At 49.2% G+C, this 287622-nt stretch overlaps 2 protein-coding genes and 3 long non-coding RNA genes across 16 annotated transcripts; 2 read left to right on the top strand and 3 right to left on the bottom strand.

The window, feature by feature from the left end:
- Positions 1-70172: 70172 nt before the first annotated feature.
- Positions 70173-77036, top strand: LOC122455589. The gene is made up of 3 exons (XR_006273901.1): positions 70173-70208; positions 70346-70487; positions 77026-77036. It is a non-coding gene; the product is annotated as an uncharacterized LOC122455589 (long non-coding RNA).
- Positions 71505-75707, bottom strand: LOC122455588. The gene is made up of 3 exons (XR_006273900.1): positions 75432-75707; positions 75029-75036; positions 71505-71516 (listed from the first exon to the last, which is right to left on the bottom strand). It is a non-coding gene; the product is annotated as an uncharacterized LOC122455588 (long non-coding RNA).
- A 19356-nt stretch (positions 77037-96392) lies between the features above and the next one.
- LOC119860138 (nitric oxide synthase 1 adaptor protein) lies at positions 96393-280768 on the top strand. Of its 12 annotated transcripts, XM_043490573.1 has the most exons (14): positions 127349-127352; positions 127930-127940; positions 131979-131981; positions 140264-140335; positions 194147-194239; positions 227116-227189; positions 228004-228112; positions 229541-229670; positions 237768-237931; positions 241867-242034; positions 244369-244534; positions 245857-246006; positions 276618-276933; positions 278603-280768. In XM_043490573.1, the coding sequence occupies exons 4-14, from the start codon at positions 140321-140323 to the stop codon at positions 279114-279116; spliced, it is 1899 nt and encodes a 632-aa protein (XP_043346508.1). In that variant the 5' UTR covers positions 127349-127352; positions 127930-127940; positions 131979-131981; positions 140264-140320; the 3' UTR covers positions 279117-280768. The 12 variants fall into 12 exon arrangements, with proteins under 12 accessions (XP_043346512.1, XP_043346511.1, XP_043346505.1 ...); XM_043490574.1 differs by lacking the exons at positions 127349-127352; positions 127930-127940; positions 131979-131981 and adding exons at positions 96636-96767; positions 104857-104944; XM_043490570.1 differs by lacking the exons at positions 127349-127352; positions 127930-127940; positions 131979-131981 and adding an exon at positions 96397-96767 and having other exon boundaries at positions 245860-246006.
- LOC122455471 lies at positions 184133-203432 on the bottom strand. Its single transcript, XR_006273690.1, has 3 exons — positions 203081-203432; positions 191760-191766; positions 184133-184144 (listed from the first exon to the last, which is right to left on the bottom strand). It is a non-coding gene; the product is annotated as an uncharacterized LOC122455471 (long non-coding RNA).
- SPATA46 (spermatogenesis associated 46) lies at positions 259427-262326 on the bottom strand. The gene is made up of 2 exons (XM_043490578.1): positions 262221-262326; positions 259427-259932 (listed from the first exon to the last, which is right to left on the bottom strand). Exons 1-2 carry the CDS (start codon positions 262324-262326, stop codon positions 259427-259429), a joined length of 612 nt encoding a protein of 203 aa, XP_043346513.1.
- Positions 280769-287622: the final 6854 nt, after the last annotated feature.

Here is a 287622-nt window from a genome sequence, read left to right as displayed (position 1 = left end):
AGTGGAAGCACCATACAAAACACCTGTATATCAGATCCCCTTGCCGGTGGCCAGGTGACACCACTGGAAAGATCAACACCACCCTGACCCAGGCACATGAGCTAGCACCTCCTGGGAGAACATGGAAGAAGAAAGTTTGGAGAATGTGGTGGTAGTTTTGTCCAGATCTCCCACCCCCTGCACTCTCCCTTTGAGAGATCAGCACATGTAGAGAGAAGATCTCTAGGACAAGTTCCATGGTTCAGATGTGAGAGCAGGATTTTACTCCTGGCTTGGGTTTTCCTGGCTGTTCTGTGGTTGGTCACAGTATTCAGACACAGTCTGGCTGCCTGGAAGTTTCTTTGAGTCATTTCCCATTTGACTGGGGCTGCTTGTCCTCAATATAAAATAGGTCTGGGGAAATGCAATATGTTATTTTTCCATCTCCTTCTCCAGTTAAGTCTCTGAAAAGCTGATGGCTCTCATACCCTCAACAGATGCAAGACAACTGAACTATAAAGGGAATGTCACTTTTCAGAGGTTCCCAGCTCAATGCTCCTGGGCATTAACTTCAGAATGTTAGTGTTCGGCTCTGCAGAATCAATCTGAGAGTTTGTTTGTGATCCACCAGATCTAGTTGCTTACTTACAAGAACCCAGGGGGCTGAATTCCTTTACTAAGCAAATGCTGCATCAGCTCTGACTTAGCAACAGCAGCTGAATCTTCAAAATGGAGGAAATTACCATAAGTTGAAAAGAAATGAATCAACATCTGCGTGAGACCCCACTTGCAGCACCGGAAGGATATGTCCAGACAAACGCTCATTTGATGTGCGAATGAAAGAATGCAAATTGCAATTCCAGCATCAACAGCACTCCCATGGTTGCAGGTGCAGTGGACTCTTAGCTCGGGGGACGTTTGCCCTGCACAGGGAGGTGTATTTTGGGCATGGCGCTGGTGATTTCAGGAGTGTGGTGTGGAGGGAGCCCTAGGTGTTACCGTTCATGCCCTAGGTATTACTGTTCCATTCCTGCCTCTGCCACGGTCCTGGCACAAGACATGTACCTTCTTGAGCCAGAGGCCAGTCTCCGTCAGTCTAGAGGGAAGCTAAGCTGTTGTAACTCTAAACTTCTGCCAGCCCTTTCCAAGAGCTAGACTGCCATTTGGCTCATCCCTGCCTGTGAGGCAGCAGGTAGCTGCTTCATCCCAGCAGCAGCTCTAGGAAGACATTGTGCCTCAGAGCCACTGTCCTTCTGCTGCCTCCCCCTTAGCTCCAAGTAGGGGTGGACAGGGAGTAAATTAAGTCCCCCCTGTTTGGGGAGTATCAGTGGGACCTGATAACAGTCTTCAGAGATGTTAAGGGTTGTTATAAAAAGGACAGTGATCAATTGCTCTCCATGGCCACCGAGGGTAGGACAAAGAGCAATCTGTTTAATCTGCAGCAATGGGGATTTAGCTGGAACCCCCATGTGGAGTTTGCCAGCCCCTGGAACTCTGGATGGGGTCCTACCCATGGGAGTACAATAGCAACCAGAGCCCGCTGACACATCTCAAGGGTGGAACAGCATGGACTAGAAACTCGTGCAAGGCCAATATGGCAGCTTTTGTACAGGTTGATCTGGACAAGCACTTTGCGGGCCACTCAGCCTCAGTGGGAGAGGACAGCCCGACTCAGAGTTTGTTGACACTGCATTAAAACACCCACAGCTGGCCCATGTCAGCTGACTTGGGCTTGCCCTGTGGGGCTACACAATTGCAGTGTAGACGTTCAGTCTCAGGCTGGAGCTCAGGCTCTGGGACCCTCTCCCCTCGTGACTGTCCCAGGAGCTGGGCCCAGACATCTGCACTGCAGTTGTATAGCCCCACAGCCTGAGACTTGCAAGGCCAAATATCATTGACTCAGGCCAGCCACGGGTGTTTTATTGCAGTGCAGACATACACCGAGAGACAGGGATTCCGTTTAGTATCAGTTTGGAGCTGTGCGAACGGGAACGCACACCAACAGTGCAGTCTAGTGATCAGCCTGGCAGGCGTGTGGCAGGTTGTCTTCCACCTGGGAGTTCGTCTTTCTCACAACAGATCCGCCAGGTGGGGGTCTGTCCTGTTAGCGACTCAGCCCTCCAGCTAGGTCATATGGTCAAGTCCAATGATGTGGAAATCTTCAGAAGTCAACAAGAGCTTCGGGGCTTCCCCCCTGAGTTGGGGTTTTAGGGCCTGGACCCTTGCACCTTCAGGATCTCCCAACTAGGTTCCCCACCAAGGGACAGGCTTCTGTCATTGTCCCCTCTTTAGGCGCTGGTAGGGGATCCAGGGCCCAATGGTAGGCAGCTGAGATTGGCACCTTGGGGCGCTATGTGGCTGCCTCCCTGAATCACCTCCTACCAGTGTCCCCTCTCCCCACAGGATAAAATAAAGAACCAAACACAAAATTAAAGTCTGTGACCTTCAGAAGTCCCCAGTCCTTCCCTTGCAGGTTTGGGCAGGTCAATATCTCCAAGTCTCAGGCTGCAAGCTTTCCTGGGATGCTCAGATCTTCTCCCATCCACTGCCTGCCCCCTTCTCAGTTGCTCTGCTTCCCCTTTTAAGCCCTCCCTCCAGTATGTGCAGGCTTTGCAGGTATAGCTGGGTAGGGTCCCCTGCTCACAAAGATGCTCCTTTTCCCCTTGTTCTCCAGTGTGGGGTTTATACCCCACAGCACAGGCTGTTTGAGCTGGAAGCTGAGCAAGCAGACCAGCTCAAGGAGTCTCTGATTAACTCCCCTCCCCCACAAAGTGCATCTCTGCCCTCCTATGGGATCCAGTGGCTGGGTCAAGCAGCTCCAGCCCTGCAGAGACCAGTGTACAGAGTGACAGAGATCCAACCCAATGCCGGTTACTGAGAGCTAGCCCCTAGCCGGTTACAGGACCCCAGACTGGGGAGCCAGGAGGGGCAAAGACGCTGTCAGGGACCCTCTGGTTTAAGCGTTCATAGCACAAGAGCACACGTGTCCAGATTCATCACCAATATGCCATCTGCTTGAAAGGATGTCAGGGTGGGAGCCAGGGTTAGGAAGAGCTATGTGTGTATCAGGAGGCTGATTTATTAATGTTTATTAACAGTGACCCATAACTCTTTCCTTTCCCAGCTCCCACTTTCCTGCTGCCAGGAAAATTGTATGGTTATTTTGGGGGATATCATTTCTTTGTGGGGGTTTGTGCTGATGTTGACTTTGTTTCTTGTGTGCTGGGCGTTCTACTCCTTGCTCATTAGAAGCATTAGTCAGCTTCCCAAGGGACAACGCCTCTTGTGCCCCGGGCACAGCTAGGACTCATCAGGCATCACACAAAGGAACCCAAGTATAACATTGCACCCCATAATGCTTTACGGAAATATGCTTATGAATGTATATATGACATAACTGGAATATGTTTTATGCTACATATGCCATGTAACGTATCAGATAGAATCATAGAATATCAGGGTTGGAAGGGACCTCAGGAGGTCATCTAGTCCAACCCTCTGCTCAAAGCAGGGCCAATCCCCAACTAAATCATCCCAGACAGGGTTTTGTCAAGCCTGACCTTAAAAACTTCTAAGGAAGGAGATTCCACCACCTCCCTAGGAAATGCATTTCAGTGCTTCTCCTCCTACCCACCCTCCTAGTGAAAAAGTTTTTCCTAATATCCAACCTAAACCTCCCCCACTGACTTGAGAACATTACTCCTTGTTCTGTCATCTGCTAACATACTGAGAACAATCCAGATCCATCCTTTTTGGGACCCCCTTTCAGGTAGTTGAAAGCAGCTATCAAATCCCCCCTCATTCTTCTCTTTCGCAGACTAAACAATCCCAGTTCCCTCCTCATAAGTCATGTGTTCCAGTCCCCTAATCATTTTTGTTGCCCTCCGCTGGATGCTTTCCAATTTTTTCACATTCTTCTTCTGGTGTGGGGCCCAAAACTGGACACAGTACTCCAGATGAGGCCTCACCAATGTCAAATAGAGGGGAACGATCATGTCCCTCAATCTGCTAGTAATGCCCCTACTTATACATACCAAAATGCCATTAGCCTTCTTGGCAACAAGGGCACACTGTTGACTCATATCCAGCTTCTCATCCACTGTAACCCCTAGGTCCTTTTCTGCAGAACTGCTGCCTAGCCATTCAGTCTCTAGTCTGTAGCTGTGCATGGGATTCTTCTGTCCTAAGTGCAGGACTCTGCATTTGTCATTGTTGAACCTCATCAGATTTCTTTTGACCCAATCCTCTAATTTGTCTAGGGCCTTCTGTATCCTATCCCTATCTCCAGCATATCTACCACTTCTCCCAGTTTAGTGTCATCTGCAAACTTGCTGAGGGTGCAGTCCACACCATCCTCCAGATCATTAATGAAGATATTGAACAAAACCGGCCCCAGGACTGACACTTGGGGCACTCTGCTTGATACCGGCTGCCAACTAGACATGGAGCCATCGATCACTACCCTTTTGAGCCCGACGATCTAGCCAGCTTTCTAGCCACCTTATATCTCTGTAAAGGTTATGATCTACTGAATATATTCATCCTATTTGTATGCATGTATCATTTTTGTATTCAAAGTTATGAATATTGGCTGTGTACTTGTTTGATTTTAAGTAGCCTTAGTAAGGCATTTGTTCAGCTTCTTTAGAAAGAAATTTGCAAGTTAAGTGCCCAATCAAGAAATACTTAACAGACAATGGATCTTGGAAGGCTCCAATCCACATAAGAAGTCTACCTGAGGACGTTCAAGGTAGCATGTGAACATTGGCTGCTACCTGTAAGTTCTGAGTCATGCATGGGCATGTGACTTGTCATGTGACTCCAAAACTTCATCTTGTAGCTGGGATTCTACACAGGGGGAGGGAGGGGTGTCCACCCACAAGAAAAAGTCTATTTAAACCCCTGGGGGACCCCCTCCATTTTGTCTTCAGCTGGCTCAAGAGAGAGCCTCTCCACACCCAAAGGATACCTGAAAGAAACTAGAACAAAGGACAGTAACCACAGAGGTGTGAGTGATTGCTGGACCCAGAATAGAAGGAGGCTAGTCTGTAAAAGAAGCTTACTGGAACATCTCTGAGGGTGAGGTTTCATCTCTAATCACTTTCTTATTGTATTAGGCATAGGCTTGGGTGTTTTATTTTATTGTGCTTGGTAATTCACTTTGTTCTGTCTGTTATTACTTGGAACCACTTAAATTCTACTTTTTGTATTTAATAAAATCACTTTTTACTTATTAATTAACCCAGAGTATGTATTAATACCTGGGGGGGGCAAACAGCTGTGCATATCTCTCTATTGGTTTTATAGAGGGAGAACAATTTATGAGTTTACCCTGCATAAGCTTTATAGAGGGTAAAATGGATTTATTTGGGGTTGGGACCCCAGTGGGAGTTGGGCATCTGAGTGTTGGAGACAGGAATGGTTCTTAAGCTGTTTTCAGTTAAGCCTGTAGTTTGGGGGGACGTTGTTCAGACCTGGGCCTGGGTTTGCAGCAGGCTAGCATGTCTGGCTCAAACCAGGCAGGGCACTGAAGTCCCAACCTGGCAGGGAAAGAAGGGGCAGAAGTAGTCTCAACACATCCGTTGGCAGTTCCCAAGGGGTTTTCTGTGATCCAGCCCACCATACCAAGCTCCAGCCCATGTGAGGAGAGAGGGGAGAAGCCGCTCCAAGTAGCAAACACCAGAAGGAAGACTTGAGCCACACTTCAGGGGAGGAAGTACAGAAGCATCAGGCAGACGAGCACTGTCACACAGTAATTCAGTGACATGGTTCACTGACAAACTCCCAGTGCAGAAATGGCACCTCTGTAATACCCGACACAGGAACATAATGAGAATGAAAGGGAACCTTTCACTGTAGTCAACAACTCATTGGATAATAACTAGGGTTGCAGGTTTGCCATGGTGGGGAAAATATCATGGCTACTGTGATTTTCCTGTTTTTCTGTAATTTATCTTTGTGATCTTGAGGATTCCTGCTTTACATTGCTGTGATATGTAGGGTCTGAGACCTTTTTCTGCAGCTACATTAGGGCAGTGGCAGCCATGAGCTAAAAAGCAGAAAGTCACAGCCGCACATTCATCTAATATACATTGAAACAATGAAATATCAGACTGCTAAGAAGGCGATCCTGTCCTAATAGTACCCACCATCACCAGATAAAAACGTAGATCTTAAGACGTTTAAAGAAAATTTTGTTTGATGGCAATCTGTCTGGTAAGGAATCACTTATTAACAGTTGTGATTGTGAATTCTCTACTCTATATTGGTTTGCCTCTATGGTCCCTACTTCTCTATTGTTTATGTGTATGGTCTCTGTCTGGTTCTTTGATTATTTCTGTCTGTTGTATAACTAATTTTGCAAGATTTAAATCAACTAAGGTGGTGGGGTTAAAGAATTTGTTACAGAATTGTTTCACAATATGTTAGGATTGGTCAAAGAATTATTTTGTAATATTTTAGTAAAATGATTGGTTAAGGTATAGCTAAGCAGGACTCAAGTTTCAATACATACACTGGGGTCCAAGAAGGAGACCAGCTGGGAAAGAAAGGAAAAGGAAAAAAGAATAACAAGGAAAGACCTGGAAGAAGAAGAAGAACTCACCTCCAAGACACAGCCCAAGATCACAGCTGCTAGAATCCTCTGTACAACCTTGACGTGCAGCCACCAGAACCCAGACAAGACTGACCTTGCCTGGCCAACAGGGAAAGCCCACCTGCATGATCAGGATTGGTGAGTATAGCATTGTATGCTTAGCATGTGTATTCTGCTTGGTAATTGTTGATACATCAAGGTTAAGGATATTACTGTGTAAGGCTCTTTCACCGAGAAATGGCCCCGCAAACCTGCAGAAGACTACACCCAGAGCCATAGGAACTGGGTAAGGGTGGGGGTGCCTAAATTAACTGAGTTACACCTTATCCCCATGGAAGCATGAATTTGGAGTGCCCTAGAGCATGCAGGTAACACACAAGCCTGGCTCCCTAGGTTCTGTCCCCTCGGTTCTTTCCTGTCCCCCCACTATTGCCCCCCATTTGATCAAACACTGATTGTCATTTGTAGAGGGGTGAGAGCCCTGTCCTTGACATGAAGATCACGCACTCTGCTCATCACTGCTGAGCAGGTGTAGGGCTACAGGGCTGAATCAGCAGTGGCAGGGGGCTGCAGGCCAGGGGATGTCTGTAGAATATGCTTAATGCTGTAAACAGTAAACAAGGGAGAGGATAATTATATTCAGTATATGGGTGTTCATATTACTAAATAAGGGTTTTGGGGGTGTTGTAGTAAATGTAGGTATTTACATATTAATTTATATAAAAGAGTGTGATATGATTAACTCAGGACTTACTCGACAACTGGGTCGAGGGGAACAAGTACTGCAATAAAGAAGCCCGTTTACTCAATCTGCCTCTAGGTCAGGCTGCTCATTCTCTAACATCTGGCATCACGAACAGGATGGGGAGGAGGGTGGTCCCACTATCCAGCGAGAGGTTACAATCACATCCATGTTGGAAGGGGATAGGGAAAGCCTGTATAGACATTTGGGCTCCCCACCCCAAGAATGGAATGTGTTCCTGCAATGGGTAGAGCAGGTGGAAAGCCGGCTAATCCGGGATACTGGAAATGATTTGCCTTTAGCCTGGGAGATGCTTTTGGGTCCCTTGGCAGCAGCTGTAGGCCTCCAGGACAAGGATTTCCAAACAATTGTCCTGGACATGGCCTGGATTCTCTTCAGGGTATATTCTGAAACAGCGGGCCTGGTTAAATTAGCCCCTATACCAAGGGAACACCCGCACGTTGCTATTCCCCACATCCAAGTCTGGATTCGTATATTTGGTGACCTTGGAAACAAATGGCTATTACCCCCTGGGGCTGGTTGGGGAACAGCCCTTCTTGATGCTTGGCTTCAACGCCCAAACCCCCCACTCTGTGATGGCTGGTGACCTAAGCCTAGAGGTAGTGGGGGAGTGGATACTGTGAGGAAACACAAGGAGAAGGGCATAAGACGGGAAGCCTCATGATTAATTCTGGGAAAGTAGGGCAATCAGTAGGTTTTCTCAGGTGCATGTATACAAATGCAAGAAGCCTGGGAAACAAGCAGGAAGAATTGGAAGTCCTGGTACAATCAAGGAACTATGATGTGATTGGAATAACAGAAACTTGGGTGGGGCAGTTCACATGACTGGAGCACTGTCATGGATGGGTATAAACTGTTCAGGAAGGACAGGTACAGGAAGAAATATGGAGGAGTTGCACTGTATGTAAGAGAGCTGTATGATTGCTCAGAGCTCCAGTTTCAAACTGGAGAAAAGCCTGTTGAGAGTCTTTGGGTTAAGTTTAGAGGTGAGACCAACAAGGGTGATATCGTGGTGGGCGTGTGCTATAGACCACCAGATCAGAAGGATGCAGTAGATGAGGCTTTCTTCGGACAACTAACTGAAGTCTCCAGATCACAGGCCCTGATTCTAATGGGGGACTTCAATCACCCTGACATCTGCTGGGAGAGCAATACAGCAGTACACAGACAATCCAGGAAGTTGTTGGGGACAACTTCCTGGTACAAGTGCCAGAGGAACCGACTAGGAGCCGTGCTCCTCTTGACCTGTTGCTTACAAACAGGGAAAAATTGGTAGGGGGAAGTAGAAGTGGGTGGCAACCTGGGCAGCAGTGACCTTGAGATGGTTGAGTTCAGGATCCTGACAAAAGGAAGAAAGGAGAGTAGCAAAATATGGACCCTGGACTTCAGAAAAGCAGACTTAGACTTCCTCAGGGAACTGATGGGCAGGATCCCCTGGAAGGCTAATATGAGGGGGCAAGAAGTCCAGGAACCCCCATATGTCATCACAATTTGTGGAAAGCAATCCACAATAAGCTTCATGATCCAGTCCTCATGGGTAAGGTAAAAGCTCACCGGAGGACAGGATTTGGAACAGCAGGAAATTCACAGGCAGATGAAGTGGCTAAAGCTGCAGCACAGCCACTCCCGGCCCAATACCAACTGCCCCCTAAGAACCACCCAGTGGCAGCTGTCTGCATCCGGAACCAAGCGGAGTGGGCTGCGGCCTTTGAGCGAGAGCAACAGAACTGGGAAAGTCCTACTCCTCCGGGTCTGCGACAGGAGAAAGGGCTGTGGGTCAGGGAAAAGGAGGGCCAATTGATTCCCTACATACCCCTTCAGTGGAGGGACACCCTGCTGCGATGGATACACAGCTGGATTACGCGGGCCCCCTTCCCCGCACTAAAGCTGGGTATCGATTCATGTAGTAGAGGCATTCAGTAAATGGGTGGAACCCTTCCCTACTCGGGACAAAACCGCTAAAACCACTGCCTCACTGCTTGTTACCCAGGTCTTTGTACGCTGGGGGGTTCCCCGGATGATAGCTTCGGATTGAGGGCCAGCATTTCACAGTTCACTATTGCGGCACCTCTGTGAACTGCTGGGTGTGGAGCGGCAACTCCACAGTCCCTACCATCCTCAAGCCGCTAGGCAAGTGGAGCATATGAATCACAACATCAAAGAAGAACTTCGGAAGGGTGCCAATCTGGGAGGTACTAATTGGGCCAAGCTCTTGCCTTTTATTTTAATGTGCATCCGAGCCCGGCCTGCCAAAGCCACAGGCTTCAGTCCTCATGAATTGCTAACAGGCTGACCAATGTCTCGGTGGGAAAACCTGCTCATACCCCTGCCAATGGAACAGGGCATGCAAGCTAACATGGAGGATTAGATCCTCCAACTTCAGGAGCAAATTCAAATATTACATAAATGTAACCCCCAAGGAGATTACCTAGATTCCTGGGTAATCTGTCTGCTTCTGTCTGCTGGCAGCTCAGGGAGAAGCACACTGTCCCTGGTAGGGAGGTGGTGCCAAGGCAGACTCAGAATCTGCCTGGCAACCAATAGGGAGTGAGATGCCCTTCCTAAGGAGCTCAGGAAAGGGGAGAAGCCATTTTTGAGGCAGTCTGGAGCCAGCCAGGGCAAGGGCAGGACTGGTTGTGTGAGGAGCTGGTGAGTTCCAGGCCTGCATGCAGGGTTTCCACTGAGAACTGGCCTCTAGGGACCTGAAAGCAAGATCTCTCAGCTGGGCTTTTCCCTCTCCACTGATGACTCCCAGTTTGTAGAGTTTTGCTGGGAAACTTCCTCAGCCAGGCTGAGTTAGCCCTCCAGCTCCCTAGGTGAGACCAGTCACCACATGGACAGCTCTGCTCTGACTGCTAGTCCAGACTGCTGCCTGCTGTGAGTGCGTCTGGACGTTAGGCTAGGAGACTACAGTTGTGTAATCTGCACCTTGAAACCTGCACCCCTTTGTGGTGAGGGGAAATCCTGGGACCAACGCAGCCTGACTCCTGCCTGAAGAGGATCTCTGCAGTGACTGAGGAGTCCAGAGTCATCTCTGAACCTGAGGATCATTCATGGAGTTTGTGAGTGCACCATCTTTTAGTTAGTCAGGGAGATAGTTTTTGGGACCCGCTACTCCCTGAACTGTGTCCTCAAGCCAGGGAGTAAGGGTTTGGGGATTTTATAATCTGCTGCATATTAAACCTGTGGAGGAATTTACCACCTCCTCCCATTTGTGAGTCCTTTGGGCTGTACTGAACCCAGTCAACCACACTGCTAAACCGCTGCAGAGAAGGTATTGTGGTCATAGGTTATCAAGGGCCCCAACAAAGTATGTGTACCAATGGGACACTAATCTTGCATTTGCTACATCAGGTCACGTGACTGGGGAAAGTCACGGGTATTATCAGCATAGGCACTGGTGACTCTCTGAGTAGTGTTTTACCCTGTTATGTTATATTTGTCTCCTGTTTCATATAATTACTGTGTTGAATATATTGTATGTGTTTGTGTTATTTCTTGGAAGTCTCCAACTATCTGGCAAGTAAGTGGGGATTACTCTGTGGTTAGAATTTTCCTCCCAAGCTGCCCTGGTGACCCTGTCAGGAAGGAGCAAGTGGGGTGGAGACACTGCCAAATTAATTCATAGGAAAAAATACAGAAGATATACCCTGCTGAGTGGGTGGTGGGATCCAGAAGAACCCAGACCTGTCCTTCAAAACCTGTAAGCAGACTGGCATTAAAGAAGGTAACCGGGTGGAGAGGGGACACTACACATGGAGACTTCCCAATTAGAGGGCAAGGCTAAGGCCAAAATCAAGGCCTGGTTTGATCCCCCACACAATCCCCTGGATCAAATACGAATAGGGATGTTGGTGATGTATCGTGCTCATGGTCCCCACCCTTCCCAGTGCCTTGGTGGGAGGGTCCTTATCTTGTAGCTGACATGATTCATCCATCTCTGGTGTGCTTATCCCACAAGGGTGGGCTCATGTCTCTCAGGTAAAGTGCTATAATGCCTTAACCAAGTGCCAAAAGGAATGATTCTGTTTTCCAGGACTATGGCCACTCCTGTGGATACTTCCCATGGCTGCCTGGGTTGGGTTTGATCAGCCTCATTATCCAGCTCCAATCCAGTGGATTCTGGAATGCAACAGGAATCGAAGTACTACATCACGGAACAAGTCTAAGAGTGGCCCTGGTATCAAAGGCGAAGAGTTCCTTGATGCAGGGAGGGACTTGTGGTTCAAGTTCTGATACTGCATACTACCTGGGGTTTATTCCCTATACTTGCCAAGGTGGATTTGGAGAGGTGGGGGTGGGTGTAATTCCCTTATCCAATGCGGTCAGTAACCTTAAACCTACGCCTTTTATGCCAACACACACCCTTGCGCATAGTGCACCGATGGATGCTCCATGCCAACCTATTCTCCTCTCTGCTTCCCCTAACCCACCATCTACTGACCCTGATACCCTCAGTGCCTGGTGCCAGGTATACTTGCAAGTTGGATGTGGCCTAACCAATCGCTTTGTTAGGTGGCTCAATAATGGCTCCTTAAAAACATCCGATATCACCCACAATAGCTCAGCAAATATGAAAACAAAGTGGACATTGAAGGTGGGAGGAACTAGTGGTCACTCAAGTCACTTTGTACAACTCATTCAGGCGATTGTTTATGCATGAGTGTGTGCCCTTCCCCCCTTGTTAACCCTACAGAAAAATGATTCAGCTCTCTGGAGAACGTGGACGTGGGCTGGAAATCTCACCCGCCTCTGGGTTCCCCTAAACTCTTCAAGCATGGCACCCCCTTTTTATTGGATGTGTCATGCTGCCCCTTTTTGGATCAGGGGAAAATGTACTCTAATTAAACTTCTTTCCTTCCCTACTCCACCACCTCCCTCCAAATAGTCTGTAACACACCTATCCCCCTGGTGGTCTACCCCCATCCGAAGACCTGTGGTTCTTAATGCATCAGGGTTACAAATATCTATCACTCTGTTTCCCGCTGACTGGTACCTAAGTAATACATTTGCTAGCTGTTCTCAGTTTACCAAAGTAGGTGAAAGAATGCTGCTATGGGCGATTACGAACTTGGTAGAGAGGAACACCCGAAAATGGCGAACTCTCACAAACTACCTATGGAAAGGTTGGAACTTGCTGCAGGAAGCTGACTCAGCAGCTCTAATTCAATTCCTGGAACATGCCCTGGGGCTACTGGATGGGGTGGGATTATTGCAGGGGTCTGCGCTTAGCTCAACTGACCATCTGTAGGGAAATGTTATTCTAACCCTCGAGATTATTACAGAATCCCTTATGAGTGAACTAGTAGACAGTGTGAAAACTATTTTGTGAGGAGAAGCATGTGGCCATGTTCAACAAACCCTCACCAATCATATTGTAAACCTCTTTCAGGATGCCCACTGGGGTTTATGGCAGTCTGGATTAGAGGGGACCAATGTAGCAAATCAATTAAAGGGTTATTGGCTCTTTAAAGCCACCTGGAAGACAACCTTGAGGGACTGCACACTGGGTCGGTGTACCCTTACTGTCAGGGGCGTGGCTGGAGGAACATAGACCTTGGCCACCCTTTTACAACCAGGGTTCAGGGGTGGGTGCAAATGGAAATGGTCCCAAGGACCCGTGTGGCAAGCACAGATAAAAAATAATGACACACAATTTCTAATGGGGTCTGAGATGTACTATCCACACATAGGCTTAGTGTGGGTGGGACAGGGAAATACATAGCAGGGTGGCTGCAGAAACCGCAGCCCCTGCAGTACATAGAACCCGTACTCCTTAGCATTGGGGGAAATAAAATGTGCTGGGAGGGATCAGCCAAGCTTAATGGCCAGGTTTTGGAGGGTGGATGGTGTGTGGAGCAGTGGGATTTGGACCAGGAAACTTCTCCCTGCAGCTGGAAAACTCTACTTATCAGATTCATATACCAGACATGCAACGGCTCAATGTAACCGGACTCCCAACAATGCTACTAATTTGACTATTGTGGTACCCACCTGGATGAACTGGGATCGTTTGACACAGTTGCTCAGGCAGCTCCAGGCCGAGCAACGCTGAACGCAGGTCTTGGAAGCCCAGCCCTTCGAGGGATGAATGCCTTCCAGCTAGCTACTGAACTGCCTGCTGATTGTGCTTGTACTGAAGGAGCCTGTATTACTCATGTTGTAGGGGTGTTATTCATATTAATTGTATATGTAATTGTATAACTGAGACAAGCATTGCAGGAAGTGCGGCTTCTCCAACGAGACCCTGCCCCACATCCTGTGCAGCTGCAAGCCCTGCTCCAGATCCTGGCAGCTGTGCCACAACGCCATCCAGAACCACCTGGTGAAAGCCATCGCACCGCGCCTGGGGGAGGTCACCGGGAACTGCGCCATCCCCGGTACCGACAGGCAGCTGCGACCTGACGTCATCGTCACCGATGAGGCCCAGAAAAAGATCATCCTCATCGATGTCATGGTCTCCTGTGAGAACAGGACCCCGGCCTTTTGCGAAGTCCGAGCTCATAAGCTGGAAAAGTACACTCCCCTGGCCAACACCCTGAGAGCAAAGGGCTAAAAGGTGCAGAAGGACGCCCTGATCATCGGAGCCCTGGGTGCCTGGGACCCCCTGCAACGAGTGTGTACTGCGGACCTGCGGGGTTGATTGACTCTACACATGGCTCATGCGGCACCTCATGGTCTCAGACACCATCCGATGATCCAGGGACATCTACACCAAACACATCACCGGCCACTGACAGTACCAGGAGGCATGAGCTGGAGTGACATTGTGTATCCACTACAAGAAAGGGACTGAGAGCCTTTGTCAGTTGGACCCTATGAACTGGAACCATAAACTCACTGAACATTAAATCTCGCCAAATGAGGGTCAATCTGTCCTCATCATTGTATCCACTCATTATACTCCACACCTGAACATAGCCATTAAATGAACAACATACCCTCATATCTCAGTGTCTATACTTTGACCCATTAACCTTTTACCCCCAATCGGGGATATTGTCGATTATGTATTCCTTACGCCATCCAATCTTAAACTGAACTTCACACCCCTTGATAATCTGTATGTTATGCCCTGATAATCAGAAACTTCTACGCTTAAACTCGGTACCGTTCACTTTTTTTTTTAAACATCATTGTAAGGGAACTCAGCTGGAGCTCGTCCCTCAGCGGGGTGGTGGGGCACCACACTGCCTCACTACACTCGGCTGGGTTGGGGAATACCCAGTCTATGGCCCAGATCTTCAGGCTGGGTCCCCCAAGCAGTTTGGTATAAGCCCAGGCCCTGTGTCAGGGTGGGGCAGCAAAGAAACAGTCAGGGGCTCAGGGCCTTAGGCAGGGGCTGAGCAAATAGTTCAGTATAGGCCCAGGCCCTGGCTTTAGCAACCAGGGGGAGGGGGAGACTGCCACCCACCTTGTGGGTGGCAGGGGTGATGCGGGCCCACCCATTCCACTGCATCCCAGCCCAGGGCCCTAGCAGCGGTCAAAGACCCGTTGCTTTGTGAGTGGATATCCTGGCCACAACACACTGACATTGGCTCTGGCAGCACTGCAGCCAGACTGGGATCGGCTGCCTCCGGGCTACTTCTGGACTCCCCCTCGTAGGGTACCTGGGCCAGGGTGGTGTCCTCGGAGGGTTCCAGCACCATGGGCTCCTCTGAGTCACCAGTGAGGGATAGACTTGGCTGCTCCTCTGGGTAGCTGGTGAGGGGTAGGCTCAGCCACTCCTCTGGGCATCGATCAGCATCAGGCCTCGACCGGTCGGCCAGTCCTTGAGTCGGCCGCGGCTTGCCGAGGTCTCCCAAGTCGGAGCCAGGCCACAGGCATCTGGCCTCTCCGGCTGCTGTTACCCAGCTGAGCTCTGGGGTTGGGCTTTTCTACTTCCTGTCCTGCACCTTGACCTCTGAGGGGTGGGTGCAGGATCCACTGGCTCCACTGACTTTTGTGTCTGGGAGGGGTTCGTCCCTTGGCGGGGTGGTGGGGCACCACACCGCCTCACTACAATCATCTTAATAAAAAATTTTAATTATATTCATGGGGTGCTTAAGATTATGTGCTGCCTTAGCCTTTCCCTGAAAGCCATACTTGTAAATTTAGTGGCTTACCCTTTTTATGACCCACCTTCTCTCTCTCCCCGTAGCTTGACTGGTAGACCAAGGTAACAGGCTAACTGGAGCCAGGGTCTCCAGCCCAAGTGCCCTGCCGTCCAGTGAGCAGGAAGGAGGGTCGCCTGGGCCCTTCTTTAAAGAGAATGGGGGAATGTTGGGATATGTAGGGGTTAAGTAAAGACCTGGGAGACAGTTGGTGTGCTGACATGGTATTAGGGAGTAGAAGCACAGGCAGACACTGTTTATGCGCTTGATAGATAAAATGCCATCCCTCTCCCTTCCCTTCTGCTTGTTAAGAATAGATAAGCGTTGCAGATGCATAAGGAATGTGGTTGTCTAAAGAATACCCTTTGTGTAAAGATGTGTTATCTCCCCCCTCCCTTCCTTTCCCAGCTACATAAACGAGCTCGGGGTCGTGGCCCCTTCCTCCCTTCCCTGAAAATTGCTGATTAAGGTAACTTGTGGCTGCAATTACTGCAAATAAATGTATTTTCAAGGTAAAAATGTCTGTAGAATATGCCTACTGTTGTAAATAATAAACAGGGATGGGGATAATTATATTCAATATATGGGCATTCATATTACTAAATAAGGAGTTTGGGGGCATTGTAGTAAATGTAGGTATTTACATATTAACTTATATAAAAGAGTGTGATGTGATTAACTCAGGGCTTATTCAACAATTGCGTCAAGGGGAACAAGTACCACAATAAAGAAGCCCGTTTACTCAATCCACCTCTGGGCCAGCCTGCTCATTCTCTAACACAGACCCACAGCTAAAGCACGGGGGTGAGTCTCAACAAATGGGATTTCTAGCCTCGATTCTGCCATCAACTCTTCCTGTGCAGGTCTGGGCAGTATATCAGAGCTCATTCACTGCCAGGCACTCCTCTGGCCAGGCATGGCATTGCAGCTCTCTCCCGCTGATGATCGATACAGCACTGGAGTGGTTTCTCTGCCTGGTAAATTTGCCCTCAGGCTCGTTTTTAGTCCATCCCTTCCAGGGTACCAAGTGTCCCAACTAAAAGTCTAAAAATGTCTTTAACGGAAACAAAAATCCCTCCACCCTCTCTGGGGCTTTTCCTCAGCCAGGTGGCGGCTCAGCCCACTGTCCCCTTGCTGGGCTCAACAACCCTTACAATGGCCTTGTACGTCCCCTTCCTTGAGGTCCATAGCAGAACTCAGGCCCAGCCTCTACTCTGGGTTCTGGTCCAGGGCCCTGTTCCAAACAGCTAGGTCTACTCCTTTACCTGGGCTGTGGTTTCCCCTGAGCCACTTCCTGCCTCTCTTCTCAAGTTCCCCTCTGGGTCTCTCTGCCTCCTCCCTGCTAATCATGGTCTCTCCCAGGCCCTCCTGCTTGGAGACCTTTCCTTGCACTCTGAGCTGTTGAGCTGGCTGTCTTTGCACCCTTTTGCCCAGCTGGGTTTTATCACCACTTAAATCAGCTCTCATTCCCATTACTTCTTCTTGTTTTGTGTGGCGTAGCGGGCTCACATTCTGAGTCTGTAATCTCCAAGGGATGGATTTCATGACATATAATTAGTTTCTCTGTTTTCCCAGGGTTTTTTAAAAATATTGTAATATTGCTTTGTTAATGGTATGCTATTTAAGTCTTGATGCTCTTATTTTAGTGTAAACTTTGTCACTTTTAGGTGCCAGAGTTTGTCATACACAAGCCCCCTGTCAGTGTTACACTCTTTACACTCCCAGAGGATGTGATCAACTGTTCCTTTAACCTTGCATGTCTCAGCAAGCCCTTCTTTATGTTTGTTAATTAAGGCCAAGTTACTGTTTAAGCCACAGTGTCCACTAAGTATTCAGAATACAGCTACAGTACCTCACTCTTTCTCCTAGGTTCTCTCGCCCTATGTCAGCATTTTCAATTCTAGGACATACTTCATGAAATCTTTTCCCTCTTGTTTCTTTTGTCCATTCTTTTGTCCTGCCTCTCCTCTCTTACTTCATTTTTAAATTTCAGGTTTCAGAGTAGCAGCCGTGTTAGTCTGTATTCGCAAAAAGAAAAGGAGTACTTGTGGCACCTTAGAGACTAACAAATTTATTAGAGCATAAGCTTTCGTGAGCTACAGCTCACTTCATCGGATGCATTTGGTGGAAAAAACAGAGGAGAGATTTATATACACACGCACAGAGAACATGAAACAATGGGTTTATCATACACACTGTAAGGAGAGTGATCACTTAAGATAAGCCATCACCAACAGCAGCGGGGGAAAGGAGGAAAACCTTTCATGGTGACATTTTTAAATGGGTTTTTAAATTCCTGTTTACTTAGAGTGATCTGTGGGTCAATTTTTAAAAGCATTTTTTATTACTTTGTCTGCCATCTTACTCCCTGCTGTGTGCTGGGACCCATGTTATTTCAGTGTTTACTCCCCTCTGTGCTAATTCTCTTGTTAATAATATTTCATTGATTATATCATTTCTGCTATCTGAATTTCCATTTGTGACTGCCAGTAGTCCTGATAGTGAACCTGACAAGATGACAATGGAGGTAGGTTGCACATCCAGCATAACGTTAACATTGTCCCTGCTAGTTCAGCTGTCATAATGGCAGCAAAATTTGATAGTCAAATGGATTTTTTTATTCCAAGTGTTAGGACACAGATCTCATCTTTTGCCCCATTTATTATATATATATATATATATATATATATATATAAACTCTCCTTTTTCCCTTTTATTTCATTAGATAGTTCCACATTTATATAAGGGGAGTAACTGTCCACCTCTACTGCATTTTCCCATGGCTATATATCCTAATTTCTTTTTAGATCTTTCTTTTTTCTGAGTTTGTTTCTCCATACTTTAATCCTATTAACATGAGGAATTTTGGTTCCCTGCTCCTCATGTTATCCACTGAATTTCCAGCATTCTTCATATATTTGTTTAGTGTTTCCATCTTCCCTGTTTCCTATGACTTTTGCCCAAAGGTTAAATCCAAAAACTTCACTCTTAACGCTACGGACATTTCACCAGCAGTTATCTGCATTTCACACAAAGGGGTCGTGATGAAGGTACTACATGCAATACATAGTGCCTACGCTTGCACTGAGTCTGGCTTTCTTAGGTTCACTTTTGATGCTGAACTAAACACTTGAACTCCATACTCAAACGACTCTTGTTAATCATAAAATCATAGAAGATTAGGGTTGGAAGAGACCTCAGGAGGTCATCTAGTCCAACCCCCTGCTCAAAGCAGGACCAATCCCCAACAAAATCATCCCACCCAGGGCTTTGTCAAGCCTGACTTTAAAACCTCAAAGGAAGGAGATTCCTTATATAGAGTTATAAGGAATAGCCAATATGGTTTGAATTTGTCAAGAACAAACCATGCCAATCTAATTTCATTCTTTGATAGGTCCATTGGCCTAGTGGATAGAGGTTTAGTAGCTTTACTAAAGATATGTTTATTTCTTGTCCAGTGCTATTAGGATATGTGCATTCCAATGGTATACAGTTAGTACCATTCTATCTATCCCTCAGTTTTTTCTTCACCTAAAAATCAGTCTCATTCTACTGATAAATTGCTAACACGTAGGTACTTTTCTGTTGCTTTAACTATAGTTTTCATTTTCTATTTTTTCCCCTCTTTGTAATGTGCAGTTTATTATTTCAGTCATAAAAAATTATAAACCTCTCTTCGTCTATACAGAATATGTATTCTCCTATTTTCCTTGGATCACTCATTATCCTCTGATTTATTCTGTTGTGTGTTTATCTCTTTCTCCTTACTGAGTTTCCTTTTCTCTTCCTCTTTTGGTTTTAAATGCCCCCTACTGGCTTTTGCATATGATATGCTATTTGTAAGTTTTGTTTTGTGTTTCTCTCTTGCTACTACACCACCTCCATGTGCTGCACTGTGCTCTCCTCCACAGCTGCTACACTTTAATTCAGTCCCTTCCACACAATTGTCCTAGGGGGCGCCCCTCTGCATTTACTACATCTGATTTTCCCTTTACATGTCCAAACCTTTGGCATCTGTAGCACCTCACTGGGAGGCAGGGGTAGATGGTTTTGTCTAAACCATCTGGTATCCTATTGTTACCCTATCTGGAAGGGGTTCTCCTTCCAATGCAACTAGCACAGATGTTGACAGTTTCTTTCCCCTCCTCCCTCTTGCTAGTTAGCTGGATAGCATACCTGATCACGCCCTGTGCCTTGCTTTATTTCATTCTTAGTCATTTTGATTGGCATCCCATATGTAACTCCTCGTCTCCATCAAATACTTAAGCAGTTGGCAGCTTACTTTCCATTTTCCTAGCATTTAATCTATAATACTTTCCTCACTTGTTGCTTGCTTTTACATTCAATTGATAAATTTCCTCCTTGTAGCTTTCTAGCTCTTTCTATGTCACCAGCACTTTCTTAATCCACTCTGCCACTTTCAGAGGGTCAATGTCCTCATCTTCTCATCCTTGATTAGTGAGTTCATTATTCTAACACTTAAGAGTTTCCTCTTTACTCTTTCCTGTCTTTCTCTCTGCTGTTTCTCCTAGTTCTACAATGTCCTCCCTTTTCTTTTTCCTAAGCTGTTAATAGTCTTCCTCTCTGTCATCTTCTTCATCATTTTCCAGACTGGTTTCAGTATTCTCCATTACATCTTCTATCACCCCTGAAAGTATAGCTCAGCCGCCTAACCAACCTTCCTCCAGCCCACCCTGACTGGAGCCTTCACCCCCTCCACTTTCCATCCTCTCCTCCTTGCTTACAAACATGGCTTGATCTCCTTCACTCAGCCCCTTCAATCTTTCCATCACTTTTCTTTTCTTTTTACATGGCCAAGCAGACTTGACTCAGTAGTCTGTAGGCACCAGCAACTGTAATTCCTCAATCCTTAGCAGTTGATGTCCTTGCACTCTGCCCTGTGTCTTTCAGGTAATGTAACAGGTAACATAACAGCATCTGTTTAATAATACTCCATTTCCCCAATTTTTTTTATAAAATAACAGTCATTTTTTTGACTATAAGATATTTGAATTTCTCAGAAAGCTTTTCCCTTTCTTTATCAAAGCTCTTACATACCCATCAAAGGGGATCAATTGTTTCTTCCACCTCACACTATGCAGAATCCATCTTTGTGTCTATGTATTTGAAAAAGATTTTGGTTTAAGCCACAATGGCCAGTGAATACTCTAAACAAAAGCACTTCACTAGTCCTGTCCAGGCCCTAAAGTATGTTGCAATGCTCATCTCTCGGGCACAATTCAAAAAATCTTCTTCCTCTTTTTCCATTAATTCAAGTGTTTGGCCATTCCTCCTTTCAATGTTTCTGTGCTAGGCTTGTGATTCCTGTGTACTCAAAGTTACGTCTATGCTATTCCTTCCTTACAGCGGATTTAGCTGCTGTGTCCGCCATTTCATTTCCAGTTACCCCTGGATGTGCTGGGATCCAAGCTAATGAAACATGTATCCCCATCTGTACTATCTCCATTATTAGAAATATAATTCCATTGATTAAATCACGTCTCCAGGCCAAGACATCCTTTTTTAATCACGATAAGGCCTGAGACTGAATGCAAAAAATGACGGCTGCTGCTGGGCGTACATCCCAGCTCCAGTTTAATGCTAGCATTACTGCTACTAGGTCAGCTGTCAAGACAGCTACACAGTCAGATATTCTTTTCAATTTACTAATTCCCAATTTTGGTATTAAATATACCACCCCTGTGCTCAGTTTTTTTCATTTTTGGACCCATCTGTATATATTTGACAAAACTTACTCCACTTTTCATCTATATACTGGTAATGCTACATTTTAATACCTACCGCCTCTTTTTTACCCTTACATTTATAAAATAAATCAAAATCCACGCTTGGACATGTGACTTTCCATCCATAACTAATTGTCACATGACTAAAACTTTGCTCAGCTTTTCCATGTCTTTCAACTCCTGCAACCACACTTCAACTCAGATGGCATGTGAAGTTCTAACATCATGTGCCATAGTTCACCTCTCACATTCCCAACAACCCTCATAGATGTGTTTTGGTTCTTTCATCATTGCAGTGCCATTAACTTTGGCTCAGAAAGTTAGGTTCGGTAACTTCATTCATAGCGTAACTGGCATTTCACTTGCATACAAGTGTTGTAATAAATGCACTGCATGCAATTCATAGTGCTTGGGCTTGTACAAAATCTAATTATTTGTGCTATATTTTTGTTCAGTATTTTTCCACTGCCCTTGCTATAATTTTCATTTTTTCTCCCAGTTTGTGATGTACAATTTATCACCTCAATCACAAATGCAATAAATGTTTTTTTATTCATTATGAGTATATCATCACCTATTCCTTCCATGGTGTTTAGCATATTCTTTATAGAATGAGGCTGTCTGCAGTTCCCCTTTTCCTGTGATAATTCACTCCTTCCCTCATCACCTAATGCTTTGAGAGTCTCCTTATAGCTTTGGCATAAAATATGTTAACAATTTTTGTCCTTTTGTGTCTTTTTAGCTTGCCTTGCCACAGTACACTCTCTATATGCTGGACTATGATTACCACCATAGTTACTACATTTGACCTCTGTCCCGTCTATACAATTTGCTCTCCTCCACACTCACTGTGTCCTGTTTTCCCTTTACAAACAACCGCTATATGCCCGTGCCTTTGGCACTCGTAACACCTTAGGGGAGGAGGGATATATGGCTGTAAGCGTGTATTTGGGTAAGATCTGGAGGATTCATTAACCTGGGAGGTAATGTGTTTGATCCTTTGGGATTGGTAGAACTTTTTCATATGGTGACTAAGATTTTCAGTAATCCTCATCGTATTTGACTTGGGAGTCTGGGTAGTAGCCTGAGACTGGGTTGCTTTAAGGGAACTGTGTTGTTGGCTTCTGGGTGACCAGTGAGGTATTGTAGAAGCTGTTTTTATGCTGGTTTGGTAAACCTAAGTATTGGAATATCCACCAGCTTTGGGGATTGTCTTCCCTATTCTTTGTAGTTCACCCTAATTGAGTGAGCTCAGCTGGCTCCCCTGGGATTCCGGTCACCAGGGCTGGCTCCAGGCACGAGCGAACCAAGCAGGTGCCTGGGGTGGCAAATGTAAAGGGGCAGCAGGATGTCAGGCTCTGGGGCAGCAATCTATCCGCGGCGGCAGCAGAAGTTCAGCAGCTGCTAAGTGGCAATTCGGCGGCGGGGACGTAACTCTTTTTCGGTCGCCAGCAGCTATTCGGCAGCCGCACCATCACTCCGCCTGCGTGTTCAGTGGGCAGGATTCTGCCTCCCCGTTCGGAGGCAAGTTGGGTTTTTTTGCCACTTGGGGTAGCAAAAACACTGGAGCCAGCCCTGCCAGTCACAGCCTGTGAAAATGGTACCAGCTCAGTCAGCAGTGGGAGTCTCTGCTGCTCCCTGGGCTCAACAAAGGTGCCCCTCCGTATAACAGTCCTGACATGGCCAGTTACCGACCCTACACCTTGGACATCCCCATCCCATCACATCGTCTCTATTTTAGTCAGGTTGGTGTGTTTCTGTAAGATCTCCCAGGAATCTGATGAGGTTCAACAAGGACAAGTGCAGAGTCCTGCACTTAGGATGGAAGAATCCTATGCACTGCTACAGATTAGGGACCGAATGGCTGGGCAGTAGTTCTGCAGAGAAGGACCTAGGGGTTACAGCAGACGAGAAGCTGGATATGAGTCAACAGTGTGCCCTTGTTGCCAAGAAGGCCAATGGCATTTTGGGATGTATAAATAGGGGCATTGCCAGCAGATCGAGGGACTTGATCGTTCCTCTCTATTCGGCATTGGTGAGATCTCATCTGGAGTACTGTCCACACTACTTCTTGTAGTGTGAGGCCTAAAACTGGACACAGTACTCCAGGTGAGGCCTCACCAATGTCAAATAGAGGGGAACAATCACGTCCCTCCATCTGCTGGCAATGCCCCTACTTATACACCCCAAAATGCCATTGGCCTTCTTGGCAACAAGGGCACACTGTTGACTCATATCCAGCTTCTCGTCCACTGTAACCCCTAGGTCCTTTTCTGCAGAACTGCTGCCTAGCCAGTCCTCCTTTTCTTTCTGCGAATACAGAGTAACAGGGCTGCTACTCTGATACACCATAGAGACACCTACAGGCCAATTAGCAGAACTTCAAGGACATATCACTTTGTCTACACTACAGCTTTCCCCACCACTGCAACCAGTAGAGCTGCAGCAGCAGAGAATTACACACTGAATTTTCCCAGTGTAGACAAGCTCTTACAGTGCAGGAGCAGAGGCAGGAAGTGCTTATGCCACAGCAATGGGTAACTTTCATTATTCACTTGCTGCCAACATTCCCTGAAACTGGATTAAAATTTGCTATACTGCCAGCAAATTTGTCAGCTGGACTATCAGCAGCAGCTGCAAGTGGACACAGGGCCACAAACAGCAGGAAATGTGGACCCCATAGGCTGGGGGCTTTCCAAGCCAATATATGTGGGAAAGGTTTCAGAGTAGTAGCTGTGTTAGTCTGTATTCACAAAAAGAAAAGGAGTACTTGTGGCACCTTAGAGACTAACAAATTTATTTGAGCATAAGCTTTCGTGAGCTACATCACGAATGCATCCGATGAAGTGAGCTGTAGCTCACGAAAGCTTATGCTCAAATAAATTTGTTAGTCTCCAAGGTGCCACAAGTATTCCTTTTCTATGTCAGAAAGTTTTTAAAAAATTAGCCTGGCTCTCCTAGGTCCCCACCAGACAGAAGCTGACACACTTGGGGACCATTGCTTACACCAAGTAGTAAGTCCCTGAGTAAGTCAATGGGGTGATTTCTGGATTCAAAGCATTAACAGTGTTTCTCAACCTTTTCTAATTGGCCACCCTTTGCTCAAAGTCAAAAACATAGCAGGATATGCACCATTCTTGCCTTCTTGCACCACAGAAACCAGCTCACATGCCACTGGTTGTGTACTTACAGCATGCTGTTCATTTATGGACCCTCCACCAACACCTTTACAGTTCCACGCAGTGATGCAGTTTACAGTGTCCCCTGGGCTTTCAGCCCTTTCCCCAGCGCAGCCCCATCTGGCAAGAGTGGGGATGTTTCTCTGCATGTGTGTGTGATGCTGTGTCCATTCACACAGCACATCCCTGGTGGGGCAGCAGTTCTGTGAGCCCAGCCGCCTCAAGGGAGGAACCCAGACCTCCCACAGCTGGGGAGGACACCTAAATTGCTCTGACTGGAGCTACCGCTGTTCACAGCCTGGATCATTGCCCATGGGCTACAAGAGCCCCTTTTGCACCAGCACTGTAGTCAATTTAATAACAGGCAGTTCAGGGCCACAGAAACCAAACAAAGCAAAGGCCAGGCTCCATGCAGGAAATGTAGCTTTATAATCAAGGGAGAATTGCCCTAGGCACAGCTGTAATTGGTACCAGAGTTCAAGGTGAACAATGCAGCTTTTCAAAGGTAGCATCTAGTACCCTAGAGCACTAGCAAGATGATCTGGGCAGTCCAAAATGGTCTGAGTAGCAGCGGACCCTGGAAGTCCTACAGCAAACAGCTGCACTCTTCATTCCTAAACAGAACCCAGGATCAGCACAAACGTGCCAGTGTCACCTCTTGTGAGACACCCAGGCATTTTACTGGCTTATCACACATTCCTGAACAGCTCGTGAGATGCCCCACCCATGGTCCCTGCCTGGCGCAGGACCTTCTAACAGAGGGAAAGTGCACTGAGCTATTGGCCATGCTTTTCTGCTGACTGTCCTTAATACTGCAGTGCCCTTTACTACTCTAAATAGGCCTCATACCCCTACCTAGCCAGGAGGCAACTATCATTCACTCATCATTAGCACTGGCTGCAAAATGTTGTTCCCCCTCCCCCACATTGAAAATTTTGACTTTGTGCCTCACCCTCCAACCAGATCACTTAAGTCCTCCCCTTCTGGGGAAAATCACAGTCTTTCCAGACCCTGCTGTCTATCTAGCATCTCCCATACCCTTAGCCACACCCCCAGTGGCTGAGGGGGGGACCCAGGCCTGCCCAGGGACCCTCCAAACCACAGTCACCTACTGCATTCCTTTTCCTCACCTACTGCTGCATTTCCCTGGGCCACTTCCCCACAGCCCCAGCACCCTACTCAGTCCCAGCAGCCCATCTGTTACCTGCACAAAATTCTCTGTTAGTGCCCTAGAGTGTGACTAACCCTTTCCCAGTTCCTAGGGCTCCAGGCAAAAGGCACCTAACTTTACCCTTCCACAGGCTGTGGGCAAACACCCTTTCCCTGTGGAGTCTGGGCTCTTTTGTGGGTTTACAGGGTCTTTTATCAGGGAAAGAGCCTTACATAGTAATATCCTACATAACCTCGATTTATTATCGCCAAAAACCAGAACGGACATGCTACACATGCAATGCTCACCACTTCCAATAAGACAGATTAACTTTTCTGGATGGCCAGTCAGGCTCAGGTCCATGTGGGGGACTCCAGTTTCTGCACAGTGTCATTAGCAAAGTGTTGAGGTTTGGCAACTCTGTTTAAGGCTGTATCCTGGAGTTGGTTCCCGTAGAACTTTCTTTTGGACCTCAGTTTATATAGTGAAACTTGAGCCCTGCTTAGCTATACTTTAACCAAATCATTATACTAAAATTTTACTAAGTCTAGCAAAATTCTCTAACCAATTATACCCCATCCCCTTAATTAATTTACACCTAGCAAAATTATGTAACAGGCAGAAACAATCAAAGAACCAGACAGAGCTCATACAGACAAACAATAGAGAAGTTGGGACCATAATGACAAGACAATAAAGAAATGAGGATTTCACAACCACAACTATTGAGAAGTGATTTCTTGCCAGACAGAATGCTATCAAACTAAGTTTTCTTTAACCATCTTAAGATCTGTTTCTTTATCCAGTGATAGTGGGTGCCATTAGGATGGGGTCTTCTTCTTAACAGCCTGATATTACATTGTTTTAATGTAATTTAGATGGAATGCAAGGATGTGACTTCCTGCTTCTCAGCTAATGGCTGCTACTCTTTTCAACTGGCTACCCACAAAGGCTTTAGGTTTCACATCCAGAGTTTCTAGTCCAGTCCAGTCCAGTCCAGTCCCTCCCTCCCTGCCTGCCTGCCTGCCTGCCTGCCTGCACAAGATACTACAAAGGGAGGGGTATCACCTACTAAAAACACCATCTTCTCTCCTCCAGCAACCACTGACCCTACTCTGTCCTGCAGCTCTTCTTATATGGGCCTGCTGGGCCCAGACTGGCTGCTCCTCATAGCCTCTCTCCTATTGGCTTTTTTCCTGTGCAGCCTCCTTAGGCCGGTTTTAACTCCTTACATAACAGTGTGGGGCAGCTGCCTCATCACACATGCCAAAGGGATCTTAGTCATCTGGGGAAATTTCCTCGTGGTCAGGGTCTGTGCTTGCCTGTGTAGTTCTGAAGCTGTGTCTGCCCCATTATGGATCATGGCCAAACTGTCTACAGTGTTCTGGGGTGGCCTCTCAGTGAAAAACCCAGCCCACCTCCTCCTAGCACACACAGGTCCTGTGAGAGTTTCTGCCTTTGATAATTTTGTAATTCTGCAGCTACTCATTGGCTTTGGTGGGGCACTGCCATGTGCCCCAGGAGCACCTTTTCTCCGGCAGTTGCTCTGCTAGCTGCTGGTAGATTCTTGCACTCTAACAACTACTAGGAGTAAACTGAATCTGCTCATCTCCCCAGGCGACAAGGAAGTCCAGGATCTCCTGGCACAACTATGTGGAAGTGTAACCCACAGGCCTAATAGGGAGATATCTCTTTAAGAGATCTCTTGGGTGGGCTGGGTAGGAGTGAGTTGTGTCTGAGTCACTGTTGCTAGGCGGATTGAGCACTCCACCTACAGAAGCTGCTGGAATTGGGTGTTGTAGTTTTGATTCTGTTCCAATAGGTTCCCTGTTGCTGGGGTCAAAGTCCTGGAGGGCAAGCAGTCAGGGCAGCTGCTTTACTAAGGGCCATGTGTCCTGTGTGAGTGGGGAGAAGCTGCCCAGGAGCAGAAAGCAGGCTGTTGTCCCTAACTCTGAAGCATTTTGCAGCAGTGATTTCAGAAGAGGAAGAGTCTGCATGGATTCCAACTGAAGATTCCTACAAGCAAGCGGAGGGAAGATGTTGTTTTAGACTCAGCAAACTGTATAGATTTGCAAAAAGAAAAGGAGTACTTGTGGCACCTTAGAGACTAACAAATTTATTTGAGCATAAGCTTTTGTGAGCTACAGCTCACTTCATGAATTCATCCGATGAAGTGAGCTGTAGCTCACGAAAGCTTATGCTCTAATAAATTTGTTAGTCTCTAAGGTGCCTCAAGTACTCCTTTTCTTTTTGCGAATACAGACTAACACGGCTGCTACTCTGAAACCTATCTTCTCACTGTGTTTCTGTGGGGACTGAACTGTTCAGATTTTAATTTGTTTTCTTTATTTATGTTTATGTATAACTATGAAGATAATATCTGTGGATTATAAAATAGCCATGTCATGTTGTAAAAAATAGATTATTTGTTTCTTTATCATAAGATTTTATAAAGTTATTTAATTAAATTCATTTCTTTAGTTCCTTTTGGCACTTAGAAGTAGGGAGGTTGACCCTGTGCAATCCTAGCTGAAACTCCTCAGAAGCTGAATAACTGGATCTCCAGCTGCTTTTCTATGGGAGTTGTGGGTTTTTAGGCACTAAATAAGGGCAATGAAGCATACTCTTGCCCACCCAAAGGCTATAGAAGCACTGGAGATGGTGGCTGTAGTGGGCCCACGGTCTGTGAATTTGTCACATGCTGGAGTCACAAGCAGCTATGCTTGGATATGTGCCAGCATTGAGTGTGTGACAGACAGGAAGCATGGTATAGTGGTTAGGATATTAACCTGGACTTTTGGAAATCTGTATGCAGGTCCCCGCTGTGCTACAGACTAAGGCTGCCCCTACACTAGGGGCTGATTCCCAGCTGGTGTAGACATACACCTTTCAGCTGAGCTAGAATGCTAAACAAACAATGTATCTGTGGTAGCACAAGCAATGGTGGGATGGGCTAGCAGCTATAAGTACGTTACCCTGGGGCCCAAGTGGCTTGCTACGTCGGGTGGCTAACCCATGCTACCATGGCTACACTATTAGTTTTAGCATGCTAGCTTGATGAAAGCTAGAATGAGTATGTCTGTGCAAGCTGCAAATCTCACCCCTAGCTTGTAGTGTAGACAGAGCCGAACCATGTTTTAGGTAAATCACTTAATCTCTCTGTGCCTCAGTTCCCCAACTGCACAATGGGGCTATAGCCCTGCGTCCCAGGGGTGTTTTGGGGATGGGTTGTGGAAGATTGTGAGGTGCCCAGAGACTATGGTGATAGGGGCCAGATAAGTACCTAGGAGAGCATTTAAACAGTGAAAATGTGGTCAAGATGAACCCAGATCAGAGGAGAGCACATGGGTACCCAAACAGGCCAGGCTAGATGTGAAGAAGGGCAGTGTGGGTAGTGGAGGGAGGAATACCTGAAGCAGTATAGCTCATTTGAAACCACACACATCTTATAGTGCTATATCACCTTCTGACACAGAGTGATGATACAGCTGGCTAATTACAGTGGGCAGGAATCGTGTGTAGGCACGAGGCAGTGTAAGCAGAAAACCCAGTCCTGGGCAGGGATGGCCTGAGACATCTAGCACCCTTGGCTCCAGGCTGTTCTGAGCTATATGATTCCAAAGCTCTTAGCACACTCATTGGTGCAAGTACTTGGGCTGTGCAAACTGCTCAGGAAGGGGCTGCCCTGGCTTTTATGCTCCATGAAATGGAGGCAGGAAGTGATCCGAAATCAACCTGATTTATCACAGTTTCAATAATAATAATGAGCAGGGAGGAAGGGGCACCTATTAGTTTTGGTGACAGGCAATTAGCTGAGTTCTGATTATACACTAATTGCTGCATGTAGCCATCACACTTCTCGCACTGACAAATAATTGCCGCATCCTGGACACTTAGCGCAAGATGAAAATGCAGCTCACTGCTCTCAAGACATCTTAATGCTCAGCTCTTAAAACGCAAGGAGAGGGACTGGGGATGAGACATTATTTTCCGCACTCTCTCTCTCAAGTGAAACACTGTAGCTAATTGGAATCACTATTGATATGTCTGTAGTTTGCCAAGGCTTATTTGCTGTATAATTAGACACATAACCCTGTCATTTAATTGCCTTGTAAACTGACAGCCTGATTCTTTCTGACTTGTGAGTATTTGCTGCAGGGTGAAATGTGGTGGCTTCTCGTGGCATCATGCTGAGATGTCCGAAGAAGCCCAGCTGAGAAAGGGCATGTGGCCCACACTCAAGACCTGGAGCCAGGCTGTTGGGAAATATCTGCTCCAACTTCCATCGGGGCTGGGCCACTAAGGATGAGGGAGCTGTAATTAGTTCCCTGCAGCTGCCCCCTCCAGGGCAGCTCAGATGTCGTGGAGAATCAGGGCTGGTAGCTGTACATTGGTTCTCCCTCAGCACAGGCAGCTGGACTAGGTGACCTCTGGAAGTCCCTCCAGCCCAAAGTTTCTCTGGCGGTATGACTCTAAGCAGCCCAGGCACAGCCCAGGCACACGTGGCTCCGAGAGCGTCTTTTGCCCTTTTTGTTAATATGTTACTGGGAGCTTTGTTAAACATCGAATCATCCTCAGCCCCTGTTTTTGGATTTACCTTACCAATGCTTAGAAGCAGAGAGATGCTTGCAGGAGGGAGAAAAGGAAAGCAGCAGCCCCACTCCTGTTTAGCCTCCTCACGGGGCCCAGGGCCCATCACTGTCTGGGGCACAGCCTGCCATGGAGTCAGACATTCTCTCATCAGGGCTCAGTGTGACCCTCGCACTCTCTGTCAGGGAAAACAATTGGGCTCATGCCCTTTTGTGTTTTTATGGGCTACAGGGAGAGCCCGAAGTGGATTTCAAACCTCCTTGTTTTTTCCATTAGAAATAACAGACTTTGACTTCTCTGTTGTTGAAGGAGGACTCCATGGAGGAGTGGAGAGCTGGAGCAGGAGCTTTCTCAGCTTTAGTGCAAGATGCAATGGAGGGCTGGGGAAGAGTGGGTGTGGAATCTCACTCCAAGAGCTTTTCTCTCTAGGGTTACTAAGAAAACATGAGAACAAAAATCTTGTAAACAGTCTCACTAAAATCTCTCTATTGCTTCAGTGTCTTACAATGACATCCTGGCCCTGGACCCTCTCCTAGCAGTTTGTGGGAACATTCTGTTGAATTTTGGGTTATTTTTTAAACTCAGATCTCATTAATCAAGATGTTGAATCTGATTCCCTCATATTCCTCACCCATGTGATAAATACACATGAGATAATGAACAAAAAGAGAAAGAATGTTGTAAGAAGACACAACAACAAAACGGTGGGAGAACCTGAGGCTTGGATTAGCATAAAGGGTGTTTCCTGGCACCACACTACACCCAAGATATCTGAGAAGATACCATGGTGACAGGCACATAAAAAGATCTCTGCAGGCAATTTAAACTGCACATGTTGCACATCCCACTGGTGCAGGGAATTTTGCACGTAATTTTCATATTTTTAAATAGAATTTGGAAAAACAAAAACAAGTGCTAAGGCAGGATGAGTGGTTGAGCCTCCAGAGATCACAGACAGTTAAAGCACTGTAAATGTCTGCAGCAGCAGAAGCATCTAAAGTGCCTGAAATCTTTGCAGGGGACAGACTGGTGTACAGGCAATATTTAGGCGCCCTATATTGCAAGTTGCAGAGTGCTTCCTGGGAGCTGCTAACGTCAGTGGAAAATGTGGGTGCATGGGACATGCTGCACAGCACTCAGTGCCTTGCCAGAGGAGCCCATGGGGAAGCATAACATTTAAGCTGCCTCAGATTCCAGAGCCATAAAACCCAGCATGCTAGGTGGGGGGCTGCCTAAGCCAGCCAATGGGAAATTCATAGATGCATAGATTCCAAGGCCAGAAGGGACCATTGTGATCTTCTAGTCTTAGCTCCTGTATAGCACCCGCCAGAGAACTGACCCAAATAATTCCTAGACCTGATCGGTTAGAAAAACAACCAGTCTTGATTTTAAAATTGTCAATGATGGAGAATCCACCACAACCCTTGGCAAATTGGTCCAGTGGTTAATACTCTCACCATTAAAAATGCATGCCTTATTTACAGTCTGAATTTGTCTAGCTTCAGCTTCCAGCCATTGGATTGTGTTAGAACTTTCTCTGCTAGAGTGTAGAGCCATTTATCAAATATTTGTTCCCCATGTAGGTACTTATAGACTGTTGATCAAGTCACCTCTTATCCTTATCTTTGTTCAGCTAAATACACTGAGCTTCTTGAGTCTATCACTATAAGGCAGATTTTCTAATCCTTTCATCATTCTCATGACTCTTCTCTGAATGCTTCAATTTATCAACATTCTTGAATTGTGGGCACCAGAACTGTGCACAGGATTCCAGCAGCACTTTCATCAGAGCCAAGTACGGAGATAAAAATCATCTTTCTGCTCCTACTCAAGATTCCCCTGTTTCTGCATCCCAGGATCACATTTGCTCTTTTGGCCACAGCGTCACATTGGGAGCTCATGTTCAGCTGATTATCCACCATGACCCCCAAATCTTTTTTAGAATCATTGCTTCCCAGAGTCACCCATCCTCTAAGCATGGCCTACATTCTTTGTTCCTGGATGTATACATTTACATGTAGTCATGTTAAAATGCATATTGTTTGCTTGCCCCCAGCTTACAAAGGGATCCAGATTGCTCTGAACAGTGACCTGTCCACTTCATTATTTACCACTCTCCTAATTTTTGTGTTATCTGCAAACTTTATCATCCAAAAAATACAGTAACTCCTCACTTAACGTTGTAGTTATGATCCTGGAAAATGCGACTTTAAGCAAAACGATGTTAAGTGAATCCAATTTCCACATAAGAATTAATGTAAATGGGGGGGGTTAGGTTCCAGGGAATTTTTATTTTCAAACAACACACACACACACAAAGATTTAAACAAACAATTTAATACTGTACACAGCCATGATGACTGTGAAGCTTGGTTGAGGTGGTGGAGTCACAGGGTGGGATATTTCCCAGGGAATGCCTTACTACTAAATGATGAACTAGCAATTGGCTGAGCCCTCAAGGGTTAACTCGTTGTTAATGTAGCCTCACATTCTACAAGGCAGCACAAATGGCGGGTGGGGAGACAGCATGAAAGACAGAGACACACACCCTGTGCGTGAGAGAGAGAGATGAGCATTTCCCTTTTAAGTACGCAGACACCACTCTTAAGTACACTACCTTGTTAAGTTAATCAGCAAGCTGAGACCCCAGCAGCAGCTGCCAGGAAGCTCCCTCCAACTTGAGCCCTGTCGTGTGTCCCCCCTGCTCTATGGAGATGGGGTAAGCGGGGTGCAGGAGCGGGGGGAGGGGGACACCCTGACATTAGCCCCCCTTTCCTTCCCTTCCCCCCAAGCAAGCAGGAGGCTCTGGAGAACAGCTCCAAGGCAGAGGGCAGGAGCAGCACATGGCAGTGGGGAGAGGGACAGCTGAACTGCCGGCAATTGATAGCTTGCTGGGCAACTGCTGCACAGGGAACTTAAGGGAGCGGGGAGCTGATGGGGGGCTGCCAGTCCACCCTAGTTCCAAGCCCCCACCAGCTAGCTGCAATGGGATGCTCTTCCTGCAAGCAGTGGACAAAGCAGGCGGCTGCCAAACGACGTTATAAGGGAGTGTGGCAGGTTTTGAACCTCATCAACCCCTTTGATTCCGAGGGGAGGGGCGAGGTTAACCCCACCTTCCAGCTTCTACACCGGTTCTACAACCTCCCCGATAGTCAGGGCTGTATGCCCCAATGGCCTGACTCCCTCTAAATCTTTTTCCTCTGATGAGATAGTGCGGCCTAGCGGCCAGAGTCCCTATAGTGCGCTCCTAAAGCAGCGTGGCCCAAAGACCAGAGTCTCCCAAAACTCTTCCTCTAGTGGGATAGCATGGCCTAGCGGCCGGAGTCTCTATAGTGCGCTCCTAAAGCAGTGTGACCTTAGGGCCAGAATCCCTCTAAGTCCTCTTCCCCTCATAGGCTAGTGCGGCCCAGCGGCCGGAGTTCATCTACCTCCTTTGAGGTAAGAGAGGGGTCGGTGAACTATGTCATCACAAAAAGGGGGGGGTAGAGACCGCCTGTAGGGGAGCCCGGGCCCACCTGCCTTCACCGGGCTTCAACCCAGGGCCCTGTCGTTGACGGCGTGATCCGCCCTGGGTTCGTGGGGAATCCTACTGCAACACACTGCCCTCAGAGTGGTGGGAGATATCACTCCCTTCCCTTTCCTGGGTCATTTCCTACCAGTTCTCCAAACATAGCAGTCCCTGTAGCAGGTTCCTCAGCCCCTGGGGCTCCCACAGCTGCCAGTCTCTGGTCCCACTTCCTGGCCCCTCGGCTCCCTCCTGTATGAGTCGCCACTGCTCCTGGGCTGGAGCCTCCACTGGGTGTCCTCCTTCCTCAACTGCCAGCCCTGACGGAACAGCTCTGCAGGCTTTTATACTTGACTCTCTGTTGGAGCATGCCCAGCAGAGCCTCAGGGGCATGGCTTCCTCTGCCAGCAGGGAAGGGTTGACACTCTTATTCCCAGTGTGGGGCCAGTCCACCCCATCACAGGGAGCATTGCACAACTTTAAACGAGCATGTTCCCTAATTGATCAGCAACATAACAACGAAACAACGTTAACTGGGACGACTTTAAGTGAGGAGTTACTGTATTATGTTTTCATCCAGGTGTGATAGGTTGAGTCACAGAAACCCCTTTGGGACTGCCACCTGATGTGCTGAGACTACTTCTAAGCCCGTTTTCCCTGCCAGTGTGGGACTTCAGTACCTTGCCTGGTTGTGCCAAACACGCTAGCCTGCTACAAACACAGACTCAGGTCTGAACCACGTCCCCCAAAAGCTCCAGGATTAACTGAAAACAGCTTAAGAAGTGCTCATGTCTCCAACACACAGATATCCAGTTCCCAATGGGATCCAAACCCCAATAAATCCATTTTACTCTGTATAAAGCTTATACAGGGTAAACTCATAAATTGTTCACCTCTATAACAATGATAGAGAGATATGCACAGCTGTTTGCTCCCCCAGGTATTAATGTTTGCTCTGGGTTAATTAATAAGTAAAAAGTGATTTTATTAAATTTAAAAAGTAGGATTTAAGTAGTTCCAAGTAATAACAGACAGAACAAAGTAAATTACCAAGCAAAATAAAACAAAAACATGCAAGTCTAAGCCTAATACAGTAGGAAACTAAATGCAGGTAAATCTCACCCTCAAAGATGTTCCAATAAGCTTCTTTGACAGACTAAACTCCTTCCTAATCCGGGTCCAGCAATCTCTCATACCCCTGTAATTACTGTCCTTTGTTCCAGTTTCTTTCAGGCATCTCTTTGGGGGTGGAGAGACTGTCTCTTGAGCCAGCTGAAGACAAAATTGAGGGGTTTCCCAGAGCGTTATATAGTCTATCTCTTGTGGAGAATCGCAGCTACAAGATGACAGGTTTCAGAGTAGCAGCCGTGTTAGTCTGTATTCGCAAAAAGAAAAGGAGTACTTGTGGCACCTTAGAGACTAACAAATTTATTTGAGCATAAGCTTTCGTGAGCTACAGCTCACTTCATCGGATGCATTCAGTGGAAAATACAGTGGGGAGATTTCTATACACAGAGAACATGAAACAATGGGTGTTATCATACACACTGTAAGGAGAGTGATCACTTAAGATGAGCTATTACCAGCGGTGGGGGGAGGAAGAAACCTTTTGTAGTGATAATCAAGGTGGGCCATTTCCAGCAGTTGACAAGAACGTCTGAGGAACGGAGGATGGGGGGGTGGGAGGGGAAATAACATGGGGAAATAGTTTTACTTTGTGTAATGACCCATCCACTCCCAGTCTCCATTCAAGCCTAAGTTAATTGTATCCAATTTGCAAATTAATTCCAATTCAGCAGTCTCTCGTTGGAGTCTGTTTTTGAAGTTTTTTTGTTGAAGAATAGCCACTCTTAGGTCTGTAAGTGACCAGAGAGACTGAAGTGTTCTCCGACTGGAGTTTTGGAGTTTTGGAGTCACATGGGCAAATCACATGTCCATGCATGACTCAGTTTTTTATGGGCCAATGCCATTGTATACATGTTAGTTTGAACGTTCCCAGGAAAGCTCAGATGTGGATTGGCGTCTCTCAAGGTCCATTGTTAGCTAAGTGCTCCCAATTACTTGAATAACCCCTTCACGCTATGTTGACTAAATCTGCCTTATGTGCTTCCTACAGCAAACACTTTACGTACAAGCATAGAGCCAATGCTCATAACTTCAGATATAAAAATGATACATGCATACAAATAGGATGAATACGCCTTTGCAAAGATATGTTACATGGCATATCTAGCATAAAACATATTCCAGGTATAGCATATTTACACTCATAAGCATATTTCTATAAAGCATTATCAGGTGCAATGTCACACCAGGTCATTCATAAAAATGTTAAATAACATAGGGCCAAGACCCCACTAGCAACACACCTTCTTGATGATGATGCCCTATTTACAGTTGCATTTTGAGACTTCGGTTAGCCAGCTTTTAATCCATTTAATATGTACTCTGTTAATTTTATATCATTCTAGTTTTTTTAATCAAAATGCTGTGCAGTACCAAGTCAAATGCTTTACAGAAGCCTGAGTACATTACACCAATACTATTAAGTATATCAACCAAAATTATCACCTCATCAAAAAAGGATATCAAATTAGTTTGACAGGATCTATTTTACATAAACCCATGTTGATTTGCATTAACTACATTACCCTCCTTTAGTTAATTATTAAACAAGTCCCATATCAGCTACACCGTTATCTTGCCCAAGATTGATGTCAGACTGATAGGCCTATAATTCCTTGGGTCATCCCCTTTACACTTTTAAAATATTGGGACAAAATTAGTTTCCTTTAAGTCTACAGGAACTTCCCCACTGTTCCAAGACTTACTCACAATCAATATTTATGGTCCAGCAAGCTCCTCAGCTGGCTCTTTTAAAACTCTTGGGTGCAAATATCTGTACCTGCTGATCTCAAAATGTCTAATAACTTCTGTTTAACATCCTCTAGAGATACTAATGGAATGAAAAAAGTGTTACCATCACCATATGATGAGACTATATCCTCTGTTTTTCCCCCAAATACTGAAAAGAATTATCTATGGAACATGTTTGCTTTTTTACATTAGTATTGATAATTCTACAATTTCCATCTAATAATGAACCAATCATAGAATCACAGAAATGAAAGGGACCTTGAGAGGTCATCTAGTCCAGTTCCCTTCAGGACTAATTATCTAGGCCATTCCTGACAGGTGTTTGTCTAACCTACTCTTAAAAATCTCCAATGATGGAGATTCCACAATCTCCCTAGGCAATTTATTCCAGTGCTTAACCACCCTGACAGTTAGGAAGTTTTTCCTAATATCCAACCTAAACCTCCATTGCTCCAATTTAAGCCCATTGCTTCTTGTCCTATTCTCAGAGGTTAAGAACAACAGTTTTTCTTCCTCCTCTTTGTAACAACCTTTTACATACTTGAAAACTCTTATCGTGTCCCCTGTCAGTCTTCTCTTTTCCAGACTAAACAAACCCAATTTTTTCAATCTTCCCTCACAGGTCATGTTTTCTAGACCTTTAATCATTTTTGTTGCTCTTCTCTGGACTCTCTCAAATTTTTCCACATCCTTCCTGAAATGTGCCGCCCAGAATTGGACACAATACTCCAGTTGAGGCCTAATCAGAGTGGAGTAGAGCAGAAGAATTACTTCTCGCGTCTTGCTTACAACACTCCTGCTAATACCATATCATTGTGAGGATTCTTTTTGTTCCCAATGTATTTTAAAAAGACTCCTTATTGTTCTTAACTCTGCTGGCCATAGATTTCTTCTTTTGTCCTTTTGCTTCCCTTATCAATTTTCTACAATTTCTAAATTCTGATTTGTATTCATTACTGTCAACTTCCTTTTCCTTCCATTTGTTATAGAGTTCTTATTTTTTTATAGCTGCCTTCACTTCTCCTCTAAAACGGGTAATTTTTTTTTAACCAATACAACCTTCTTCCTCAATTGTGGCTTTTGGGGCATCCAGTAAGGTATTCTCAAATGGTTCGTAATTGTCATTCATATTTTTCTGATTTGGTTCGCTATTGTTTTCAGCTTTGTAAAATTGGCCCTCTTGAAGTATCAAGTATATATATTACTGATCTGAACTTTATTCTGCTTGCACATTATAAATGTGACCAAATCATAATCACTTGTACCTAACTTACTATTAATTTTTAGTTCTGTGATCAGTTCCTCTTTATGTGTTAGGGCAAGGTCTTATAAAGATTTCCCCCATGTTGGATGCAACACTTTTTGAGTTAGGAAGTTGTCATCTACAATGTTTAGAAATTCCAAGGATGTTTTAGTACTGGCAGCATGAGACCTCCAGTGTATGTCACTCAGATTGAGGTCCCCCATAGTCACACAGGTGTTTTTTTTCCTGCATGTTAGTGACAGGTGCATAAGAAGGAGGTCATCCTGTTCCTAATGTGATTTGGTGGATGGTAGCAGATACCAACATGTAATACCCTATGTGCTTTATCTGATAGGACACTAATCCATAAGCATTCAAAACCATTTTCTTCTGAGTTTTCAGTGCATCGGAAACAGTTGATGCCACTCACCTTCCACTTTTACACACTCAATCCTTCCTAAATAGGAACCATTGATATTAACATTCCAGTCATGTGAATCATCCCACCATGTTTCAGTAATACCAACTTGATCAAATTTATGTTCCTAAATGAACAATTACAATTCCTCTTGTTTGTTACCCACAAGTCTAGCATTAGTGTATAGGCAATTAAAGAATTTTTTCTCTTCATGTCTGTGATGTGGTGTACCAGGACACTGGATAAGAAGGAGTAAACCCCAGTTTGGGCTGACCATTGAGGAAGGAAGACAAACAATGCAGGCTGTTGGAGCCCCAGATGTTGGAAGCCAGGTATGCCGAGACCTAGGCAGATACCTGGCTGCCCACCGAAGCCCAAGAGGAGTCAGAGCCATCAGGAGTTTCACCAGCCAATGACCCCAGAAGCCCAAGAGACCTGTGGATAGCAGTTCTGGAAAACAGGGTAGGATCCTCTTCTGGAACCAGGAAAAAGGCAGCATGTTTTTGACGGATCCCTGCCAACCTAGTGGCAAATCCATTCACTGCTACCAGGGCCCTGGGTTGGGACCGGTTCAGGTGGCAGCCCACTTCCCCCTGGCCACAGCCCTCCAAAGGAGGGCAGCCATCTTGACCCTGGCTGCTAAGCCTCACAGCCCTGTTGAGGAGGGCTGCCTTATTGACATGGGTCATTAGGCCATGCAGCCCTGCGGAGGAGAGCAGCTATATTGATGCCAGTCATTAGGCTATACTGCCCTGAGGCTAAGGGCGGTCATTTGGACAGTTGGAGAACTCTTTGCAGGCAAGCTTGATTTTCTTACAGGTTGGGTTGAGCTGTCCTCCATGCGTGTCCCCCATACAGCTCTCCTTTCCTTTGGAGCTGCTGGATCTTTGGAGGTCTCTTTCAAAGTTTGCATGTTGAGGACTTTATACTGATTTGACAGTTCTAGTAGTATGGAATTCCTCTGCTTCTCCTCTCTCTGGGGGCCACAGCCTGCCCATCCTCATCTGTATCTAGCTGTGTAGAATGCTGCCATGATATCTTGCAGTTTCAAGCCAACGGGCCTTCTCTCTGACTTTGTCTGACTCTGATACGGTGGCAAGCTCCATTCTTCCTTGAACCTGGGGTACTTGTGTTTTCCAAACCTGGTTGTCTAGGAACTCCTCAGCTTCTCTGATTCTCAGTAGCAACTCAATTGCCTCTCCAATCCAAGAATCTTTCCCTCCAGCATAGCCACCAGTTTGCACATGAAATCTCTTCTGGCTTTAAGTAGGAAATAGAACAGGGCATGTCCATTGCAGGTCCCTACCACTGCTGTACACACTCGTGTTCCATACTCTTAACTTCCTCACTCTCCTGTCCCACCCGACACCAAGTGGCAGGATCTTCTATCCCCTGAGGAGGGTGAGGAGCCCCGGCAAGCCAGTATGTATTCCACTCTGGGCTCATGGCCTGCCGGGGATATTAGCTGGCGGCTCCTTCACTAAGCCATGAGCATGTGCATGTACCTAGCATGGGTCACTCCCCTCCCTGACACCTGCCATGTCTGCAGCGAGAGGGAGACCCTAGTGCACGTCTACCTGGAGTGCAGCAGGCTGCAGCCCCTTTTCCATCTCCTCTAGAATCTTCTCCTCAGGTTCTGGCTGCACTTCTCCCCGCACCTCCTGCTCTATGCACACCCCATCCATGGCCCCACAAAATCACGAGACCTCCTTGCCAACTACCTCCTGGCGCTGGCCAAGGTGGCCGTCCATTGCATCAGGAGAAGGCTGTTGGATGAGGAGGTGCTCTGCGCCTGTGGAGCCTATTTCTGATCCTCTCTCTCAGCTCACATCTCCAGGCAGAGTTTCTCTGGGCCACGTCCACTGGCTCCCTGGATGACTTTGAGGAGCAGTGGGCGCTGTCCGGGTTTCTCTACTCTGTGTCCCCCTCTGACTCCCTGCTTATGATCTTGTGACCCTCACTCCCATCCTTGTTTTTCATTAGTTGTCCCTCGCATTCACTTGAGTCCTGGATTCTGTAGCTCCTCCCCTTAGGCTGGGGGCGGGTGGTCTTTAGATTCAATAGGAACAATGGCTCACTCCTGCAGTGATGCATTTCTCAGGCATGCTGCAGCAACTCAGCTGCACTGGCTCACCTCTCCAGCAGAGCCTGCAGTGGCTCAGCCCTCAGGCCTACTGCAGCAGCCTGTCCTTGGGCAGGGCCTGGAGCAGATGACCCCAGGCACAGATTTCACTCTTACCACCAGCGCCACAAGTTAGTCTGTGTAACAGCACCGCTCTGCCAGGAACCCTCCTGCTGCCTTACAATGGTACAGATGTCCTAGGCTTCCAGCCTGCCCTCAGTCCTGGCTCTGTCCTGCTTGTGTCCCAGCCTTGCCAAAGTCTTGTTCCAGCCCTCTGCGGCCTGGTCCATGCCGTATTCTGACCTGACTCCAGCCTTGCACCCTCCTCCTGACTCCTTGACCCTTGGACTGACTCAAACCCCACTTTGGCTTTTGGCCTGCTTCCAGACTCCTACTATAATCCTGATTTGACTTGTCCAAAGACTTTGATCCTGGTTCTGTCCCACAGCCTGTCCCTGGACCTTGGTTTCAGTGATATCCTTGGCTCAGTCCTGACTGTACATCCAGCTTTGAGCCTTGGTGCTTCTTCTTGACCACTGCTCTAACCATTGGGCCTGACCACTATAACCCAGAGCCTGACACTTCATGTTCTGAGTAACTAACATTTCTTTATTACCCACTGTACTCTCCTGGCTAGTGGAGCGTGACTATCAAAAATCAGTAACTCAGAATATCAAGAGGAGAATTAAAATACCACTATGAACTGTTTGGTCTTTCATAATTAAGGAGACTGTGTATTGTAATATCTCCCCCATGATTAAATGTCAGTACAACAATGGAAATGTCACCTAGGCAGAAGACCAGGAACCAATGGCATTTTCTGACATTCAGCTCTCTCCATAACACTAGGTATGGCTTGAAGTTTTTTATCTGTTCCTGAGGACAGTGTGACTCCTGAGTCTCTCTGTGACAAGGAAGTCACTAGATTGACACCTGTCAAAATTGAGCCCTGTGTCTCTCTTCTCTACAGACAGCTCTGGCTTCTTCTTCCTCCCCAACTAGCTCCCCTTTTGCTTGGTGTGCTGTGGCCATTGGCAGGCTGTGTACGTTTCCTTTGCTGATATCACATGACAGGCATATTCCCAAGTGGATCCTGCTCCCTTTGAAGTCAATGGCAAAGCTCCCATTTGGTTCCATGGGAGTGGGATGAGGCCTGGTCTAAGCAGGGATCCAGGGTGTCAAGAAGGTGGCATTTTCAAAAGCACCAGGGTGACTTGGAGCAGGAGTCTCACTGACAGTCATTAGGACACAGGCTCCTGAGTCAGTTAGCGGCTTCTGAATCCCAACCAAAAGTTTTAGCTGCCCCCTTAATACGAGCACAACACCTGCAAACATCATGACCCGGTTCTGTCATGCTCCTGTCTGTCAGCGGGGTGCGTTGTGACCATTGGCGGGGAGGGGCATGGTCCGGTGGTCTATAGCAGACTCAATGCTTTTTTTGCCTCTGTCTTCACGAAAAAGGTCAGCTCCCAGACTACTGCACTGGGCAGCACAACATTGGGGAGGAGGTGGCCAGCACTCTGTGGAGAAAGAAGTGGTTCAGGACTATTTAGAAAAGCTGGATGAGCACAAGTCCATGGGGCCGGATGTGCTGCATCCAAGAGTGCTAAAGGAGTTGGTGGATGTGATTGCAGAGCCATTGGCCATTATCTTTGAAAACTCATGGTGATCGGGGGAGGTCCCGGACAACTGGAAAAAGGCTAATGTAGTGCCCATCTTTAAAAAAGGGTAGAAGGAGGATCCTGGGAACTACAGGCCAGTCAGCCTCACCTCAGTCCCTGGAAAAATCATGGAGCAGGTCCTCAAGGAATCAATTCTGAAGCACTTAGAGGAGAGGAAAGTGATCACGAACAGTCAGCATGGATTCACCAAGGGCAAGTCATGCCTGACTAATCTAATTGCCTTCTATGATGAGATAACTGGCTCTGTGGATGAGGGGAAAGCAGTGGACATGTTATTCCTTGACTTTAGAAAAGCTTTTGACACAGTCTCCCACAGTAGTCTTGCCAGCAAGTTTAAGAAGTAAGGGCTGGATGAATGGACTATAAGGTGGATAGAAAGCTGGCTAGATTGTCGGTCTCAACAGGTAGTGATCAATGGCTCATGTCTAGTTGGCAGCCTGTATCAAGTGGAGTGCCCCAAGAGTCGGTCCTCGGGCCAGTTTTGTTCAATATCTTCATTAATGATTGGGAGGATGGTGTGCGGTGTGGATTGCACCCTCTGCAAGTTTGCAGATGACACTAAACTGGGAGGAGAGGTAGATATGCTGGAGGGTAGGGATAGGATCCAGAGGGCCCTAGACAAATTAGAGGATTGGGCCAAAAGAAATCTGATGAGGTTCAACAAGGACAAGTGCAGAGTCCTGCACTTAGGACGGAAGAATCCCATGCACTGCTACAGACTAGGGACCGAATGGCTAGGCAGCAGTTTTGCAGAAAAGGACTTAGGGGTTACAGTGGACAAGAAGCTGGATAAGAGTCAACAGTGTGCCCTTGTTGCCAAGAAGGCCAATGGCATTTTGGGATGTATAAGCAAGGGCATTGCCAGCAGATCGAGGGACGTGATCGTTCCCCTCTATTCGACATTGGTGAGGCCTCATCTGGAGTACTGTGTCCAGTTTTGGGCTCCACACTACAAGAAGGATGTGGAAAAAATGGAAAACGTCCAGCGAGGGCAACAAAAATGATTAGGGGACTGGAACACATGACTTATGAGGAGAGGCTGAGAGAACTGGGATTGTTTAGTCTGCGGAAGAGAAGAATGAGGGGGGATTTGATAGCTGCTTTCAAATACCTGAAAGGGGGTTCCAAAGAGGATGGATCTAGACTGTTCTCAGAGGTAGCAGATAACAGAATGAGGAGTAATGGTCTCAAGTTGCACTGGGGGAGGTTTAGGTTGGATATTAGGGAAAAAATTTTCACTAGGAGGGTGGTGAAACACTGGAATGTGTTACCTAGGGAGGTAGTGGAATCTCCTTCCTTAGAAGTTTTTTAGGTCAGGCTTGACAAAGCCCTGGCTGGGATGATTTAGTTGGGGATTGGTCCTGCTTTAAGCAGGGGGTTGGACTAGATGAGGTCCTGAGGTCCCTTCCAACCCTGATATTCTATGATTCTATTCTGTGATTCTATGAAAGGCAATGGTGGGAGGGGGCACAAGGTACTGAAAATGCTGAATTAATCTAAATCCTTTGGGAAATAGCACCAGCAGACTCCTCCCTGTTGAGGTTCCAAATCTGCCCCCTGGTCTACTTCCTACCTCTGTGCTCCTTCATGTAACATCTTTATTAATGACTTGGATGTAGAACTAGGGAGCATATTGATAAAATTTGCAGATGACCCTAAAATTCAGAGGGATCTTGATAAATTGGAGAACTGGGCTATAGACAACCAAATGAAATTCAACAAAGACAAATGTAAAGTGCTTCACTTCAGGAAGAAAAACCAAATGCACAAATACAGAATGGGGGATAACTGACTTGGCAACAGCACTGCTGAGAAGGATCTGGGAGTTGTGGTGGAACATGACCTCAATATAAGTCATCAATGCAATGCTCTTGCAAAAAAAGCTAATGCAATTTTGGGTTACATTAACAGGCATAGCATGCAAGTCATGGGAGGTGACAGTACTGCTCTACTCGTCGATGGCTAGGTCTCAGCAGGAGTACCATGTCCAATTTTGGTCACCAATGTATAGAAAGGATGTGGGGAAACTAGAAAGGATCCAGCAGTGAGTGACAAAGATGATTAAAGGGATGGAATGCAAGCCATATGAGCAAAAGCTGAAAGAACTGGATATGTTTAGTTTGGAAAAGAAGAGATGCGGGGGGAGGGACATGACAGCAGTCTTCAAATGCTTGAAAGGCTGCCATAAAAAAATGGAGAAAAGTTGTTCTCTCTTACCAAAGGGCAGGACAAGAGTCAATGGATTCAAAGTACAGCACAGCAGATTTAGCTTAAATCTCAGGAAAAACTTCCTAATTCTAAGAACAGTCGGACAATGGAACAGACTTCCTAGGGAGGTTGTGGAAACTCCTTCACTGGAGATTTTCAAAAGGGGGCTGGACAGCCATCTGTCTTGGATGGTTTAGACACAACAAACCCTCCATCTTGGCAGGGGATTAGACTATCTGACCCTTGGAGTCCCCGCAACCCTGTGGTTCTATGATTTAGTTTGGGGCATGGCCCCTATGTCCAAATAGTCAATAGCTTCACAAAAAGAAAAGGAGTACTTGTGGCACCTTAGAGACTAACAAATTTATTTGAGCATAAGCTTTCGTGAGCTACGCTCACTTCATCGGATGCATAGCTTCACAGAAAGTCTAAAGGAGCAGGGCCAGACCTGCGGATCTCAGACGGGTGCTGGTTGGAAAAGGCCCTGCATGAGGACCTGATGTGCTCCGTGGTCCCTTCTCAGGCTCCACCTTCTGTCTGGCTTCCTGAAGAAGGATTCCTCTCCTGCAACCTGGCCACCACACTTTGCCTGGGCTTCTGAGTTCCTTTTAACCCACTCCTCCAGCTACAGCATGCTCAGTGGGTCTAAAGGGTAGGGCTACTTGACCCAGTATTGCCCACTGCGGGGTTGTGTATCCCTCCACACACCCTCCCCTCAGCCCTTGAGTCAGTGTGCCTGGGGCTGCTCCAGGTCTCCTTCCTGTGAAATAAATCCACATTTTTATTTCCTGTGCCTGCACAGTGAGGCACCTGGAAGCTATATGGCTACAGTGAATGGTACCACTGCATGATGTACAGGTTCTGATCTTTCATGGGGTTCAGCCATTGGAGTGGCACATGGTCAGTTACTAGAAGGAAGGGTTGCTCCCGGAAGTAATATCACAGGACATTGACAGACGATTTACTGTGAGGGCCTCCTTCTTGAGTATACAACCTCCCATGGGAACAACTTTCTGCTGAGGAAGAGGATGGGATGCTTTTCTTTTCTGAATTCTTGAGACACCACTGCTCCAATGTGTCTGCTGTAAGACAAATAGCCTCAGGAAGTCTGGATGGAACAGCACCAGTTCCTGGCTCAGCTGGCCTTTCAGTGGTCTAAATGCCTTTTCACAGCTTGTTGGATCTTTTTGGGTGCAGAATCTTTTACTAGGTCCAGCAAAGGGGCAGCAATGGTAGTGAAATTTGGGATGAATCGCCAATAGTTCCCTGCTAATTCCAAGAACCAGTGAACTTGCTTCTTGTGGAGGTGATGGGACAGTCTGCTAGAGCTTGGACTTTGTCCCCTGGGGAGCATAACTGTCCCCCTCTTACTGTATACCTCACTTAGATGACTTCCTGGGTAGCCAATCAGCACTTGGTTGGGTTGTTCGTCAATCCTGCCTCCTTAAGAACTTGTAGTAATACTGTAACATCTTATTCAGTTGACCCACCCTTCATGACAATATCATTGATGTAGGCAGCTGTGTATGCCCCATTGGGCTGCAACAGTCTATTCATCGATTGCTGAAAGGTGGCAGCAGTCCCATGGAGCCCAAAGGGCGTGATCTTAAATTGATAAAATCTGAATGGAGTGGAGACGGTGTTTTTCTCTTTAGAGTGGGGTGTCTTGGGGATCTGCCAATGTCAATTAAGTTGAGGGTACATATGTACTTGGCTGCCCCTAGTCTTTTTAGCGGCTTGTCAAACCTTGGCATGGGTATGCGTCAAATTCCAAAGTCGCATTCACCTTATGTAAAACCTGCAAAGAGTCCTGTGGCACCTTATAGACTAACAGACGTATTGGAGCATGAGGTTTCATGGGTGAATACCCACTTCGTCAGTATGTCCAATGAAGTAGGTATTCACCCACGAAACCTCATGCTCCAATACGTCTGTTAGTCTATAACGTGCCACAGGACTCTTTGCCACTTTTACAGATCCAGACTAACGCGGCTACCTCGCTGATGCTATTCACCTTATGGAAATCTATACAGAACTGCATTGACCCACCCTGCTTCGGCACAAGCCCAGCGGGGCTCCTCCAGTCACTCTGCAATTCTTCCACAACCCCTAGATTGAACATGGCCTGGTGGTCCTGGTGCACTGCCTCCCACATCTTCTTCTGAAGTGGCTACTGGCTCTCACCCCCATTCCAGCCCCATTAGAATGTCCTCAGTCAGGAGAATATTTGCATTGATTTCCATGGATGGCGAGTTCTATGGGCCGTGGTGCCTTGGCACCAGGAATATTCCTGGTGCCCAGGCACCACGGGTCCAGCTCCAGCACTGTCTGAGGCCGGGTCTCTCCATCGGCCCCTCCCTCCACCCCGGGAGCCCCCGCCCCGCACGTTCTCCAGGCCATTTAAAACAGCCCAGGGCCCCCCACTCACCACCGATAGCGCAGCAGAGCTGAGCGGCTTCCTGCCTACTCACTCCCCGTGGGTGCCGGCCCCTCCCTGTAGCCCCTGGGTGGGGTGGGTCTGTGTCCCTCCCCAAGCACCCCTGCGGCCAATGGGAAGCTGCGGGGGCAGTGCCCGGGGGTAGCAGTACATGGAGACTCATGGCCCCCCCTGCCTAGGAGCCCCAGGTAAGCGCCGCACCCCTGCAACTCCTCCCAGAGCCTGCACTCCCCCCTTTGGCCCCCAAACTCCCTCCCAGAGCCTGCACCCCCTCCTTCCGCACCCCTTCCCATCCCCAGACTCACTCCCAGAGCCTGCACCCCCACCCCCAGCCCAAAGCCAGCACCCAAACTCTGTCCCAGAGCCTGCACCCCTCACCCCCTGCCCTAGCCTGGAGCCTGCACTCAGCACCCAAACTCCCTCCCAGAACCTGCACCCCCACCCCTTGCCCAAGCCCAGAGCCGACACCTTCTCCAGCCTGAACTACAACTGCTATTTTGCTCCCACACCTATAAGCTGCTTTGATGGATGTGGGGCAAGCATCTCCAGAGGAAGCAGCAGCAGCAGGGTTTGGGGAGGCAGAACATCACTACCTGGAGCTGGAGTCTGGCCAAGCTATCGGGGCAATCACTCCCATACTTCCAGACAGCTGCAGCGGCACAGGAGCTAGCAAACAGAGGAGTTTGGCTTGTGGTGCTTGTTTGGGCTTTGCTTTTGCTGGGGGAGGTGGTCTTTTTGGTGTGGCTTGTGTTTCCCAGATTAACAGGATTTAGGTGGGAAGGAGATGACAGATACAGAGGAAGCTGTGGGAGTGACTCCTGCAGTGAAAGACACATTGAGGATGACTGGATGTGGAAGCTGTGGTATGTACATGATCCTGGAGGGGGGAACCGGTAAGAGTTTTGTCTGCATGAAATGCCGTCTGATAGAGCTGATGGAGGAAAAGATCCGAGGTTTGGAGATGCAGGTGGAAAGTCTTGTTGAGTTTAGGAAGGGGTTTGAGCAGATGATGGAGCAAAGATATGAGGTATCTGAAGGGAAAAGCTCAGACTCACGGATGGAAGCAGGGCTGGGGAATTTTGAGGAGAGACTGGATGAGGAAAGTGGTCAGTGGAAACATGTGACTCAAAGAACCAGGCAGAGAAAAAGACGGGCTAGTGAAGGAGAAATAGAGCTTAGGAACAGGTTTGCAGAGTTGGAAAATGAAGCAGGTAGTCGCTGAAGGTGGAAGGGTAAGGAAGAAGAGAAGAGAGGCTAGCCCTATAGAAAAAGGGGAAGAGTCAAGGGAGACTACACCAAATATGAGCCCCAGGAGGATACAGGATGGGTTGAAGAGAATTGTAAGGGAAAATAGGAATGGAAAGAACTTGCAGCCAGAGGGAACAGGGGAGAGACTGGAGAATAGCACTGTCACCAGGAAAAGGCAGGTCTATGTGATCGGGGACTCTTTATTGAGAAGAATAGACAGGCCTGTAACTAGAGCTGATCCTGAGAATAGAAGGGTGTGCTGTCTTCCGGGTGCTAAGATAAGGGATGTAGACCTGAGGTTGAAAAGGATCCTCAAGGGAGCGGGAAAGAATCCCCTAATTATCCTTCATGTGGGAACAAATGATACAGCCAGATTCTCGCTGGAAAGTATCAAGGGAGACTATCCTAGGCTGGGGGAGACGCTTAAGGAAATTGAGGCTCAGGTGATCTTTAGCGGGATCCTTCCTGTTCCTAGAGAAGGGCAACAAAGGAGTGACAAGATTATGACTGCCAACAGATGGCTTAGGCAGTGGTGCTATAAGGAGGGCTTTGGGATGTATGGCCACTGGGAGGCATTCACGGACAGAGGTCAGCTCTCTCGGGATGGACTTCATCTGAGTAGGGAAGGAAATAGACTTCTAGGATCGAGGCTGGCACAACTGATAAAGAGAGCTTTAAACTAGGAATTGGGGGGAGATGGATGGGAGATGTCTGGAAAATCTCCACGCCAGATTTTAGCATTGAGAGGGAAGAAGATGAAGTAAGAAAGGATACAGCCATGGGTAGGAGAATGTATATAAGGAGCGAGGGCGGTGTGGATACTAGTCTAATAGGTTATAATGGCTGTAGAATGACTGTGCCTAATAGGGTACAAAATGTGAGTGAGGCCAAACAGCAAAAATTAAGATGTTTATACACCAATGTGAGGAGTCTAGGTAACAAAATGGAGGAACTAGAGCTACTGGTGCAGGAAGTGAAACCAGATATTCTAGGGATAACAGAAACATGGTGGAATAGTAGTCATGACTGGACTACAGGTATTGAAGGGTATGTGCTGTTTAGGAAAGACAGAAACAAAGGTAAAGGGGGTGGAGTAGCATTGTATATCAACGATGAGTTAGAATGTAAAGAAATAAGAAGCGATGCAATGGATAAGACAGAGTCTGTCTGGGCAAAAATTACATTGGGGAAGAAAACTAGTAAAGCCTCTCCTATGATAGTGCTTGGGGTGTGCTATAGACCTCCGGGATCTAATTTGGTTATGGATAGAGCCCTTTTTTTTTTTTTGACTTATGAGGAGAGGCTGAGAGAACTGGGATTGTTTAGTCTGCGGAAGAGAAGAATGAGGGGGGATTTGATAGCTGCTTTCAACTACCTGAAAGGGGGTTTCAAAGAGGATGGCTCTAGACTGTTCTCAATGGTAGCAGATGACAGAACGAGGAGTAATGGTCTCAAGTTGCAATGGGGGAGGTTTAGATTGGATATTAGGAAAAACTTTTTCACTAAGAGGGTGGTGAAACACTGGAATGCGTTACCTAGGGAGGTGGTAGAATCTCCTTCCTTAGAGGTTTTTAAGGTCAGGCTTGACAAAGCCCTGGCTAGGATGATTTAACTGGGACTTGGTCCTGCTTTGAGCAGGGGGTTGGACTAGATGACCTTCTGGGGTCCCTTCCAACCCTGATATTCTATGATTCTATTCTATGATTCTATGATTCTATGATTTTGATGTCTTTAATAAAGTAAATACTAATGGAAACTGCGTGATCATGGGAGACTTTAACTTCCCAGATATAGACTGGAGGACCAGTGCTAGTAATAATAATAGGGCTCAGATTTTCCTAGATGCGATAGCTGATGGATTCCTTCAACAAGTAGTTGCTGAACTGACTAGAGGGGATGCCATTTTAGATTTAATTTTGGTGAGTAGCGAGGACCTCATAGAAGAAATGGTTGTAGGGGACAATCTTGGCTCAAGTGATCATGAGCTAATTCAGTTCAAACTAAATGGAAGGATTAACAAAAATAAATCTGCAACTAGGGTTTTTGATTTCAAAAGGGCTGACTTTCAAAAATTAAGGCAATTAGTTAGGGAAGTGGATTGGACTGAAGAACTTATGGATCTAAAGGCAGTTGAGGCCTGGGATTACTTTAAATCAAAACTGCAGAAGCTATCAGAAGCCTGTATCCCAAGAAAGGGGAAAAAATTCATAGGAAGGAGTTGTAGACCAAGCTGGATGAGCAAGCATCTTAGAGAGGTGATTATGAAGAAGCAGAAAGCATACAGGGAGTGGAAGATGGGAGGGATCAGCAAGGAAACCTACCTAATTGAGGTCAGAAGATGTAGGGATAAAGTCAGAGAGGCTAAAAGGCGAGTAGAGTTGGATCTTGCAAAGGGAATTAAAACCAATAGTAAAAGGTTCTATAGCCATATAAATAAGAAGGAAACTAAGAAGGAAGAAGTGGGGCCGCTTAACACTGAGGATGGAGCGGAGGTTAAAGATAATCTAGGCATGGCCCAATATCTAAACAAATACTTTGCCTCAGTCTTTAATAAGGCTAAAGAGGATCTTGGGGATAATGGTAGCATGACAAATGGGAAGGAGGATATAGAGGTAGATATTACCATATCAGAGGTAGAAGCGAAACTGAAACAGCTTAATGGGACTAAATCGGGGGGCCCAGATAATCTTCATCCAAGAATATTAAAGGAATTGGCACCTGAAATTGCAAGCCCATTAGCAAGAATTTTTAATGAATCTGTAAACTCAGGAATAGTACCGAATGATTGGAGAATTGCTAATATATTTCCTATTTTTAAGAAAGGAAAAAAAAGTGATCCAGGTAACTACTGGCCAGTTAGTTTGACATCTGTAGTATGCAAGGTCCTGGAAAAAATTTTGAAGGAGAAATTAGTTAAGGACATTGAAGTCAATGGTAAATGGGACAAAATACAACATGGTTTTACAAAAGGTAGATCGTGCCAAACCAACCTAATCTCCTTTTTTGAAAAAGTAACAGATTTTTTAGATAAAGGAAATGCAGTGGATCTAATTTACCTAGATTTCAGTAATGCATTTGATACCGTACCACATGGGGAATTATTAGTTAAATTGGAGAAGATGGGGATCAATATGAACATCAGAAGTTGGATAAGGAATTGGTTAAAGGGGAGACTGCAACGGGTCCTACTGAAAGGCGAACTGTCAGGTTGGAGGGAGGTTACCAGTGGAGTTCCTCAGGGATCGGTTTTGGGACCAATCTTATTTAATCTTTTTGTTACTGACCTTAGCACAAAAAGTGGGAGTGTGCTAATAAAGTTTGCAGATGATACAAAGCTGGGAGGTATTGCCAATTCGGAGAAGGATCGGGATATTATACAGGAGGATCTGGATGACCTTGTAAACTGGAGTAATAGTAATAGGATGAAATTTAATAGTGAGAAGTGTAAGGTTATGCATTTAAGGATTAATAACAAGAATTTTAGTTATAAGCTGGGGACGCATCAATTAGAAGTAACGGAAGAGGAGAAGGACCTTGGAGTATTGGTTGATCATAGGATGACTATGAGCTGCCAATGTGATATGGCTGTGAAAAAAGCTAATGCGGTTTTGGGATGCATCAGGAGAGGCATTTCCAGTAGGGATAAGGAGGTTTTAGTACCGTTATACAAGGCACTGGTGAGACCTCACCTAGAATACTGTGTGCAGTTCTGGTCTCCCATGTTTAAAAAGGATGAATTCAAACTGGAGCAGGTACAGAGAAGGGCTACTAGGATGATCCAAGGAATGGAAAACTTGTCTTATGAAAGGAGACTTAAGGAGCTTGGCTTGTTTAGCCTAACTAAAAGAAGGTTGAGGGGAGATATGATTGCTCTCTATAAATATATCAGAGGGATAAATATAGGAGAGGGAGAGGAATTATTTCAGCTCAGCACCAATGTGGACACAAGAACAAATGGGTATAAACTGGCCACCAGGAAGTTTAGACTTGAAATCAGACGAAGGTTTTTAACCATCAGAGGAGTGAAGTTTTGGAATAACCTTCCAAGGGAAGCAGTGGGGGCAAAAGATCTATCTGGTTTTAAGATTCTACTCGATAAGTTTATGGAGGAGATGGTATGATGGGATAATGGGATTTTGGTAAGTAACTGATCTTTAAATATTCAGGGTAAATAGGCCAAATCCCCTGAGATGGGATATTAGATGGATGGGATCTGAGTTACTATAGAAAATTCTTTCCTGGGTATCTGGCTGGTGAATCTTGCCCATATGCTCAGGGTTTAGCTGATTGCCATATTTGGGGTCGGGAAGGAATTTTCCTCCAGGGCAGATTGGAGAGGCCCTGGAGGTTTTTCGCCTTCCTCTGTAGCATGGGGCATGGTTGACTGGAGGGAGGCTTCTCTGCTCCTTGAAGTTTTGAACCATGATTTGAGGACTTCAATAGCTCAGACATGGGTGAGGTTTTTCATAGGAGTGGTGGGTGACATTCTGTGGCCTGCGCTGTGCAGGAGGTCGGACTAGATGATCAGAGTGGTCCCTTCTGACCTTAGTATCTATGAATCTAAGAAATGCCACCGGTTTTTTCAAGAGCCATGACTTGACCTGCCCCACCCCGCAGTTCATCCGTGCTCCGAGGTACAGCACCTCCAAAAGCACAGTGCCCCTAGTACTCCCCTGAGACCACCAGAGGAAGAGTGTCCCCTACCACAGTGTTTCCCCGTGGGCAGTCCTGACCCACCAGCAGGTCATGGAAAGGTTCTAGATAGGTCACCACATCCAGGGCCAGATTAGCCCATCACTGACCGTGGCCTAGGCAAACACCACTTCTTCTGCAGGGGATCGGGATGATGGAGAGCGAGCCTACCCACCTCACACTCATCTCACAATGGCAGCTCCTGTCCTTGGCAATCTGGTGCATGGGGTCACAGTACCACTCCCTCCAGTTTGGCCCAACTGCGGCTCCATCATGCTAGCGGGGCCCAACCTGAGTGGCATCACGACCCCATGCACCAGGCTGCAGCATGTGGAGTGGGGAACTGAGCCCAGCTTCACTGCAGGGTGAATGCAAGGCAAGATCATTTTCCATCACCCCCCTCCCCAGGGCTTCCCCCCACACCAGGCCAGGATTAGGATTGCAGTGCCGGGACAGAGAGTACACATGTAATGGTGGGTTGCAAAAAAGGACAAATGCCTTAGCAAAAAGTTTGGGGACCACTACCCAACCAGTACTCGTCCTGCAGCATTTGTGCTCCAGGGATGTCTCCCGGGCAGGTTCTGATTGCTCCCAGCCCCACTTTGCACCGGAGCCCAAAGGACTTACAAGGTTTAGCTATTTGTAAATCAGGCTGATGATGAAAAGCCCTTTACTTGCCAGTGGTAAATATTAATTGTTATTAATAATTTATCATCGTTGCTATTTAACAAGCCAGTCAGATCAGAACAAGATCAATAAACGAACATCTGTGTCACAAAGCGTTCTCCAGACTGACCCAGCAACTTCCTTTTCCCCATGTCTAGGAACCTTCTGGCCTCTGCAAACTACTTTGAAAATGGGCCCTCACCATGTGTCTACAAAAAATAGTAACTTGAACAAAACAAGAGCAAAGTGACCCTGGCTGAGTTTCTTTGTCTCAGCAGAATACTGTAAATTAGAAAATGCCAGCAAATTCCTGATTCAACCCAGCTCAACTCGCCACTGTCCCTTTCCTGGGGCTATTGCTTCTTGTCTGACATTTTCTAGTTAGCCACTAATCATGAGCTTTTATTAGATAGAACAGACACTGGCTTGCTGATGCCTGGCTAATTATCTTGCATTAGGCCCTTGTAGGTGACTGGGGTAGATGGCATTCACTGCCCAGATACACTAATAAATGCTGAGGAGATTACTTTGAAAGGAAATGATTTTCATAGGGATATTCAGACTTTGGTTGCCACTTTCCTACCAGACCCCTGTAATAGATCAGGATACGGTGTGCTCTTCAATTCCAGTCCTTAGACTCCTGGCACCCTGTCAGGCACCACCAAAGGGCTCATTGCTATTAGAAATAATGTCAAAGTATTTACTGCAAAGAATGGTAATTGGCTCGCATCTTTCCCATCTCAGGGCTGGAGTGAGAATCAATTTGCTTTACAATTTATTACTTAGAATTGTAAAATCACCCATCTGTTCATTTCCTTGCACAATTGTGGTCTAACATGTTTCACACATGCACCAATATCCTAAAAATGTTTCCATCCCTGTATGAAAGCCTTCTTTTTATTCTTGCTTTTTGGAGCATTAGACCTTCAGAGTACATGAAATCTGCAATGTGTTTTCACATAACCATTTGTAACATGCTATTGTGTATATGTGGCAAGTATATTAGAGATGCACTGGGAAATAACTAACTGTGGATAAGTTGGATGATTTGCTTTGAGTGCTTTAGCATTAGGAAGAGAAGGTTATTGGTTTCATTGTCTGATGGTAAGCAATTATTGTTATTTCATTTATGGATCCTGATGAAAATAAATCTAATGTAGCATTTTCTCTCCCACTGCAGATTGTGTGTTGTAAGAGGAATTGGTATCAGATGGAGCAGTGCTTCTCGGAATAATTAATACTTTGAGATCCCTGCATGAAAGGTGCAAGAAGTACAAAATGCTACACAAACATGAGGGGCTAGATTCACAAAGGGACCTAAGCCCTGTTGTGACGGGTTCGGTCACAGAGACTCCCTTGGGACTGTCACCTGATGTGCTGAAATTACCTCTGAGCTCATTTTCCCTGCCAGCTTGGGACTTCCAGATTTGTTGAGCCAGACATGCTAGCCTGCTGCAACACAGACCCAGGATCTGGTCCACGCTCCCAAAGCTGCAGACTTAACTGAAAACAGCTCAGCAGATTACCTCTCCAGCAACCAGTTCTCAATGGGATCCAAACCCCTAAATAAATCCGTTTTACTCTGTATAAAGCTTATACGGGATACATTCATAAATGGTCCACCCTCTATACCACTGATAGAGAGATATGCACAGCTGTTTGCTCCCTCAGGTATTAATGCCTTACTCTGGGTTCAATAATAAATAAAAGTGATTTTATTAAGTATAAAAAGTAGGATTTAAGTGGTTTCAAGTAATAACAGACAGAACAAAGTAAGTCACCAAGCAAAATAAAGTAAAAACACGCAAGTCTAAGCCTAATACATTAAGAAACTGTTTACAGGTAATATCTCACCCCCAGAGATGTTCCAATACACTTCTTTCACAGACTAGACTGCTTCCTAGTCTGGGCCCAACCCTTTCCCCAGTACAGTCCTTGTTCGTTCCAGCAGACATCTCAAGTGGTAAGCAGGGGTTTTCTAATGACTGGCCGCCCCTTTGTCCTGCTTCACCCCCTTTTTTGTAGCTTTGGCACAAGGCGGGAATCTTTTGTCTCTCTGGGTCACCACCCCTCCTTCTAAATGGAAAAGTACCAGATTTAAGATGGATTCCAGTACCATGTGACATGGTCACATGTCCTGTGAGACCCCCCACCCTCCATTCTTCCTGGGCTGGCCCACATGTACACAGGAAGGTTTGCAAGTAAACAGAGCCATTTACAGTTCATTGATTCTGAAGCACACTTAATGGCTTCCATTTAATATGTTTACATCAATAATACAAGTGTATATCTTATTCTCTTAATTCCAGACATAGAAATAATACATGCAAACAAATAGGATGAACACACTCAGGAGAGTATAAGCTTTGTAATGATACGTTACAAGAGACCTTTTACATAAAGTATATTCCAGTTACATCATATTCACATTCATAAGCATATTTTCATAAAGCATATGGAGTGCAACGTCACACCTGTGTCCCAGACTTAGGCTATGTCTACACTACCGCAGTAAGTCAACTAAGTTACGCAACTCAGCTACGTGAATAATGACGTAGCTTAGATCAACTTACCGCGGTGTCTACACTGCGCTGGATCAATGGGAGATGCTCTCCTGTCAACTTACCTTACTCTTCTCATTCCCAGTGGAGTACTGGGGTCGACCAGAGAGCACTCTGCCGTCGAATTAACGGGTCTTTACTCAACGCACCAAACTGACCCTTGTTGCATCGATCGTCGATCCGGCAGTAGTGTAGACATAGCCTCAGCTGTTGCTGGTATTCACAAAACCACTGCTCAGCTGCAGTCAAACCCTGTAGGTGCATTAATTAAATAAAGAGTCATTGGGCCAAAGAGAGAGAATGATTCTGTAACCTTTCTAGGTAGGACTTCCACCTGGAAGGCCCAGGAATCAATCCCCCTGCTCCAATGACTCTTTCACTTAAATATCCACAATGGAACAGGTTCCACAGGAGAGACTGAGGGAACCCCCTCGCCCCCCCATCAGAATGTCCCATAGCCCAGTGATTAGGGCACTCTCTGGAGCGATGGCAGATCCCTGTTGAAATCCCTTCTCCTCATCAGGCAGATGGGGGACTAGAAGCAGGCATCTCCTACATCCTGAGTGTGTCACCTTGCCACTGGGCTATACGTTAACTGCTACAGCAGCGCTGCTTCTTACAAGCAATGGCTTAGACACCTGATTGCAGGAGTGGGTTCACAGCTGTGGATTGCAAACAGATTTAGGCACCTCACTCACTCCTATGGCTTGAGTAGGCCAAAGGACAGTGTGGGAAACTGAGGCAGACTTGCTGCATCAGTATATCTGGCCACAAGAGGGTGTGCTAAAGTGGCAACTTTGTTACAGAGAGTTTTGCTGTTGACTAGATAGGCCAAATCCAAACACTTTTAAACCCCCACTCCCTGTGCCCAGGAAAAGTGGGATTTCTTGGTAACTGTTTATTACAGCTAGAAGGAAATGCATTATTTTCTTTGGAGATGTGTCCAGGATTTTGTTGCACCAATTTGTGGTTTGAGATGGATTCTGGGCTTAAAGCGCAAGCTGTCTGGGGCACAGAGTGTATTTGGTTCCTCATGCATGCAGCACCCAGCACCATAGGCCCCAGTTCCTGTTTGGTGCCTATGGGTGCTCCTGCAATACAGATATTACAAGGTGATAAATAACAATTAGAAATGAGTCCCGCCGTCTCTGCTCTTTTTGCTGTGTTTCTCCAGCCATTTGAGTAGTGAGTAGCCACATCTAGATGTTGTTTAAACAAGGCTCTAGAGGAGAGTCACAGCTTCCCACAAGCCCACCTGTTTCCCACTCTCCATTGCTTTCCCCTTTTACAATGGGATACCCTGCCCTCTGCAGGACAGGTGGCCTGGTTCAGCTAGCCTGCCATGAAGGCAACGCTGATGGCAAGCATCATTCTTGTATTAGGCCCACGCTGTCGTTTTTCCTTCTCTGCCATCTGTTCCTTTCACCTGCTGCCTCCAGGGCAGAAGGTGCAGAGGTAACTGGGGTGGTGTCCTCTACATCCTCAGACTTATCAGGTCATGCATTCCCTTGGTTCCCTTCCAAACTTGCTAAAAGAAAAATGAAAATTGATTGTTTCAAAAATATTTGATCCTCTCTGCTTCCCAGGCATCAGTAAATAACACTGGGGCTGACAGGATCCCCCAATGGGCTTGTCCCAGGGGAACTAGCCCACTAAAAGAGCTGGGACCAGCCCCACCTGTTGCACACTTAGCTCCCTCTCCCAGGGGGACACAATGAGCAGTGTTGAAAGGCCATGTCTCAGGGGTGGAGACAAGAGAAGCCTGTAGCCAGGCAGATGGAGGTTCAGGTAGGAAGCTGCAGAAATTGCTGCTTGATGGAGGCCAGGGAGATGCTCAGCAGAGTGGAGGCTGCTTGAGATGTGCTCCCCAGCGAGACTCCCAGGCAGAGGGTCGGGGGGTGCAAGCCTGTAGGAACTGGTAGGAAAGCTGGAATGTGGGGAAAGCCTCAGCAGAACATGGCTTAGAACCCTGGCCCAAGGGCTGGCAGCCAGCTAGGACGGCTGGTGGGGAGTGCGTGCATCCCTGTGAACTTTGTGAATAAACCCAGCCCCCAAGAAGGGGGTCACTCGACACTGGAAAGCCTACATTGTTGAGCTGTTGGGGGGCCCAAGAGGGAGAGGTTGAGCCAGCTGCTAGCCCAAAGCCAGACTATGTAGGCAGCACTGCTATATGGATGTATTACCTGGGGGGAACATTTATGTGCACAGGGGCCTCACATCTCAATGTGACCCTAGCAGCTGGAGAAGAGTCGAAGGGGACAGCACCACCTGCCCCTCCAGCTCTCCACACACCACCCATAAGTGCTTCGGAGGGCACAGCTTGGGAATCTCAGGAATAAAGGACACATCCATGCTGCTGCCCATCTAGCCTGGACACTGGAACAGCGTTCAGTGCCTGGCCAAAAGGTCAGTGTCTCTGTCAGAAGCAAAGACCTTGCTCCCACGATCCATGCCTTTGTCACCTCGAGACTGGATAACTGCAGTGCCCTCTGCATGGGGTGGCCCCTGAACCCTATCTGGAGCAGAGTGCTGGGCCTGCTCGGTAAAAGGTTCTCTTTGCGGGGAGAACATGGCTCTGGGATCTGCAGTGGCTGCCTCTTAGTTTCTGGGTGCAGTTGAAGGAGTTGGGTTTGACCTTTGAAGCTCTAAAGGGCCCTGCCTATTGGTCAGACCCCTGCTGTCCCTGGCTGATGCTACCACAGCTGTGCTCAGCTATGGCCCTCAGCTGGATTCTCCTTAATGTGACGGAGAGGGAACTGGTGGCAGAGTGTTCTCCATGGGGGCCCTCCACTGTGAAGCCAGCTTCTTCCCTTGGCCTCTGATACCCTGGGACTGCTGGCCTTCAGGGTGGGCTGCCCAAATGGCAGAATTGGCTGGGGCCTGGCAGGGGTGGATCTTCAGGAGTGGGAGGAGGTTTGGTGGGGAAAGGCCCCCCAGTGGGGCTGTGGTGAGGGTGAAGTTTGCTGCTTGGTTTGTTCTTTGAATAATGGCTAAAGCAGACAGGGTGCCAGCTGGGACCTGGGGATATGCTGTTAGAAACCATATTAAATAACGAAGTGGTTATCTCAGCAGGAGATCTGCTCTGGATCTGACAGGGATCTGCCCCTCTTGCTCTGGTAAGTTCCTCCCTCCAGGATCAAAGAGCGGGATCTGATGCTGCTTCAGGCTTCCCCGCTGTTTGCTAGAGGCAGACAGTGATAGGCTAGAGAAGTAGCTATCAGCTACTGATCAGTCATGGCTAGGCCCCTAGCCCAGGGGAGATGGCTAAGCCCTGGGATAGTAACCAGCTCTCTCACAGCAGGATTGTGCCCTCAGACCTTGCACCCTGCTCTGCTGCCTGGTTCAGCAAGGTTTGTCTGTCATCTGGGGGTTCTGGCTTTCAGCTAGGAATGTGCTCTTGTCTTCATGGCAAGAGACGGGGTGGAACCCCCATATGAAGTTGACCCCCACTACACTGGATTGGCAGCTGTGTTGGGTAGGACTCCCAAGCAGTGCTGGGTTTTGGCACACATCCTGCACTTCAGCTGATGTGAGCTCCCTGTTCCACCGGGTCAGGCAAACCTTCTGTGAGCATGAGGGAGAGGCTCCCTATCAAATATACTGAAGCCAGTGGGATGTTGCCCAGGATTTGGAGCCAGGAGGCCATGAGTTCTGGCCTCACCTCTGCTCATGCTGTTTGCATTGCTGTGCACTTCAGCCCTTACCACTGAGCAATGCCTCATACCTCAGCAGCAGACAGGTGAGTTAACTGAGAGGTTGCACAAGGTCACTTCAGATAGAGCTGAGAAGAGAACCCCAGCGTCTAAGTCTTATCCATGCTGCCTTTCAGAATAAATGGGCCAGCTCTATGTGCTTTGCAACCCTGACTCCAACAACCTGCTCCACCACACTTCTCTCCGGGAGCTGAGAACAGAACCCAGGAAAGCTGCTTTCCAATGTGTTCTACAGCTGTCTAAGAAACTGCGGTGCAGCCCACTGGAACAACATGTGTTGTGTTCCCTTATAGTGGCTTGCCCAAAGGAAGGCTAACAGATAGCCCTTTAGCTCCAGTGACAGAGGTCTATCCTGAGAAGCTGGAGGCCCTGGATTCAGCTGCTGCGTCCTGTAGGCTTGTTAGGGTTTGCATAGCGTGGAATTTTGTTTCATTTCCTTTTTTGAATTCACACCATGAGAAAGCACCCTTAACACACTGCACCATTAAAAAAATATTCAAATCTCCAAATTACTGTGCGACACTCAACAAAGCACTGGTGTCCCACCTTGCAGTCATTTGCTGCACATTTCATCTTTGGCTCTTTTGTCTATGGATTCGCAGTTCTGACTTTGGGGGTTCTGTTTCAGGTTCAGAATGCACTGCTGACTCCCTGACCACAACAAATCTTCTGGGCTCAGATGGGGAAATTTTAAAAGCCTCTTCAGGCTTTTGGAGTGCTGGAGAAGGGAGATAGCCAAAGCTATTTTCAGGAAGCAGATTTTGAGTTCTTTTCTGTGCTGCATTTGGTTCAATTCCCAGCAGGTGGTGCTGATGTATCACACACGTTTCCAAATCCGTAGCTAGCAAGAGATGCACCTCCACCAAAAAATGCTGGAGGTGTTAGCCAGAGGTGGGTTATGTGGGTTAGGATGACCAGATCGAAAATGTGAAAAATCAGGATGAGGATGTGTTAGAGGGAAAAGAAAGACTGCAAGGCAAAGGAGGAGTGTGTGTGTGGGGGGGTGGGGGGATAAGGCAAGAAACCCCCATACTTTGTCTCCCTAGGCTCGGCCTCCCTGTCCAACCTCTGTCATCTGGTGGGTTCCCTTCTCCTGCAAGGTGGGTTCCTCCCACCCCAAATAATGAGGATCAATAATCAAAAATCAATCAGTAAAGGTAAAATCAAATAAAGGGTATTGAAGGGTTTACAACAAAGAATGAGACAAATAAGGAGGGAATAACAGCAAAATTGCGCAATGCAGTGATTACCCCCAAACTCAACCCTACAAAACAGGTATAAAAACCTTCTTCATAGATCAAAGCGGCATCAGGTGCTTGGAACCTCAATCCTCTGGCTAATGGCAAGCCTTTGGAGAGGAGCTCCAAGGAGTCCCTTGATGTTCATTCGGGACCATGGGAATAAAATGCTTAGAAGAACAGCGACAGATGATGACAAGAGTAAATGTTGTTTCTTCTCCTTCTCCCTTTTCTTTACAGGTGAGGAAGCTGTTGGAGGAAAATCTCTAGCCCTTCTATCACTAGAATGGATAGATGTCTGCAAATAAGACCTGTGATCATCCCTGGCTGCTGCTCAAATGGACAGCCCTGAGGCCATGTTTGGGTCAGCTTTTTATACACTCGCCTGGGAAACCCCTTAGAAAGGGCGTGAAACTCCTTCTGGGAAACCCCATAGAAAAGAAAAAAAAAAAACATTTCGACTGGAAGTTGTTTACAACTCCAGGAGAAATTAAAGAGCAGGAAAATTAACCTATAGCTCACGTGGGCACAAAACTCCATTTTGAAACCAACATGGATTCCTGTAGTCACAAAACATATGAAAGTGGACCCAACCTAACAGTCTCCTTCTTGGGGATGTTATAGCCTAATAAGGCATAGCAGCTCCAAATAACATCACTATTGAGCTATTAAAATATCAAACTAGTAACCCTAGAGCATTAATATCAAAAGGTAACACCTTCTTTTTCTTACTCTTATGCTTCAGTCAATACAGGCTAACGTTAAGGCCTATTACATAGATTAGCAAAATACCTTGAATGATTAACAAAAACCACAATTGGATGTAAAAGGATGTACCATGCTGACCTTATGTTTCCCATGTCAGTGCTGAAAATTGTTTCCCACGAATAGGCAGGGGTGGTCTCATCCCTAATTCTCTTTGAGATACGTTTTATCTCCAAGATAGAATGTTGAACTGTGAGAAGGGTTTTTGCCCTTCAATCTTCAGGTTATTTAGGTACTGACCTACCTTCTGGTGATGTAAAAGCCTGCAAATGGCTTCTAAATTTGCCCCAATATGAATTGGTGTTAACACATTATACAGTTTATATACATCATACATGTCATCAGTATATACATTATGTACCGTTACATTGATGTCACGACCAGTAATCTGAATAGCTTGACATATACACAAGTTTCCTATCCCTAGGTTACTAACTATATAGAAACCATTCACCAAAAAGTGTGAACACAAACTTTGAATACAAATACAATGAGTGTCTGGACTATTTCTGAGGCTTTGCTGAGGGAATAATGAAATACCTCATAATGACAGGCTCCCTCTATGGGATTTAGACAAGTAGAGTCTTCTTCCCACACCTGAGTAGTACAGGTGTATCCCAAATTCGGTTGATCTACACACGCTTGGAGGTTAATGGGGATATAGGAATTGTTGGCATTTACATGCACCCATTTGTGTTCCTCCACAGGAACCAATAGAGATTGATTGGCATATATCCCTAAAGCAACCAAAGGATGTATCATTTCCTGGTTGGCTGATTTTAAGGTAAGTACCAATGCCATGATGGTATCATTATGCTGGTAGTAGGTACATGTTAGTAACTGCCACCATTGATTATGAGCTCTCTCAAAGTCATTGGCATCTTCATAGATAATCTTTTTCAATTCCAAAGGCAAATTGCTGATTAAAGCCATCCCTAACAATGGATTTAACTACTGTAATTAACCACTGTTGGGCTTCTGTACAGGCCAGATCTTGGAAAGATTTGACTGAAGAATATCCAATGCTCCTACTATCTGAATATGATCCTGTTCTTGGACCTGGAGCCAATAGGGAAGGATCTTGGTGATGTTGAATGTAGTAGTCCCCAAGGCTTGAAATGCAGATGTTAATGGCTCAGAGAGAGAGGTAGCATTATGTCCTAAATGTCCAATTCGCTGTGCCAAGGGTTGATCCACTGTATTCAATATACCTAGCCTGGCTCCGATCCCTCCTAGAATCTTTGTGGCTAAGTCACATTTTTTCCTTTGGGATGAACTGGAGGAAGGAGGTAGCACTCCTTGCACCCATGCCCTCCACTCCACTAACAGTGGCTCAGTATACTGTGCACATTGGTGTAATTGATAACTGCAAGGGCATGATGATTCTTTTGATAGAGTACTGAGGGCCTATCATTAAGGTTCTTGCCACATCCCTTTTCACTGTCAGTGGTCCCACACAATGAATAGAAGGTGGTGTCACCACTTGTATCTCTATTTTATGTTCAAATTCTAGTGGGCCTCGTATAGTCCATAGTCCAGAGTGTATCAAGGTAACATTTATGATAAAAACACTCATACATAATTCTTTAAACTCATTATTTTCATTATCTGAGATACAAAAATTTGAATTAACGTGATCCTTCAAGGAGATATTATAACCAGATGTGAGAGAGTTACAGGTCAACCTTCACGCAATGTCATTGTGATTAGGAGGTTTTATACAGCTATCTACAAAATTCCTGTGAGTTTGTTGATAATACATTCAAATGGATAAGCTCATTTCTCCAGGCATTACCATGGAGGGAGAGGAGATATTTAATAAAGGGCACCTAGTGAGGTCCCTAAAAAACTGTTAGAAAAAGTCTTTTTGGGGGACCTGCCATACACGTTCTGGAAGAGATTTGCGTATAGGGCCAAAAACCTGGGTTGAATTCTGCAGCTGTTTGGTGACAGCTAGATAGTACAATCCCTTTGATTTATATGTGGATAACGTGGCCCATTCACTTTCTTCATCTCTTATTTCTCTTCCAAATCTCATATCTTTTCTTAGCTCTATATCCTCTGTTTTTCTTGGTTTTACTGTAGCTCTCCATCCACGTCTCCAATCCCTTAGGGGTGTGGTAATAGGAGGGGAATTTGTTGCGATGGAGATGCTTTCTTCCATTGTTTTTCCAGATTTTGGAGTCCTGCTTCATTACAATTGGTCTGACACATCCAATCTTCATTTTCCCTAATCGAAAAATGCATCTCTTCAAGGAGTATAATGGGAATTCTTAAAAGAACTATGTACAGTGTTACAGTTGAGGGGGTCATTCTTCTTCTTTATAACCTTAGCCTGAAAGAGAAAAAAATATATCAATCACCTTCTCTTATGGAGGTTTCAGATCATTCGCTTTTCCTGCTTCCAGGGGCTTTACTCCTTTCAAGCTTTTAACTGGGAACTATGGAACTATTTAGTTGGCTTGCTCTTTTTCCTATTATTGATCTCAATTTGGTACACAGTTGGTCCAGCCTTTTGCACAATGACTGCTGGTCCCATCCATCTAGGACTCAGAGCATGGTCCTTTTCCGAATAAGATTTTAAAAGTACATAGTCTCCTCTGTTCCACTCCTGGAATTTCAAGTTATTGTTTAAACAGTCATCTACTGCCTTAATGTTGCCTTTTAAATGAGCTGCAGCCACCTTTTGAGTTTCGGTGTTAGTTTTAAGGAGGTCTTTGATATATTCATCTGTAGTCTGTCTTGGCTTAAACTCATCTGGGGGAACCGGGTTCCTCCTGGCATCCACCATGCCTCTGAGTTCTCATTGGCCTTCCAAAAAGCACTTCATTGGGTGTAAATCCATGAGCCCCTATGGTCGATCTTATAGCCATTAAAATCATGGGCAGATGCCTGTCCCAATCTCATCTGGATGATTCGATTACCTTCTGGAGGGCAGTTTTCAGGGTTCAGTTTGTTTATTCAACAAGCCCAGATGACTGTGAGTTGCCCACAATGTGAAATCTTTGCTTAATCCCAAGGGCTACCCATAATTGTTTCATTACCTCTCTGATGAAGTGACTCTCTTGTTCCGAATCAACAATGTTGGGAATCCCGAACCGACTGAAAGCATGTTCTACCAGCAACTTAACAGTATTTAATGCAGTACACCTTCTGGTGGGATACGCCTCTATCCATTTACTAAATGAATCCACCACCACTAGGCAATGAATATTTCCGCTTCTTGTGCGAGGAAGAGGCCCTATGTAATCTATTTGAATACAATGCCAAGTACCTCCTGTAGTTTGATGTAGCAGAGGGCCTTTTCTGATACAGGGGTTGGGGTTATTTGTGGCACACTGAAGATAGTTATTAATATGATATTCCATGTCCCGTATGATACTAGGCCACCATGCTACTGAAGATAGATGATGTAGGGTCTTCTGTAAACCGAAATGTCCCTGGGCATGCACCAGTTGAATCAATTCTCACCTCTGTACTGATGGGATGACCAATACAGGAAGTTGCATTTCATTATCTTTATTGCCTCCTTTTTCTGCCATCACTAGACCTGAACTATGTTGATTAATAGTCCACAGCTTTCTTTTGCCATTCTTGAGGAGTTGTTGTATGTCTGGGTCCTTTTGTTGCAGCTTGATGATGTCGCTATAGTCTGGTGGAATGGAATTAGTCAAGGCCCGAATGGAAGATCCTGCTTTGTCCCATAGCGATTCAGGGCCCATTTTAGCAGCCTGCTTGGCTAATTTGTCCACCTGGTTGTTAAGTATGGTTATCCTCTGCCAAGTTTCTCCAATGTGCTCGAACATTGAACAGGTAAGTATCTCCTGATCTTTGCTCCGCCAATTGCCAGGCATAGTGAAGATACCTGGCACAGACTACTGGGTTATCATTGCTAGTCTTCATGTCCCTTGTTTTCCATACATGCACCAGTTGACGAACACTCTGGTAACCCAATCCGAGTCTGTACAGATGGTAATGTTGACAGAGGGACCTGCATTTTCCAGTGCTGATATTACTGCCATCACTTCTGCAACTTGAGGTGAATGTTGTTTGATGGTGCCTTGAAACACCTTGCCCGATGCAACATGCATGGCTGTGAATACTGTGGCTGCCTTTCCATCAAGATACAGACTTCTGCCATCCACTACACAGAGATCCCTCTTCTGGGGTTTGGCATCTTCAAATTTCTCCTCCAGCCTGAATGGGGATTGGATCTCTGGTGGAGTTGTTGGAAGGACATTCATGATCTGTGATGGTATCATCATCTGGGACTGTCATGCAAAGTGCAAATGGGATCTTGCACGGTGTGTTGATTTTTTCAACAGGGATGTCTTTGTTGATAAGAGCAAGGGTCCAGTTCGCTAGTCTGGGATGGCTCACTCTTCCTGAATTTGCTCTGCCAGAGAGCACATACCTCACTGGGGTATGGGTGATCCTCAATAGGATGGGTGACATTACTATTATGTATCCCCAGTGGGCCAATGCCCAAACTAGGGCTAACACTTCCCTCTCACAGGCAGTAAACCGTGACTCTGTTGGTGTCAGAATTCGAGATCCGTAGGCAACCGGCTTCACAGATGTCCCTTGTTGCTATAACAGGACTGCACTGATGGCTGACTTAGTGCTGGCGATTTGTAGGTTTACTGGGATCAGGGAATGCTAAGGCAGGTGCTTCCATTAACGCCTTTTTAAGCAACATAGTCGCTTCTTGTTCCTCTGCTTCCCATTGCCATTCCTGGTTCTTTCTCAGCAGGTTGTAGAGAAGTTTGACTTTTTCACTGAAATTTTCGATGAAATCCCTTGAAAATCCTACCAAGCCTAAGGAATGATCGTAATGTGCTGATGTCTGATGGGGAAGGACGGTTAGAGATTAGTTCCACTTGGGCCTGGTCAGGACTTCTCTCTGTGGGACCCAGCTGCACTCCAAGATAACTTACTTCCTGCTTCAGCAGCTGTGCCTTCTCTGAATGTATCAGAAAGCCTGTTGTTTGAATGGCCTCCAGCACCTCTTCCAGTGCCTTAAGGTTGTTTTCCCTGGCTTTGGTTGCAGTCAGCACATCATACACGTAACTGATTACACAGTCTGCGTACCTCAGGTTTTTCCACATTGCGGCCACATGTTGATGGCAAATACTAGGTGCATTATGCAGCCCTTGTAGTACCCGCGTAAATGTAATGTCTGTTGTCATAGGTAAATGCAAATTTATGTTGACATGATTGATCAAGAGGTACAGGAAAAAAGCATTGGCCAGGTCTAATACTGAGTACCATCGCACTCCCGCCGTTATTAGAGCAATGATCTCAGGAAATTTGGTGACCACGGGTGCCATCCTTGGCATCACCTTATTTAAGGCACGATAGTCTATTATAAAGTGCCAGGATTTCCCGATTTTCTCACTGGCCATATGTGGGAATTACATGGGCTATCGCAGGTGATTAGCACTCCTTGCTGTATTAAGGCCTCTATGGTTTAATTCCCATCTGTGCCTCAGCTGAGAACTTGTATTGCCTTACAGGCCTAGGGTCAGAGGTCCATTGACCTTAACCAGTACTTTTATTTTCCCACAGCTCAATTTGGAAGTCGCAAAGGCTTTTAGATGTTTACCAGCCACTTGCATGATTTCCTCTTTAGACAGGGAAAAAGCCTCGGGTGTTTTGGTGGCTGATACCTGGTGTGCTGCTGGGATGACATTCCTCGGCCTTGCATAGTGCCCTATGCAGTAAATCCACGATCACCCCAAATTTCCTTAGTAAATCAATACCCATTATTCCTTGATCCTCTAGGTTTTGCAAACCAAATGATTTTTGTTCTTAAAGGTCCCAATATGCACGTTAGTTCCTTAGTAAAAGGAGTTATAATGGGAAGTCGAGTCTAAGAGACTAAGGATCTAATCTCTTTAATTGGAAAGTTCTTTTTATCATGTCCTTTTATACAGAGGATGCTGGTGGAGGCCCCCGTATCCACCAAGACTCTTTGTGTTACACAGCCAAAATCCCCTTTCACTGAAATGTTCACAATGGGGCGTCTCCAACAATCATTAATCATAGAATATCAGGGTTGGAAGGGACCTCAGGAGATCTTCTAGTCCAACTCCCTGCTCAAAACAGGATCAATCCCTAATTTTTGCCCCAGATCCCTAACTGGCCCCCTCAAGGATTGAACTCACAACCCTGGATTTAGCAGGCCAACGCTCAAACCACTGAGCTATCCCTCCCCAAAATTAATCAGGAGTGCCACCATGCCAGGGCCTTAGGGATCCCAGCACCCTCAGTATGAGCTTTCCAAAGAAGTTCCTGCTGAGGCAGCAACCACTGACGTTGTTGTCTGCTTAGATTCATACTTGGTTAGTCTTTTAAAAAGTTCCTCAGCAGAAAGCTTTGTCAGCTGGTGTTCAGGCTCATATTTGGCTAGTCTCTGTGCCAGTACTTTTTTCATGATCCTCATCTCCTTAGAGCTACCTCTAAACATGTATTTATCCTGGTTCACCTGCTTCTCAAACTGTTGGGATTTCTCCCTATCTTTATTACCATTGAAAGCGGCTACTTGTTTTTTCACTGTTAAATTTGGATTGGTCATTTGCTGCAATTCATAGCTTTCTTTTACTCTCCCCTCCAGATTTCCCAAGTTAGTCAGGTGGGTGTTTATATAGCCCATTGCCAGCCTTATACTGGGGTTCAATCCCTGTAAATATAAATCCTGCAATTCTGGGGTGTCATAGCTGACAATACCGCCTATAACCACTCCCATACCTGCCAACCAAAATAATTTTTTTCCTGAGGAAATATTTCTCAGGTCTTTCGTCATTTCTTGTTTTTCAGCAGAAGCCCAACCAATCACATTTTTGTGACAGTAGAATATAAAATAAATCTCTCTATATGCAATAACTTGATCATCATCATTAGGAACATTTGCAAAATCTTCAGGTGACATACATTCCCTTAACATAACAAAATCCTTGTGAGTAAAATTAGGTGTTACAGAAGCTTTGGTTAACCAGTCTAACATTTTCTTTATCACACTTCCCAAACTATTTATCCAGGGCCCACACTTGTTCTGGGGTTAAGGCTTTACTCTCTCATTTTACAGTCAGTGGGCGATTGGTACCTTCATATCGGGTCACTGATGTTACCACTGGGGCCAGAGGGAGGTTTTGGTGGGCATCTGCCTCCTCTATGTACTCCTCTGGGGCTGAAGGGGTTGCCCGTTTAGGAGTCTCCCTGCTGTATCTGGGAGGAAGATCCTCAACCTCTGAGTCTGGGTCAGTGTCTGTGTCTTCCCCTTCTGCATGGAAAGCAGTGAGGGGGTCGTGATGGGTAGCTCTTTTTATTCCCTTTTCAGTCTGTAGTTCTTTCTGTAGCTTGCTAATGCAGTGCTGACATTCCACATGATTAACTTGGGAGTTTTTGTGCTTATGCGCTTCTTTCATTAGCTGTCTGATTACAACTTGGACTTCTTGTAACTTTAAAGCCCTTACTCCAGCTACTTTCTCAGCAGCTCTTTCACTTATCTCCCTAATCTGGGTCTCCAGCTGGGAGACTTGGAGAGTCAATGATGATGTCTCTCTTGACTTCTCCACTAGCAGGTCTGTTAGCTGCTGTTGAGCTAATAGTTCTGCCTGTTGTTTTCCCTCTCGGGCTTTGGCTTTTTCCTTTTTCAGAAACGCGACCTGCTGGTGGAGCTCCTTGCTTACCACAGCTAGTCCATAGAGGAGGGCACTTCACTGCTCATCCTTTTTCTGGGAGGGCTTACAAATGGAATCTCTCTCCCATAAGGTGTTAAATGTTTTCAGGGAGTCCACTCCGGATATGGACCCCTGCTTCCAGGGATTACGACGTTTCCCAAATAACTTGAGGCCATGATCCACTGAATTTTTATTGTGCTCGTTCTCCCATCCTTTCATGCTGAAAACTCGATCCATGCTGTACCGAAGAACTGCCTACCCTTGGTTCTCAAAAAAAAAAAAAAAAAAAAATTCAGGGTCTGTATTTAAAATTCAGAAGTAAAAGGTGCCAGTACAGAGACTACCAATGAAGATAGCTCCCTGGCTGTGGAATGGCTCACAGCAGTCTTGAGTAGGTCTTAGGGACTATTGCCTCCCCTGTTCTTCTGTCTGTGATAGGGGGCCAGACCACCTTCATAAAAGATGCCCTGCCAACAATATAGCCAATGCTTCCCCATGACGGCACTCTTGTCCTGTCGCTAGCTGATCCTCAGGGGCTTGCAGAACACGGCTACCCACTACCTGTCAGGGTTGGACTCACTATTGTCTGTTGCCCTAACTCCTGATCACAGGATTTTCCTTAGACCCGAATAAAAATGGGAACGAAGGTACAGTTAACCACCCTTTTGCTTCAACAACAATGGCTTCACAGGGAAACTGCCCAGTCTTTCCCAGCCGTCAGGTATGGAGACATGGTTCCTGGTGGACAGCCATCCACTCTCAATCCCACCCCAGTCCAATAGGCTAAAATTAATCATTGTATCGCAAATTAAAACAAAACACAGAATCTCTCAAAGAAGGGAAACCCTAAAGACAGGTCCTGCCATAGTCACCACTGTTAGAGGGAAAGACTGAAGGCAAAGAAGGAGTGTGCATGTGGGATAAGGCAAGAAACCCCTATACTTTCTATCTCCTTAGGCTCAGCCTCCCTGTCCAACGTCTGTCATCTGGTGGGTTCCTTTCTCCTGCAAGGAGGGCTCCTCCCACCCCAAATAATGAGGAGTCAATCAGTAAAGGTGAAATCAAATAAAGGGTATTGAATGGTTTACAACAAAGAGTGGGACAAATGAGGGAATAAACAGCAAAATTGCACAATACAATGATTACCCCCAAACTCAACCCTATAAAACAGGTATAAACACCTTCTTCCTAGATCAAAGTGACAGTGGGTGCTTGGGACCTCAATCCTCTGGCTAATGGCAAGCCTTTGGAGAGGAGCTCCAAGGAGTCCCTTGATGTTCATTCGGGACCATGGAATAAGACGCTCAGGAGAACAGCAACAGATGATGACAAGAGTAAGTGTTGTATCTTCTTCTTCTCCCTTTTCTCTCAGGTGAGGAAGCTGTTGGAGGAAAATCCCTAGCCTTTCTACCACTAGGATGGATAGATGTCTGCAAGTAAGACCTGTGATCATCCCTGGCTGCTGCTCAAATGGACAGCCCTGAGGCCGTGTTCGGGACAGCTTTTTATACACTTGCCCGGGAAATCCTTTAGAAAGGGTGGGAAACCCCTTCTGGGAAACCTCATAGGAAAAAAAAAACAGTTCTGACTGGAAGTTGTTTACAACTCCAGGAGAAATTAAATTAAAGAGCGGGAAAATTAACCTATAGCTCACATGGACACAAAACCCCATTTTTGAACCAACATGGATTCCTGTAGTCACAAAACATATATGAAAGTGGACCCAACCTAACAGATGTGGGGTAATAGGCGCCTATATAAGACAAAGCCCCGAATATCGAGGTTGTCCCAATAAAATCAGGACATCTGGTCACCCTAATGTGGGTTGACGTGTGGAACATTACCATGGACAAGCTTGGCCTGTTGATACCATTCAGGTTGCTAAAAAGTCTCATCTTTTATGGAACAATCCTTGAAGAACATCCTTGTAGTTCTTTTAGGGTTGCACAGGCCACTTAATCTCTTGTGCATGGGGATATCTGGACATAGCAGGCCTTTGGCTCTGCATGCAACAGACAGGTGAGGCAGCCCAATGTTCATGCAGCATCATACCCTAGTATTTACGCCAGAGTAAACTATATGGAGTTAAAACCAATGAGACCGGATGTATGGAGTTAAAAACCAGTCAGATTGGTTACATCACTTCAGAGCAGCCCTGCTAGCGCTTTGAAGTATTGATTATAGGGACAAAAGGGTTCTGACCTGAAATGAAAGGTCTGAGTATAAGAAGCCAAATTTCTCCTGGAGGAATGGTGGATTTGCTAGAAGCCCAGCAGCAAGCAAGAAGAGACAGGCGTAAGCCAGCTGTGGGGCCTGGGCTATGCTAGGAAAATTAACAGTGATTTGGGTTCATGCAAATCCACCTCATGTCCGGATTTCAGCCTGATTGCTGCCTGCTAGACCATCTCCAAAAGCAGGCTGGGTGAGCTGCCTGCAGTACTACCTGTGGCCCCTGCAGGCTGCTCTTCCACATGCTGAGCGTGTAGCAGCTGCTGAAACATTAGAGTCATGCACCTAAGAGCTCAAAAGTCAATCTAAAAAGGTGACTCGGGTTATTTAGTTAAACATCATTTTAAAGTCAGTCTCGCTATTTTCCAGGGCCCATCTCATGGTTTTTGAGTTCAGCTTGGAAACCACTGAGCAGTGCCAGGGTTAATGAGAACACCCACCATCATAGTCTTGAGGAGCCAAAGGAGCAGACTAAGAATCCTCATGCCTCTGGGCATCAGCTGACCCTGAAAGCTGGGATCAGGAAGAAACTTCCCCATGACCAGGCTAGTCCATAATTACCCACTGAGGGGCTCTCATAGCATCTTCTGACATAGCCAGCCTCAGGCCTACTGCAGCAGCCTGTCTCTGGGCAGGGCCTGGATCAGATGACCCCAGGCCCAGATTTCACTCTCACCACCAGAGCCACAAGTTATTCTGTGTAACAGCACCACTCAGCTAGGAACCCTCCTGCTGCCCTACTGTGTTACAGATGCGCTAGGCTTCCAGCCTACCCTTGACACTGCCCTGCACTCGATCAGTCCATGCTTGGAGTCTACTAGGCAAGGATGCGACCCCATGCTCTAGAGTCACTAGGCTCCGTTTGCCAGAAGCTGGGAAATAGGTGACAGGGGATGGATGACTTGATGATACCTGTTCTGTTCTTTCCCTCTTGGACATCTGGCATTGGCCAGGTGTCCAGAGGAAAAGACAGGATACCGGGCTAGATGGACCATGAGTCTGATCCAGTATGGCTGTTCTTATATTCCTTATAGGTCTGATTTGCGCTGGCAGCTCTGGGTTTGTTGCTAGGGGCTTGGTTGGTTTGCTGGACACCACAAACCAGGGAATTCTCTTTATTAAACACACACCAAGAAAGTCAAGAAAAAAGTAAAACTGGCACAGACATTTGAAAACTCATGAGTCACATCAATTCATGCCATAAACTCCCTCTCCTTCCTGCACCCCTGGAGAGTCAGTTTAGATGGCAGCTCTCAGCTGCTCAGATCCCTCTGTTCCTTGAGGAAAAGGAGCTGAGAGACTGGAAAATGCAACTTCCATCTCTGCCACTGGCAGTTCAGTTGCTAGAAGGTCCCAGGCATGGCAATGATACGCAACCCAGTTAGCCCCTCCTGAACCCCAGCCTCTCTCACCTTGCCTCAGCAAAACATCTGACCCCCCCCCCCCAACTTACTCTGATTTTTCACCATGGTCACAGCAAATCTCTCCTCAGCATTGCCCTTAGCTTGCCATGAATGTTTACAGTTGGCAAGGTTCAGTCTGTGCTGGCTGGCTAAGCTGGACACTTACTAAACCAGGGGTCTCAAACTCAAAATGACCACAAGGGCCACATGAGGACTAGTACATTAGCCTGAGGGCCACATCATGACCCTCCCGCTGCCCCGGCCTCGCCCTCACTCCACCCCTTCCATGAGGCCGCACCTCTTCCCACCAATCCCAACCCCTTCCTCCGGTGCGCCCCGGGCCAAGCCAGAGCCCCTCTAGGTAAACGCTGGGGGGGTGGGGCGGAGGGGCGCAGAAAATAACCCCACAGGCTGCCCCATGTGTTTGAGACCGCTGTACTAAACAGAGGGAGTTTGGGAAGGGCAGGATGGAATGTAGGCATCCATCTGAGAACACAGCAAGGTCACCTGGTTCCCTCTCTGGTCATACAATACCAGGGTTGGAAGAGACCTTATCTAGTCGAACCCCCTGCTCAAAGCAGGGCCAATTCCCAATTTTTAGCCCAGATCCCTAAATGGTCCCCTCAAGGATTGAACTCACAACCCTGGGTTTAATGCTTAAACCACTGAGCTATCCCTCCCACCATGGGCTTTTTGGAGCATCCTTGAAGATCAGGAAGAAGGAGCCAGGTGGAGCTGGGTGTGAATCCCCATTATGTGATCATTGTAGTAATTTGGTCGCTGGGGTGAAACAGTGGCATGGCCTCTGCAGAAGTACCCAGTCCTTACTCGCTCAAGACTGAGACACTTAGGAAGGAGCCAGTCGGCCCCTCTGGGATGGTGCCCAGTGCCATGTGTCTGTGTGTTGACAGACCTTCAGCCTGAGGAGATAAGGTGAGGACAAGAGCAGGATGCCTGCTCAGAACAGGGACAGGAATGTGCTTGTCCGTGCCCCTGCTACATTTATCTCCACATTGAGCTCCACAGCACAAATGTTCATGGGAACCCAAGGTGAAATTCTCAAAGCAGCTCAGATTACAGGAGTTCTGCTCCTCCACTATCCAACCAGCCCCAGGCCTGGAGCCATGGGCTGACACCAGGGGAACCTGCACAAGTGATTTCTCCTGAGGAGCCACCTCAGTCCAAACAAGATGGCTAATCCAAGCCACCATCCTGTACTGTGCAGAACTGTCTCGACTCACCACCCCCAGCGTTACTGTCAGCGCCTTGGGGATTGCTGCTCTCTGCCCTACCCTGAACTGGAGATCCCTCTGGGCTGGGACAACTCCCCACAGAACTGGGGGAGATGGGGAGGGACTTGCCACTGCCATTCAGCCTGGACACGGAGTATCTTGGATATACAAGCCCCCTGCAGCCCTATCTGTAACCACCCTCTGACACATAGTGTGCCTGTACCCAGCTGGCCCCTGCAGCATCCCATTGACTGACTGGAGCTTCCCCATTCTTCTGGACACTGTGACCTCTCTGGAGCTCTCATTCACTTAAAAGTGTCTACAATCTTCTTCCACTCGGGAGAGCTGTTCCCAAACAAACCCGTATGTTAGACTAGAATGGCCTAGGAAGCAGCCCCGTTTGTACCAATATCCCTGTTCTGTAGCCAAGGAATGGTGCCTTCAGTATTCCACACCGACTCTTTCAGCGGAGCTCCCACTGCAGAGACTCCAGCCACAAAAGCCAGTGAGGCTGTGGGAACAGCACAGCCAGTGTCCACTGGTGCCTGAACTCAGACAGGTAGACATGGCATGGCTCTTTGCAGCTTTCTCTTCAGAAAGGAAGTTTCCATCTTTTCTCCTGGTGTAGATGCTTGAAAATGTCACATAAATGCCATGGGTGTGAGGGCTAAAAGCAAACACTCATGGGCTAGTCCCAGTTCCCAACTGGCACCCACATCTGGTCTTTGAGACCCAGGACACTCAGAGAAAGGGTTTCTCATTTGGGGGAGAAAAGGATACTTCCCGAGCTCCTGCTGCTGACATTCAGTAAGATCAGCCTGGCCTTTGGCCATACAACAGGCTAATTTAACAGCATGAGAAACAGCATCGTCAGTGGACTAAGCCCAGGACAGAGAACAAGGGATTCCTGTTTGCTACTCCCAGATGAGTCACTTAATTCCAGAGCAGACCTGATCATGTTGATTAATCTTTCTGTTTTAGTTTCCTCATCTGTAAAAGGGGGGACAATACTATTGAGCCTCTGGCCTCTCCCTCCTCTGTGGGTTTTGATGAGTAGCTGAGGTTTGGAAAATGCTAGTGTGATGTTATTGACATAAACTGTGACCATATAGATCATTGTTGCAACCACTGTTATATATTTCCTGCAACTATTGTACAAAGGTTGTCATGTGAGGTGTCTATAAAAAGGTTATGATTTGCTGGTTATGATTATACTATCTGTATGTGTATCCATTTTGTACTTGAAGTTATGAATATTGGTTATGTACTTGTATCTCAATATGTTTGATGTGTTTTGATTCTAAGTAACCTCAGTGAAGCATTTGGTCAGCTTCTTCAGAAAGGACTATTCTCAGTAAGAGCCCAATCAAGAGACATTTAAACTGACAATGAACTTTGGGACACACCAATCCACTTTCCTGGGAACTTTCAAACTAACAGGCAAACAATGGCATCGGCGTGTAAAGAACTGAGTCATGCATGGACATGTGACTTGCCCATGTGACTCCAAACTCCATCTTGTTGCTGTGATTTTGCACAGGAGAATCAAAGGGTTTCCGCCCACAAGAAAAAGAGTATAAAAGGCCCTGGAAACCCCTCCATTTTGTCTTCAGTCATGCTTCTTACTTCTGGAGGAACCTTGCTATAAACTGAAGCTCTGAACAAAGGACTGAATGACCCATCCCAGCTGTGGATGTACTCCAGAGACTTGATTTGAACCTGCAGTTTATTCTATCACTGCTACTAGTCTGAACCAAGAACTTTGCCATTACTGTATGTAGTTGATTCCATTTAACCAATTCTAGTTGTCATCTGTATTTTTCTTTTTATGAATAAACCTTTAGATTTTAAAGGATTGGCAACAGCATGATTTGTGGGTAAGATCTAACTTGTATATTGACCTGGGTCTGGGGCTTGATCCTTTGGGATCGGGAGAACCTTTTTTCTTTTACTGCGGTATTGGTTTTCATAATCATTCATCCCCCATAATGAGTGGCACTGGTGGTAATACTGGAAAACTGGAGTGTCTAAGGGAATTGCTTAGATGACTTATGGTTAGCCAGTGGGGTGAGACCAAAGTCCTCTTTTTGGCTGGTTTGGTGTGCAAGAGACCCTAGCCTTGGGCTGTGACTGCCCTGCTTTAAGCAAGTTGTCCTGAATTGATTTTCTGCTGTGTCCTGCCAGAGGCAGCATCATTACAGCTAGTACATGCCATACAACCCTTCAGTGATGGGGTCCCAGTGACCCATGGCTCCCTGTTTTAGATTTGGGAATTGTCCCTTGAAAATGCTACCAGCTCTGCACAAGCCAGCACAAGCAACTGGGCTCCAATTCTCTGCACTGAGATGTCGTCAAATCCAGCACCCTGTGCTGAGGCAGGACCAAATAAACCTAAATTACCCCAACAGGTGTTTGTTAACCTGTTCTTAAAAACCTCTAGTGATAGGGATTCCACCACCACCTCCATTGGAAGCCTGTTCCAGAGCTTAACTATCCTCATTGTTAAAAAGTTTGTCCTAATATCTAACCTAAATCTTCTTTGCTGCAGATTAAGCCCATTACTACTTGTCCTCTCCTACATGTAATGGCTAAGAGAACAATTGATCACCTGTCCCTGATACCCTCTTTACGTAATTGACGACTGTTATCAGGTCACCTCTGTCTTTTCTCAAGACTAATCATTCCAGGTTTTTTTAACCTTTCCTCATAGGTCAGGTTTTCTAAATCTTTTATCATTTTTGTTCCTCTCCTCTGGACTCTCTCCAATTTGTCCACATCCTTCCTAAAGTGCAGCACACAGAACTGGACACAGTACTCTAGCAGGGCAAGCAGAGTGGGACAATTACCTCTGATGTCTTACATATGACCCTCCTGTTAACACACCAAAAATTACATTTGTGACAAAGCTCTGTCCTTGTCTCCATGGGTCCCACATTTCCTGGCAGATTTCACTAGCCTCAGAGGCTCATTGTGACTCTCCACATAACCCTTCTCTCTCTAGGGAGAAGGGTCACAGTCTGAGCCATTTTCATGATAAGCCAGCAAGGGAGATGAAGAGAAACTATCCTCCCTTGCACAGTCTCTGTCTCCCAGTCTTAGTGATTAATCAGGGGGTTGGGGGGGCAAAGGGAGGAGCCCAGGCCCACCCTCTACTCCAGGTTCCAGCCCAGGAACCCTAATAGTATGAGCTATGGTAGCTGACCTTTTAGAAACATGACGTGTACAATTCCCTGGGCTACTTCCCCCACAGCAGCTCCCACTTCCTCACACTCCACTTCACCCTTACCTCATAGCCTCCTTCCTTATGCCTGATATGGTGTGTACTGCCTAATCTCTTCAACATCACAACGTCCTGACAACCACACCCACCTGACTAACTGGGGAGGCTTTTAACTAGTTTCAGCCAGTCCCTGATTGGCTTCAGGTGTCCCAATCAACCTAGCCTTCTCCCTGCCTTCTGGAAAGTTCTTAATTGGCCCCAGATGTCTTAATTGACCTGGAGCAGCTTCCACTTCTCTTACCCTGGTACCAGGGATTTGTTTAGCCTGGAGCGAATCTCTCTCTCTCCCCCTCCCCACTGTTCTCCCATAGCCTTCCATCTTGGACGGAGATGGGAAGCTGCTACTCCTGCTGCTGCTAGGCCCTAAGCTCTCCCTGCTGCTCCAGCTGCTCCCCTGGCTGGGCTAGACAAGACACCACCCCCCCACTTCTCTGGTTGCTGGACCCCCCACTCTCGGGTGCTCCTGCTGCTCCAACTGCAGCCCCGAGGCGGGGGGGGCTGCTAGCCCACTCCCCAGAGAGAAGAAGTGAGGGACCCCAGCCACAGCTGTTGTGGATACCACCACCACCACCACCTAAAAGGGGTCCTTTCTGCCTGCCTGGATCACCACCTGGAGTTCCTGGAGCTGCTGCTGCTGTGGAGTCTGCTGCCTGGAGCTGCTGAAGCCCCGAGGAAGAGAAGAGGACCATCTACCAGTGGGGGAGCACCTAGAGACTTTGCAGACCACCGTGGAGGGGGCCTAAGACTGAGTAATTTTCAAACTGTGCTCTTGTGGTGGGGGTCTTGACTGTTTCCAGGGACACAGGGGGTGTGGCATGGAACTGCCCCCCGATCCATCTGTGTGTCCCCCCCCAACCCCCACCACTACTACCACCACCGCTGCCCCCTCCACCACCCCCACTGGCTGTATACCATCTGCCTCAGCTCCTGCCTCTAGACTCAGCTGCTTGCTTGGCTTGCCACACCCTATTTCCACCCTTTGGGCCAGAAGCAGCAGTCAGCTTAAAAAGACTTGTGCAAGCTCACGTGGGTGCACGTGCCCCCCCCCCGGACTGTCTACCCCCCAGCTTGCCCTTTACTATCTGCCCCATTTGCCACTTGTAGCCTTGCCCCCCCCTTTTGTCCCAGCCCCCCGTACTAGCTTCAGTTTGTTTGCCTGCCCTGCCCATTTCCTTCTGAAGCCTTTGTTTGTTTGCCCCGCCCCAGCCTCTGAAGCTAGCCCCTTGGTTTCCCTGTTCCACCTCCAGCCTGCTTAGCCCCTTGCTCTGTGTGCCCATGCCCCCTGCCATGCGCAACTCCCCATTTCAGTTTCAACCCCGTTCACTACAGCCCGAATGTTGTTGTATCCCCCCCTACCCTAGTGCACCAAGAGGAACCGGAATTCCACCTTGTGTCAGTGACTGACCCCTAACGCTTGATTGCCCCCCGTCCAGCCCACTCCTTTTTGGCGCCCTCCTCCCCTGCCTGCAGCCTAGCGGGGAGGAGTGGTCGACCTACTTCCCCTTTCCCCTGCTCCTTCTGGTGTCTCTCCTTCTCTCCCTGCTCACGATGGAGGGGGATGAGACGGGTGGGGCTCCTCCAGCAGCCCCAGCTACCCCTCCCCCACCTGCCCCTTTGTCACCCCCCCAAGCCTCTACCTCCGCTGCCGAACCATCTGCCACCGCCCCGCTGGGGCACCAGCAGCGACGAGCACCGGCGTGACCTCCACTGCTGCCACGTCTCTCACCCCCTCAGATTCGGGGGGAGTCCCCCCAGCCGGCGGGAAGGGCCAGGGGAAGAAGAAGGGGAAAGGCCCCATTAAAAAGACCAGGCCCTCCATGGCAGGGGCTGCCCCCAATGCCCCAGCCCCATCTCCGGCTGGGGCGCCCCTCCCCGCTGTTCCCTCCACCAGCTCTGCAGGTGTCCCTCCCCCAGGCCGTACGCCCAGATGAGCGGGAGAGCCCCGCCCCCGCTGCTTGCAATCTGGCGGGGCCTGTGGAGGAGGGTGCGGCAGGGACACTGCCGGGCATGGGAGAGGGCCCGCCCCAAGGGGAATCTTCCCTCCCTTGTGCTGCCCCACCGTTACCCCCTCGAGTCCCTGAGCCATCGCTTCTGCCCCCTGACACGACCCCTGCTAGCCAGCCCCCAGATGATGCCATGGAGGGCTGGGCCCTAGTCCAGGGGAAGCGGGGCAAGGGGAAGGCTCGAGCTCTGCTCCTCCCATCTGATGCGGAGGCCCCCTGGAAGACCAGGAAGGGGGGCACCGATGCCGAGCCTTCCGCTTTACCCACGGGTGTGTTCCATCCACCGGTGCCGGTTGGGGAAGACGTGGCAGCACTGGAAGGTGGTATCTCCCCTCCACGGGAGTCCCTCTCCTCCAAGGCCCCCGAGGCTCCATCTGAAACCTCAGTGTCCCCTGAGACAACAGTCGTGTCAGGTGGCAGCGGGGAGAATCCCGGGGTGGCGGAAACTGATCTCCCATCAATATACGAGGAGATGGAGGCCCTGGGTCTGACCCCGGTCACACAGGGGGAGGACGACCCTATGCCAGCGGGCCTCGATATAGGCGACTTCACTCCAGCCCCCCTTTCCCCATGCTCCCTCACCCTAACCGTTGCTTCTGCTCCCACCTCCCAGGGGCCCCTGGACTCCTCAATCAACCCGGATGCAGATGGCACCCCACTGAGGGCCGCCGAACCTGTTGAGGCGATGGCCAGTGCCACGCAGCCGGGACCTGAGCCACCAGGGGCACCCGTCGTTGGTGAGGAGCATTCGACCTCCTTCCCGGGAGAGGGCCCTACAGGAGAGAGTCCACCCCCTGATGCCGTGGCTGCCAAATCCACCATAGAGTCTGCCCCCGGCATCACTGAGAGCCCTCTACCCACCCAGAATCTCACCTCTAACCTTGCCCCTGCCCCTGTCTCTATCCCGTCCACATCCCGAGACGTTATTGCCGCCCCTGGGGCTGTCTCCTTCCCCTTGCCAACAGATGACCCCCAGGGAGCGGCCTTTGTGTTTCCCCGTCCCGACCTACCAGGAGCTGCTATCTTCCCTCCGCCGCCCCCTATCGCCCCAACATTTAAGCCAACTTATCAGGAGCCCCGTCGGGGGTCTGCACCCTGTCTGCCCGTCTCGGTGGGCCACGGGGCTGTAGCAAGGGCCCCGTCGGAGAGTAACCAGACCATAACCCCAGCCCCCCATGCGCTGCGAGAAGAGTTGCGGGAGTTTCTAGAAGACGTCCGTGGCTCCCGCAACAAAGTCCAGCTTGCCCTCCAGCGATGGGGGGACTTTAATCAAATCCTCCAGGCCGCAACGGCCCTCATGGGGGAGGGGAAAAGGACCGGGAGACAGGGCGCTGCGGCCTACCAGCGGGTCCGCCTCTTCCATGACTCCTTACTCACCTACGGGGTGGGTCATGGACTGCTGCGCGGCCTGCCGGGAGCCACGAGCATCCCTGCCGGAGAGGATTCCCCCCAGCCCTCCTCATGGCACCCTTTACCATCGCAACATTGAATACCCGCGGCTGTAGGATGGGTCTCCGCAGGTCCCAGGTGCTCTCCTTCCTTCGGGAGGGGAGGTACTCTGTGGTTTTCCTGCAGGAGACCCATACGGATCCAACCGCCGAAGACAGCTGGCGGCTGGATTGGGGAGACAGGGTCTACTTTAGCCACCTCACAGTTCGTACGGCTGGAGTGGCGACCCTGTTCTCCCTCAACCTACGGCCCGAGGTGCTGGGGGTCACCGAGGCTGTGCTGGGTCGCCTGCTGCATCTCCGGGTCCGCATGGAGGGGCTGGTAGTCAACTTCGTCAACATCTATACCCCAGCAGCGAGCCCGGAGCGGCTGCAATTTTATCAGCAGGTGTCCGCCTTCCTCGGCACCTTGGATCCTCAGGAGTGCCTGGTCCTGGGAGGGGACTTTAACATCACCCTTGAGGAGCGGGACCGCTCGGGGACCGAGCAGAGCCCGGCCGCCGTCGCCGTCCTCCAGGAGATAGTCGAACACCACTCCCTGGTGGACGTCTGGCGCAACCACCACCCGGATGACACTTCCACGTTCACCTTTGTCCGGGTGGAGGCCCATCGGTCGCGCAACTCCCGGTTGGACCGCATTTATTTATCACCCTTTCATCTTTCACGAGCCCACTCCTCCAGCATCCGGCCGGCCCCATTTTCTGACCATCATATAGCCACCGTGACAGCCTCCCTCTGCGCAGAGAGGCCGGGGCCGGCCTATTGGCATTTTAACAACAGCTTGCTGGAGGATGTGGGCTTCGTGGCGTCCTTCCGGGAGTTCTGGTTGGCCTGGCGAGGGCAGTGGCATGCCTTTCCCTCAGCGCGGCGGTGGTGGGACCTAGGGAAGGTGCGCGCCCGGCTCTTCTGCCATGACTACACCCGGGGCACCAGCCGACGGAGGGATGCGGCGATAGAGCAGTTGGAACGGGAGGTCTTAGAGCTGGAGAGGCGTCTGGCCGCCAGCCCCGAGGATTCACCATCTGCGGAGCATGCCGGGAGAAGCGGGAGGAGCTCTGGACCCTCGAGGACCATTGGGCCCGGGGTGCCTTTGTTCGATCCCGCATCCGTCTCCTTCGGGAGCTGGATCGCGGCTCCCGCTTCTTCTACGCCCTGGAGAAAAAGAGGGGGGCTAAGAAACATATCATCTGCCTATTGGCAAAAGATGGCACCCCCCTCACGGATTTGGTGCAGATGTGCGGGAGGGTGAGAGCCTTCTACGCAAGCCTTTTCTCCCCGGATCCGACCGATCCTAACGCTTGCAGAGTGCTGTGGGAGGAGCTCCCGACGGTCAGCGCGGACGACCGAGACTGGCTAGAGCTGCCTCTCACTCTGGCCGAGTTCTTGGAAGCCCTCCGTCGCATGCCCACCAATAAATCTCCGGGCATGGACAGGCTGACCGTGGAGTTCTACTGAGTGTTCTGGGACGTCCTGGGCCCAGACCTAGTCACCGTCTGGGCCGAGTCTTTGCAGAGCGGGGTCCTCCCTCTTTCGTGCAGGCGAGCCGTGCTCGCCTTATTGCCGAAGAAGGGGGACCTCCGCGATTTACGAAATTGGCGTCCCGTCTCGCTCCTCAGCACGGACTACAAAGTCATGGCAAAAGCCATCTCACTGCGGCAAGGGTCCGTGCTGGCGGACGTGGTCCACCCAGACCAGACCTACACCATCCCGGGCCGCAGCATCTTCGACAACCTATATCTGGTCGGTGACCTATTGGAACTTGGGTGTAGGGATGGTCTGTCGTTCGCCCTCCTGTCCTTAGAAGGGGTTCGACAGGGTGGATCACGGGTATCTCCTGAGCACTCTGCAGGCATTCGGCTTCGGACTTAGGTTTATGAATTTTCTCCGGGTACTGTACGCTTCTGCAGAGTGTCTGGTCAGGCTCAACTGGACCCTGACCGAACTGGTCAGCTTTGGGTGAGGAGTACGGCAGGGGTGCCCCCTCTCAGGCCAGCTGTATGCTCTGGCGATCGAGCCCTTCCTCTGTCTCCTCCGAAGGAGGTTGACAGGGTTGGTGCTGCGGGAGCCGGAGCTGCGGCTGGTCCTGTCGGCGTATGCTGATGACATGCTCCTCGTGGTCCAAGACCCGGGCGACTTGGCGCGGGTGGAGGCTTGCCAGGCCATCTCTTCGGCAGCCTCCTCCGCGCGGGTCAACTGGGTCAAGAGCTCTGGCTTGGTGGTAGGGGACTGGCGGCAGGCGAGCTCCCTCCCACCCACGCTTCAGGCCATCTGGTGGAGCACGGGTCCGCTGCTCTATCTGGGCGTTTACCTTTCTGCCACGCATCCCTCTCCGCCAGAGTACTGGCAGAATTTAGAGGGCGGGGTGATAGAGTGGCTCCGGAAATGGACAGGACTGCTCTGGTGCCTCTCCCTTTGAGGGAGAGCGCTAGTGCTTAATCAACTAGTCCTGTCCATGCTCTGGTACCAGCTCAACACCCTGGTCCCAGCCCCGGCTTTCCTGGCCAACCTCCGGATATCGATTCTGGAGTTCTTTTGGTCAGGACTGCACTGGGTCCCTGCAGGGTTTCTCCATCTACCTCTGGAGGAGGGAGGGCAGGGCCTAAAATGTCTGCTCACTCAGGTCCATGTCTTCCGCCTCCAGACCCTGCAGAGGCTCCTTTATGGTGCAGGTAGTCCGGCGTGGAGCATACTGGCGCACGCCTTCCTGCGCCGCTTCCGAGGGCTTCGATACGACCGGCAGCTCCTTTATTTCCATCCGAGAGGTCTTCCGCGAGACCTCTCCGGGCTTCTGGTCTTCTACCAGGACCTCCTCCGGACCTCGAAACTCTTTACAACGACCAGCTCTGTGGCGGCCACCGAGGGGGCAGATCTCCTCCCGGAGCCCCTGCTACACAACCCCCAGCTCCGTCTGCAGGTGGCGGAGTCCCGCTCGGTGCGCCAGAGTTTGGTCCTGGCAGAGGTCACAAGAGTCGGAGACCTCCTGGACTATGACCGGGGAGACTGGCTGCATTCCATAACCTTCGTTCAGCGCATAGGGCTTTCCAGACCTTGTACTCCCCGGCGCATACATCAGGAGGTGAAGGCCACTTTGCCGCCCGCTGCTCGGGTTTATCTCGACCGGGTCCTGCACGAGGGCACGCCCCGCCCACCCACTACCCCAGGCCCGCCGGACCTTTTAATTGGACCCCTGCCCCGTGGACTCAACCGACCCTTTCACTAGAAGCCGGCTGCACGACATGCAGCCAGTCTGCTTTCAAACCGCGCCAAGAAAACATCTCTACACAGTCGTGCTCCACACCCTTCACGCCCGCACCCTCGTGTCCCGCCCCGATACAAAATGGCGGGACCTCCTGCCACCTTTGGAGGGTGAGGAGCCCCGGTGGGCCAGCATATATTCCACCTTAGTCCCAAGGCCCGCCGGGGATGTCAGTTGGTGGCTCCTTCATGGAGCCGTGAGCATGGGCGTGTACTTGGCGCGGTTCACTTCAATCCCAGACACCTGCCCCTTTTGCGGCGTGAGGGATACCCTGGCACATGTATACCTGGAGTGTTCCAGGCTGCAGCCCCTATTCCGGCTCCTCACCAATATTTTATTACGTTTTTGGTTGCACTTCTCCCCTCACCTTCTCATTTATGCACTCCCTATCCGTGGCCCCACAAAGTCACGGGATCTGCTGGTCAACCTCCTCCTGGCCCTAGCTAAAATGGCCATCTATAAAACCAGAGTGAGGAGGTTGGCCGATGGAGTCTCCTGTGACCGTGGGGCCTATTTCCGATCCTTGGTCCGTTCACATATCCGGGCAGAGTTCCTCTGGGCGGCGTCCTCTGACTCCCTTGACGCCTTTAAGGAGCAGTGGGCGCTGTCCGGGGTTCTCTGCTCAGTGTCCCCGTCCGGTTCCCTTCGTTTGACTCTTTGACCACACTCCTGTCCGTTATTTCATTAGTTGTCCCCCGGAATCCTTTGGGTATCTAAGTCCTGTGGATCCCCCTTTTAGGCTGCGGGGGATCCTTTAGCAGTGGACGGGCTTCGCCCGCCCACTTCCTGGATCCCAATAAGACTACTTTTCTATAGCCATCTGGCCTTGCCCCATCACACGTTGTTGACTCATATTCAGTTTGTGATCCTCTATAACCTCAGGTCCTTTTCAGCTGTACTACCACCTAGCCAGTTATTCTCCATTTTGTAAGCTGTGCATTTGATTTTTCCATTGTAAGTGAAGGACTTTTCACTTGTCCTTATTGAATTGAATCTTCCTGATTTTGGACCAATTCTCCAGTTTATCAAGGACAGCCTGGTACCTGAGAGACAATATTATGCTAAGAAGCATTCAAGCTGTTTATAAAGCTGCATTCCTGGGGCATAGAAAAAATTGTGGCTTTTTTCTGGTAGATGGGGTACCCAAATAAAATATGTAACTGGATCCAATGAGGAGCCAATGGGAAATGTATGAGTTGTAGAGAGATTAACAAGCATTATGGCCTGGAAAAGACTCATTGAAGATGCTACAGGCACATTAAGCAGTCAGCAACAATCATGAGAGCCCTGCCTTGCTTTGCCCTGGCACCTCAGTGACATTACAATTTAAAAAGAATAGTCATGAAGAATAGTCTATTTTGCATCCTAGTTTTATGCAGGGGCTCCACCACAGGAGGTTGTTAAACACTGTGGGAAGGAGGGTGGAGTGGAGGAACAATACATGAATGTTGGTGAGCTATGGAGTCCAATAACTCCCTTATCCTACAATTGGATCAATGCAAATAAATTCCATCACATGTGGGAATCCTAATGGGGCTCTGATTACATGGACTTGGTCTAACAACAGAATAAAAGTCCCCATCCCTAGTGCATGACTGAGATCTGACCAGTTAAAAATCTTCAGTACAGGTTACTTTTCCCTTTGCAGACTGTCAAGCCAAAAATCATGAATTCTCACAAATATTGGAGATGTAATAACAGTTCTGGAATCTGAATCATTGGTTTTAAGGCCAAAAGGGACTATTACGATTATCTAGTCCGATCTCCTGCATAACACAGGCCAGAGATTTTCATCCAGGAATTCTTCCATTAAGTCTATAACTTCTGGTTGCGCTTGAGCATCTATTTTAGAAAAATATCTAATCTTGATTTAAAGACTTCAAGTAATAGAAAATCCACTATCTACCTATGTAAATTGTTCCTTTGGTTAATCACCTGCTCTATTAAAAAATTGCACTTTATTTCTCATTTGAATTTGTCTAGATTCAACTTCCAACCACTGGAAATGGTTAGACTACTTTAGAGTTCTCTACCATGAAAAATTTTCTCCCCAAGAAGAAGATACTAATAGACCATGACCAAGTTGCCTCTTAGGCGTCTCTTTAATAAACTAAATGGATTGTGCTCCTTTAGTCTCTCACTGTAAGGCAGGTTCCTCTTCGAGTGCTTACTCATGTTGATTCCAAGTAGGCATGTGTGTGCCACGTGCACAATCGTCAGTCGTTGGGTTGACTCTGGAGCCCCCTGGAGTCACTCCTTCGTGGTGGTGTATATAGGTCCCTGCCGACTCGCCCACTCTTCAGTTCCTTCTTACTGCTTGTGATTTTCGTTAGAGCTGCTTCTTCTCTCCCTTGAGATGGCAAGCAATCCCATAGTGGACTTTTCCTATTTGTACCTGTAAAGAGTTTTTACTTGGAGTTAGTGTTTAAGTATTTTTATAGTTACGTAAGTTTCAGTTGGGGTTTCTCCCTATCACATTCTTCCCCTCCCAGGGACCGGGGCATGCCTTGGTCTCAAGGCTTCAAACCATGCGGGTCCTGGCAGAAGCCTATGCCCAAGGGAGACCCTCATGACTCCTGCTTAAAGTGTTTGGGAGAAGCCCACCAGACTGACAAGTGTAAGATCTGCAGAGACTTCCACCCAAGAACCAAGGAGAGGGACTTTAGGTTAAAACTTCTCCTCATGGAATCAGCTCTCTGTCCCCCAGCTTGCACAGCCCATGTCGGGCCCAAAGCCCAACACTTCGATGCGCACTGGCCTCAGTGAGGGAGGCTGCAGCGCTGACAAAGGACTCGGGGTCCAGAGACCCGCAGCACCGCCACTCTCTGGCAGCGAAGATGAGCTCTGCAGCTTCCCGGCACTGCTTGCACTCACCAGTGCCACACAAGGAGCAGAAGAAAGCTGAGAGGGGGCGTTCACCCGCAGTTAGAGCAGTGGAGTGTGAATGCACCCATGGAGTATATCCTGTGATGGGACACTCAGCCCCTGCTCCAGCAAAACTGGCACCGTTGATTCCGGCCTCGCAGGGAGAACTGTTGAGTTTGGTCCCATTGGACTCCCCTGCGCAGGAGAGCCAGATGGGGGAGCTGGATCTTCCATCCACTCCGGACACATTTGAGGTGGCCAGGAACCCCATAGCAATGATGTCTCTGTAGTCCCTGGCACGGGCAGTACCAGCATGGACAGCACCGGCACCATGCAGAGGAGCCATGCTTTCTAAGGGCAAACCAGTCATGATGCAGCACCGGTTGCCCTCCCCTCGGCACCACTCTCTGGCACCTTCCCATTCGGTAGCACCATAGTCACCAAGGTCGGACTTGTCTTCGGGGTCAGAACCAGTCATACATCTCAAGGCAGAGCTGACACCACTCTTACCACCGTTCGAGGCAAGAGGAGAGGAAGCAAATCCCCATGATGCCCTGGCCACCACAATGGCAGGTGCCAACACAGTGACCATTCTGGGCCTGTGGGCATATCACCAAGCCCAGGGGCTGAGCTCCAGATCTCTGCCTATTACCTTGGATAGGTGGGGGCCCCCCCGTCTTCCTCCACAGTGAAGGAACCTCCGGGAGGCTCAGAGCCCAGTGGGTTGGGAGGGACCTATATACACCACCATGAAGGCATGACGCCAGGGGGCTCCACAGTCAACTCGATGGGTACCGCTAGGGGAAAAACCTTCCGATGACTGTGCATGCGGTGCGCACCCACATACTTGGAATGGACATGAGCACACATCTCAAAAAAACAACAGTTACAAGAGGTAGATAATAGGGTTTTTTTCCAGACCTCAAATTATTTTTGTGGCTCTTTACTGAGCCTTTTCTAATTTTGTAACATGTTGTTTTTTAAATGCTGACACTAGAACTGGACACAATATTCCAGTAATGGTCTCACGAATGCCATATAAATACCATCATCTCCCTAGTTTTACTTATCTCCTGGCTTATAGATCCAAAGGATCACATTTGCTTTCTCAGACACAGCATAGTGCTGAGAGCTCTTTTTCAGTCAAGGTTCATGGTGGAAACCTATTACTGCTTTCCAGGATTGAGTCCTCCAACCTGTAAGCATGACCAGCGTTCTTGATTCCTCAATGCTGACCTTGTATTTGGATGTATTAAAATATGTGTCGTTTGAATGAACACAGTTTACCAAGTGATCCAAATTGCTCTGGATAGCTGAGCTGTCTTTATCATTATTTACTAGTTCACCAATCAATGTGTCATCTGCAAATTTTATCAGCAACATTTTATATTTTCTTCCAGATCATTGATAAATATATTGACTAGTATGCATCCAAGAACAGATCCCTGAGGGACCTCATTAGAAATGTCCCATTGGATGATGACTCTCCATTCCATCTAACATGTGCCATCGTGAGTTTATAAAATGTTTATTTTTTAACAAACATGTTGTATGGTACTAAGTCAATACCTTACAGAAGTCAAAATATATTTGGTCAACAGTTACCATTGTCAACCAAACTTGAAATTTCATCATAAATGATACCTAGTTCATTTGACGAGACCTATTTTCTGTAAAACCATGTTGTGAATGGAGTTGCCCATACACAGGGAGATACTGCAATACATATCTTATATAACTTAATAATATACAAGTTACAAGTAGTTATATTATCCCTGCACAGAGGTCAGTCTCATTGGGCTGTAAATGGGTGTGGTTCCAATGTACCAGTGCTTCTGTAGCTGGTTGGGAGAATGAGTTATTCAGTACAATAACTGCCTGTTACAGAATCATAGAATCTCAGGGTTGGAAGGGACCTCACGAGGTCATCTAGTCCAACCCCCTGCTCAAAGCAGGACCAATCCACAACTAAATCATCCCAGCCAGGGCTTTGTCAAGCCTGACATTAAAAACTTCTAAGGAAGAAGATTCCACCACCTCCCTAGGTAACGCATTCCAGTGTTTCACCACCCTCCTAGTGAAAAAGTTTTTCCTAATATCCAACCTAAACCTCCCCCACTGCAACTTGAGACCATTACTTCTCGTTCTGTCATCTGCTACCACTGAGAACAGTCTAGATCCTTCTTCTTTGGAACCCCCTTTCAGGTAGTTGAAAGCAGCTATCAAATCCCCCCTCATTCTTCTCTTCCGCAGACTAAACAATCCCAGTTCTCTCAGCCTCTCCTCATAAGTCATGTGTTCCAGTCCCCTAATCATTTTTGTTGCCCTCCACTGGACGTTTTCCAATTTTTCTACATCCTTCTTCTAGTGTGGGGCCTAAAACTGGACACAGTACTCCAGATGAGGCCTCACCAATGTCGAATAGAGGGGAACAATCACATCCCTCGATCTGCTGGCAATGCCCCTACTTATACATCCCAAAATGCCATTTGCCTTTTTGGCAACAAGGGCACACTGTTGACTCATATCCAGCTTCTCATTCACTGTAACCCCTAGGCCCTTTTCTGCAGACCTGCTGCCTAGCCAGTCGGTCCCCAGCCTGTAGCGGTGCATGAGATTCTTCCTTCCTAGGTGCAGAACTCTGCACTTGTCCTTGTTGAACCTCATCAGATTTCTTTTGGCCCAATCCTCTAATTTGTCTAGGTCCCTCTGTATCTTATCTTTACCCTCCAGCGTATCTACCTCTCCTCCCAGTTTAGTGTTATCTGCAAACTTGCTGAGGGTGCAAGCCACACCATCCTCCAGATAATTTATGAAGATATTGAACAAAACCGGCCCGAGGACCGACCCTTGGGGCACTCCACTTGATACCGGCAGCCAACCAGACATGGAGCCGTTGATCACTACACATTGAGCCCGACAATCTAGCCAACTTTCTATCCACCTTATAGTCCATTCATCCAGCCCATACTACTTTAAATTGCTGGCAAGAATGTTGTGGGAGACCGTGTCAAAAGCTTTGCTAAAGTCAAGGAACAACACGTCCACTGCTTTCCCCTCATCCACAGAGCCAGTTATCTCATCATAGAAGGCAATTAGATTAGTCAGGCATGACTTACCCTTGGTGAATCCATGCTGACTGTTCGTGATCACTTTCCTCTCCTCTAAGTGCTTCAGAGTTGATTACTTGAGGACCTGCTCCATGATTTTTCCAGGCACTGAGGTGTGGCTGACTGGCCTGTAGTTCCCAGGATCCTCCTTCTTCCCTTTTTTAAAGATGGGCACTACATTACCCTTTTTCCAGTCGTCCGGGACTTCCCCCAATCACCATGAGTTTTCAAAGATAATGGCCAATGGCTCTAGAATCACATCCGCCAACTTCTTAAGCACTCTCGGATGCAGCGCATCCGGCCCCATGGACTTGTGCTCGTCCAGCTTTTCTAAATAGTCCCGAACCACTTCTTTCTCCACAGAGGGCTAGTCACCTCCTCCCCATGCTGTGCTGCCCAGTGCAGTAGTCTGGGAGCTGACCTTGTTCGTGAAGACAGAGGCAAAAAAAAAGCGTTGAGTACATTAGCTTTTTCCACATCCTCTGTCACTAGGGGTATGTTTACACTACGAAATTAGGTCCAATTTATAGAAGTTGGTTTTGTAGAAAACGTTTTTATACAGTCGAGTGTGTGTCCCCACATAAATGCTCTAAGTGCATGTAGTCGGCAGACTGCATCCACAGTACCAAGGCAACAGTCGACTTCCAGAGTTTTGCACTGTGGGTAGCTATCCCACAGTTCCCGCAGTCTCCACCGGCCATTTGAATACTGAGTAGAAATCCCAGTGCCTGATGGAGCTAAAACATTGTTGCGGGTGGTTCTGGGTACATATCGTCAGGCCCCCGTTCCCTTCCTCCCTCCGTAAAAGCAAGGGCAGACAATCGTTTTGCGCCTTTTTTCTTGAGTTACCTGTGCAGATGCCATACCACGGCAACCATGGAGCCCGCTCAGCTGTCACCGTATGTCTCCTGGGTGCTGGCGGACATGGTACTGCATTGCTACACAGCAGCAGTTTATTGCCTTTTGGCAGCAGACAGTGCAGTATGACTGGTAGCCGTCGTCGACGTAGTCCTGGGTGCTCTTTTAACTGGGTGCCTGGGCAAACATGGGAGTGACTCAGCCAGGTCATTTCCCTTGTTTTGTCTCATGGTGATTGAGTCCTACCGGCAGTGCACTGTCTTTCAATCTGCAGCCAGCAGAAGACGATGGCCAGTAGTCATACTGCACCGTCTTCTGCCGAGCACCCAGGAGGTAACGATGGCTAGCAGTCGTACTGCACAGTCTGCTGCCAGCATGATCTATAAAGATAGATGAAGTAGCTCAAAACAAGCAATAGACCAGATTTGTTTTGTATTCATTTTCTCCTCCCTCCCTCTGTGAAATCAACAGCCTGCTAAACCCAGTTTTGAGTTCTATCCTTGAGGCGGCCATTCAGTTTCTCGCAAAGCAACCCCCTCTGTTGATTTTAATTCCCTGTAAGCCAACCCTGTAAGCCATGTCGTCAGTCGCCCCTCCCTCCGTCAGGGCAACAGCAGACAATCATTCCGCGCCTTTTTTCTGTGCAGACGCCATACCACGGCAAGCATGGAGCTCGCCCAGATCACTTTGGCAATTAGGAGCACATTAAACACCACACGCATTATCCAGCAGTATATGCAGCACCAGAACCTGGCAAAGCGAAACGGGGCGAGTAGGCGACATCAGCGCGGTGACGAGAGTGGTGAGTACATGGACACAGACTTCTCTCAAAGCACGGGCCCTGCCAATGTGGGCATCATGGTGCTAATAGGGCAGGTTCATGCGGTGGAACGCCGATTCTGGGCTCGGGAAACAAGCACAGACTGGTGGGCCCGCATAGTGTTGCAGGTCTGGGACGATTCCCAGTGGCTGTGAAACTTTCGCAGGCGTAAGGGTACTTTCATGGAACTTTGTGACTTGCTTTCCCCTGCCCTGAGGCGCAAGAATAACAAGATGAGAGCAGCCCTCACAGTTGAGAAGCGAGTGGCAATAGCCCTGTGGAAACTTGCAACGCCAGACAGCTACCGGTCAGTCGGGAATCAATTTGGAGTAGGCAAAGCTACTGTGGGGGCTCCTGTGATGCAAGTAGCCAACGCAATCAAAGATCTGCTGATATCAAGGGTAGTGACCCTGGGAAATGTGCAGGTCATAGTGGATGGCTTTGTTGCAATGGGATTCCCTAACTGTGGTGGGGCCACAGATGGAACCCATATCCCTATCTTGGCACCGGAGTACCAAGCCAGCGAGTACATAAACCGTGAGGAGTACTTTTCAATAGTGTTGCAAGCACTATTGGATCACAAGAGACCTTTCACCAACATCAACGTGGGATGGCTGGGAAAGGTACATGACGCTCGCATCTTCAGGAACTCTGGTCTGTTTCAAAAGCTGCAGGAAGGGACTTTCTTCTCAGACCAGAAAATAACTGTTGGGGATGTTGAAATGCCTATAGTTATCCTTGGGGACCCAACCTACCCCTTAATGTCATGGCTCATGAAGCCATCCATAGGCAGCCTGGAGAGTAGTCAGGAGCTGTTGAACTACAGGCTGAGTAAGTGCAGAATGGTGGTAGAATGGGCATTTGGACATTTAAAAGCGCGCTGGCGCAGTTTACTGACTCGGTTAGACCTCAGCGAAACCAATATTCCCACTGTTATTACTGTTGCTGTGCGCTCCACAATATCTATGAGAGTTAGGGGGAGACATTTGTGGTGGGGTGGGAGGTTGAGGCAAATCTCCTGGCTGCTGGTTACGCACAGCCAGACACCAGGGCGGTTAGAAGAGCACAGGAGGGTGCGGTGCGCATCAGAGAAGCTTTGAAAACCAGTTTCATGACTGGCCAGGCTACGGTGTGAAAGTTCTGTTTGTTTCTCCTTGATGAAATCCCCTACTCCTTGGTTCACTCTACTTCCCTGTAAGCTAACCACCCTCCCCACCTCCCTTCGATCACCACTTGCAGAGGCAATAAAGTCATTGTTGCTTCACATTCATGCATTCTTTATTAATTCATCACACAAATAGGGGGATAATTACCAAGGTAGCCCAGGAGGGGTGGTGGAGAAGGAAAGGACAAGGCCACACAGCACTTTAAAAGTTTAAAACTTATTGAAAGCCAGCCTTCTGTTACTTGGGCAATCCTCTGGGGTGGAGGGGCTGGGTGGCCGGAGTCCCCCCCACCGTGTTCTTGGGCATCTGGGTGAGGAGGCTATGGAACGTGGGGAGGAGGGCGGTTGGTTACACAGGGGCTGTAGCAGCGGTCTGTGCTCCTGCTGCCTTTCCTGCAGCTCAACCATACGCTGGAGCATATTAGTTTGACCCTCCAGCAGTCTCAGCATTGCATCCTGCCTCCTTTCATCACACTGCTGCCACCTTTCAGCTTCAGCCCTCTCTTCAGCCCGCCACTTACTCCCTTCAGCCCGCAACCTCTCCTCCCAGTCATTTTGTGCTTTCTTGCACTCTGACATTGTCTGCCTCCATGCATTCGTCTGTTCTCTGTCAGTGTGGGAGGACAGCATGAGCTCAGAAAACATTTCATCGTGAGTGCGTTTTTTTCGCCTTCTAATCTTCGCTAGCCTCTGGGAAGGAGAAGATCCTGTGATCTTTGAAACACATGCAGCTGGTGGAGAGAAGAAAAGGGACAGTGGTATTTGAAAAGACACATTTTATAGAACAATGGGTACACTCTCTTTCACGGTAAACCTTGCTGTTAACTTTACATACATAGCACATATGCTTTCGTTACAAGGTCGCATTTTGCCTCTGCCCCTCCCTCCGCGTGGCTAACAGCGGGGAACATTTCTGTTCAGCCATGGACAAACAGCCCAGCAGGAACGGGCACCTCTGAATGTCCCCTTAAGAAAAGCACCCTATTTCAACCAGGTGACCATGAATGATATCACTCTCCTGAGGATAACACAGAGAGATAAAGAACGGATGTTGTTTGAACGCCAGCAAACATTCACTGCAATGCTTTGTTCTACAATGATTCCTGAGTATGTGCTACTGGCCTGGACTGGTAAAGTGTCCTACCATGGTGGATGGAATAAGGCTGCCCTCCCCAGAAACCTTTTGCAAAGGCTTTGGGAGTACATCCAGGAGAGCCACGAATGCCAGGGCAAGTTAATCATTAAACATGCTGGCTTTTAAACCTTGTATAGTATTTTAAAAGGTACACTCACCAGAGATCCCTTCTCCACCTCGTGGGTCCAGGAGGCAGCCTTGGGTGGGTTCGGGGGGTACTGGCTCCAGGTCCAGGGTGAGAAACAGTTCCTGGCTGTCGGGAAAACTGGTTTCTCCACTTGTTTGCTGTGAGTTATCTACAGCCTCCTCCTCATTGTCTTCCTCGTCCCCAAAACCTGCTTCCATGTTGTCTCCATCTCCATTGAAGGAGTCAAACAACACAGCTGGGGTAGTGGTGGCTGAACCCCCTAAAATGGCATGCAGCTCATCATAGAGCGGCATGTTTGGGGCTCTGACCCGGAGCGGCTGTTCGCCTCTCTGGTTTTCTGGTAGGCTTGCCTCAGCTCCTTAAGTTTCACGCGGCACTGCTTCGGATCCCTGTTATGGCCTCTGTCCTTCATGCCCTGGGAGATTTTCACAAATGTTTTGGCGTTTTGAAAACTGGAAAGTAGTTCTGATAGCACGGATTCCTCTCCCCATACAGCGATCAGATCCCGTACCTCCCGTTCGGTCCATGCTGGAGCTCTTTTGCGATTCTGGGACTCCATCATGGTCACCTCTGCTGATGAGCTCTTCATGGTCACCTGCAGCTTGCCACGCTGGCCAAACAGGAAATTGAAATTCAGAAGTTTGCGGGCCTTTTCCTGTCTACCTGGTCAGTTCATCTGAGTTGAGAGTGCTGTCCAGAGCGGTCACAATGGAGCACTCTGGGATAGCTCCCGGAGTCCCATACCAGCTAATTGCGTCCACAGTACCCGAAATTCAACCCAGCAAAACCGATTTCAGCGCTAATCCCCTTGTCCGGGATGGAGTAAGGAAATCGATTTTAAGAGCCCTTTAAGTCAAAAAAAAGGGCTTCGTCATGTGGATGGGTGCAGGGTTACATCGATTTAACGCTGCTAAATTCACCTCAGCGCCTAGTGTAGACCAGGGCTAGGTTGCCTCCCTCATTCAGTAAGGGGCCCACACTTTCCTTGACTTTCTTCTTGTTGCTAACATACCTGAAGAAACCCTTTTTGTTACTCTTAACATCTCTTGCTAGGTGCATCTCCAGGTGTGATTTAGCCTTCCTGATTTCACTCCTGCATGCCCGAGCAATATCTTTATACTCTTCCCTGGTCATTTGTCCAATCTTCCTCATTTTGTAAGCTTCTTTTTTGTGCTGTTTAGCCAGAAATGTCAAAAGCTTTCTCAAGGGAAATAGACTCTTTGGGTGGCTGAAAGGGAGAGGTTGATGCCTCTGTCCAGACATATGATACTGCCAAAATCCAGTGTTCAAAAGCAGAAGTTGGGATCATGAGACTGGCTTAAAAATCAAGAGATTTAAAAAAAACAGACATAGGGTTCCTTTTATTTGCCTGCTGTTTTCTGATCCTGTAGGAATCACTTGGATCATATTTTCTAACTTCTTCTGTAATCCCATGGGCTAGAAACTCACATTTTTTACAGGAAAACTGAGATTCTCTCATAATCACAGGGTCCTCAACATGTCATAAAATCATGAGTTGCCAAAACTGTAGGCAGCATTTTCAGCAAGTGGGTGTAAGTGGTATAAAGGTGCCAGGTGAGAGAGAGCAGAAGGGCAGAGTAGTTAAAAGAATGACAGGGTCAGGTGAAAACAGAGGTACTCTAGGTCCATGCCTAGAGCCCCAGCTCCTGGAGTCATATAATCACAGCTTTAATTGAAAGTAAATCTGTAGCCATGGCTGAGCCTATGCGTTTTGTCGCCCAGGGCAGAAAACGTTTCGGGTGCCCCCTGAACGGCCAAGGGGTGCATAGGCAAGACGGGACTAAACCGCTCCTCAACTCCGCTCTGATGCCTCCTGAGGGTGATGTGGTGCTTCGAGGCTGGGGGCCAGCGTGGCTGCCCCAAGGCTGACCATGTTTCTGGCCTGAAGAGGTGCTGAGAGTGTCACTGCTCCGGGACATGCACTGGGAGACACTGGGAGCCCCACGCATCGCCGTGGGGGCGAAGCCTAACTCCCTGCTCCGGGCCCCCCATCCCCGTCCCGAGAGGATTCTGGGCAGTCCCTGGCTGCTGGGGGGCGCTCCTGCCCCGCGGGGCTGGGGAGAGGCTGTCGCTGCCGCCGCCCGCACCAACGCTCCGCTCCGGGGCCAGAGAGCCGGCTGGGGCGGGCCTTAGGCTGCTTTCCACTCCCCCGACTGCGGGGCCCGGGGGAGCCGGCAGCGCCTCGCAGCGCCCGGCCCCGCCTGACCGCAACGGAACGGGCCGGAACCAGCTCGCCACTGCTCGCTGGCCCGTTGCCATGGCAACCGCCCCCCGGCAACACCAGTGACGCAGGCCAGTGGGGAAAGGGGCTTCCTGACCGCTCCTGCAACGGCCCCTCCCCACGTTCCGGCCCTGCTGCCCGTTTGGCCGGGTTGGTACTGCGCATGCGCCCCGCCCCAGCCCTCCCCCGCCGGCCACTGGCTGCCGGGGCCGGGCGGGGGCTGCAGTCGCCCCGCCCTGGGGAGGAGGGCGCGCGGCGCCGGGCACGGGGCGCGCTGAACAGGGAGCCGGCGCTCCCGGCCCCACCGCCGCCACTATGCCCGGCAAGTCTCGCTACAACCTGGTCGACGACAGGCACGACCTGCGCGTGCCGCTGCACAATGAAGACGCCTTCCAGCACGGCATCCGCTTCGAGGCCAAGGTGCGGGGCTGGGCGCTGTGCGGTGCCCTGGGGCGGGCTGGGCGCTGTGCTGTGCGGTGCCTGGAGCGGAGCGGCTCGGCTCGGCTCGGCTCGGCTCGCACGTCCAGAACCTCGCCGAGGAAAAAGCCCGTTTCCTGGTCCCGCGCCCTGGCCTCTCCCCAGGCGAGGCCAGGAGCCGCGCTCAGGCGGCGGGGTGCTGCGGCGGCGCCCTGTCCGGAGCCGTGTGCGGCCCGCACCCTTCCCGGCAGGCAGGCGGGTTGCCTTCCCTCCAGTGCAGAGCGCGGCCGTGGGCAGAGCCCGCAGCGCCCTGCGCCTTTCTCCTGGAACGGGCTGGTACCGCGGGCCGGGTGTCGGCAGGCGGGGAGCGGGCGGGCCGGCCACGGCGAACTTCAACAGGTCGCCAGCGCAGCCATGAGCCTAGGACTCGCGCTCTGGCTTATGGCTGATATCAGGTGGGAAATGTGCCCTGCTTTGCCTCTCCTAAGCCAGCCTGCATTAGGGGTTCGTAGCTCGGTGTGACCTGCCGCTTCCATTAAAACATAAAAGCCTTATCCTCTAATGCCTATCTCGGGAAAGGTCAACACCTCCAACCCCCTGGCTAGGCCAGGATGGTTTGCTATGGAACATCATTAGTCTACTTTTTAAGTGACTCGAAGCTGGGCTTCCACCACTTCTCTGGGGAGTTTATTCCTCAGTCTAGCTCACACCTTAGGGTAACTTGTACTTCCCTTTGTCTTTGTATCTAGATACTGAAACGTGTTAATATTCCTCTTTCTTATTAATCTGTTGGCCCAGAACATCTATGGTCTGGCTCAGGTTTGGAGTAGGTGCAAAGTAACAGCTGAATTGGACAGTGACCATGGAAAGATCAGTTTTGCTGCCCCTGTTTAGACTATTGGTCCATTTAGTTTTGGATACTGTTTCTGGCAATGGCCAGTGCTTGATCTGAATTTTATCAGAGGAAAACAAACTTTCCCTATGCTCCATTATGTACCTGGCCAATTTGTATTAACTTGGTTGAATGGGGGTGGGGGTTGAAAGATTATCCTTTCAGCCCTGTTTTTTGCCCCAGTGGCACTGCCCTCCCCCATCACATGAAGGAATGGCCATTTAAAAAATGCAATGTATTTATATAGTGTCTTTTTTCTTCTCAAGGAATCCCAAAGTGCCTTGCAAACTTAACCCAAACATGTAGGATTTGTTCCTTCCACCTCTGGCTTAGAACATGGCAGGAATACATAGTAAAGCATACTGTATCAACTGGGAGCTGCAAGGTGGATTCTTGAGAAGGCAGAATGGAACTGCCTGGATTGAAATTTTACTAAAACAACTAGGTGAAAATGGCAACAGGAGATTTCACAAGTGATCAGGATCTCTGCTGTCTCTCTCATCTAAATGACACTGCTGAGGACAGGACAGCTGTTCCCCACCACACGCACTGTTGGCATTTGTTCCATCCAGACTCAGAGCAGAGTGCTTCCTGCAGCACCCATTCCTACTTCTAGATCAGGGGTGGCCAACCTGACCCTGAGAAGGAGCCAGAATTTACCAATGTACATTGCCAAAGAGCCACAGTAATATGTCAAAAAGAAAAGGAGTACTTGTGGCACCTTAGAGACTAACAAATTTATTTGAGCATAAGCTTTTGTGAGCTACAGCTCACGAAAGCTTATGCTCAAATAAATTTGTTAGTCTCTAAGGTGCCACAAGTACTCCTTTTCTTTTTGGGAATACAGACTAACACAGCTGCTACTCTGAAACCAGTAATATGTCAGCAGCCCCCTATCTGCTCCCCAGTGCCTCCCGCCTGCTGGCAGCCCCCACCAATCAGTGCCTACTCCCCCCACCACCACAATCAGCTGTTTCACCTGCACAGGAGGCTATGGGGGGGGAAGGAGCATGGGCATGCAAGGCTTGGGGGAAGGGGTGGCATGGGAGCAGGGCTGGGAGCAGAGCAAGGGGTTGAGTAGTGAGCACATTGGAAAGTTAGCATCTATAACTCCAGCCCCGGAATCAGTGCCTAGGTAAGGAGCCATATGTTAACCTCTGAAGAGCTGCATATATATTAATCTGCATATATTAACCTCTGAAGAGTGGCTCCAGAGCCACAGGTTGGCCACCCCTGCTCTAAATACTCCATTCAAGTGCTGCTGACCAACTTGGCTCAAGAGCTGGCAACACCACCACAGCTCTTCATGATTCTGAACTTCTCTGCCCCATTTCCACTCTCTCCCACTCTGAAAAGGCCTATGGCAATTTGTAATTTATACCAATCCTGATCTAACTACTTTCATTGCCCTCTTCTGGATTAATTCTGTCTCTGCTACAGTCATGGAACTAAAGCTTAAGCTGTTCTCCAAATAAAGGTGCACAATTGGTTTGCAGCAATGTGGTTACAACAGTTTTAGTTCTTCTCCCTTTTTCATGCATCACTTTATGCTCTTTGCTTTTTAATTGCTGCTGTATTGTAAGTGAATGTTTTCACTGATAAAGGTCTTGCCTCCATATGCACAGCTCCTGCTGACAGTGGGCTTTGGATCAGGGCCCATATCTTTTTCCCCAAGGGTTCCTTCAAGTTTCAAGCCCCTTGGTGCATAAGGGAAATTTGTTTTGTTTGGAATATTTGTTTTGGCAAATGAGCTCTGCCCTAATTTCATCCTCTGTCCTGCTCTTTTAACATCCACCTTGGATTTCTATAGCATTAGCTGCCTAACCAAAACCGCTTAGTGAAATCTGCCATTGATACTGCCTTGTTCATTCTCTTAATCAATAATAAATGTCCCATTGTGCTGAGTGCTGTACAAACTCAGAGTAAGGCTTTTCAAAAACACCCGTTTCATTTACAAAATCATGTAGGTGCTTAGTCTAAGTCCTGTGGAAATTAGGAGCCTAAGGACATAAGTGGTTTTCACCGTGGAATTTAGGCTCCTATGTCACTTAAGCGCTTTTGCAAATTGTACTTCCATCCCTGTCTCAAAGCTGAGATTCTAACAGTCTTGCAGTCTAATTTCTAAGACAAAGCATAAGTGGATTTAAAAATAGGAGAGAGGATGAGGGTAAACAGTGATAAGTGGTTACATGTGGTTATACAGGTTGTCTAATACACAATTTAAGGAGTCTGATTCAGTTTCTCTGCCTTTCGCTGGTCCCCATTTTTAAACACTTTATTTACTAGTGAATTAATCCCCTGCCTATTTCCACTGTTACTAACTTCCTCCTTTGCTTAGCTTTATTGTTTTTTAAACCTTTTTCTGCTCTCCATTTTTAAAACACTTCTTATAAAAATATTTTCGTAATGTCTTTTAATTAAAAAAAAAATGCCTCTACCTTCTTTCCTCTGTTCTCACCCATCCCAAAGTCCAGCTGCATTCCTCTGCGAATTCAAGTCCCTTTTACCAGATACAGTTTCCCACTGTAACGTAGTGATGTCAGTGGGGCTTTTGAGACGCTGAAACTGGGTACGCAGGGCTCATGGCTGGATTAAGGCATTGTGACTGCAGACCCATGATATGGTGGAACCTGTGTTGTGGTGTATCTAGGGCACTGAATTGCCTTAATCTGATGGTGGAACCCTTCTGGCCTTAACTCACTCTCTCTCCTGGGCAGAACTGGGAGCTGTTATAGACCACTCTTTAGAAGGGGTAGGGTCCTGGTCCCATGTGATTGGAGGCAGAGGAGTGCTTTAGTCCTGCTCCCTCACCCCATATTCCCTCTTTGTTGAGGCACCTTTTCTGCTGCCACTGGACAGCCCAGAGGAGAGGTGGGGCCTTCTGCCAGCCTCCCCTATTCCCAGGGAGGGGCCTAGTGAACTCCTCCCAGGAAGTGTGGGGAACAGTGGGAGCCTTTCTGGCTGGGACTCCTTGCTACTGGTGATGAGATCCTTGCCTCCCTAGCCTTCTCAGCTGCCTCCATAGTGCACTGCCATCCTACCTTTCTGTAAAAGGTTCAAACATTTGTTATTTGGCAAGTCCACTGGGCTGTGCATTTTGTGGTGTAGTGTGGGAGGGCAGGGAAGCTAGACTTGTACGTTCTTGTTAGTGAATCTGGCAGCAAAAGACCCCTCTGTTTTGGATATTTTTCAGTCTCTTGGCAGATTTGGTCAGTGTTTCACACATTCTCAACACTGGTGATTCCCTCCCAGACTGAGAAAAATTTGGTGATTCCTCCCTCATGGGGCATGGTTGACTTGCGGGAGGCTTCTCTGCTCCTTGAAGTCTTTGAACCATGATTTAAGGACTTCAATAGCTCAGACATGGGTGAGGTTTTTCATAGGAGTGGGTGGGTGAGATTCTGTGGCCTGCGCTGTGCAGGAGGTCGGACTAGATGATCAGAATGGTCCCTTCTGACCTTCGTATCTATGATCTCTGACCCTGAGCAGGTGGTATTTGGTGACAGTGTCCAAAATAGGTATAGCTGATCATGGAGTTTGAAAGGCAAAGGTATGAAATGTTGTCTGCCTCCCAATTCAGTATGGTGGACAGGGCTGTAATGCCAACAACAGAGGCTCCATCTGAGGCTACTTTACTTCAGATAGTGTTTCCCCAATGTTTGATGGGCAACCGTGACATTTCACTTGTGTTGTCAGTTGGTGGGAGCTAACCTGCAGAGGGACAAAGAGGGTGATGGGATGAGAACTTTCAAGGCTTCTGCAGCTGAAGGCATTTGCCTTCTTCAGAGGCAAGCCCCTGCTTTGCTGTGCATGGCACAGTCACCTTGCAGCCTGGCCCAGCATGGGCAATTGGCTGACTGAGGATGCTGCTGTGGCGGGTGCTGAGCCATAGAAGAATTGGTCTTGGAACCAATCTATAATCTACTTCTTGACTGTGTGCTGGGGATTGCTGATCATCATCCACCGGAATTGCCCAGGAACTGAATTCGCTCTTCCTTCCCCCACTCCATGACCAAGTATGCTGATTGTTACCCTACTCCCTCATCGAACATCCTGGTCCCCCCTCTCACAAGAGGTACTAGAGATTGTCTTCCACTCTAGCTCCTTCCCCCACTGAGTGTTCTGCCTTCTCCAAACATCCATGTTGACCCTGGGGCATGACAGCCTGGGAGCCAAACTGTCTCATGCACAGGGTGATGCAGAGCATAATATTGGGTCAGTCCATGTTCTTTTGTCTGTCTCTGGATTTCTCCACTTACTCTGCCCCAGCTGTCTGTCGACTCAGTTTCTCCTTGTCACCAGCCTGTCTGTTTCTTCAGAGTGGTGCATATTAACCTTGTTGTCTACAGTATTCTCATTTGCTTCTCTTTCCTTGAAGTATTTTGTGTGCTGTGATTTGCATTTACACCAAGGAGCATCCATTTGACCCTGTCTTCCCAAATTTGTGTGCTGCTCAAGAAATTCCTACTGCCATATTGCCTGAGCCATCTGTGTTCTGCATTTCTCCATCCTCTCAGATTGGCAGAGATTAATTAAGTACTTATGCTTCTCTAATTCTTATCCTGAAGGATCCCAAAGCACTTAAATAGCATGGCTCATCCACCTCTTAGGGGAATGCAGCAGGTGTTCTGCAGTAGCTTCCCTACCCAGGAGGGGTGAGAATATCTCTGAATAGAACGGCAGGGGGAATATTAGTGTGGTGGAATGTAATTACCCACGTAGGAGTTTAGCCTGGAGACCAGGGTTAACATGCTTCTTTTTCTGAGGAGTGTCCTGGGGTTGTTCATAACTGCTAGCAGTCAGGATCTGTGATTTACAGCCCCTAGGACGGCAGGAATGGCTCTCTGTTCTTCTGTAGATTAGAATTCTTAACCAGCTTGCTTGGGACTTTGTGTAGGAGGTGAGTGCAGGCCTGAGTCTGTATTAATTGATTTTTACACTCAGACCAGTGCTATCTGCAGCTGCCTGCAAACAGCACTTGTGTTAAGATACATCTCTTACCTGAAGTAATCAGTACTCTGTTGTACCCTGTTACACTCTATTTTTAATACTGATTAGTAAGCTCTGCCTGAGCGAGGGCCTAGCTGGGCCATTGGGGTGGGGGATTTGAACCCCGGCCTTAGGTCACCATTGAAAACCATTTTTTTTGGCTCATCCAAGTCCCCATTTGTCTCCTTTTTGAACCCACTGCAGGGCCTGATTGATCAGCTGCTGGGGGTCCCACAGCTGGACCAGCAGGAGGTGCTGTAGGGCAGGACTGTGCTGCAGGCCGCTCTGGCTGCTGGTATTGACTGGCCAATGGGCGGAGCCCCACCTTGCCTTTCTTTAGTAGTACCGCTTAGCTCTGGTGTAGCACTCTTTGTCACAAACACCATCAGTAGGCAGCCCCCGCCCCCCTTTGAGATGGGGCCTTTCTTTTCCCTTTCTCTCCAGCAGCACCCTGGGGAGAGCAGCAGGCAGTAGGTGAGGAAAGGGGAAGGGCTGGCAGATTGCAGCACCGTGGGGCACATATATAGGCCTCTAGCTCCTGGGGGGAAAAATGAGGAGTGCTTGTGCCACCTTAGAGACTAACAAATTTATTTGGGCATAAGCTTTCGTGGGCTAAAACCCACTTCATCAGATGCATGCAGTGGAAAATACAGTAGGAAGATATATATACACAGAGAACATGAAAAAATGGTGTTTCCATACCAATTATAATGAGACCAATTAATTAATTATCAGCGGGAGAAAAAAAAATCTTTTGTAGTGATAATCAGGATGGTCCATTTCAAACAGTTGACAAGAAGGTACGAGTAACAATGGGGGGAAAAATTAGCATGGAGAAATAGTTTTTACTTTGCGAGTGGATGGGTCATTACACAGTCTTCAATCAAGCCTAATTTAATGGTGTCCAGTTTGCAAATTAATTCCAATTCTGCAGTTTCTAGTTGGAGTCTGTTTTTAAAGGTTTTTTGTTGGAGAATTGCAACTTTTAGGTCTGAAATTGAGTGACCAGGGAGGTTGAAGCATTCTCCGACTGGTTTTTGAATGTTATAATTCTTGATGCCTGATTTGTGTCCATTTATTCTTTTGCGTAGAGATTGTCCGGTTTGGCCAATGTACATGGCAGAGGGGCATTGTTGGCACATTATGGCATATATCACATTGGTAGATGTGCAGGTGAACGAGCCTCTTACGGTGTGACTGATGTGATTAGGTCCTATGATGGTGTCCCTTGAATAGATATGTGGACAGAGTTGGCAACAGGCTTTGTTGCAAGGATAGGTTCCTGGATTTCCATCCCACCATCAACCTCAGCCTGGAAGATCCACAGTCCAACCTCAGTCCACACAAGATCCACTTCCTGGACATTACAGTGCTAATAAGCAATGGCCACATAAGAGCCACCCTATACCGGAAACCTACTGACCGCTGTACTTGCCTACATGCCTCCAGCTTTCATCCAGACCACATCACATGATCCATTGTCCACAGCCAAGCTCTAAAATACAACTGCATTTGCTCCAATCCCTCAGACAAACACCTACAAGATCTGTCAATTAGTCCCTGCACTCTCCATGCTTTGCTAGTGTCCCGCCACCCCTAGAGACCTCCCCTTTCTGAGAGTGCTGCTCTTTCATCTGCCCCTGTCTCTCCCATGCCCCATTCCTCGCTGCAGATTCCTCCCTCTCAAATCTCTGGGCTAAGCCCAGAAGCCAGGTTACAAACATACAAAAATACATAATGAGACAGGACAAGGAGAAATGTTATCTCTTAGCCCCCTCATTAACTCTTCCCCAAATACTGAGATGTCTGCTCCAGGAGTCCTATGGAACATAGCAAGTGTGGGGCTTCAGGCCTGGCTGCTAGAGACAAGAGCCCAAAGAGGGTAACGTGTAAACTACAGCTCCATCTTCCAGACATCTGTGTCTTCCCAGGAAGACTCGGGCCTGGGAGGAGATGCAACAGGCAAAACCTCCAGAAAGCTGGATTATTTTTGGAGAGGATGCAGGGAAAGGGGTTTGAAAAATCGGGCTTATAAAGGAGAGCTAACTGGTATCTCGGATGTGGGGGGAGAGCTCTACACCTAATGCAGGCATTGTGCTTCAGCACTAATCAAAATATAGCGCAAACCCCTAGAAGCTGCCCCATGCCAGTACAGAGAAGTGCATAGACATGTTCTACTTCAGCGTGTGCCCTTCCTGTGCCCCTTTGTAGGTTTCTCTCTTTTCCTCACCTCTGGGCTCAGCCCTGAAGCAGGGATCAGAAGGGGTCCGAGGAATGGAGCGGGACCTGGGAGGGGCAGGTGAGTAGATAGGTAACTTCCAGACCGTGTCTATTACAGTCTAATGAACAGGGATTAAACTCATACTGAACTCGGGGACTCCTTTGTCTACCAAGGTTTGTTCGGGCTCTCGTATTATGCCTATTCCTTTGTATAGCGAGCCATAGTGACCGAGGGAGCCTCTGCCACTTCTGGTCCTCATTTCTTTTTCTTCTTCTCCCTTCCACTCCCAGGGGAAAACAAGGTGTGCATTTACAAAGTGAATTTATGGCCCATGGCCATAAATCTGCTGTGGAAGAGGGATCTGTGTGGGGAGGGAGTCCCACCCCTGCTCTATTCTGGAGCAATGCAATTCAAGTGGCTGCTGTTGGAAGCTGTGCACCTCTTCCTGCAGTACAGCTCTGAAGCTCAGAACAGCTGGGGGCAGGAGCTCAGAATACAGCAATTCCTGCGGATCCTGGGACACCCAAAAGCTTCCCCGACTCATACCACCAGCCTGCAGTGTGGGACGGGGTTCAGCTTCTCTCCTTCCTCCTCCCTGCCCTGGCGCGCGCGCGCGCTCTCTCTCTCTGCCTCTCTGCCCCCTGGGATTTCCTGGTGACCCTATTGGAACTGGAGCATTAGGCTGACAGTGATGATGGAGTAGGAATGAGAAACATTCCCCTACTGCTGGCTCAGTGACTTCCCAGCTTGCACACCAGAGAAAATCCAGATGACATCACACCTGTGCTCTCCACATGATTGTCAGGTCCCAAAAGCTAAGCAGTGTGGGGTCTCTTCCCCCCCCCCCCCGGCCACACACACAGCTGGGAGAGCCCCTTGTGCATGGCAGAAAATGCTGGTGCTAGAATAAGTGGCTCTCCCTGCTGTGGGGTGGTTCTGAGCCAGTGCCTGAGCTGGGTCTAGGCAGTATTGTGTTGCTTTTCAGGTGACTTAACCCTGCCATTCTGACCCTTTGTACTAAAAAGCAGGGAACATCTGGAGAACCAGCCTCCTTCTTCAGCACTGTGAGTAGCAGTTGCAGTGTGGTTGGGAAGAGTGGGCTGGTAGCTGCTATGCAATCATGGGGTGGAGGGGAGCAGCGAGGGGAACAGGATTTGCCGAAGGGGTGTGTGGACAGGATGTAAAGCTGCAGGCTCTGGTGAAGTTGTGTGTGCAGAGAGAGGCTGGAGAATCTATTTGCTAATCCAGTTATCAAGTCCAGGAGCCCCAAGGCATCAGGAATAGGCTGTCCCTCTTCCCCCACACATGGCATTGTGTTCGTGGCAAGTTCCCCCAGGCATAGCACACCTGCCCTTCTCACCAGTGGAGCTGTGGGGGAGTCAAGCAGGCACTCAGCAGAGCCACTGGGGCCCACTTTTGAGTGCTCAAGAAACAGGAGTTTCTGCAGCTCAGTGTGGAAGGAGCATGTTGTCTGGTGACAGAGCAGCCACTGGGGGACTGGTACACGGGCACCTTAACCTGTGAGTGCTGGCTAAGCCCTGCCTCTCTTGACCAATGTCTGAGCACCTGGAGTGGTCCTTGGACTCTTCTGAAAACACTGGGCCCAAGCTTCACATCTTTGATTCACTCCGTGGAGGGGAGCTACTGAGAGCTTGGACAGACCCAGCTTTGCAAATCCCTTGTGCATCCAGCCCCTAGCTGCGTGATCAGATGACTGCTTGCTCCTGCCCAAAGCCTTAGTGTCCCTTCTAATGGCTCTGTGTGGCACCTGGCATCTCCCAGTGTGCACTGGCAACAGAAGGGGGCTGAGCTTGTTTCCATGGCCAGCATTTCTCCTCCTGCTGATGGGCAGAAGGTGCTGGTTGCTGTAGCCTCTCCTTCCCAGGTGGGTAATCAGTGGCGGACAAGTGCTCCTCATCACTAACGTCAGTGTAGTGCTTTGCAGGATGAAGGACGCTGTAGAGATGCATGTTCTAATTAATGGCCATGAAGAGGCAATTGTACTTTGCAGTGGCCACCCAGGTGTTTAACTCCCACAGCTGGGATTAGGTGGGCAGGCTTGTTGGGGGGTGACCCCCAGGCTCAGACTGAGGCCACGAGCTCTGGCTTCTTGTTTCTCTCAGGATTGCTCCTTCCTATACCTTCTTGGTCCTGGGTTCGCCTGGGTGCTCCTGGATGGGCAGGCCTCCAGCAGGCCGATGTAAATTGGCAGTGTTCCAGGTCTGATCTCTGCACATGATGCCTGACTGGTAGGTAGGCAGAGTACCTCTTTGGATGGTCTGGATTGCCATACTACAGGCTCATGTGCTCCTCCGTGCCACCTCAAGGCTGACTGGGTGAGGTTCTGATGCCTGAAAAGTGAAGAAAAAACTTTCTCTTCGCAAAGAATGTCAGAATCTGGAAGTTGTTTCCATTTTGCAGGAATCCAAATGGAACCATTATTTTGGGGGGTTTTCTGACAATGGCTTACCGCAAAACTGTATTTACCAAAAATGTCTGTTTTTGGGAAATGAAATGTATCAATAACTATTTCAGTAAGTTTTCTGAAAACAAAGAAACTTTCTGAAAGTCATTTGCAAAATACCTTGTCTTTTGAAGTTGCTTTTTTGTGGGGACCAGATCAGTGGTTGGGGTCACTAGTGTGGTTAGATGTTTGGTTGCTTGTGTGTGTTCCCTCTGTGTGCTGCCCTAGCCCTGCGTAGACAGCTGGCACGGCAGACCTTGAGCAAACCGCCCAATGACCACAAGATGTGTTAAGGGACGAAGGCACCCAGCCAGGTTTATTGTCGATGGAGCATGGTACTAGTATCCTGCAGACTCTACTAGACCACTAATACATGTATGCCCATAACAATGGACCATCTTAGCGAATGGCGGGACTTTCCATTCATCCCTAGGGTAGACAAAGATACTTCCTCTGAGATGCATCTTTATATCCCAATACAAACAAGTTAGTACTGCCCCTCTGACATAGTTAGTTACTGCCCCTTGATATGGCTAGTTATCACCCATCACCTTGTGCATGTTGTTTCCATCAAAACATCTCTATTACATACTGTCATCCTGAACTTATCTTTTAGGAGGGGTCAGTGTGTTCCTGTTATTCTTGGGGAATGTTTTTGTATCATCCTTGATATTGGGATGTTTTGGTACCACTTGATATCAGGATATGTTTGCGTGAGTACTCTGTGCTTAGCACTTCTTAGGAATATATATTTCTACAATATGAGCCCTGTTCTTGCCAGATTCTCTGAGCAGATCCTGCCTCACACCAGGCCTCTGATACAAGGGTTTATGTCTCAGGCTCTCTTCCTACTACAAGGGGGGAAAGTAGGAAAGTATTTTGAGTAGCTTGAAGTCCCAGTGCTTCTCGGAGTCATTGGCAAATCTACTCATCTTCCAAATGGTGGTGTCAGGAGACCTACCTGGGCCTGGCTTGCCCCGTGGAGCAACACAAGGGGGTTGTGCTTTGAATATGTGGGTTGCTAATTGGCAGCCGTCTATCTCTGGGAGCTAGGTGCTGTATTGTCTGTTCTCGCCAGCTGTTGTACCTCTCTTTCTCTGGCACTCTCAATGGCCTAATGGACCGCCTCAAGAGCCAGAATGTAGGAGAGTGCCCACCCACTCACTTGGCTGGGAGGAGGACATGCTTTGGTTCCAGCATCAGTGAATGGGGTTTGCCAGATGAGCATGTGTGATGAAGTGGGACTGTTCTCAATGTTTTCTCTGAATACTGTAGGGGTGCGACAGTTTCCCTTATGCATTTCCTAAGTCTCTAAGTAGTGGAATAAGGGAGTGTAATTGTTGCAGAGCAAAGGGCCAGTGTACATAAATGGCTGACACTCTGTCTCCGGGCAACTGATGTCCTGGATCCTTCCCCCCCCTGCAAGGTGATAGCTAAAGGTGTTGGAGAACAAAGGAATCAGGTGACCTCCTGGCCCGGGAAAGGGACAAAGCCCAGAGGAGGAGGGGGGGCTAGAGAGTGAGTCAGTTTGGGCTGGCTGGGGACTTGAAGTGCAGATGTGGTTGTCTGGCTCACTGCCCCCCAAAATGGACCCAGCTGGGGGTCCTGTTCTCTGTACATATAAGTTCTATTCTAGACCATGTTTCTGTCATCTAATAAACCTATGTTTTACTGGCTGGCTAAGAGTCATGTCTGACTGCGAAGTTGGGGTGCAGGACCCTCTGGCTTCCCCAGGATCCCGCATGGGCGGATTCACTGTGGGAAGCACACAGGGGAGGCAAAGGATGCTGAATGCTTCAAGGTCAGACCCAGGAAGGTGGAAGCCGTGTGACCTTCTTGCCCTGAAGACAGTCTGCTCACAGAGAGGAGACTTCACCAGAATCCTGCCTGGCTTCATAGGGAGCAGTTCCAGAGCATCGCCTGGGGACTCTGTGACAGAATGTGCCTGCACTTCACTAAGCTAGCTGCATTCTTTCCCCACTGCAAATATGTGCACTCTGCTGTGAGTCCCATTTAATTCCTCTGAAGCCTGGAGTCCTGCCCTTGGCTGGACATCAGCAAGGGGTGCAGCAGGGATACTCAGCCAGGCCATTCTGGTAGCACAGTGGTGATGTCAGCAGCGAGTGGGGCTGCAAGTACACCCTGCAGAATTGGTGCTTTGTGTTTGCTTGTCCGTGTCTCTCGGTGATGTAGCCCAAAGCAGCTCCTGGGGTTTGCAGTGTGACTGCTGCCTTTGTAGCATTGCCAGAGCGCCTCATTATAGAAAAGATTCCCCCCACGGCCCATTCATATGGGGCTTCCTTCTAATTGGAATAAGGGGCGGCTGAACCACGCGAGGCCTGTGTGGAGAATGTTGCTGCTGGAGACCCAACGGGAGTGCTTGAACATGTCTGGCACTATGTAGATGAACCCATTGATGTGGCCTCTCTTGGCAGCGCAGGCTGCCAGCTAAATGTGCCTGGTGGCCCTGGCTGCTGTTTGGTCCAGCAGAATTTCTGTCTGGGGAAAAGCCAAGTACTGCAATAGCAGGTGTGACTCTGGGTTGGGATTAAGCATTGTTGGCAAAGCTGTGTGCAAAGAGTCCTGCCATGCCAGAGTGCCCCAAATTCCCTATCAGCATTTTGAGTGCCTTTTCTGCCTTTTCACTTCTCTGTCTGCCACAGTGAGCAGTTTAGAGCTTGGCCTCTGTGCCATGCTCCTGGGCAGGGATTAAATTTCAAAGCCTGGTGTCTGTGCCAACTGACAAGAGGTGCCATGCTCTGGGAGCATTGCATGGGCACAGACCTGCCCCATAGTGTGATGGAGGTAGAATAGGCCTGGGGGCAGGGATGCTACTTGGATGCCCCAGCATTGTCCAAGTGACAGCTGCTGCCTGGAGAGATGAGCGTGAGGAGTGCTGATGGAGAAAGAGAGTCGGTAGGCTGCCAGCTGGAGGTGGAGCTCATCCAGCCATCTCTGTCCTCTCAGCACCTGGGTACCTGCTTGTCTTGCTGTAGCCACAGGGGCTGCTCTGACCGAACTGGGAAGGTTTGTGTTTGCTCTCACTCTCCTCACGGGGGGCTGAGATGTCACCGTGAAGGATCATTTGTTCACAACGCATGAAAAGACGTGTCGCCACTTGGCTTTTGCTCCCTCCTAAAATGGGGCTGCGGAATTGAAGGTGATTATTACTGAAAGCCCAGATGTTGGCAAGCCACATCCTGAACCCTCTCTGTGCTTTGCACATATGGCTCCTCTTAATGCCCTGCAGGCTTTGCAGAGGGCTTGTTCTTTGCTGGTTCGCTTTGTCAAACCACTTACACACAGAGCTTTGTGTTCCTACCTTTTTTCCTGAGCTGCTCCTCTCCTCCTCCTCCTGCTCCCCCAGTCCACTAAGTCCCAGTTTTTCACAGCTCCCTATCCAGCCAGGTCCCTGAAGTCTACAGCTCCAACACTCTGCACACAGTGCTGACGGAGACCAGCCAGAAGAGGATCAGGGTCACTGTGAGCTTGTTGAGCCCACTTTCCTTGGTGGGGCCAGCTAAACCTGCATCCCAGGTGCACCCGTGGCTAGGATATGGACTTTCCTGCATGACCTGGAGCAATGGTTCCTTTTATGGCAGAAGGCAACTGAGAAATTAAGACTGCTACTTTGATTGTCCCATATGGTACCCTGCGTGCCACCAGCCCCAAGTCAGTGTTGTACAAACACTAGTGTTCTGTCTCAAGCACCCTGTGTGGTAGATGAATATTATCTCATTAGCAACAAAAAATGTCGACCATAGTTACAGGACAGAGGATTCTATCCTGGGAAGCAGGGACTCTGACAAAGATTTGGGCATCGTGGTGTATAATGAACTGAAGACAAGCTCCCAGTGTGACATTGTGGCCAAAAGAGCTAATGCAATCCTGGGATGCATCAACAAGGAATTTCGAGTAGGAGCAGAGAGGTTGTTTTATTTGGTTCTGGTGCTACTGCTGCTGGGAATCCTGTGTCCAGTTCTGGTTTCCACAATTCAAGAAGAATGTTGATAAACGTGGGGAAGGTTCAGAGAAGAGCCATGAGAATGATTAAAGGATTAGAAAACCTCAATCTGTTTAGTTTATAGAGAAAGCTAAGGGGTGACTTGTTCACAGTCTACAAATACCTGCCTGGGGGACAAATATTAAATAACTGGCTCTCCAGTCTAGCAGAAAAGGGTATAACAATCTGATAGCTGGAAGTTGAAGCTAGACAAATTCAGACTGGAAATAAGGCGTACATTTTTAATAGTGAGAGTAATTAACCACTGGAACAATTTACCAAGGGTTGTGGTGGATTCTCCATCACTGACGATGCTTAAATCAAGAGGGGATGTTTGTCTACAAGATCTGCTCTAGGAATTATTTTGGGCAGTTGTCTGGCCTGTTCAATACAGGAGCTCAGACTAGGTAATCAGAATGGTCCCTTCTGGCCTTGGAATCTATGAATCGGTGAATTACACATTACAGATGGGAAGGAAAGTGTCAAGCACTCATTATGAAAATGAACAAATCAGAGCTGGGAATAGAACTGGAGAGTCCTGACTTGCAGTCCTGTGTTTCAACCACTAGACAGGCGGTATTGCTATGTATGTACATCTCCTGCTTTGGGACATCTGTCTCCAATTTCAGGGGAGGGAGATCAGATTTAAAAATGAGAAGCCTAGTTTTATTTTTTTGCTGCTCCTGATGTTCCCATGTCTCTTCTTTCTGCCCCAGCCACGTTCCTGGCTCCTCACCTCAGTCCTTATGCTCGTGTCTTCCACACCACTTGCTCCCTCTATGCTGCCACACCTCTTCCCAGCTTTGAAATTCACTGTGGCCAGCGTGACACCTAAGAGAGCAGAGCTGGAGCAGCTGTCTGTATATGATTATCAAATGCAATTTGCTAGCAAATACAAGTGGTTCCTCAGGTGCCACTTCTCCCAATGCTATCTTTTGTGAGTAAATATCAGTTTGGATCTCACCTTGTTGCATTTCTCACCTTGTGCATTTCTCTGATCCTTGCTTATGATGGGGCATCCATGGCCAATAAGAAGTAACTTCATGTTTGTAAGCCTATTAACACCCATCCTCGTTGTAGCTCTGGCTTGCTGGTGGAGGCGAAAGAAGAGGTCACAGAACATTTCCCATTATAAGCTTCTGTTTTCAAAGGACTCATAACTTTCTGAAACATTCTTTATCTGAGATGAAATTTCTGTGCTTGTTCTCTGTCCTAAAGGCCTTTTCTTTGTTTAAAAATAACTTGGGAAATTTAGTTCAGTTGCTAGAGTTTATGGATCGCAAAAGAGAACCTCTTTTTATTTTCTAAGTTCTAACATGGTTGTGTGCAGGTGTTCTGGGCCATTGGGGCAGAGGAAGAGGCATAGGTAGGCCTGCAGGCAGGTGTTGCTGCTGCCTCGCTGTAAGTTAATTCCCAGGATGACAGGGGGTCTGTGAGCAAGAATCACAGGATCTTAGACTTTAAGGTCAGAAGGGACCATTATGATCATCTAGTCTGACCTCCTGCACAGCACAGACCACAGAATCTCACCCGCCCACTCCTGTAACAAACCCCTAATCTATGTGTGAGCTATTGAAGTCCTTAAGTTGTGGTTTAAAGACTTCAAGGTGCAAAGAATCCTCTAGCAAGTGACCCGTGCCCCCATGCTGCCGAGGAAGGCAAAAAACCCCCAGCACCTCTGCCAATCTGCTCTGGAGGAAAATTTCTTCACGACCCCAAATATGGCAATCGGCTAAACCCTGAGCATGTGGGCAAGACTCAGCAGCCAGACACCCAGGAAAGAATTCTCTGTTGTAACTCAGGTCCCGCTCCAGGCCATTGGGCATATCTACTGCTAATAGTTGAAGATCAATTAATTGCCAAAATTAGGCTATCCCATCATATCATATCCCTTCCATAAATTTATCAAGGTTGGTCTTGAAGCCAGATATGTCTTTTGCCCCCACTGCTTTCCTTGGAAGGCTGTTCCAGAACTTCACTCCTCTGATGGTTAGAAACCTTCGTCTAATTTCATATCTAAACTTCCTGATGGCCAGTTTATATCCATTTGTTCTTGTGTCCACGTTGGTACTAAGCTTAAATAATTCTTCTCCCTCCATGGTATTTATCCCTTTGATTGATAGATATAAAATCAGAGGGATAAATACCATGGATGGAGAAGATAAGATTGCGTGCGTGCGTGCGCGCGCGCGCGCTCTCTCTCTCTCTCTCTCTCTCATATGAGGGCAAGACTCAGCAGCCAGATGTGAGAGAGAGTGCACGCAATCATATCTCCTCTCAGCCTTCTTTTGGTTAGGCTAAACAAGCCAAGCTCTTTGAGTCTTCTTTCATAAGACAGGTTTTCCATTCCTCAGATCATCCTAGTAGCCCTTCTCTGTACCTGTTCTAGTTTGAATTCATCTTTCTTAAACATGGGAGACCAGAACTGCACACAATATTCTGGATGAGGTCTCACCAGTGCCTTGTATAACGGTACTAACACCTCCTTATCTCTACTGGAAATACCTCGCCTGATGCATCCCAAGACCACATTAGCTTTTTTCACGGCCATATCACATTGGCGGCTCATAATCATCCTATGATCAACCAATGCTCTGAGGTCCTTCTCCTCCTCTGTTACTTCCAAGTGATGTGTCCCCAGTTTATAACAAAAATTCTTGTTGTTAATCCCTAAATGCATGACCTTGCACTTTTCACTATTTTCATCCTATTACTATTACTCCCGTTTACAAGGTCATCCAGATCTTCCTGTATGATATCAAGGTCCTTCTCTGTATTGGCACTATCTCCCAGCTTTGTGTCATCCACAAACTTTATTAGCATGTTCCCACTTCTTGTGCCCAGGTCAGTAATAAAAAGATTAAATAAGATTTGGTCCCAAAACAGATCACTGAGGAACTCCACTAGTAACCTCCTTCTAGCCTGACACTTCACCTTTCAGTGTGACCTGTTGTAGTCTCCTCTATAACCAGTTCCTTATCCACCTTTCAATTTTCATATTGATCCCCATCTTTTCCAATTTAGCTAATAATTCCCCATGTGGAACCGTATCAAATGCCTCACTGAAATCGAGGTAAATTAGATCCACTACGTTTCCTTTGTCTAAAAAAATCGGTTACCTTCTCAAAGAAGGAGATCAGGTTGGTTTGACATGATCTACCTTTTTGAAACCATGTTGTATTTTGTCCGAATTACCATTGACCTCAATGTCCTTAACTACTTCAAAATTTTTTCCAAGACCATGCATACTACAGATGTCAAACTAACAGGTCTGTAGTTACCCGGATCACTTTTTTCCCTTTCTTAAAAATAGGAACTATGTTAGCAATTCTACAGTCATACGGTACAACCCCTGAGTTTACAGATGCATTAAAAAAAATTTTGCTAATGGGCTTGCAATTTCAAGTGCCAATTCCTTTAATATTTTTGGATGAAGATTATCTGGGCCCCCCGATTTAGTCCCATTAAGTTGTTCAAGTTTGGCTTCTACCTCGGATGTGGTAATATCTACCTCCATATCCTCATTCCCATTTGTCGTAATACCATTACCCCAAAGCCCCTCATTAGCCTCATTAAAGATTGAGGCAAAGTATTTGTTTAGATATTCGGCCATGCCTAGATTATCCTTAACCTCCACTCCATCCTCAGTGTTTAGTGGTACCACTTCTTCATTCTTTTTCTTATTTATATGGCTATAGAACCTTTTACTATTGGTTTTAATTCCCTTTGCAAGGTCCAACTCTACATGGCTTTTGGCCTTTCTCACTTTATCCCTACATGTTCTGACCTAAATAAGGTAGCTTTCCTTGCTAATCCCTCCCATCTTCCACTCCTTGTAGGCTTTCTGCTTTTTCTTAATTACCTCTCTGAGATGCTTGCTCATCCAGCTTGGTCTACAACTCCTGCATATGAATTTTTTCCCCTTTCTTGAGATGCAGGCTTCTGATAGTTTCTGCAACTTGGACTTGAAGTAATTCCAGGCCTCCTCCGCCTTTAGATCCACAAGTTCTTCAGTCCAATCCACTTCCCTAACTAATTTCCTTTAATTTTTTTAAAGTTAGCCCTTTTGAAATCAAAAACCCTAAACACAGATCCATTTTTGTTTATCCTTCCATTTAGTTTGAACTGAATTAGCTCATGATTGCTCGAACCAAGGTTGTCCCCTACAACCATTTCTTCTATGAGGTCCTTACTGCTCACCAAACCCAAATCTAAAATGGCATCCCCTCTTGTTGGTTCAGCAACTACTTGGTGAAGAAATCCATCAGCTATCGCATCCAGGAAAATCTGAGCCCTATTACTACTAGCATCTGTCCTTCAGTCTATATGTGGGAAGTCAGACTCCCATGACCACACAATTTCCATTAGTATTTACTTCATTAAAAACATTACAGAGGACTCTATCCATATCCAAATCAGATCCTGGTAGTCTCTAGAAAACCCCAAGCACTATTCCAGGGGAGGGTCTAGTAGCTTTCTTCCCCAATGTGATATTTGCCCAGACAGACTTTGTCTTATCCATTCCATCACTTCTTATTTCTTTACAGTCTACCTCATCATTGATATACAATGCTACTCCACCACCTTTTGCCTCTATTTCTGTCTTTCCTAAACAGCACATACCCGTCAATACCTGTAGTCCAGTCATGACTACTATTCCACCATGTTTCTGTTATCCCTATAATATCTGGTTTCACTTCCTGCACCAGTAGCTCTAGTTCCTCCATTTTGTTACCCAGGCTCCTTGCATTAGTGTACAAACCATTGCCTGAGCCATATGTTGAGCATCATAATCTTGTCACACCTTAGTTGCCCTTCTCTAGGAACAGGCAGAATCCCACTGAAGATCACCTGAGCCTCGATTTCCTTAAGCGTCTTCCCCATCCTGGCATAGTCTCCCTTGATACATTCCAGCGAGAATCTAGCCGTATCATTTGTTCCCCCATGAAGGACAATCAGTGGATTCTTTCCCGCTCCTGTTAGGATCCTCTTCAGTCTTAGGTCCACATCCATATCTTGGCACCCGGCAGACAGCACACCTTTCTGTTCTCTAGATCAGCTCTTGTTACAGGCCTGTCTGTCCTTCTCAGTAAGGAGTCCCCAATCACGTAGCCCTGCCTTTTCCTGGTGATGGTGTGATTCTCCAGTCTATCCTCTGTTCCCTCTGCTGCAAGTCCTCCGATTCCTATTGTCCCTTGTAATCCTCTGCAACCCATCCAGTATCCTCCTGGGGCTCATATTTGGTGTTATCTCCATTGACTCTTGCCCTCTTCCTATAGGACTAACTGCTCGTCTCTTCTTCTTCCTTGCCCTCTCACCTTCAGTGACCACCTACTGTGCCCCTTCATTTTCCAACTCTGCAAACCTGTTCCTGAGCTCTGTTTCTCTTTCACTACCCCGTCTTTTCCTCTGCCTGGTTCTCTTAGTCACATGCTTCCACTGTCCACTTCCCTCACCCAGCAGTCTCCACTCAGAGTTCTTTGGTCCTGCTTCCATCTGCAAATCTGAGCTTTTCCCTTCAGCCTCCTCATGTCTTTGCTCCATCATCTGCTCAAACCCCCTTCTAAACCAACCAGAGTTTCCACCTGCATCTCCAATCCTCGGATCTTTTCTTCCATCAGCTCTATAAGGCGGCACTTCATACAGACGAAACTTTTTTCGGGCACCCCCTCCAGGATCCTGTACATGCCGCAGCTTCTACATCCAGTCCTCTTCATTGTGTCTTCCACTACTTGGGTCACTACCACTGCTGCCTTTGTATCTGTCACAGTCTTCCCACCTAAGTCCTGTTAGTCTGGGAAACACAAACCAAACCCCAAATGAGCACCAAAACACTGCTAGACCACCACACACTCCCTTCACTAGTGTGTCTGTTCCTTTGTCTGGCTCTCTTAGTCTTCCCCCCAAAACCCCCTTACAAACTCCCACTCAAACTCTCTTGTTCACAGTTCTGTGTGCTGGCTCCTGTGCCGCTGCAGCTGTCCTCCTCTTTGGTCCGTGCTGGCTAATGCAAGATTGGTCTTTAACAGAATATCTGCTACCCAGGATCTAGTTAAGGGGGAGACCCAGGCTTGCATATATAGCTGCAAATCTGATTGGATTGCCCTGCTGACCTTCCTTGGTGTAACCATGTCCCGTTTGGGATTCAATGCAGCTTGAGCAAAGGTGGGACAGAATGGGCAGTGGTGTAGCTGTGCTGCTCACATCCACCCTGAAGTGGAGGAGACCTCCTGTCCCAAAGCTAAATCTTATTGTGTCCGTGGTGCATTGGAATTCAGGCCTGGGGTTGAGAGTGATGAAGTTTTATGAGTTCTGGTGCACAGCTCTCCCGGCTGTGCTGCACTGCACAGTCCCAAGCCTGTTTAAGTTCCTTTCCATGATGGCTTTTTGGTGATTTAATGGTCACGCTGCTGGCAGTAGTTTTAAGTGAGCTCCTGCTTCCATGGCTGCCATGGGATATCCCATATGGTTGCAGGTTCAGCTCCTATAGAAGGTCGTGCATGAGGTAGGTATCAGGAACTTTACTGATGTCATGGCCTGATCTCTCCCACCTCTGTTCTGAGGTCAGGGCACCCTCCCCCTGGTTGAGTGAGGCCTGTTCCGGATGGCTTTGAGAAGAGTGATGTTCTCCTGCCAGGTTGCTCAGAGGCTTGGATGGAGCTTTCCAACAATCTTTTATCCGTCACTACTGATAGTGTGGTCGCTAGAGGCTTTTATCCCTGGCTCCATCCTCACCAGGCGCTGTAACTCAGGGATGGCCTATGACAGAGGAAGCAGAGGGGAGGAGGTGGTGGTTCAACCAAGGTGGAAGACTGTTAATGAAGCAGAGTGCACCATAGTGATATTCATAGAATCTCAGAGTTGGAAGGGACCTCAGGAGGTCATCTAGTCCAAACCCCTGCGCAAAGCAGGACCAACACCAACTAAATCATCCCAGCCAGGGCTTTGTCAAGCCTGACCTTAAAAACTTCTAAGAAAGGAGATTCCACCACCTCCCTAGGTAACGCATTCCAGTGTTTCACCACCCTCCTAGTGAAAAAGTTTTTCCTAATATCCAACCTAAACCTCCCCCACTGCAACTTGAAACCATTACTCCTTGTTCTGTCATCTGCTACCACTGAGAACAGTCTAGATCCATCCTCTTTGGAACCCCCTTTCAGGTAGTTGAAAGCAGCTATCAAATCCCCCCTCATTCTTTCTACCACAGACTAAACAATCCCAGTTCCCTCAGCCTCTCTTCATAAGTCATGTGTTCCAGTTCCCTAATCATTTTTGTTGCCCTCCGCTGGACGCTTTCCAATTTTTCCACATCCTTCTTGTAGTGTGGGGCCCAAAACTGGACACATTACTCCAGATGAGGCCTCACCAATGTTGAATAGAGGGGAACAATCACATCCCTCGATCTGCCGGCAATGCCCCTACTTGTACATCCCAAAATGCCATTGGCCTTCTTTGCAACAAGGCCACACTGTTGACTCATATCCAGCTTCTCGTCCACTGTAACCCCTAGGTCCTTTTCTGCAGAACTGCTGCCTAGCAATTCGGTCCCCTAGTCTGTAGCGGTGCATGGGATTCTTCCATCCTAAGTGCTGGACTCTGCACTTGTCCTTGTTGACCCTCATCAGATTTCTTTTGGCCCAATCCTCTAATTTGGCTAGGTCCCTCTGTATCCTATCCCTATCCTCCAGCGTATCTACCTCTCCTCCCAGTTTAGTGTCATCTGCAAACTTGCTGAGGGTGCAATCCACACCATCCTCCAGATCATTTATGAAGATATTGAACAAAACCGGCCCAAGGACCGACCCTTGGGGCACTCCACTCGATACCGGCTGCCAACTAGACATGGAGCCATTGATCACTACCCGTTGAGCCCAACAATCGAGCCAACTTTCTATCCACCTTCAGAATATTCCACGTTCTGTGCCATGGCTGTGTGGGAGGCATAGGAGAGACTGAAACAGGCGGGGCCATCAGAGTGACCTGTGGACTGGGAATGCCAGTCTCTGAGGCTCTGTCTTTTCCCAGCACAGCATTCACTCAGCAAAAGGAGAGACCATTCAAATACTATAAAGATCCTTCTTAAAGCCAAGCGTGGGAAATGATGTGGGCCAGGCATCGTGGGAGGAGGTGGATTCTCAGGGCCATGTTCTGCCCCTAATCCATGCTTGCATGTGCAACTGCTGTCAGGATCAAAGGCAGACTGTGGCCCTACAGGTCACACTGTCTCATGTTCAGAAGCAACACAAGCGGCTTCTGTGCATAAGAACTGACTGTGTTAAAACCCCCAGGACTTGGATTCCAGCAGGGTGGATTTGATTTAAATCATGATTTAAATCACTAGTCAGGAAGGCTCGATTTAATCATGGATTTCTACATAAAAGTGCATTCTTGTTATAACCTTAATACATATTCTTCACAACTCAGAGATAGATCTAAGTTTCATTTTTAGAAGGTACACATTATACATTTTTAAGTGATTTATTTAAAACTTTTCACGATAGTTTTACAGCTATATCAGAAAATGAATGATTGGTTATTTCATTTACCAAAGGTAATTGAAGCAGATATTTATGAAGTCATTGGGAGGTGAACTATCTACAATTCAACAGGTTAACCATTAATATTTGGGGGATTTTCTGGCCATGCTGTATTAGGAGGAGAACATCACCAGGCAGACATTTACATTGTTTTATTTAACTAAAACAACAACATTGTGTATTCTGGATATTTTTCTTCAACAGCAAACACATAATATTTTAACAAAACAAGCATATGAATTTTTGAATTTAGTTAAATGTTCAAGTTTTTTAAAATCAGGTTTGTTTTTGTTAAAATTGTTTTTGCCTAAAATAGTTAAATGAAATATTTTTAAAAACAAAACAAATTAAATTGAGACGGTCTGCCAGGTCAACACAAGAAACTTAAAATATTGGCTTCTAGAGCTAACTCAGTCGTCTTCACCTGCATTTTCCTGTTTTGTTCATAATCTGGGAAAGAAAAACAAGCTTTCCTGCTTTTTCAGGTCCCAAACGATTTCTCAATTTGGAATGAATTAGTCCAAAGGAAGAAAATATTCTTTCTACACTGGCAGAAGAAGCTACTGCTGTTAAAAGTGAGATTCTCTCTTTAACAGACTCTGAATTCAAGTGCTTAAGTGACTTCCACCAGTTCACTGGTGTGACTTTCTTTAAAACGTCATCAGCAAACATATTTCTTGAATGGTTCTTATTCCCAAACTGGGTCTCTCTTACGGTCTGCTGCCATTTATAGGTTTTCCCTTATAGTGTGAGAATGGCATGGTAGATCTCAAATCAATGAAGGCTACACTCAGAAAGACCTCAAGATTCTGGAATATGCTGCTCAAGCAGTTTCACTTTTGTTTCTACTGCCTGTTCCTCCCTTCTCACATTTATCTCCAGACTTCTCCTTCTCCAGATCTATTCCGCCCCCAACAATCTTCTATTCATTGAACTTTCTGAAACATTGCACTTTTAGTGAGAGGTAAGGGATTGACTCTGTGTACACAAATTTGCAGCGGGACAATAGGGTTGAGGTCTGTTATTTCTCACCTCTATATATTATTTATTTTAAAACATTTTTGCTGTTAACCAGCATGCTACCTCTGGAGACACAAATCCACAGTTTGAGAACTGCAAACCTAAACATCTCTGATGGTATCTTCTAGACTGAGCACTGAGTCCCATTCGATAGATAGAAAGATTGACCTAAATAATCTATACAGAAGCCCCTGGAACCCCATAAAATTGGGTCCGTAATCCATGAACTATTGGAACTTATTTAGAAAATTTTTGTTAAACATTACATGAATATATTCTTATACTATAGAATTAGAATTTATAATCCTTATTCTATGATGAGATACATTATAGCTCAAAGATATCTTAATTAAAACTATCTTTAGATAGGTTTTTTTCTCAAAGCATTTTTATCAAAAAAATCCGATTTAAATTAAAAAAAGTTTGTTTATTTATTTATTTATTTTATTTATATTATTTATTACATTGATTTTTATCCAGCTTGGATTCTGGCAGATCTAATAGGCAGGGCTGGAGTAAGGGGATAACAAAGCTAAACCCTTGGGAAAAAACATATTGAAACAGAAGGCCTCTTCTCTGGTGGCTTTGTTTAATATTGCAATCATATTTTGCAATGCTAGGCCGCCATTCTGGCACTGCAAGGGAATAGCTTCAATGTTCACTGACTGGCTGTATTGCTACTTGAATTCTGGCTACTTTGATTTCAGTTAAGAATTCCACTTGCAGGGGAAAACCTCTCTGTGATGCTTTCTTGGGATGCCCAGGACTGCTTTGCCTTGTTACCCCACGGCCTCCAACAAGAGAGAGAGACAGATTTGCCAATGCTTAGCTGGATCTCCGTTCCCTGATTCTACCAGCCTGTTAGCCACCCATCTCATAGACTTTAAGGCCAGGAGGGACCATCATGATCATCTAGTCTGACCTCCTGCACGTTGCAGGCCGCAGAACCTCACCCACCCACTCCTGCAATAGGCCCATAACCTCTGGCTGAGTTACTGAACTCCTCAAATCATAATTTACCAACTTTCAGTTAGAGAATCCACCATTTACTCTAGTTCAAACCTCGCAAGTAATCCATGCTGCCGACGAAGGCAGAAATTCCTCCCCCACGGGTCTCTGCCAATATAACCTGGGGGGAAATTCCTTCCCGACCTGAAATATGGTGATCAGTTAGACCCTGAGCATGTGGTCGAGACCCAGTAGCCAGACAGCTTGGAAAGAATTCTCTGCAGTAACTCGGAACCCTCTCCATCTAATGTCGCATGACTGGCTGTTGGAGATATTTGCTAGTAGCAGCCACAAATGGGCCATTTGCCATTGTCCAAACAATCTCCTCAGGGCAATGCTAGCCTTCACTTTGCTTTGCAGCCGTCCTTAAGCCCCCATGAGATCCACCCCCTGTGACTAGCTACTCAGTGATATCAGGTAAGCTATCCCCAGGGGGAAAGTATACACACCAGCTTGTTTGATTCAACAGAGGATCAGCTCCTATGTAACATTACAGCATTGAAATATATTTATAGTGAAAGCAATTATCAGTTTATCAAAGGTTAAGATTTAAGAATTAGGAAGTAGGGGTATGGGAAAAGGAAAGGTTACACGCAGTACAAAACCAGTACCCACTTTTTAGAGATTAACCTTAACTTTCACAAGCTACCCATTTGTGTAAAGCAATCTGATCTCTCTGAAACCTAATCTCACTCAGTGTCCTCTTGCATCAGTTCCAACCAATCCTGCTTGGGATCCTGTTTTCATGGATGTAATCACGCTGCCTGATTGTCCTCAGGCACGGGTGTTATACCAATAAAATAAAACCAGCAGGATCTTATTAAAGGGGAAAAGGCAAAATGCCACATTTATTGTGAATACAGAAAGAATCTTAGTAAGCAGTTAGTTATAGCTATAACATTCCATTCAATTTCTCTCTCTCTCTCTCTCTCTCACACACACACACACACACACACACACACACACACACACACACACACACACACACACAGACAGGTTCTGCAAGGTTGTTGTCATAGTTATCAGCCTTAGAGTTGCTCATGCCAAGCCACTGGCCAAGTGGCCTGGACACGAGGAGGAGCAGGGCCTTGTCAGATGCACATCTGATGTTCCTGGAAGTTGGTTTGCAGAATCAGATCCCAAAGTTCTCACTTTCTAGAGTCCATTTTTATAGGAATTTATTCCTATGCCAGTCTATGGGAATTGCTTCATCATGCTGTTGCTGAATCAATCAGCAGATGGCACATTCCTGACAGCTCCATGCTGCCAGATGTTATCTTGTTCTTTGATTCTCCCATCCTTGAGGCTGTTGGGTAGATTCCAGTCTGCCTCCTGGGGTCCTCTGGTTATTTCCACTTGATGCCTTCTTCAGCAGATGGACATTGGATTCTTAGGCTGGCACCTCCCTGATCATTGTTATTATCCACACCAAGCATTCATCCATGTACATCCTCTATCTCTATTTTAATCACAATTGTTAACAAAGCGAGATAAATACAACAAAAGGGTGGGGAGTCTGTGTGCTGTTTCTGTTACAAAAAGTATCGCTTTGAGTCTCTGGCTGTGTGAGTAGTTGTTACAAAGTATTGCTTTGAGAACTGACTGTTTTAGGATGTATTAACACAATTAGCAGCTTGCAAGTTTCACACAGAGAGGGAGGGAAACAGTAAAAATAAGAGACCAAGAGACCTCTTAATTAGTGATACCCTGGAATTTAAACTATGGGGAATCAAACTCATTTGTGATTTTAATACAGAACTTCTTTAATATAATCAAATCCAGGCTGCTTGCTTGTATGTGTTATGATGCAGTCGCTAATTACATAACATTTGTTTACAGAAAAACCAACAAAACAGGAGTCCGGTGGCACCTTAAAGACTAACAGATTTATTTGGGCATAAGCTTTCGTAGGTAAAAAACCTACTTCAGATACATGGAGTGAAAATTAAGGATCCCTGTCTTGTTTAAGCACAATTGGACGGAGTGCAGCGAACAGAACAGCTGTTTGATATGTATTTATATCCACAGGTTCAATGTGTGTTCACTGCATGCCAGCCAATCTCCACAGCGAGTGAGACATTCTCCATCCAGCCCTGCAGAAAAAGCAGCATGTGACCTTGTAATTCAGGCCTGCTTTGTAATGCATATGCACAAGGACACAGAGTTCAGGCTGCCTGTGCATGTCCTGGGTTGGAGTGCTCCTGGTTGTATAGGTTTTGTCTGGAGATTCCTGGTGGGTAGAGTTTTTTTTTTAACAAAAATTATAGAACAATGGAGCCCCATCCTTTGGAACTATCTGCTAGAGAGAAATGGAAAGGGTTTGTCCCGCAGAGTATGAGCACTTGGTGATGCAAGGATTCCTGCAGTCTCCTGAAGTGCAACATCTGAGCACTGATCAGGAGTGGGTGGGTGAGATTGTGGCCTGCGTTGTGCAGGAGGTCGGACTAGATGATCAAAATGGTCCCTTCTGACCTTAGTATCTATGATCATATCTGCTCACCTTCACTACTGTGAAGAATGGTACATGGCCTTGCCTGTTTCAAACACATCTTCAGATACATTCCAAAGATCTGCACGCTGCCCGCCTGCATCTGCGTGAGTCCCTTCAGCCGTAGATGTGTACGGAACCAACAGTATGTTGAGAGAATATATATTGAACTTGAATTTCCACATGGCTTACATACTACACAAAGGCACTGCCAATAGTAAGAAATAAAACAACCCTTCTTCAGACCCCCCCCCAACTGTATAACACACTCACTAGTGCACATGCATGCATGGTACACTTCTAAACCCTCCTAAGCTTGGCAAATTGAAGTAGCTTTTCACTGGGACACTAGAAATTGCAGCTATGATCTAAGGGCTGCCAAATGGCAAGTGACAACCACGCATTACTGAGATGCTTGAGCTGTTGCCCAAAAGGTCAAGCAAGCATTACTGTGATGGCAGAGGTGCAGAGGGCTGATCCAGAAGTTTGTCAAAACCAGTTTTCAATTAGACAAGTTGTTTTGCAGAAAACTTTGACTTTTAATTGTAAAACTAAAATCTTCTTGGATTTCAGGTTTTCAGGGTTTTTTTGTTGAAAAGTCTCTACTTTTCATGAACCTGCCTCCTCTCCTCCCCCCGTCTTCTGACCAGTTGTCTCCTCCCTTCCCACCCCCCATGCTCAACCACACCCAAATTTTAAAAACAAAACTGTTTTAGGAGTTTAGACTGAATAAGCAAAATTTTAGCAGAAACGGTAACTTTTTGAGAAAGTTGTCATCAAATAGAAATGGGGCTGTTAGGATGGGAATGCATTAGAGCTGTTGCTACACGCTCTGCTGGTAAAACACCTTTCACGCATACGTTGTCCTTTATAACCAGCTTTTAGAAGGAAATTAACCTAGACACATTGTTGGTGTCTCAGATTATATCTGTTGACTTTGAGCTCGAGATGGTAGGGTGGATGAATGGTTCCTGGTGGAAGGATAATTTTAATTAATAATAAAATCTAATTTTAGTGAGGGCTGCCAGAGCATTTGATGTATTGTGGTAAGCAGATTCATAGCTGTAGGTACTGTGATGGCATGAGGCCAAGCCCGTCAGTGTGAAAGAGTTATTGCTCCATATTTCATGCTTGTTGTCTTATTGCTTAATTTCAGCATTATGATTCATATACCAGGAAATATTGTAACATGGTTCAGGCTTTGGGACTTCCTCTCTAAATTCAGGATAGTAACAAGGGGGATAAGGGGAGCTGTGCAAATCAGAATTTTACTGTATGTTACTCAAAGTTCATTTATTTGCTCTCGCCTATGACAAACCAAGTCCAGATAACATCATTCCAGCACCGCCATACTACTTGGGGACAAGAAGCAGCATCTGCCCAGAATATTCTGGGTTCTCCATCTTTCAAATATTTTCTTCCAGTTTGGGAAGAACTCTTGCCAAAAATCCATGCCAGCTTTTGGCTATGGTGCAAAACTAACATCCTGATTTCTTGGGTTCCTGAAGTTCCCATGGCACTTTTCTAAAGAGTTAAGGAGCTAAGTTCAATATCTCAGCCAGGTTTCATCCCCAGTGATTGCATTCTGCCCCTGTACGTTCCCCTTCAAATTCCATTGGATATCAAATGGCTTTTCACTTGTGTTCAAAATTGTTATATAGTGTTGCTATGCCCTGTTAGTCAGCTGACATGCTGAACCCCCAGAGATGGCTGCATTTCACTGCTGACTAAAGTGATAGGATGGTTTAGGCGGTGTTTTAGGATCCTTCAGGGTGCAATTTGCTATAGCAGTATAGATTCATAGATTCATAGATACTAAGGTCAGAAGGGACCATTCTGATCATCTAGTCCGACCTCCTGCACAGCGCAGGCCACAGAATCTCACCCACCTACTCCTATGAAAAACCTCACCCATGTCTGAGCTATTGAAGTCCTTAAATCATGGTTCAAAGACTTCAAGGAGCAGAGAAGCCTCCCGCAAGTCAACCATGCCCCATGCTACAGAGGAAGGCGAAAAACCTCCAGGGCCTCTCCAATCTGCCCTGGAGGAAAATTCCTTCCCGACCCCAAATATGGCAATCAGCTAAACCCTGAGCATATGGGCAAGATTCACCAGCCAGATACCCAGGAAAGAATTTTCTATAGTAACTCAGATCCCATCCATCTAATATCCCATCTCAGGGGATTTGGCCTATTTACCCTGAATATTTAAAGATCAATTACTTACCAAAATCCCATTATCCCATCATACCATCTCCTCCATAAACGTATCGAGTAGAATCTTAAAACCAGATAGATCTTTTGCCCCCACTGCTTCCCTTGGAAGGCTATTCCAAAACTTCACTCCTCTGATGGTTAAAAACCTTCGTCTGATTTCAAGTCTAAACTTCCTGGTGGCCAGTTTATACCCATTTGTTCTTGTGTCCACATTGGTGCTGAGCTTAAATAATTCCTCTCCCTCTCCTATATTTATCCCTCTGATATATTTATAGAGAGCAATCATATCTCCCCTCAACCTTCTTTTAGTTAGGCTAAACAAGCCAAGCTCCTTAAGTCTCCTTTCATAAGACAAGTTTTCCATTCCTTGGATCATCCTAGTAGCCCTTCTCTGTACCTGCTCCAGTTTGAATTCATCCTTTTTAAACATGGGAGACCAGAACTGCACACAGTATTCTAGGGGAGGTCTCACCAGTGCCTTGTATAACGGTACTAAAACCTCCTTATCCCTACTGGAATTGCCTCTCCTGATGCATCCCAAAACCGCATTAGCTTTTTTCACAGCCATATCACATTGGCAGCTGGTATAGTGTAAGACCATTTTCCTTCTTGGAGTTGTGGAGGGTGGGGGATAGAGGTGAAAGGGTATTGCTTATGAATGCACAGGGCTCCCCATGGATTTTAGCCAACCAGCCAGCTGAGGCTGCCAGGTGCCCAATAACCAGGCACGTAGGCCTGTGCAGGCATCTGTTGTCTAACTTTGTCAAAAGCAATCTGCATGGCTCTTTTCATGAGCTGGGGATGGGGGGGACCATCAAAGCAGGGCAGGGCTCCAGGGTGCTTTCTGAAAAAGAGGGGAGAAAATTAGAGCTCTCTGGGAGATGCACATCAAGCTTTGTCCAGGGGCAAGACAGTGCACAGAAAGTCATGGACAGCACCATCGCTGAGCTAACAGTGCAGAGGTTTTGAAAGGGTTACCCAGGTTGGGAAAGTCTAAGGCGGCTTCTTGCAGAGATGGTAAAGTCCTCTGATTTAGGGATTGGGACAGATAAAAGGCTAAATCCTCCCAGGGAGATATGGGGAGGAAGTGCTCTCTGCACTACATGGGAGTGGCAGGCTAGTTCCAGACCATTAGTGGGATGATGAAAGTGATAGCCCTGCTCAGGAGAGGGAGCAGAGCCCCTGGAGCAGGGGATGGAATCTGTGGCAAAGGCCTGTGCACTCTAATTCCGAAGGCATGTTGCAGGGACAGGCTTGGTCTCTGTAACCAAGCCCTGCAGGGAATTCTGGAGCCTGCCAGAGTCCCACAGAAGCACCCTAAGAGAGGCTGCCAGGCGGTGTGGTTGGGAGACTGCACCAACCATCTTGGGGTCAGAGGCCAAAACATCTTGCAGGCACCAGCCTGGACACACAAGCCCTCCATCGAGAGGGAAGAAATGCCTGTGGCGCCTCCCAGTGGCTGATTTGAGGGAAGACAAAGCTCCGAAGGGACGGGAGAGTGATGCCATGGCACAGGATTGGCTCTGGGTGGGTATGATTCAGCCCTGGAGCAGACAGTTGGAGTCTCTGTTGATTTCGCAGGGAACCCAGGAGCAGCAGTGGGGACCCAGAGTCAGGGAGGAGCAGTACCACCCCCTCTGAGGAAGGGACCTCTGTGCACAGAATAACGTTGCTCTTCCAGACAGGAGTGATCTGTGGTGAGGGGCATTGAAGTGGGAGGGATGGGTGCAATGCACGCAGCATCTCAACTCCCACCCCGGGTGCTGTGTGCTTTGGGTTGGGAGGAGGAGGGCACTGCTGTATTGGGGAAGCATTGCCATGGATACGGGGGCGCCCACACCCTCAAAACAGGGGCCTGTGTGAGTAATTGCTCATCCCTTCCCCGTCATCCCCAGCCCCACACTCCTTCCCCAGCGCAGCATTCCGTCACCTTGTTTCCATGCCCTCAACAAGAGAAGAGGATGGGACAAGGGGGCATGCATCTGTGGCCTGAGCAGCTGTTACTGTATTTAATCTCCAGCCTGGTGGCAGGTGCAGACACTGAGATACAGCTGCAGGCAGCATCCCCCAGTCTCGCAGCTGGAGACATTTGGACTGGCCACTGAACCAGGGCTTTCTTTCTTCCAGGGTGGCTGCATAGTCATAGCACAGACCCCAGAGCCATAAAAGCAGCCATTGTTTGGCTTCTTGTTTCATCCCTCAGTGAGAAAAGCAGGCAAGGAAGGGTTTATCAAAGGCAGTGTGAGGTCCCCAGTACTACCTGGTTAGTGTTATCTGTGCAGTGCTGGACTCAGCATTGGTAGCCAAGGAGACTCGGCTTCTACACATACCGAGATGGACAAGCCACTTAGTCTCTGTGCCACCGTTCCCACCTGTGTGATGTGGGTAATAGCGCTGCTTCCCCCCCGCCCCGGAGGTTGTCAAGTGCTCCAATATTACAGTGATGGGAGTTGAATAGCCCACTGTTGCATCTTCCCAGATAATACAGGTCACCCCCTGCATAAGGAAAAGCCAAGGCCACCATACCATCCCTTCGCTCTTCAGATCCAAATCTTTGCCTGAGTTTCCAAGATCAATCCAAGTTACAGAGGGAAGTACTTAGGAGTTGGCAGTGCCAGAGTTATGGGCTCTGTGCTCCCTCTGTGTGTGCCTGCAATGCAGGCTGTGACCACATACTGTTTCTCTTTCAGGATCCCAGTCTGGGCTGGGACTGAGCTTTTTCAAAGCTGTCCAGTGAATCACAGACATTTTAATGGGACTTTGGTGCCCAAATCCCTGAGGTGGCCGGAAAAATCTCCGCTTCCATGTCTGTCTCTAGTTTCGGATCCCTGCCCCTCAGCTCACTGTTGCTTTGTAATGTAACTGGTCCCATTTACCTCCCTCTGTGCCCAGCCCTCATGAGCATCTGTGTCCAGCTGTATCTGTTGGATAGCTGCACTGGCAACTTAGGCCTGCTCTACACTACAGGGTTAGGTCAAATTTAGCCATGTTAGGTCAATTTTAAAATGAATGTGTCCACACAATCAATCCCTTTCCATCAACTTAAAGGGCTCTTAAAATCGACTTCTGTACTCCCTGGCGAGGGGAGTAGCGCTAAAATCGACCTTGCTGGGTCAAATTTGGGGTAGTGTGGACACAAATTGACGGTATTGGCCTCTGGGAACTATCCCAGAGTGTTCAATTGTGACCACTCTGGACAGCACTTTGAACTCCGATGCACTAGCCAGGTACACAGGAAAAGCCCCAGAAACTTTTGAATTTCATTTCCTGTTTGATCAGTATGGCGAACTCAGCAGCACAGGTGACCATGCAGTCCCCCCCAGAATCGCAAACGAGCTCCAGCATTGACTGAAAGGGAGACACTGGATCTGATTGATGTATGGGGAGAAGCATCTGTGCAGGCAGAACTCCAATCAAAAAGAAGAAATGCAAATATATTTGTCAAAATCTCACAGGGTATGTTGGAGAGAGGCTACAACAGGGACACAAAGCAGTGCCACGTGAAAGTTAAGGAGCTGAGGCAAGCCTACCAAAAAAAGGAAGCAAGCAGTCTCTCTGGGCTCATACATGCCGCTTCTATGATCAGCTGCATGCTATTCTAGTAGGGGTCCCTATCGCTACCCCACCACTGTCTGTGGACACCTGCAAGGGGGGAATTTCACACAACAGGGAGGACGATTTTGTGGATGAGGAGGAGAAGAATGCGCCTGTATTCCGAGAATGTAGATTGTGAGCTCTTCTGGTCAGGTGCTCTGTGTGGATGCTACCAGAATGCAAGTAGTAATAGCACCTGACCAGAAAACAGTGCTCAAGTAGGAGCACTGTGCTCAAGGGCTGAGAGGAAGGAGAAGGATCACAATACTGCTATTAGCCTCCTCTCAGTCCTTGAGCACTGTTTTCCCATGCCATGCAAACACCACTTCTTCTGTGTCTTAGGGCATGTCTACACTGGCAGAGTTAGAGCACCGCTCAGAGAACCCTGAAGGGAAACCACTTTTGTGTGGTCACACTGTCAGTTTGACTGCGCATTAGCGTGTTCACGCTTGCGGCACTTGCAGTGGTATTTGAAGAGGTGCACTTTGGGCAGCTATCCCACAGAGCATCTCTTCCTCTTCTGCCACTAACCAGTTTGGAGTGGGAAAGTCGATCGTTGGACTTGTGTTGATGGAAGCGTGCAGGGCCATTAATCGCACCCTGCTCCAAAAGACCGTGACTCTGGGCAACATGCGTGACGTGAATCGCTTTGCACAAATCGGCTTCCCTAACTGGGTAGGGGTGATAGATGGCACGCATATTCCAATTCTGGCACCGGATCACCTAGCCACAGAGTACATTAATCGCAAGGGGTATTTCTCAATGGTTCTTCAGGCGCTTGTAGATAAATGTGGGTGTTTCACAGACATGAATGCAGGCTGGTCCATAAAGGTGCATGATGCATGCATCTTTCGGAACACTGGCCTGTTCAGGAAGCTGCAAGCAGGGACTTTGGTCCAGGACCAGAAAATCACCGCAGCGGAAGTCGAAATGCCCATTGTGATCCTGGGAGACCCCCACCTACCCCTTAATGCCGTGGCTTATGAAACCATACACAAGACAACTTGCTCAGCCTGTTGTTAAACCACTCCTTGCTTCTGTCAAGTGCAGAATGACTGTTGAGTGTGCTTTTGGCCGTTTAAAGGCCCGCTGATGCTGCCTCTCTGGTAAGCTGGACCTGGCCGATTACAATATTCCTATCCTTATAGCGTGTACTAAACGCTCCATAATATTTGTGAAGGAAAGGGTGAAAGCTTCACTCAAGGCTGGACCACTGAGTCTCAGCGCTTGGAGGCTGATTTTGAATAGCCAGAGACCAGGGCTATTAGAGGGGCGCAGCACAGGGCCTTAAGGATCAGGGATGCCTTGAGGCAGCAATTTGAAGCTGAAAGCCACTAATATTTGTTGCTCTGCTCAGGAGTGCAGTGTTTGTAATGCTAGGAGGTGATTGTGATTGGTGCAGATGATGCAATATAAAGGTCTGTTGCTTTGCAGGGCTCTGTTTGCTTTCAATTAATAGAATAAAGATTGCTTTCAAACCAACACAATTCTTTTATTCAACAACAACCGGAGGGGAGAGTCAAACAAAAAAACACATCAGCAGTGAGAGGGTTGGGGGAAGGGAAGGTCCCAGGAGGAGGTGGGGTCCCAGTTGGCTAAAGATGTGTATGTCCAGGGATCATATCCAACCTTCTCCTTTGGAGTACAATGCAGCAGGTTTTGTACTTCAGCAGGGCCAAACTGCAGAGGGATGGGTATTGAGTTCAGTAGGTAGTGGGAGTCCACAGTGCTGAACTGTGAGGAGGGAGGAGTGAAATGCTGCGGGTAGATAGTGGAGCCAGAAGGTTTATAACATTGTGTTGGTGGTGTGCATGGGGCGCATGGGAAAGAGTTTTGCGACAGTGACTGCAAGGGAGGGCAGGCGCGGAGCTGCTCGGTTTGAAGAGCTAGTATTGCTTGGAGCATGTCCACTTGGTGCTCCATAATGTTTAAGAGCCGCTTCGTGGCTTCATTCTGGCGTGCCACATTCTCCTTTCATTCCCTCTTGTCTCTGTCCTGCCACTCCTTCAATTCCTGTTTCTCGGCTGCGGAGTGCATCATAACGTCACACAGAAAGTCCTTCTTAGTTCTTCATGGCCGCTTTCTAATTCTGCGCAGCCGTTCAGCCGCTGATAACAAAAAGGAGGCTGGGCTCCTAAGGTCATCTCTGGGAAGTTTAAACACAACATTTTACAGAAGCAGTAGTATTTGCAGAGACCACTGATTCAGTGATTTAAAACACAGCCAGTACTCACACCTGTCACTAACTGGCTGATCCCAGGTAAGCACACATGAGCTACAAGACCCCCAAAATGGTGAGTAGCCACAGGGGCAGGGTAAATTGCTCTTCCCGGGCCCTGCTGTACACTGGGCACGTCGCTCTTGGGGAGAGCCAGCACCACAGGGGGGGCCTGATAATCATTCCTGTCCCCACATTTTCCACAGGATATGATCATTATGGAAGATATCTCACTGCTGAGGGCAAGCAGGGAATCAAGGGGGAGTGTATCCTCCAAGACAGCAGCTTCTGCTCTGGCCTCTATGCAGCTCTCCTGTGTGCAGCAATGATTTTTCCCCCCACCCCACCCCTGTGATGGCACAGTGACGTGGGAAAGTTACCGTTAATGGGGGCGAGAAACAAAGCAGCTCTGCCCAAGAACCTGCGGCAGTGAATTGCCCAGTATCTCCATGAGAGTTTTGTGGAGATCTGAGGCAGATTCCCCTAAAGTGAGAGTCAATCAACACCCTGTTCCATCGCTCAGACTAGGCATGTGGTGGGAGACAAGCCTGCTTTCTGCAACCCTCCTCCCCCAACAACTTGCTTCAGCGATTCCCAAAATCATATCCACTTACCAGGGGCGGCCTCTCCTGTTTGCACTTTGCCAACATCCAACAGCTGTGACTGGCTATCCTCCCACAGAGTATCCACAGTGGTCTTCGCAGTGGAGGTGGGGTCACCACTGAGTATCACGTCCAGCTCTTTGTAGAACTGGCAGCTTGTGGACACAGCATCGGAGTAGCAGTTTGCCTCCCATTCCTTGTGGTAGGCATTCCACAGCTCCTTCACTTTGACCCTGCACTGCAGTGTGTCCCGGTCATGGCCCCTTTCTGTCATGCATTGTGAAATCTGTCTATAGGTATCATAATTCCTACGGGCTTGAGTGCAGCTGGGACTGCACAGCCTCCTCTCCTCAAATGCTGATGAGGTCCAGCAGCTCTGCATTGCTCCAAGTGGGGGATTGCCTGGTGCATGGAGCAGGCATGGCCACCTGGAAAGATGCACTGAGACCACTGCATGCATCACCGAGCAAACAGGAAGGGGACTGTCAAAATTCCAAAGGAATGTACGGGGAGGGGATGACGGTTGGTCACCTGAGAGCAGGGCAGTAGAGATCAAACCAATGACCAGAGAGATGAGAATAGGCATTGTGGGACACCTCCCGGAGCCCAAACGCAGCGCTGTAATCAACCAGCGTGTCTACACTGGCCCCGCAGCGCTGTAGCCCTGGCACAGAAAGCTGCACACCTCTCCTTATAGCGCTGCAGCCGTGCAGTTTCTGCATACTAAGTGGCTTGGCGGTGTGTACATCTAGGGAGTTACAATGCAGAAAGCTGCTTTACTGCGCAGAAACTTGATGCTGTAGACAGGGCCTTAGTAGTGAATTGTGCTCACAACCAAAGTCCAACAGCTTGGCCTGTCTAGTGAATAGCTAGTGTCCAGATGGAGGCTCCGGCTCTGTTGTGCGTTGGATCTACTAAGAAATAATTTTCCAGGCAACATTGATTGCTTTATTTGTTGCTTGTGCTCCAAAATGCAAAGATGATGGGGGAAAGCAATAACTATAATAGGGTTGGATGATGATAAATCATGTAATAGTCTTGTTAAATCCTATTCTAAAAACTAATGCAAATGAGGAGCTATTGTGAGGACTGAAAACTTTCTAGCAGCCCTTACTCAAAGGGCTATGCTAAAGAGTCATGTATTAGTTTGGCAAACTTATCTGAGGGAATAACACAGAGATCAGTGACACGTCTTTACTTAAAATCTTCATTAGTGATTAAAAGGGGCAGATAGCATGATGATAAAATCTGCAGATCAGACCAAACTGGGAGGACTTGCAAACACTGTGGACAGATAAATAAAACAAGGGGGCCTAGAGACCTGCATGGAGAATAAGATCAATCTTGGGGTGTGGGGAGGAAATGCAAGTTATTTAATCTTGGAGGATACAACCTGAAACTCTCTCACTTCATGGGAGGGGGATATCTGGAGAGCAGCAATTCCTAGGGTGGTGATGGAGACCAAGTTATAAAAGAAAAATGGTTGAAAATTTTCAAATGAAAATATTTTTTCTGTTGACAAATAGGGTTTAATAGAAAACAAACTTTCACACAATTTTCTGATTTGAAGAAATTTTTGAAAATTTAAAAAAAAATCAGGAATTTTTTTCAAATGAAAAATTTTAGGAAAAGAGAGGTTCGTTTTTAATAATTTCCACTTGCAAAACTGATTTTTTTTTAAAAGTGAATTTTTCTGGTTACATTTTTCTTGGGGAAAAATCCCAATTTTCTGGCCAGCTTCGTAAATGATTGCAATGTTCAATGACAGTAAAGAAGCCACTGTGCGTTTGGGCTGGTTATAGATATACGAGTAACTGGAAGCTTGTGCTGATGCACGGGTGTAATTTATAAAGTCCCATGTGTAAAGAAGATGAGAATCCGGGCTCTTGTTTCCATGCACTGTGCTGTAGTGAGCAACAGTTTGTGCACAGGGCTGGCCCTTGGCTGGAGGCACAAGAACTTCCTCGTTACAATATGAAGCTGTTACCCCTTCCTTCTCTGATCAATGGTCAACTTCCAGCTGCCATAGCACCTTTTGGACTCCCAAGTTCCACCGGGTTTTCACAGAGCTTGGTGGTCAAAGCTGGTGATATTCTGAACAAACAGAGTTCTCAACCCTGCATGTAGCTGTTCATATGATTCCACACTGACTCAGCAGATGTTCTGGGATTCAGAGTGACCATCCTAGAATCTTCTTAGATAGATAGATGGGGATCATACTACTGAAGGGAATTTCTAGTCGTTCTTTATACAGCTCTGTTGTGACCAATCCTGGAATATCACACTTAATGTTCCTCAACAAACAGTAAGGAGTTCATAGAAGAGCAACAGAAATGTTCATAAGAACGGACATGTGACGGGTTGGGTCACAGAGGTCCCTTTGGGACTGTCACCTGATATGCTGAGACTACCTCTGAGCCCATTTTCTCTGCCACTTTGGGCCTCCAGAACCCTGTCTTGTTGAGCCAGACATGCTAGCCTACTGCAAAGATAGACCCAGGTCTGAACCACATCCCCCAAAGCTGTAGGCTTTAACTGAAAACCACTTAGCTGGTACTCCTGTTTCCAGCACCCAGATACCCAGTTCCAAACCCCAAATAAATCCGTTTTACTCTGTATAAAGCTTATACAGGGTAAACGCATAAACTATCCATCCTCTATAACACTGGTAGAGAGATATGCACAGCTGTTTGCTTCCCCAGGTATCGATTACTTACTCTGGGTTCATTAATAAGCAAAATTGATTTTAGTATAAAATCAGTATAAAAAGTAGGATTTAAGTGGTTCCAAGAAATAACAGACAGAACAAAGTAAGTTACAAAGCAAAATAAAACAAAACTCGCAAATCTAAGCCTAATACAGTAAGAAACTGAATGTAGGTTGTCATAAACATACAGCTAAGGGTAGCATAAAATCCCTCCTGGGTAGCTGTACTGAATCTTTACCTGTAAGGGGTAAGAAGCTCAAATAAGCTAGCTGGCATGTGACCAAAAGGGCCAATGAGGAAAGAAGACACTTTCAAATCGGAGAGAGTTTGTTTGTGCTCTCTTTGTTTGTTCCTTTTCTGAATGGGGAGAGAGAGACCAGGCAGGAAATGTATCTCCTGAAAACATACCTGAAATGAGCATCTAAGGTTACAGAAATTGTAAATAATGGCAAGGAAATGCGTTAGATTATCTTTTGTTTTAGCTTGTGAATTTTCCCTATGCTAAGAATGAGTTTTCTTTTCTGTTTTTTGGTAAAACTTTGAAGCTGATCCTAGAAGGGAATCCTCTGTGTTTTCAATCTTTTTATTACCCTGTAAAAAGTACCTTCCATCCTAACTTTTGCAGGTGTGATTTTTACATTTTTTAAATAAAATCCTTCTTTTAAGAACCGGATTGATTTTCAGTGTCCAAAACCTAAGGGGTTTGGTCTGTGTTCACATTGTACCAATTGGTGAGGATATTATTCTCAAATCTTCCCAGGAAAGGAGGTGAAGGGGTTTGGGGGAATATTTTGGAGAAACAGGGACTCCAAGTGGCCTTTTTCCTGAATCTTTGGCTAAATCATTTGGTGGTGGCAGCAATACCGTCCAAGGACAATGAAAGGATTTGTGCCTTGGGGAAGCTTCTACCTAAGCTGGTAGAAATAAGCTTAGGGGGTCTTTCATGCGGGTCCCCACATCTGTACCCCAGAGTTCAGCGTGGGGAAGGAACCCTGACACAGGTGAATCTCGCCCTCAGAGATGTCCCAATAAGCTTCTTTCACAGACTAGACTCCTTCCTAGTCTGGGTCCAGCAATCACTCACGCCCCCTTAGTTACTGTCCTTTGTTCCAGTTTCTTTCAGGCGTCCCTTGAGGGTGGAGAGGCCATCTCTTGAGTCAGCTGAAGACCAAATGGAGGGGTTTCCAGGGCCATTTATATTTTTTCTCTTTTGAAACCCCTTTGTTCTCCTGTGCAAATCACAGCAGCAAGATGGAGTTTGTAACCATCTGGGCAAGTTACGTGTCCATGAATGATTCAGCTTTTTGCAGGCAGACGCCATTGTTTACATGTTAGTTGGAATGTTCCCAGGAAAGCTAAGATGTGGATTGGCATCTCCCAAAGTCCATTGTCAGTTAAGTGTTTCTTGATTGGGCACTTATTGAGAATAGTCCTTTCTCAACAATGATTTATACGGTCACAGTTCAGGTAAATAACATCACAGACCATACTGGGTAAGACCAGTGGTCCATCTAGCCCAGCATCCTGTCTTCGGACAGTGGCCAATGCCAAGTGCTTCAAAGGGAATGAACAGAACAGGCTATCACGTGAGCCATCCCCTTGCAGCCAGATGTCTAAGGGCACCCAGAGCATAGAGTTGCATCCCTGATCATCTTGGCTAATAGCCATCGACTTATCTAGTTCTTTTTTGAATTCTGTTATAGTCTTGGCCTTTACAACATCCTCTTGGAAAGAGTTCCATAGGTTGACTGCATTATGTGAAAAAATACTTCCTTTTGTTTGTTTTTAAACCTGCTGCTTATTAATTTCATTGGGTGACCCCTAGCTCTTGTATTATGAGAAGGAGTAAATAACACTTTCTTATTTACTTTCTCCACACCAGTCATGGTTTTATAGACCTCTATCACATCCCGCCTTAGTTGACTCTTTTCCAAACTGAGAAGTCCCAGTCTTATTAATCTCTCCTCATATGGAATCTGTTCCATACCCCTAATCATTTTTGTTGCCCTTTTCTGTTCTTTTTCCAATTCCAGTATATCTTTTTTGAGATGCGGCATCCAGATTTGCATGCAGTATTCAAGGTGTGGGTATATCATGAATTTATATAGAGCCAATATGATATTTTCTGTCTTATCTACCCTTTCTTAATGATTCCCAGCATTTTCTTAGGGTTTTTTTTTTTTCTGCAGCTGCACACTGAGCGGATGTTTTCAGAGAACTATCCACAATGACTCCAAGATCTTTCTTGACTGGTAACAACTAATTTAGACCCCATCATTTTAGATGTATAATTGGGATTATGTTTTCCAATGTGCATTACTTTGCATTTACCAACATTGAATTTCATCTGCTATTTTGTTGCCCAGTCACCCAGTTTTGTGAGATCTCTTTGTAACTCTTCACAGTCTGCTTTGGACTTCACTATCTTGAATAGTTTTGTATCGTCTGCAAATTTTGCCACCTCACTGTTTTACCCCTTTTTTCGAGATCATTTATGAATAGTACTGGTCTCAGTTCAGATCCCTGGGGGATACCGCTATTTACCTCTCTGTTCTGAAAACTGACCATTTAATTCTACCCTATCTTTTAACCAGTTACTGATCCATGAGAGGACCTTCCCTCTTATTCCATGACAGCTTAATTTGTTTAAGAGCCTTTGGTAAGGGATCTTGTCAAAGGCTTTCTGAAAATCTAAGTATATTATATCCACTGGATCCCCCTTGTCCACATGCTTGTTGACCCCCCTCAGAGAATTCTTGTATATTGATGAGGCATGATTTCCCTTTACAAAAGCCATGTTGACTCTTCCCCAACAACTTATGTCCATCTATGTGTCTGATAATTCTGTTCTTTACTATAGTTTCAACATTTACCTAGTACTGAAGTCAGGCTTGTAATTGCCGGGATCACCTCTGGAGTCTTTTTTTCAAAAATTTGGTGTCACGTTAGCTATCCTCCAGTCATCTGGTTCAGAAGCTGATTTAAATGATACGTTACAAACCACAGTTAGTAGTAGTTCAGCAATTTCACATTTGAGTTCCTTCAGAACTTCTTTCAAAGGAAGACTAAAAAATTAACACTACAAAATGACATTGATTCATAGTAAAGAAATTAAAAACTGTCAGGCTGAAAGAGCTCATCAAACCATAATTGTACTTGGGGAATCCTCATCCCATGGGGTGATGGAGTAGTCTGTTCTTGACATAATGCTATTCAATGTCTTGATCAATGATCTTGAAGAAAATGATTGCAGGTAAAGTTTTATAGAGGACACAGGTTGATGAAGTAGTAAATACTGAGGACAAGCCGGTTTTAGAGTGGTCCAGATCTCTCTCTAAGCTGGATGCAATCAGGTAATGTGTTTTAATACTGCCACCTTCAAGGAACGATATCTAGAAACAGAAAATAAAAGGCCACTTACAGGACAGAGGACCACATCCTGGAAAGCAGGGACTCTGAGAGACCTAGAGGTCATGATGGAAACCAGCTGAACATGAGATCCCAGTGGGATGTTGTGGTTAACAGGGCTTATGCAATGCTTGGATATCTAAGTGGATGACTATTGAGCTGTATACAGCACTGATGAGATCATTATTGGATACTGAGTCCAATTCTGGTGTCCAAACTTCAAAAACAATGTTATAAAATTGGAAGGAGCTCAGTAAAGAGGTACAAGGACGATTTGAGGTCTGAAAGGCCTTATAGTGAGAGACTAAAGAAGTCAAATCTGGTTTATACAAGGGAAGTTTTAAGGGGTGACTAGATAATCTCCTATAAGTACCTATATGAGGAACACATTTCTGAGAGCAAAGGGCTCTTGAATCTAGCAGGCAAAAGTATAACAGGATCCAGTGACTGGAAGCTGATGCTTAGCACATTCAGAATCAAAATAAGGCACACTTTTTTAGCAGCAAGGGTAATTAACCATTGGAACAACTTAGCTAAGGACATGGCGGGGGGGCTCTCCGCACTGGGGATCTTACGGTGAGATGTCTTTCCAAAATACCTGTCGGACGATATGGGTTTGATGCAGGAATCACTGGGTGGAGTCTCTGTCCTGTGCTATGCAGGAGGTCAGACTAGGTTGTCATAATGGTCCCTTCCGGTCTTAAAACCAAAAATGAAGACAGTTAAATATGTGGCTTGATGAAACACCTTGCATGGTAGGGAGAAGGAATAATCTGCAGATATGTGAAAGAGGAAAACATCAGGCCAATAGATGGGGGGAAGAGGAGGGTTAGGATGACTCAGCCTAGGAATAATGGGATGAGATTAAGAAATGGAAAATTTAGGATGGATATCAAGGAAAATTTCATGACAGATGGATTAGACTGTGGAATAGTCTCCCAGGGAAAGTGACAGAAGTGTCATTGTCTAGGACACGTAAAATAGACTGGACAAAGTGCTGTGTTGTATAAGGAGAAATGCTCCTGCATTGGCAGGGGGGTGGTTTAGCTGCTTGGTGGAAAAGTCCTGCATGTCTCTACTATTTTATAGACATAGGAGCTGTACTAATCCTATATTCTCCCTTTTTTTCAGTACATTGGAAGCCTTGATGTGCCTCGGCCAAACAGCAGGGTGGAGATTGTGACTGCAATGCGAAGAATCAGGGTAAGTGTTGCGAAGGGTGTATGTTTCCTTGTGTGTGCCACATGGTTAAAGAGCCCAAGAAGGGGCACTGGAGGGCATGGCTGTCTGATGGATTCTGTGCTCTTGACTAAGCATTAATGTTTCTCGTAAGCTGGCTTCTTTGATGTTCTTTCTGACTCCACATGTTCTCACTGTAGGTTTCATGTCTTTCTCTATGTTGTCTTGGATGTTGGAAGACATAAAATAAGGTGTTTTTTTTTTTCTTGGTGGGGTATTGACTGGCATGGAGACATCCAGTGCCTACCATGTGCCAGTGTCTTGACTTGGGTTTGGTGGGGTTTGAGTGGCTGTGATTGTCTCAGAAGCTGCCAGCTGATAGGGAGGGGAGTGTAGAAGGAGAGTGTGGTTGTGCATGTCTGTTTTGGTTCCTGAAGCACAGACAGATGCATGTGCAACTCTTAGATGAAGCAGGGCATGTGTTGTGCAGAAGGCTCTCCATGAAGCATATGTGAATGGTTGAGCCCATTGCATTTCCAGAGTTTTTCAGCTATTGCACCACTTCATTATGAGAGAGGAGTGGTGGCCCTGGAATCACAGTGGATCTGTTCTGGGTACCTGTGTTGTTATCCCTGTGATTTGTGCCTAGTGTTTTTTTTTTTTTTTTTATTTAATCATTGAGGACCAATTTTAACCGTGTAGTCGGCTGGCCAGTGGCAGTAAGGTGGTGAGTGGTATTTACTCTTACAATTATAGCACTGTCATGTTTGGAGATTTCCTTGGATCTGCAGGAATGACACTTCAGTGATACCCCAGAACCACAGCCTGGCATTGCTCTGAATTTCTCCCAGGGTGGATTTGATTGAAATCATGATTGAAATCACTAGTCAGGAAGACTCGATTTAATCATGGATTTCTACATAAAAGTGCATTCTTGTTGGTTGATATAACCTTAATACGTATTCTTCACAACTCGGAGATAGATGTAGGTTTCGTTTTTAGAAGGTACACACTATACATTTTAAGGGCTTTATTTAAAACTTTTCAGATTAATTTTACAGCTATATCAGAAAATGAATGATTGTTTGGTTATTTCATTTACCAAAGGTAATTGAAGCAGATATTTATGAAGTCATTGGGAGGTGAACTATTTCCAATTCAACAGTTTAATCATTAATATTTGGGGGATTTTCTGGCCATGCTGTATTAGAAGGAAAACATCACCAGACAGACATTTAAATTGTTTTATTTAACTAAAACACCAAGGTTATGTAATCTGGATTTTTTTCTTCAACAGCAAACACATAATATTTTAACAAAACAAGCATATGAATTTTTGAATTTAGTTAAACGTTCAAGTTTTTTAAAATCAGGTTTGTTTTTGTTAAAATTGTTTTTGCTTAAAATAGTTAAATGAAATATTTTTAAAAACCAAAATTAAATTGAGACGGTCAGCTAGGTCAACACAAGAAACTTAAAATATTGGCTTCTACAGCTAACTCAGTCGTCTTCACCTTCATTTTCCTGTTTGTTCATAATCTGGAAAAGAAAAACAAGCTTTCCTGCTTTTTCAGGTCCCAAACGATTTCTCAATTTGGAATGAATTAGTCCAAAGGAAGGAAATATTCTTTCTACACTGGCAGAAGAAGCTTCTGCTGTTAAAAGTGAGATTCTTCTTCGAGTGATTGTTCATGTGTATTCCACAGTAGGTGTGCAGGCTTGCCACGTGCACCAGTCCCGGAAGTTATTCCCCTAGCAGTACACGTAGGGGGGAGCACCCCGCCCGCGACCCCTGGAGCGGCGCCTGCCTGGCGCGGTATAAGGAGGGCTGCGTTCCCCTGACCCTCAGTTTCTTCTTGCTACCAGTGAAGGTGCATTGGAACTGCTCAGCTCCAGCTTTGCTGCAACTCGTCCCCAGAACTCTTCATTTGTTCAATAGTACCTGTAGTTAGCTAATTCAGTTAGTTTAGTTAGTCATTGAGCCCGGGCCATGGCATGCCCTGCGCCCTAGGCTTTAAGTCGTGTGGCTCTTGTGGGCGTTCTATGCCAAGGAGTGACCCGCATGCAAATTGTCTGCGCTGCTTGGGAGAAACCCATATCAGCGAAAGGTGCAAGATCTGCAAGTCTTTTTATCCCCAGACTAAAAAATAAAGGGACATTAGGCTCCAGGCTATCCTGATGGAGTTGGTGCTGGCCCCAACCCTGGCACACGCTCTGAACCGGTACCCGGCACCACGGCTTTGGTACGTGGAGACCCTCCAGTACCATCGTCCAGTCGACACCGCTTCCCATCCACAGGGCACGCCAAGAGAACCAGAAAGACTCCCTCTTTGTAATGGCACTGAGGGAAGTCTGGGACAGAGGCTAGGCCCATGTCGAGTAGTCCTTGATCCCCACCAGGCCCTAGGCTTCCGACTCACGTTGAGCAGAGTAGCCTGGCCCCTTTGGAGCAGGCCTCTCTGGATACCATCTACGCCCGAAGCCCTCCAGGCAGCCTGGGACGTCATGTCCATTCCGGTGCCTGGAGCTCTGCCAATGTCGTCCCCACGCTCCAGAGGCAAGCCGCCACTGGGATCACCGTAGTCGCCACCGGCCTGGTACCAGTCTCGGTCAAGGGAACGTTCCCGACACCACTCACCGCCCAGCGACTGTTCAGGGCTCAGTCCACGTGGATCGCCCTCGACACCAGCCAGACTGTCTGGATGGGTGCCCTCCAACTGGGACTCCCGGCATCGCTTGTCTTCGCGAAGAAAATATTGACGGGACCGTGGCGGACATTGCCAACGGTCCTCGTCTTGCAGGAGATACTGCAGTCAGTCGCGGCATGATAGTTGACACCGTTCCCGCTTGGACTCCCGTTCCAAGTCTCCACCAAGGCACCGTAGCCCCGGGCATCGATCACCGGCGTCCTGCAGACACAGGTCCACCCATCGAGGCTGTTCGCAGAGCAGCTACTACCGTTGGTGCCGCTCCTCCACTTCAAGGTCGCAGTCCTGTGGCCGACGTAGATCTTGGCACCACCGATACTCCCGGTCCAGAGGCAGCCGCGGATCATATGCCAGCTCGGCCTCCCCTTACAGCCATCCGTCTACAGGCCAAGCTAGTAGCCCGAACAGCCGGCTCCGCCGGTGCCTCAACAAGTGCAATGGCATCAAGCAACATGGCCGGCCCAGTGGTACCAGTGGGCACCATGGCCTCCAGCGCAGCCCCCAGTTGGTGTCCATCTTTAGACTGCCAGAAAAAAGGTCGGTGGGACCTGTGCCCTCGGTACTGTGCCTGAATTCTGACCAGGTGGTGGAACCTCCGGTACCGGACAACACCCAAAACACCGCACCAGTCTCGCCCCGTCCGGAGGAGCTGATTGTGGCCCCATCCCCCTCTGTCCCACAGGAGGACTACCGAGCCCACCAAGACCTCCTAAAAAGGGTGGCAGCAAGCCTCCACCTCCAGGCTGAGGAGATGGAAGAGCCCTCAGGCTCCCTGTTCAATGTGCTTTCCCCTTCAGCACCAGGCAGGGTGGCCTTGCTGCTCCATGAAGGGGTAGCAAGAATTGTGAGTGCCCTGTGGCAAACTCCAGCCTTGTTGGCTCCCATCTCTAAAAAGGCGGAGCGCAAGTACTTTGTACCCACGACAGGACACAAGTATCTGTATATCCACCTGACGCTCAACTCCTTGGTGGTCGAGTCAGTCAACCACAGGGAACAGCAGAGGCAACCAGCCCCGACCCCCAAGAACAAAGACTCTCTGGGGCTGGATACTTTCAGGAGAAAAGTTTATTCGTTGTCAAGCTTTCAGCTACGAGTAGCAAACCATCAGGCTCTCTTGGGTCACTATGAGTTTAACCTCTGGGAATCCCTCCCCAAGTTTGAGGACTCTCTGGGAGCTCAATAAGAAGGAGTTTAAGGCGCTCGTGGAGGAAGGGGCGGGGGCTGCAAGGCATCCCTGCAGGCTGCTTCAGATGCAGCGGCCTCGGCTATGTGGTCCATGGCCTCAGCGGTGTCCATGAAATAGGTGTTATGGCTTCTGCTCTCTGGGCTCTCCAGCGAAGCGCAGTCATCAGTGCAAGATCTCCCTTTCGACAGGAAGGCTCTGTTTGCTGAAGAAACAGATACAAGGCTGCATGGCATAAAAGACTCCCGCACGACCCTCCAGACCTTGGGCCTCTATGACCCTCCTCCAGCAAAACCCAAGTTCAAGCCACAGCAGGCTCCCACCCAAGCCGCCCTCCAGAAGTACGAGGCCACCCACAAAAAGCAGCGGGACTGTAGAAAGAGCCCGCAACAGCAATGGGTCCTCAACACCATCTTCTGAGGTTACACCGTTGAGTTTACCTCCTCCCCGCCCTCCGCCCCCGTCCTTCCTGGGGGACCCCTCTCATGAGGCTCTGCTCGAGCAGGAGGTGGGGCGGCTCCTGGACCTAGGAGCTATAGAGGCGGTGCCCAAGGATTTCCTGGGCAAGGGGTATTACTCCAGTATTTCCTTATCCCCAAGGCCAAAGGGGGCTCAGGCCCATCATGGACTTGTGGGACCTGAACCAATATATGGTGAAACTCAAGTTCCACATGATTTCCCTGGCCTCCATCATCCCCTCCCTGGATCCTGAGGACTGATCCCTCGATCTGCAGGACGCGTACTTCCACGTCCACATATTCGAGGGGCACAGACGCTTCCTCGGTTTTGTGGTGGGACAGAGTCACTACCAATTCACGGTCCTACTATTTGGTCTGTCCACTGCCCCCAGGGTCTTTACAAAGTGTATGGTGGTGGTAGCAGCCTACCTCAGACGCCAGAGGGTCCAAATATTTACATATCTGGATGACTGGCTAGTCAAAGGCACCTTCCGGTCGCAGGTGAGGGATCATATGGCGTTCCTCCTTTCCACATGTACTGCCCTGGGCCTGTAGATAAACACCACCAAGTCCACGTTAGTCCCAGTCCAACGCATAGAGTTTATTGGGGCACTGCAGGATGCAACGTCAGCCAGGGCCTCTCTCCCACCAGATAGGTTCAAGACCCTGAAAGGGCTCATCGACTCTGTCGCAAGGTTCTCGGTGACGACAACCAGGGCTTGCCTGTAACTGCTGGGTCACACGTCTGCGTGCACATATGTGGTCTGTCACGCCAGACTCAGAATGAGGCCCCTCCAGCTCTGGCTGGCCTCACAGTTCTCCCAGGCCACGGACAGAATGGACAAAGTCCTCACTGTGCCGAATTCGGTGATCACCTCCCCGCAGTGGTGGTCCACCCCAAACATGTTCCACGGGATCCTGTTCAGGGACAGGGCCCCGTCGTTGGAGCTGGTGTCCAACACGTCAGACCTGGATTGGGGGGCACATGTGGTGAACTTTCAGACCCAAAGCCTGTGGTCTCTACAAGACCTACCCCTTCATATAAACCTCAAGGAACTTAGGGCGGTGCGACTGGCATTGTATGGCTTTCTGCTCGCACCTGGAGGGCAAGGTGGCCAGGGTGCTCACAGACAACATGGCCTCGATGTTCTATATCAACAGGCCCTCTGCCACGAAGCCCTCAGTCTGTGGGACTTCTGTAGAGCCCACAACATCTACCTAAAAGCCTTCCACGTGCCGGGCGCCTGGAATGTGAGAGCGGATCTCTTGAGCAGGGATTTTACCTCTCAGCACAAGTGTTCTCTACACCCGGAAGTGGCTCACCAGCTCTTCCAAAGGTGGGGTACTCCCAAGGTAGACCTATTTGCAACCGGGCAGAACCGATGATGCCCCCGGTTCTGCTCTGGGGGTGGGACTAGGGAGGGGCGCTATCTCGGATGCCTTTCCCCTGTCCTGGTCAGGCCAGCTCCTTTACTCCTCCTTCCCCCATTCGCTCTGATCAGTAGGGTCCTGGAGAGAATAAAGACAGACAAAGCCAGGGTCCTCCTCATTCTGCCAGCATGGTCCAGGCAGCACTGGTATGGGACCCTCTCGGGGCTGGCGGTAGCTCCACCCAGACCTGCTCTCTCAGGACCAGGGCCACCTCCTCCATCCCAACCTAGTAATGGTTCACCTCACGGCGTGGCTGCTCAGTGGCTAGGTGGTAAGGAAAGGACATGCTCAAAAGTAGACGGCCCTCCACTTGCCGCTCCAGCTTATCCTTGATTACCCCCTCTGCCTGAGGGCCCAGGGACTGGTGCCCTCCTCAGTCAGGGTACACTTGGCGCCCATATCGGCCTTTCCCATGCTGTGACCGGCCGGTTCCTTAAGGATTTGGACAGTCTCTACCCATATTCCAAGCCTCTGGTTCCACAGTGGGACCTAAACCTGGTGCTGGATCATCTCACAGGGGCCCTGTTTGAACCACTGGCCACGTGTTCCTGGTTGCACCTCTCGTGGAAGGTGGCCTTCCTGGTAGCTATCATGTTGGCCAGGCAGGTCTCGGAGCTCAAGGCCCTAACCTCCGAACTACCGTATACAGTTTTTCATAAGGACAAGGTCCAGCTCCGCCCACACTCCACGTTCCTCCCAAAGGTGGTCTCCGCCTAGCACATGGGTCAGGACATTTTTCTGCCAGTCCTCTGCCCCAAGCCTCGCGCAACTAGTGAGGAACCCCATCTCCACGTGCTCAACGTGCGGTGAGCTCTGGCTTTCTACCTCAAGCGGACCAAACCGTTCAGAAAGTCTTCGCAATTGTTCATCACCTTGGCTGAGTGCGTGAAGGGTCAGCCGATTTCCACTCAGCAGCTTTCTAAGAGGATCACTTCGTGCATCCGTTCCTGTTATGAGCTGGCAGGGGTTCCCATGCTGCCCATTGTGAGGGCACACTCAACTCAGGCACAGGCCTTGTCAGCTGCCTTCATGGCCCACGTCCCCATCCAGGACATTTGTAGGGCCGCCACGTGGTCTTCAGTTCACACATTCACCTCGCACTTTGCGATCATCTCCCAGGCCAGGGATGATGCCGGGTTCGGCAGGGCGGTACTCCGTCCTGAGAACTTGGGAACACTTACCCACCTCCAACAGATATAGCTTGGAATCACCTATTGTGGAATACACATGAGCAATCACTTGAAGAAAAGACAGTTACCTTTTCTGTAACTGGTGTTTTTCGAGATGTTACTCATGTCTATTCCACATCCCACCCTCCTTCCCCTCTGTCGGAGTTGTCTGGCAAGAAGGAACTGAGGTTGGGGGGAGCGCAGCCCTCCTTATACCGTGCCAGGCAGGTGCCACTCCAGGGGTTGTGGGGGAGAGGCGCTCCCCCCTACAGGTACTGCTCGGGGAAAAACTTCCAGCACTAGTGCACGTGGCGAGCACGCACACCTATTGTGGAATAGACATGAGCAACACATCTCGAAGAACACCACTTACGGAAAAGGTAACTGTCTTTTATCACTTCAACAGTCCCTGAATCGAAGTGCTTAAATGGCTTCCACCTGGTGTGACTTTCTTTAAAACATCAGCAAACATATTTCTTGAACGGTTCTTATTCCCAAACAGGGTCTCTTTTACGGCCTGCTGCCATTTATAGGTTTTCCCTTCTAGTGAGAGAATGATATGGTAGATCTCAAATCAATGAAGGCCACACTCAGAAAGACCTCAAGACTTCTGGAATATGCTGCTCAAACAATTTCACTTTTGTTTCTACTGCCTGTCCCTCCCTTCTCACATTTATCTCCAGACTTCTTCTCCTTGTCCAGATCTATTCCGCCCCAACAATCTTCTATTCATTGAACTTTCTGAAACTTTGCACTTTTAGTGAGAGGTAAGGGATTGACTCTGTGTACACAAATTTGCAGCGGGATAATAGGGTTGAGGTCTGTTATTTCTCACCTTTGTATGTATGTAAACATTTTTGCTGTTAACCAGCATGCTACCTCTGGAGACACAAATCCACAGTTTGAGAACTGCAAAACTAAGCATCTCTGATGGTATCTTCTAGACTGAGCACTGAGTCCCATTGGATAGATGGAAAGATTAACCTAAATAATCTATACAAAAGTCCCTGGAACCCCATAAAATTGGGTCCCTAATCCATGAACTATTGGAACTCATTTAGAAAACTTCTGTTAAACATTACATTAATATATTGTCTCATACTATAGAATTAGAATATATAATCACTATTCCATGATGAGACATCTTTGAGCTATAATGTATCTTAATTAAAACTATCTTTAGATAGGTTTTTTTTCTCAAAGCATTTTTATCAAAAAAATCCGATTTAAATAAAAAATGTGATTTATTTATTGCATTGATTTTTCTCCATCCTGATTTCTCCCAAGAGTAGTTGTTCCCAGTGCATTGCTAGCCAGTGCCAGGGGGTTGGGGATTGCTACCTTTGTTTTGTCTTGCTATACAAGGGGGCTGCGCAGAAGCTAGGTGTAGTGAAGAGAGTGAGCCTGGAGCATAAGGCCTGAGGTCTAAATCAAAGTTAGAAAAAGTCAGGCTGTCATAATGCAAACACCTACTTACAACTTCACTACCTGGTACGTGAACTTGGCAAAAACCTGGCTGGCATTGCTAAAACACAGGCATTCTAAGTACTACTAGGTGCTGGGTATTCGTATAAACACATTCTGGAAGGCTAGCATAGGTCCACCCCAACGTGGAGTTATGGCATAACCCCAATCATGGGTGATAGCACAGGAACACACCGACCCCAAGTAACACAGGGATGGGAGGATGATGGTGGAGGATGTTTTGTTTGAATGAGCCGGTGCAAGGTGTGGGGTCAGTAACTGACCACGTCAGGAGTGTGATACGTAACCTGTTCCCTTCCATGTATACAAAAGAAATCCTAGGAGGGGCACCTTTGTCCAGCCGAAAGTGCCATTGCTGAGTGAACTGAGCCCATTGTGACGGGCATACCTGTTAGTGTCCCTGTAGCTCCTGGGGGGCACTAGGACCATGCTCTGTTGACAATAAACCTGGCTGAGCGCCTTTGCCACAGAACTCAGTTTGTGGTCTTTCTGGTCGATGCTGTCGGGTTTGCTGAGCCAGCTATCTGCGCAGCTTGGTACAGCTTACCGAGAGAGCACATGCGCACACCAGCTGCCAACAGTAGGCACCTAAGGGTAGATGTATTGAACCTGTATATTGGGTATATGTAATGCTGAGTGCTGTTTGGCTCCCCTTTAAATAGGAAATTAGTCAAAGGACATGAGCAGCGCACAGGAGAAGGTTGGTTACTGCTTCCCTGCTGGATGAACATTTTAGCTACACAAAAGACATGGTCTTGATGTTGTGCCTATGGGTGTGAGAATATGCCTGTGCGATGACTGGCAATGTGCTAGCTACTGTATCCAATTGGAGAATGCACAGCAAGGGAGTCTTTAGGGACCCTACTGGGGTTTTGAGAGTGTTCCAGTTTTCCCAATGTTAGTAGTGACTGGGGATAGGTTCAGACATCTTCTGGGTTACCCAGACATTTTCGGCCAGGCTATTTGTCCAAAGATCTCATGTTCTGTTTTGGCTGAATTAGAATGGTCATGAGAGAAGTCTGCCTTCTGGTGGCTCTGCTGCCTGCCTCACTTGAAACCAGAAAGTGCAGAGGGGCATGTACGTGGTAGTGGGGTAGGGTGGGCAGAGGCTAGGAAGCAAATGAAACTCTTTCAGCCCTTTGCGTTTGGTTTGATTCTGCCATATCCAGCCTGCCCTCCAAGCTGGCAGCTCAACATGTCCCACAGCCTTCATGGGATGTGGTGCTAGGACTTGGGTTGGAGTGGTTCATCCCAGCTGTTACTTCACAGATGTTGATGTTGCAGAATTACCACAATTGGCAGTAACCACTACCCCCTCTTGTTGGCAGCCTGAGCCTAGAAGCCAAGGACTAGAGAACGCTTGTGAGGGAGGCAGGCATCCTATCTCCCCTGGAACAGTGCTGTCTCCCCGGCTCCTTGAAGTACCAGTTCCCTCAGTCTCTGTGCATGTGGTTCATACTGAGAACTCTCTCTATTGGCAAACAACAACCAAGCTCCTCTCACCATCCGGGAGTATTGCCCAATGGCAAGAATCCTTCTAATTAAAACACAGTGGACACATCTCACTTCACTGGCGTGTTGGATTCTAAGCAAAGTTATACATAATACCTTGGCTTTTGGTTTGTTCCCAGTAGTACCTGTGGCGTGCTTAGTGCTATACAAGCATAAAGGAAGGGCTGATCACTGGCCAGAACAACTTAAGACTAGAATGTACTCCCCACTGGGGACTGATTTAAAACTTGCCCTGTCCGCTGATCAGTGAGATGAACGCTGATGAGAGCCCACCATCCCTGGGAGAATCACAGAGAGGACAGGGCTGCGATTCCAAAGAACTAATAGATCTCCCCCATCCCCCTGCTTTCTCTGCATTAATCTTGTAGTGGAGTCCTCAAGTCTTCCTTCATTTAGATTATTTCAAAATGTCCCAAAGTCCATCTCTGATGGCCTAAGCCAGTGAAGCTTCTCATTGAAACCTGACAGATAAAACACATGCCCCTTCCAGAATGTTGCACAACAGGTGAATCCTCTGTACTTCACAGATCAGTCGTGTGTAAATACCCTGTGGTGAGGTGTGGAAGGGTGCTGGTTGAGAAGCCCCTAATCAGCTCCTGCCACTCCAGCCCAAATCAAGGGGAATGGCTTGGGGCTGGACGAATTGCCCTATGTTTGCCTGGTAACTGACCACACCTGTCAGCCTCATTAGCAGGCTCTATAAGGCTTGAAGGAAGTGAGAGAAGGGCGGGGGGGAAGAGATTAAGAGTGGGAGGTTAGGCTCAGAGGGAGTAGGAGCCTCCTAGTCTGTTGCTAACCAGGCCTGTGGTAGGCCAAGCAATTGTAAAGCTTGTATGTAGTTGGAAAGTGGTGATGGGGAACTGATCACAAATAAAGAACATGGGTGTTGCACCAGACTGAAGTGTCCCTGATACACGGAGGAGTGGGGCCAAGGGGCCGAATACCCAGGGGCGCAGCGTGAACCCCATTACATGAGGGTCTGTTTCTATCCTGATCAAATATTGTCTTATGCAGTGCTGGACTTTGCCATTTTCTCCTGTGCTAAAAGGCCAGGTTGCCTGCTCACTACAAACCCCAACCATAAACAATGGGCAAAGAAGAAGAATGTAATTCCCATTGGACACTGATTTTGTGGGCGCTTCATTAACGTTTCCATCTTCAGCAAGACAAAAGTGGTTTCGTCAAGAAGGTTTCTTTTCACACCTCTTCAGTCCATTAACAATTGACACCCCAACCCAGTCACAACTTGCAAAATCATTTTAATGTGAAATTTGTTCTCCTTTCTCAGTATGTCTGTGCAGCACTGAATGAATGACTGTTTACTCCTGGAGGAATTTTGCATCACTGCGCATGCGCAGAATTCATGGCCCCCCACAGATTTCTTTGCTTCCCCACAGAAAAATGACTTCTGACCAGGAAGTAAAGGGAATCCACAAGAGCGGTCACCACCGCTCCCCAGCAGTGCAGGCAAGTCAGTTTGGGCATCTGGAGCAGCCAGCAGAGATGTAAATCACTGCCAGAGCTGGGGGACTGGGCAGTCATTCCTGTGAGAGAGCGACTCTATCCCTCTTGCTTGCTATTGCGGCACGCTGAGCGTGGAAGATCAGGGCTTTGGGGGTGTTTCTGAGGAGGTAGGTGTGGGGCAGGCTCTGTCCCCCTCAGGCAGAGCAGAATGTAGCAGCCTGTTGGCTTAGTGAATTGTTCCCGTTGTCTTTAGTGAATTCCCCAGGAGTATAAAACAAGTGTAAAAATTTTAAGGCTCCTTTACATTGCCAGAGTGGTGTAAAGGAGCCTTATTGTAAAGGAAAGTATGGCCTTATAAATGCTTATGGTGCTTTAGTGATTAGAACCGGTCTAAATTTTTGGACTGAAAAAAATTCCTATCAAAACGTGCTTCTTGAACTGTTTGCTACAGACCTTTCTGGAGATGGTCAGAAAAGCAACCACTTCCTCACCGGGGGCAGCTTCACCCGTTTCGCCGATGGGCGATTCATCCACCACGCCCGGCTCAACTGCGTCCCGCTCAACGGAGCCATCCGCCACGGGAACCGAGACAAGCGTTGCAGGAAGTGCGGCTACTCCAAGACCCTGCCCCACGTCCTGTGCAGTTGCAAGCCTCACTCCAGAGCCTGGCAGCTGCGCCACAACGCCATCCAGAACCACCTGGTGAAAGCCATCGCACTGTGCCTGGGGGAGGTCGCCGTGAACTCCACCATCCCCGGGACGGACAGCCAGTTGCGACCTGTCGTGGTGGTCACTGACGAGGACCAGAAAAAGATAATCCTCATCGACATCACGGTCTCCTTCGAGAACAGGACCCCAGCCTTCTGCGAATCCTGAGCTCGTAAGCTGGAAAAATACGCCCCCCTGGCCGACACCCTGAGAGCGAAGGGCTACGAGGTGCAGATGGATGCCCTGATCGTCGGAGCCCTGGGCACTTGGGACCCCTGCAATGAGTGTGTGCTGCAGACCTGCGGGATCGGTCGACGGTACGCACGGCTCATGCGGCGCCTCATGGTCTCAGATACAATCCGATGGTCCAGGGACATCTACATCGAACACATCACCGGCCACCGACAGTACCAGGAGGTGTGAGCCAGTACAACATCATGCATCAACTATGGGAAACGGACTGAGCGACTTTTTTTTTTCATTGGACCATATGAACTGGAACCATAAACTCACTGAATATTAAATCCCACCAAATGAGGGTAGATCCATCCTCATCGTCGTATCCACTCATTATACTCCACACCTGAACATAGCCATTATATGGATAACATACCCCCATATCTCAATGTCTGTACTTTGACCCGTTAAACTTTTACCCCCAATCAGGGAGATTGCAGATTATGTATTCCTTACGCCACCTGCTCCTAAACTGAACTTCGCACCCATTGATAATCTGTACCTTATTCTCTGATAACCAGAAACTTCTATGCCTAAACTCTGTACCATTTTTTTTACTTCAACATTATCTTAATAAATTGTGAGTTTGAGTCCCCAGCCCTCGCTTGCTCCTCAGTTACCTATGATGTAACACAGAGCATATGGCTGCGTATATTTATTGACAGATAACTAGAAATAAAGGGTCAAACTTAGCTACATTACTATTAGACAGAGGGAGCTTGGGGTTTTCTTCCAGTGCTCCCCACTTCCATTCTCCACGCATTGTACTGTAGTTTAAATAAATTACCAAAATAATTGAAACCAGTGTGATTATATTGCATTATTTTTACAAATAAAATATGCAGAATTTTAAAATATTGTGTGCAGATTTTAAATTTTTTTTTAATGCAGAATTTCCCCAGGAATAACTGTTATAACTTGTTAGATCCTGCAGTGCTATGTGTTCATGGACAAATATCTCTACTTGTCTCTTTTCAAATATTCTGATCCTTAGCCTTCCTTTTAAATGATCTCCCACAAAGAAACCCTTAATGAAAAGTGTTCTGAAAGGAGTATGTACACCAACCTAAAAGAGACCGTGAAATCTACAAAATTATGTGGGGGTGAGTGCAGGTGTTTTTTGATTATGAAAATTAATAAACTAAAGAAACACAATAAAAAGTACAAAAAGGTAAATGACTTACACCAGGGTTTCTCAAACTGAGGGTTGTGACCCCTTAGGTGGGTTGCAGGTGGTTACATGAGGGTTGCAAGCTGTTGGCTCCATGGGGCTGACAGCCCCAAGCGCCCATTAAATTACTCCCTCCCGTTTTTAATTTATATGGGGGTGGGGGTGTTCTATTCAGAGACTTGCTGTGTGAAAGGGGTCACGAATACAAAAGTTGAAAAACTACTGACTTACAGCCTGTATGTGTTTCCACATACTGTGTGGATCTCCAATGGAATTATGTAATTATAGTTGTCCAGCTTGTCAAAGCTACAAGACCAGACAATGCAAAATCAGACAAAACTCCACTGATGTAGCACGTTAGGGTGGGGGTTACAGTAATAAAGAGGAGGCAATACATGTGAATAGAGAAGGAGGGGGCTGGGACAGGAGAGCAATGGGGTTAGGTGGGATAGCAATCTGGCATTCTTTGAGCAGTCTCAACATTTTAATCCAAATGTGGCTAGAAATGGAGGGCAAATGTCTTTAAATTCATATAGTTGCTCTCTACAGCAGCAAGCCATCCTTTATTCTGTGCTAACTCAGACAGGTCTTGAATACCACTATCTGGGCATGATCCTACTCTTCCATTTTTGTAAAATCACATGCTTGGCGATAATTGCAGCTTTCAAGAAACAAAGTTTTCCCATGGAACTAAACCCAGGTTAGCAGTTAAATAACCGTTATCTAGGATATAATTTCTGGCTGAGGTTTGGATACTGAAATCAAGCACCGCTTTAACTCTTGTTTGGTGCTGTAACAAATTAAAAGGAACCCTGATGCATATGCCATAGGACTGACCAACACTAAGGCAGCTGTGGAAAGAGGGGGACATAGATTTTAGAGAACTAAATCAAAAAGGAATACACTTAAATCCTCCTTGAATAATATAAATGGACTGGCGCACCAGTTTGGCTATCCAAGGGCAAATTTTGAAGTGTAGAACAGCCCGAGAGATCACAGTAAAGAAGAATAGGGATTTCCGGTGAAAGATGTGAAATTTAAACAAGAAAGGATCATGTACCTATGGTCTAGTACAGCCTGGGAAAAGAAGCAAGATATTAAGGCGATATCTTCAGCTTACAGATCACAGTTCTGCCAGCGATGCTTTTACTTTTCATTGCTACAAGTTAACACCCAGATGGCAATTGCTGAAAGAGGTCAGAGAAAGCAAATATTAAGAGTTTTTTTCAGTTTGTGGCTTTGGCAGCACATTATTATGGGCTATTACGTATAGCCCTTTTCTTGTCTCCCCGTGCTCTTTGTGAGTCTTTCACACAGCAGCAGTGGAGAGAGAAATTCTAAAATGTAGGAAAACCACAAAAGTTAGCACGAGGACTCTGTGGGCCGACATAAGGCCTTAGGCTGCTTGCAACTGGATAGATGTCAAGGTGACTATGTCCCTTTAGAAAGGGCAGGATAGTCATGTGCTGTGCTTTAAAGAATTCGCACTTTTCTTTTCCAAAGATTCTTGTCAATGAGCAAAGGACTATATGGAAAATTATGGAGCAGCTTGGAGATCTCAAATGCAAAGAATCATGCCAGCAGGTGCTCTGGTGTGTGGGCTCCAGAAGAGATGGCAGCTGGTCTAATGAGACTGTGTGCAGTATCTGAACACAGTAACTGGGCTTGAAGCCTGGAAAGTTCTTAATGTGACACCTCGTTTAGAGGAGTGCTTTGGAATTGGACCAATGAGACGGGGAGCTCTACAAGCCTGCAGAACAGCCTCCTAAAGGAAGCACTGGCAGCCCATCCCTGGCCCCAAAGCACTGGCCACCTGTACTAAAATACCCTGCACTTGCTGCCTGGGCTGGGCTCAGGCAGCTGACAGGCCTCTATTTCCAGGATCCTACTGTGAGGTCTCTCATAAGAGACTAGTGAGGTACTGTGCGCAGTGATGTCTCCTGCAGGGTTGCTGGGCGTAGCTCTGCTGCTGTCATCATTAGGAAGGGGAATGGTCACAGGTGAGCTGTGCCGTGACCTGTTAGGAATCCCCCTTTGATAGGGAGTAGAAGTCATGTTCCAGTGGAATTCTAGGGAAACATGGGCACTATCTTTAAAGTCAGGACTCAGAGAGGGAGAGTGGAGAGACTGCACCAAGTAGGGCCTTGGGCTAAGCCACTGGGAACCTAAGGGTACATATTCACTACCCTGATCGGTGGGTAGTGATCGATCTATCGGAGATCAATTTATCGTGTCTCGTCTAGATGCGATAAATCGATCCCCGAATCGACGCCTGTACTCCACCTCGGCAGGAGGAATAAGCGGAGTTGACGGGGGAGCCGCCATGGTCGACTTGCCGCTATGAGGACGGCCAGATAAGTCGAACTAAAATACGCAACTTCAGCTACACTATTCTGTAGCTGAAGTCGAAGTATCTTAGTTCGAACCCGCCCCCCCCGTGTAGCCCAGGCCTAAGTAACATACCAAAGGAGGCCAGGAAGGAGCATATGAACTTCAGTGGGGACCGGACATATGAGTCATCCAGAAAAACAGGCAGGCCATGCTTTGGTCTGGCATTTTCTGGGAAATGTTCTGTGCCATGCTGAATGCAGTTGGGAGCTCTATATGAGGACTGCACACTGGAGTGAGGCAAGGAACAGTCCACACCTGAGCCAATGCAGTTGTGTTAGAGGTTTTCTTAGGTCTGCCTGCTGGCTCTGGTAATGAGCAGGGTCGAGCCTTGAGCATCGGAAAGGGCACTGAAGATCCAAGGAAGCAGGAACCTGGAGGTGAAGGGATCATTGAGCTGGAAATGTTGGATTCCAGCATGCGTTTTGGTTTAACAGGACTCTCTGAAGTCTGACAAGGTTTTTGCAATGAAGTTACTGGGGTAGGTTACTGAATGGAAAGCTGCTTCCCGGGCTCTGCTGAGAGGCAGTGGGGAAGCTCAGCACAAATCAAGGGCAACAGGAGAGGAAATGCAGTCCTAGACACTGGCTGCCCTTGGGAAAAGCTGTGTGGCTGTAAGGAGCACTGGGAACGGGGGCTGGAGAAATTTGCTGTGTCTGTCTTACTGTCCTGTTGGGTGGGAGAGTGAGAGTGGAGACTCCAGCTTGCTCTGGAGGAGTGGAGAGCGCAGTCTGTGGCTCTACCTGTGTGTTCTGCTCCAGTGGCAGGGGAGCCCTCTGGGATGGGTGGCAGTGCCCTTTTCCCTATGGAACATAGGGAAGGTTTCTAGTTGCCAGGTGTTAGTTGGGGGCTGTGGCCTGTGGAATAGGGAGATTTCCAGACACTAGGAGGTGAGTCACACAGGGGTACCAGTCCAGGGAGCAACACCCCACTCCTGGCCCTGGAGCGCAGTTTGACTGGCTCCCAGCAGGCCTGCAACCCCAGAAAGCATGGGCAGAATGGAAAAGGCTTTCCTTAATGGAGGCTCCCCATTCAGCTGCGCAGCTCAGCCAGGGGTGCGCTACCCTCTCCTGCTGTGTCCAGCTATTGCATGACTGTGGCGAGGTCACAGGAGCCTATGGAGCTATCCTTGTCCGCCTGGTGCCTTGCTGATCCCTGATTGGTTCCTGACTAATCCCTACTGTAGTTGCTGGTAGCGATGAACAAGACAGAGGGGGTGAGACCATGGTAGGATGCAGTATCTGCATGACATGGCCATGGTCCACTCAGCCTCCTACCCAGCAGGACTGATGAGCAATCTCCAGCTCCCACTGTCTGGGATCGTCATTCAAACAGAAACCTGACCCATTGCGGGGCAAAGAGAAAACAACACAGCAGGCATTGCGGGGATTCCTGTCTGCTGACCTGGATGCCAACCTCACATCCCCTGGCTGCAGGGGGAGCCGCCAGGGCAATGGGCTGTGGGCAGCAGACATCTACATCTAAACAGGAGAAGCACTGGACAAATTGTTAAAAAAAAAAAAAAGTAGACTGCAGTCTATTGTACGGATCAGGATTGAAGGGCCCCGGCAGAGCTGTGTGCACCCACACAAGGTGGTGGGATTGGACTTCAGCCATGGGGTGTTTGGGCAGCAGGCTCCAGCCGCTGGGCTTTGGGCTCGGTCTGCTCAATGGCAGACTGTCCCTGGCTGCAGGGCTTGGGCTGCGGGCTCTGTCCCCCGGGCATGGGGCTTTGGGCTCTGGCTTCAGGCTCCAGCCCTGGACTCACCACACCCCCGCATTGCCCCTGGCCCCTGCTGTTTCCCTACCCACCTCCACATCCAGGGCTTAATTTGTCTCCCTGCTTGCTGGGGCTGAGTAAATCTGCTATGAAAAGTGATATGTGTTTGTTAATATCCCTTTTCACAGAAGACTTAGTAGCTAGCTGGGAGACTAGCAGAGTTATGAATTTAAGCTCCCAGGGTCATCTTCTGAAAGTGTCATGCAGGTTTCCTTTGAGGATGAGGACTGATAGGTCAGAGACAGTGACTGAGTTGTGAGCTGTTCACTCACAAGGCTTTTCTTTTTATTATTTCCATGTGTGAGTTCATTCCAGAGCCTAGTGATTGTCATGTGGGTCATAGACGGGGTCAGTCAGTCAACGGTTCAGGTAACATGGTGATATCTGAGAAAACTCAACCAATCACCACCCTTCCTCTACAGATAATTTGCATGCATCATTTACATTGACTGATGTCTTAGCAGTAAGAGGAGACTGAATGCCTGTCTGGCATTTCTCACTGACAGACTACATGGCCCACGCGTCCCTGGGGCCCCATGCTGGCATGGGCACCAGTGCCTGAAAGGCTTCCCATGGCATTGTTGCCTCGGCTCCACTGCGGTGAGGTGCACTGCCAGGGATCTAGGCAGGAGCACGGGGTGCCCTTGGGTTGCAGGAACTGGGCTCTCTCTGCTTTTCCTTCCACCGAGCACTAACAGAGCTCTCTAAGCCAACTGCTACCAGAGTCACCAGTGCACTTAGCGGCTGTGCACTGCTCTGTGATGCAAAGCAGCTGTAATCACAGTTAACTTGGCAGTGCTCCAACTGCTCTGCCTTGTTCTGGTGGGCCAGGCCACCTGCCCTTAAAAGGTTAACATTGAAAAAATTACATGGTGTAAGTTCTCCTTTCTGTCTGTTTCCAGTGTGTCCTGTGTTACGCGGCAGGAGTGACTGTTCCCAAAGTGGGAAGTGTTTAACTTGGTGGCTCCTGAAGAAATGAGGAACTAGGCAGAAGCTGGCTCCTGGGCTAGTGGGGAGGCTGTAAATGCTCTGGCTTTCAGCTCTTCCATGCTTTCTCTGCAAATCTCTCTTCCACCCTCCCCGTTACGAAGAGAAGACCCTTCATTATGTATTTCTATTCTCACATCCTGAACTCCAGTTCCTACTTCACCTCTACCACATGCCCAAGGAGAGTCTAAATCTGTCAGGTCAGTTGGAAGAACATAGGAATTGCCCTGCCAGATCAGACTAGTGGCCTATCTGGTCCGGTATCCTGTATCTGACAGGTCAGTACTTGCCGCGTCAGAGGGATATGCAAGAACTCCTCGGGGCAGCTGTGGAATGGTCTCTGACCACCTTGGCTGGCTGGCTTAGGTGCCTAGAAGCCTACCTGGCACTGAGCGGGCATAGTGGAGTCTCCCACCTGCTTACTCTTCCAATGAAAGCAATTCCTGTCTCCCCATTCCTGTGAGGAAGCCTGGCCCTGCTCTTGCTCTGTGTACATGCCTGGGAGGCTGGGGTAATTTGTGCTGTGGGGGAATCACAGGCGCTGCCATTTTGTTTTGCGCCGGGTACCTAAGCACAAGCTGCACTGTGTCTCATGGCTTAGGTGGCCTGCTGCCTAATGAACGCATCCACAGCCTGTAAGCTTAGGCGCTGGTCTTAGACCCAGCACCCCAGGCGAGCGCTGTGAGTGCTGAGCCACAGGCAGGAGTTGGAGAAGGAACAGCCAGGCACTCCATGCCCTACTGCCTGGTACCCCATAACTCTGCTTCCCAGCTGCTTTGAGGCCTTTTCTGTTCTCTGGGAAACCTCTCTAAGCGGGATGAGTCCTCCCAGTGTCTGGGAAGCAGAGTGATCCCTTCTGCCCCCACCCCAGGGGGTGCTCCAGCAGCTGGATTCAGGGCTGTCACTCTTCAGCATTAAGGGTTAGTATCATTCTCCCTGAACTTGGGATCACTGTCTGCTAGGAGCTGCCACCCACTGGAGTGTGGGAGAGATGTCAAACACTGCTGCCCTGACCTTTCCTTCCCTGGGGGTCCACGCGGTTCCCAGCTCTGCCACTCGCACTAAACTCGGGCAACTTATAGAACAAATCAGCAGCCACCTGTCCCTGCTACTGCTGCTCATCCCTCAGCACTCCTGGCCCTGCTTCTCTGCCCTGACACTGTTCTTCCTGATACCAGCTTTCCTTCCAGCGAGTTTTAACCTGCTATTGAAAATACTGCTGGAAAGGGCTAGCTTATCCACTGGACTGAGCATTACATGGGGAGGGGCAGCAGTGCCTGTTGGAAACTACTCCTGTGGCAGGGTCCTGGGGCTGCCAGGCTGAAATCAGGGGCTAACAGCACCGCACCTGGCGTAGATGTCGAAGCAATGCCTTGCTGCTCTCAGAACACAGCAGCAGCCCCAGACTGGGCCCCACGTGATGCTGTCTCCTCCAGGCATGAGGAACCTGGAAGAGCAGCAGCCAGGCTGCTTCACATAGACCAGGAGCCGAAGAGTGGAGCTGGCAGCAAACTAGGACGTGACCGGAGAGACAGGACTGAGGCAGCATGGAAGCCCTGGGTGGGGGAGAGGGGTGTGGGAGCAGGACAGCACCACTGGGCATGATGAGGAGGGCCTGGAAAGCAGCCCAGTCACTGTGTGATTAGCTCTCTGAGAAGAACATGGCACATCACCTCAGATAGTCACAGACGTGCACCTCCCAGGCAGGGATTTTCCATATAGCACAAGCTGTGACTGCTACGGGAGGTGGTGTGACTGGAATGGGCGGAGATGGTGCCTGCTGTTGTGGGGGGGAGGGGACGGGCTCCAGCAGACTGTCTGATTACTAGCCAGAGTATGAACTGGAAATCTAGTCAGTGTTTTACAATGCTAACATGCTCTGCCTGCCTGATGTACTTAACTGACTTCCCTTACGATCACTCTGCAAGGTACCGATCCTCCCCACAGCCTGGCAAGGCAGGGCTGTTAGCCCCTTGTGCAGAGGGGAATGGAGGCACAGACTGAGTGACTTGCCCTACAGGGAGACTGCTGACCAGCAGAGACTTGAGTCCAGGTCTCCCTGTCCCAAGCTAGTACCTTGCCCGCTGGGCCAGCCTTCCTCTGATCCTATGGCGGGGAGGCCTGCCCTGGGCTTCCTCTGCCAGCTTTGAGGCTTTACAATCACATTTCTTTATCTCCTGCTGTTTGGACTTGACATCTGAACAGAAGACGAAACTGACTTAGGGCCCCACCCCTGCCACAACCTGAGCAGGAGCAGGAGCTGTCACATTGATGTCGGTGAGGCTGTGCACAGCTTGCAGGGTGCCTATGGGTTGGCAGAATTGTGCGATAAGTGCCTAAGGGGGGGAAGTGAGCAGGATTGCTCCCAAAGCACTGTCACACGTGCAAAATAACAAACCCACATGCCAGAGGCAGGGTTTTCTCTGACACCTTTCAGATATAGGCATGACAGGGTTTCTTGTAAGGACAGAGGTTCCCAAACTATGGGGCATACCTCCTTAGGGGGTTGTGGAGGAATGTTTGGGGGTCATGGCTGGGGCCTGGGCCAGCCCTCATATGGGGTGTAGAGGAAGCGCCACTCAGCCCCGGCTGCTGGCCCCAACTGCCAGCCCCACTCCCGGGGCCCCAGCTGCTGGCCTCTGCCCCTGCCCCCACCCCCACCCTTGTCCCTAGCTGTGGCCTCAGCCTTGGCCCCCTTACCCCTGTCTGAGTCCCCCCTCCCGGAGCTGCAGCACCGCTCTTGGCACCAGCTCACAGGTAGTAAAGGTAAAAAATTTGGGGACCACTACAGTAGGAGGTAATTGGCCAGAGAAAAAGGCAATTTTTGAGGTGAGGGTGAAGTCTGTCACGTGACCAAAAATTCTTTAGGTTAGTCAAGAGCAACCAGTGCCACCCCTCGGATGAACAGTGATGTCTGTGTGTAATAGCCTCCTGAAATGCTGCCCGGTCATGGACAGGAGGAGTTAATTTGTGGAGCACAATGTAAGGCTCCGATCTGGGCAGGGGATGTGGGCAAACACCCCTTCTGGAGGAGTAGCACCATCAGATCTTCGATATGAGCAGGAATTGAGATTCAATGCCTCATGGGGGGCCATGGCCCATCTCCTTGCAATGTCCATCCCTCTATGTCCAGGAATCTTGGGTTCCATTCTGGGCTGTAGAGGGGAGTGTGGTCTAGTGGTCACAGACCTTTCTGCCTGTTCCTGGCCTCCAAGCTTGATCCTTTCTGCTCCAACCTGTCCCTGTCCCAGGTCTGTCTTTTCCCCAGCCCAGCCCCTTGTCCCTGTCCCATTCTTGCTTCCCCAGACCCATTCTCTACTCCTGGCTTCTCATCCACATCCCCTTGCCCAGCCCATGCCACTTCCTTCTCCTCATCCTCTCTGCCTCTCTCCTCCCCATGGCCTCCAATCATCCTCTCACCCCCCCACTGGCTCCCAGTCCCACCTGCTGCTCCTTGTCCTTGTTTCTTTGCCCAGCTGTCCTTGTCTCCCTCCATGTCCCCAGCTCCTAGTCTGATCAGTGTCACCCCCTAGCCAACTGGCTTCCAGTCCCCCTCCTTTTTCCTTTACTGGCTCCCAGATCGCCTTTTTTCATTATATTGTTTTATTCTTCTTCTTGTGATTGCTCATATCCATTCCAAGTGGATATGAGCAATCACACACCCCACGGAACTTCTGTGTAGCTGGGCAGCAGGAAGCCCTCCACTAAAGCCATGTATCTGGCTAAGTGGAAAAGATTTTTAGGTTGGTGTGACCTGTGCGGCACATCCCCCCTCCAGGTGCTGGTACCACTCATCTTGGAGTACCTCCTGCGCCTGAAACAGCAAGGCTTGGCGGCGCCCTCCACAAGAGTTCACCTCACTGCCATCTTGGCCTTCCACCTGGATGTGTCTGACCGCTTGGTCTTCGCCAACCCTATGTTTGGTCGCTTTCTCAAAGGCTTGGACCGTTTATATCCTCAGCTCTGTCAGCCTGTCCCTGCGTGGGACCTTAACCTGGCCCTTTCGAGGCTCATGGGCCCCCATTCGAACCGTTGGCCACATGCTCCCTCTTGTATCTCCCCCTTGTCTCCCTCTTGTCAGCATCATTCCTGGCCCAGGTACTGATCCAAGAAACCTGCAGAGCAGTGACTTGGTCCTCGATGCATACCTTCACCTCGTACTACGCCATCGTCCAGCATGCCAGGGACGACACTGCTTTCAGTAGAGCAGTGCTACAATCAGCATTCCTTAACTCCAACCCCACCGCCTAGGTAAGGCTTGGGAGTCACCTACTTGTAATCGATATGAGCAATCGCTCAAAGAAGAAAAACGGTTACTTACCTCTCGTAACTGTTCTTCGAGATGTGTTGCTCAGATCCATTCCAAACCCGCCCTCCTTCCTCTTTGTCGGAGTAGCCAGCAAAAAGGAACTGAGGGGGCGCCGGGTCAGCAGGGTCATATATTGAGCACCATGAAGGTGCCACTCCAGGGGTCTCCACAGCTGACCCGACGGATGCTGCTAGGGGAAAAAACTCTCTGACGGCCATGCACGCGACGTGCACACACGTACTTGGAATGGATATGAACAACACATCTCAAAGATCAACAGTTACAAGAGGTGAGTAACTGTTTTTTCTCTTTGGCTGCTTTCATTCCCCCTCTAAACCAGGACTATTTTTTAACTAATATAGCTGTCTTATGTGATTGTGGAATGGTCGCTTTTGGGATATCTAATAAAAGTTCTTAAACAATTCCTGATTATCCTTCACATTTTTCTGTTTGTTTTAAGTTTTTTTTGCCCTGTCAGTTTTACTCATAATTATTTAGCTATGGTAAATTGATTTTTTTAAAGCACCAAGTATAGGTATTGTCACGGTTCCTGCGCTAACTATACCTCTGACCCCTTCTTGCTCCCCCCATGTGCACCCTCCCTGCTCAGGTTTCTAGGCATCACGTGAGCTGGTGCTGGAGGGAATAGCATGATTCTCCTCTTTGACCTGGTCTTGGGTTCCAGTCTCCTAATACTAACCATGATTGGCTCAGCAGGTCTGACTTATGACCAGACCCTGTAATTATGTTCCCTGGGGCTGGGATAGTGGTAACCAGTGACCAGACAGCCTTCTTCAAGCAAAGAATTATTAGAACCAAAGATTTTTAAAAACAGGTCTTAAAAACCATAAAACACGCTCTGGGCATGTCGAACCTACCGGCAGTTAAACTGTCTCCCTAACTCCCCATAGACTCCTTTGCAGAGCCTCACCCTGTCAGAGCTCACTCACATTCTCTAAGCTGCCCCTGGTGACTCTCAGCCCCTGTCAGGGTTCCCTCCCCCCTCTGAACTCTGGGGTTCAGATGTGGGGACCCATATGAAAGACCCCCTAAGCTTATATTCTACCAGCTTAGGTTAAAAACTTCCCCAGGGCACAAATTCTTTTCCTTGTCCTTGGATGGTATTGCTACCACTACCAAGTGATTTAAACAAAAATTCAGGGATGGGTCACTTGGAATCCCTATTCCCCCCAAAATATCCTCCCCAAGTCCCTTCACCCCCTTTCTTGGGGAGGCTTGAGAATCATATACCAACCAATTGTCTTTAATGTAAGTACAGACCAGACCCTTTATCTTAGGACACTAAAATCAATCATGTTCTTAAAAGAAGAACTTTATTATAAAGAAAAAAGTCAAAGAATCATACCTGAAAAATCGGGATGGAAGGTAACTTTACAGGGTAATAAAAAGATTTAAAACACATAGGACTCCCTCTGGACTCATCTTCACAGTTACAAAAACAGGAATAAAACTCCCTCTTAGGGAAAATTCACAAGCTAAAATAAAAGATAACCTAACGCATTTCCTTCCCTTACTTACAATTCTTGTAATCTTAGATGGTTCATTTCAGGTATGTTTTCAGGAGATGATGTACCTGCCTGGTCTCTCTCTCCATCTGGAGAGGGAACAAACAAAGAGAGCACAAACAAAACCTCCCCCCCGCTGCAGATTTGAAAGTATCTTCTTTCCTTCTGGTCAGGTGCCAACCAGGTTATTTGAGCTTCTTAACCCCTTATAGTTAAAGTGATTCAATACAGCTGCCAAGGAGGGATTTTATGCTACACTTTCCTTTATATTTATGACAGCCTCCCGTCTCAGGAATCAGGCTACCGTTTAACCCAGTGGCTCTCAACCTTTCCAAACTACTGTACCCCTTTCAGGAGTCTGATTTGTCTTGCATATTCCCAAGTTTCACCTCACTTAAAAATGACTTACTTACAAAATCAGACATAAAAATACACAAGTGTCACAGCACACTATTACTAAACAATTGCTTCCATTCTCATTTTTACCATAGAATTATAAAATGAATCAACTGGAATGTAAATTTTGTACTTACAGTTCAGTGTATAGTATATAGAGCAGTAGAAACAAGTCATTGTCTGTATGATGTTTTAGTTTATATTGACCTCACTAGTGCTATTTATGTAGCCTTGTGTAAAACTAGGCAAATATCTAGATGAGTTGATATACCCTCGGAAGACCTCTGTGTACCCCTGGTTGAGAACCACTGGTTTAACCATTCAGAGCCCTTTGATCTGGGAAAACAAGGTTTGCAACTTGTTGGAGACAGAATCTTTGAATATAACAGCTTACCACATTTGTGGTGTGCAATGTAGTTGTAGCTGCGTAAGTCGCAGGATATTAGAGAGACAAGATGGGTTTACTGGACCAACTTCTGCTACTGAGAGAGACAAGCTATGGAGCCACACAGAGCTCTTCCTCAGGGCTGGGAAAGGTACTCAGAGCATTCCAGCTAAATGCAAGGTGGAACAGATTGTTTAGCATAAGTTGTTAGCACATATTCTAAGGCAGTGTTTTTCAAAGTTTGGGTTGCGAACCAGTACTGGGTCTCAACATGTAAGGCACTGGGTTGCCTTGCTCAGCACCCAGGGACCCCAGGGGCTCTGGTCAGCATCGCCGACCGGGAGGTTAAAAGTCCCATCAGTGGTGCTGCCCACCTAAGGCAGGCTAGTGCCTACTTGTTCTGACACTGCACTGCACCCCAGAAGTGGCCAGCAGTGGGTCTGGCTTCCAGGCAGGGGGGCCATGGGGCTCTGTGTGCTGACCCCGCCCCGAGCACCAGCTCTGCACTCCCATTGGCTAGGAACCAGCCAATGGGAGCTGGGGGGGCGGTGCCTGAGGGCAAGAGCTGTGCGGATCCGCGTGCGCAAATCCACCTAGGAGCCAGATCTTCTGCTGACCACTTCTGGGGTGCAGCACAATCCACAGTGCCAGGACAGGCAGGAAGCATGCATCTGCACCCCGGCTGTGCCTCTGACTGGGAGCCACCCTTGCCCCAGCCCTGAGCCCCCCAAGCCAGAGCCCCTCCTGCACCCCAAACCCCTCATCCCCAGCCCCACCCCAGAGCCTGCACCCCTAGCCCAGAGCCCTGACCCCCTCCTGCACTCCAACCCAGAGTCCCCTCCCACATTCTGAACTCCTCATTCCCAGCTCCGCTGAGTCGCGGGCATCAACAATTTTCTTCAACTGGATCCCCAGAAAAAAGGTTTGAAAACCACTGTTCTAAGGAACCATTCAAGGTAAAGTTACCCATTAACATCCCTGCAGTCATAGGACAAAAAGAGGGGGTTAATGGGTAGTGGATTGTTGTAATGAGCCATAAATCCAGTGTCTCTGTTCAGTCCATAATTTTTAGTGTCTAGCAAAGTTATAAATTTAAGTTCCCAGACTCGTCTTTTGAAAGTGTTGTGCAGATTTCTTTTTACTTGAGGATGAGGACTGAGCGATGTCTACCCACAGGTGTTGTGGTGTCTTTGTCTTTTATCACTTTCCTGTGTGAGTTCATTTGAGAGCGGAGTGACTGGTTTCATACACATAGTTTTATTGGGGTGTTTAGTGCACAGGATGAGGTACACTACCTGTTGCGATAGGCATGTGTAGGACCTATGGATTTTGAAAGGTGCGTTGTGAGGGTGTTGATCATCCTAGAAGTGGAGATATGTCTTCAGGTTTTGCATCTCTTGTTCTGGCAGGATTTGGTGCCACTTTGAGTTGGTGTGTCCCAGTCTGTGGGGGGCTTGCTTCCGATGCTGAGCTTGGAGAGGTTGGGGGGTTGTTTGAAAGCCAGAAGTGGGGATTCAGGAAAGGTTTCTTTCAGGATGGGGTTGTAGTGGATGTGCAGAGGGAAGGCCTGGGGAGGAAAGTTGGAGTGTGAGCCCCTCTCACGCTCACCCTGCAGTGGCAGCTCCTGTGTCCTGCGGGGCTGGGCTTGGCTCCCTGCTCCAGATGTGGCAACCTAGTGCATGGGGTCGCAATGCCGCTCACTCAGATTTGGCCCAACTCTCCCACCCGTCATAGTGCTGGGGCAGCAGGGCTAAAACTGAGCGATGCTGTGACCCTGTGTGCCAGGTCACAATGCTCAGAGGGGGGAGCTGGGCACAGCCCTGTGGGACACAGAAGTCACCACTGCCCATGCCTAGGACAAGTGAGGAATGGGTTTCGTCTCTGGCCCTCCCCTCAGGGGCCCTCCCCTCACTGGGCAACGATTGAGGGCAAGGCTGGGGCAGAGAGTCGGGCGGTCGATGGCTTCTCATTTGTCGGGGCATTTTTGTCAAAAATCAGAGAAATCACCAAATTTCTGGACCTTCTGCTAACTTCAACATCGTGCTGTGTGATTTTGATTTAAAAAAATGTGACAAATCTGCAGCCCTACTTGTAATCCACCCTAGTTATGCAGTAACTTCACCCCACTGGCCAGGTGGTGTACAGTGATCATAAAAGGGTTAAATCTCTGTATTTAGAACATGACCTGTTGCCATGTCTGTCACACATATAGTATTGGCCAGGGTTTCTCTGTTCACACCTAACAGTTGTAATCTGGTCATGACCATTTGCACCTAGGCATCCACTAATCTGTAGCTCCATGCTCAGTCTACCTCTATCAGGTGGAATGAAGTAGAAGTAGAATTACCCCAAGTTGAGTGCAACATTTTTTTGTGTTAGGAAATTATTTATCTTTCAGTTTTAGACACTCTAGACTGTTTTACTGCTGGCAATATCAAGCCTCCAACACACTCCCCCCCTGCATGCCTTCCCTCCCGTTTCCAATCATAAAGTTTTTCTTTAGTTGTAGATAGAGGCTTAAGGAGCTATTTCCTACTTTCCTTTTCACTTGCTGGTCTGTGATGAACCTCGGCTTCTGCCCCTTCTTGTGCTTTCTCACTTAGAACATTGGTCCATTAGCATCCCTGACCCTGTGTTGTCATTAACTCCAAAGCAGGGAATGGGATAGAATGTGCCTCCTCCCTTTCCCCATTGCCTCATCTGTGCTCCCCAAGTATAGTGTCCCAGTCATTTTCACGTTCTAGTCATGTGATTCCTCCCACCACAGTAATGTCAATTGGGTCAGATTTCTTCTCACACATGGTCATTTCCAGTCCTTCCTGTTTATTACCCCAGTAACTGCTATTGCTGTGTGGATAGCTAAAGGATGTATTCCTTCCCACTCCTTGACACCTTGATTTGTTACGCTCTGGACACCAGGAGTCTGAGTTGTCTGGGCATTTCTCCAGTGCTTTCCATGTGTAGCTGGTCTAATGCTCTCCCTTCTCATCTAGCTAGGTGTCACCCAGAAGACTGGTTCTCCTACTGTTGAGATGGAGGCTGCCTGAACTGTACAGCTCCTCTTCCAATAAAACCAACCTGCTCTGTTGGGCACCACTTCCCAGGCCTCTGGGTCACCTCTGGTGTCCTCTCTGCTCCCTCACTTGTGGAACTGGAGAAGGAAATGCAGAAACCTGGCGCCCAGCCAGCAGACTCAAGCTTCTGTAGAGGGTTGCTTACACTGTCTGCAGTGAGGATGCTGGTGTGATTGAAGGCTGCTGGGAAAGCTAGCTTACAGGCTTAGGTCCTAGATTCCAAAGCCAGAAGGGACTATTGTGACCTGCATAGCACAGGCCAGAGACCTGCCCCACGTCGTCAGATGTTGGCTGTGTGCGTGTGTTCTTTCTGTGTGCTGCGCTGGCTTCTGGCCAGATAGCCCATACAGCAGGCTCCAGTCGAACTGCCCAATAAGCCCACAAGACTTGGTTTAGTAGCAAAGGCACCCGGGCAGGTTTATTGCCAACGAATCATGGTGCTAATGCCCCAGCTCAATGGTTACAGGTCACACTAACACATGTATGCCTGGGACAATAGACCAGCTCAGTCAGTGGTGGGACTTTCCACCGCCCCCTAGGCCAGCCAAAGGGTTAAAGCAATGTATCCCAACATTTATAGACTGAGACAAACAATCTGGGATAAACAATTTACCTGTCACTTTATACGTTTCATGACACGTTTATCTCCCCATGTACTTTCCTCCTGATCTTTCAGACAAAACATCCCTATTCACTATGTCTTTGTACCTTTAATCCTGATGTTTCAGACAAAATATCACTATTCATCACTTTTGTCAAACCATTTAATCGTGTGCTAGGCTGGGGGGTTCTTGTGTGGCCTGCTGGAATGTGTTTACGCTTTGTGTGTTTTAGCAATGCTAGCAATACCAGTGCGGAGTTTGTGTACCAGACACTGACTTGCTGGCAAGCATCCGCATTTGATAGGGCCTGGCAGTTGCTCATAGCATAACTTTTGCTGACTTTGTTCAGGCTCAGGCCTTGCACCAGGCCCATGCTCCAGGCTCTCTCTCTCTACACCACAAAATAATTACTTGAGCAGAAAGAAATCCAATCATAATTTTAAAATCCCCAATGCCAGGGAGTCTAGCACATCCCATGGCAAGTTGTGCCAGTGGTTGGTTGCTCTCACTGTTAAAAATTCATGCCTCATTTCCTGTCTGAATTTGTCCAGTTTCAGCTTCCCACCTTGGACCACATTATTGCAGGGCTTGCAAAGCACCATGTGCCCCTAGCTGCTGTGTAGCTCAGAGCCTGTGCCAGCTCCCTCTGTGTATTCTGTCGATCCCATAGATGTCCCTGGGCTCTAAGATACGAGAGCTCTCATTAGCCTCCCCTCTCTGGGAGGGCTACCCTGCAGGCTTGTCCCTGGAACGAGGTCTAGCCCCCACGTTCTGTCCATGTGTGCTGAGGCAGTGCTCCGATGCACCAAAACAGTCATGCTGCTTCTGAAGGCTAGTGACACTGTGCCAGCAAAGCTCACCAGAGGGGTGCTCTAACTGCCCCGTGGAGACCCTGTTGGTGCTTGCTGAGAGATACCGAGTTTGGGATGGCGTAGGCCTCTTTCAGACAGGACTCGGTACCTTTTAGAGCGTGCTGGCGGGTCTGTGTAGGGCAGGGAGAAGACAGCAGGGCCCAGACCCCATCCCTGTGGCGCACTTTGCAGCTGTGTAGACAAGCCCTGAGGTCGGGTGCTGGTGGCTCCCAGGGCACCTTGACTGCCGCTGTTGGGTGTGACTGAGCCCTATGGGCTGGGGGCATTGAGCAAGGGGGGAACGGCTTGTGGGGAGATGGCCTCGCTGGAGCTCTCCTGGAACATGGGGCTTGCAGGAGAGACCAAAGGGCAGTTCTAGCCATACTGTCTGTTCTGGGAAGTGCCCTCGTGTGAGGGATCCACACCAGACTGTGGTGAGAGCCCTCACCAGCACAAAGACAGCTGTGCCGTGAGGGCCCGTTGCTGCCCTTCTCCGGTGGAAGTATTGCTGTGCATTTGGATCTTTCCTTTTCTCAGTTCTCTATTCCTGAGGCCGTGCTCTGTGAGTGACCTGAGCAATCTTTCACACCCTGTCTCGATCCCATGTTGTGCAGCTGCTACAGCTCTGGGTCCCTCATGGCATTTCAGAGCCACGCTTTCACTGCCCTCATGGAGCCCTGGGATCCCACAGGAGCAGAACATGGTGCTGTCAGTGGCTGGCAGTGCCCGGGGCTACACACCAGAAGTGTCAGAAAGCAAAAGGCCCTTGCCCCAGGGAGAGGTCCTACAGGTCCGGGCAGGGCATGTGGCATACTGCCATGGTTTGGCAGGGAGTGTGCTTTGGATTCTTAGGCTGGGATTTTCAAAGCTGTCTAAGGGTTAGATGCCCCGTTCCCATTAATTGGCATCCAGATCTCTAAGGCAGCTTTGGACATGATGTTAGGGTGAATGTGTCCAAGTGGCAGGCAGTTCTATGCTCCTGAGCCCCTCGAGCAGGCGGGGGGCAGGGCTGGGGCCTGGGGCCTTGAGAGCGGAGCACTGAGCCAGGTTACAATGCAGCAGTACTTCCATCAGCAGGCCTTTGGGAAGGAAGCGGTTTGTACTTGTGAATGTGTTTTGTTGACTCCCTTGTTGGAAGCACCGGGGCCAGTGTGTCCCTGGTCGTGAGGGGGAGTGTCAGGATGGGGTGTTGCCAGGGCCAGGCACCCAGCAGCACCTACTCATTTACTCCCCTTCTTGCACCAACTCCAGCCCCGTGCTTCCACCCCTGCAGTGAGAGGTGGCTTGGCTAGGTCCAGGCCACTGGGAGCGCCTGGCTCTGTGGGAGAAGCTGAGCTTTGCGGATGGAATGTCCCAGGATGCGGGGGGGGGGAGAGGGGCATCACCTTCCTAAGCCCTTCCTTACCCTGCTGCAGGGCGCAGCTCCAGTGCCAGGAGAGCCAGCCCCTCCTCTTCCAACCAGGAAAAGCACATGCCTCCCCTTCCTGTTTCCTGCCATCTGTCTCTCCTCCTGGCCCCAGCTCCAGCCCCTACTGGTCCTGGCAGGGCAGGAAGCATGCTCCCTGCCTGCTGCTGAGCAGTGCTCATCCTGCTGGAATGTCTCCATCCCGGCTGTGTACACAACCAGATCTTTCACCTTCACCTGCGTCAGGAGCCTCTCCACCTCCGCTTCCGCAAGCTACTCTCATGTTCCCTGGGGCTGCATGGCCCAAGACAGTTCCTGGATTTTCTGGCTCCTGCCTCTTCCCCCTCCCCCCATCCCCGCCCCATCCCTGCTTTGCTTCAAGGGAACTTTACTATTCCTGATAAGTCAAAGTGATGCCTAGAGGCAGGAGCCAAGCCCCTCAGTCCTAACACACTGCCCTGGGATTCCAGACCAGGGAATGGGATCCTCACAAATAGCTTCCCACCTTCCCCTCCATCCTGCCCCAACCCCTGCTATTCCAGGCTCAAGGTCCCGTTCCCCACCGCTTTGCCAGTGCCCCTCTACCCTGCCCCACCCCCCAGCTATTCCAAACCTGGGGTCCCCTTCCACCCAGCTCTGCCAATGCCCCTGCATCCTGCCTCAAACCCCTGCTATTCCAGGCCTGGGATCATTTCCACAAAGCTCTGTCATTTGCCATCAGTCCTGCCTAACCCGATGCTATTCCAGGTCTGTGGTTCTTCCACACAGCTCTGCCAGTGCCCCTCAGTCCTGCTGCCCCCCCTCTGCTATTCCATGCCTGAGGTCACTTCCACATATCTTTGCCAGTACCCTCCATCCTGCCCCATCCTCCAGCTATTCCAGACCTGGGGTCCCTTCCACACAGCTCTGCCAGTGCCCCTCCATCCTGCCCTACCCCCTCCCATGCTAGGGCCTCTGTGTAACCTCCATCTCCCCCGGCCATGCCAGGGGCTCTGTAACCTCCATTCCCGCCCCTGCTACTGTTAGGGGCTCTTTTTATCCTCCTCCTCTCCCCCCTCCATGTCAGGGGCTCTCTAACCTTCATCTCCCCTGCATGCCTGGGCCTTTGTGTAAACTCCATCTCTCCCCCCGCATGTCAGGGGCTCTGTAACCTCCCACTCCTCCCCCATGACAGAGGCTCTGTGTAACCTCCAACTCCTCCCAGTACCAGGGGCTTTGTGTGACCTGAATCTCTCCTCCCCCATGCCAGGGGCTATGTGTAATCTTCCCCCTCCCTCCATGCATTGGGCTCTGTGTAACCTCCATCTCCCCCGCATGTCAGGGGCTCTGGGTAGCCTCCATCCTCCCCCTGCATGCCAGAGGCTCTATGTAATCTCCCCCCACCCCATACCAGGGGATTTGTGAAACCTCCATCTTCCCCTACCCCCACATGCTGGGGGCTCTGTGTAATCTCGCCCCAAGCCAGTGGCTGTGTGTAATCTACATCTCGCACCCATGCCAGCGGCTCTGTGTATCCTCCATTCCCCACCCCCCCCATGCCAGGGTCTCTGTGTAACCTCCAACTCCCCCCGCATAACAGGGGCTCTGTGTAAGCTCCATCTCCCCCGCATGCCATGGGTACTGTGTAATCACCATCTCCTCCCCCCCCTCCAGGGCCTCTGTGTAAATCTCCCCTATATGCCAGGGGCTCTGTGTAAACCCCTATCTCCACACCCCATGCCAAGGATTCTGTGTAACCTCCATCTCCCCTTCCCTCCCCCATGCCAGGGGCTCTGTAACCTCTATCTCCTCCTATTCCCATGCCTGGTGTTCTGTGTAACCTCCATCTCCCCTTCCCTCCCCCATGCCAGGGGCTCTGTAACCTCCATCTCCTCCTATTCCCGTGCCTGGAGTTCTGTGTAACCTCCATCTCTCTCCCCCCCATGCCATTGGCTCTGTGTAACCTCCACCTTCCCACCCCCCATTCCAGGGGTTCTGTGTAACCTCCATCTCCTCCCCCCCCACCCCGTGCCAAGGTTGCTGTGTAACCTTCATCTCCTCCCCCATGCCAGGGGCTCTGTGTAATTTCACTCTCCCTCCATGCCACGGGCTCTGTGTAATCTCCCATTGGATCTGGCTGTGTTCTGAAGGTGGCTGTGCTCTGGGTTCTTGTGTCTACACTGTCACAGTGGCACTGTAGTCCTGGCGCAGAAAGCCGTACGCCTCTCGATGGGGTGGGGGGTTTTTTTGGGTTTTTTTGGGGGGTTTTTTTGTTTTGTTTTTTTACAGTGCTGCACTACGCAGTTTCTGCGCACTAAGTGGCTTGGCAGTGTGTACACCTCGGGAATTACAATGGAGAATGCTGCTTTACTGCACAGAAACTTGCCAGTGTAGACAAGGCCTAATTATACACACCTTCAACTCTCATTTTATAATAATGTTTAATTCATCACATAGATAAAGGATCTTTTCAAAGAGCGGGGAGAATCTCTTCAGACCTATGTCCTCCTATATCTCAAAATGACCTCATCTTGAGTTAGGGTTAAAGTCTAAATTTCTCTCAGTGGCATCTTTAGGAATGGGAAGAAGTTACACTTACTGGATGTCTCATCAAAAATGTTCAAGTTGTACTGATCCATGCTCTGGTGAAGCAATATAGACATTAGCATCCATCGGTTTTACTTAGCCACATGGCCAGGGGACTGTTTTAGTCGGAGCCATTCTACGTGGGACATTCATTCCCCTGTTTATATGGGTTTCTTTGTAATCAGTCAGTTATTGATTAGTGAGGCACCTCTGTCTGGTAAAGGCATCCCCTCCTTGTCTTTATGTCTAAATAACATTAAGCTTTTTCCCTAATGGTGTTCCTTTTCCCATATAAAATCTAGTAGTGTATTTTGTATTTCATTGAGATAAATATTGATAAAATTTGGGCAGCATGATAATCTCAGGAGAAATATGCCTCCCAGCCAACATTTTGTATAATTTTCCCCAGTTTTCTTTTAAGACTATAATGCATAATGTGTGGCATGTGATTTGAATAATATAGCTGTTATATAATAATTTATAATTACGTAACATATAATAACATATGTGACAGGGTCGGGCCAGATGGCTATAGGAGAGTAATAGAAGGCAGATATATTAGCCCCAGGCTAAGTAGGTCCCTTTTCCCTGGGTACAGTAACAGGGAAGGTTCCAGAACAATCAGGAACCTTCTGGAGACAATTAAGACAGGCTCATTAGAACACCTGCAGCCAATCAAGAGGCTGCTAGAATCAATTAAGGCAGGCTAATCAGGGCACCTGGGTTTTAAAAAGGAGCTCACTTCAGTTTGTGGTGTGTGTGTGAGGAGCTGGGAGCAAGAGGCACTAGGAGCTGAGAGTAAGAACGCGGACTGTTGGAGGACTGAGGAGTACAAGCATTATCAGACACCAGGAGGAAGGTCCTATGGTGAGGATAAAGAAGGTGTTGGGAGGAGGCCCTAGGGAAGTAGCCCAGGGAGTTGTAGCTGTTGCACAGCTGTTCCAGGAGGCACTCTAGACAGCTTCATTCCACAGGGCCCTGGGCTGGAACCCGGAGTAGAGGGCGGGCCCAGGTTTCTCCCAACTCCTGGTCAGACACAGGAGGAGTCGACTTGGACTGTGAATTCAGAAAAATGGTCACGCTGAGGGTGTTGGGGCATGGGGAGAGGCTTATGGGTACAGGCTCTGAGTGGCACTTACCTCAAGCAACTCCCGGAAGCAGTGGCATGTCCCTTCTCCGGCTCCTATGCAGAGGTGCGGTCAGGCAGCTCTACATGCTGCCCCATCCGCAGGCACTGCCCCTGCAGCTCCCATTGGAGCAGGCCCAGCCACGTAGTGCAGCCCTGACTCAGCGCCCCCGATGGCGTGCTGGAGCAGGGCCAAGCTGTGTGGTGCGGCCCCTGATCCAGCGCCCCAGCTGGAGTGGGGCCAAACCGTGTGGTCCAGCCTCCGACCCAGCGCCCCGGCCGGAGTGCCAGAGTGGAGCCAAGTCGCTGGTACGGCCCCTGACCCAGCGCCCTTTCCGGAGTGCCGGAGCAGGGCCGAGCCGCTGGTGCGACCCTGACCAAGCGCCCCAGCCAGTACTGGATTTACCATGGCGCCTTAGCACCGGGTCCAAACTCAGAAAGGGACCCATAGCACTCGCTTCCTCCCCTCTCACAACGCTGCAAAAGCGGAGCAGCAGGGAACCAGCATGGGAGCTGAGAACCCAAGGGGCCCTGGGAGCTGTAGTTCCTTGGCCAGCTCCCTGCCTAGAGAGCCAACCTTGGAGCAGGGACGGAACTACATTTCCCAGCATTCCCTTGGCTGCTATCAAGAGGAAAGGGAGGGGGAAAGAGTGGGGAAGCTGTGAAACCCCATGAGCTGAAGCTTGCTGTGAACGGAGAGCTGGCTGCTAGAAGGGGGTGGCACTGTGAATGGGGAACAAGTATTCCCAAGGAGTAGAAGGCTTTGGCACAGATAGCACCCTTAGAAGACTTCCGCAGATTGGTTTAAGGATGCTGGTGTGACCTCACCTGGCAGCCCCCAAAGAAGGAACTGGGTGGAATGAATGGACAGTGCACCTCTCTATCTGAAGCCTAGCAGGTGAGGTATGTGGACCCCACCAGGAGAAGTTAAAATGAAAAGTAAGGGAGGGGAGGCTCTACTAGAGGACCTGGGCAGCTTTAGGCACAGTACCAGGCATGCAGGAGGTTTTCCACTTCTGAGCCATGGAAGCAGAAATTGACTTTTCTTTTCCAGGTTTATCCAATATTCAGAAAGGGAATCTAGCACATGCTTTCCAGATTTGAATACCCTCAAAATTCAGGAGTGCTCAAGCTCAATTTGGGCAGCTGTTACTTCATTTCTCCCAAATCAAATATACTGATCCACTGTAATTTGCTGTAGAAAAAGTAGGATAAAATTGAGCAACAAATGCTGGGGTCTTCCCAGTGCTAACTAGGACTGGAATTGCTATTTTCAATAGCCATTGCCATTTGTTTTAGTTTTGTTTGTTTAAAAAGAAGACGGTGATATTGCATTGGCAAATTCCCCACAGAAATGAAGAGTGGAAGAATAACAAAGGCACCTCAACTTTTACTCATTTATGTAGGACAGTCTTACAATATGGATCAGATATCCTCCAATCACATAAGTCGAAAATTGTTCCACTTGACTGCAGTTCAATAACCATGCCGGAACCAGTCCTGTCTGTGTTCTATGCACATCCAAAATTCCTGCTGAATTCAAAAGTGCCTTGTTTTTGTAATCATACTATCTGATATTTTCAGCCCTGGTAAGCTAAGCAGGAAGCCTCTCAGAAAAAGTTAGGTGCTATAGGAAGTGTTGCTTATTCACTAGATAATGTGAGACCTTCCTGTTACAATTAGTAAATGAGTGCAGCATAGAATGCACTTTGCTCCTGGAGTCTAGAATGGAGTCCTTTGCTTTTATACGCAGCCCATTAAAGACAATGAAAAGATTCCCACTTACTTCAACAGGCTTTGGACAGAACTTGTTATACACAGGGTAACTCCACTGTCTTTACAGGGTCCTGGTCCCAACGGGGCGGGGGGGGGACACGTGAGCTTGTTGCAGAGCTGCTGCTCAGGGATGGGAACCTCCTGGCACTCCAGCCTCCAAAATCATTCAGGTTGCGCTTTCTGCATGACTATGTGCTAGCTGAGGGGTGTGTGGGAATTGGTGGCCTCTGCTGCAGGTGATGGGCATCTCAGGTACTTTAAGCTATGGCCTAGAGAAGGGAAGCGCCTAACTCCAGAGTCTGCAGCTGCCTAGGGCCAGCGCTGAGAATTTAGAACCCCTAGTGCTGCCATTGCAAGGTTCAAACATGCTCAGCCTTGGAATTGCCACCCCTCCCTTGCTAGCAGCTGCAGCTATCTATGGCTGGACCTCTGGCAATTGGCCCCATGGCTGTAGCTGGAGAAGCTGCAGGTGGCTCTGTGACTACTGGGGGCCATTAAGCTAGGAGTGGATAAAGAAACTGGAGTTAACCTCAAGGAACAGAGGTCACCGGTAGGAAAGGAATGTCGAGGAGAGCAGGGAAAGAGGAAGCAGATCAGGCTTGCAGGGGGAGAATAGCCCCAGATGGCTAGGGAGTATGTCCAAGGTAGCAGGGAAACAAGCATAGGGAGAGGTGGTGGTGACCAGGTAGTAGACTAGCATGTAGATGGGAGCAGAGGGAGAAAAGCTGGTGACTTCAGGTTCACAGGGGCTAAGTCCTCACTTTGGGGAAATGGTGTTTGCAAGTGGCTTGCTCAAATGGCAGGATGAGCACTGAGGGAGGGATTTGTCAGAATTGATCAGATATCTGCTAGCTGTGAAACTTTATTGAGCTGAGACCAGAACCACATACAGTGACAGGACACATAGGGTGGTACTGGAGACATAGCTATAGAAGGTCTGAATGAGGAAAGAGATAAATCTGTGGGGAGTTTCCCCTGATCACTGTGAAATTACTGCTCATTGTGGACACTGGTAAACCCACAAAGATATACAGCTTAATGAGAAACTGGGGGCTGAGGGAGCTGTGTATAGCAATGCATATAATCATGCAGACGTGTGTGATCAAAATGAAAAATGTCTCTGAGACTCAGTACCGGGTATACTATAGCACCAATGGCACTGCCACACCAGGCCCACACTTGGAGCCCACAACGACTACATGGGGGCCCACAAATATGTTTGGTGGCAGGACCCACAAAAGGTTAATCCACCCCTGGCCCCAGCCGGTGGTGCAGCTTGCAGGCCAGCTTAAAACTGCTCTGGGCCGTGGTTTGCCCACCCCTGCTGTAGTGCATGCAAATAAGATTTTGTCCCTTTAATTGAGAGCCTCTAGTGGCGTTCGCCATGTTCCATATTTTAGACGCCACCAAAGTCCAGTCATATCTAGGCCTTGCACATTTATGTATATTGGGCTCCAGTTGTGCATCTCTGATTTCTTCAGATGGTTTTGTTGGGTGAAGAGCAAAATAGAGAACAATGTCCTGGTCAGAAGTTTATCCCCTTTATTTCATTTCCATAAATTGTTAGATTGTCTCCCATGCTAGTAAGCTGACAAAGGATTTTATTGGAATCACTTATTCGTAATGATGGAATTTTCATTCTGAATCTCCTTTTCCAGGTGCAATCTGTCTTGTAGACTCTCTTTGTTTTTTAAATGGGAGGCTCTGATAATAAAGTGATCTCCCATTATTAATAATTTGTATCATTTATTTGTATTTCATTAGTGTCAGAGGCCCGCACCAAGCTTGGTACCCCAATATGCTAAGTGCTGTGCAAACGCACCACTTTTCTTTGACTCCTTTTGCATACTGTCATTGTGTTCAAAATATTGGGTAATATTTTTTTAAAATAACTATGTTCTATCTCGATCCTAGATCACCTGCAAAGTTTAAGTAAAGGGAGTTTTTCACCCAAATGAAGAATCAGTGCTGTTGGAGCATGGTCTGACCATATAATATTTCTAATGTTTGTTTGTTTGTTTGCTTATAATTTATTGAGGGAGAACATTCATGATTAGAATGAAATCTCCCTTTCTATATTTTATATGGAGGAGAATAAGATGAGATCATTTTTATTCCGGTGAAACTTTTTTCAACTGTCTATAAACACATGACAAGAAATCTAAAATAGATGCTGTCCTACATTGTCATCTCTTTTGTTAGTGTCTTATCTACCCAATCTAGGATTTACAGTAGTAAAATCTCTATCTAAAATTATTTCTTCACAGAAGGAGTCCAGAAACAGTCACAGAAGGGGAACACATTTTTAAGTGTGTCGATTTTGCATAGTTTTGACACGTACTGTTCAGTCTCAGATGCATACGTACTTTTACTATAAATTGCCACTCTTGTACACTTTTTTTATTAAACTACATATGTGACTGTATGCTTACCAGAATATTGTACTGTTAATTGATATACAGTCAAATCTGCCTTAGCGACCACCTGTTACGAGCGACTACTTGCAGAGGCCACAGAACTTTTCCCCCTAAAATTAAACTGTGAAGAGCGATGACCTGTCATATGCAACCAGTGACCACGTTTTCTTACACCCTTCAGAGCTGGGTACTTAGCCAGCAGCTGCCATGCTTGGCTCCGCCCAGCTTTGAAGGCAGCGCCGCCGCCAAAAGCAGTGCAGAAGTAAGCATGGCAATATCATACCTTTGAAAAAAGACCACCTCTTACTTTTGCTAATTCCCATGAGTGGTCTCTCTTGGCAGGTTTTCCTGTATGTATCAAGTGAGAATAGTTCCTACTTAAGTTTCCCTTTAAAAAAAATATTTAAACCCTAAACTCAAGATACAAATGATACATTTAAAAAAAAAATAACCAATCCATGAGTCAGAGTTAAGGTGCTTGTGTTTTGATGAAAAATACACTTCTACTTCATATGGATAATGTATTTATTATGTGGGTTGTGTAGGCTATAAGGTACACTTAACAATTCATTTCCTTGGTTTTAAGTGCTTGGATTTTGTAAGTGATCGGATGGCTGAGTGTACTTTTGTCCCTGAGGCCTGATCTACACTCAAAAGTTAGGTCGACCTAGCTATGTTGCTCCGGGGTGTGAAGAATCCACCTGACCCAACCCTTCTCATCAGCATAGGTAATGTTTACACTGAAGTTCTCCAGTGGCACTGTGTCTCCAGAGACAAGCCCTGAGACAGCCTGAAGTTTTCTTTGAACCAAGAAGTTTGAGCTTGGAATAATCAAATTCTTCCTATAAACCATCAGTCAAAGATTTTAGCTAGTTCTGGGTTCATGGGAGCTTCACCCTGAGAGGATAAAGATGTAGTGGCCCTGGGAACAAATAAATTGGATTTTTCTTCCTTGATTTGGCCTCTTTTTAGTGTTTTTTGCTAATATTTTTGGTGCAGTTGTATTCCTGTCAAGGCTGAATCCCCACTCTGTCACTCCAAGTGCAGAAGTGGGGGCCTGCAAGGATTTTTAAAATTAATACTTGACACTCCAGGCTTGTTAATACTCTCAAGGTTACAGCTTTTCTCTGACCTTGGTTTGGTAAACTCTGCCACCACGTAAATGCAAAACGTCCCCCTTTGAACCCAGGAAGGAGCACTTGTGAATTCCTCCCTGTGGGGTACCCTTAAGCCGACCCCCCCACCCCCCGGGGAAAAGCTCAGAAATAAAACAAAGGAAATTAGTTGTGGCTACCAGCTAATCAAAGAACATGCACAAACCTCTTAAGACACCAAAAATCCAATCCTGTTCTTAAAAAAAGCTAAATTTTATTAAAAACAAAAAGGAAAAAATTACATCTGGAACATAGCCTTTTGCTAAATTTTAAAAGAGCAGTTCCAAAAATTAAGCACCCAAAATAGCTTTCTTAGGGGTTCAGCTTAAAGGTTACAAGCAAACGAGCATCTGGGGTTAGCACAGAGGAGATCCACAAATCAAAATAAAAAAGAAACCTGATTGTGTCTGTCTAAACATTTCTTATCCAAATAATTTTTTCTAGGTATGAAAAATGAATGTTCATACCTGGTTCAAGCCTTACACAGCATTGCTGCTCTGTCTCTGCACCACAGAGAACAACAGACAAAGGGAAAGTTTCTTTTCCAATTTTAAAAAGTTCTACCTTCCCATTGGCTCTTTTGGTCAGGTGCCCACTCCTTTTCTTTTACCTGTGGGCTTGTTAACCCTTTACAGGTAAAGCAAGCAGAGAACAGACCTCAGAGTAGCAGCCATGTTAGTCTGTATTCGCAAAAAGAAAAGGAGTACTAGTGGCACCTTTAGAGACTAACAAATTTATTTGAGCATAAGCTTTCATGAGCTACAGCTCACTTCATCGGATGCATTTGCGAAGGTATTTTCCACTGAATGCATCCGATGAAGTGAGCTGTAGCTCATGAAAGCTTATGCTCAAATAAATTTGTTAGTCTCTAAGGTGCCACAAGTATTCCTTTTCTTTTCAGAGAACAGACCAAGAGGGATTTTACAGCTAACCAGCTGGCTGGGTATCCATCAAAGGGAGGTACCCTCCTCCCCTGCCCCCATTCGCCCCCGCCCCATCAACTCAATTCCGTTGAGTTTATAGTGCAATTTTACACAGAAATTGATATGATGGTGCTTTCTGTAGTATCATCAACCTCAGGTATTCAGGAATCTTGCCTCAGAAAGTCATGAGATTGGTTTAAATATCATGAGATTAAAAAAAAACAACTTACCTTTTGGGTTTTATGTATTTGGGCGTCTGGGTTTTGAGCCTTTACGATCGCATGCAGATTACATTTTCAGGCTTTTCTCTCCAATCAGGAGGCCTAGGAGTTGATTTCTTATAAAATGAATGTGGAGAGTCTCCTGCAGTCACCTGACTCCAGAGCCAGAGTTTTAAAAAAAGCACCAGAAGGTGAGAGATTTGCTTTAAAATAGCGAGATTGGTGGCATGCAGGATTTCAGTATTGCATTGGGGGTGCAGGAGGGGGCTCCAGACTGGGGTAGAGTGTTGGGGTGCAGGAGGGGGTACAGGATGCTGGTTCCAAGAGGGGGCTTAGTGATGGGAGTTGGGATGTGGCCTGTTAGGATATAGATATTCAGGCCTGTCTGCAAAGCCTATACTTTAAGAATTTAGATATGTGTTTATCATTTAGCTAGTTATAGAGGTATAAAAAGAATCAAAATCACTGTCTGCCTGTATAAGGCCTTTTCTCACTGACAGTCTGAGGCCCTGTTCTTAGGCTAAGGCCTCTGGCTATGCAGCAAGGCAGCCATAAACTGGGAAGTACATGGTCACATCCTTGTATTCCAAACTGGGCACATTGAAATAAGGTGCTATTGGGCTGTTAGGAATACAATCCTCTTCTGATAATGCCTATCGCCTCCAGAGAAAGGGAAGTGCCTAGAAGATGTAAAAGGAAACTTAGTTTGATAACATCCTGTCTGGCAAGAACTCATCTATCAATAGCTGGGATGTGAAATCCTCATTTCTTTGTTTTTCTATCACTGTAGTCCCTATTTTCTCATTGTTTGTCTGTATAATCTCTGTTGGTTCTGTGATTGTTTCTGTCTGCTGTATAATTAATTTTGCTGGGTGTAAACTAATTAAGGTGGTGGGATATAATTGGTTAAATAATCATGTTACAGTATGTTAGGATTGGCTAGTTAATTTTCAGTAAAATGATTCGTTAAGGTGTAGCTAAGGAGAACTCCAGTTTTACTGTATAGTCTGCAGTCAATCAGGAAGAAAAGGGGGGAATGGGAATGGGGGAATTGGAATCATGTTTTGCTAATGGGGGGAATGAGAACAGGGACATAGGCAAGGTTCTGTGGTGTCAGAGCTGGGAAGGAGGACACTAAGGAAGGAAACTGGAATCATGCTTGCTGGAAGTTCACCCCAGTAAACATCGAATTGTTTGCACCTTTGGACTTCGGGTATTGTTGCTCTCTGTTCATGCGAGAAGGACTAGGGAAGTGTGCGGGTGAAGAAATAAGTCCCCTAACACGGCCTCCCACTGGGCAGCACTTACCTCTGGCGGCTCCCGGTCGACAGCGGGTGCAGCAAGGCTAAGGCAGGCTCCCTGCCTACTCGGGCCCCACACCACTCCCAGAAGGGGCCAATATGCCCCTGCAGCCCCTGGGAGGGGTGGGGGGTACGTGGCGCTCTCTACAAGCACTGCCCCCACAGCTCTCCCGGCTCATTGGAACTGCAGGAGCAGTGCTTGCAGGCAGGAGCAGCGTGGGGAGGGAAACCCCTGGCCACGGGGCTTTGCTGTCAACTTCTGGGAGCAGCGTGGGACCTGGGTAGGCAGGGAGCCTGCCTTAACTGCAGCCACACTGCACCACTGGAGATCACGATCGACCCTCTAGGATCGACCAGTCTATCGCGATCATTCGGTTGGTGACCACTGCTTTAGAGTGATAAGAGTGGGGAGCTTCTGCTTGCTGTTCTCTCCACCCCATCCCACTGACTGCCCCCCTTTCACAAGTCTGTCCCTCCTTAGCGATTTCTCCTGCAAACATCTCTCTTGCGAGCTGAAGAGGAAGCAACAGTTGCCATAGTAACTGCATCTGCATAGTCTCCTTGACTCCTGAACAAAGTTTTCTCCTCTCTGGACTGACTGAGGCTGATTTCACTGGGTTTGCTCCCAGGCAGCCTGAACAAGGAGTGTGAGCCTCGCACAAGGCCAGCCCCGAGCTTGCTTTCTGCTGGGTGCTGACGTAGACACAGCATTAGTGGAGGCATCTTCGCCCAGGACAGCGCTTGGCTGGCATCTCTCTGGCCCACCAGCTGAGTGTGACTAGCTTGAACCGTTGACTCAACCATCCTGCCTGCACAAGCGTGGCCTGGCCTGGCCCTGATAGTGTTTTGCTGCCCAAAGGGGGTCTCGGAGCACATTCCATGGGTTGTAACAGCCTTATGTCCTGTGGGGTAGGAGATTATCTCCATCCCATTTCACAGAGGGAAGATGGGCATGGAAAGGCTGAAGCAATGGTTTTTGAAGACATTTCTGTGGCTGCTCAGTGGAGCTATTGATTCCATCAGGTCTTTTCCAACAACCTTTGCAGCAAAGCATGCACTCTTCCACAGAATTGCATTGTCCTTCCATGCAAGGCTGACCACTCTCTTGCCTCCTTCCCTACCTATCACAACCCCCTGCTCTCACCATTCCCTTTCCAGCTTCTGTTCCAAGCACCCAGATCCCCACTCCATGTGGCACCTATGGACCACAGTAACATCTCTGGCTCTAGCAGTAGCTACTGGAAAAGGGTGCCCTGGAGAAGAAAGGCAGGACAGGGGTTGTACAGAGTGCATCTCGCAGCTCATCTGTTGCTCTGTGCCCTACCGCTGCAGCGTTGGAATGTGACCGGGGACAGGATGGGTTCCTGGCTGGAATGACCAGACTGGTACATTTTCAACAAACACTTTCACTACAGAACACTGACTCCAAAGTCAGTACAGCTGTAATGAGGAAATGTCCCCAGAAGAGAGAGCTCGTTGGAGTAGGTGAAGATGGAGTTTTACTCCACTCATTTGAATTGGGCACTGGAACCAGGGCATCCTGCTGTGCCTCGCTCAGTGAGGCACACACCAGAGGGATGTGCTCACAGACATTTTTCTTCTGAAGATGCCAGTGTCTCGGAACCAGACTGGGAAATAGCAAGTGATGCCCTGTCCCAAGTCCCACTCCTTTGTGATGCCCAAGTTACATGCTGTTCACATTCTGTTAGGCAGCTCTTCAGAATGCAAGTCTCTCCTCTCTCTCGTCTTCTTTGGTTAGCAATTGAGAGTTTACCCCCCCCCCCCAGTGTTTAACATCCCCATTCAGAGATGGTACCACTGTGAGCATCTAGTCCAACCTCCTGTGTAATTCAGGCCACACACTGGAGCAGTTCAGAAAAAGGGAGTGTCTGCCGCGATAGGCCACTGGACAGGTAGAAAGCAGTTGTTTGTTTTGCAGAAGAAAATCCTAACTGTACCAGGGAACTGACTCGGAGCCTTTTGCTGCCTTAGGCCTTGTCTACGCTGCCACTTACAGTGCTGAAACTTTCTTCACTCAGGGGTGTGAAAAAACACACCCCTGAGCAATGCAAGTTTCAGCACTGTAAAGTGGCAGTGTAGACAGTGCTACAGCGCTGGAAGCTATTCCCCTTGCTGAGGTGATTTGATTACAAAGCTTTAACGTTGACCATGTAGACATACCCTTAGTAGAGGCCAACTGTACCAGAATCAAAGAGAAATCTCTATAATGAGACTGAAACCCTCCTGGTCAGGTCCATAGCTGGTGTGCATTCATCTCTCTCCACCGAAGTCCGTGTGGCTTCTTTGCACTGCCATGTCCCCAGCTGCATTGGCTAGTGTCTGAAAACCCTCTGCTGCACACTTGGGCATGATGAACGTGGGAGCAGGCTTCAACCGCTCTACTGAATTGCTATATTATTTAACTCTCTTCCTGGTTGATTTGCTATTAAATTATGGTTAGTGTTTCATTAGCAAGCCCCCTTGGGCATGTGGCTTATTAGTGAATTATTGGCTAGATCTTCGCATGTATATCCCTAGAGCTCAGCAGAGGGATTGTGCTGATGAGCTGCTGGAGCAGATGGCTCTTTGGGCATTACAAGCCAGATTTGCAAGACAGCTCAGCTGCCACTTAGGCATCTAAGTAAGGGGCCAGGCTTGCCGGGGAGCTTGGCAAACTGGGTTGCTGAACTCCTTGGAGAACGTGGCCCACATCGCCCCCAGCAGTTTGGCTGGAGATCTGTCACAGACCCATCTCTCCAAAGCTTTTGGCACTTGCTGCAGCAGTCCAAGCACCAGTGACCTGTGGCATGAGTCCCTTCACCACTAAGGCACCTTGGCTATGGTACTCTGTTGAGCCTCTCTGGAGAGCTTCATATCCATTGTATCCTGGTAACCTACCATGTGCTTCATTAGTATCTTTGCCGTAACAGTACACTGCCCTGGACTCACCACTTCTCTGCGACCCAAGTGAAATAAAGTCTCAATAACCCAACAATCATAGTAATGTCAGGCTGCAAGGAACCCCGAGAGGTTGTCTAGTCCAGCCCCTTGCACCAAGGCAGGACTGAGTAACCCTAGACCAGCCATGACAACTGTTTGTCTCACATAAACGTTCGAGAAAGCAAAGTTTCTCAGAAGTCTGTCTCTTATGCAGATGTAAGCAGAGTTAGGATGAGCTCTACCTTGACATCTGGTGGTGAGTCATGGTGGGTTGTGGAAAAGAACTTCAGGGGCTGATCTCATTTGCATAGGCACACCCACCCTGCCTAGATGGTCACTTTGGCTGCTGTAGGAGCCCCAGTTTCTCTGTTATTGGGGTAGGAATAAACTGTTATTATCCTGATTATGTGAATCAAAGACACTGGAACTGTACTTGGCCTTTTGTTATGATGGAGGGACTCACCATCAACTAAGCAGCTCTCGCTAGGCAAGGGTCATGGGTTCCAAAATCCAGTGAATGGAGAGAGGTTGGGGACAGGTATTAATACTTGGTGGTATGGGCCACCTGGTGAGGGTCTTACATGCTAATTGCACTTCCTCCTCTCTCCACTGTGGAATATCAAAGCAAATTTTGATTCCATTAGGAGTCTAGTTACAGGTTGCTGAGCTGAATTTACTTTGGGCTAATGGTGCATGAGCACTGAGGTTCCCCTACTACAAGCTGAAATCACAAAAAAGCTAAACTTACTGAGAGCTGAAATCACTGAGTGTTGTGTTAGTAGTGGGGGAGCCTGAAGATATATTGCGGAGCAGTTTGTGGGACAGCTGGTGGAGCAGAGCAGAGCAGCTGGTGGAACAGAGCAGTTTGTGGGATAGCTGGAAGAGCAGAAAGAAAAGGAGTACTTGTGGCACCTTAGAGACTAACAAATTTATTAGAGCATAAGCTTTCGTGAGCTACAGCTCACTTCATCGGAACTGTAGCTCACGAAAGCTTATGCTCAAATAAATTTGTTAGTCTCTAAGGTGCCCCAAGTACTCCTTTTTCTTTTTGCGAATACAGACTAACACGGCTGCTACTCTGAAACCTGGAAGAGCAGAGCGGCTCTTGTAGCAGAGCAGTTTGCGGGACAGCTGACAGAGCAGAGCAGCTGGTGGAGCAGAGCAGTTTGTCGTATGTCTGGAGCAGCTCATGGGGGCGGCTGGCGGAGTGGAGCAGAGCCCCATGGAGAGGTGGGGCAATCAGCTTTGGACCACGTACGGTGCTCCTTAAGCCCCCCCCTTCCGCCAATCTCCACCCAGGTTCGGAGGTAAAACACTCCAGATAAACTTTCAAATTCTGGGGCTGCCCTGGCCAGGGACAGAGACTTTTGGGTTTTGGGACTTTGGGTGATTTTGGGTTGCTGGACTCAAGAACCAAAGGGAAAGGACACGGCCCAATTTGCTTGGGGTGGGTTTTTTGCTCATGGGTTATGTTATGAATCCTGTTGGTGGTGTTTCCCCAACATAATGCCACATTGTTTCTCTCTGTTATTAAAAGGCTTTTTGCTACACTCAGACTCTGTGCTTGGGAGAGGGGAAGTATTGCCTCTTGGAGGCGCCCAGCTGGGGTGGTATATATTTGTTCCAGGTCACTGGGTGGGGGCTCAAGCTGGTTTTGCATTGTGTTATTGGAATGGAACCCCTAGATACTGAACCCGGCCCTTGTTGCTGCCAACTCTGACGGGCAGAAGGGTTACACAGAAGAAACCCAAATTAATTAGCACTGTGCGTAGGCCAAGACAGGAGACATCAGACCCCACCATGTAGGAATCTGAACTCGACTTGTGTCATTACCCACTAAGAGCAGTGAATCAGAAAGATGGGTCCTCGCATTACACCATGCAATTCCGTAGCTTGTACAATGCACTGAAAAGCAGCCAAGATTATGTGCAGAGGTGGTCTTTGGCACTGGTGCCTCAATCACCAGGTCTTCTTGTCCACAGCCTATCCTCCTGGGACACCTAATGTACTTGCAGACTCACTCAGCAGAAATTTTGCAATAGACCACAAGTTGGAACTTCACAATTCCATAATTCAGAGATCAGACCAGAGATCACTTCACATCATAGATGAATAGCAAATGCACTACATACTGCTCCAGGGGAGGCTCCAGATAAATCTGATAATTTAAATTGAGGTTTCCTGCTTACTGATTTAAATCATGATTAAAACTCGTGACAAAAATCACTTTAACATAAATCAGTCTGCCCTGTGGTATAACCCTGGCACCTGTTTGCCGGAGAGGGTACAAAAGATGTGTGTGTGCTTTGGGGGCAGGGAAGTCTGTGCTGTAAGCTGAGCCCTCTTCTCTCTCAGTAATGGGCCGCTCTTCTTTTTGCTCCAGTTACCGTGGAGCTTTGGCTTTGGGACAGGCTGTCAGGGCAACAGAGAAGTTGTGTGGCACTTACTAGCCAAGAGTTCATTCCTGTAGTTTATGGATTTGCTTTAATTTAGTCTCCACAGCAAGTATCTGAGCAGCCTGATTCCCCCCCACAACATTCAAATTCCACTTCTCTCACACACACACACACACACACACACACACACACCACCTCTCTCTCTCTCTCTCTCTCTGCCCTACCTTGACTGGTCCTGCCTTCTCTCAGCTCAAGATCAGACTGCTTCACTGGCTCTTCCTAGCACAAAACACAGGGGCTCCTCCCCTTCCCTCTCGCTTAGAGCCCAGCCATACAGAGACAATTAGACCATGTCTATTCCACCCCCTGAGCAACATAAATTTCTCCAACATAAGTGATAGTGTGCTCAGCGCTATGTCAGCTGGAGAGTTTTTCCCATTAACAGAGCTACCACTGCTCGATGGGGGTGGTTTAATGATGCCAGCGGGAGAGCTCTCTCCCATTGCTACACGAGAGGTTTTATAGTGGCGCACATGCATCAGTACAACTGTGCCATGGTAAGCTCTGTAGTGTAGACATAGCCTGAATCGGTCTCATCTGTTCCTCATTCATTTCAAATGCTCCCTGGCACTCACTGACATCAGAAAGAGAGTATTCTGCAGTCAGCTGGGCATGAAAGGGCTTTGGGGCTGGGGGTCGTAGTCCAGGTCCAGTGGACGGGCCTCTGTGTCATTTGAAAACTCACCCCAGCTGGCCCCTTTGTTGGCAGTCTCAGCAGAGAGGCCAAGGGTCAAGTCTGAACAAAGGGTGTCCCAGGAGGGTGAGGTGTGTCAGCAGTGAGCAGCGTGTAGGTGGGAGTCAGACTGTGCTGGGGCAGATCGAGGCCCTTGCACTGCAGCCATGCCAGGCTGGCAGCACTGCACTATGCCAGGAGCTGCTCATTTGCTCCCGTCTCCTGGCTGGCTGGAGGCAGTGGAAAGGTTTAGCAGCTGTCACTCTCATTGTAGCCTGCAGGCACTGTTCTGTCTGATTCATCTGTATCTCTCGTCCATCAGTGGGTGTTCAGTGGCTTTGGGGAATTGTATTTTAGTGCTGTTACTGTGAAATTGCAGGCTGAGCTGGGGGTGCTTTCTGCCTTTCAAGTACTAACTGTCGAAGCCAATGCCTCAGCGCACACTGCTAATGTCTCAGGAAGGTGCCTGCTGCTGGGGGCAGCCTTTGAAGCTGGGCTGGGGTTTGTATGGGTGACTAACCAGTGCTCTTTAATCTGGGCCTCTTCTCCCTGCAGTGGGATCAGTTCTGAAATACACCATGCACCAAACTCCACTTCCCAGTGTGACAGGGGTAACAGGGGTGAGCATATGAGTGCAGCTGTGCTGCCCAGCTCACACGGTGTGTGTGTGTTGGAGTGGGAGTGGGAGAGTGTGTGTGTGTGTGTGTGTGTGTGTGTGTGTTAGGGGCATGAGCAACAATCTACCTGTCACTTACCCCATACTGCTCTACCTTCTTCAACACTCAGCCAGTGCACAACATGGAGGGTACTCTGGAACAGTGGTTCTCAAACTTATTTGATCGCACCCCCTTCTTTGTGTTCACACCTACACAAGTACATACACTAACAAAGAACATCAACATTCAATTCTCACAAAATATGAAAACCACTAAGGCACTGATTCAAACAGAGCCATTTAAGTATACAGGAAAGTGAGATGCTGCTTACGGGCATTGCACTGTTGCTACTAGTGTGTTGGGTGCTCCTGGTTTTTGGAGCAGAGCAATTCCATGGATGAGCCAATGATCCATTGTAATAGAAGCAAAACTGTGATTGTGGTCGATGCTGGGGTGACCAGATGTCTGATTTTATAGGTACAGTCCCAATATTGGGGGCTTTTTCTGATATAGGCGCCTATTACCCCCATCCCCTTGTCCTGATTTTTCACACTTGCTATCTAGTCACCATAGTCGATGCTTACAATTACATGTGCGCACTGTGCCATAGTAAACGGATTAATGTACAGATGGCAATGACTTTGTATACTGCTATGCACGCTTAACAGAAATCCATCAAAATGCACAGCGCCACCTGAGGACATGGTATATCTAAAGGAATCAGCTTTACTAGTTATTCATTGCTGTGGGTAAAATGCATGCAGTACGTTTTTTTCCTACACGGGCCTCCCCCCCGAAGAATACATTGAGTGTGTTTGAGAACCTCTGCTCTGGCACACATTGGAACGACCAGAGCGATTGCCTCTCAGCTTAAGACATTTAAATGTGTTTGAGTCAGACTGTGATTTCCTGACACAAGGCTCAAATAATCCCAAAGGGGTGGGGAGACTGACCAGCCTGCACCAGATTCGGAGTTACTCAATGTCGGTGACATGGCAATATACTGTACTACCAGCCGTCAGCCGTATTTCATATTTATGTTGTGGAGTCCCTAGCGACCCCCAGGCCTGAACCAGGACCCCATTGTGCTAGCGCTATACAAACACAGCAAAAAGAGACAGTCCCAGCTTCAAAGAGCTGGCAATCTAAGGACAAGACAAGAGACAGAGAGAAAGATGGGGACAACAAGGACACAGTGAGACAGATTGGTCACCACAATAGCCCGTGGTCTCAGCGTGCCAGAGCCTGACCATTGTCAATATCTTCTATCCCCAAGGACCTCCAAGTGCTTACCACGTGGAAGTGCACGTCAGCACCCCAGCACAGCAGTGTGGGCCGAGAACAGCTTGCAGTAGAACCTGCAGGGGGCTTGGGGAGGCCGAGCAGGAATTTTCTGGGTCTAGTTTAACAACTAGTCAACCCCTTTCCGTTTGTAGAGATCAATGTCTGAGGGGTTCTTGCTGTGCCATAGGATGTACCACATCTTCCTAGAGATCAGCTCATGGAGCTCCAGTGCCACAGTCATGCGGACCCATCCCCGCCATGCTCACCCACCTCTGCCCCTACTGGTGCTCACATAAGGTCCCTGCCCTGTGGAGATGTGAGAGCTAGGACATGTTTCATGTAGTTCTCATTGCCTCTGTGCTGGTCAGTGTAGCCAGTTAGTTCATTCTGTCATCCACGTATCATTGTATTAAGTGATGTTATGGTCCGTTCATATACAATCAATGTTAAATAGATTGAAGTTGTAGGATTACAGATGTATAGGATTGACAAGTATTTAGCAGTGATGAGTGTGTATTAGGTCAATAAGGAAATTAAGGCGGAAATGCACAGCCTACAGGCTGAGACCTGTAAGATGTCAGCTTAGCCATACTCGGTCGTAGGCATCAGAATACTTAACATGAGTGAGTGACCTAGGAATAACCCTATGCCCATAAAGTCACAAGGTTACTGTAAAGATGGGCCAATAGGTGATTGCAACAGACCACAATGTATTGTCTGAGACCACAAGACGCCTAATTGTAACATCAAGGAAAGTCTGTGTTGACCGCACGATATACTTGATGCATAGATGCTAATGAGAATAAGAGGAACTATAAACAACCTATAAAACAGGGCACCCCAATGTTCCTGGGGCGTAGAAGTATAGATAAGGAAAAGAGGGCTGACACCTTCATGCATATGCATAAGGCATTAGACATAGGTAGAATTGCAATATATAAAGGGTTCCTTAGTTGGGTAAAAATGGCAATATCCACATGAGAACCCCAGCAGCAGCTCACCCCCCTACTGATGATCAGTTGGTGAGAGGTGGCATCGTTCCCGTAAATGTCATTGAGGACATGAGGATGACTGCAGGTATAATTACTGCATAGGTTTGTGGAGGGTTTCTATAGGCTTGAGTAATTGTAACTTAGTTTAGTGCTTTAAAAAAACTTTGTGCTGGTGATTGTCTCTGCTGTTGGTATCCTTGGACTTTGTGTGTCCCTAGAGCCTCCCAGTTTGAGAAAAGCACCAGAGGCAATTTTGCTATGTTGAGCTTGAAACTGTAGTGACTAGAGCCAAACCCACGGTGGTGTAAGACAACATCACTACATTCACTTTAAATGAAAGGATATATTAGCCACTGATCACAGCCAGCTGCGTTGGGCAAAAGGCCCGCAAATGCTCCAGGGACACCTAGTGATCCCTGGATGGCAGTTTGGGGTGTGGATATGGACTAGCCCTGGGAAGGTATGCGTGCTCTGTGGTCCAGCCCTGTGAGCTAGCACCCCAATTTATGAGTAACTTGCTGACATCTTTGCCTAGGAACTTTTTTTCTCTGAAGATTTGCAATAAAAATGGATGATGAATGTAACATCCCACCTCCCCCGAAGAGGTGTCACTGTGTCGTTAGTGCTACCAGGAGTTGGCATTGCAGCCTGCCAGGGCACTGAGGAGGTGGCTGCCTTTCTTGAGCTTCCAACACAGGTTACTGGCTTAGTGGTGGTGTTGGTCCCAGCTGGTATGGCATACAGTAACTCCTCGCTTAATGTTGTTGTTATGTTCCTGAAAAATGCGACTTTAAGCGAAACTATGTTAAGTGAATCCAATTTCCCCATAAGAATTAATGTAAATGAGGGGTTAGGTTCCAGGGAAATTTTTTTCACCAGACAAAAAAAGTGTGTGTGTGTGTGTGTGTGTGTGTGTGTGTGTGTGTGTGTGTATGTATGTGTGTATATATATATATATATATATATATATATATACACACACACACACACACACAGAGTATACATTTTAAACAAACAACTTAATACTGTACACAATGATGATGATTGTGAAGCTTGGTTGAGGTGATGAAGTTAGAGGGTGGAAGAGGGTAGGTGGGATATTTCCCAGGGAATGCCTTACTTCTAAATGATGATCTAGCTTTTGGCTGAGCCCTCAAGCGTTAAGTTGTTAATGTAGCCTCACACTCTACAAGACAGCATGAATGGAGGGAGGGGAGACAGCATAGCAGACAGACGTACGCTGTGTGTGGGGGAGAGAGAGATGCACATTGCCCCTTTAAGTACCCTGAACCTTCTCTTAAGTACATTGTCTTTTTAAGTCGATCAGGAAGGTGAGACAGCAGCTGCTGCCCCAAGCTCTCTCTGTCTCTCTCTGTCTGTGTCCCCACCCTGCTGTATATGGAAAAGGGGTAAATGGGGTGCAGGAGCAAAGGGACACGCTGACATTAGCCCCATCCCTTTGCCCCCTCTGCACAGCAAGCAGGAGGCTCCCTGGAGCAGCTCCAAGGCAGAGGGCAGGAGCGGCACATGGCAGTGGGGGAGGGACAGCTGAACTGCCGGCAATTGATAGTCTGCTGGGCAGCTGCTGCACAGAGAATTTAGGGGAGTGGGGAGCTGATAGTGGGGCTGCCAGTCCACCCTGGTTCCAAGCCCCCACCAGCTAGCTGCAACGGGCTGCTCTTCCTGCAAGCAGTGGACAAAGCAGGCGGCTGCCAAAGGACGAGGTTAAAAGGGAGCATTGCACAACTTTAAACGAGCATGTTCCCTAATTGATCAGCAACGTAACAATGAAACAAGTTAACCGGGAGTACTTTAAGTGAGGAGTTACTGTATTGTGTATCAGTGTCCCTGTCCTACGCTCTGCGTTTGTGTGAGAGAGAAGCAGGGAGAAGGAGACTGACAAGGAGAGCAAGACCCTTGTGGGCTAGAATGTGCGTGCTTCTGTTTGCACATGTGCGTATGTTTGTATGTGTACATGCATGTGTGGGTGTGCCTGTGTGTGCAAGTGTATGAAAACCTTCCTTTGCCCTCCGCTCCAGCGCAGGCAATTGGGTGCTGCTTGGTGGGAGGGCGCAGGCAGGTGGTGCAGGGGGTTCACTGGCCTTTCCCTTATCTCCCCCAGTACGAGTTTAAAGCCAAGAACATCAAGAAGAAGAAAGTGAGTCTCTTGGTGTCAGTGGACGGGGTGAAGGTCCTGCTGAAAAAGAAGAAGAAGGTAAGAAGCTCCTCCCCATCTCCCCCTCCCCCCGAGCCAGTGGTGCCTGTGTGGCAGGGTCCCCTCCTCCTGCAGGGACATGTCTGGGCCCCTTAGTGTGAGTGATGGGACTATGGCTGTTGTAGGCTCTTGAGTATGTCCTGCCAGCTGACCTCTTGGGAAGAGGGGTGGGGGAGTTGCCCCTGCAGCCCAGTGCAGAGCTTCGGCTAGCTGTGCCTGGCGTGGAAAGGGCCTGTTTGTTTACTGAGGCTTTTCAGGGAACAAGCCCTTTGGCTGCGGGGGCCTAGAGGGGCTGCAGGGATTGGCCAGGCCCAGCCTGCAGCAGACACACTGCTTGCCTCAGGCTGCAGCTAGTTCTCTGTGGGAAGCGTGTGGTCACTGCCCCGGTACCAGGCCCAGAGAGAGAGGGAATTCATATTCATCTCCTCTCTTTTCTGCCGGGGCAGTCTGCGGGGCTATGGATGAGGGAGCTGCATTGTCATTAGCAGAAAGCGGCGGGGGGGGGGGAGGGAGCCTCAGCCCCCAGTGTTACACTGGTATCTCCCCAAGAGCCACCCGGGTTAGTATGGGCCAGCCGTGGCCTGGGGAGCACACCTTTCGCATTGCCTCATTGGCTGAGCCCAAGGAAGTACCAGCGTCTGAGCAGCACCGTCTGGGAGTGGTGGCTAGTCAGCTGTGGCCGGCCAGGCAGGAGTGAGGGACATCATCTGCCGCTGATCCCTACGAGGCCTCACTTTGCTGCCTAGCCCAGTGTCATCATGGGCACCAAGGCAGAGTGCCCATGCAAACACCTGTCCCCCCCATCTGGCTGCATTGTACCCTGCAGTGCCCAGGTGTGAGTGGGGACCAAGGGCTGGGTAGTGGGGGGTCCAACCCAAATAGCAGGATTCACCTTCTGCCATGGCTACACTGGTGTGAAGGGGCAGGAAATAGCCCCTGTGTGGCTGGAGAGTGAGTGCTTCCTCTGCCCTCGGGCAGAAAGTGTCCTGGTGGGCAGGTGTGCTGGTGGGGGGAGCTGAGGCAGTCCAGCGCTGCAGCAGTTCAGATAGGGCCCTGGCCAGCAGTGGTGTAAGCTGCTTCCCCTCTGTTCCAATCCTGCAGTGAGTCAGGCCCAGGGAGTGAAGAGAACGGGTTTGCACTAGGGAACCCACAGTGGGCCAGATGTGTCCCTCCTCCCCAGAGCAGGCTGGCCATGCACACTGGAAGGGAGCAGTGCTCCACTTTGGCGCGAGCAAGCTGGCCTGTTGCATGCTGGGAACAGCATCTTGGTAGTAACAGTGAAGGTGCTGGCAACCTGTATCTGTGGATCAGCCAGGACTGGGGTGCCCTGGGCAAAGTGCACCCCACAGAGGAGGCCAATAAGCCACAACCAGTGAGACCTGTGGGACATGGCCTGCATGCCGCAGGAGGGTATGAAATATGTCCCAGTGAGCTGTACAGGGCTGGGGAACGGTCTCCTCAAGGGAAGTGATGAAGGCAAAATATAAACATGATCATCAATACCTTTAATGGTCCATGGTTCATGCATAGTGCCCTACCGAATTCACAGCCAAGGAAAACCCATCACAGAACTTGAAATCTGGTCTTTTACCCTATACTGTACAGATTTCATGGGGGAGACCAGTGTTTCTCAAACTGAGGGTCCTGACCCAAAAGGGAGTTGCAAGGGGGTTGCAAGGTTATTTTAGAGGGGTCGTGGTATTGCCACCCTTGTTTCTGCACTGCTGCCTTCAGAGCAGAGTGGCCGGAGAGTGGCGGCTGCTGACTGAAGGCCCAGCTCTGCAGGCAGCAGCGCAGAAGTAATGGTGGCAATACCATACCATGCCATCCTTACTTCTGTGCTGCTGCTAACGGGCCTCTGCCTTCAGAGCTGGGCTCCTGGCCAGCAGCCGCCGCTCTCTAGCTGCCCATCTCTGAAGGCAACGCCGCCACCAGCAGCGCCAAAGTAAGGGTAGCAGTACCGCAACCCCTCCTCCAACAACCTTTCAACACCCCACATGTTCTTTATGGGTTAGGACCCCTACAATTACAACACCATGAAATTTCAGATTTAAATAGCTGAAATCATTAAATATAAATTTTTTAAAATCTTATGACCATGAAACTGACCAAAATGGACCATGAATTTGGTAGGGCCTATAACAATGCTGCCTCTGGTGGATACAACTGAGAGCATCAATTCAGGACAAATTGCTTAGGGCAGGGCAGTTACAGCCCAAGGTTGGGCTTCCTTTACTATCAAGGCACACCAAATCAGCCAAACAGAAATGACCCTGGTTTTACCTCACTGGCTAACCACAAGTCACACAAGCAATTCCCTCAGACAGTCCAATTTCCCAGTATCACCACCAGCAGACACTTCTTATGGGTACGAATGGTTATGAAAACCAATACCCCAGTAAAAGAAAAAAGGTTCTCCCGATTCCAAAGCACCAAGCCCCAATCCCAGGTCAATATACAAGTCGGATCTTACCCACAAATCATGCTGTTGGCAATCCTTTTGAATCTAAAAATTAAAGGTTTATTCATAAAAAGAAAGAAATATAGATGAGAGTTAAATTTGGTTAAATGGAATCAATTACATACAGTAATGACAAAGTTCTTGATTGAGGCTTGTAAAGCAGTGATGGAATAAACTGCAGGTTCAAATCAAGTCTCTGGAGTATGGTCATTCAGTCTTTTGTTCAAGTTTCAGTGTAGCAAAGTTCCTCCAGAGTTAAGAAGCAGGATTGAAGACAAAATGGAAGGGTTTCCAGGGCCTTTTATATTCTTTCTCTTGTGGGCGGAAACCCCTTGGTTCTCCTGTGCAAAATCACAGCAACAAGATGGAGTTTGTAGCCACCTGGGCAAGTCACATGTCCATGCATGACTCAGTTTGCAGGTGACAGCCATTGCTCATATGCTACCTTGAACGTCTCAGGAAGACTTCTCATATGTGGATTGGAGTCTCCCAAGGTCCATTGTCAATTAAGTTTCAGAGTAGCAGCCGTGTTAGTCTGTATTCGCAAAAAGAAAAGGAGTACTTGTGGCACCTTAGAGACTAACAAATTTATTAGAGCATAAGCTTTCGTGAGCTACAGCTCACTTCATCGGATGCATTTGGTGGAAAAAACAGAGGAGAGATTTATATACACACACACAGAGAACATGAAACAATGGGTTTATCATACACACTGTAAGGAGAGTGATCACTTAAGATAAGCCATCACCAACAGCAGGGGGGGGAAAGGAGGAAAACCTTTCATGGTGACAAGCAGGTAGGCTAATTCCAGCAGTTAACAAGAATATCAGAGGAACAGTGGGGGGTGGGGTGGGAGGGAGAAATACCATGGGGAAATAGTTTTACTTTGTGTAATGACTCATCCATTCCCAGTCTCTATTCAAGCCTAAGTTAATTGTATCCAGTTTGCAAATTAATTCCAATTCAGCAGTCTCTCGTTGGAGTCTGTTTTTGAAGCTTTTTTGTTGAAGTATAGCCACTCTTAGGTCTGTGATCGAGTGACCAGAGAGATTGAAGTGTTCTCCAACTGGTTTTTGAATGTTATAATTCTTGACGTCTGATTTGTGTCCATTCATTCTTTTACGTAGAGACTGTCCAGTTTGGCCAATGTACATGGCAGAGGGGCATTGCTGGCACATGATGGCATATATCACATTGGTAGATGCGCAGGTGAACGAGCCTCTGATAGTGTGGCTGATGTGATTAGGCCCTATGATGGTATCCCCTGAATAGATATGTGGACAGAGTTGGCAACGGGCTTTGTTGCAAGGATAGGTTCCTGGGTTAGTGGTTCTGTTGTGTGGTGTGTGCTTGCTGGTGAGTATTTGCTTCAGATTGGGGGGCTGTCTGTAAGCAAGGACTGGTCTGTCTCCCAAGATCTGAGAGAGCGATGGCTCGTCCTTCAGGATAGGTTGTAGATCCTTGATGATGCGTTGGAGAGGTTTTAGTTGGGGGCTGAAGGTGATGGCTAGTGGCGTTCTGTTGTTTTCTTTGTTGGGCCTGTCCTGTAGTAGGTGACTTCTGGGTACTCTTCTGGCTCTGTCAATCTGTTTCTTCACTTCAGCAGGTGGGTATTGTAGTTGTAGGAATGCATGATAGAGATCTTGTAGGTGTTTGTCTCTGTCTGAGGGGTTGGAGCAAATGCGGTTATATCGTAGCGCTTGGCTGTAGACAATGGATCGAGTGGTATGATCTGGATGAAAGCTAGAGGCATGTAGGTAGGAATAGCGGTCAGTAGGTTTCCGATATAGGGTGGTGTTTATGTGACCATCGCTTATTAGCACCGTAGTGTCCAGGAAGTGGATCTCTTGTGTGGACTGGTCCAGGCTGAGGTTGATGGTGGGATGGAAACTGTTGAAATCATGGTGGAATTCCTCAAGAGCTTCTTTTCCATGGGTCCAGATGATGAAGATGTCATCAATGTAGCGCAAGTAGAGTAGGGGCATTAGGGGACGAGAGCTGAGGAAGCGTTGTTCTAAGTCAGCCATAAAAATGTTGGCATACTGTGGGGCCATGCGGGTACCCATCGCAGTGCCGCTGATTTGAAGGTATACATTGTCACCAAATGTGAAATAGTTATGGGTCAGGACAAAGTCACAAAGTTCTGCCACCAGGTTAGCCGTGACAGTATCGGGGATACTGTTCCTGACGGCTTGTAGTCCATCTTTGTGTGGAATGTTGGTGTAGAGGGCTTCTACATCCATAGTGGCTAGGATGGTGTTTTTAGGAAGATCACCAATGGACTGTAGTTTCCTCAGGAAATCGGTGGTGTCTCGAAGATAGCTGGGAGTGCTGGTAACGAAGGGCCTGAGGAGGGAGTCTACATAGCCAGACAATCCTGCTGTCAGGGTGCCAATGCCTGAGATGATGGGGCGTCCAGGATTTCCAGGTTTATGGATCTTGGGTAGCAGATAGAATATCCCAGGTCGGGGTTCTAGGGGTGTGTCTGTGCGGATTTGTTCTTGTGCTTTTTCAGGGAGTTTCTTGAGCAAATGCTGTAGTTTCTTTTGGTAACTCTCAGTGGGATCAGAGGGTAATGGCTTGTAGAAAGTGGTGTTGGAGAGCTGCCTAGTAGCCTCTTGTTCATACTCCGACCTATTCATGATGACGACAGCACCTCCTTTGTCAGCCTTTTTGATTATGATGTCAGAGTTGTTTCTGAGGCTGTGGATGGCACTGTGTTCTGCATGGCTGAGGTTATGGGGTAAGCGATGCTGCTTTTCCACAATTTCAGCTCGTGCACGTCGGCGGAAGCAGTCTATGTAGAAATCCAGGCTGCTGTTTCGACCTTCAGGAGGAGTCCACCCAGAATCCTTCTTTTTGTAGTGTTGGCAGGAAGGTCTCTGTGGGTTAATATGTTGGTCAGAGGTGTGTTGGAAATATTCCTTGAGTCTGAGACGTCGAAAATAGGATTCTAGGTCACCACAGAACTGTATCATGTTCGTGGGGGTGGAGGGGCAAAAGGAGAGGCCCCGAAATAGGACAGATTCTTCCGCTGGGCTAAGAGTATAGTTGGATAGATTAACAATATTGCTGGGTGGGTTACAGGAACCATTGTTGTGGCCCCTTGTGGCATATAGTAGTTTAGATAGCTTAGTGTCCTTTTTCTTTTGTAGAGAATCAAAGTGTGTTTTGTAAATGGCTTGTCTAGTTTTTGTAAAGTCCAGCCACGAGGAAGTTTGTGTGGAAGGTTGGTTCTTTATGAGAGTATCCAGTTTTGAGAGCTCATTCTTAATCTTTCCCTGTTTGCTGTAGAGGATGTTGATCAGGTGGTTCCGCAGTTTCCTTGAGAGTGTGTGGCACAAGCTGTCAGCATAGTCTGTGTGGTATGTAGATTGTAATGGATTTTTTACCTTCAGTCCTTTCGGTATGATGTCCATCTGTTTGCATTTGGAGAGGAAGATGATGTCTGTCTGTATCTGTGCGAGTTTTTTCATGAAGTTACACTTCAATCTCTCTGGTCACTCGATCACAGACCTAAGAGTGGCTATACTTCAACAAAAAAGCTTCAAAAACAGACTCCAACGAGAGACTGCTGAATTGGAATTAATTTGCAAACTGGATACAATTAACTTAGGCTTGAATAGAGACTGGGAATGGATGAGTCATTACACAAAGTAAAACTATTTCCCCATGAAGAAAAGGAGTACTTGTAGCACCTTAGAGACTAACAAATTTATTAGAGCATAAGCTTTCGTGAGCTACAGCTCACTTCATCGGATGCATGAAGTGAGCTGTAGCTCACGAAAGCTTATGCTCTAATAAATTTGTTAGTCTCTAAGGTGCCACAAGTACTCCTTTTCTTTTTGCGAATACAGACTAACACGGCTGCTACTCTGAAACCTGTGATTATTTCCCCATGGTATTTCTCCCTCCCACCCCACCCCCCACTGTTCCTCTGATATTCTTGTTAACTGCTGGAATTAGCCTACCTGCTTGTCACCATGAAAGGTTTTCCTCCTTTCCCCCCCCTGCTGTTGGTGATGGCTTATCTTAAGTGATCATTACAGTGTGTATGATAAACCCATTGTTTCATGTTCTCTGTGTGTGTGTATATAAATCTCTCCTCTGTTTTTTCCACCAAATGCATCCGATGAAGTGAGCTGTAGCTCACGAAAGCTTATGCTCTAATAAATTTGTTAGTCTCTAAGGTGCCACAAGTACTCCTTTTCTTTTTGTCAGTTAAGTGTTTCTTGATTGGGTACTTAATCTTCAAATTCCTTTCTCAAGAAGCTGACCAAATGCTTCACTAATGCTACTTAGAATCAAACATATTGAGATACAGGTACATAGCCAGTATTTATAACTTCAATTACAAAAATGATACATACATATAGATCGCATAATCATAACCAGCAAATCATGACCTTTTCATAGACATCTCACACGACAACCTTTGTACAATATTTGCTACAAATATATAGCAGTGGTTGCAACAATGATCTGTACAGTTACAGTTCATGTCAATAACGTCACAGGGCCCTACTCATTGATCCATTTCAGGAGCAAGGAACAGGAGCAGCTGAGGGAGAGAATTAGCCTCATGTGCCATGGACATGATTATTTAATTAACCCTGTTAATGAGGATAGAAGTAGGCTCTGTTCACGTAGCAATCCTGAGACATTCGTACAGCAACATTGGGAAGAGGCAGAAGAGAGATTTTTTTCAAACAGAGATGGGCTAATTCCAACGGGAAGTAATTGCATTGTCCCAGCAGCACCCAGTACGGAGCTTTAAGCTGATTAAAGGCCTTCTGACACTCTTTAATCCACTGAACTGCATTTGGCTGTTTGTTTAGTTTTATTTGGTCAGGTCTGTCAGTGGTGCAATGATTTGGCAGTAGTGCAGTACAAGTTGCCTGTAATATCCGGCCAAGCCTAAGAAGGATTGGACCTGTTTCTTTGATTTTGGGACAGGCACTTTTGGATAGCATTAACTTTGGCCTGTACAGGGTTGATAGTTCCTTGACCCTCCAAGGTACGTTACTCTGTTTAGGCCTATTTGACGCTTTTTAGCCTTAACAGTCCTGCCTCCCTTATGCGCTTGAAGACATTTCGTAGATGCTCCAGGTGTTCTGTCCATGAATCAGAAAATATGGCCATATTGTCCAAGTAGGCGACGAAGATTCTCCCAATCCTGCTAGGAGACTATCTACAAGTTTCTAGAAGTTGGCAGGTGCATTTCGCAGCCTGAAAGGGAGCACATTAAATTCATACAGTCCCTTACAGTTGATGAAGGCTGACCTGTTCTTGGTGGATTCATCTAGCAGTACTTGCCAGTACCCCTTGGTTAAGTCTAAGGTAGAGATGAATGGGGCACGTCCCAGTTTCTCCAATAGCTCATCTGTGCGTGGCATTGGATAGTTGTCTGGGCGAGTTACAGCATTTAGCTTATGGTACTCCACGCAAAAGCGTATTTCCCCATCTGGTTTGGGAATGAGAACCACTGGAGATGCCCATGCACTTTCAGAGGGGCGGATTACACCCATCTGTAGCGTGTCCTGGATCTCCCGTTCTATAGCAGTTTTGGCTTGAGGAGCCACCCGGTAAGGTTGGGCTCTAATTGGGCAATCATTATCTGTGTCAATGGAGTAGTATGCCCGTTCAGTCCGTCCTGGGGTAGCTGAGAACATTGGTTTGAAGCTAGCGCAGAGCTCCTTGATCTGCTGTCGCTGCATACGCCCAAGGGTCATGGAGAGGTTCACCTCTTCCATGCCACCATCACTTTTCCCTTTGTAGTAGACACCTTCAGGCCACTCAGCATCAAACATCAAGCATCATCCTCCCTGGGCAGTTAACTGACAAACCTTTAATTCCCTGGAATAAAAGGGCTTTAGAGAATTAACATAGTACACTTTAGGCTTTAGATTTGAGATGAGGGATGCTCTGAGATAGTTAACAGCTCCAATAGGCTCTTGGACCGTAAATGGCCCTTCCCACAATGCTTCCATCTTATGGGCCTGGAGCACCTTCAAGACTATGACCTGGTCCCCTGCTTTGAAGGAACGCTTTCTGGCATGTTTATTATACCAGGCCTTTTGCTTTTCCTGAGCATCTTTTAGGTTTTCTCTAGCAAGGGCTAAAGAGTTTTGGAGGGTCTTTTGTGGGTTGTGGTCCAGAACGTTACTTCCTGGAGAAGGCATAAACCCCTCCCGTTGCTGTTTCACCAACTGTAAAGGGCCCTTAACCTCGTGGCCATACACAAGTTCAAATGGTGAAAACCTCAAATTGGGGTGTGGTACAGCCCTATAGGAAAAAGCAACTGCTGCAACACTAGGTCCTAATCGTTGGAGTGCTTATTTACGAATTTACATATCATGGCCCCCAAAGTTCCATTAAACTTCTCCATCAGGCCATTTGTTTGACTGTGGTAAGGGGTGGCAACCAAGTGGTTCACCCCCTGAGCTTCCCAAAGGCTTTGCATGGTCCCTGTCAGGAAATTAGTTCCCAAATCCGTAAGGATGTCGGAGGGCCAACCTGTCCTGGCAAAAAAGTCTGTTAATGCCTGGCACGCACTTTTAGTCCTAGTGTTGCTTAGAGCTACTGCTTCCGTCCATTGGGTGGCAAAATCCATGAAAGTCAGTATGTACTGCTTTCCTCTGGGTGTCTTTTTCAAGAAAGGACCCCGAATATCCAGAGCTACTCACTGAAATGGAACCTCAATGATGGGGAATGGCAGGAGAGGGGCTTTGACACCTCAGTTCGGGGCTCTGGTAACACAAACTGAGCCCTTGTAGAAAGCTCAGGAACAGGGATAGATGTGAAGGCTTGCTTAGCCTGGCTGCGGGTGACCATTCCCACCCTCTTGGCTAGCTTCACATGCTTGGCCAAGTCTTCCCCAGCTGCATGGGAATGGGATAATTGTCATAGACTGCAGAAGTCCACTTTCCTGACCAGCCCTTGTACTGGACAGGCAACTTGACTGTAGGCAAGTGTAAAGAGTTTGACTTGAAGGGTTAAATAGTCACTTGGGCCTCTGGGTTGATGAATTTGGGTCCACTAAGGATTGGTGGATAGCTGACACCTATGCTCTAGTGTCCCTCCATGCAATAACCTTCTTCCCACCCACACGCTCTTCGCTTTGAGGGTATTTGGGAGGCATCTGGGCTGGAGCACCTTTGGTGTGATTCCGGTGTAATGAACTGCAGTCTGTTGGGTTCTTGGGGTAGTTGGCCTTTACATGCCCCAGCTCATTACATTGAAAATATTGCTCAGCTGACTGGTCACTGGGGTGGGGTGGGTTTCTGGAGACTGGTGTGGTGGGACGATAAGGTGTTTGGGCCTTGGGCTGCCCCCGGTGGTAGGGTGTTGTCTCGGGTTGCCCTTTCTGATATCTGCTACTAGCTTTTTTCTTTTCTGCCACCTCCACGCATTCGTTCCGATCTCCCCCACCTCAATTAGTTTTGGGCTTCCCATCTAGGATGTACCTTTCTATTTGCTTAGGAACACCTTCTAAGAACTGCTTCGTTTGCATTAGGAAAGACAACTCTTCCAGAGATTTAACACTTGCTCCTGATATCCAGGCATTCCAATTTTTTACAATGTGGTAGGCACGTCAGGAAAATGCCACATCTGGTTTCCACCTTAGGGCTTTGAACCGCCGACAGGCATGCTCGAGTGTTAGCCTCATTCTAATTCTGGCCTTTTTTAAAAAAAGTTCTTAGCTGTTCATGTTCTCTTTAGGCATTTCAGCTGCCACCTCTGCTAACGGTTCACTGAGCTGCGGCCTGAGCTCCACCATATACTGGTCTGTAGAGATGCTGTACCTAAGGCAGGCCCTTTCAAAATTTTCTAAGAAGGCCTCTGTATTATCGCCCACCTTGTAGGTGGGGAATTTTTTGGAATGGGGAGCAGTACCTGGAGAAGGACTGTTAGGGTCATCTTGGTAGACCCAGTTTAGCTCTTTCCAGCTCTAAGTGCTTCAGCTCTAACTCTGTATCCAAGCGTTTCACCTCTGTAACCAATCACTTTGCCTCTTTTTTCTCCTGCACCTCCAACTCCAAGTGCTTGAAGTCCATTTGTCTTTTATGTTCCTTCTGTTTCGCTTCAGCTTCCAATTTGGCTGATTCCATTTCTTTTCGACCTCACTTTCCATCATCTTTGCTAGCCTTTCTGCCCTTAGCCAAGCCTAGCCCGAGAGCTAGAAAAAAAAAAAGCTTGTGAATTCCCTTCCTATAGCTTAACTACTCTGTCCTCAGGCAAAGAGGAAAAAAAACTCCAGCTACTCTAAGCTTTTTTTTTTTTTTTTTTTTTTTAAAAAGTGTCCTTTAAAAACAAAAACAACAAAAAAATCTCCCTGGTTTTCAAGCAGCTAAAAGAAAAATCCTGAGGTCTGTGCTTCTGGGTCAAACTGATCCCACCGCTCTGCTGTCACACGCCAATGGCCCCCTGTAACGATGTTGGTTCTGGTGGGACCCAACTGAGAGTGCCAATTCAGGACAAACTGCTTAAAGCAGGGCAGTTACAGCCCAAGGCTGGGGTTTCTGTGCACACCAAGGCAAACCAAACTAGCCGGACAGAGAGGACTTTGGTTTTACCCCACTGGCTAACTACAAGTCACACAAGCAATTCCCTTAGACACTCCAGTTTCCCAGTATCACCACCAGTGCCACTCATTCTGGGGACAAATGGTTATGAAAACCAATACCCCAGTAAAAGAAAAAAAGTTTCTCTCGATACCAAAGGACCAAGCCCCAGTCCCAGGTCAATATATAAATCAGATCTTGCCCACAAATCACGCTGTTGCCAATCCTTTAGAATCTAAATTCTAAAGGTTTATTCCTAAAAGGAAAAAGATATAGACGAGAGCTAGAATTGGTGAAATGGAATCAATTACATACAGTAATGGCAAAGTTCTTGGTTCAGGCTTGCAGCAGTGATAGAATAAACTGCAGGTTCAAATCAAGTCTCTGGAGTACATCCATAGCTGAGATGGGTCTTTCAGTCCTTGGTTCAAAGCTTCAGTTTAGCAAAGTTCCTCCAGAGGTAAGAAGCAGGATTGAAGACAAGATGGAGGAGCTGCAGCAGCTTTTTATATTCTTTTGCCATGCGGTCTTTCTTTCTTTGTTCCAAAGACAAGCTGTCCATCACATGGCATAGAAAAACCTCAGAGTTCTGTCCATAGGCAGGTCCCTGCATACCTTGCTGAGTCACAAGGCGTGTCTGTCTTCTCTCAATGGGTTACTTGTATAGCTGATGGTCCTTAATGGGCCATCAAGCAGGCTAGGCAGAGCTGACACCAACTTGTCTGGGTTGTCACCCAGAAGCATAGCATAAGTTTGAAATATAGACAGTACAGAGCCAATACTTATATCTTTAAATACAAAAATGATACATGCAACCAGATAGCATAATCATAACCAGCAAACCATAACCTTGTCTTAGACCCCTTTATACAAGATTTGGTGCAACTACAGGACCTTGGTTGCAACAATGTTCTATATGGTCTCAGTTTAAGTCAAAAACGTCACACCCCCCTCCCTCAGGGAGTCTCCAGGGAAGGTAGATCAGCACTGTATATTGCTCATGCTGTGGCAAGCATCGCAAGGCATTTTGGGAAGGGTCAAAGGTGTAAGTGTGGAGTGAAAGTTTTTTTGTAGGTTAGAAGAGGCCGGGAAGGGGGGAAGAAAAAGAACAGAACAAAGAACAAGTTAATTTAACCCTGGAGCACTAGCTGAGTGCAAAGATAAAGATGCTGGCCCCCGCCAACGGACACTGTTTATAGCCGAGACTTGGCTGACGGCCAAGAAAGACGGAGGCTTGCAGGTGCCCGAGCAGCCGTGAAAAAGAAGATTTCAACTTCACAGATCTACAAGACAGCAAGGCCAGCATAGAAAAAAACAAAGTTTAAGACTGCAGAGATGGAAAACACTGGCAAGATGGAGCCGAGCCTTGCATCCCTGAAGCCAGGGTATTTTGGGAAGCTGAAGAACCCACGAACAGCTGACTTGGACTAGCACAGAGGGCACCAGGAACACCCCCAAAGAGCCCAGGACTTAAAACCCTCCTGAGAGCTGGAGCAACTCGGAGAGCACAGCAGGTCCTTGGACGGCCTGGGCCCAGGATAGCACTCCCGTCAACCTTCCCTCCCCCACCCTTCTTCTGACATTGCACTCAGACTTGGCCAGTCTGGGTCATGCATGTGTGAGTGTGAAAGTGGATTAGGGTTTGGGGCATTAACTCTTTCTTTCTTCCCCTGAGTGACGTGGGAGCGTTCCCAGTACTCTCTGCTATTATTTTATTATTTAAGCTTTAAAATTTAGACACTTGGTGTGCCTCGTCATCTCCTCCCCAAAAAGATCCTGTGGCCCCAGGCAGATTGGTAACAAAAATCTGTCACAGTTTTGGTGGAGAATTGTGCAGGGGGGGGAGCTCTGCGAAGCACATCAACTGCTTTGCCCTTGGTATTTCATGTTTGGTCTCTCCAAACATGTTGGTATTGAATGTTGGGGATTTTGTAATTAAAGGTGAGCCCCCGCTCAGTCATAGCATGACAGAGAACCAGAGGGAGGTTTAGCATTCCTCTCTTCACCCCGGTTGGCGGGGGAAGGGTGCAGGTGGGTCTACCCCCGGTTGTAAAAGTACTGAGGTAAGGAACGTAAAATCTTAAGTAATCACAAGATCTTAGAAGTTGTACCAACAGATTGTGTCAGCATGTTCATTAAACAGAAGGGTACAGCTGCAAACTCGGAAGTCCAGCAGTTGTGGGTGATGGCACCAGCAATGAGTTCAAGGCCAGACGTACGGGCAGTAGGGAGTATGGACATGGTAGTCCGGCTGCTCAGTCAGCTGGCGTCACGGGAGGCAGGTGAATCTAATGCCTAAGCCCCGGGGGAGGCAGCAAAGAGGAACAGGACCATCCTGCCTCTTTCAAAGGGGGGTGAAGACCTCTCCCCGCTGGAGAGGGCTCTCACCAAGGTGGGATACGATCCTTGGGGTTCTGTGGTAAAGCTTCAAAAAAGTGTGCATTCTTGGCAGGATTTGTTGAACCTATATACTAAGTATAAAAAGCAAAAGGGTAAAAATCTAGGGGCAGCTGTGGGAAAAGGGAAGAGGTGTGTACCCGACAGCTGGTGGAAATGAATCAACTAAAAGCACAGATTACTAACCAGGCTGCAACACAAACCGATGCCCAGAACAAGGTGCAATACTTAAGACAGAACTTCCAGGCGGAAAAAGCAAAATGCACCCGCCTGGAAGCACTGGCTAAGCAAGTACCAGTCCTTCAGGGACTCGTCAAAAACTTAACCATCCGTGCTCAGCATACACCACAATGGCAGTGTGCTCACCATAAAAAAAAAAAATTAAGCAGTTAAAACGTCAGTTGATCGTGCGTTTGGTCCAAGTGGCAAGCCTCACAGGGGACAACTCGCGTAACCCTTGTAAGTAATATTGTTTAAAAAAAGAAACCAGGAGGGGTGGGGGCTAGCTAAAAAGCCTATCCTCCTTGCTAATTTGGTAGTGGAACAAAGCCTGTGCCCATGGAAAGGGACAGTGCAGCAGAAGAAAAAAATTGGGCCCAGACAAGCAGGCAGACAGCAAATAAAAAAAATAATAAACAGGTTAAAAGCCTTAAAAAGTAAAGCAAAAGTAAAAAAAAGCAGACAGTACAGGCATAAAAAATTCAGATCCCTAAAATAGTACTTAAAATGGTAAAATCTAAGTTAATAAAGGTGTTGTTTAAAAAAATAAGCAAGTAATTTAAAAAAAAATAAAAAGTTAACTCTGCAAAAACTAAAAAAAATTAAGCAGTTAAACATTGTAAAAGTGTTTAAAAAAAAAAGTGTTAAAAAAAATCTTGGTTTCTTTGCAGCCATTCTAAAGAAAAAATGGGTCCTTTTCCAAAGAATTGTCTGTAAATAATTCAGGCAGAAAAACCTATCTAATTAAAATCATTTGACTATAAACAAGTTAGTCAAATTTGCTAAAAAACTGCTCCTGGTGTTTTGTAGGTTTAAAATAAATTGGTGGTGTTTTAAATAATACCACTAAAATCCATTTAAACCTTCTATTAAAAGTTGCAAAACCAACACTTTTGCCAGACACAGGTAACTAGTGTTGTTTAACTTTAGTATTTAGCATTTAATCCTTAAGATAACTCAATGCTTTCATAGAATCATAGAATCATAGAATATCAGGGTTGGAAGGGACCCCAGAAGGTCATCTAGTCCAACCCCCTGCTCAAAGCAGGACCAAGTCCCAGTTAAATCATCCTAGCCAGGGCTTTGTCAAGCCTGACCTTAAAAACCTCTAAGGAAGGAGATTCTACCACCTCCCTAGGTAACGCATTCCAGTGTTTCACCACCCTCTTAGTGAAAAAGTTTTTCCTAATATCCAATCTAAACCTCCCCCATTGCAACTTGAGACCATTACTCCTCGTTCTGTCATCTGCTACCATTGAGAACAGTCTAGAGCCATCCTCTTTGAAACCCCCTTTCAGGTAGTTGAAAGCAGCTATCAAATCCCCCCTCATTCTTCTCTTCTGCAGACTAAACAATCCCAGCTCCCTCAGCCTCTCCTCATAAGTCATGTGCTCTAGACCCCTAATCATTTTTGTTGCCCTTCGCTGTACTCTTTCCAATTTATCCACATCCTTCTTGTAGTGTGGGGCCCAAAACTGGACACAGTACTCCAGATGAGGCCTCACCAGTGTCGAATAGAGGGGAACGATCACGTCCCTCGATCTGCTCGCTATGCCCCTACTTATACATCCCAAAATGCCATTGGCCTTCTTGGCAACAAGGGCACACTGCTGACTCATATCCAGCTTCTCGTCCACTGTCACCCCTAGGTCCTTTTCCGCAGAACTGCTGCCGAGCCATTCGGTCCCTAGTCTGTAGCGGTGCATTGGATTCTTCCATCCTAAGTGCAGGACCCTGCACTTATCCTTATTGAACCTCATTAGATTTCTTTTGGCCCAATCCTCCAATTTGTCTAGGTCCTTCTGTATCCTATCCCTCCCCTCCAGCGTATCTACCACTCCTCCCAGTTTAGTATCATCCGCAAATTTGCTGAGAGTGCAATCCACACCATCCTCCAGATCATTTATGAAGATATTGAACAAAACGGGCCCCAGGACCGACCCCTGGGGCACTCCACTTGACACCGGCTGCCAACTAGACATGGAGCCATTGATCACTACCCGTTGAGCCCGACAATCTAGCCAGCTTTCTACCCACCTTATAGTGCATTCATCCAGCCCATACTTCCTTAACTTGCTGACAAGAATGCTGTGGGAGACCGTGTCAAAAGCTTTGCTAAAGTCAAGAAACAATACATCTACTGCTTTCCCTTCATCCACAGAACCAGTAATCTCATCATAAAAGGCGATTAGATTAGTCAGGCATGACCTTCCCTTGGTGAATCCATGCTGACTGTTCCTGATCACTTTCCTCTCCTCTAAGTGCTTCAGGATTGATTCTTTGAGGACCTGCTCCATGATTTTTCCAGGGACTGAGGTGAGGCTGACCGGCCTGTAGTTCCCAGGATCCTCCTTCTTCCCTTTTTTAAAGATGGGCACTACATTACCCTTTTTCCAGTCATCCGGGACTTCCCCCGTTCGCCACGAGTTTTCAAAGATAATGGCCAAGGGCTCTGCAATCACAGCCGCCAATTCCCTCAGCACTCTCGGATGCAATTCGTCCGGCCCCATGGACTTGTGCACGTCCAGCTTTTCTAAATAGTCCCTAACCACCTCTATCTCTACAGAGGGCTGGCCATCTCTTCCCCATTTTGTGATGCCCAGCACAGCAGTCTGGGAGCTGACCTTGTTAGTGAAAACAGAGGCAAAAAAAGCATTGAGTACATTAGCTTTTTCCAAAATTTTACAAAATTTAAACTAAATAATAAATAAAAAACAAAATAATGGGCTGCAGCAGGGCAGTCAGAGTCAAAAAAAAAAAATTAAATTTGTTTTTTGGTAACAAAATAGCAAATAAAAGCTGTAGTAAAAGAGAGAAAGACAGTGCCCCACGCTAAGCTGGATAATCAACCTGTCATTTTGCTAAGGGTACATAAAAATTCTATAAGCACAAAAAAAATAGTTACACCTTATGTAAAAATTAATATGGCTAATGTTATAAAAATTAAATTATAAAAAATGTGCATTTTCCCCAGTGTATATTGTAAAAGGGGTAAAAAAAAATGCAAAAATATACCACAATATACCTTTTTAAATTTGTGTTTTAAAAGCAAAAGTTAAAAGTAATCAAAACTCTGGTAAAAGTTCTTTGTATCCTCTTTAAGACAAAGTCTCTAAGCTGCTAATGGCTTTGAATCCAAAAGCAAGCCAAAAAGCATCTATGTTACCTAACTAATAATGCTAGAAGCCATTAAAACCTGGCCTGCCTATAAAACTAACACAAAAAAATATAGGAGTAATTCCTCTGTTTTGCCTGCAACCAGCAAGGGTATTTGTAATATATATATGTTAAGCAATAATTTGCCACCCTCAAAGGGGTAGAAATATGGGGGGGAGGGGGTTGTCTTGAAGAACAACAGGAAAAGCTAATACCAGCTAAAAAGCAACCTAAAATACCATAAAGCTACTGTCACAATAAAAATTGTGTTCTGTGTTTTTGTCTTGTGTTGTTTGTCTCGTTGCTAGCATTGTTGTGTACCAAATGCTGCAGGGAAACTTCCACAGGTAGCAAACACCATATTAAAAAAAAATTGGTTTTAAAGCAAAAATTATAAATACTGTAGACCTAGATTCATAGATACTAAGGTCAGAAGGGACCATTCTGATCATCTAGTCCGACCTCCTGCAAGGCGCAGGCCACAGAATCTCACCCACCCACTCCTATGAAAAACCTCACCCATGTCTGAGCTATTGAAGTCCTTAAATCATGGTTCAAAGACTTCAAGGAGCAGAGACCTAAAGGTAATGAAAAATAAATTAAGCTCTCTGTCCCAGCTACAAAATAGCCTAATACAAAAATAAATAAAAATAAAAAACCTATAGCTATGGAATGTACTAAAATGCAAATACTTGCTTCGTCCACTTTGAAACACAAAATATTTTGGGTAATATCAGAAAGCACTAAGGTTTTAATACACTTGCTAAAGCAAAGCAAAAAATCACTGTTTAATACTTAATACAAATAAATGCAGTATGTTTCTGGTATAGTAAGGCCAAACCTTTTAATTAAAAAAGCACACTAACAAGCTCTAAAAGCAAAAATATAAAAAGTTAGCCCACTCCTCATATGGCACATAAAATCTTTCTGGCTACCCCAAACTTCAAGCCAGTGGGCTGGGGAGGGAGGAAAGCTATTAAACACCAGAGGTTGTACCGAGTGGACTCCTCAAAAGTGTGTGTGCCTGTTGCTCCAAAGCCTTGTAGTAAAAACATTTCACTAGAATCCTGTATTTAAAATAAATTAAATAATAAAACCAAAGTACTGTATAATGGGCACATGCCAATCAGCTCAAAACATATGCTTCCCCCTAGGTTTCTGGTCATGATGTCATGGGCCTTGGTTGTGGACCAGCCACCTGCCTGACCATACGGGTTCTCAGCTGTCCATAAAATTATCTAAATAATCGTAAATATGAGGAGGGAAAATACCACCAAAGACTCTCCCTGGCTCAAGCTGCTGATGGGGCCCGAGCCACAGTGTGGCACAAGACTAAAGGGGAAGAGCCTTAGAGACAGTGCATAGTCCTGATAAACATAGGAGGGCCACAGCAAAATACCTGGTGGGTGCCCCTGGACCTCTCCTAAATCCCATTAAAACAAACCCTGTTACTCCTGTAGTGGCCTAAAGTAAAAGTAAAATTAAAAGCCCTTTGGCAAAAAATATCAATTACTAATCTCGGAGCATAATATTTTTGTTGTAACCTCCTAAACCAGGCAAACATCCATGACAAAAGTCAGGGAGGGCTGTAACGGGACAACTAATAATTTAGGAAGATTTCATCCATGCCTCAGTTTTCCCAGTAGGCGCATTTGTATTGTTGTTGTTCTTTCCCTCTGGCTTTGTTAACCGAACAAGGCGGTAATAGCAAAAGCCCAGGAACACCCTAAACAGGAGTGGTGAGACCACTCTGGCTGCTTCAGGCCTGCAAAATCCTTCATTTTAACACAATGTTTTTCTGGGTATTTTCCCAGGCCAAGAGCACCAGCTCCCTTGGCTCTGCATATCCCTCCCCAACTGGGTCCCAGGCGAAATTAACCCAGAAGAGCTCCCTACTCCCATCTTCCTTCCCAATTGTACCAAGGGGAGCCACCCTCTAACTTGCCCTCCTTACCTAGATATTGTTCCCCCCTGGGAAAAGGTGGACCTTAGTGAGTTCCTTGTGAAACGGGACCAATACAGCAGCTAATATTAAAATGTTCAGCAAGGGGCCATAAAAAACAAACCGTTAAAACAATTTTAAAAGGCCATAGGCCTGGTTACAAGTGCAAACCTCACCCACCTTACAGTGGCCTCTGTTGCCCTCCAACACACTGCCAAATTGGCCCTCCACATGCAAAATACCTTAAAAAAACTAATTAAAACCATAATTGAGGTCAGGGAACAACTAGCATAAAATTTTGTATGCTCCCAGCTCCAACAATATTTAACCCAACAAGTCCTTAGCATACAGAAAAATGTACTTCATAAAGTCTGGCTCAAAAAAATTCATCCCCACTCCAAAATTCCCCCAAAACAATGGCCTTTTTGCCATTTCTAAAGGCTTACTAATTAAAAGTGCACAGGCATAACCTTCTCCTTCATGGCCTTCGGTCCCATAAAAAAGTGTGGGCCCCAGCCATAAAAATTCAACCAGGCCTTTGGCTCCCCAAATAACATGGCTAAAGGGTATGTGCTAACTGCATCCCCAGACTATCAGCACATATAAATTGCAAAAGGCAACACCTGGCAACTTTGTCCTATGGAGCCCCCACCCCTACCCCTCCCAATGGTGTTTACAAAAGAGGCAGTGCCAGGCCGCTTTTATAAGGTGGGTCAACACATCTGTTGGGAAAGGGAAGCATCAAAATATGCCCCCACCACAACACATCTATTTACTAATACCTCATCATTTAAAAAACCACTGACCCCAGAGTGCCTCTCAATTTCCTGTTAAAATCATGAACGCAAAATTTTTCAGTGCACTGGCCTGCCCTTATGCAACACACTGTTAATGTTTCTAACTATGTTGTGTTCAATTTTTCATAAATAACTCCCAATGTGTTTCTTCCATTGGCGCACACCCAAAAGCAGCTTTCCATATTCCAGACAGAGGCCGCCTCCTTCACAGTGTTACAATATACATGTAATCTAAAAAAAGCTGTCTTTGCCACAGCCATGCAAGTGGGGCATCTATGCCAACAGGGGAATGTGCTATGCTATGTTACTAATAAAGCCAAAAGGTATTATTGGCTAGTGTATGCAATTGTTGCTGCCCTAACAATTTTGTGGTCTTCTACATAGTTCAGGCTTGTAGCAGTGATGGAATAATCTGCAGATTCCAGTCAAGTCTCTTGAGTACATCCACAGTTGGGATGGGTCATTCAGTCCTTTGTTCAAAGCTTCAGTTTGTAACAAAGTCCCTCCAGAGGTATGAAGCAGGATTGAAGACAAGATGGAAGAGCTGCAGCAGTCTTTTATAGTCTTTTGTCATGTGGCCTCTCTTTCTTTGTTCCAAAGACAAGCATTGGGGCATATGGCAAGAAAAAACCTTAGAGTTCTATCCATAGGCATGTCCCTGCATGCCTTGCTGAGTCAGAAGGTGTATCCGCCTTCTTTCAATGCATCAGTTGTATAGCTGATGGTCCTTAATGGGCCATCAAGCAGGCTAGACAGAGCTGACACCAACTTGTCTGGGGTGTTCCCCAGAAGCATAGCACAAGTTTGAAATACAGACAGTATAGAGCCAATATTCATAACTTCAACTACAAAAATGATACACATATACAGATAGCATAATTATAACCAGCCAATCATAACCTTCCCATAGACACCTCACACCTTTGTAAAATATTTGCTGCAAATATAATGCATCCGATGAAGTGAGCTGTAGCTCACGAAAGCTTATGCTCTAATAAATTTGTTAGTCTCTAAGGTGCCACAAGTACTCCTTTTCTTTTAGTGTTTGCAACAGTAACAGATTCTGTCAATAACGTCACAGCACGACACATGGGAAAGAATTCTCTGTAGTAACTCAGAGCCCTCCCCATCTCTGGCAGCTGGAGATATTTGCTGCTAGAAGTCACTAGGCAGTTCCATCAGACCGTCCCCTCCATACACTTACCAAGCTCAGTCTTGAAGCTAGTTAGGTTTTTCACCCCCACTGCTCCCCTTGGAAGGCTGTTCAAGAACTTCACGTCTCTGATGGGTAGAAACCTTCATCTAATTTCAAGCCTAAACTTGTTGATGGCCAATTGATATCCATTTGATCTTGTGTCCACATTGCACTTAACTTAAATAACTCCTCTCCCTCCCTGGTATTTATCCCTCTGATGGATTTATAAGAGAGCAATCTTCTCTACCTCAGCCTTCTTTTGGTTAGGCTAAACAAGCCAAGCTCTTTGCTGATGTATCCGACACTGGTGGCAGAGAATCTACTGCCATAGAGCCCAGGTGTGATCTTCTTGGGAGCCCAGGAAGCCCTCTCATATGCCTGAGACTAAGTCTGCCTTGAAATCTACTTCGAAGAAGTTAGATGTGTCTCTAAGCAAGCCCAGCACCTCAGCCCAAGAGGGCTTCATATGTCCTAAGTCTCAGAAGCTTGACAAAAAAGCCCATAAACATCAAGCTCTGTCAGTGCTGGAGCACGACCCATGAGTACTGTCAACCTCGGCATCTCCCAAACTTTGGGTCCCTCAGCCCCAATGAAGACTGTTCACCGCCTGCACCATCCTCGTCAGCACCCTCTGGACAGAGACAGCCCCTCTTACTCAAGGGAGAACTGAGTCTTGTGCCCGTCCACACAACATCTCCATATTCCTGGATCCAGAATACCTTCATCAGGTCTGTTCCTGTCCAGTGATGTCAGAACACCACCTGGGGAGTCGACAGCTCAGAGAAAAAGTTTATCACCTCGTTCTTCCTGGAGATACAACTTCCCTCCAGCCACTGAAAAGACTTACACTACCTTGGGACAAACCTCAGCATTTAGCTCAGCGTAGCTGGTACCCCATGAAATGGGAGCTTCCACATCCCCCTTTTGATCTTTCCTCTTGGCCGTACTGGGACCCTGGAACCAGTACCCCCCGAAGAGAGTCTGGTCTGCAAGAGAGTAACTCCTCCCCTCCCCTCTAAGGAGGCACTTAGACCCCTCCGCCCCCCGGATCCTTTCAAAGAGGAAAAGCAAGACGTATTGGATCCAGTGGTTCCACTGGAACCGGCAAAACTGCCATCATCATCTCCAGACAAAGCAGTGACCCCTATGTCTCTCTCCTCTGCCGATGATGTCAGGCATTTCCAGGATCATCTTTGTAGAGTTGCTAGTGAGCTTCAGATTCTTCTGGAAGAGGTTCAGGAATCCCAGCACAAACTCCTGGACATCCTCCACCTATCTGGATCCAACAAAATAGTGCTTCCCATTAATGAGGCTATAATGGAGCCAGGTAGGGCTGTTTGGCACACTCCCCGCTATCTGCATTTCCACCCCCAAAAGGGCAGAAAAATATTCTTATGTGCTGGCAAAAGGGGCTGACTTTTTGTTTTCTCACCCCTCTCCCAACTCTTTGGTAGTCCAAGCAGCTTCCAAAAGGGGAAGACCTGTGAACAAAGAGGGTAGACGTCTAGACCTACTGGGGAAAAAGGTCTTTTCATCATCCAGCTCCAGTTCAGGATAGCCAACTACCAAGCACTGCTGGCCGAGTATGGCTTCCTGAGCTATTCCAAGTTGGCAGAGTTCACAGACAGCCCTCCTCAACAGAACAGAGCTTGTTTCAAGGCACTGATAGAAGAAGGCAAAGAACGCTCTCCAGTCCACAGTGTTGCCATGGACATCTCTAGAGCCATGGATATGGCCATTATTATGTGCAGAGTCATGGCACCATGTGTCAGGGTTCCCTAAAGAGGTTCCAGAATACTGGGGAGGACCTCCCCTTTGGTGAATCATAGTTGTTCAGTCAGAAGTCAGACAAGTCCCTCCATACCTTAAAGGACTCTCTGCGGATATATACACCTATCCCCAAGGAAAAGTTCCATTGACGGTCATCTAGAGTCTAGACTTAGACCCATGGTTCAACAATTTTTTCATCAGAGGCCCTACAAACCACTACTCAAAAGGCAGAAGGTTCAAGGGACCCATGTCCCTACATCTGTGGCAACAGGCTCAGCTTCCCAATCTCAGCCCCCAACGAGGCACTGTTTTTGACAGGACCTCGAGAGCTGCTGCGAGCCACTGAGTCTGACATTGCCCAACCGTCACACACCACTTGGAGGTCATCTAACACTCTTTATCAACAGCTGGAGTGCAATAACCACAGACCAATCTGTGCCGAATGTCATGCTCTCTGGTTATATGATTGAGTTTGCGTCTCTGCACAACCCCACTCTCAAACAAGAGGTACACTACCTATTAGACCAAAGAGCAATAGAACATATCCCTTCTCGATACCAAGTGAGTGGCTTTCACTCAACTTACTTCATGATACCCCAAAAGAAGGGCAGATGGAGACCAATTCCCAACCTTCACCACCTAAACGGCTTCAGGTCCCGGACGATTGGAAAAAGGCAAATATAGTTCCCATATTTAAAAAAGGGAAGAAAGAGAACCCAGGGAACTACAGAGCGGTCAATCTCACTTCAGTCCCCAGCAAAATCGTGGAGCGCGTCCCCAAGGAATCCATTTTGAAGCACTTGGAAGAGAGGAAGGTGATCAGGAACAGTCAACATGGATTCACCAAAGGCAAGTCATGCCTGACCAACCAGATTGCCTTCTATGATGAGATAGTGGGCTCTGTGGATATGGGGAAAGCGGTGGATGTGATATATCTTGACTTTAGCAAAGGTTTAGATACCGTTTCCCATAGTATACTTGCCAGCAAGTTACAAAGGTATGGATTGGCAGAATGGCTTATAAGGTGGATAGAAAGCTGGCTAGATTGTCGGGCTCAATGAGTAGTGATCAATGGCTTGATGTCTAGTTGGCAGCCGCATCAAGCAGAGTGCCCCAGGGGTCGGTCCTGGGTCCAATTTTGTTCAACGTCTTTATCAGTGATTCAGATGATGGGATTAATTGCACCCTCAGCAAATTTGCAGATGAAACTAAACTGGGGGGAGAGAGAGATCGCTGGAGGGTAGGGATAGGGTCCAGAGTGACCTAGACAAGTTGGAGGATTGGGCCAAAATAAATCTGATGAGGGTCAACGAAGCAAGTATTTGCATTTTAGTACATTCCATAGCTATAGCAGTATGGTTTTTTATTTTTATTTGTTTTTGTATTAAGCTGTTTTGTAGCTGGGACAGAGAGCTTAATTTATTTTTAATTACCTGCACTTAGGAAGGAAGAATCCCATGCACCTCTACAGGCTGGGGACCGACTGGCTAAGCAGCAGTTCTGCAGAAAAGAACCTGGGGATTACAGTGGACGAAAAGCTGGATACGAGTCAGCAGTGTGCCCTTGTTGCCAAGAAGGCCTGTCAGCAGATCTAGGGAAATTATTATTATTATTATTCCCCTCTATTCGGCACTGCTGAGGCCACACCTGGAGTACACCTGGAGTAGAGCCAGTTTTGGTCCCTCCACTACAGAAGGGATGTGAACAAATGGGAAAGAGTCTAGTGAAGGTCAATGAAAATGATTAGGAGGCTGGGGCACATGACTTATGAGGAGAGGCTGAGAGAACTGGGGTTATTTAGTCTGTAGAAGAGAAGAAAGAGGGGGGATTTGATAGCAGCCTTCAATTACCTGAAGGAGGGTTCCAAAGAGGATGGAGGTGGGCTGTTCTCGGTGATGGCAGATGACAGAACAAGAAGCAATGGTCTCCAGTTGCAGTGGGGGAGATCTAAGTTGGATATTAGGAAACACTCTTTTTCACTAGGAGGGTGGTGAAGCTCTGGAATGGGTTACGTAGGGAGGTGTTGGAATCTCCATCCTTAGAGGTTTTTAAGGCCCAGCTTGATCAAGCCTTGGCTGGGATGATTTAGTTGGGGTTGGTCCTGCTTTGAGCAGGGGGTTGGACTAGATGACCTCCTGAGGTCTCTTCCAACCCTAATATTCTATGATTCTGTGATTCATTCGCAAATTCAAGTTCCATGTGTGCATGCTGGTCTCTATAATACCATCCTTAGAAAAGGACATGTGGTTTACAGTTCTGGATATGAAGGATGCCTACTTTCATGTCAATATTTATCTCACTCACAGGTGCTTCCTCAGATTCATGGTGGGCCCCAACCTTTTCAGTGAAGAGTACTCCTTTTCAGTATAGCAACCACTCCCAGAGTCTTCACTGAAGTATTTTCAGTAGTGGCAGCTCACACCAGATATCTTGATCTCATTGTCTTCCACTACCTCAAGGACTGGCTCCTTGTTGCCAGATCACAACAGGAGGAAAATGAGTCAACTCTAATGATGCTACACCACCTCTCTTCCCTGGAGATTAGCATAAACACAAAAATATCTGTTCTCATATCCTCACAGTCTCTGGACTTCATCAGGATCACCCTGGATTTGGTCATTGCAAGAGTGTACTTGCCCAAAGACAGGATTCAGACCATGAACAACATTATAGCCTAGATCACAAACAACCCTCAAGTACTGATCAGGACTTGCCTCTCTCTCCAAGGTCATATGGCCACCTGCACTCATGTCACTCTGTTCGCGAGACTCTACCTTCATTGCCTTCAAGCATGGCATCAGTTGGTATACTCTCCAGACTGCTGCCCCATGAGCTTCATGGTAATGCTCCCTGCAAATGGTTTCTTCCCTACTGTGGTGAATGGATCCTTGACAGGTACACGGGTGTGTCCCTTTTCTCCCCTCCTCTCCAGACAGGATGTTACCACAGACACATGCCTGTTTGGTTGGATGCCCCAAGAGTCCAGGATGCACCTCAACATTCTGGAGTTGTACACTGTCCAGAAGGCATGTGAGGTTTTTCTCCCATTCATCTGCGCTCACCATGTCCTGATACTGTCTGATAATGTTGCATCTGTCTTCTATATCAACAAGGAGGGAGGAGCAAGATACATCTCCCTGTGTGCAGAAGAGGTCAGCTTGTGGAACTGGTGCGTCAGCAACTAAGCACCCTATCAGCAGCCTACCTTCCCGGGAAACAAAATATGCTCTTGGACACCCTCAGCAGGCATTTTTAACTGACCATGAGTGGGAACTCCACGACTCGGTACTGTGCAATATCTTTGATCTGTGGGGAACCTCAACTAGGGGTCTGTTCCATAGGGAACAGAAAACGCACCACTTGCTACCCCAGAGGAGCCTGAGGTTGCCACTCTCAAGGTGATGCTCTGATTCTCCCTTGGTCAGATTAGTTGAACTATGATTCCTTCCGCTATGATCAATTGAACTATGATTCCCTCCACTAAGACTCCTGCCATGAGTTCTACACAAAATCAGGTAGCACAGAGCATGAGTAATCCTAACCACCCCTTCCTGGCCCAGATAGTTTTGGTTCCCGAATCTCCTGCACATGTCATACCAGGTACTGATCATTCTCCTGACATTTCCCAAGCTCCTGACCCAACAGAATGGCAAGATCAAGCACCTCGATCCATGTTCGCTTCAGCTCAGGGCTTGGGTTTTGGATGGGCATCGTTCTTAGAGCGCTCATGTTCCACAGCCATACGAGACATCCTTTCCAAGAGTAGGAAGGATTCCACTAGACAGCGTTACCTGGAAAAGTGAAAACATTTTTCTTCTTCGGTGCATCAAAAGAATATTCTTCCACAAAATACAGGTATCCCTCTGATTGTGGGTACTGTGACAGGGTCAGGACAGATGACTACAAGAGAGTGGTCGAAGATAGATACATTAGTTCCAGGTTAAGCAGGTCCCTTTTCCCTGGGTAAGATAGCAGGGACTATTCCAGAACACTCAGGAACTTTCTAGAACTAATTAAAGCAGGCAGGCTAATTAAGACACCTGTAGCCAATTGGGAAGCTGCTAGAATTAATTAAGGCTAATCAGGACACCTGGTTGAAAAAGGCTGTCACTCCAGTTAGTGAGGTGTGCGCCTAAGGAGCTGGGAGTGGGAGGACATGCTGCTGGAGGACTGAGGAATACAAGCGTTAACAGACATTAGGAGGAAGGTCCTGTGGTGAGGACAAAGAAGGTGTTGGGAGAAGGACAAGGGGAAGTAGTCCAGGGAATTGTAGCTGTCCGCAGCTGTTCCAGGAGGCACTCTCGACAACTGCAGTCCACAGGGCCCTGGGCTAGAATCTGGGGTAGAGGGTGGGCCCGGGTTCCCCCCAAACCTCCCAACTCCTGACCCAACACAGGAGCTTGCACCAGAGGTGAAGGTCTCTGAGCTGGTCCCTGACCGACATGGTGGATCAGCAGAAACTGCAGGGATTGTTCTTACTCTTTTTTTTCCCCAGGCTGGCCAGTGATGAGGTTATCTGAGTGAACGGCAGTTTTGAGCCATGAAAATGGCCAAACTGAGGGCTGCCGTGAATCTCTGAGGCGAGCGAAATCCGCCAATAAGTGCAGGTCCCACCAAGGTAGAGAAGGAACTTTCTCACAGTACATTCTTTCTCTAAAGACATCTGGCCTATCCATCAGCTCCTCACTAGTCCACCTGACAGTGATGAATGTGTGCCGTTCTCCCTTTCAAGAGCACTCAGTTTTCACTCATCCACTGACCACCAGATTTTGGAATAAACAGAACCATCCCCCCTGTTCCCAAGCCTGTCCCTCAATGGGACTTGAACCTTGTTCTGTCTGCACTCAAAAGGCCACCCTTAGAGCCCCTAGCTTCCTGCTCCATGTTCCTACTCTCAGTGAAGGTTGCATTTAGCCATCACCTCAGCTGGAGGGTTGGTGCACTTGGAGCAACGATGGCAGATCCTCTGAACTCCGTATTCCATAAAGATAAGGTTTTGTTACGTTTACACCCCAAATTTTCTTTCAGTTTCACTTGAATCAATTGATCCACTTACCTGTGTTCTTCCCTAAACCACACACTTCCTGACAGGAGCAGAGACTTCACACCCTTGATGTGTGGCATGCCGTGGCCTTTAACCTACACAGAATAAGACCCATCAGGAAGTCCCCAAGACTGTTCATTGCTATAACAGAAACTCAGGGGACAGGCAAGCTCCACCCAGAGGATCTCCAAATGGATCTCTGGCTGCATTCTGCTCTGCTATCAGCTCACAGACTAAGGTCGGAAGGGATCATCATGCTCATCTAGTCTGACCTCCTGCACATCACAGACCACAGAACTTCACCCACCCACTCCTGTAACAGACCCCTAACCTCTGGCTGAGTTACTGACATCCTCAAATCATGGTTTAAAGGCTTCAAGTTACAGAAAATTCACCATTAATTCACCAGCTATCAAACCCTTCCTGCCCAGGGATAAGAGCTCATTCCAGCAGAGCACAAGCAGCAACTCTGGCAGCGCTTCAGAAGGTGCCCCTCTTTGGTGTCTGTAAAGCAGTCACGGGAGCCCCATTCCCACATTTATGAGATGCTATGCCCAGGCCAGGTCTCCTCTGCTGGTGCCTCCTTTAGAACAGATGTCCTTTGCTCAGCCCTGCTGTCGGGCTCCTCCCACTGCATGTTAATCACCTCTGGTGAAATACAGTAGGGACCAGCATTCGAAGAAGAGGAGGTTACTTACTGGTAACTGGAGGTTCTTTGAGATGCATGGTCCCTAACTGTATTCCACTCTCCACCCTCCTTCCCCTCTGCTGTGGATTGGGGAGAAGGAACTGGAGAAGCAGTTGGTCTGCCCCACCCTTTATCCCCTCAGTTGGAGGCACAATGCAAATCAGGGCACATATGCAGACCGTCAGACCTGACTTTCACATTCTCCGGCTCCAGGCGCATGGTACATGCATAACCCACATTGGAATGCAGACAGGAACCATGCATCTCGAAGAAACTCCTGCTACGGGTCAGTAACCTCCTTACTGGGCTCCCTCCAGCTGTGGCTCATTAGAGGGCCTGAAAGAGGCCAGGGAGTCACTGAGCTTCCCGTTCTGACTGGGCCCATATCAGTAATTACAGCCGTGTGATGACCTCAGCCCCCGAAGGGCATTGACACCTGTTCCTCTCACTAAGAAGGAATCCTCTAGCCTGGAGTTATGCCTGATGAATTAGCCATGCCCAGAGGCAGCTGGCACATCCAAGCATTTGGCACCCAGACGGCTGCCCGTTGGTGCTGCCTCAGACACATTATTTCCAAAGCTTTAAACCTATGGAAACTGCAGTCCCAGGCAAGCTGTGTGCCAAGGCAAAGCTAACCTGTGAGGAGCCCAGCATATTAGCAGTAAGTCCAAATTGTCTGGTCTCCCATCATGCGGCTGGTTCCTTGGCAGTCCAAGTGTGGCAATCTCTGTGGGAATCAGCAGGGCCTTGGCTCTGCTCACCAGTGTCCTGAGGTTTTGGCCCTGAATACTGAACACCTGCAGGCTTCTCTAAAAGGGCTGTGCAGGGGTTTGCTTACTGAGCAGGCCGATCTCCAGCCCAGCTGTTTCTCCCTTGAGGGCATCCACTCAGTGCAGATGGCGCTGCCTCCTGGCAATTCTGGGGATTAGCTCTGCCAAGCCTACCCCACTTCCAGCCATCGCACTGCATCACTCTAGTTTTCTCCATCTTCGGCCCCTCTCTCATTCCAGGCACCGTAGCCTCCCCTCCATGGGTCGGCCCTCCAGCCAGCGTACTCCGTGATTTCCCCACGTCTTTCAAAGTCACAGAAAGTGTCAGGCAGCCCCCATGCCTGCTGCCCTGACAATGTCACTCCAGCAGTGACCCCGGCTGCCTTCCTATTCACTGCCCCAGGTGCCGCTCCCTCAGCAGCTGGGTGGGTAACCGGGCCCATAGAATCATAGAAGATTAGGGTTGGAAGAGACCTCAGGAGGTCATCTAGTCCAAACCCCCTGCTCAAAGCAGGACCAACCCCAACTAAATCATCCCAGCCACGGCTTTGTCAAGCCAGGCCGTAAAAACCTCTAAGGATGGAGATTCCACCCCTACTCCAGATTCCAGTCCAGCACCTTGCAGCGCACAGTTCAGATGTGCCTCTCCGCCACTGTCTTCTCTCCCCCCGACCTCTTTCTTCCCTACCTAGGGTTGCAATGTGTCCAGTTTTCAATCGGAATGCCCAGTCAAAAAGGGACCCTGGTGGCTCTAGTCAGCACTGCTGACCAGGCCATTAAAAGTCCAGTTGTCCCCAGGCAGGCTGGGGTGCTGGATGGGTTCGTGGTGCGGGCTCCCCACAGCGCTCACCTCAGGCGCCTCCCAGAAAGTGGTGACATATCCATGTGGCTCCTAAGCACAGGGTTGGCCAGGGAAGCTCTGCAAGCTGCCCCCAAGTGCTGGCTCTACCCCCGCAGCTCCCATTGGCCACAGTTCCAGGCCAATGGGAGCTGCGGAGCCAGGGCTTGGGGGCAGCATGCAGAGCCTCCCTGGCTACTCCTGCTCTTAGAATCCACAGTGACAGGTCACCGCTTCTGGACATGCATCCGATGAAGTGAGCTGTAGCTCACGAAAGCTTATGCTCAAATAAATTTGTTAGTCTCTAAGGTGCCACAAGTATTTCTTGCGAATACTGACTAACACGGCTCCTACTCTGAAACACTTCTGGACAGGTGCCTTAGGTAAGCACTGTGGGAAGCCCATACCCCTGAACCCCCTCCCACTCCCAAACTCCCTCCCAGAGCCCACACCCTGTCCCTACTCCCACACTGCAATCCTCAGCCCAGAGCCCGCACCCCAACCCTCTGCCCCAGCCCAGTGAAAATGTGCTAATGGGGGAGAGCGAGAAACAGGGGGGGAGGGGCCCTAGAGAAGGGGTGGAGCCTGAGGAAAAGTGTGGGGCAAGACTGTTCAGTTTTCTGCAAATAGAAAGTCAGCGACCCTACCCCTACCTCATGGAGTGGGACTGGAACTATTGCCAGCCACCTGGCTTTGTGGCATAACCACCTGATTGGCTGATTGGGCCCACTTGGCCTAACTCAGCCCCCTGCGGGCCAGTGTTGGGAGTATGGCCCCTCATCCCATCCAGCACGTTCCAGTGTGGTGGTGATGTTCACACAATACTAGAGCTGTACAGCTAATCGCTGCAAAGTCAATGACTGCTGAGGTGGGTGTGCACTGAAACCTGCACCCTCCCCTTTGGATCAGCTCAGCCCAGTCATATCACAGCATCTCGGGCTGTCCTTGCTGCATCAGACATTATGGACTTGCAGGAGGATTTATTAGCGGAGCACGGCTGGCAGGGCTATCACTGATCGTATGTATTCTGCTGTAGTACCTGAGGAGCGGCACGTGCTCTTGTCATTGAAGGCTGCACGGCAGTTCCCCGGAGCAGAGGTGAGGCTGTGTGGGCAGCCAGAGCGTTACAATTCCACCGCCGTTTTGGGTCGTTAACTACTGTTGCATTCAGGGGAAGGGTGGGGATTCCTCAGAGAAGGAGTGTCCATCTCTGGGGGAATGGGGTTGCTAACATTGCAGACTGAGCACTTAAATTGTAATCCATGGGACTGTTTGTGTGGATGGGAGCATCTCCTAGCCGCCCATGGAAAAAAAGACCTGGAGCACAGTCCCTCTGACAAGATGCGTGGGTGGCCCCATTTGAGAAGTGCTCAGAATGCTTCAGGGCGCTAAGGAACATACATAACCATTGCCACGGGCTGGGGCAGAGCCTGGGCAGCACTTGAACCGTGTGGAGAGGCTGCACTGGGGCTCAGCTGGCAGCACTGTGCCCCCCCAGCTGCATGGAACCAGGCTCCACAGCAGCCTGTGCACAGTCAGCTCAGTTTGGAGATGGCCTGAGGACATGGGCCCTGTGCAACTGATCTGGGAGGGTGACGGGGCACAGCCCATGGCTTGGAAGCAGCTCAGAGGCCTGGAGAGGCGGCTGTGCAAAGATGGGTCTGTCTGCTGTAAAGGGAAGTCAAGAGGGGACAGGATTCAGGGTACCAAGTAGAGAATGGGATGGAGACAGTAAATGGCACACTGCTCTCAGCCCCCCACAACACAAGAGAAAGGGAAAAGATGGCACATTTATACCACTCAAAGGACGCCTTGTAAGACGAGCATGTCATTATCTTGTGGAACTCACTGGCACAGGATGTCACTGAGGCCAGGAGCTAAGGAGGATTAGAGATCACAGGGATAAGGGAAATACCCATGGTTACAGGAGATGGAACCCTCCTGCTTCGGGCATGAGTCCATCACATACTGGTGGGGTCGGGAAAGTGTTTCTATGAGGGGCAGGGTAGTAAATAATTGTCCACCAGCCAGCTTCCTGCCCTGTCCTTTGAATTAGCTGGTGCTGGCCATGGTCAGAGTCAGGGCAGTGGAGCAGTGGGTTGTGGGTCTGATCTGCTTGGGTCCCACTGCTGTGTGTCCCACTGCAGGAGCCATCGTATCTGGGTACCTTGACTGCCCACCTCTTCCCAGTGTTGACTTGGTTTCATTGGCCTTCCTGGGAGCAGCAGGTGCATTGCCCCATGGGCTGTTTCAGTGCTGGGGCTGCGACACCCAGAGCTGTGGGAAGTGAGTGAAATCAATGGACAGGCCTCCAGGCAGTCGCTTGTCTGGGGTGGGTTTGGAAAGCACCTGGCACACTTTGGGGGCTGCCCAGACTCCTCACAGAGCTGGGGATGTGGCAGCCAGCGCTCCCAAGAGGCTCCGAATGGGGACAGTGGGCGGCTGCGGGTCAGAGCTGTGGGGCATTGGTATTGCTGTGTGTGTAAAGGCTCAGGGGTCTGGGTCAGCATTGAATAGCTCAACAGTGCTGAGTATGTGGAGCCCAGGGCTGGAATGGTGGGGGGCTGAGGGGCTGGCAAGGGGCATTGCCAGAGCTGTATATGTGGATCGCAGGGCTGAAATAGCAGGACAGGACTGTGATACACCAGCAGATCTCTTTGGGAGTTGGCACAGCACCTGGCTATGCTGTTTGGCTCTTTGCAGCACTCCCGCCAGTCATATCAACAAGCACGGAAGTGCCTTCCCCCCATTTTGATTTGCCTCTCAAAGCCGTGAATGCTTTGGAGCACAGGCTGTCCCAGGGGATGCCTACAACTCCCCAGACACCTGCCATCAGAGTCGGAGAGGGAGAACACAGGAGAGAAGGCAATTGCAGAGGACAGGAGTGATGCCTGGGCGGATTGGAAGTGGGCCCAGGTCACACATTGTAAAGAAGGGCCAGGAAGTTTAAAAGTAAAAGGAAGGCAAGATTTAGAGGGCCCTCTACTGCACTGTGCTAATGAGCTATGGACAGCACCTAACATCCTCATTTACAGATGCCTTCATTGCAGAAAAGAGAGTGGACCTGGGATGAGAGCAAAATGCTGGTGATGCAGGATCCCATCTACAGGTAAGAGCCCCTCAAGGTGGCATGCAGCTCCCCTGGGCTCTGATGCTGCCCAGCGAGTGCCCTTGGGGGTTCCTGGAGCTTCGCTGGGATGTGACACTGCCCAGCCACTGACACACAGCCCATTGGGCCCCCTACATAGAACCCAGAGGGGGATTGTCTGCAATGCAGATGCTGGAATTTTAGGGCTCCCAAGGTCGCCCCAGACAGGCAGCCGAATCGGAGCCAGTCCAGGAGTCACTGAGCCACTGTGAATGAGCTGCTTCGAGGGAAAACTGTTCTCTGACAGGGATTAGAGCCGCCCACTGGTGGCCCTCCAGTCCTGGGACAGGAGAGCGGCGTGGCCCTGGACCCCAGGAGGCCTTAGGCCCGCTGGGCCTTGTGGCTGAGACAAGGAGCTCTGCAGCAGGAAGGAAGGGCAGGGCTCCATGCTCTGGCAACAACTAAAACAGGGATTAGCATGTGCTCTGTGCGAGTCCCTTGCCTTCCCCCACTGGGCACCATCATTGCCTGACTCTTAGCTTGCCCAGGGAGCTGGCTGCTTTGAAGAGCTCCTGAAGGGCACATGCCCCAAATCTGCCTTCTGGCCCAACAGGGGTGGGGCTCTCAGGGGCTTCTTCCCCCATCACTGCAGCTGCACTGGTAGGGCTGGGCTAGCGGATGCTGCTGGCTCAATGAGGGGCAGAGCCTGTGGATCGGCGCAGCCACGAGTACTCCAATCACCTGCCCCACAAGTAGCATGGGTGAGGCCTCCCGGCCTGCTGAGCACCACAGATGGGGCTTGGATTACAGACGTCCCTCCCCTCTCTCCCTGCAGGATATTCTATGTGTCTCACGACTCCCAAGACCTGAAGATCTTCAGCTACATCGCCAGAGATGGCTCCAGCAATGTCTTCAGGTGTAACGTCTTCAAGTCCAAGAAGAAGGTACCTGCAGCAGGGGTCCCTGGGAGTTTGCAGAGTGGGTTGTGGCAATGCTGCTGACTCAAACGCGCTGTGCCCATGGTGAGGTCCCGGGGAATGGCTGTTTCTTGGATACCCCGTAGCTCCCAGATTCTCCCTCCAGCGCCACCAACCTGTGGGAAGGCAGAGCTCCGGATGTGCCTTGTCTTGAAGGCACGATAAGGGCAGCAGCACTCAGCCCCCTCCTCACACACCCTGCTGCCCAGAGCCTTCTGGCCACTTCCTCTGGGACTGGCCAGCAAGGAGCTGCCCAGCCTCCCCACAGCCATTGTCCCACCATGCGCTGGGCAGAGTCAGCAGGGTCCTCTCGCTGCAGTGGAGGGTTCTTTGTGCCGCACCCCCGGGGTCAGCTTCCTCAGCAGATTGGCCTGGCCTGGGCTGCAAAGCCATCCCCAGCTCCTCACTGCTTCTGTCCCCTCCCATCGCCTGATGCAACTCACTGTGTGCAAGGCAGGGGTGCTGATGCTGTGACTGATGGGTCAGAGGGTGCAGCGGGTGGCCAAGCTATCTCCGTCACACAGGAGCTGCAAGGCTCGGGCTGTGCTCTGGCGAGCTGCCATTCCCCAGGCCTTGAAGGGACTAGCCATGCCGGCTGGTTTGGATGTGCAGGAACCCAGGGCGTGAGGCTGACAGGGCTGCGAGACCCCATATGGCAGGACCACGCTGCCCTGGCCTGCTGTTCTCAGAGAGCTGTGGCCACCGCCTCTCCTGTCCCCTCCCTGTCAGGGCAGCGGGGAAAAGCCCCCAAGCTGTTCCCCCCACACACACCCTGCCCTGTGCACCAAGGCAGAGCCCCTCACCGAGAGGGGATGGGCAGCAATGGATCACACTGTGGGGCTGCACCAGGAGCCGTGTGATATTTAATATCCTGCTAGTGATCCTCGACAGCTGGGAGTCGACACCCACAAAGTGAGGGGCGGAGCGCTTAGAATGACACCTGGAGCCAAAGCTGGACAAATGCCAGCAGAGGCCAGTGAAGACATGATCTGAACTATGCAGAGGGCAGAGCCGGGCAGCAAGGGCCAGAGGCATTCGGGACAGAAATCACCCACTCTTGTGAACTCCAGTGCAGCTCCTCTGAAGGTAGCACTCAGGGCTGAAAGTTTGGGATGTTCCTAAGAGCCTTCCTGGATCAGGGCCTTAGAGACCATGACGCCAGAAGGCCCCAAGATAGATCAAAGTTCTCCCTTTGTGCATGGACTGGGGGGGGAGGCTGGGACGCAGCCCTTTGCAGAGCCCTGGGCCCTCGAGCCATCCAGGGCTCCAGCTCAGCCTCAGGGTTCTCCCAGGGGTCTTGGTCAGCAAAGCCTCCTGTGCTGTCAGCAACTGCAGCGGTTTGATGCACGGTTCCTACAGCCTGTCATCACAGCTCCTCTCTCCCCCCCACTCCAGAGCCAGGCCATGCGCATCGTCCGCACTGTGGGGCAGGCCTTCGAGGTGTGCCACAAGCTGAGCCTGCAGCACACCCAGCAGGATGCGGATGGGCAGGAAGATGGTGACAGCGAGGACGTGGATGGTGCAGGTACGCCACAGCAGGGGGGAGAGGCTCTATGCTCAGGACTCCTGTTGAGGGCAGGCCATGGCCTCCAGTCATGCTCTTGGCCAGCAGGTGTTTTGTGGCTCGCGCAGGAAGAGGACCACCCCCCGGAGTTGGCGGCCCCCCTATGGAGTAAAGTACAGGTGCTGGGTATTGCAGGGATGCCGCAGGGGCGCGAAGGCCAGCAGTGTCTGAAAGTGCTGTTCTGCCCTGGATAATGGAGCACTGTGAGAACAACGCGTGCATGAGTCCTCTCCCTCTGGGATGTGGGCCCAGAGCAGGGAGTGGCATTTGCTAGGTTCTGGCCTTCATCCTATGGACCTTCCACCCCACTGGGAGCCCATTCACAGGGCTGCAGATTGTGCCAGCTGTGAGTGCTCATGATAGACAAGCCCCGATTGGGGATGGTCTAGGTGTGCCTGGTCCAGCCTTGGCATGGGGCAAGGGACTGGATCTAGGGCCCTTATAGCCCTGCAGCCCTGGGATTCTCATTTGTAGCCCGTAAACATTTACTTGGTTCACACGTAAAGCGAGAACATTGTATTAAAGCAACTCCTGGCCCCGAGCAGCCCTTCCACCTCTGCCCTGGGGCTGGCCCCAGGGAATTCTCTGCTCCAAGTCGCAGTGAGCACCAAACAAGCAGCTCCTGAGCCGACAGAGTCTCAGAGTCGTCGCCTCAGCCAGGGCCCAGAAAACGAAGTTACACCAGTCACTGGGGTTACAATATGGCAGTGTGTGGGGAGGGGGTGTAAAGTGCCAGTGCCATGGGGCGGGGAGGATCTGGGAAATGAGATGTACCCCTCCCCATATGATGGACAGAGATGGCACAGACTGGTAGAGATGACATGTGGGGGGCATCCAGGGTCACATGCCCTGCCAGATTGCTCGGTCACATGGTGTGGCTGGGCCCCCTCCCTATGGGGCAGCTGAGCCTGTGAGCTGTGCTGGGCAGGGAGAAGCAGAGGCAGGAGGAACAGCTGGGAGCTGCAGGGAGGGGCTGCTGCTTTCTGGGGGGGGGGGCGTAACTTGAGCTGTTCCAGGATTGTGCCCCCCACTATCAGCAGGCACAGGTCATCTCTGCAGACTGGATTTGGGGTGTACCGCAGGTTGGGTTTGAGGGTTGTCAGCAGAGCTGTGGGGGAGGGAGGCAGCCCAGGGCTGGGGTAGCATGGGGCTGTGGGTCAGGATTGAGGGGCATTAGCAGATTGGGGTTGGGGAGTCCAGGACTCAGGTAGCAGGGGGCTGTGGGTCAGAATTGAGGGGCAATGACAGAGCTGGGGGTGAGGAGTCCAGGGCTGGGATAGCAGGGGCCTGCGGGTCAGGATTGAGGAGCAAAGACAGAGCTGGGGGTGGGGAGTCCAGGGCTGAGGTAGCAGGCGGCTGCAGGTCAGCATTAAGGAGCAATGACAGAGCTGGGGGTGGGGAGCCCAGGGCTGGAATAGCAGGGGGCTGCAGGTCAGGATTGAGGAGCATTGGCATCTCTTCTAGGCATGGAGCACACCATGGTTAAGCGAGTGCATTTCATGAGGAGTCAAGCCGGAGCCAGTTTGGCCTGTTCTTCCCCATGTGCCAGGCTGGGCCCTGCATGCATTTCTCTCTTGTCTGTCACCCCGAGGGATGGCTCCTGTGATGCATTTGCCAGGGCCCCCCAAGCACTCAGCTCCAGGCCCATTCCCCAGCTCCGCTCCACCCCAGCACCCTGGCTCCTCTCAGTTACGTGCTACACCAAAATCCCAGACCATTTGGAGAGTGCCCAGTTCCCCATCTGTGCCAATCTCCTTGTCCAGCCTGTCCTTCTCTCTCTGGAACTAGGCCTGCAAGGAGAACCAGCAACCTCTGCTTTGTATACTCTGTCTGTCCCACCGGGTTCTCTGGTCTGCTCGCCCTTCTGCTCACCCTGCCAGTGCTGAGACAAAGCATCACATGGGATGTCCCCTCAGTACAGACCTGTGCCCTTAGGGACACACTGACAGGCAGCCCCGTTGCAGACTCGTCGCCTCTTTCACCCCCTCCTCTTCCTCATAATACTGAGCTGTGACCGTGGACTGAACTCAAAACAGCATCATTAGGTTTCAGAGTCATCCCAGCAGGACGTATGGGGCAGTTCATACACTCAAACCCATTGACATCCAGTCGGACAAGAGCCCCACGCACAATAGGTTCTTCACACTGTTCCTCTAGGAGTTATGTCAGCAAATACTTTAGGTCAACTGACAGCCCCAGTGTCGGTCAGCACTGATGCCTGCTCCTGCCCTAATGCTGGCCAGGGCCCATGTATCCTGCCCTCCTGCTGCCCAGTGATTGGCTGTGCAATCCCTCTGCTGCACAGCTGCACTCTGTGGAAGGTGGTTGCCTGCCTTTCTCAGAGGAGAGTTCTCCAGAAAGTGAGCCAAACACAAAGCACAATAGGGCTGCATCCTGAGCCTGCCCACAGCCTGAAATCATCGTTTGGAGGGCTGTGAACCACCCACCCACCTCCGTCTCAGAGGGGTGACCTGGAAGCCTACTGCTGACAATTTGAATTTTGCCATGAAATGTTCACCACCAATTGTTTCTGCAGGAACAGCCAGTGAATGTGTTTCTCCTGCATGCCCTGCTCTCCTCTCCTGCATTTTCAGCAGCCAAGAGCCCAGGTAGTGATACCTTTCCTATCCAAGGGCATCGGGAGACCTGCATGCGGTGCTAGCCATTCCCCATACTTCCGCTCATCCTAGGTCTCTTGTGGCTGGCTCACCATAACACCCTTCTCATCTGGCACAAGCTAAAATCTCACAATTCTGCCAGCAGCACTGCTTGACCCCAGGAAGTGGGCAGCATGCAGTAGCTCAGCAGTCACACACCAGGGTAGCTGGCCCCTCAGAGCCGCCCACTGATTCCGGTCCTCGACTTCCATCCACATACAGCAACTTCAAAGATGTCTCAAACCGCCTGCAGACACCTTGCCCCACACAGGGACTATGGCTGCCGAGTCGAGCTACAACCAGGGGCAGACATTCCCTTCAGGTGCATGGACACCATGTCAGAGCCTGAACTGGCCACACTCTGCTCCAGCTAGCCAAGGGCTTTATTCCTAAATCCACTTTGCCTGCTGGAGCCACAGTCCTTTTTCTTATTAAGAAAAAAAAACATTGGAAGCCTCAGACTATCAGGCCCTGAATCAGGTCACCATTAGAAACAGATACCCATTACCACCAATCCCCGAGCTAATGGACCATGTGAGCACCGCCCAGGTACACACAAAGCTAGCCCTCCAGGGGGCACACAACCTAGTACAGGTTAGAGCTGGGGACAATGGAAACCCTGCATTAGCACATATTATGGGCACTTTGAATATCTCGTGATGCCCTTTGGTTTGATAAATGCTGAAACATTGCAAGCATGTATTAATGATGTGCTCTGGAACATTGTGGACCAGTACGTGGTAGCATACCTGGGTGACATACTGATCTTTTCAGACAGTGCCAAACAACACAGGACGCACATCTGTTCTGTCTGGTCTCTATATGAAGCTAGAAAAATTTGCCTTTAATAGGGTGACCAGATATCCTGACTTTATAGGGACAGTCCCAATATTTGGGGCTTTTTTTTTATATGGGCTCCTATTACCCCCCACACCCTGTCCCAATTTTTCACACTTGCTATCTGGTCACCTTAGCCTTTGACCGGTCCTCCATAGAATTCCTCGGCTCATCCTGTCTCCCGCGGGTACTGAAATAGACCCATGGAAGAGAAAAGCAGTCCTCGAATGGGGGAGCACCATGGAACGTTCATGAACTACAGCATTTCCTGGGGTTTGCAAACGTCTGTCACCAGTTCCTCCCAAAGTTCTTGGAGCGGATCGTCCCTCTCCCTGCCTTGCTCCTCAAAAACACCAGGTTCCTGTGGTCTCCCAAGGCCCTGCAGGCCTTCGAGCAATTAAAACTTGCATTTACCATCACTCCCAAAGTGGTCCATCCCGACACCACAGAAGCCTTCATCATCAAAGCAAGAGCTTCCAACCTGGCAATCAGAGCGGTTCTACCGCAAAGGCACAATCCTCAACAACTGCTGCACCCACACGTCTTCTGTGCCAGGAAACTTACCAGCGGAGCCAAACTATGAAATTTTGGACAAAGAACTCCTGGCAATTAAGATGGCTTCGCAGAGTGGCACCACTATCTAGCAGAGGCCCAATATTCTGCCCAGGTGTACACCAATCGTAAGAACCTCACATATCTGCATAGGACCAAGGCCTTCAACCAACAACAATTTTGGTGGGCCTTATTCTTTTTGCACTTTGATTTTGCAATCTCCTGTCATCCAGGAACCCAAACTCTCAAGGCTGACACTTTGTCCTAGAAGGGACACTGATCTTAAAGACTTGAACCCAAAAACCTCCTCCATCCTCAAGCCTCAGGACTTTCTGGGCACAGCTCCCCACCAAGATCTGCTCACCCTCATCTGATCAGCCTTCACCCAGGGAATCCCTCCAGTCGAGCAGAAAGCCATAAGTAAGGACCCCCACAATGTCTGAGACAGAGTAACCTACTAAATGAGCGTATATATGTTCTCCTAGGCCTCCAAGGACTACAGCCCTACCAGTATGCCATGACCCCCCCCGTCAGGACATTTTGGCTGTTTTAAAACTCAGCACCTTGACTCTTATATCTTCTGGTGGCCTCACATGCAGACTATAGAGCAGGCCTGTTTTGCAATGTATGTACCCACTCCAAGGCGCTACACAATAAATACCTGGGAATCCCTTGAACTCCTGCAGCCCCTTGAGACTCTCCCGGCCCCTGGACAGTCATTGCCTTAGATTTCCTAGTAGAATTATCCGAGTCCGGTGGGTTTTTTACCACTCTGACAGTAGTGGGCCACTTCACGAAGATGGCACATTCACCCCGGCACTGGCCTAACCTTCTCCCAGGAAACAGCCCAGCTCTGTGTGGACCAAATTGTCTGCCTCCATGGCCTCCCACAGCACATGATCTCTGAGCACAATGTGTGATTTATCTCTCGCTTTATGTGAGAAGCTCTCTGGATTTTGGGCATCTGCTTCTGCCTCTCTTCCACCTACTACCCTTAGACAAATGGTCAAGGGGAGAGAACCAACCAGATCCTGGAGCAGTATCTTCGACACTGCATAACTTCCACCAGAACAACGGGTTCTTGCTGCTACCTCTCGTGCAATAACGCAGAATATGCTTCTACAGTGCAAAGCTATAGGTTCCGTCATTGGTTTTACCTGGAGTTAACCACAACTTCCCACAACCCAGCAGCCCTGGACTGGACTGGACTGGACACGACACAAGATATGTCAAAACCAAGATGACCTAAAAGTTCACCTGAAGGACACCTAGAAAAAAGAAACAACATGTGGACCGTCAATGACAGGAGGGGCCTGCCCTTTTGCTTGGCCAGAAGGTATGGCTCTCAACAAAAAATATACACACGAACAGGCCATCCCATAAATTGGACTACCAGCTCTTTGGCCCTTACCGCATTCTCCAGCACATTAGCCCAGTCATCTTTGAACTCAACTTGCCCCGTTCTCTCCAAATACACCCAGTTTTCCATACATCACTCCTGAAGCCCCACATTCAGGACCCATTCCCTCACCGCTCCCAACCATCACCCCACACCAGTACATGTTCATAACATCGATGAGTATATTCTCCGTGAGATCCTTGATGCCAGAGTCTGACGGGTTAGACTCTGGCATCTTATGGCTTGGGAAGGCTACAGTCCTAAACAACACGCCTGAAGAAGGACCTGGCGAAGAATGTCCACACTCCTGACCTGGTAAACACCTTCCACAAAAACCAGCCTGGAAAACCCAGCCCCTACCTCCCAGGAGAGGGGCTGATGTGAGGGATCCTGGGCCTTGAACCTAGACCTGTGGGTCCCCAGGCAGGGGTCACATCATGACCACCACCCAGCAGCTCACCTGAATGATTGCAGAAGGGGGCCAGCAAAGCTCTGTCTCACAAAGGGCCCCACAAAGCTCCGGACTGGGGGAGACTTCTGCCCCACTGATTGGCTGTGATGCCATACTTCACCCCCATTCTCCGCCTACCAGACTGGCGGGAGGAGGGCCTTGGGGATTCTGCCCTGCAGCGGGGTGGTGGGACTAGGAGCTTCTGCCTAGGGGACTGGTGCCTGCTGAGAGTGGTGGGGGGCACAATTTCAAGGTTAGGCCTCCACTCAACAGCTTGAGTCACAGGCTCCAGGCACACCCTCCCTCTTACTCTCAGCAGCCCCACCCTGCAGCTCCCAGGTGTTAGGTCCACATGGAGAGGCACCAGCAAAAGCAGCAGCTCCCCCTGCAGCTCCCAGCTCTTAGCCGCTGCTTCTCCCCAGGCCGCAGCTCCCAGCTTGCCAGCTCCAGCGGCTGCCATGCAGGGAGGGGTCACCATGTGACCGAGTGGGGCTAGCAAATCCTGGCAAAAATCAAGGGGGGTATGTGACCCCACATGTGTCGCCTCTGGCTTCTGCCCAGCAGAGAGGGGGGGCTCAGGGCTTCAGCCTCACAGGGCACATCAGCCAGGGCTTGGGGCTTCAGCAGGAGTGGGGCCGAACCAAGCCCCAACAGGCACGCCCTGGCTCCCAAACATTTGAAGATTGTCATATGTGCCTCAGAGGGTCAGTAAGCTTGGCCACCCCGAGCTATGCCATGTGCTCCAGCCTGGGGACCGGAAAGGCTGAGTATAGGGAGTCCCTCGGAGACCATATGGGCATACAGGTATTAGGCGTTTTCCTTTCTCTGCCCATTCCCTTCCGCATGAACCCATTCTGTCCCTCACTGCCCCCACCACCGAGCTCAGGGTCCATGTTACCAACCGGGCAGTTGGCAGCTTGGCAGGAAGGTGGAGACAGGCTGCCCTTTGTCCCAGGGGATGCTGCTGCCCTGCACAATGAGCTGCTATCACAGTCACTGGGCCAAACCCTCCAATTCTGGGGAGATGTTCTCAGGACGCAGTTTAGATCTGTTGATCTGCAGCCCCTTCACCACAAGAGTTCTTTTGACCTCCGGCACAGCTGAGCAAACCCCAGCCATGGGCTCCTGCAGCTCTGTGCCTGTCATGTGGTGCAAATTAGTTAATGAGCTAATTTACACTTTTGCAATGTTTGCATGTGGCCATCAACTTCAGCATAAGTCATTGGGGCCAGTCAAATGACTCCCTCACTGAGACTGACAACGGTTTCGCCCTCAGCTGGGAAGAACAGAGGCCAACTGAATGGGATGAGTGAAACGATGTGCTCAAGGGGGCGCCAAGTGGGGATATCCACCAGCACCCACTGCTCCGAGAAGAGGGGAGGGAGCTAGCAGGCAAAGTCCAAAGGACTGCCCCGGTGTGCATGAAAGAGTTGGGGTAAACAGCCCCCTGGTCCCAGAGAGCCTCCTTGGTGTCAGGCTTTCTCTTCCTGGATGATACCTGGCCAGCGCCAGGATCATAGTGGGACCAGGATGGGGTGACTATAAAATGGGACAGGGGACAGTGGAGCTGAAATCTGAGGCGGCGGCAGAGGAGAGGCTGCAGTCTGTTGCACTGTTCCTGGTTCTAGGAGCAGAGTGCAGTCTAGTGGTGAGAGAGTATAGCTAGGCACATAGACTTGACAAATTCATTCTGAAAGGCACTATAGCAAAGTGGGTGAGTTTTGGGTCTCCCATATTAGAGAGATGAGTTCTGGTCCCAGCTGTGCCTTCAGTGACCAGTCAGGTACCTTGTTTGTAAAATGGGGGTGATACTTGCCTGCCCCCTTGGGGGTGAGACCTAGGGCAGGAAAGAGGGCTGAGAACTGCACAGAAATATTGACCTTCACCAGTAGAAGAGATGGGCCCAGATTCCCTGGCTCAGACCCGAGTGCACTTTCCCCTAGGCCTCAGGGTATTTGGAGTGTCTCCTTAGCTCTGTGCACACAGGGCTGCCTGCTAGGGATGCGTGACCCATGGCAGGTGTGCAGGTGCTTCCCCCACAAGGAGGAATGGGCCTTGTCTGCTAGCCAGGCCAACGTTCTCTCAGCCCAGGGAGCTGGGCTGGGGTAGTGTTGCCATTGTCCCCTCTCACCTCTGACCATGCCATTGATGCATCCTCCCAGCCTGCCACCCAGCCAGAGCTGAGAAGGCAGCTGCCCCCACAGAGGAGACCGATATCGATGCAGTGGAGATCCCTCCGCCAGGGAGCAGCACCCTGGAGTTCAGCCGGGGGGTGACGGACCTCGACGCCGTGAGGAACGACTCCGGGCACTCTCTGGACACCAAGGTATGCCAGCCCCAAAAGAGGTCTTTGAGCCGTGGTACAGGCCCAGGGTCCCCCCAGATAGCATGGTTTCCCGAGCGTGTGTCCAGGCAGCTTTGCTCTGTGGCTTCGGGAGCAGGATGTGGGTCTGTGCCTGGGGGTGCCCTGCTCTCTCCCCACAGCAGCCCCAGAGCTCCCCACACTCTCCCCCTGTGGCTCACATGAGGGTCACTGCCCCCACCCCAGCTCAAAGGAACCTTTGGGTTTCACACTGCCCTCCAGTGGGGTAGGGAGGGAGCTCATGTCTAGATATGGGGTTAGAACAGCCTGTGGCAGCTCTGTGGGGGTGATCAGATGGGGGAACCACGGCGTGAAGCTGGTACAACAGCATGTGTCCTCATGGCGGCAGCTGGCATCCACCCCGCACTGCCAGGGCATTAACAAGGGGAGCTGAGGGGCTGGCCACAACATGGGGAATGCCTCTTCCCTGAGCCGCCCCGCTGGGGCCCTGAGGAAGGCCAGGTTCACTCCCCTCTGTGCACTCTAACGTTAAGAGCTAGTTTGTGTGCCCCACACCCAGAGAGGGGGAACCTAGGCACCACAGTGTCTCCAGCAAACACACACCTTTCCCCATTGCCGGTCAGCGCAGAGCTCTGAAAACCCCGGGAGGTACTGAGCCCTGAGGACACAGGCTGTGGTTCTGCAGGTGGCAGACACAGCTCCGGTCCTTGAGGGTGGCAGTGCCCGGCTCTTGCTGTGGGCTGTGCTGGGCAGGGGCAGTGCAGGGCGGGAGTCCAGCTATCATGCTCCATTACTCACTGTTAGGGGCAGTGGCCCTTCCTTGATCCCATCTCCCAGTGGGGCAGAAACCGCCCCACCCCTCCAGTTAGCCCCCAACGATAAAAGAAGCTCATAGTCACTGGCTCCCCCTCATCCTGTTCTCCCCTGGAACCCCCCAAGGGCTCAGCCTCTCCCCTGTGCCCTGCGCTGCTGCAGTCCAGACACAAACTGGTCCCTGTGTCACCCCCTCGCTCCTGTTGGCTGTGGCATTTCCTGGGAACAGAGCAATGTTGGTTTCCCAGGGAAAGCAGCAGGAGTGGAGCTGCGTCTCCCTCTGCCTGACCACACAGCCCGTGCAGGCAGTGCCCAGCTGCTGGCAGGAGAGAATCGCCTGGTGCATTAACCCAGCACGTCTGGCCGGTGTCAGAGGCCAGCAGAGCAGAGTCGCTCTTTATCCAGGAGTTCTGCTTGTGCTTCAGAGACCAGGCAACAACCACCCCTCTGTTGGGTCCCCAGCACAACCTAGGACATCAGCTTTCCACTTGCCCTGCAGAGACTCCGAGCATCCCAGAGCCGTCCCTGCAAGTAGGCAGCCGCTAACCCGCCTAGGCTGTGGTCCTGTGCATTTGTCCCACCCGCTCAGCCCTGCCAAAGCTGAGCTAGGTCCTTGGCCAGGGCACATCAGGACTGTGTGAGTGTCATGGCGAGGGAAGAGTTGGCCAGAGCACCATCTTGCAAGGGGGGTTCAGAGAACCAGGGGCTCCCCAGGATGATAATCCTCTCCCCTCCCCTGGCCCCTCTTCTCGGAGATCACACAGCAGTGTACAAGCTTGCACCAATTCAGTCAAACAAACCCCATCCAAGGTACGTGAGTACCCACTGGAGTGTGGGGAAGCCGAGGCATGGAGCAGGCAGTGGCTCATATGACAAGCTGGTAGCAGTGCTGGGAATAGAAGTCAGACGTCCTGGTTTCCAGTCCCCTGCTCTAGCCAGTGGGCCCGAGTCCTTCTCTGTCAGCTGGCAGTGCTCTGGCACACGGAGAGGTGCTGATGAAGGGACAATTCCATCGCTCCTGCCTGCACTGCATCCCCTAGAATGGCTACCCTCGGGGAGTGAGAGCTGAACAGTCGGGGTGCAGGTACATGGGCCCTGTGTTCATGGCGCCAACGTAGCCGGCTATGTGGTTTGTCTGGTAGGGAAAGCGCCATGTGAAACCCCAGCTCATGACCACACGGCTCTGCTGGGCTCTGCCAGTGGCCCCCCCGTCATTCCTGGCTCTCCCCTTCCCTTGTGTTGGGGGTCTGAGCCTGCGACCGCTGCACTGTGCTGCTTAGAACCGCTCTCCCAACACATCAGCAGCAGTGAAGCCCTTTGCACCAGTGCTCCCAGCAGTGAGCCTCTTGTGAGTAAGGCCAAGTACATTGAGGCTTAAACCCTGTGTCATTAGTCGGGTGCCATGGGGTTAGGGGAGGTAAGACTCGTATGGCTCCTCTAAGGCTGGGGGCCTTCTGCTCCACCCAGGGCGGGGCAGGGCAGTCCCACTGCTGCCCAAAGTGCCAGAGGAGAGAGGAATGGTGCGACGTAGCATGTCACGGAGCCAACAGAGTGGCTGGCATGAAGAGTCAGGGCACTGCCTATGTGATCCAAGTCTGCTTGGTGTGGCACTCTGTCCCACTCTTGTGGCACCTACACCAGCTAGAGTAGCAGTTCTCAACTTTTCCAGACTGCTGTACCCCTGGAACCTGAGCCCTGCTTCCAGGTACTGAAGCATGTTACAGCATTACAGGGCCCCCTATGGCGTGGTGTCTACCCCCCAAAGCCAGCCCCGCATTTGTGACCCCCTCCAACCCATCCCACAACCCCCAGGTTGAGAAACACTGACTTAGATGAGTTGATGTACCCCCTGGAAGACCTCTGGGTACTCCAGGAGTGCTCCTGGTTGAGAACCACTGAGCTAGAGAGTGATGAGCTAGTTACAGCCTTGGCTAAAAGAGCTATGTTTGATCCCGTCCTCCAACAACTGAGTGTGTTGGTATTACACATAGCCGTGAGACATCAAGAGCCTGTCTGGGAGCCAGTCCCCCAGGGAGCATCTTGCCAGTGGTGCCAGCTCTTGCTATTTTATCACTAGTCTCTCGCTATTTGGTGTGTTTGTAAAGCCCCAGCTCTTGGAGGCCCGTGAATACATGGCAGTCTCAGTTTCCATTTGTTCAGAAGAGGAAGCTTCTGGCCTCCCGGGTTGCAGAAGAAAGTCAGAAGACTCAACCCAGGGAATCCAAGGGCTCACAAGCCAGAAGGTGAAGAAACGGGTTGCTGAGGAGGGCTCACACAGGGAGCGGCCTCCTGCCCCCAACCCTGGCAGCTGCCAGCAGCTAGGGCAAGGCTGTGAGCCGAGGTGCAAATCTCTGACCTCCACCCACCACAAGTGAGGTTGGGACCACCCTTCTGGCTCTGGCTTTGGAGCATGTGTTGGTGGCCACTGGCTCTGTGCACACAGGTGACCCAGGTTGAGAGCATCATGCTCAGGGCAGCTCACCAGGCTGAGTGGCTGTTCAGGGGGCAGCAGTGAGCACCTGCTGGAGCAAAGTCAGCCTAAGCCCAGAGCCGGCCCCAGCAGCAGGGAGAGTGAGCATCTAGGTGTCACAGTCTGTTACAGGGTGTCTGCCTCCTGCTGGCCTGGCCAGTGGGCTGCTCTGCGCACAGCTGGAGGACAGAGCTGCTGCCCAGGAAGGTCAGTTCCTTAGGCTCCTAGCTTGCACTGAAGTCAGAGGTTAGAGCCTAAGCTCCCTACGGCTGTTCTGGCTCAAACGCATTAATCTACAGCTGTGTGATGATTTGGAATTGCAGAGCTGTGTGACTGGTAAGGGTTAGTGTTGTCATTGTGATTAGCTATTAATGCTGTTCTCGCACACAGGAGGTCTCGTTGGTGTGCACTGGTGTGGGAGTTAGGCACTATATAGCCCTGCAGGTCTGGGCTACAGTCCCTGGCCCAGAGAGCTGACAATTGAAATAGATGGCTACAGACAGACGGGGCCAGGGGAGTACAGAGAATGAGGCACTGACCCGCCCGGCCCGCAGGGGTCTCGGCTCGGCCGGGAGCGAGTTACTGGAGTGTCTGTGGAACGTTGAGGGGCAGCACGCAGAGTGAGTCAAGCTTTACTTTTCTCTATATTTTCCAGGGCTCCCTCCACCCCGAGAGTATCCTGACTGCATCGCCCAAGCTGCTGCTCCCCTCCTCGTCCCAGCTGCCGGACCTGGGGACTCCCCTCTCCACTCATCACCAAATGCAGCTTCTCCGGCAGCTTCTGCAGCAGCAGACGCAACAGACACAAGTGGCCGTGGCCCAGGTGCTGCCCGCATGGTGGTTATTACCCCGGCATGCCAAAGACGAGCGGGGCGCGGGGCTGTCCAGGTGGCAGCACGTGCACAGGGGGCCATGTGGAGGGGTTTGTGTGAGAGGCTGGTGTGCTGGAAAGGGTGGGGTGGAAATGGACAGTGGTGAATAAGCCAGAAGTGGCAGAGTCCTGATGGCAAAGCCAAGTTGCTAGGCCTTGATGCAGGAAGGGAGGAGCAGGCAGAGGAGGGGGTCTGAAACTGGGTGGAGATGGAGGGACGGTAGCTGTGTTCTGAATGGCTGGAGTGACAAGTGGCCATTGGGTTATGGTGATGCAGGCGGGCCTCGGTGTGGGCCTGGACAAGGGGATAGGTCTGATTTTAGCCAGGGTTGAGGGGTGGGAGTCAGGTATCACAGGAGGAGAGAGCCCAAGGTCACCCCGGGTGGGGGAAGGAATTCATCAGGGACAGTCCGCAGGGAGCGAGAGGGCCTGGCAGATCCAGTTGGGCCACGGCACCGGTCAGTTTGAGGGGGAGCAGCTAGGAAGAGAAGTCAGGGAGACAGCGAGAGCTGTGGGACTGAAGGAAGGAGTAGAGCTGCCCCCCACAGGCACTCTGCCAGGGCCATCGGGGAACCCACAGACATCCTTCCTCACACCACATGACCTGCCCCTGGCCCAGCTGCCTGTGCAGTGACTCGCACATAGCGCTCCGGGAACCTCACTGTGCTGCAAGCCAATCCCCTGTGCTATCGGCAGAGGCAGGCAGCACAAACAGCCCCCAGCACTGCTGGCTCCACTGTGTGGAGGCACACAATGGGACGCCACACCCCAGGGGCCAGAGGGGCACACAGCCTAGCCCGGCCCGGCCAGCCTACTAGGATTGACAGTCCAGGGGCTGGCTAATGTGTGCAGCGTGTACTGACCCTACTGTCTAGGTCTCGCACCTGATGAGAGCTGAGTGCTTGTTTGCTCTGTGTGGTGCGTGGGCCAGTGAAATATCATGGGTATCAACTGCCCTTGTCTCCAGGGCAGGGGCCTGGCCCGGCTACGACCCTCAATCAGGGCAGCACAGCTCAGCAGAAATGTAAATGCAGCCAGAAATTGTTCGGACTGCCATGGCCTGGGCAGGGCTCTTCTGGAGCAGGGCCCCACATTCTCCGATGCTCAGGGTTGGCCATGGACCTAGAGGTCAGGGCATGCTGCTGCAGGGGGGAATCAGCTTCAGGTCTCAGTGGGTCTGTCTACACTGCAGTTAAAACCCCACAGCCGGCCCGTGCCAGCTGACACAGGTTGCAGGGCCAGGCTAAGGGGCTGTTTTCATTGTAGACATTTGGGCTTGGGCTGGAGTCTGGGCTCTAGGACCCTGAAAGATGAGAGGATGCAAGATCCCAGCATCTACATTGCAAATGGCCGGTGCCTAGCTGCAATGTGGACACATCCAGAGATACTTGTTTCACTGGTGGCTCCAGAGAGCCATGGTTAGGGTTCCAGGGAGAGTCTATCTCAAGATGAGCTAGCCTGGGCCTCACCTGCAGCTGAACAGCCTCTGTAAACCACGGGGCTGCCCCTTTATGTGGGGACAGGCAGCTGTCCCACTGGCAACTTCCAGCTCCCCTGCTCCTGACAGCACACCTTGGTGCCTGCAGCTTTAAACTGTAATTCCATCACTGCCAGCAGATGCCAGTGCTCCTGCTTCCCCTGCCCAGTCTCAACACAGCCTCTGTGGGAGTGTCTCTCTGCTTGGGCCAGACAGATCTGTCCCATGGCTCGGCTCCCTGATATGAAGCAGAAGGGGCTCCATGCTGGATACAGTGGGGACGGGACAGATGCTAGCATGTCCCATGCTGCCCTGTGGCTGCAGGGTCCCTGTGAGACTGGAATGGGGAACAGACTTACCAGCACTCTGGGCAAAGTCTGGAAGAGCTTTGTGGGTCCAGGACTTCTGCAGATCAGTATAAATCTCTCCCTCTCTCCCACCTTCTCGTGCTTGCTGTCCCAGAGCAGAGCAACTGGCGAGATTCCCCAGCCCAGAGTAACAGCTCCCAACACTGGGATGGCTCCCGGGGGAGAGTCTCTCTGGGCTGGGCCCGAGCTCCCGCTCTGCCGACAACCACCGCTGTGCCTGGCTGAGAGAACAGGAGACTAAGGGGAGTGGGCGTCTGACTGGAGACACTGCAGGCTGAGGCTACGGGCGGGCTTGCTCTAGCAGCAGGCTGGGGGCGCGGGCGGGGTGCGTGAATCTCACTCTTGCAGTAGGCTGGAACTCCAGGCTTGGACGCCTGGCTCGGCGCAGGCAGCCTGTCCTGGCACACACCCACTCGCTGCGTCTCCATGTCTGTCCGGCAGGTTCACTTGCTGAAGGACCAGCTGGCTGCAGAGGCAGCAGCTCGGCTGGAGGCCCAGGCGCGTGTGCACCAGCTCTTGCTGCAGAACAAGGACATGCTCCAGCACATCTCGCTGCTGGTCAGGCAGGTGCAGGAGCTGGAGCTGAAGCTGTCAGGAAGCAACACCAGTAAGAGCTCCTTCCCCAGCCTTGCTGCGGCCCCCAGCCAGCACAGGGACCCAGGAGCACAGCATGGAGGTGCTTGTTGCTGAGCTCTCTGCTGATTCATCAGGGCACATCACTTCCCATTCTGCCCCGCTCTGGCGGTGTGCCCATGCCATGGTCCCCAGCACTCCCTGGAGAGGGGATCCCCATGAATGCCAGTGGGAGGGGTCGCCTCAGAGCCGTGCCCAGCAGCCCAAGCTGAGCACAGCCCATGGCTAGGGTGGGTGTGCCATGCACACGTCAGCCCAGTTCCCAGGGGTCAGTGCCCCAACTCACTGCCTGACTCAGGCCTGCAATGACCACATCCCCTTGTGGGGTGGGGGTGGTAACCCACAGCAGCTAGACAGCCCCACCCCTTTGCACCCCAGGGTTTGTGGCATGCAAGAGACTGCCCCATGTCTCCTGGTCCCAGTGCCAGGATGCCCAGGGAGAATTTATAATGGGCACCCTGCAGGGAGAGTCCCTGTGTGTACTTCCCTCAGCTCTGAGGGGGAAGCTGTGGGCGCAGGGGCTGGGTGTTATTGGGGCAGGGCCATGTGCACATGTCAGGGGTGAGGGGCTGTTTCTGTGTGGTGGGTGTGCTGCGGCTGTGTGTTACCAGGGTCATGTGCAGATGTCAGAGGTGTGGGGGGAATGTTTGTGTGTGGCGGGTGTGCGGGGGATGGGTGTTATCAGGGCAGAGACGTGTACATGTCAGGGGTGCAGGGGTGTTTGTGTATGGTGGGCATGCGAGGGCTGGGTGTTATGGGTCAGGATCATGTGCACATGTCAGGAGTGGGGAGGTGGGCATGCGGAGGCTAGGTGTTATTGGGGCAGGGCGGTGTGCACGTGACAGGTGTGTGGGGTGTTTGTGTGTGGTGGGGATGTGGGGGCTGGGTGTTTTCAAGGTGTGCATATGTCAGGGGTGCAGGAGCAGTTCACGGTGGGTTTGTGGGGGCTGGGTGTATTGGGACAGCGCCGTGTGCACATCAGGGCTGTGGTTGTATATGGTGGGCATGCGGGGGCTGGGTGTTATTGGGGCAGGGCCATGTGCACGTCAGGGGTACGGGGGTGTGTGTGTGCAGATGTTGGGGGGGTGTTATCTTTGGGGGCTGTCCATGCTTTTCCCTGTTGTTGTTCGTTCAGCTAGATGCTCACCTACCTCTCCACCCTCCATCAGCTTCAGCTCTTGGCCATGGGTTGAGATCTAGAGCAGGCCTGTGTGCCTGGTGGCTGTCTGCCAGCCTGTGTGAGGGGTCAGTGATGCCCTAGGCCGTGCCCACTCCGACTGCCCTCCTCTCTTCCAGTAGGTTCCCAGGACAGTCTGCTGGAGATCACCTACCGCTGCAATGCCCTGCCAGTGCTGTGCGACCCCACCACCCCGAAGCCTGAGGACCTACACCTGCCGCTGCTGGGCCCTAGCCCCGACTCCGCCCATGCCCTGGGCAGCCCCATAGGTAGGAGTGACTGCTTGGTGAAGCTGGAGTACTTCCGCTTCCCGCCGGGCACCGCGTCACCGTCAGAGCCGCTCCTGGGCAGCCTGGAGCTCATCAAGTTTCGCGAGTCGGGCATCGCCTCGGAGTACGAGTCCAACACGGATGAGAGTGAGGAGCATGACTCGTGGGCCCAGGAGGAGCCACTGCGTCTGCTCAACGTGCGGCACAAGCAGGGCCTGGGGGACAGCCTGGATGATGAGATCGCTGTGTAGGAGGGTGGCTGTCTCCAGACCAAGACAGGGAGGAGACAGTCTTGGGGAGGGAAGCAGCTGCTGGAAGCCAGTGCTCAGTTCAGGGCTTTAGGCCAGGGTAGGCAGTAAAAGTTCCCTCTCTGCCCCTGTGGCAGGACAAAGCCAGGGCTGTTCTCCCTGCAGCCCACGCCATCCCAGCAGGCTCTCAGAGCTGTCAGGGCCCGCCCTGGCCTTGCTGTGAGAGAGGAGGAGACTGAGTGTGCACAGGCAGGTATCCCTCTGCTAGAACAATCAGCGAGCACCCCCACCCACCCACCCAGCACAGCCACGGAGCGGTTACAGACACATACCCTCCTTCGATGTGCAGTCACGTTCGCAGGCTCCTCACTGCGCTGCTCCAAGACTCTGCCAGCCTGGCAGAGCTTCTGCTCTGACCAGACTCCATAGGCTATGGCCAGCGATGTGTGGCTGTACGTCCATGGCATGGCTTTGTCCTCTGTAATGGAACTGGGGATATTTTCATTAGCCATAAAATCTATAACCCTTTTCTGAATCCTACCTGGCCCCATAACATCCTGTGGCAAGTAGTTCCACAGGCTCACTGTCTATTTTCCTTGGTCAGCGTTAGATACATTGCCTTTCATCATCAGTGTACCTTCCCTGATTCTCACTGGGACGGAGCTCCCACCTGCTTTCTTACTGTATTCAGTCTTTGACATGGTCCTGTTATGTCCCCTCCTATTCATCCCCTCTCTGAACAGAGCGGTCAGGGGGATGGTCACAGGAGCTCAGTGTAGGGGTAATTACCTCTGCTCCCAGTGGAGTCGAGCTATAGATTTCAGTAAGAGGCCACCCAGTACTTGAAACTCCCCATCCTCAGATGGAGCCTTGAGGCATTGTGGGCACTTGCCTCTGGGGCCCCTTTGATTCCTAGGGGACCAGACCTGATTTCACTGTTGCAGGTCAGGGAATGCCCCCTATCTGTATAACAGATCCTAGCTCTCTGAGCTCCCCACGCAGCCGGTGGCTGCGGACCACGTCCCAGCCACTCTATTCATGCCCACACCCCCCTGGGAGGCCAGGCAGGGCTATTGCCCACTGTACAGATAGGCACTGAGGCACAGAGCCCAAGTCTGTGTAGCAAAGGGAATTGAACCCGAGTCTCCCAGGCAGGTGCCAGCCTTGCTCTCCATGGCACCGGTTTTGGAGTTGGTCTCCCTTCCAGTCTTGTGCAGCTGTTCTGCACACTGCTGAGTGATGAACTGGTGTACTCGCTGTTCCAATCATGCCTGGGTCGAACCTGAGCCGTTCAGGTCCATCTCAGCCCCCCAGTGTATTTTAAAGAAGCCTTATTGAGGGCGCAGGAACAAGCCATCGCAAAGTGCAGAAAGAATAGCAAATATAGCAGGCGTCCAGCTTGGCTTAACAGTGAAATCTTCAGTGAGTTTAAACTCAAAAAGGAATCTTATAAGAAGTGGAAATTTGGACAGATGACTAGGGAGGAGTATAAAAATATTGCTCAGGCATGCAGGAGTGTCATCAGGAAGGCCAAGGCACAATTGGAGTTGCAGCTAGCAAGGGATATGAAAGGTAACCAGAAGGGTTTCTACAGGTGTGTTAGCAACAAGAAGAAGGTCAGAGAAAGTGTGGGACCCTTACTGAATGGGGGAGGCAACATAGTGACAGATGATCTGGAAAAAGCTGAAGTACTCAATGCTTTTTTTGCCTCGACCTTCACGGACAAGGGCAGCTTCCAGACTGCTGCACTGGGCAACACAGCATGGGGAGTAGATGAGTGGCCCTCAGTAGTGAAAGAACAAGTTAAGGACTATTTAGAAAAGCTGGTCGTGCACGAGTCCATGGGTCCAGATCTAATGCATCCAAGGGTGCTGAGGGAATTGGCTGATGTAATTGCAGAGCCATTGGCCATTATCTTTGAAAATTTGTGGCAATTGGGGAAGGTCCCGGACGATTGGAAAAAGGCAAATATAGTGCCCATATTTTAAAAAGGGAAAAAAGAGAACCTGGGGAACTACAGAGCGGTCAGCCTCACTTCAGTCCCTGGCAAAATCATGGGGCAGGTCCTCAAGGAATCAATTTTGAAGCATTTGGAGGAGAGGAAGGTGATCAGGAACAGTCAACATGGATTCATCAAGGGCAAGTCATGCCTGACCAACCTGATTGCCTTCTATGATAAGATAACTGGCTCTGTGGACATGGGGAAAGTGGTGGATGGGATATATCTTGACTTTAGCACAGCTTTTGATATGGCCTCCCGCAGTATTCTTGCCAGCAAGTTAAAAAAGAATGGATTGGATGAATGGACTATAAGGTGGATAGAAAACAGGCTAGATTGTCAGGCTCAGCGGCTAGTGATCAATGGCTTGATGTCTAGTTGACATCAAGCAGAGTGCCCCAGGGGTCAGTCCTGGGGCTGGTTTTGTTCACCATCTTTATTAATTATCTGGATGATGGGATTAATTGCACCCTCAGCAAGTTCGCAGATGACACTAAGCTGCCGGGAGAGGTAGATACTCTGGAAGGTAGGGATAGAGTTCATAGTGACCTAGACAAATTGGAGTATTGGGCCAAAAGAAATCTGATGAGGTTCAACAAGGACAAGTGCAGAGTTCTGCACCTAGGAAGGAAGAATCTCATGCACCGCTACAGGCTGGGGACCGACTGGCTAAGCAGCATTTCTGCAGAAAAGGACCTGGGGATTACAGTGGACAAGATGCTCGTTATGAGTCAGCAGTGTGCCCTTGTTGCCAAGAAGGCCAATGGCATATTGGGCTGTATTAGTAGGAGCATTGCCAGCAGATCGAGGGAAGTGATTATTCCCCTCTATTCGGCACTGGTGAGGCCTCATCTGGAGAATTGCGTCCGGTTTTGGTCCCCCCACTACAGAAAGGATGTGGACAAATTGGAGAGAGTCCAGCGGAGGGCAATGAAAATGATTAGTGGGCTGGGGCACATGACTTACGAGGAGAGGCTGAGGGAACTGGGGTTATTTAGTCTGCAGAAGAGAAGAGTGAGGGGGCATTTGATAGCAGCCTTCAGCTACCTGAAGGGGGGTTCCAAAGAGGATGGAGCTCGGCTGTTCTCAGTGGTGGCAGATGACAGAACAAGGAGTAATGGTCTCAAGTTGCAGTGGGGGAGATCTAGGTCGGATATTAGGAAACACTATTTCACTAAGAGGGTGGTGAAGCACTGGAATGTGTTACCTAGGGAGGTGGTGGAATCTCCATCCTTAGAGGTTTTTAAGGCCCGGCTTGACAAACCCTGGCTGAGATGATTTAGTTGGTGTTGGTCCTGCTTTGAGCAGGGAATTGGACTAGATGGTCTCCTGAGGTTTCTTCCAACCCTGATATTCTATGATTCTATGAATCACAGATGAGGCATTACCATGCACTTTCCCCTGCCGTCACACCAGCCAGTCTCCTCGCTCGAATAGGGCTTGCTGGCCTTCCTAGTCTTGACTAACCTCAGTATTGTGTCATCTTCCAGCACACTCTTTCCTTGTCCTCAGCTCTCTAAGGGTCTGCGGTGAGAGCAGGGCAGCAGCAGGAGATCCCGGCAGCAGAGCAGCTCCACAGCACTGGCCTCTTCTTATTTTCTTTTTCCTTAAGTAAATCCAGGGAAATGAAATGCCAAAACTGATGTTAATGCAGTGATGAAGTCAGGAAATTCCACAAGTTCAGGGAGCCAAACTCTTCAGTGGTGTGTACCCCACACTCTCTTGGCCGGGCAAAGTCCCAGGGCTTGCTTCATGTTTTGGGCAGATTGGCTGCTCCTGCTCCCTAGCAGATAGGCCCCACTTCCTCCTGTTTGCTTTCAAGGTGTCTCGTAAGTTCTCCAGGCTGTGCGGCCTGGCTGGGTCAATGCTGCGGAGAAGGCTGTACTGATGGGCCTTGCTGTCATGGAAGTGTTTGCTTGCTGTCCCCATGGGGCTGCATTAACATTTGATTGGAGGGGCAGAGCATAGTCCCAGGAAAAAGACTTTGCTCGGAAGGCGCAAAGGCTGAATGTGCCTGTCAGTGATTCAGTAAAGACTGGCGATCTCAGAAAGCAGACGGGAGCAAATTCATTAGGATGGATTGTCTAGCTGTAGCACCCAGGGCCCAGGACAGGATCGGGCCCTGTTGTGGCTGCACTGGCTATGCCCTGAAGAGGTGGCAGACTGAAAAGACAGGAAATTGACAAAAGCAGGTAGAACAGGGCTCCAAAGGCGAGCAAACAGGTTGGATGAGGGGCTCCGGCAGTGCCCTACTCACAGATCTGACCCCTCTCTGGGGCTTGGAGTTACCTTCAGTCGCTGCCTGCTCTCAGCTTTCCCCTGACGATTCGCTGTGATACCATTAGCCCTGACACTAGGGCAGGGCCATGTGCAACATTCCCTGCCAGGCCTCCTGACCATCCCCAGAATCCTGCAAGCCTTTGGGGTTCAGAGCTGGCTGGGGAACAGCTTCTCTCTGGAACCACTAGTAGGGAGAGCGCAGTGAGCAGGGGACCTGGTCCATCTGCGAGAGGGTGAGAGGTGAGTTCATGGGGCAGTAGCAGGTGGGTTCCAGGTATGTGTGGCAGTGACGCGGGAAGTGGGGGGGGTGAGTGCAGGGGTGCTGGCCATGGAGGGAGCTGTGGAGTGGGGGAGTGAGGGTAGGGCTGGATGACTGGAATGGAGACAGGACAGGAACCCTAGACTGGCTGGGGAGATTCTATGGGCTCAGAGCAGAGACAAGCTAGAGCAGGAGAGCAGGCCTCCGGAAGAGTGGCACAGTGATGGGAAGCAAAGGCTGCTGCATCCTTTCCCCTCCTGGTCTCAGCTTGCCCTGCCTCACCCCCCACTGGGCCCCAGGCCCATTGCCTGCTGGGCCCCCCTCTCCTGGCTGCCTTTGCAGAAAGCCCAGCTGGACATCCACATCAGCTATGCTTGTTCTGTCTGAGTTACCTGGCGCGTGCAGTGCAAAACTCAGAGCCTGCAACCCCAGGGCAAGGCCACCATGTCCCCAGCACTCTGGGTTCACTTACAGTGCTCTCAAGGGCAGTTGTGAACACTTCATTCTGCTCCCGGGGACTGACACGTCACCATAACACTGTCGATTAGCTCACCCACTAGCTACTGGCTAGCTGGAGGGGCCTTTGGCTAAGGGCCATTCTCCCCACCTCTGTGCCCAACACATGCTGTGTCTTACAGCCAGCAATGGGAGCTTCACTGATGGGTGGAAGCCAGGAAAAGCACCAGTCATCATGAGATTTCTTGAGGATGGTTCTGGTTCCATTGGAGTGGATCTAACTGGCCTTTTAGACTCGTATCAACACCAGGACAGATGGGGCCAAAATCTCTAAAAATTCTGCCTTCAAGTGGTCAAGAAAAATCTGTGATAAATCATGCAGGTTTCTGCAGTCTGGTCAGCTGCCGGCGTTCAGAACTCAGGAGGCAGGCTCCAGAGACCATGAGATTGGCTTTCAAAAATAACTAGGGCTCTTTTTCTTTGCTTTCTAATTTCTGAGCCTTTAGGGGGCACTTGGATCCTGTTTTCAGGCTTTTCTCCACAACTGCGAGGGCTAGAAACTTTTTTTTTTGTAAAGGAAAGCTGAGGTTCTCACATTATCACCTGCCTCCAGGAGCTGGAGCTTTACAACTCAGATTATGAGAGCTGACAACTCTGTTTGTGCACACAAATGCACTTGCAAATGTGGATTTTTGTTTATGCAAAACGATGCCCTTGCAAGTGCAGATTTTTGCAACTGAAAGGGGATACACTTGCGAGCAATTGAGGTTTGTGTGCACGCAAATAAATGTGCTCTTAGCTATTGTGAGGGCAGTTTGGGATAACCTTTGGGAATGTGGCCCTGAGGTTTTTGGAATGCTCACTCACCTGAGGGAGTGTTTTGAAAACCAGTTTCCTGATTACAATAATTAGTTGGCTTTCGTTTTCCCAATTTCTGTGCATTATTTTGATTTTGAATGATGACTTGAACATGCAGGTGATTGAAGTCTGTGGGGGCGTAAGGGGCCCTCTCCTAAATAGGCTTCTAAATAAGTTACAGATGGTCATGAAATTCCAGTCGTGCCCTTGCACGCCCAGTGCTGCCATGCCCCAGTGCTGTGAGCTGCCCCTTTGCCTCATATCACAAGCTGGGACGCTCAGTGTTTGAGCTAACCTAATGCAGGAGGAAACCAGCCAGAGCGCCAGGGAGGATGCCATTAAAGAGACAGGCCATGCCAGGGGCCAGGTTGACAGACCCTGTTGACAGAGCTGTACATGTGTGAGGGAGCTGTTCCCCGCCTCCTCCCCTCCTGCATCCTGGTGAAAAGCTGTTACATCATACCACTGTCTCCACCAATCAGGTCTGAGACCCTGCTGATGAACAGCCTTTCCCAGTGATGTCCTGCCAGAGTGCCCACAGTGGGATGGCTGCCCCAGGGCCCCAGCCTGGAAGGTGACGTCTGCCTGAGACATCCCTCCAGCCCTGTCACTCCAATGGGGCCTGCGGCTCTCCCTGCCTGTTCCTGAGGCTGTTGGTCACTGCACATAGGGGCTGGGGAATGGATTCTTCCTCTCACTTCCCCTCCGCTCCCACTGTTCCTCTGATCTCTCTTCCTTTTCGCCTGCACCTTCTGCCTGCTCCTCCTGAGCCCACCCCCCAGCACCACCTGCCACAGGCACCGTCTGGTGCCACCTTTGGGGAACGCTAACGGGCAGGGCCCCTGGCAGTGAGAGCCACTATCTCTGGCACAGGGCGTGTAGAATCGCCTGAGACCTGGCCTGTGAGCTGCTGTTCTGTGGGGTCAGCGCAGTGAAGAGCACAGGGCTGATAGGGCCCCCAGCAGGTGGGGGCCTGCAGTCCACCCTAACTGCAGTGCAGGCACGGGGCCCTGGACCACAGTTGTCAGCTAGTGTCAGCCATAGGTGGGAGGGGTGTTTAGCTGATGTCTGTGTGTTGAGCTGCAGCGAGGTGTCCAGGAGCGCCCTGGCTGGGGCTGATTTGACCCACTGGATGGAGGGCGAGGTGGTGGCAATGGCTGTGTCTTTCCACCAATGTCCCCTCCTTTCACCAGGGCTGGGATTGGACCAGGTGCTGTCATTCAGACAGGCAGGGTAGTGGAGAGGAGGGCCTCCTGGCCAGATGGGCTTGTGAGGGACTGTGAAGCTGCAATGCCTGGCATGGTCCTGCTCAGAGCTCAGCTGGGCTGTTGGGCGGCCGGGCAAGAGGCAGGGGATGGGTGGGATGAGCTTGCATCCATCCCCTGCAGGCCTGGAAGGGGCTGGTGGGCACTGGCAGAGGGGGTGGGAGGTTGGCCAAGCATCACTTCAGGTGGGAGGAGATGGGGACACCAGCAGCCTGGCTAGGCCTGATGCATGGATAGGAGATAGGATGCAGGGCGGGTTGCAGCTGGAAAGGGAAGAAGAGAGAGATGACAGTGCAGGGGGATAAGGGTAAGAATGGCAGCGGGGCCTGAGGGGACTCCCTGGGACCTTTGGAGGGGCTGGAGAGGGGACTTGGCATGTGAGAGAGTTAATGCAGCGAAGCCTGTGGGGGGGGGGGGAGAGAATGAGCAGCATGGCCAGATGCAATAGGCAGGAGTCAGGGTCTGGCTGGCTGACTCATGAGGGATGGGCACAGAGCAGGGCAGGGGGAGGGAGGGAGGAAGGAAGGACATTATTGTGAGGCTCTCACCCTCCCTGTTGCTTGTGGCAGGATCAGTCCTGTTCCCCTCTCCTCCCCTTGCCCCAGGCCTCTGCTCCCTAGCTCAGACCTGCTCTGCACAGCACAGGTAGGAGCGGGAACAGCCGACCCGGAGGGACCAAGGGTCCTAGTGAGAGACCCATGCCCCTGGGAGTCACTCTTGGAGCCATGGCACTGGGACACCCCCAGAGGGACTAGGTGCTTGCAGGCAGGCAAGCAGCTGGCTCACTGGTCCTGCTTCCAGCTCATCCTTTTTCTCATCACTCTGGTCTGCTTCCTCTCAGGATGGGGGTAGGGACAGCATGGCTGCTGTTGTTTCTGAGAGCTGCCCCTTCTCTTGAGGGCCACCTTTGAAAGTGATGTGAAGCAATGTGAAGGGGCATTGCTGGAAGGCCCCAGCATCCATCTCATAGGCATCCCAGGGCTGGGCTGCAACTCTTTCCTGCATCATGCTGGGCCCTGGGCCCTGGAACTGTACAGCTGTAAATTCTCCTCCTCCCAACTCCATGCTGCCCAGGAACCTCCTCTCCAGCCTCACACTGTGGTGGTGGGTCTTGGCTGAGGATCAAGATAGATCTATTTTTTGTCCTTTCCTTTCCTACAACTGTTGTGTTACTAACTGTGTATTCAGTCGATCTGGGAAGCCAGCCTGTCAATGTAAGTGCACTTAACCCCTGGGTGGTGGTGTTTGTCTATTGGCTTTTGCTAAATAAATCTTTCTATTTCTCAAGGCTTTCTGTCGTCTCTTCTTTCTCTCTCTGTCTCTGGATCACTCCTTCCACCTCCCAAACTTCGGGGCCCAAAGCAGTTATACTCCAGTGGCCATCCCACTTGGGAACGGACCTTTCCAGCAGAGGGCTGGAGCAATGTGTGTAATTGGGTGCTGAGAGCTATTGAACCAAATTGTAAACCCTAGAGACTAACAAATTTATTTGAGCATAAGCTTCCGTGAGCTACAGCTCACTTCATCAGATGCATTCAGTGGAAAATACAGTGGGGAGATTTTCCACCGAATGCATCCGATGAAGTGAGCTGTAGCTCACAAAAGCTTATGCTCAAATAAATTTGTTAGTCTCTAAGGTGCCACAAGTACTCCTTTTCTTTTTGCGAATACAGACTAACATGGCTGCTACTCTGAAAATTGTTAACCCTGTATCTGATGAAAACCACTTTAAGCCAGGGGGCAAGGCAACATCCCTAGTTCCAGCCCCTATGCTTTCCAGGCAGTGAAATGTGTCCCCACAGAGCAGCAAAAGGTAACTGGACCCAGTCCCTGGGGCACTGCCAAACACACACAGCTGCTTGTCAAAGGTGGGTCTCGGTACAGGTTCCACTGCAGACGCAGGCCCCTCCCGTACTGCTGGTGATGACAGCCTTCCACCCTGCTTCAGTCATAATGCATTGGAATGGGTCTCTTTGAGGCAGGGACTGTGGGGGCCCCAATATCACTCAGGATTTGTGCAGTGCCCAGCACAATGTGGGCCCTGATCTCCATTAGGGTCCATGCAGCTCCCAGCATAATTGGGGCCCTGATCTCGGTCAGGGTCTGTGCAGCACCCAGCATAGTGGGGGCCTCATCTTGGTCAGGATTGGTGCAATACCCAGTACAATAGGATCCGCTCTCATCTGGAGTCTCTGTGCAGTACTGGAATACACATAGTCAAGGACAGTAATAATGAAACACTTGTAGGATCCCCATTCCTTGCCCCAGGGAAGCAATTTCTGTCTGTCCCCTCTTCTGCTTGCTGCTGACATCAGCTGCTGCTGGGCTCTGGGGGAGAGAGCCTTCTTGCCCTCCTGACTGGCACGGCCCCACTGGGACATCGTTCCAAGGCCTAGGTCATAGAAGGGAGGGCTGGATCCTTATTCAGACACGTCTCCCAGCAGACTCTGGGGAGAGCAGGCTTGGCCCAGTGCCTTCAGCCACTGGCGATATGAAGAGCCCAGTCTGCTGACCAGGCACTAACCTGTTTGAGAGGAGTAAGGGGCAGCGTCCCAGCATGGTGAGGGGAGAACAGGCAGCATCCCAACATGATGCTGTCATCTTTGCTGAGAGAGAACTGGATTGAGTATAGATTGCCATGAGTACCACTCTGCACTGGCACAGGCCCATTGGGCCAGGCATAGTCCGACAGCACACTGGGCTCCATGCTGACCCTTGTGCAGGCTGGTGCTCATGCTTTCACCGTTCAGTGGGGTGACCTACACATCCCCCTCTGTGCCAATCTCAGGGAGCCTGCCAGAGCCCCAGGTAGGGAGCTGCAGCTGCTCATGAAAGCCTAATGTTGTGCCAATATTTAAAAAGGGTAAATGGGGTAACTTGGGTCATTATAGACCTGTCAGTCTGACATGACCTTGGGTAAGATAATGGAGTTGCTGATATGGGACTCGATTAATAACGGAGGGTCATTTAATTAATGCCAGTCAACATGGGTGTATGGAAAATAGATGATGTCAAACTAGCGTTATCCTTCCTGGATGAGATGACAAGTCTGGTTGATGAAAGTAATAGTGTTGATGTAAGAGATTTAGACTTCTGTGAGGTGTCTTGGAACTTCACAAAATTGTGGTTAAAAAACTACAAAGATATAAAATGAACATGTTAAATGCTGGCTAACTGATGGGTCTCAAAATGTAACTAAACAGGGAATCATCACTGATCAGGGGTGTTTCTAGTTGTGTCTTGCAGGGATCAATTCTTGGCCCTACACTATTTAACATTTTCATTAGTGACCTGGAAGCAAACATAAAATCAGTGGGAGGGGTAGGGTGGTAAATAGTGAAGAGGATGGGTCACCGGTAAAGAGCAATCTGGATCACTTCGTAACCAGGGCGCAAGCAAACAATCTGCATTTTAATATAGCTAAATGTGTACGTCTGGGAACAAAGCATGCAGGCCATACTTACAGGCTGGGGGACTCTAACCCTGGTAGTAGGGACTCTGAAAAAGCTTTGGGAGTCAGGATGGATAATCAGTTGCACATGAACTCCCAGTGCGATGCTGTGGCAAAAAAGACTAATGTGATCCTGGGATGCAGAAACAGGGGAATCTTGCGTATGAGTAGAGAGATTATTGTACCTCTCTATCTGGCACTGCTGTGACCTCTGCTGGAATCCTGTGTTCCAGTCTAGTGCCCACAGTTCATGAAGGATGTTAAGAAGTTGGGAAGGGTTCAGAGAAGAGCCACGAGACTGTCTGAAGGATTAGAAAACCTGCCTTATAGTGATCGACTCAAGGAGCTCAATCTATTTATCTTAACCAAGAGTGGTTAAGGGGTGACTTTCTCACAGTCTATAAGTATCAACATGGGGAGCAAATGTTTGTTAATGGGCTCTTCAGTCTGGCAGAGGAAGGGTCAACATGACCAATTGGCTAGAAGCTGAAACTAGCTACATTCAGATTGGGAATAAGTGAGAGTTATTAACCTGGGAATAACAGTGAGAGTTATTAACCACTGGAAGGATTTACTAGGGGCCATGGGGGATTCTCCATCCCTGACCATTTTTAAATCAAGACTGGGTGTTTTTCTAACAGATCTTCTCTGGGAATTATTGTGGGCCGGTCTCTGGCCTGTGTCCTACAGGTCAGACTAGAAGATCACAACGGTCCCGTCTGGCCTTGGGGGTCTATAGATCTGTGCTTTTAGCCCTGGGGGTGCCCTGTTTAGTCCTGGGGGGATGGGCTGGCCAGAATGGTGGCCATCACCCCAGCAGAGTTCCCCAATCAGTGCTGAGGGCCTGCTGAGCTGCTCATTGTCACTGTTCAGCCAGGGCCGCTGCCATTCAGTCCTACACAGCAGCTGGCTGGTGTCTAGAGTGATACAGAACAGGCCCCTGTCTGACCCTTTACTGCCCTCACATGGGTGACTGCAAACCGCGATGGCTGAGGAGCTGACCTCAGCGAATGGGAGATTCAGCTGGGACCTCCCATTGCGTTCGCTTCATGCCCTGCCTTTATTACCAGAGCGCCATACCTGGTGGATGGGAATATACTGCTACTGCTGGTCTGTGTGTCTCATAGACAGCCCTCCAGTACCATCCTGCCTGTCCCCAAGCCGGATCCCCAGCACAGGGCAACCCTGGTCCTGGAGAACCACCTCTCCCTTGGCCTGTAAAACGACATGGAAAAGGAGAACTTCTTATAAAACAATGAATTTTTTGTTTCCAAAGCCAAAGTGTGAGTGCACTGTGGAAAGGCACCAGGCCATCTTCTCCCTGCTCCCCACTGGCCTAGACATCTCAGACAGGGAGTGGGCTTTAGAGCCACCACAGTCATCAGTTACTGGGAATCCAGATTGCAGGAGTGAGGAATGAAAGCAGCAGCCTCCCTCAGGCTCCCCGTGCATCTCAGACCCATACCCTTCCCAGGGCTCCCCAGCTCTCCCTGGAAAGCCAGGCCAGTCTGAGACTGGGCTGCAGCTGGGACAGTGCACAGAGAGGCTGCTGCCTGAAGCCCCTGCAGGATCTGGCCTCATCCCTCTGCTCTCCGAACCAACCTGTCCCCCCCGCGACCCACCCACTGACGGATCCCAGCATGGCTTGTATAACATTTTGACCCTTCCTTTCAATTAGCCTGGCATTGCCTGCCCTCGCTGTTCTGGGGGACCTCTGGGGGAAGGCTCTTTTCTCTCATGTTTGGGAAGCAGCCCAGACTTTGGCTAAAGACTTACACGTTTGATGTAAGGGTCCTTTGAAGTCGCTGCCTGGTTTTTGGAAATGCCCCTCCCACACAGGGCTAGTTCTGGGGGGACAAGCCTCTCTCAAACAGGTCCCGTGGGATCTGTCGCCAGCACACAGTGGCTCAGCTGTTGGCACTTCCTCCCCGGGCTGCTGGGTGATTGTGAAGGCTGGTGAGAGTGGTTTCTCTCCCAGGGTGTCTGGAACGAGCAGCCCTAACAAGCAGGCACCTGAGCTGTCGAGAAATGGCTTCTCGGACCCGCTCCTGAAGGGATATTGGCTGGGGGATCTACGCCTGGGCTCTGATCATGCAGAGTGACGGGGAACAGGCCTTTTCACCTTAACAAAACTAGGTGCAGACAGATCCCTTGGAGCGGGGCCTGGGGTGCTGGCTCTGGGTCAGGGTGTGCAGGACTCACTGTGCTAGAGTGGGGGCCTGCTGGGAGGGTGAGTGGGGGGCTGTGGGGCCGTGGAGGGGCTCACCCAGTCAGGGGGGAGGGCCAGGGGCGCATGGCAGGCTGACTAGGGGCTCACTCCTTAGGGGTCCCACAGCTGGGGAGGGGAGGCTGTGATCCAGTAGGGAGAGGCAGGGGTTCGCCCAGTCATGTCCTAGGAGGGGGGCCGGGGCTTGTGTATCCCTGCAGGATGGATTCTGCAGGGCCCTGTTTAGCTCACAGTGGCCCCTGCCACGGGGTTCTCTGCAGCGTAATGCCGGCTGGTCCTAATAATTTGCTTTATTCGGGTTCTGCCGTAGAGAGTGTAGAGTGCTGGCTGCCCCCAGGTGGCAAGTGCTGGGGGCTGTGCATCTGTTGGGGGCTGGGTCACTTGCGCATTTTGCAGCTGCTGAAGGCCGGCCGATTGTTGGGCTGGGCTGTGCGCTCCTTCTCCCACAGCACTTTGAGCCTGTGGTAATACACCTGGCAGCTAAAGCCCTCCTTGAAGCCACACTTGACGTGGGTCTTGAGTGAGTGCAGGGTGGGGAAGACGCGGCAGCAGGCCACGCACTTGTAGCCATTCTGCGGCGCTGGCTGCCACTTGGAGGCCATGAGGATATCCCGGGACGTGATGCAGTCCCTGGCCTCCACGCCGGGGCTGGCTCTCCTGGTGCCCTCGGTGGGGCAGGAGGAGGAGCATATGCTCTCCGGGAGCTCCTTGGGCTGGCCGGTGTCCCTGGTGCTGGTCACCAGCGTGTCCAGGAAGCTGCAGGCCTCCTGCTGGCTGGCTTTGTCCATGCACATGAAGTAGCTGTAGGGGGAGAACCAGGGCCGGTAGATGGTGCAGTTGTGCCCCAGGGGCTCGCTGCTCTCGCCGTCGCTGGGGACACAGGCTGCCAAGAGAAGAGGCTGGGATGAGCCCCTGGCCCAGTGGACGGCTGGCTGTGGGGAGCAAGGCCATGGTCTGGGTTCACCTTGCCCACTCCCTTGGCAGCTTCCCTCCCCTTTGGGCACCGCGTGGGTGGGTGTTCACCCAGGGAAGGGAGATCTCCAGTGGGGGACTCAGGCCCTTTCCCCTCCCCATCTGGAGGCACATGGGGAGCACCCGCCTTGCCAGCTTATTGGCACTGGCCTGGCACTCTGTCCTGATGCTCCTGACCTGCCTGCCCCACCCCCGATCACAGGGATCCTGCTGGGCCGGACAGTGTAGACATGGGCTGGCAGCCATGTCCGTCACATATCGGTAAGGCTGCGAGTCTGTCATGGAGGTTGCAGAAGTCATGGATTCCATGAATCTCCGTGACCTCTGAGGGCCCGAGTAGCGACTGGTGCGGCTGGCCCCAGGTACCGCCCAAAGAGCGGCCACTGTGGCTGGCCCCAGGGTTGCCCAGAGCAGCAGCACCCTGAGGCCCCCAGCTAAGATTTAGTCAGAGATATTTATATTAAAGGTCATGGAGAGGTCACGGGCTGTGAATTTTTGTTTACTGCCCGTGACCTGTCCAGGACTTTTACTAAAAATACCGGTGACTAAATTGTAGCCTTACACCTGGGAACTGGCAGCATCTCTGGGGTTTTCTCTGTGCATCCCAGGAATGGGCATCACCTGCAGTTCCTCCGACACCCCCACATGCTCAGAATCAGGACACTCAGAGAGTACAGACAGATACTCAGACAGTGGCTGTCTGAGTTCGCACGCATACAGAAGGCCCCCACCACGTGCTGCTGTTGTGCTGTGCCAGGGGGTGCTGGATGGGCACGGGGGGCATTGCTTGTCCTGGGCTGGGCCCCTCAGGGGTAGATATTTTGGAAATTCCTGTGTTACAAATACACAGAGAAAAGCCAGTGAACCAAAGGAGCACCAAGTGTGTGTCTTGGGGGGGGGGGGCAGAGAGGCCCCAAACAAAGGGGTAGCATGGGGCATGGCAGCAGAGATGGGACCCTAGCCTTGCCTTGCCTTGCCTTGCCTGGTGCCAACAACTGCTCTGGGCTTGTCTCCAGCAGTCAGTTCCCTTCCCAGAGTGTTTGGAGAGTCACACTGGTGCCCTCCGGGAGGGGAAGCTGGGTCAGTGTGATACAAAGAGCCCCTTCCTGTCCCCAAGGGAAATGCACATCTTGTGCCCCTGCTCCTGCTCCACTGTGTCTTTGTGCCCCCAGTCATCCCCTGCTCAGCTCTGCTTCGGTGAGCACTGTATGGAGCCTCTGTAGTGTAATGGAAGAGATGGCTGGGCCTGTCTGGGGCTCAGTGTTTGTGGCCCCAGGGCTGGCGAGCAGGGGGTGCCATGTGGTGCAGACCCCCCCAGGAAGTGGTCAGATCTTTCCTCTCCCTGCATGTACCATGGGCAGGGCCGGGGCAGAGCTGTCCAGCTGCAGGTCCTGGCCATTCACCCACTGAGAGGCTTAAAGGGCAGTGCTGATCCTGAGCAATGGTGGCACGTGACGGGCATTGAGGCCTGGCTCAGACACAAGCCTGCGGTGGGTCAGAAAAGCATATGAGCGAGGGGGCTTCTGTGGCTGAACAGCTACTGCCCTGGCCTGAGGTCCTGCATGAGGCATCTGGGCACATGAATGACAGGCCCATGTTTGCCTTGCCCCCGTTTTACAGCTGGGGAAATGAGGCCCAGAGCAGGGCAGTGCCTTGCCCAAGGTCACCTGCCAATGCCTAGCTCTGCTGGAATTAGTTCACTGGTTTCCTGACTTCCTGGGCCTGGCCTGGTTGGCTGTGTTTTGCCTAGGAAAGTTGGCATGTGTGACCCAAGGCGGGGATCCGAGCTGGCTCATCTCCCAGCCTCTGCTAGTGACTCACTGTAGGACCTTGCCCAACTCACTTAGACCACAATTTTCAAGAGAGGCTTCTGCTTTTGAATGCCCAGTTTGGGATAGCTGGCCCCTGATTCCAGAATTGCTGGGGGCCCACAGCTCACATTATCTCTGTGAGTGCTGTGAGTGCTCAGTCCCACTGCAAATCAGTCCCCAGGGCTCTAACAATGAGTACCCAAAATCAGAGCACACTTTGGAAAACATCAGCATCTGTGTGCTTCAGTTTCCCCACCTTCATATCCCTCCTCCACCTCACGGGCTGTCCTGGAATGCTGCTGGTAAAGTGCCCTGGGGCCAATGGTGAGCTCGTTCTGTTCCATGCCATGCGAGATCTGGCTGCGGGCTCTCACTATGGCCCCATTACCTGGCAGGCTGGGTGTGCTCCTGGGGGATGGCAGCTCACGTACGCTCTTCATGGCACAGCTGGGCAGTCGAGGCCCTGAGATCGTCAGCAGGGAGAAGTTCTCCATTCCCTGTTGAGACGAATGCAGGGAGCAGGTCCTGCCTGGAGAGTTTCTGGGGCTCTGGACAGCCTCTGGCTGGATTGCCCAGGGGCTTGGCTTTGTGACATCACCAGCTGACCTCACTGTCACCAGGTGGGTCTCCCAGCTCCAGGGAGAGATCAGCATGGCTCTGGAGGAAAGGAGCGGGGAGCGTCTGGCCTGGGTGTTTGAATGGGTTTAAAGAGGTTTTGTAACAGCTGTTCCTGGGACTCGGCTCTCAGTAAGTCTTGCGGCCTTTGCTAGTGTGTACAGTGGCCTAGCAAGGACCATGCCACAGCCCTGAGGTATCGATGACTGCGTCTGGAGATGGGCAGAGACAGGCACATTCCAGTCTCATGGTACATGCATTGACTGCATCCAAAATACTCGCTTTCACTCTGCCCCATGCACCCAGCACTCCCACACGTATACAGCCATTTGCCATTAGTTCCTGCAGCCCCTTTCATCTTGGACCATTTGTTAGCACTCAAGCACTTGGATTATCCTGGAGCAATTCTCTTCAAAGCCACCTGCCAGCCTCTGGTGCAGGACCCTCCTGCTTCGCACACCTGATCGTAAAGAGGTATTTGAAAGGGCTCTTGCTTGTTTTCCCAGCTGATTGTGAGTCCCCCCAACGCCTCTTGGTTTAAATCTAACCCTCAGGAAGATGAGGGAGGCTCTGTTTGCACAATGGGAAGAGTGCTTATAATGTCTGTCTCTAAAGGCTGCAGCCAAGAGTTTCAAAAATGGGGGCCCAAAGCTAGGTTATGTCCCTATGTAGGCACCTGGCTAAGCAGCCAGATTTGCACAAGTGCTGCACCCGCCAAAGGCTGACTTGAGACACACCCCCCCCCCCCGGTTGTGCAAAGCTAGCTCTGCCCCCTGGGTGGCCATGGTATCAGCCTGAAGAGTTAAGGAGATGCCAGCCGTGATAATGAGGCTCCCCACGTGGTGGTCCATGGCGATGAGTGTCCTTCCCCCACACTCTGCCATTTTGACTTTCACCATCTGTATTTTCCCCGGCCTAAGCACGTTCCCAAGGCAAGCTACATTGCATCGTCTGTAGATTAAAAAATCTCACAGCTATTATCTAGTTAGGACTAAACCTATTTACAGATCACCTAGGGCATTTGTGCCACGTAGAGAGAGCTGCAGGGAGAGAGTTGATCTCGGTTCAGCAGTTGTCTGGACCAGATTCCACTAGGAACTCACAGGTATGGGTCACAGGCCAAAGGGCTTCAGACACCTTGGACCAGGTCCAAAGCTGCTTCTGCAGCATGTCTCAAAAACACCACTCTCTGGGCATTGCTACGCTGCAATTAGACACCCACGGGTGAGGTTTGCCTGTAGTGCAAGTCAGACTTTTATGCAGCGTTGCTCTCAGCTTCACAGCTAGATCTGCTTCCAGGAGGAGAACACTGGTGCCATCCTATTCCTTATTCATAGAATGGCCAGGTGAGGTACATGCCAGCTACAGCAGGCCTTTGAGTAGCTTGCCCCTTTAGAAGAGCAGGGTTCCCTCCCCCAGCACTCCTTGCTGCAAGCCGTCCTCACACACTCCCCTGGCAAGTGCAACACCTTGTGCTTTATTGACAGTGCCATAACAAGTGCTTCTGCCCTGTGAGGCTTTTATACTTTCCCCAGAGAGAGAGGGGAGAGCTCATCTCTCTGAGATCCTGAGCTTCTCTGGCCCTTTCTTCAAGCAGCTCTTCCTGCCTCTCTTTTAACTGTTTCCAGCTGACAAACTGAATCACCAGCTAATTAGCTAATCACATAACAATGACCATACTGGGTCAGACCATACTGGGTCTAGCCCAGTATCCTATCTTCCGACAGTGGCGGGTGCCAGGTACTTCAAAAGGAAGTGAACAAAAGAGGGCAATGATTGAGTGTTGTCCAGTCCCAGTTTCTGGCAACCAGAGGTTTAGTGACACCCAGAGCATGTCCCCCGACCAATAGCTATTGATGAACCTATCCTCCATGAACTTACCTCATTCTTTTTTGAACCCTGTTATAGTTTTGGCCTTTACAACATCCCCTGGCAAGAAGTTTCACAGGTTGACCATGCATTGTGTGAAGAAGTACTTCCTTATGTTTGTTTTAAACCTGCTGCCTGTTAATTTCATCAGGTGACTCCTGTTTCAGATGCTATTGAAGGGATAAATAACACTTCCTTATTCACCTTCTCCACACCAGTCATGATTTTATACACCTCTATCATATCCCTCTAGTCATCTCTTTCCTAAGCTGAACAGTCCCAATCTCCCTCTTGAGATGGAAGCTGTTCCATACCCCTAATCATGTTTGTTGCCCTTCTCTGTACCTTTCCCAATTCCAATATATCTTTTCTGAGGTGGGGTGACCAGAACTGCCATGCAGGTACATTCAAGGTGCAGGTGTACCAGGGATTTCTATAGTGGCATTATGATATTTCCTGTCTTATTATCCATCCCTTTCCTAATATTCCTAACGTTCTGTTATCTTTTTTGGCTGCTGCTGCACATTGATACTCCTAGGGAAATTCTGCGCCACTGCGGCACAGCAGAAAAATGCCTCCGCCCACCCCACCCCCCGCAGCTTTTCTTTGCTTCCTTGTGGAAAATGGTTTCTATGGGGAAGCAAAGAGAAGCTGCACCAGTGCTTGCTCACTGCTCCTGATAGGTCTGTTCAGAGCTGTGCAGCCAGGGGGAGAGGTAAATCACTGGGGGGAAAGGGAGGTCTGGGGATGCCCCAGCCACCCAGGGACATTAGTCCCAGCTGGGCAGAGGGGAGATGGAGTTCCTCTTCCCCCTTCTCTGCACATAGCAGCCAAGGCTGGGTCAGATCAAGCCCCAGAAACTTCCCCTGGCTGCAGGAAGCTCTGCACCTCAGTGGGGGTCCAAGTGCAGGGGTTGAGGCTCAGTGGAGGGATTGGGTGCAGGAGGGTGGACGGACAGGAGGAGCAGCTCCCTTGTACAGTGACTCCCTCCCCTCACCCACACACCCAGAACCCTCTCACACCGAGCCCCCCTGCATCAGGAGCCCCCTGGGGCCAGAATCTCCCCTTCAAGCCCCCCAACCTCTATTCAACTGAGCCTCACCCCCACTACAGGAGCCCACCACACCTGTACCCCCACCCCACTGATCCCCAACTAACTGCACCCTGACCCCCCGAACCTAGCAAGCCTCACTCCCCCAGCCCCTCCACCCCACACTGAGCCCTAACCACTTTCACCTGGACTTATCTGTAGAGTTCCATTCCCCCTGCACCCAGAACCATGCACTGAGCCCCTGTTCATCCAGATTCCCCCTGCATCCAGACCTCCCACCGAGCTGCCCGCACCCAGAGTGCGCCACACAGAACCCTAGTACTCTTGAGGGAATTCTATGCCAAAAAATTAAAACATTTAAAATTCTGTGAAATTCTGCATATTTTAATTGTCAAAATAACACAGAAACACAATAACAATATAATCACACCATTTTCAATTATTTTGGTAATAATAATTGTCAGCAAATTGAAAATGGTGTGATTATATTGTGTTATTCTGACAAATAAAATACGCAGAATTTTGCAGAATTTTTAAATATTGTGCACAGAATTTTTAATTTTTTGGTGCAGAATTCCCTCAGGAGTAACATTGAGCAGATGTTTTCAAAGAATTATCTGCCACGCCGAGACTTTTCTTGAGTGATAACAGCTAATTTAGAATCCATCATTGTGTATATATAATTGGGATTATGTTTTGCAATATTCATTACTTTGCACTTATGAACTTTGAATTTCATCTGCCATTTTGTTGCCCAGTCACCCAGTTTTGTAAGATCCCTTTGTAACTCTTTGCAGTCTGCTGTGGACTTGAACTATCTTGATTAATTTTGTATTGTCTGCAAACTTCGCCACCTCACTGTTCACTCACTTTTCCAGATCATTTATGAACAGCACAGGTCCCAGTACAGACCCCTGGGGGACCCTGCTATTTACCTCTCTCCTTTCTGTAAAGTGAACATTTATTTCTACCCTTTGTTTCCTGTCTTTAAGCAATTACTGATCCATAAGAAGACCTTCCCACTTATCCCATGACCTCTTACCATTGTCAATTCTTGGCTGTGTTGTGTTCTCTCTGTGTGCTGCACCAGCTTTGTGAGGTAGCTGGCCTAGCAGACCTTGATCATACTGCCCAAGAAGACCACAGACTCAGTTCGGTAGCAAAGGCACTTGGCCAGATTTATTGCCAACAAAGCACAGCTAAGTGCTCGGCAGACTCTACAGGGCCTCTAACATGCCTGTGCCCATCACAATGGACTCAGCTCAGTGAGCGACTGAACCTTCCTCTCCCACCTCTGCCAGACAAAGACATCCCCTTAGCAACCCCTCTTTTATACAGTGATACAAACCAATGACATATTGGGCCTCTGACGTGGCTAGTTATCATCATTTACCTTGTACCTGTTGGTTCGATCAAAACATCTCTCTCCATCACACTGTCATCCTGACCTTATCTTTAGGAGGGGTCAGTGCGTCCCTGTTATTTTCAGGGAGTATGTTTATACCATACTTGGTATCGGGGTGTTCTGGCACCATCCTTCTGGAATGTGTTTATATGCACCCCCTGTACCTAGCACTTCTTAGGAGTTTTTGCAATACTAGCACTGTTTTTGCCAAGTTCATGTATCGGATAGTGAATCTTCAAGCAGGCATGTCTTGTAACAGGGCCTGGGTTTTGCTCATAGCCTGACTCTTGCTAACTTGGCTTTATAGTATCAGGGCCTGACTTTAATTCAGGCCTTAGGCCTCATACCAGGCCCTTTATACCAGGTCTCATGTCTCAGGCTCTCTCTTTCTACTGCATTTACTTTGCTTAAAAGCCTTCGTGAGGGACCTTGTCAAAGGCTTTCTGAAAGTCTGAGTTCACTAGATCCACTGGATCATCCTTGTCCATGTGTTTGTTGACCTCCTCAAAGAATTCTAGTAGATTGGTGAGGCATGATTTCCCTTTAAAAAGCCATACTGACTCTTCTCCAACAAAATGTGTTCATCTATGTGTCTGATAATTCTCTTCTTTACTATAGTTTCAACTAATTTGCCTGATACTCAAGTTAGCTTAACAGCATGTGATCTGTAGCTGTTAAGAAAGCATCTGGAGCCTTTTTTAAAAATGGATGTTACATTAGCCACCCTCCAGTCATCAGGTCCAGAGACTGGTTTAGGTGATAGGTTACATACCACAGTTAGTAGTTCAGCAAGTTCATATTTGAGTTCCTTCAGAACTCTTGGGTGAACACTATCTAGTCCTGGTGACTTATTACTACTTAATGTGTCAGTTTGTTCCAAAATCTCCTCTAATCTGGGACAATTCCTCAGATTTATCACCAAAAAGAATGTATCAGATGTGGGAACCTCCCACACAGCCTCTGCAATGAAGACTGATGCAAACAGTTAGCGTCACTACAATGGCCTTGTGTTCCTTAGTACTTAAACTATTGCCTCTCACTGCCACACCCCTACAGACCTGCACCCTTGGTTCTCCTTCCCCACTTCTTCAGAGCGTGTTCTGGGGTTACTGGCTATGAGGCAGGAACAGAGAGGCTGACCTCCAGATGTGGTCAGGGCATGGCCCTTTCTATGTTCTGATCCGTGCATTGAGATTTTATGACTCGGTCCATGGGCTGTGCTCACTCAGGGTTCTGACTTGGGACCTGGGTCAGAGACATTGCGGGGGCAGGGAGCTCTCTCTGGAGGCTTCTGGAAGAGCTGCAGTTACTGCCCAGGGCCTGTAGCCCTGGCTGGGGAGGGCTCTGCGGCAGAGCACAGCTCCACCAGGCTGGTTCCTGTCCCGCTGGAGAGAACTGCCCAATGCTGGTGGGGTTGGGGCGCACTGGGCTGTATAGAGCCGGGTGCATGCACTTGAGTATCTGTAAGCATGCCAGCAGGTGCACAGATAGGACCTCATGGCTGAGTTTTTAGAAGCCCTTAGTGGTAGCTGTGGAACAGGCAGAGTCATTTCCAGTTCCCCTGGTGTGGACAAGGCTTGGTACCAGCGGGTGGAGGGGGGGCACTGCTGGCAGCTATGTTAGGGAGCAAAGGGCAGGCTGTTGGATCCAGAAGAGCCAGAGCACCCCCGACCCGCCCTCAGTCGTCACCTGGAGGGAGCCCGGGAAAGGTGGATGCTGACTTCTATCCAGAAAGTCTTCGTTTTCTCTGATGCAACAGAGAGTTGATACTAGGTTCTCTAATCCTTTAACCTTCTCTTCCAATATGGAGACAAGCTTGCACTTCGTACAGACAATTGGGATATTGTTCGAGCATGCAGGGGTGTAATCAGGAAGGCCAAAGCACAATTGGAGTTGCAGCTAGCAAAGAATGTGAAGGGTAACAAGAAGGGTTTCTACAGGTATGTTAGCAACAAGAAGGTCAGGGAAAGTGTGGGACCCTTACTGAATAGGGGAGGCAACCTAGTGACAGATGATGTGGAAAAAGCTGAAGTACTCAATGCTTTTTTTCTGCCTCGGTCTTCACAGACAAGGTCAGCTCTCAGATTGCTGCAGTGAGCAACACAGTATGGGGAGGTGAGCAGCCTCCTCAGGTTAAGGAAATAACAGGTTAAGGACTGTTCAGAAAAGCTGGATATACACACATCCATGGGGCCAGATGCACTGCATCCAAGGGTGCTGAAGGAGTTGGCAGATGTGATTGCAGAGCCATTAGTCATTATCTTTGAAAATTTGTAGCTATCAGGGGAGGACCCGGACAACTGGAAAAAGGCAAATATAGTGTCCATCTTTAAAAAAGGACAGAAGGAGAATCTAGGGAACAAAAGAGTGGTCAGCCTCACCTCGGTCCCTGGAAAAATCATGGAGCAGGTCCTCAAGGAATCCATTTTGAAGCATTTGGAGGAGAGGAAAGTGATCAGGAACAGTCAATATGGATTCACCAAGGGCAAGTCATGCCTGACCAACCTGATTGCCTTCTATGATGAGGTAACTGTGACACGTCACAGAAGCCCCCTTGGGACTGCCTCCTAATATGCTGAGACTACCTCTAAGCCCATTTTCCCTGGTAGCTTGGGACGTGAATACCTAGCCTGGTTGTGCCAGACATGCTAGCCTGCTACAGACACAGACCCAGGTCTGAACCACATTCCCCAAAAGTTGCAGGCTTAACTGAAAACAGCTTAAGAAGTGCTCCTGTCTCCAACACCCAGATACCCAGCTCCCAATGGGATCCAAACCCCAAATAAATCCGTTTTACTCTTATACAAGGTAAACTCATAAATTGTTCGCCCTCTATAACACTGATAGAGAGATATTCACATCTGTTTGCTCCCCCAGGAATTAATTACTTGCTCTGGGTTAATTAATAAGTAAAAAGTGATTTTATTAAATATAAAAAGTAGGATTTAAGTGGTTCCAAGTAATAACAGACAGAACAAAGTAAATTACCAAGCAAAATAAAACAAGAACACGCAAATCTAAGCCTAATAGAGTAGGAAACTAAATGCAGGTAAATCTCACTGTCAGAGATGTTCCACTAAGCTTCTTTCACAGACTAGACTCCTTCCTAGTCTGGGTCCAACACTCACTCACACGACCATAGTTACTGCCCTTTGTTCCAGATTCTTTCAGGCATTTCTTTGGGGTGGAGAGACTATCTTTTGAGCCAGCTGAAAACAAAATGGAAGGGTTTCCCAGGGCCTTATACAGTCTTTCTCTTGTGGATAGAAACCCCTTGTGTTCTCTTGTGCAGAATCACAGCTACAAAATGGAGTTTTGGAGTCACATGGGCAAGTCACATGTCCATGCATGACTCAGTTCTTTACAGGCCAATGCCATTGTTAACATGTTAATTTGAAGGTTCCCAGAAAAGCTCAGATGTGGATTGGCATCTCTCAAGGTCCATTGCGAGTTAAGTATTCCTAATTATTTGAATAACCCTTTCACACTATGCTGACCAAATATGCCTTATGTGCCTCCTACAGCAAACACTTTAAATACAAGCATAGAGCCAGCGTTCATAAATTCAGATATAAAAATGATACATGTATACGAATAGGATGAATACATTCAGTAGAACATAACCTTTGCAAAGATTTGTTACATGACATATCTAACGTAAAATATATTCCAATTATGTCATATTTACACTCATAAGCATATTTCTATAAAGCATTATGGGGTGCAATGTCACAGTAACTGGCTCTGTTAATATGGGAAAAGCAGTGGATGTGATATAAAGCTTTTGATACAGTCTCCCACGGTATTCTTGCCAGCTAGTTAAAAAAGTATGGATTGGATGAATGGACTATAAAATGGATAGAAAGCTGGCTAGATTATCGGGCTTATTGGGTCGTGATCAACAGCTCGATGTCTAGTAGGCAGCTGGTATCAAGCAGAGTGCCCCAGGGGTTGGTCCTGGGGACAGTTTTGTCCAACATCTTCATTAATGATCTGGATGATAGGATGGTTTGCACCCTCAGCAAGTTCGCGGATGACACTGTGCGGAGAGGTAGATATGCTGGAGGGTAGGGATAGGGTCCACAGTGACCGAGACAAATTGGAGGATTGGGCCAAAAGAAATCTGATGAGGTTCAACAAGGACAAGTGCAGAGTCTTGCAGTTAGGATGGAAGAATCCCATGCACTGCTACAAGCTGGGGACCGACTGCCTAAGCGGCAGTTCTGCAGAAAAGGACCTGGAGATTACAGTGAACGAAAAGCTGAATATGAGTCAATAGTGTGCCCTTGTTGCCAAGAAAGCTAACAGCATATTGGGCTGCGTTAGTAGGAGCATTGCCAGCAGATCAAGGGAAGTGATTATTCCCCTCTATTCAGCATTGGTGAGGCCACATCTGGAGTATTGCGTCCAGTTTTGGGCCCTCTGCTACAGACCGGATGTGGACAAATTGGAGAGAGTCCAGTGGAGGGCAAGGAAAACGATTAGGGAACTGGGGCATATGACTTATGAGGAGAGGCTGAGGGAACTGGGCTTATTTAGTCTGCAGAAGAGGAGAGTGAGGGGGGATTTGATAGCAGCCTTTAATTACCTGAAGGGGTTTTCCAAAGAGGATGGAGCTCTGCTGTTCTCAGTGGTGGCAGATGACAGAACAAGGAGCAGTGGTCTCAAGTTGCAGTGGGGGAAATCTAGGTTGGATATTAGGAAAAACTATTTCACTAGGAGGGTGGTGAAGCACTGGAATTGGTTACGTAGGGAGATGGTGGAATCTCCATCCTTAGAGATTTTTACGGCCCTGCTTGACAAAGCCCTGGCTGAGATGATTTAGTTGGTGTTGGTCCTGCTTTGAGCAGGGGATTGGACTAGATGACCTCCTGAGGTCTCCTCCAACCCTAATCTTCTATGATTCTAAGCTGCTCTGAAATCCGAATCAGAGTATTCACATGGGGCTTTGGACCAGTCTGAACAGCCGTGTAAGTGAAACTGGTGCAGCTCTCCCATACAGACGTGGTCTTAGCCCCAGGTAGTGTAGCACGTTGGCACTTCCCACTTCTTCCTGACTTCTGCCGGGCAATTGTGGCTGCAGACAGCGATCTAGGGAGGAACTGCCCACCCTCAAGTGTCGGCCCAGTAAGAAGAGCAGTCTCATGGCTGCACCACGGTGCCTGCTGCGTGACGTGCTACAGACATGTCTGTTTATCGCTGATGCCCAGCTGCTAGCCAAAACTATCTCGCTGGGTCTGCCTAGCCCACTGAGCAGTGGTGCCAGCAGAGGGCACTGCCGGGGCTGGCTCCGGGGGAGGTGTGCCACACAGACAGATTCCAGGAGGCTCATGGGTGCAGTGGGGGGAGACTAGGGACTTCCCTCCAGAGACACCAAGCTGTCTGCTCTGGAAATCACTTTGCTTTGTTTGCAACCTGCTTCCCAAGTCATGTTCAGTCTCAGGTAAGAGCTGATCCTGCTGAGTCCCCTGCACCCGTGTATCTGTATCAGGATGAGCAGGCCTCCCCCCCGCCTTCCTCCTGCCCTCCACCCACCATTCACCCTCGGCCCCAGGTGGCACTGAGCTGCAAGCTGTCTGTTGCAGTGCCCCAGGGTGCCTGTCTATTCCCAGTCAGTCTGAGATGGGGGCCCAGGTGCAGCTCTCTGCTCCTAGGAGGAGCGTCACCAGCCAGCCAGAAGTCTGGAGTTCTTCGGGTACCCACCAAACAAGGGGCAGGCTGAGAGCAGCCCAGCCTAGCTCTGAAAGGGTCTAGCACAAGGCCCATCCTGTGGCTGAGGCTAACTGGCTGGTGCACTCTGGGGAACACAAGAGCTCCCTGTTCTACTGGCTTGTCTCTATCCATGCTGGGTTTCTGAGACAGGGACGCTGCCTGGAAGAGATTTGGCCAGTCTCGGCTAAGCCAGAACCCCAGGAGGATCTCTGTGCTTAACGTTGTCACTCCCCGCCCCCCGCACACAGATCTGGCCCTGCTGAAGGTGCCCCATTGGAAACAGCAGTTAAGCAGTCAGAGCAGCAACAGTGTCCCCCTCCCCTTCCCTGCCTCCTATGCTCCATGGCTGTCTGCCACCAGGACGTTGGGCAGCTGAAGGCTTTCAGATCAGCAGAGGCAGGGAGCAGGGAGAGGACAGAGGGACCTAGAGGCAGGGAGAGACCGGTGACTGATTTGTCACACAGAGACTCTTTCTTCCTAGGAAGGTCATGGGCCCTGGGCTGTATGGGAGCCTGGAACAGGCTGCCAGACATTAGAGCAGCCAGAGGCCACTCTGATTTCTGCCAGGGGGCATTTTGGCAGTCAGCGCAGCCTAAAGATGGGTGTGCAGTACAGTCCGATCCTGGGCCTGTGCATGTCCCCCTTTGCCTGGATGGCTCCTGCCTGGACCAGGTTACTTGGACAGAGCCCAAGGGCTGTGCTCGGGGAGAGGTGGCTGCTGTGAGTGGCCAGGCTGTTCTCAAGCAGCTGAGAAACCCACAGGCTGATTCCCCCGTGCAGACTCTGGGCTGGCTGAAATGGCCCCTCTCCTGTAGCACTGAGTCTCATTGCTGCCAGGGTCTTGTCAGCCGGCTGACCTGAGCTGGCTTGTTTGTGAAACCCAGGAACAGATGCTGAGAAGGGTTGCTGAGAGGGGTTGTTTGCAATAACAGCTGTTTGCCTCACAAACCAGACTCTTCTCCTAGCGCCCCCATGGCCCTCTACAAAGAAGAGGAGGGAGCACGTTTCCCATGTTACAGATGGGGAAACTGAGGCACAGATCAGGGGAGTGACTTGCCCCTTGTCACCTTGGGATTGGTGGCCAAGTTGGGAACAGAATGCAGGCTGCATGACTTCCAAGCTAGCACCTAGCTTGTGAAGCATGCCTCCCCTATCCACAGGAGGTCTGTATTCGCCAGTGAATGGAGGGGAGCGAAGAGTGTGTCTAGTGGCTGGCGCACAGCTGGGTGATGGGTCCTCTGGGTTCTGCCACTGACTCACCATTGGGCCTTGGGCAAATCCTGAGGCCCACCCAGATTTTCACAAGTGGCCAGTGGTTTGGGGTACCGCAGTGGAGTGCTCTCAGGCTCTGTTCTGCACAAGTGCCCTCCTGCCCAGCTTCTGTGGGCATCTCAGTGCCACTGAGGAGCAAAGTCTGGGTACCAAGTCTCCATGCCATTCCAAGTTCCTGACCCTGCCCATTCCAAGGGAACAAGCACCCTCAGCCAGTGCCAGAAGGCCCTCCAGGGGCCCAGCGCCCCGCCCCAGAAGCCAGGGCCAGGCTGAGGGAACCAGAGAGCTTTCTGGGAACATCAGCCTTTCAGTGTTTGTCTAATGGGGTATATCTCTAATGCCAGGCTTTCATGGGCTGCTGGCATGCCCATTAGGGCAGTGCCTGGGGCTGGGGCTGCGGGAGCTGGAGAAGGGCCGAGCACCACACAGGTCCATGCTATGGCTCCTCTCAGCCTCCCACAGTGACCCCCGTGCTGCCTGTGGTGATGCCCAGCCCTGCTTGGCACAGTGCAGCCACCCTCTTGCCCAGTGTCACTGGTCACAGGACCCACCAGTAACCCCGGCTGTGGGACCTGCTGCGCCAAGGAACCGAGCTGAATGTCCTTACATGCATCCTCCAGTTCCACGGCATGTCAGCAGTGACACAAGAGTCACTGCTCTTTTCTTTCCCTGGCCCATGGCTCATGCCCACCAGGCGGGTAAATCCTCCTAGGGCACTGGAGTGCCTGACAGTGACAGTAACACTTGAGCTGGTAGCACGAGGCTCTGCAGCCATGGGGCAGGGCCAGCCTCTTGGACTTGGGGCCTGCTACTGGGCATGCAGACCTGAGTGACAGGGAGGGGTGCAGAGCCCCAGCTAGGGGGCAGTGGCTGCCACTGACATTAGGGCTCTGCCCTGCCATGTACTGGGCAGAAGCGTTTGTAGCTTCTAGGCCCAGAGCAATGCACCTCTGTGTCTGACAAGAGCCCCATCTCGCTGGGAAGCCTGCATGTGCCAACCCTGTGCATGTGCCACCCCTCTGCCTATGTGCCATCCCCTTCCATGTCCACCACCTCCCCACACGTCAACTCCTCCATGCACGCCACCCCTTGCCTGCATGCCAACCACTCCCGGCATGCCAACACCTGCCTGCATGCTGCCCCCTGCCCATGTGCTGCCCCCTGCCAGCATGCCACTGCCCCTTGCCTATGTGCCAACTGCTCCCCACATGAAGCACTTAAAAGAGAGGAAAGTGATCAGGAACAGTCACCATGGATCCACCAAGGGCAAGTCATGCCTGACTAATGTAATTGCCTTTTATGATGAGATAACTGTCTCTGTGGATAAGGGGAAAGCAGTGGATGTGTTATTCCTTGACTTTAGCAAAGCTTTTGACATGGTCTCCCACAGTATTCCTGCCAGCAAATTAAAGAAGTATGGGCTGGATGAATGGACTATAAGGTGGATAGAAAGCTGGCTAGATCATTGGGCTCAATGGGTAGTGATCAATGGCTCCATGTCTAGTTAGCAGCCGGTATCAAGCGGAGTTCCCAAGGGTTGGTCCTGGGGCCAGTTTTGTTCAGTATCTTCATTAATGATCTGGAGGTGGTGTGGATTGCACCCTCAGCAAATTTGCAGATGATGCTAAATTGGGAGGAATGGTAGGTATGCTGGAGGGTAAGGATAGAATACAGAGGGATACATAATACAAATTAGAGGATTGGGCCAAAAGAAATCTGATGAGGTTCAACAAGGACAAGTGCAGAGTCCTGCACTTAGGACAGAAGAATCCCATGCACTGCTCCAGACTAGGGACTGAGTGGTTAGGCAGCAGTTCTGCAGAAAAGGACCTAGGGGTAAAGTAGACAAGAAGCTGGATATGAGTCAACAGTGTGCCCTTGTTGCCAAGAAGGCTAAAGCAGATTGGGCTGTATAAGTAGGAGCATTGCCAGCAGATCAAGGGACGTGATCATTCCCCTCTATTCGGCATTGGTGAGGCCTCATCCGGAGTACTGTGTCCAGTTTTGGACCCCATACTACAAGAAGAATGTGGAAAAATTGCAAAAAGTCCAGCAGAGGGCAACACAAATTATTAGGGGGCTGATTTATGAGGAGAGGCTGAGGGAACTGGGATTATTTAGTGTGCAGAAGAGAGGGGCGGGGGGATTTGATAGCTGCTTTCAACTATCTGAAGGAGGGTTCCAAAGAGGATGGATCAAGACTGTTCTCAGTGGTAGCAGATGACAGAACAAAAAGTCTGAAGTTGCAGTGGGGGAGGTCTAGGTTGGATATTAGGAAAATCTTTTTCACTAGGAGGATGGTGAAGCACTGGAATGGTTACCTAGGGAGGTGGTGGAATCTCCTTCCTTTGAGGTTTTTAAAGCCAGGCTTGACAAAGCCCTGGCTGGGATGATTTATTGGAGTTGGTCCTGCTTTGAGCAGGGGGTTGGACTAGATGACCTCCTGAGGTCTCTTCCAACCCTGATATTCTATGATTCTATGCCACCCCCTGCCTGTGTGCCAATCGATCCATGTGTGCCACCCACTGCCCATATGTCACCCTCTGCCTGCATGCCAACCACTCCATGCATGCCAGCTGCTGCCCACATGCCATTCCCTCCACACTCACGCCAGCCCCTTCCTGCACACTGCCCATGTGCCACCTACTCCTCACATGCCAACCACTCTATATGTGCCACCCCATCCCTGCACACCACCCCCTGCCTGCGCACCAGCCACTGCCCGCATGCCACCCATGCACCAGCCCCTCCAGACATGCCATCTCCTCCTCATACACCAGCCACTGCCCGCGTACCATGTGCTTGCCCCTCTGCGCCCTTCCCCTGTGCACCAACCCATCCACTCTTCTCTTCTCTTCCAGTTGACCAAAGCATGTTTGAGAATTCAAACACAGCCCCCACGCCAAAGCTGCAGCTCAGCCAGTCTGTCTCCAAAGCCTTGCTGGGTCCCGCCCTTGAAGGTCTGCCAGCTGCAGCTGAGCCTGGACTGTGGGTGGGGAGCAGCCAGCACCTCAAGAACCTGAGCAAGGCTGTCGGGGCCAAAGTCAACGACTTCCTGCGCCGGAAGGAGCCCGCCAGTCTGGGCGAGGTGGGAGTGACCGAGGTCAATGCCAGCGTGGGGGCCAAGCTGTCGGGCGGGACGCTTGCACTGCTGGGGGACCAGGCCCATGGTGCAGGGTGAGTCTCCCCTCAGGTGCTGGCTGGCTGACTGAATGCTGATATCTCCCCACCCCACCCCTGCAGCTGGAGCACATGCTGGGCCTGCAGGGCAGTGCTGCAGCCATGGCACAATGGCCCTCGTGCATGCCCTGCCCTTCCCCCTCCAATGGCACCTGGGACAGGCTAGCTGCAGGGAGCCCTTCCTGCTGAGAGGGGGTGACTCCTGGCCCAGATTGGGACTCACTGCAATGTCCGAGGAGGAGGGGTGCTGTTGCACAAGGGCAGAGCTGTGCAAGGAAAGGTACAGGGTCCTGCCCTCCAGCCCAGGGCTGCTTTAGCCCCTTTCCCATGAACCCATCCCTACACTGAAGCTCCATCTCTCAGTTGGAAGCAAGGGCTGTACCCCTCTCTAGGGCCGGCAGCAGGAACAGACGCATCCCAAGATGGCAGGGAGGGATTTGAAGCAGTGGGTGGACACAGTGAAGAAAAGCAGCCCTAGGAACTATTTGATTTACTGAATTATTTCTACACCAGTAGTTTCTGCTTCCAGAGCCTGCCTGTCCAAGGGGCCTTCACAGCAGCACCCTACAAATGGGAAACTGAGGCACAGAGTGGCTTGCCCAAGGTCACACAGGGAATCTGTAGCAGAGCAAACAATTGAACCCAGGTGTCCTAAGATAGCATCCTCTCCTGGCCCTCTTTCCTCTCTGCCATTCAGTCTGTGTGGTCAACACTCAGCAAGCACGAGTCGTCCTGCTGCTGGTAGTGTGCTTGTGTCTGTGTGATCTGATACCACACAGATGCCTTAGACCAGGGGTGAGCAAACTACGACCTGGGGGCCACATCCGGTCCTCCAGACATTTTAATCCAGCCCTCAAGCTCCTGCTGGGGAGGAGGGTCCAGGGCTTGTCCTGTTCTGGCAAGCCAGCCGTGGAGTGGGGTTGGGAGTTGGCCCCTCTCCACGCATGCCATGGCTCCACACGGCTCCCAGAAGCAGCGGCATGTCCCCACTCCAGCTCCTATGTGTACGGGCAGCCGGGGGCCACTGCACGCTGCCCCTGCCCCAAGTGCATCCCACGCAGCTCCCATTGGCCAGGAACCGCGGCCAATGGGAGCTGCAGGGGCAGTGCCTGCAGGATGGGGCAACATGCAGAGACACCTGGCCATGCCTCCACGTAGGAGCTGGAAGGGGGACATTCTGCTGCTTCCAGGAGCTGCTTGAGGTAAGTGCTGCCAGGACCCTGCACCCCTGCCTCCCTCCCAGGCCCCAACCCCCTGTCCCAGCTCTGATCCCTCTCCCACCCTCCAAACCCCTTGGTCCCAGCCCCACCCCAAAGCCCACACCCCCCAGCCAGAGCCCTCACCACTCCACCCCAACCCCCTGCCCAGAGCCCCCTCCTGCACCCTGAAATCCTCATTTCTGGCCCTACCCCAGAGCCTGCACCCCCTACCAGAGTCCTCACCCCCTCCCACATCCCAACCCCCAATTTCATGAGCATTCATGGCCCACCATACAATTTCCATACCCAGATGTGGCCCTCAGGCCAAAAAGTTTGCCTACCCCTGCCTTACACCCCATCAAGCTGGCTCAGCCCTTGGATGGGAGCGCATCCAGGGAAACCTCGGGCAGCTGTCAGCACCGTGTCGGGTATTATTGTCGCTCACCGAGGGGCCATTGTGCTTGCAGGCGTATGCTGTTGGAAACCTTTCCCCGGCTCGACCCGCCACCCCCGGCAGCCAAGAAGCGCACACCCCGGGCTTTGAAGACCCCTCTGGATATGCTGATCTCCTCCCAGCCAGTGGTGAGCAGCCTGGAGTGCAGCACTGAAGCGCTACCAGAGCAAGGCCAGGAACACCCCAAGCAGGCTGCCCAGGGGGAGCAATGGAAGGTGGCGTGGGACATGTCTCAGCTACAGGGCAGTGCTGAGCTGGGTGCCCATGGCACAGCAGTGCCGAACGGGGACAGGCCCTCCCACAGCAGGGTTCTCTCAGTGCCTGACCTCATCCACGAGGAGAACCTGGAGGGCAAACTCAACGCTGCAGACAGGCGGACAGCCTCCCCGCCCTGCCCAGAGAAACCCGCCATCAGACTCAGTTGCCTGCTGGAGTACCAGCCCCCCGTGGATGACGGCCAGCCTGTGGCACAGCCCTCTGGCCTGGAGAATGAGGGGGCCCATCCAGACCTCCTGTCCTTTGAGTAGCAGCCCCCGTGTACCAGGGGAGTCAGCCACTTCCCCACTCAAGAACACCCCTCCCCATCTGCTGCATTGTGCCCCTTTGCCCTGCAGGCATGGAGGTGGAGAGGGGGCATGCTGACTGCATTCTTGGGGCGCTCAGCAGTGACTCCTGTCCAGGGGGCTTGAAGAAAAGCCCAGCCCCTGCCTGCTTGTCCCCTCAAACAATGGAAGGGTGGGGGGGTGATCCTCGAGGCTGTCCACACAGTCACTGCCCATCCTCCCCGGGCCTTAGTGCAGGCCGTGCCAGTGAGCACTGCTCACCGTGGCCAGGCCAGAGCAGACACCCTGGGCGGGACTTCTGTTCTCTCCCATCAGGGTCTCCAGCCACACCCTGCACCCCCTGCCGCCCTTCTGTCCCGGTGCCTTTCTCTCAAGCAGCCCTGGGGCTGATGGCAGAGGCAGGCCATGTGCCATTTGCCGTAGGTCCCTCTCAAGTCCCTCACTACACGGTTCCTGCTCCTGCACTGGCCGACAGCGGTGCCTACATCTCCAGCAGCACTTTTCCCTGAGCTGTGCAGGGCATGGGGCACTGGGCCTGGTCTCTCAGGGGGAAGCCAGTCCACTCCTCGCACACAGACCGCCCCACTCTAGGGCTCCCTTGGGCTGCTCTAGTCCCTCTGGGCCACACCCCAACTGTAGGAGGGGCTGGTCTCTGCTGGGGGCTGGGAAAATGGAAATGACTTGATGATGGCTCATGTGCCTTGAAGGCCATGGCCCTGAGGCATAGCCCACAGGCCTGGTGTCGCCCACTTGTGCTGTAAAATGCCCAGTGGCTTTGCCAGCTGGGGCATGTGCTCTCTGTCAGCTACAGAGGCAGGGTATCCCATTTCTGCCTGGGGGAAATCTTCTCCCACTTGATCCATCCCTCTCCCAGCATGCACTGGGTACCACTGACAGGGCAGTCTCTGTCCTATGCCCCTTTCTTACACTGCACTGGTGCCAGCCCTGGAATTTCAGCCCTGGTTCAGACCCATTGCCTTGCCTGCACTGAGGGAAATGCACAGTTCCATTGCTGAGCTGACAGGAGGGGCAGGGGCAGAAGACCAGTCTTTTCAACTACTTTACAAATGAAGTTTTATGGGTAGAGACAGTTTTGTACCAGACAAATCCACCTCATCATCCTACTGAGGTAATGAGGCCATGGCTATTGATGGGCCCTTTAGTTTGGGAAACAGACACTATGAGTAATGTACTAGCCAGGCTGAGTGCCAGCTGCTGGGAGGATGTCCTCTTGATCTTTAATTCCCAGGGAAAGGGACCATCTGAAAATGAATGATACATACAAAAGAGTTCAATGACAGCTGCAATGTGCCAGGTGATTTTTGATACAAAATGAACCATGTATATGTGTGTAGATTCTGTATGTGTCCAAAGCTACCACACAAATAGAAATCTGTTTAGAAATATACAGCTTCTGTAAGTACCTATATAATGTATTACAGAAACACCAGAAAGTCTCTTTGTGTAATGAAGCAGTCTCCCACCACACTGATATTCTGAAAAGCCCAGAGTTAGCTCACTGTGCTTGGCGAGCCTCTCTTTATATCGTTTAGGATGTGTAGGTAATCTGGAGGAAATACATAGATTGCACAATAAAGACTTTTTCTTCAGTGTGATGAGTTTTCTCAAGGATAGCTGAGAACTGGGAAAGGGGCTTGTTCTTCGAGATGTGTTGCTCATGTCAATTCCATTTGAGATGTGCGTACACCCTGCACACTGCTGCTGGAGAATTTTCCCCCTGTAGTATCCGTAGGGCTGGCTCTGGAGGCCCACACTCATGTACTAGTATAAGGGGTGCCGCCAGCCCTGCACTTTCTCAGTTCCTTCTTGCTGCCCATGACAGTTGCTGGAACAGTGCTCTTGCTTCAGCAAACCTCTAGTGGTTTTTCCTCATTCTCGTTGTAAATCGTTGTTAGTAGTTGTTGTCACAGTTTAGTTTAGGACCGTTTCTCATTGTTAGTTAGTCCCCATACAGGACGTTGTTCCTCAGGTTTGTGGTGGGTCACTACCAATTTACGGTGCTCTGCTTCAGACTCTCAGCGGCCCCAAGAGTCTTCACGAAGTGTATGGCAGTAGTTGCTGCCTTCCTCAGACGTAGAGGAATACAGATTTTCCCATACTTCCCAATGACTGGCTGATAAAAGGCTGCTTGAAGGACCAAAGTTCAGAACAGCATCTCGGTGGCAATGACCACCTGCAGAGCTCTGGGCCTTCTCATAAACAAGCAAAAGTCGACACGGATCCCAGTGTAAAGGATGGAATTTATAGGAGCCATGCTCAAAGCTTCCCAAGCCCGGGCATTCCTCCCAGAAGCCAGGTTCAAAGCTATCACAGACTTGATCTCTGCTGTTAGCTCACCCACTGAAGGCTGCCCAGGATGTCTGCGGCTTCTGGGCTACATGGCGGCATGTACTTATGTCGTCCGACATGCACCTGCACCTCATACAGCTCCAGATGTGGCTTGCCTCGATCTTTTCACCAAGCAGACACCATCTAGGCTTGATCCTCACCATCCCAAGGTCAGTCCTAGCTTCCTGCCATGGTGACTGGACCCAGCGGCAGTCCACTCAGGTGTGCCCTTCGAGACCCGGCAGCCTGTGATAGTGCTGGTTATCTGACATGTCAGACCTGGGGTGGGGAGCCCACCTCAGCAACCTCAGGACTCAGAGTCTCTGGGCGAAAGACGAGCTGCTCCTCCACATAAACATGAGAGCACTCAGGGCAATCTGCTTGGCATGTGAGGTGTTCCTCCCACAGCTTGCCATGCAAGTGTTGACGAACAATACAGTGGCGATCTTTTATGTCAACAAGCATGGGGAGGCCTGCTCCAGTGTCCTTTTCAGGAAGCCCTCGAGCTAGGGAACTTCTGAGTGAAGCATTCTGTGATGGGTTTGGTCACAGGGATCCCCTTAGGACTGTCACCTGATGTGCTGAAATTACCTGTGAGCCCATTTTCCTTGCCAGCTTAGGACTCCAGAACCCTGCCTGGTTGAGCCAGACACGCTAGCCTGCTGCAATACAGACTCAAGATCTGAGCCACACCTGCAAAGCTGCAGACTTTAACCAAAAACAGCTCAACAGGTTACCTCTCCAGCACCCAGACAGCCAGTTCTCCATGGGATCCAAACCCCAAATAAATCCGTTTTACTCTGTAGAAAGCTTATACAGGGTACATTCATAAATTGTCCCCCTCTATAACACTGATAGAGAAATATGCACAGCTGTTTGCTCCCCCAGGTATTAACCCAGGGGTCCCAAACATGTAGCCCACAGCCCCCACCCCGGGTTTACCTAGAGCAGCTCCGGCCAGCCCGGCATGCACCGGGGGCAAGGACAGGCTCCCTTCCTGCTTGCTTGCCCTGCCCCCGCGCCACTCCAGGAAGCGGCCAGGACTTGGGGAGGGGGGCACAGAGGTCTGTGTGTTGTCCTGGCCGCTCCTCCAGGTACCTCCCCCGTAGCTCCCATTGGCCGTGGTTCCCCATTCCCAGACAATGGGAGCTGCAGGGGGCGGTGCCTGGAGGCGCGGCCAGGGCAACACACAAACCCCTGTGCGACTCTCCCCCCCCACCCAGGTCCTGGCCGCTTCCCGGAGTGGCACGGGGGCAGGGCAGGCAGGCAGGGAGCCTGCCCTGCCCCAGTGTGCGCCAGGCCGGAGCCCGCCCCCTGAACCTCTCCACCCCAACCCTCTGTTGCACCCCACACCCCTGCTGCACCCTGACCCCCTGCCCTGAGCCCCTGCCGCACCCTGCACCCCGGCCCCCTGCTGCACCCCGCACACTTCCTGCACCCTGAGCCCCTGCCGCACCCCTCCTGCACCCCAACCCCTGCCCTGAGCCCCCTGCTGCACCCTGCACCCCAAACCCCTGCCCTGAGCCCCCTGACATACCCTGCACCCCTCCTGCATCCCCTGGAGGCAGGGAGAGTGTGGATTTGGGGCGGGGATTTTGGGGAAGGGGTTGGAATGGGGGCAGGGAAGGGGTGGGAAGAGGTGGGGCAGGGGTGGGGCCTCATGGAAGGGGTGGAGTGGGGGCGGGGTCGGGGCAGCAGGGGGGTCAGTGATGCGGCCCTCGGGCCAATGTACTAGTCCTCATGTGGCCCTTGTGGTCATTTGAGTTTGAGACCCCTGTATTAACCACTGACTCTGGGTTTATTAATAAATAAAAGTGATTTTATTAAGTATAAATAGTAGGATTTAAGTCAGGAGTGGGCAAACTTTTTGGCCCGAGGGCCACATCAGGGTGTGAAACTGTATAGAGGGCCGGGTAGGGAAGGCTGTGCCTCCCCAAACAGCCTGGCCCCCGCCCCCTCCCACTTCCCACCACCTGACTGCCCCCCTCAGAACTCCTGACCCATCCAACCCCCCTGCTCCTTGTCTCCTGACTGCCCCCTCCCAGGACTCCCCACCCCAAACCACCCCTCCGGGACCCACCCCCTATCCAACCCACCTGCTCCCTGTCCCCGGACTGCCCCAACCCCTATCCACACCCCTGCCCCCTGACAGGCCACCCAGGACTCCCACGCCTATCCAACCCCCCCGTTCCCCATCCCCTGACCACCCCCCCGAGAACCTCCACCCCATCCAACTGCCCCCTGCTCCCTATCCCCTGACTGCCCCTCCGGGACCCCCTGCCCCTTATCCAATCTGCTGCTGCCACCCCCTCTTTACCATGCAGCTCAGAGCAGCAGGAGCTCGCCGTCCGGCTGGAGCCAGCCACACTGCCCGCGCGGCGTGCTGAGGCTGCAGGGGAGGGGGGACAGCAGGGGAGGGGCTGGGGGCTAAACCCCCAGCCAGGAGCTCAAGGGCCGGGCATAACGGTCCCGTGGGCTGGATGTGGCCCCCGGGCCATAGTTTGCTCACCTCTGATTTAAGTGGTTTGAAGTAATAACTGACAAAACAAAGTAAGTCAGAAAGAAAAATAAAACAAAACACGCAAGTCTAAGCCTAATACATAAAGAAACTGATTACAGGTAATATCTCACCCTCAGAGATGTTCTAAGAAGCTTCTTTCACAGACTAGACTCCTTCCTAGTCTGGGCCCAATCCTTTCCCCGGTACAGTCCTTGTTAGTTCCAGCAGACATCTCAGGTGGTAAGCAGGGATTTTCTCATGACTGGTAGCCTCTTTTGTCCTGTTCCACCCCCTTTTATAGCTTTAGCACAAGGCAGGAGTCTTTTGTCTCTCGTGGTCCTCACCCCTCCTTCTAAATGGAAAAGTACCAGATTTAAGATGGATTTCATTATCAGGTGATATGGTCACATGTCACTGTAAGATTCCTAGTCTCCATTCCCCATGGTCTGGCCCACACATACACAGGAAGACTTTCAAGTAACTAAGGCCATTTACAACTGATTGTTTCTGAAGCACCCTTAATGGCCTCCACTTAATACGTTTACATCAGTGATACAAGTTTATATATTGTCCTAACTCCAAATATAGAAATAATACATGCAAACCAATAAAATGAACACACTTAGTAAATTACAAGCTTTCTAATGACACCATACAAGGGGTATTTAGTGTAAAGAATATTCCAGTTATGTCATATTCATAAGCATATTTCCATAAAGCATATGCAGTGCAATGTCACACATTCCATCCACATAAAGGCCATGCACATTCCGGGGGAACAGAACTTGCTAGCAGATCGCCTCAGCAGGTCCTTTCTCCTCTCACCACAAGTGGTCTCTCCACCCGAAGGTAATCCATCAGTTGGGAACTCCCCAGGTGGGTCTGTTTGCCACAGCAAAGAACAAGAAGTATCACCTCTTTTGCTTGAGACTCGGCCTGGGCAGGGGCACACTATCAGATGCCTTCCTCCGTCCATGGTCAGACAGCCTGCTGTATGCTTTTCTGCCAATTCCTCTGGTTCACAAGGTGCTCCTGAAGATAAAAGCGGACAAGGCAAAGGTCATCCTGATCGCTCTGGCATGGCCTCACCAGCATTGGTTCAGCATGCTCCTGGACCTTTCAGTCTCAGTCCCATGGACTCTCCCACTCAGACCTGCCTTAATCTCACAGGATCAAGGATGGCACCTCCATCTGAACCTTGCAGGTCTACACCTGACAGCAGGGCTGCTTTATGGCTGAATCTGGAGAGGTGAGTGTGCTCTGAGCATGTGCAGCAGGTCTTGATAGGTAGTAGAAAACCCTCTATCAGGGCGACCTACTTAGTTAAGTGAAACGCTTCTTGTGCTGGGCAGTTGAGTGGGGTCTTTCTCTGATGCAGACTTCATTGCAGTCCATCCTAGACTACCTTCTCCAACTAAAGCCCCAAGGTCTGTCACTGTCTTCTATAAAAGTCCAATATTAGCATTTCATCCCCCATTTCGTCATGGCAGGTCAGTCTTCACACAGAAAATGACGGGCAGATTTATCAAAGGGCTGGAAAGTCTCTATCTGCAGGTTCGTGCCCCCATCCCAACTTGAGACTTGCATCTGATGCTGTCTAGGCTCACCGGACCACCCTTCGAGCCTTTGGCATCATGCTCCCTTCTGCTACTCCCCTAGAAGGTCACTTTCCTGGTGACGATTACTTTGGCAAGAAGGGTTTCTGAGCTATGGGCTTTAACCTCTGAATCCCCTTATACCACATTCTTCAAGTACAAGGTCCGGTTGTGTCCTCACCCAGCCTTTTTGCCCAAAGTGGTGTTGCAATTTCACATCAAACAGGATATCTTTCTGCCGATCTTCTGCCTGAAACCGCACAAGTCAGAAGAAGAATGGCATCTGCATTCTCTGAATGTAAGAAGGGCCCTAGCCTTTTATATTGACAGGACAAGACCCTGTCGCAAATCAACACAGCTTTTTGTTGCAGTAGCGGACAGGATGAAGGGTCTTCCAGTGTCAGCCCAGAGGATCTCCTCCTGGATCACAGACTGGATCTGAGCCTGCTACAAAAAAGGGGTCTCCACCTCCAACCGTTATAAAGGCACATTCCACAAGAGCGCAGGCATCCTCAGCAGCCTTCCTGGCATGTATACTAATATACGACATCTGCAGGGCCGCAACTTGGTCGTCAGTGCATATGTTTGCACTGCACTACGCCACCACCCGACAGGCCAGAGATTACACCAGCTTTAGCAGAGCAGTGTTGCAAGCCGCACGTCTGTGAACTCAGAGCCAACCTTTAGGGATGCTGCTTGTGAGTCACCTAACATGGAATCAACATGAGCAAGCACTTAAAGAAGAAAAAATGGTTATGTACCTCTCATAACTGTTGTTCTTCGAGATGTGTTGCTAATGTTCATTCCAAGACTGCCCTCCTACCTCGCCATCAGAATTGGTGGCAAGAAGGAACTGAGAGGGCGCAGGCTGGAGGCACCCCTTATACCACTGCATGAGCGCAAGCCTCCAGGGGTTGCGAGAGCCAGCACTATGGATACCACTAGGGGAAAAATCTCCAGCAGCGGTGCACGTAGTGCATGGAATCGACATGAGCAACACATCTAGAAGAACAAGTTACGGAAGGTAGGTAACTTTTTTTTACACACAAAACTGTGTTACAGACACAGATAGGAAGTGCCTGTGTAACGGACATTGCTGGTGCTGGATATGCCTACTCTTTGCTCCAGAGAGAGGTGCATCACACTCTACACAAACACACACACACATCTCTGACAAGATGTCCTTTTGGGTGGAGGGAGGGGGAGAAGTTCATCAGATCCAGCTTTGCTGATGAGTTCAAACCTGCACATGTGAGTAAGGGTGGGTAGATATCTCAGACCATAACAACAACAGACTCTCACTGAGACCTCGATCCCAAGCTTCACTTCATATGAGTCGCCTCATTGCCTTCAAATCCTGTGGTGGTGTTGAATTGGGGATGGGGGAATATACAGCTGCTCCCCAAACTTGTTCTCTCTGTCTCACACACACAAGCAGATCACTAGCTTTCACCCAGTGCAATAAAGCAGACAGCTGCATGTTCAGTAAGTATAGAATAGACAGTATTGCCAACCTGATCCATTTCAAAATAGCGAGTTGGGTACCGAAAAATCATGAGATTGGTTAAAAATCATCAAAAAAAAACCGAGGAGTAATTGTGGCATCTTAGAGACTCACAAATTTATGTGGGCATAAGCTTTTGTGGGCTAAAACCTACTTCATCAGATGCATGGAGTGGAAAATACAGTAGGAAGATACATATACATAGTAAATGAAAAGATGGGGGTTGCTGATACAGACTAACATGGCTACCACTCTGAAACCTGTTAAAAATCATGATATTTAAAAGAAATCATCAGTGTTGGGTTCTTTTTCTTGGTGTGCAGATTTCTGAGTCTTTAAGGATCGCTCAGGTCATGTTTTCAAACATTTCTCCACCACCTGGTGGGCTAGAAACTTATTTTTTAAATGAAAGTGGACACTCTCCCCTAATGACAGGTCTCCAGAACCTAAGGCCTTAAGAAACACAATTACCAGAATTGGCAACATAGGAGTCTCTGGAGGCACAGCGGATATGGGAATTGC

Source organism: Dermochelys coriacea, chromosome 8 (assembly GCF_009764565.3).
Source record: "Dermochelys coriacea isolate rDerCor1 chromosome 8, rDerCor1.pri.v4, whole genome shotgun sequence".
Taxonomy (NCBI): Eukaryota; Metazoa; Chordata; order Testudines; family Dermochelyidae; genus Dermochelys; species Dermochelys coriacea.
Note: the sequence above shows the minus strand (reverse complement) of the source record. Positions and strands in the feature narration are given on the sequence as shown.

Bases quoted from the DNA above. Each gene is read 5' to 3' on its own strand.
- LOC119860138 (XM_043490569.1), top strand. From the start codon at position 96,663: ATGCCCGGCAAGTCTCGCTACAACCTGGTCGACGACAGGCACGACCTG. The intron at 237,932-241,866 runs GTATGCCAGCCC...TATATTTTCCAG, and splicing joins GGCACTCTCTGGACACCAAG to GGCTCCCTCCACCCCGAGAG. The intron at 246,007-276,617 runs GTAGGAGTGACT...CTTCTCTTCCAG, and splicing joins TGCCCTGGGCAGCCCCATAG to TTGACCAAAGCATGTTTGAG.
- SPATA46 (XM_043490578.1), bottom strand. From the start codon at position 262,326: ATGGAGAACTTCTCCCTGCTGACGATCTCAGGGCCTCGACTGCCCAGC. The intron at 259,933-262,220 runs GTAATGGGGCCA...TTCTCTTGGCAG, and splicing joins GAGCACACCCAGCCTGCCAG to CCTGTGTCCCCAGCGACGGC.